We start from the raw sequence: 288,358 nt of genomic DNA on the forward strand, positions 1-288,358 counted from the left end.
AGCCACATGAACTAGGATTTCACTTCCAGGTCCCATCCAAGCAGAACGCAGTGATCACTTCTTATATCCCCAGTGCTTGTTTTTCTATTATGCTAGATCTTTCCAGTTTTTGAGTTTAGAAATTACAGTAAGATTCCAAGTATCCAAGATAGCGTTTGTCACATTATTAAACCTGAATAACCACAAAGCTGCTTCTACGATTACTTTCCTGGGATGACTATTAATTTACTTTTTCATAAATTGCTTCTGCTTTGGTGTTAATGGTTTCCAAATTTCATATTTTAAAAAGGAGTCCTTTGAAGCCATGGTAAGATACCTGGGATTTAAATGGAAATCATTGTAAAATATTTTTTCTGTCTAAAAGAATTTTTCAGACTCCTTAGCATTGCTACAGAGATGCTGAGAAGCAAAGATGGCATTTCATTTACAAGCTTTCACTAATCTTGTGGGTGAGGATCATGGAATTTTCAGTCAGAGTGATACATATTCTGAATACTCTTCATAACAACATTTGCAATTAACTCAAATATCCTGCTAATGAAGTAATATATACTTACATTAATTGCTACTTAGTAGATTATGAGCATCATATATGCCCTTGTTTTATAACACACTAGACATAAATGTATTGGAAAATCCTCAGGAATTATGGAGTTTTTACTAAATGGTACTGTCTTTAATAAATATCTAAAATAGTCCATAAAATGGGATATATTTCTGCAGAAAAATTAATGAGGCTTTACCTAACCACTAATTTGACTCGAGTCCTATTTTTAAAAGAGCAGTTGAATGGAAGATTATTTAAAGACTTATTTTGTGCCCTGATTCCTGTAAAAATGAATATGAAAATGGGGTGATATATGTGAACAGATTTAACTTCACTAATTTATTCTGATTAATCAGGGTTGATTATCAACAATGTTCAAAGAATCTTAATAACATGAGAAAATATATGGGTAATTGTCATACATTGTCTTGTTAGAATAAATAATAGTTTATAACACAAAGTGACTCATCAAAAGAAAATTAGGAAACAGGCAACATACTCAGGAGATACAAGTTACAGCAACATCTCTTGCACATTTTTTATCCTAGATTTCTTTAAGTCACGGTGTCTGTGACACAGCAAATGCTATTACTAATACCTTTTTTGTCATGGCCATAATCTATTTTCTAATTGTGTGCATCATGTTTTGGGGGATTTATTATCAATCCCTTATTTTAATACCTTAATATATTTCTCCTCATAAGGCCAAAGTGGTAGACCAGTTGGAGATGGATCTTTTTACATTTTTTTCTAAGGTTTCAACTTTTGTTTCATTGCCCTGAAAATAAAATATGTAGAAAAAAGTTGCCTTTTGTGTTCTGCTACATCATCAACTAGTCCAGTCTTGCAGGTTTATTTACTGGTCTTCAGAAACACAGGAGCCCAAGGCTTCAGTTAGCAGAAGGGGCAGCAGCTTGCTGTTGTAGGTATTCCTATTTATCTATCATGATACCCTCTTGATACCTTCTTTGTTGTAAAACTTCAGTGATCTTTTTTCAGTTTTTTTTTCCTCCACTCATTTAAAATTCCCAGTGATATCTAGCTCATCTTGCTGAGTTTCTTCTTACCATATGTTTTTAGTCACTCACTCAAGTCTGCATCTGCTTATCTACTATAGCATGTCCTCAATATCAACTCCAAAACAACTGGAGATTAAGTCATTATGTTGTGCTGTAATGAATCAATTTCTGCTTCACATTATATTTTTTTCCTTCGAGAGAATGACAGCAGTATACTTGATATACCAGTGGGTTACATTAGCATTTAAGTGCATCTTACATAGTGTATTAGTAAGTTTGGGCACAGTATTTCAACCTGGGAAGTTCAGCTATGGGGAAACCCACCACTGTTCTTCTCTGAACTCTATACTGTTGGATCATTATCTCCCCTTGAAATATAATAAACAGTATATAAATATATTTTCCTGTTGTCTGTCGTGTAACATGCGCAGTAAAAAAAAGTGAAGAATAAAACAAATATCCAAACTAACAAAATGTAAATTTTAATTGGAAGATATATATCAAACATAAAGAAAAATTTAGAACATCAGCACATAAGACCCTGCAATAGTGTATATATATTTGGATATGAGATTCTTGTCAACCAAAAAAAAATTTTAATTGAAAAGTATTTGAATATGTGTTTTTGAAGCAGGGTATGGTTATAGACTTTGCTTTCAATATTTTTCCATCCAATGGTAATTTTGATGTGAAAGCAAACAGCTGAGTATGTGTGTTGGTTCCCCTTTAGAAGTGCTGGTTATGTCATATATTTTAATTACATAAGGCAAGCAGACTAGTTATGTACCAATGCAAATTTCCAGAAAAATAATTAAAGGACATCACCATTGAAATTAAATTTTTAGATACAATTGCTTCAAGCTGTCATTTTCACAGCTGTCTGCTAACATCTCTAATGACACATAGAACCTTAATACATATTTGTTGAATGAATGAATTTATCGATTAATTGATGAGAGTGACTTAGGGTGATTCTGGCTTTGTCTAGAGCCTGGTGATCTTTGAATTCCTGCATCTGGTGATAAGCAAGTTGTCCACTTTAAACTAGCGAGTGCAGCTCTGAACAACCTAGACCTGTGAGCATGCATACTTGTATAGAAGGTTTGGGACCAGGGTGAGGCAAGTGAGGTACTCCCTTAAGGTACAAAATTCAGGTGGTTGCAAAAATATCACTGATGAAGAAAAAGTGCCTTTTAATGCAATACTTTAATAAATCAAATTGATGCAAAATCCATAGTGAACAAAGAAATCAAAATGTTAACTAGTGATTGCTCCCACCACTTGGAGGACCAGATGAAGTGCTGTCCTGTGGAGGCCAGTGAACAATGCAGAAGTGCAGGGAGTGGTCACACCCAAGAGGTCTAACTTGAACCAATGAAAGACAAGAGACAAGAAGGAGGAAGCAAACTCGCAATCCTCTTCCTCCTACTTGACTCTTCCAAGGTGTAGTGTTTCCACACAGCCTCCCTGGAAGACATCCCACATGGCTGAGCAACCAGCTCATCGTCCTGTGAAGCTGTGACCAGCTCAGAACAATGGCCCGGGATTTTCTTTCCCCACTTCCCTGTCCCGCTTCCCCTTTCATACACTCTTTCTGCCCTGAAATTGCATCTTTCTATGAAGTATAGCACTAGATTCCATTTTGCAGGCAACCACAGCTAAGACTCAAGGTGAGTTAAGCCCAGGTCCCTGCCCTCAGTAGTTTAACAGCCAAGCAAAAGCAGTCACAGGTAAATTCAGCAGATAATTCAATGTGGTGCAGGAAGCACTTGGTCTGCGAGCCCTCATGAAGAAGAACTAGGCATGGGGTGAGATCAGTGAGTTTTGTAGAATGAAAAAGATTTTGCAAAAAAACAGCCGGTTAAGTAGATTGCAAGCTAAGAAAATAGTGACAGGAAACAAAAGTGTGGAAATGTTGGCAGGAAACAGCACCTAGAAGAGCTTATTATAATCTCATACACTACAAGGTGCTTGATTAAAATATGTTTCTAGAGACCTCATTCCCATTAGCTCTAAAATGAGGATCATAAGAATGTCTACCCCATAGTATTATCTATTAGAATAAATGAGGGGCTACCTGAAACAGCACTTAGAAAGAGGTCTGGCGAATAGTAAGACCTCCCTCCCAACCTGCTGGAGTGCCTCATCCACTTTTTAAATCCTATTTTCAAAGAAATACCCTGAGATTGCCACTCCATCGAATCGTTTCCATCTTTGGACAAATTGTGTTGCATGTTAATAATCTGAACTATTTTAATATGCATTTCCATTTAAAACTGACTAGTAAACATCTGTTGAACCGCCTAGAAAATGGATTTTCAAAAATGAACTAGTGACTTAATTTAATAATATGCAGGAAGTCATCTAGCTATCAAATCTCAACCTTGACATAAGTAATTTTTTTTGACATTTGTGTTTTTCCACTTTTACTTTTTTATTAAAAGAATCTATATTGGTGCTTTATGGAACACTGAACAAAAATTACCAATGCTGCAACTCTAGGCTGTCTTCTCTTCCTTTAATAATCATTTTTCTGAAATTATTTTTACCACATACACTTTTTGTTTGCTTTGTAATAGGCAGAAGTGCCAAAGAAGTGTTTTTGGTTTTTAATCTATAATTTTTCTGGCTAAAAGGTGTCTTTAATAAACTGAAGTATGTACCTAGTCTTTTCTACTCAAGCGCATAACATCAATACAAGTTCTAAAGAGGTTTTATGTGGCTGAATAACTTTCGTGTTTTTACTATCTCATTAACCAAATATTAATTTCTAGGCTCAGTGATTTTTTTTAAATATATATTTCTCTACATCAATTAACTTCTTATGAAGTACTTTAAGAGTTTAGAGTAAAATACGGCTATGAGTCGACTGAAGTGAAGGAAGATGATACGTGAAATGTGAGTAGTGTAAACACAGTTGAAAAGACATTCTCACTGCAAACTGGGAATCCAAATAATGTCACCTGATTATTGTCTAAAGTGGGGAAAGGTCCTGAAACAATAAGAGGCTGATACTATTTTTATATATGTTCATGGTTTAATCTCAAACACACTGGGAATATGCATAAGTGAATTGGTCATGGCATTAAGCACCTTCCTGTAAAATAAATATTTGAATAACCTACAGTCTGTATATATCCTACTATCAGGAATCTGAGGTTATGGGAAACCAAGTAGCAGGCACTTAAGTAACTAAGATAGTAGAGCTGGTAGGAGAGAAATTAATTTTATAAGACAGAACTTGCGGTTTTAAATGTATTTTTCTCCTCTCTCTGCTTCTTTTGAATATTTTTTCATCGCATTAATATAAAGAACACAGGAAAAATAAACAATGTACAATAACATTAATTCATAGATCTTTTAGGCAAATTCTAAGTAATCTGTACTTAGTTTCTCCATGCATGATGAAATAACAATAAATCTTGCAGTTTTTTTTTCTAATATCCTGATCTCTACCAGTAATTACAAGCCATGTCTTAAAAACACAGTTGCCATGTTTACTGCCATGTTTACTCCTATATTCCAATAGCAGGCTTCTGTAATCATAGCTCGGTAAATTAGGAAAGAATTCAAATAGGATTTTAATCCAAACGAAAGTTAAATTCTGAATACTTCACTGCCGGTTCCCAAATTGGCCCCTGTGCACGGAGGGCAAGGAGAGACTGAAGAAAGAGGCAGCCGCTCCACACTGGTAGGTGCAGGTTTAATAAGAAAAGGAAGGAAGGAACTTACTTAAGAGGCTGGAGGGCAGCCCCGCCACGAACGAGTAGGGCGCCTTACCGCCCGCCAGAGTCTTAAAAGTTTATCCAGAGGCCTTACCTGGGTTCAGTCACGTACTCAGTCCAGAAGGTCTCACTACACCTTGTTCTCTCAAGGCTGCATCCTTGAAAACGTCTCCCACGGTGGAACGGTGGGTGCAACACACACTCCAGGGCGCAGGAGGGAGTGAGGCGCCGCCGACAGCCCGTGCGCGTCCCGCTCTCACGGCGTCAACCTGCGGTCGCGTCCTCTCCGTGACCTCGCCGCCCTGCCCTCCACCCTCGTGCCGGCTCTCACAGCCTCCCACGCTGGCTCTTCACAGCGCGCGCTGGGCGCTCAGCCAGGGGTCCGCCGTCGTGGGGGTGGGCAATCTGGCGGCACCCCGGCTGTGCCGGAGACAGAGCCCATCCATGGCTACAGCGCAGGCACGTGCAATCTGGCTCATGAGGCGCCCAGCGCTGCTGATGGCTCACGTACACGTACTAAAGCCTGGGACAGTACTTCAGTCCCCCAGGCCAATGTGGTTTTACCTATTACTAATTTAATCTGCTGTTTTAATATTCCATTCTTCCTTTCCATGAACCCTAGAGCCTGCAGGTTACAGGCGAGATAAAACCTCCTTTGATGCCATGTTCTTAGGCCCAGTCTTGCACATCATGACCTTTGAAATAAGACCCCCTAGTCACTGTCTATCCAACAAGGGTTCTCTGTGCGTGGTACTCGGCTTCTCTAATCCTCTAATGAAGACAGCCGGGTTTGCCTGGAGACAGGCTTGGATTAAGCCAGATGCAGTATCCATACAAAGGCAAATTTAGAACCCTCACTCAGGTGGAAGGGGCCAATATAATTAATTTCCCAATCCCTCACTGCTTGGGAACTCTCGTGGATGGCCCCAGACTCCTTTGGCAGTTGCCTTGGGTGTTGTTTTGAACAAACAGGAAATGCTGTTATTGTGTTAACCAAGTCACTCTGTTTCAAGGTCAATCCGTCATCCTTGGCAATACCGTTTCTAGGACTTGTACCTGAGATGGGGCATCAGCTTCCTGATTGCCAGGGGGTTCGTGTGTCTTATGAGCCAGGACCTGGAAGACAGGGAAGACTGCCTCAGGTTTTGTAGATGAACCCAAGTGTCTTCCCACACATCCTGACCCCACAACAGCATATTTACCATCGTCCACCCCTTGGCTTTCCGTTGTCCAAGTCTTACAGTTAATCTCTTTAGAACAGCCCAACTGTCGGTACAAAGGCCAGGGCTCATGAATGATCACCAGCCACACCATGGAGCTGAGCCCACTGGCTGCTGTGGTTTGTTCCAGTTTCCACCCAGGTGGTGTCAGTGTCAGGCTGAACGGTGAGTACAGTCCCTGTGGATGGGTTGTGCCTTACCCACCTGTATAGCAGGCATCAGCAGGAATTTCCCACACTACTTCTCTACAGGCTGCAGGGGCCTCCGCAGGAACGGGGAAGGCGGGGCATTTGGAAGATCTACATACCCTATAGGGCCTAGTTCCACCCACATTTCGAGGGACAGTGGGCTGGTGGACAGGGGGCTCCTCTGTTGCAAGCCACTCAGTCGACATGAGAGTTAGAGCCAGGGCAGAGGAGGGTCAATAGAAACCCAGCCCTTCATAGAAAGGGACGTTCTCACCACAATACATGATTCCTTCAAGAGAGGTTCTGCCTGGAGGAATGCTGTGTACACTGCTAGGAGCTGTTGCTCCATGGGGTATATCAGGCTTCTGCCCCCTTCCAGAGCTGGGACAAAATCCTGAGGGTATTCTCCTCTGCTGTTTCTGCCACAGTGTCTAACCCTTATCTGTGAGAGACAGACACATCATCCTCAAATGGTAGCCCTGCTTGGGGGATGCCCAGAGCTTTAGTCTGCTTCATTAGTATTTTTAGTTTCTCAAAAGCAGCTTGCTGCTCTGATCCTCAGTCCTACACATGCCGTTTCTTTACCAAATGGTGTAAGGGATGGAAGCACTGTGCTCCATGAGGAATAAAACTCCTCCAAAGCTCTGAAATCCCCCAAAGCCTTGCATCTCTTTTGTGTTCGTAGGGGTTGGATAGGTTTTCGTCTTATCAGTCACAGCTCCTGGAACAACAGGCATGTTACCCAGACAAATGACCCCCCAAAATTTTACATCAGTGTCTGGGCCTTGATAATTCTGTGAGTTTACTTCCTCCTATTCTCTCCCTCAAAGATGTCCCAGCAAAGTCTGCAGTGTCCTGCAGTGGTGGCAAGTCTTCACATGTTACAGTTTATCATCAGTGTAATGAGCCCATGGAGAAGGAAAACAGAGATACATCTCAGGCCACCATCCCATGATATATGATGGGGCTCGGCAGGTAGTCTTGGGGAAATGTCTGAAAGGTCCATTTTTGTCCCTCCCATTTAAAGGTAAATTGATTTTGTGACTCAGTGACAAGGGATATAGCGAAAGAAGCATCTGCTAAGTCCAGAAACGCACAATACACTCCTAGGACCATGGCCAAGTCATCTAAGATGGTGGCAGTGTCGAGCACAGCCACATACATTGGGGCCACTATGTTGTTCAATTTTCTGTTGTCCACGGTCATCCACCATGAGCAATCTGGCTCTCTTACCAACCATACCAGGCATTCCTATAAAATAGGACACCAATTCTTCCATGTTTCAAAAACAGTAATTAACTGTGAATTCTATCTCTGTACTCTGCTTTTCCAGAATATCCAGTCAAAAACAAACAAACAAAAAATCCCAACTTTGGATTGGATGAACATGTTCTTCTTCTCTTTGTATTCTGCTGATTATTTCAGATCCTCACAGTTGCAACTATTACTCAGAGAAATAGTTCCTAATTTGGAGTATGGGCACCTGTATAAAGGCTAGAAGGTATTTTAGGCCATCCATTTCCAAGAATTTGAAAGTAAGGTGATGCTGCAACAAACTAGAAAATCAATATATAATAGCAGAGATTATATTCCTATTAAAACCACCTGAAAGAGATGAAAAAAACTTGGTTAAAATCTATATATTTATACATAGTATATAGTACATATCTATTGAATACTATATATATCTATAGTATCTTTCTATATATCTATAGTATTTATAATACATAGTATATTTACTATTGTGTAGTATACTATATATAGCTATATTGTATTATATATACATCTATGTATACTATACATAGTATACCTATATCTACATACAAACTATACATGTATAATATATGTTTGACCCTTGAACAACACGAGTTTGAACTGCATGGGTCCATTTATATACAGATTTTTGTTTGGTTGGTTTTTTGTTTTTGTTTTTGAATAGACTTTATTCTTTTAGAGTAGTTTCAGGTTCACAACAGAATTGAGCAGAAAATACAGAGAGTTCACACATAGCCCCCCCCCACCCACATATATATACCCCCCTACCCTCAACATCCCTCATCAGCGTGGCATATTTGGTACAATCCATGAACCAACATGGGCACATGATTATCAACCAAAGTCCATAGTTTACATTAGGGTTCACTCTTGATGTTGTACGTTCTATGGGTTTTGACAAATGCAAATTTATATATAGATTTTTTTAATAACAAACACTACCATACTACACATATACAGTTGGTTTAATCTATGGATATGGAACAGCAGATACAGAGGGCTTACTATAAGTTATACCCAGATTTTTTACTGTGCAGATTTTCAACTAACCCCCACATTGTTTAAGGGTCAACTGTAAGGTGTATAGAGTATATTACAGTACACATAGTATTATATCTAAGGTACTATATCTCTATATATACCTATAGAGATCATATGGTTTAATTTGACAAAAGATAGTATAGCATCTAAAAAAGAATGTATCAATATGAAAAGGAGATGATCAGTTTTAAAAGAAAAGGAAAAAAAATAGAAACACATGAAACAAACATTGCCTGTACTCATCTCTGTGCTGTCTTGGGGAGTGAGACCCAGGAAAGCTAACTTGTGGTTCCACTCTGTTTAAGAGGTAGATAACGACATTTTGCACAAGTGGATGCATCAAGTTTAAAAGTAATATGACTATGTATTGCAATCATTTATCTCTTCTGCCACTGCTCCTTGATTATTGTAGTAATTATTGCTGCTGTTTACCAGATATTCCCAGCTCTTCTCCTTGTGACACATTGTAGAATTCTGCTTCCCAACCCACCTTGAACTTGGGCTGTATCCTTCCAGATTGAAGCTTGAACACTCAGTATGTAATTCACCACATTCTTTTCTCCTTACCTAGAAATCGTTGAAGCATGAAACTAACTCACTGTGAAGCTAATTGACAAAAATCTTTAAGTTTTAGGGCCCCTCATTTGCATGGGCCCACTTCAAGGCTATGTGTCTAATTCTGTATTTGTATTTTTGTATTATATTTCTTAAAAAGAGCACCCAAAACACTAAGAGCCTCAGACCCCTCATATCCCGGATCTGCCCTAGAAGAATATGACACAGAACCTGCATCAGCCTAGTTCCCTGATGCACTACAGTGAGATCACCCTGCTGGCAAGGGCTGGACAAGTGCGAGCAAAAATAAATCTGTTGTTTCAGGACACTGAAACTGTGAAGTTGTTAAGCAGCATAACCTAGATTATCCCAACTGATACAATTAACTAAATAACTCCCTACAGAGGGAGAATGTGTTAATCAGATCAAAGTAAACACCTAATTGCTCTGGCAATTAGGTTTTATAAATCAATTACCTAGAATTTTAATTTATTAACTTATTGTTGCACGCAACTTGAGTGCATATCTTGGTATCTAAGACCCTAAGAGTCAGGCAAAATCATGTTTGTAGCATGCAAAGCCATTCCAGCTTAATGATTAAGAGAGTTTATCTAGCTTTGATAGAAATTTAAGCAAGACCTGTCCTGAGTAGTATCTTGTACATGATCTTAAACCCCTGACTCTACCCCATCTTTTATTTACCTTTATTAATTAAGTGGCTGCAGAACTCCTACTTGTTTATCTGAGTGGCAATTCATTAAAATGCTAACTCAGTTGCTTACTAGTTGTATAACCTAGTCTAAGTTAGTAACTTTAGGCCTTCATTTTCTCACCTGTAAATGAAACCAATAATATATCTCCCTTACAGTTTTATGGTGGGAATTAAGTGAGATAATCTTAGTAGACACAAAATGAATTAAAACTTTTAGGAAGATGGAGAACTGAGGAGAGCCTACAACCAATTCCTCACCCTCCAATGCAGCGTTTGTATTTGAGTTTTTAGCATTTGTGGTAGTCTCCATCACGATCTCACAATTATGATCTCTTTCTGGTATTCACACCCTCATGTGGTTCCCTTCCACAATGATTAAGGCTGATCCACTTGACAATAGAATATTGAAGAAGTGACTATATGTGACTTCTGAGACTAAGTTATGAATACATTGCTGCTACCAACTTATACTTTCTCAGATCTCTCCTTGTGAGGAAAGCCAGCAGCACGTCACATGAACACTCAAGCAGCACCAAGGATAGGCTAACGTAGGGAGGAGCTGAGGCCTCCTGCCAAAGGCCAGCACCGACTTGCTGGCCATATGAATGAGCCATCCTGGAAGTGGACCCTCCAGGCCCAGTCAAGCCTTCATGTGATGATTGTAGCCACAGCCAATAGTTTTACTAGGTCCTCTGAGAGGCCCTGAGCCAGAAGTGCTGAACTGATTCACTCTCCAATTATTGACCTACAAAACGATGATGATAGCAAAGTTTACTTTTACAAAGTATTAGGGTAATTGCTTATACATCAAGAAGCAAGCAGTACATCATTCTAGTTTGATTTTTTCCCCCAAGTAATAGAATCATAACCAATCATTAAAATAAACACTAAGTTTGTGTCCTCAGAGAAGAAATGAATGAAATTATATAATGCTTCATAGTATTTCAACATGCTGCTGTGTTGAGAGCCCTTTATTGACTAGGCTTTGTCACTTTGTTACAAAGAACTCAAGACATTAGCCCCTTTGGCAACAAACCTAAAATCATCTTCCAGTTTCCATTTCCTTCTCTTTTCATTAGCCTACGCCAGCTATTTTAAACACAGCACTGCAGGAAAGTCTATCAGTCTGGACTTGGACATCTTTTTCACACCATTTCACTCCAAGCTTGTAAAGTGGTTCATTCTTTTCAAAATGAGAAAGCTTTTGACAACAGAGCCCTATTAACTTCTATATATCCTCCACCATGCATTTCTCTCAAGTTAAAAATTAAGTGCGGGAGAGTAAAGGGCCTTGACTGCTCCAAACTCCATTCTTGGCCAAAGGTTCCAAAATTGTAAGTGATGAGAGTATTTAAAGCACACAATTTCTGTGCCTAGAGTTCTTCATTCACTCGCCGTTGACTGAATGCCTTTATGTGCTAGGCACTGTGTTAGGTGTTGGAGACCCTGGCAATCTTAAGATTCTTTGGTTTTAATTTCCTTTGCTTTTTTGTTTTTCCCTTTCTTGTAAAAAGACAAGGAACAGAAAAGGAAAGCAGAATTACTTTCAAATGTGTATACGAGAACATATAAAAAAAAGGCATAAAAATGTTTTATAATATATTTTATTTATAACATTTATAACACAGTGCTCACTTCATAATACAGCTTCTTTGGGATTAGTGTAGGTGCACTGCAGCCACAGCCTGAATATATGATCACCTGGTGTCAACAACTAGCAATTGCAATTAATGCCAAATGAAACCCTAATAGAAAACTGCCAATAAGGTGAGATTATTTACGACAAAAATGAAAGAATCACTCTTCTGTGATGAATAAAAATATCAGGGAGGTAAGTTCAATGGGGAACAATCGAAAATTGTGAAAATAAATGATCCATAAATACCTAAATAGATTTTCAAAGATATTTTCCCACCATGTCTCCAGATTTGATTGATCTGTTCCATCTGCCTTATAAAGCACCTAGGAGTTTATTCTACTTATTTCTATCACATATTGGAATCCCATAGAATTATCACTGGCAGAATTAATTATGCTTTAATATCTAAAAGGATGTTGGAATTAACCAGAAATACGTAGGATCTTTGTCTAAGTGTCTAAAGCATTTCTTTGTTGGTGATAAATACATTGAAGACTTAATATGATGCATGTAGCACTTTATCAAGGAAAGAATTTTGAGAGTGATCAGTTATGCCAAAGAAGAACTACAGATTCTGTTCTAGTCATCTCAGAATGATATTGTTGTTGATGTTACACAAACTACTCAAGCTGAACATCCAAATGAGCATCGTCAGGACCATGAAATTGCTGGTCAGACAGAATGACACAGTAGTGACATCAAAATAATTAGCAGACTGAATGGCTCTAGCATCAACCAATCACAATTTATAGTAGTTGGGGTTCTAGCAAGGTTCAAGACCCCTTGCTAGACCGTGAATTAACCTAGTGTAGGGGCAGTGGTTGCAGGGACATTTGGGGAACCACATTCAGGGGAATTTAAGGAGGGGCTGTTAGTAATAGGTACAGAAATATTTCAATATTTTTAAAACTGATATAACTGTAGCATATGTGGGTGAAATCAACATGCCTTGATGAGATGAATAGAAGCCTTTAAAATTATTCCAAGATATTGTCATTGCCTAAGTCATGTGTGGAACTCTGCTTTGGAGTTGCCCTCAGAGCCTGTTTACAAGCTTGTACAAATAAAAGTCTCATTAATTCCATCACAACTCGTTTTTGACCAAAAATGGTATTATACAGCTTGTTCACTTATATTATTCATGACACTTGGCTCTGAGTGGCTTTTAGCTATTTCCAAAAATCAGACTCAAATTCCAAAGACAAAGATATATTAAGGATTTATTTTAGTGTTTTATACAGCATCCAAAGCAACTCCAAGTGAGGAAAAGGAAATTCAAGTGCAAGTTCCTATTTTATACCATTTTAGTACTAGAAGTTTACATATAGTTATCCCATTTAATTTTACATTATTTTGTTTTACATCATTGACCCCTTGGGATTCTGACCTCCAGACATAAGCAAAAATTTCAAAACAAAAATTTTTGACACTCCAGATATGTTGACTTTCTCTTGTAGGATATTCTACCTCTTAATTACAACTTGTGACTCTAATTAGTAGATTCATGGATAATAACATATTGAAAGAAACAGGACAAAGCTTCCAAATATCCAAAAATAAAGGGAAGCTAAGATTTATTGAGTACCCATTACATTCCTGGACTATTACATGTTAGAACTAGTTTTCGCACATGTGTAACAAATTGTAAAATACTCTGTATTTGGCCAGCAGTGTGTTACATTTCTACATCTCTTGGTATTAACCAATTGCTAACTGAAAAAATGTTTCTATCATTGTATTTTTTAATCAAAATTTTAAGCACCTATAATATAACAGGAGCTTGTAAGATTGTTGTACATTATATTATTTAATCCCCACAATTACCGTATAAAGTAGGTACTATTAAAATTTGCTGGAAGAGGTTATAGCTCAGTGGTAGAACACATGCTTAGCATGTGCAAGGTCCTGGGTTCAATCCCCACTACTTCCATTTTTTAAAAAAATCCATTTTGTAGATGGAAAAACAGAGACTTAGGGATGTAAAAAGATTGTCTATGGTTACAGGACAGAACCAGGATTTTAACCAAGGCACCTTGATTCTAGAACCATTTCTCATCACTAAGCTGCACTGAAAGGAGTTGGTGAGAACACTGACATAGGCTTGCTACTTGTTAAAATCAGAATTGCAGTTAGTATGGAGTTTATGCTGTTGTATGATTTACATACAGGTGGGCACTGAACAAGTTGACCTCCCAAAGGACAGAAGAGAGAAAGATGGCGCCAGTATTATATGCTAGAAGGAGCACTCATTCTCCAACATCCCCGAAGAATCTTATCTAAAGTCTGGCCACCAGAATAGCTGAAATTCCCTTTACAAATCTTTTTTCTGGGTAAAACAATGATAACATCATCTTGACACATGTGTTGCAAACTACATGTCACAAATAATTTGTTACTTATATACTTAAAATACAGAATTGTAAAAATTCTTTACTTTTTAAAATTTGCTTTCTTGGGAGAGGTTTTGTTGTTCAACATAGACACAAGAAAGGGGAAAATTTTGTAATCACTACTCAGTTGAGAAATAGAGCAATGCTGGTAGTATCATACCCCCCCCACCCCAATCTCATCAACTTCCTTTTTCACAGAAGACGGTTACTTATTATCCTAACTTTTGAGATTTCACTCTTAGTTTTCTTCAATTTACCATCCATGTTAGGTATCCCTAAACATTACATTTTTCAGTTTTTCCCTGTTTTTAGACTTTATGCAAATAGAATCATCCTGTGTATACTCTGTGACTTGCATACATTTTTAGCATTGCTGTGACATTCATCTATGTTGATGTGTGGGCTCAGTTTATTTTCATAACTGTATAGTATTCCACTGTACACATTAATTCATTTATTCTGTCATTTTTATGTCAATAGATTGTTATGGAATGGACAATCAATGGAATGCCATCCATGACATTTATTGTCAATGGATAATTCAAATGGATAATCCAAACATTCCAGACTTTTTTTGGTTACTGAAGCAGTGTCACTGTGAATATTCTTGTACAGTGTCTCCTGATGGATATTTAGAAACAAGTCTCTAGATATATACCTAGGAGTGGAATTTCTGTGTCACAAAGTGTAGTAGAGATTGTTCATTACCATCTACCCTAATCTTACTCCATAAAAGTAGTGGACTAGAGGAGACACTTTCCAGCTTTCTAATGATTTTCAGCCATGTGACTAAGTTCTCGCTAACAGAGTCCAAGTGAAAAGGAAATATGATGCTTCCTAGTCTAGACATAAAAAATTGGCTGTGTGCTCCTGTATGCTCTCCTTCCCCTTCCCACACACACTCTGGGACATTGATGTGCCTGCAATCCAGCTTACAGACCACGCAAAGATAGACAATGACCTAAGAAAGGATCAACTGATAAAAGACAGAAGAATCCTCAGAAGTCACTTGAGACATTATATGAGAGGTGAATAGTGCTGAGATTTTATTTTACAGTATCTTGAACTCTAACCTGTGTAGTATGTAACATAAGCACATGTTTAATTTGACTAGGTTATGCCAAAATGTTTCCCAGACTGGTTGTATCAATTGGAATGTCTACCAGTAGATCATGAGAGTTCTCATTACTGTAACTCCTCCCTCACATTTGGTATGGTCAGTCATTTTAACTTTTACAGCTCTGGTGGGTATCAAATGCTAGCTCACTGAGTTCTAAGTTATATTTCCCTGATTACAATTGCTAACTTTTTTCAAGTGATTTTTGTTCAGTCAAGTATCTCTTTCTGAACATATTTAAGTTTTTTGCCCATTTCTCTATTGATTGTCCTTTTCTTAATACTTTTTGAGAATTCTTTATAATTTAAGGGAGAATAATAGTCCTCTGTCAAATATATGTGTTGTAAATATCTTTCATTCTGTTTATGGGGATTGTTGATTTATTTAAGGAAGTTAAATGTCTCAAATTCTTCCTTTATTATTTATGCTTTCTCTCTTTCTTTTTGATATTGTATAAATAATTATTTTCTTTCCTAGTATCATGAAGATTAGCCTATGTAATCTTCTAAAAGCTTTAGGCTATTGCTTTTTACATTTAGTCATGTGGTTCACTCACTCAAGTTCTGATATGCTCTTTTGTACAGAATAGTAAAGGGTGGAGTTAAAACCAACAGATAGAAATTTTAAATAAGCATGGGTGTGCCCATGGGCATTTGTCTTTCATGTGAATATCATCATTAATGTGTACTGAAAAGGAAAAGAAAAGGTTGGGAACAATAGGTCGAAGGCACTGTGTCCAGAAGTTCCTTTAGCGTGACTTAATAGAAATAAATATTAAACCCTGCAGTTAGACACACTCTTAGTTACTCATGTACAGAACAGGCTAGACCTGGATTATCAGTACTTCATGTGAAAAGGACCCAGAGATCTTACTCTGTTCCTACCTTGTGTTTGGCAAGATAGACATGCCTCCAACTGTGTGGCATGGTTGCCAAGGAATCTAATGAGATAGCCTCCATCAAGAATATAATGCCTAGAGGGGAGAATATAGCTCAAGTGGTAGAGCACATGCTTAGCATGCACAAGGTCCTGGGTTCAATCCCCAGTACTTCCTCTATAAATAAATAAATAAATATACCTAATTACCTACCCTCCCCCACACAAAAAACTCAAAGGAAAAGAATAGAATGCCCATACAAATGGCCAATAGATACATGAAAAATGTTCAATATAGCCAATTATAAGAGAAATTCAAATCAAAACTATAATGAGGTATCACCTCACATCAGTCAGAATGGCCATCATTCAAAAGTCCACAAACAATAAATGCTGGAGAGGGTGTGGAGAAAAGGGAAGCCTCCTACACTGTTGGTGGAAATGTAGTTTGGTGCAGCCATTATGGAAAACCGTATGGAGATTCCTCAAAAAACTGAAAATAGACTTACCATATGATTCAGCAAACGCACTCCTGAGCATATATTCCAGAGTGAACTCTAATTCAAAAAGATACATGCACCCCAATGTTCATAGCAGCACTATATACAATAGCCACATAATGGAAACAACCTAAATGTCCATCAACAGATGACTGGATAAAGAAGTTGGAATATACTTATACAACGGAATACTACTGAGTCATAAAAAGAATAAAATAATGCCATGCAGCAACATGGATGGACCTAGAGATTGTCATTCTAAGTAAAGTTAGCCAGAAAGAGAAAGAAAAATACCATATGATATCACTCATATGTGGAATCTTAAAAAAAGAAAAAAGAGGACACTAATGAACTCATCTACAAAACAGAAACAGGCTCCCAGACATAGTAAACAATCTTATGGTTACCAGGAGAAAGGGGGTGAGAAGGGATGAATTTGGGAGTTTGAGATTTGCAAATGTTAGCCACTATATATAAAAACAGATTTTAAAAAATCTTATGTATAGCACAGGGAACTATATTCAATATCTTATAATAACCTTTAATGAAAAAGAATATGAAAATGAATATATGTATGTATATGCATGACAGGGACATTGTGCTGTACACCAGAAATTGACACATTGTAACTGACTATACTTCAATTAAAAAAGTAAATAATAAAAAGAAAAATAAAGAATAGACTGTCAGACCTGTGAGATAATATCTCCCCTAATTGATACTAGTTAGATAATAATTAGGCTATTGCATGTCTTTCTGGTGCATCTCTTGAAGAGGCATATAGGTAAACTAGACGTTTTCATGAACAGGCAGTTGGTGGTAGAGTGAAAAATCATTACAGATGAACAGCAGTTGAAGGAACTGGAAAATCTTAGTTTGAAATGGAGAAGATAAAGATAGGCTATAATAACTGTGTTTAGAAATTTTTTTAAAATTTATGAATAAGAGGGCACATATCTTAGCTCAGGATGCTATAGCAAAACACCATAGACTGGGTGACTTAAACAACAGATGTTTATTTCTCACAATTCCAGACGCTGGAAAGCCCAAGCCCAAGGTGCCCAAGTAGATATGGTTTTTGGTGAGGGCTCTCTTCCTGGTTTGTAATGACTGGCATTTTGCCGTGTGTTCACATGCCCTTTCATCAGTGCATGCTCCTGGAAAGTCCGCTTGTCTCTTCTTCTTTTTTTCAGGGCACTAATCCATCATGAGGGAACCACTCTCATGACCTCATCTATGTTTAATTACCTCCCAAAAGCCCTGCCCCCAAATACCATCACACTGAGGGTTAGGGCTTCAACATATAAACTGGGGGTGAGGAGGATACAGACATTCAGACCATAACAGTCCACACCTCCTTTATGCTTCTCCAAGTAAATACGAGAGACTACAGATGGAAGCTATGAGGGATGAGGTTTAGGCTAATTAAAAAGGATCTTTACAGGAGGTGCACAGTGTAGCTCCAAAAAGAACAGATTAATTCAGGAAAGTAGCGATCTCTCTCCCAACACTGATGGCATTGAAATGGAGTCTGGAAGACCATTTATCAGGGATGTTGTTACTAGGAATAGCTACTATTTATTAGTGGTTACTACTGACAAGGAATTATTTGATGTGCTGCCCCTGCATATTCTACTTAATACTCACAGTGGCCCTGGGAGATGAGATCTATTTTGTCATCATTCTTAAATGAAGGGTCCAAAGCTTAGAGAGGTTAAGTAATTTGCCCCAAATCACATAATTCATGAAAGGCAGAAAGCACATCTGTCTTACATCCAGAAACTGAGTTCTCACTCACATTTGTCAAGCTATAGAAAGGATTTGGTTCACTAGGAGAGAAGCTGTATTATGTGGTCTTGTAATTCTAAGTCTACTTAATTGTTACAAAATACAAATGTATTACCTAGGAAGTATAAAACAGTAGGGAAAGTAGACACCAGGGGGAATGGAAAAAAGTGGTAGATAAAATTTAATGAGGGAGGGAAAAATTTGGAAAGATCCTAAGTAAAAGGCACTGGTCCAGGAAAAACACATTCCTGGCTGGAGGAAGGCAGGGGGCATTTCCTGAGGATTGTGCACACACGAGAGAAAGGTGAAGGCAGAGTACAAGGCAGCAAAGACAGAAAACATACCAGAAATTTCCCTGTCATAACAGAGGCAGGATTTGGCCATCTGAAGTGAGGTTCCAAACACCACATTTCATGGAAAGTCAGAAAGAACTAAGGCAAACAAATACAAAATATCATCTCCACGTCATGTCCAGTGAGCTTGATTTCATTATTTTTCCTATAGGTTATTAATTAGCATCCGTCCCTAACAAAAAAGCAGCAGCAGATAGATGCTAATTGGATGTAAATAGACTATTTTCAAGCCTTCCTCCATTCATGTATGTGCACATTCATTTATTCAACAAACATTTATCTAGCACCTTCTGTTTGCTGGGCACTTTTCTTGGCACTAAGGATACAGCAGAAAAAATATATATATAAAATCTCCACCTCACCCATCAAAATAATTCTGTGTCTTCACAGAGTGTAATCCCTGGAGCAGAAAAGCACATGAAAAAAGCAAGACGAATCTGTAAAATTTAAGATGTGTTAAAGAGTCAGAGTGCTAAGGAGAAAACAAAGCAAGGGAAAAAAATAGGAAGTGAACATGGAGACTTGTTGAAAATTTTGATCAGATATTACCTAAATATTCAAACTAAGAAGGAGAGTGGGAAAATGCTCAAGAAAAGAGGACGTGCTGGGGCCCCATGTAGGTTTAAAATTTGTGCTTATGAATCACAAACACTGTGAAAGGTTTCATAGCAAAGTGAAAAAGACATCCAGAAAAATCACTTCCCTTCTTTTATCTTCAATTCCTCATCTTTAAAATGGGAATCCTAACATTAGCCCTCTAGGCCACGTGAGGCATGTGCACATCTCGAATGTGGCCTTCAAAATGAAAAACAATATATACGTGTGACTTCACTTTACTACAAAAAATGATTTATATTTTTGAAAATCCCCTCCTCATCTCCTCATCTCTGAATATATATAGAGAGAGATAGATACAAATATACTTGCACACATACAAATATACACAGGTACACACACACCCCCCATGTTGTATCCAGCCCATCTCATATCTCATGTAAGCCATCTAGCACAAATATTCAGACAAGGACTAGGCAAGTCTGTGGTGGAACGGGGGCCTCTAAGTCTCTCAGGAGCCTCTCAGCAGACAGAGAGCAGTATATTCCTCCCCAACTCAGGTCTCCTTGCATTACTGAACACTCTCTTCAGAGCTTTTTTTTAATCACCTCCTGAAATGCTGGTTTCCTTCCTCCATCCAAGATACTCAACAAAATGGAACTTGTCAACTGTGCTTATGGTAATAAATCTCCTTTCCAACATTTCTCCTGACACTCTAATGCCTTCCTGAACATAATAGAAAGGTCATTTTCCACCTGAATTCATCTTCTCCAAGCTACCTTATATTTCTGCAAATCCAAGTTTCAACAAGTTTGATTCCGTTCCTTCTACAGTATTTTATTTGCTTTAACCAAGCTCAGAATCCCAACAGCAACCCCAAGCTCTCCTCTAATTGCCTGAGTGGGGATTATGTTTTATTGGCTGACTGTAGAATGTAGATACATTTTGAAAGCTGAACTGTTCCTTTTTCTTGAGTGACAGAGAATTAAATGCTCTCTTTCAGATATTGCTGTAGGATTTCTTATGATTTTCTTTCACACATCAATTCAATAACTTTCTATGTATCAATTATGCCAAGATCAGCATTGTCAACTAAATATAAATCAGTCCCCCAACACCCCTAAGACATGAAGGGCCTTTCATTTCAGCAACGAGGTCAGCTGTATTGGCTAGTTCACAATCCTGTCTCCGGTTTCCGGAGGAGAATTCACGTTGTAACCTTCCAGAAATTACACATTTTTCGTTGCTGAGGAATTCCTTCTAGTAAAAACAGCAGTATTTATTCTGGGTAGGTCCAGGTGTTTATTTAGGTACAATCATCATTTCAAGACATTCTGTGGAATATACAGTCATTTATAATGAGTGTCTATGGGGGCAGTAGGACTACTAGGGAGGGGCTCACTGGCAAAAATTTGGGAAAACCTTGGACTTCTTTTTGCCAATGATAATGACAAGACATAAGCATGTTCTTGCTTATTTTGTTTAACATGTTTGTGGCGTTCTTTTCTCTCTGTGTATCAGTCAACCCATTTGCCGGAAACGATGAATCAGCGGCTTCTGACCAAGGAGTCAGGCTGCGGCCCTTCATCTAGACGAACGGAACCCCGGGAGGATTGCAAGGGACCACACCTTGACCACGATGTCTTCTGTGACAGGCAGGAACCACGCGACCCAAACCGGGGGACTGGCAGTGCTCCAGCCTCTCGGGGCAGCGGGGGACAAGGCGCGGCCAGCCGGGCGTGTCGGATCCCGAGTCAGGAGCCAGGGACCACGCGCGGTGTCTGTCCCGAGGGTGGTAGACAAGACGGTCCTGGGCCATGGAAATCAGTTTCCACTCCGAAAGACAGTGGTTTGCTGAAGAGGAAGAGCGACGGTTCCCTTTGGGATCCTGCCAACTCTCCGGGCACATCCGCCGGCCCTCCTGCGGCCGCGGGCTCGGCCAGGGCTTGGGCAGGGAGGGGCAGGTGACAGCTGGAGAGAAGGGCGGAGGGACCCGGGGGGCGGAGGGACCCGGGGGAGCGGAGGGGAGGAGAGAAAAAACGAGAGGGAGAAAAAACCGGGTCAGCTTCCTGGCCTGTGCCTTCTCAGGACCAAACCCAACTTGTGTCTGGAGAATGGGCCTGCTGCTGGGGGCCCGGAAGGATGCGGGGCCGTGGACCGCGGGGGAGAACCTTGGTGCGCAGGCTGTAAGAAGAGCACGGTCGGAGGAAGGCAGGAGGGAGAGAAAACGAAAGCACCCCTATTTGTTTCTGTTTCTATTTCTGTTTTTGTTTGTTGTTTTCTCTCCCGAACGCAGAAGGGAATCAGTCGTTTCCCTGGTCTGGGGAGCATCCAACATTTAGTGGGAACGAGAGCATTGTTTTCTTCTTTGAAACTGCTTCTCTCTCCACCTCCTTGGTTTTTCTCCTTCCCTACTTTATTTTCTGGTATCCCAATCCCACAGCATCCCTAGTCTAATTCCTGGCCTGCCTTTTGGGCTAATTGAATGAATATTTCTCGGTTTTCATGTCTTGCGTATCAGGGTTTGGTTTTGGTTTTGTTTTAACCCGTTCAGTACCTCCAGACTATACTCCTCCTCAAACCTGAACTTCCACTCTCGACGTTCCATTCCTTTGAGTCCAGGGGTTTCGAAGTCAAGTGGGCCTTCCCTGCCGGCCTCCTTGTTTTCATTCCAAGACCCTTGCATTCCAACCCCTCGCTGGGTTGCTGTTTTGCCCTCGAGGCTCTCAGAGCACATCAAAGTAATTTGCTTTAACTGCCCTTACACCCAAGTGGTGCCTACTGGGGGTCTGTTCTCTAGACTGGGAATCCTCACTGCTTTACTCCTTTGTTTTCTTTTTAAACCTGTCTCAGTTCCTAATACTAACAATAATAGAAATGCTTTAGACAAAGCTGCAAAGAGCTGCTCTCTGCACACTGAACACAGTACTTCCCTTCTCTTTCCCCTACCATCCTTTTTCTCCCCTTCTCCCGTCTCCTTCCTCCTCAATCTATGGCATCTTAAAAACTAATTCAACATTGTGGACTCAAAGTTGAGAAAAGAGCTGGTATCTGTCATTTTAGCTGTGCTGTACAACTATTCATTCAACAAACATGCACTGAGTACTTACTAGATGCCAGGTTCTGGGAAATGGTCCAGGGATTGAAAAAATAAGTGAGGTTTCTTTTTCATCACTCCTCTCCTATCTCCTCTGTCATCATCATCAACATCACCTTTTATAATATTCAGAGAGTTATTGAGCCCTGAATATAAGCCAGGCATACAGGTAGGAGCTTTACATGCATTTTCTCTTTTAATTATTATGAGGAACCTGATAATGGAACATTCTATTTTATAGGTGAGAGAACTGGCAATTACAGAAGTTGAGTAGCTTTCTCAAGCTTATATATTTACTATGTGTTGGTGCAGGGGTTTATAAACCAGACAGCCTGACTCCAGACTTGTGGCACATCACTGCTGAGGAGTCACTGCTCCAGTGTAGGAGCCAGACTTGTAAACAGATAAATACAATTCAAAGAGGTAAGTGCTAGTGCTGTAGAAATACAGAGACAGCATGACTAATACTGCCCAGGGAATTAAGAAATTCTTCTTAAAAGACTACTTGACATGGGAGGTGGGTCTTGAAATATGAGTGAGAGTATCCCAGGAAAACAAAGGGTTGGAGTGATTGGTGCATTTTAGGCTGAGGCAACCACAGATGTAATGAACAAGTGGGAAAGGCTGCCAGGGTATGTTTAGGAAACAGTGTGTTCAACCTGACTGAAGCCTTGTGTTCATGACAGAGTGTTGTGCTATGAAACTAAGATGGGCAAATATGAAACTAGGGGCAGAAATGTCTAGCTCTTGCTAGGAAGTTTAGCTTTCATCTTGTAGGTAAAATGACTCCAGCAGAGATTTTAAAGATAGAGGGTGACATAATCAAATGTGTGCATCTGTCAGTCTTAAGATGACCACAGGGAGAATGAAGAGTGGAGCTAGGTGCTAGGGTGACTGGTTGGAAAGCTGCTGTACAGATGGTGGGGGCCTGGGCTAGAGGTAGTGAAATTGGAAAGGAGAGATTTTGTTCACCAAAGAATAATGGCATTAAATCTTCTATCAGTTTCGAGAATGAAGGGCTTAAGGCACAAAGAATTTTATTTAAAATAAAAAGGCCTCGTGAGAGAGCACCAAATTAGCCCTCTTACTTTCATAGATATAGTTAAAGTCTATGAAGTTTAGGAAGATTAAACTCCACAATCACTAGTGGAAGAATGGTAATAGCCACCTTTTGTTTAGAGACTATTGTCCACACATTTAGCATCCTTTAATACATTTGACTCTCCTAAATTTTGAAGGTAGTACAAAGCTACTCTTTCGTCCACGTAGCAGATAAGGAAGCTGAGGTCAGTAACTTGATGAAGTCTGCAGAGATAATCAGAGGCAGAACTGGGATTAAAAACTAGAAGTGTTTGATCCAGGGGTTCTTGCAGTTTTGTATGCTATGGTCTGAGGTTGAAATTTAGACATCCTTATTCTTGACCTAGTTCTCTCAAGCATCACTGGGCACACATTCCTGACCATCTGAGTGCCTACTCTACGAATATGTCCTGAAGTAGCATTTATTGTGAATTCACTGTCTACCAAACACACTAAGTTATATACTCTGATGATCCTTCCTAAGATGGGGTTTTTACAGTGAATAAAAAAGCAAATACAACAACATACAGCCAGAAACCTAGCTAATCAAAACTTTGAAAGGTATACACATGAAGGATCAAGGGCTGTTGAAGAAACAGCTACTGCTATTCAGCACTTTCCTACACCATGGCCTTCACATGTATTATTTTACTTAAGAAAGCTGACTTAGACAGGCGAAATAACTTGCTCAGTGTCACATAACTACTAGATCAACGAGCCATAACCCAAGCTCCAGTTTATCTGACACTGAACTCAAGCTCTTAAGCATTATTAGAGTGCTTGGTGAACACTCAAGTCAGTTCCATGGACAGCAGTAGTGTGCTAGTAGTTTAACAACCAGCTCTCAAAATCAGAAACAAAAACAGCTCTGATTTGTAGTGTTTGCCAATTTCTGATTTCCACAGCATGTAAATAATTGCACAGTTGCGATTTCTAGCTGCCAGTGTGACATCACTGAAGGCAGCATAGAGAAGTGATGTGCACGAGCAGCCCTGGAGAGCCTTCAGCCTCCTGCTGTACCACCGAGGAGGAGAAGCTCAGGCAGCGTGTTAGAAGAGAAATGGAAGAAATTTGGAGTAATTCTTGGAAAAAGAAGGAGTAATACATGAAGGCTGGAATGGGGATTAGTCTAGTTTTATTCAAAGAAGGTAGATAGGTTGAGCTAATTGTGGTTAGATTAAATAGAAAATGTGATTTAGGATTGGCTGGGGGCAATTACTTGCTTAAAATCAGCATTCCTGGGCGATGGCAATTTGCTTGAAAAAAAGACCACGTGTTGATTTATTTCATCTAAAACTTTCTCCAGGCACTTGTCCCAATAATTGCCAAACCTGAAAATATACTTAAAAGACTGAAATTGAAGCTAGAGGAATCAAAAAGATTGGCCAATATGAATTTCTGCTATTTATCTACTTTTTTCTTTCTTTATGGCAGGGACAACAGCAGACTGAAGATGGTGATAAATTGATGGAAAATGAGCCTTAGCAAATATATGGACAATAAAGTTGAAAAGAGTTACTCTGTGCTCACCTTCAAAAGAAGCCCTGAGGAAATACCTGCTTGTTCGGCAGACTGTCTGAATGTATGTTATATTGACCTTGTATTCAGGGGAACTAAATATACTTGCAAATCTCTCAGAATATTTATTTTGTCACTTGATTTCACATCCTGCTAAGCACAGACCAACACCAGCGCTTCCCTTTTCCCCACATCATTAGAGAGTGCATCGGATTATGAGAAGAAAATAACATTAGCTAGTACCTGCAAATAATGCCTGTTTTCCCTTTGTGCCAGTAATCTAGCCCTTTCAAAGAAGCAAGGATGAAAATAAGATTAGGTTTCCTATGTTGCAGAATGTTTCTGTTTTTTCCCCTTGATAATCAAAAAGACTTGTTGTACAAAGTCTGGATAGAAAGCAAATTGGTCCTAAGAACCAATTAAAAAATAACATAAAGGAAATGAAGTAGATTTCTACCATAGATTTTGTTTGTTTGTTTGTTTGCTCCTTGGGGAATGGCCCACATCCCTGCGATTCTGAGGTACTGAAAAGTATGATGCCCACCTGCCCTCTGGATGCAGGTGGGGCAAACGACTCTGGCCTGGCCAGTTGTGGTCCTGGATCTTCTTATTCACAGAAATTATTCAGGAGATGGGCAAAGCCAATCAAACTTTCCCAAGAGTGGGAGTATATCTCTCCCTTTAGGATTTCCGTCTCTGTGAATATAGGCTTAGGTCTGAGGTAAAGATCTTTTCAGCAGGGAGGGAGCTGTTCTGCAGCAGAGAAAATCGAGAAAACAGTCAGAGACAGGCAAAGGCATGCAGAGCTGAAGTATGAGGAAAGGACAAAGCACCTTGATGACTTTGCTCAATTGTTTCAATGATGCCATACTGAAAAATAGACACTCTTTGGGGATTCCCAGTCACTTAAACCCGTGAGTCCCCCCTCTTTTTTTTTTTTTTTTTTTGATTAAGCTATTTGGACTGGGTTTTTGTCACTTTCAGTTGAAAGTATCCTGACCATTACTAAACCTTAGTAAAAATTTCCCCTATGTGATGACAAACTCTTGCTGGTTGACTAGGATTATGAAAATAATGTCTCCCAGCCTAAAAACAAAAAAAAAAAAAGCAGATGGGGGAAATACCAAGAAATAAATTCCCTTTTAGCCTATATTCTAAGATATGCTGACATATTGTTATTTTGTTTTTCTGACCGGTAACTCATCGCTCTTGAAACATCTCTTTCATTGGCACACAGACCACAGTACATTCATTCCTTCTTTCATAAATTGTCATGGCTTTATTATTTGACTGGAAACACTGAGCCTTCACAGAAGAAGCCAAAGACAAGGTGCTAAGTTGGGAAGCAAAGAAAGGAGAAGACAAATCAGCACTAGAAAAATAGTCTTCACATTTTAGATTTCATGGCAGGAATTCAAGCGGATGGTGGAAAATCATCTCAAGATAGAGTAATTTGGGAATTTTTCTTAGACTCTCTGGGAAGATCCCAGAAGTTGAAGATGGTATGAGGGCAGAAGTGAGATGATTCAGTTACTGGTGTGGAGTAACCCAGGCTCTTCTTCTCAGTCAGGCTAAATGAGTATGATTCCCCCGCTATTCACACTTCAAGGTGCCCTTGACATGCCTTTGCCTTTAAAGGTTGAATTTAGAGTTTGTTTAATCCTGAACTCAAGATTTGACTCAGCCCTGAAAAAAATCTGAGAAATAACCATGGCCCTTGCTGTCTTTTGAAATATCCTTGAGTCTAGGAAAAATAATGGAGAGTTCTGCTCTTTGGGGACTCTCTTCTCACTTGATGTGTTAAGCAGTCTTGGACAGTGTGCATCACTCTATAACCTGGTTGTCATTCTCCATAAAAAGGCAAATCATTTTCCTGTAGAAATGTATCAATTAACTAGTTTTAACCGAATTTCAAAACTAGAAGCAATAGCCAAACATCATTTAACCTACCTCCCTGCCAGCTAGAACCCATCACAGATTCTGGTGATTTCACTGAAAGTATGTACATGCTAATAAATCTTTTTATGCACTGGCTTATATAGCTCTTTTAAAACGTACTGTATTTTCTCATAAGCTTTTCACCTTGAGGTTACAATTACTAAGTGAATTTTTTGCCCTTACAAAGAAAAGTAAACACATTAAACACCTCCGTGTAATGTTAAAATGCTGGACATTAAATTAAATCAAATATTTGTCCTATAGCGCTGTTAGCTGAACAGGTTATGAATCATCTATGTTTGTGGAATTGCTTTGAATTATAATTTTGCCAAATCCACCCTGTAAAGAACAAAGCATAAAGAACACTGAGGCTTAAAATCTTGAGTACTGAACCACCTCTGCAGACTTTGCAATATTGATACTGCATCCATAATCATGCCTTAGTGAAATGTGATGCAGAACATTATTAAGAATGTTTGTTCTGAAAAGAGTCTGGATAAATACACTGTATTTAAATATTGATTAATAATGTCTAATATGCATCCAATTTTTTCTTCTTATTATTATTATGAGAATTTGACTAAAACATTACAGAGTATCTTGTTTATTTACTCTACCAGAAAGTGGTCCATTTGCATTTAAGCAAGAGTGGTACCCATACCTGTGTAAATGTTGGTTAAGTCTTCTGGGTCCTGGGACCTCAATTACCTCATCTGTCATATGATATAGCTAGACTGGTGCTGAATGCTGAAAAGCTTTAAAGTGTCTAAAGGAGGAAGTGAAACCTTCAGGCTGCATATCAAACTTCAGCCAAAAGAGCCCTACTTGCATCAGTTTATTAATTACCTTACAAAATAATATATTATTCATTCAAGTATTCATGAATTGATGAACTCATTCATCAACTAGCATGGTGTGACTACTAATGTGTCTGTCTATTCTAGGCAGATAGTAAAGAATAAAACAGACACACGTTTCTGCCCTCATTGAGCTTTCAATCTAGTCGAGGGGGGCAGACCATATCCAAGATACTTAAGTTAAATATCTATTATGTTATATAGTGATAGAGTTGATGGAGAAAAGACTGTAGAAGGAAAGGGAGATAAGGAGGGCTGGGGTTAGGGGTTGAAATTTTAAACAGTTGTTCATGGAAAGCTTTGATGAGAAGGTAATATTTGAACAAATACCTTGAAAGAGGTGATGTAGTAAGCTACACTAGTAACTGGGGAAACGAGTTCTAAGGATTAGAGACAACAAGCGGAAAGGCCCTGATGTGGGAATATGGAAGGTATATTTAGGAATAGTGAGGAGACTGCTGTGGTTTGAATGGGTCAGACAAAGGGGAAGTAGCAAATTGGACTTTAGAGTAAGGCTACATTAGAAGAAAAAGTTTTGTATTTCAATAAAGATTGAAAACTTTTCATTTACATTACTTACAAGCTCTGGGAAATTGGACTTTAGAGTAAGGCTACATTAGAAGAAAAAGTTTTGTATTTCAATAAAGATTGAAAACTTTTCATTTACATTACTTACAAGCTCTGGGAAACATTAAAATTCTAAGATTCTTTTGTATATTACATAATCAATGAGACTTCATTCAGTGTTATTAATCTTTTTTTCTTTTTGCTAATTAATATCACTCTTTAGGGGTTATACATTTATGCAAGAATTTCTTCTTAATACTTTCCTGTAAATTCAACTATCTTACTTATTTTAAGGAGAAAGAGTATAGATAGCCTGGGCCTAGTTAGTATTTTATTAATTTGGCTTTCAGAAGTCCATTAAATCCATGATGATTTGTTTGTTTTAGAAAATCAAATATGCATTGTTTTCATATTTCTACAGTCACTATATATCCACCTCAAACTCCTGAATGAAAGTATCATAGATCATAATGGCTAGCAGATACATGACAAAACAAGTAGAGAGAACTCTGGAGAACTTCTTGAGATGTAATCAAGTTGCAATTTCCTTTAAGGTATCAAACATTTGAATAACCACAGTGAGTCATTTTCTGCTTACTGAAAACTGAAATAACTGTTAAAAGTTGAAAACACATAGAGATCTCTGAAAAGGAACTCTCAAGTTGCAGGGTGAACCCAGACTGTTATAATTTTTGAGTACATTTAATGTACCTACTGAAATCACTGATGAATTTTGAGTGTTTAATACACTGAGAGTTTTTGGCATCTATTTTATAGTTAGGGTGTAGATTTCATAGTAAAAGAGCTTAGCCAGATTCATTCTCCATTTCTCATGTCTAAGACAGGAAGGAAAATGACTAAGTGGATTTCTACTTTGACTGAAATAGCTATGAATTTCTCTTTGTACCCAGACATTGAGCGCGCTACAGTCTGAAATAAGAACATAATGTTTACCATAAGCTTTGAAAGTTTCTGCCCTCCTGAGCTCCAGTCATATGGCTTTATTAGCCAATGCTGTTGAAGATGTGAGCTGCAAAATCTTGTTGAAGTGATAACTGATATTATTACTAACAATTTAAGTTCAACAATAAAATTCAAGGGAATATTTCTTGGGAGCATCTGCCCTCCAGTCCATATCTAGAGTCATTCTAGGAATCATTGACTTAAAAACCTTAGGGTCCAGAAATAAAACACATCTGTTATCTATACCTGTGTAATCCTTGTGCCTTTTGAAAATAGTTATATATTCCTAGACTTAATATAAATGCCACTTAGCCCTTAATTTCGATTTTTTTCATCAGTGCACTAGGCAAGGCCCTTACTGTCCCCTGCCCGGTCACTCAAAACCTTTACTAGTCAGGCTTCTATTCTCAGCATGGCTCTTTTTCTTTTATTCTCATTGATCTGGCAAATGGATTTTTTCACTCTCTTGTTCTGTAGATTGTTTCCTCAGTTTATATTTGAAAGTTTTCACTGTAGTGACTAGGACTTGACTCATTCTATTTGCCTTTCCTAAACTTTAGTCAGACTAGTTGTGATATTGTAAGTTATACTAAGAAATATAATATCTGATTTTGACTTCATTCCTGACACAGAGCTCCTAAAACCTTTGGAATTTCCTAAGTAAGGAGAGTGATAAAAATATCTTTTGTTATGTTAGTGCGGTGACTTTTGGAAAGCCCCTAGGTCACCTAAGGATGAGGCCTGGTTGCCAGGAAATCCAACTGTGTGATTAGTGGGTGAAACTTTTAGTCCCATTTCTGGACCTCCTGGGAGGGGAGAGGGGCTAGAAACTGAGTTCAATCACCAGTGGCCAAGAATGTAATCAGCAATGTCTACATAATGAAGTCTCCATTAAAACCTGAAAGGACTGGATCCCAAGAGCTTCCAGGTTGGTGAACACGTGGCAATTTGGGGAGAGTGTGTGTATTCTCCTTCCCCTGTGTTTCTCTTCCATCTGGTTGATGCTATCACCAGGTAGATACTGTCAAAACTGAGTTTAATTGTGAACATCCAGCTGGTGTCCAAGAAGTGCTTGGTGGTGTGAGAAAAAACCCACACGCTGGAATTGATACCAGAATCACACCAGTCCAATCACTGAAGACCCAGTGGAAACACATTTCATCTCCTTATTTCACTCTCCCTGTTATGTTTCGAGATCTATGTTTTATAAAGAAGAACTCTTTCTCACACCTTATCATTCATACATAAATACTTATAGAGTAACCAGTGTATTTACAAAAGTATTGGCTAGAAATGTGTAATCATCCATGGGGGGGGGTGGGGAAGAGGGGAAGAAAGTGAATCAGATTCGTTGCCTGCTCTTGAATTGCATACACATTTTGTTCAAAAACTAGGGAGGCACAGAAAATACTATGATAAAGGTGGTAAAGAACAAATGTCACCAGCCTCCAAAACCATCTTTGGGAAATTTCATCTCCAGTGGGAAATTGTTTCCACTAATCAGAAGAAAAAATCACCTCAACTCTTCAAATGCCTCATCTGCCTCACCTGTTTTCACATACTGATGGGTTAGTACAGATAGGGCAAAGGTTCCCAGCCTGAGCCTCTGGGGTCCTGAGTTCTGATTTCAACAGTTTCTAAGTAGGGAAGTTGCCTGCTGTGCTATGTCACTACTTTGAGAATACTGTCCTGATTGATGGTGAATTCTTTTATATTGGAAATGCAAAACACTTCTCATGTTTCAGGTAACAAGAAATATGTTTTTCTCTGGTTGAACATTATTCATTTTATTTCTTGCAATAAGAAGCACTCATTATGATGCTCTGATGCATGACTAAACTGGTAAATATCATTGGAATACTATGTATTCTCAGTTGTAAGAAAAGCGATTGTGATCCGGATGCAGCTAGAAAATATCCTCCAGTTAAGAACCAGGTAAGGTGAATCCAATCTCCCATTCCCTAGATTTTGAAAGACAAATACTCTCTCAACTACATTGTTTTGTGGAGTTTACACCTCAAGATGATTTCTGACTCTGAGCTCTTACTCTAAATTATTTCAGTCTAGAAATGTTCTTGTCATCATTTCACATGCACTGAACCTGGCTCATGCAGATAGGGTGCACTGCCTTATTAATCTCCTCAAGGAAAATGTATTTGAGAAGTGGGGCTTTATTAAAGTTTGGGAAAGATAAAGGAATTTATGTTTAAATCAAACCCCTCCCAACCAAAAGGAAAGTCATAAATTTACTGTTAGATATTTCTGATTAGCAAAATGGATAGTGATAGAAATGAAGCTCTAACATCAAAGTGCTTTAAGTAGAAGGCATTACTTTTTACTATCACTATGAATCACTGTGTGACCTTGGGAAATTTACTTCATGTCTCTGGGCTTCAGTTTCTTCATGAGTAGAATGAAGATGATAATAGCATCTACCTCAGAGGGTTCTTTTGAGGGGAAATTATTCCATTAATTCATATAAATTGCTTAGAATAACCTAATTTCTAGTAACTGTCCAATAACTGTAACTGATTATTTATAAGCTATTTGAAGGGTTTCCACCATTTCTAAACTCATAATTGTATTGCTTAGTCCTTGTCCCTTCTTTTCTCAGCATCCCTCTCTTCATTCTTATTTCTGTTATTTTGTAATTCTTCATTTTATTTTTATTATATTGTTTATTACAGAGTAGTTGCACCATCACTTTTGTGGTCTACCTATATGTCACTAGTGGCTTTTGGAGTTACTGCTCCTAGTGTCTTTTTAAGGCATTTTCTCGTACAAGGACCAATTCCTCTCTAAAAGGAATTCTGGAAGCAACTTACATACAATCATATTTGTCCTAAATATGTGGATGTATAATATACTTAATTCATAGAATGTATATCATTTCAATTTAGCTGCACATCTTTGAAGGTGGTACTGTGATGGATTACCACACTTTGATTATAAGAGACTGAGTTTTGCTCAAGGTCACCTGCTGAATGCAGAGCAGAGATTTTTAACTAGACTCTGATTACTCCCCAAAGCCCAAGCTCCTTCTACTGTATCTAGCCAGTTATTTGTGTGATCTTGTTTAATCCTCACAGAAATCTCAGGAGGCTGGCACTATTGTTACCACTTTTACAAGTAAGGAAACTGAGCCTTATGTTGAGTTCACCAAAATTACACAGCTGGTAAATATCAAAGCCCAAAATCAGAGTGTACCTTTTGCAGCTCTACTTTTTAACAATCATGCTGTGTTAACTCCTACCCCAAAATAAAAGGGATCAGATAGACAGAGTTAGTGGGGGGGGGGGGTCCAGGTTAAATACATAGTTAGGATGATTGGTTCAAATACAAGCTACTTAGAGCCACTGTTAAAAGAAAAACAATTCCCTAAAGGAATTCTACAGAATCCCATAGGAATGCTAGCAATTCAGCCAAATTTAGCTCATGGAATACTGAATTAAAAGGCATTTGCCTGTAGCATTAGCCTTCCTGTTGGTTCAGAAGATGCAAATGAAACGTTAACGTTAAAATCAAGCGGGAGAAACTACTTATTTTGAGAGGAAAAATATAAGAGCTCTACCCTAGAATACTGTTAACGTAATGTAAGGAGAACCGGGAGGACAAGACTAGCAGGCTTTCGGAAAAAACCACAGCGGAAGACGGAGCTTAATAGTCTCCAGCATGAAAAGATAAAAAAATTCAAAGACCAGTGTGTGTGTGTCTGTGTGTGTGTGTGTGTCTGTGTGTGTGTGTGTGTGTGTGCGCGCGCGCGCGCGCCCTTGTTTTATTACTTCTCCTGCTGCCAGGTCCCTCACTCCAATCTAGCTGGTGACTCGAAGCCTTCTGATGAAAGCACAGTATATGACGATTACTAGTTGGCATTCTCTGCTGGAAACTGGCCTCACACAGGGGTGACCCTGTGATGCACGGAAGGCTATTTAATGCCCTGGCGAAGTGGTTCTGGGACCAAGATTTTATTATGCTTGGTGGATGAGAGTTGTGATCCCATGTCCCTAATTTAGAGCCACTTAGGGCTCCGATAGCTCCACCCGGGTGTTCTAGAGGAAAATACTCCTTCGCGCTCTCCGCCTGATCTGAAAGAGACACAGCGTCCCGATGTTCCGCCTGGGAGGTGGTTCAGTCTTTAGAAATTGCCAGAGAAGCCTGTCCATCTGCTGGGATGCCTGGCTTTCTGGAACGGACAAGGAGGAGCTTGGCTTTTAATCTGCGTAACCTGAGGATTTACTGTTTGTAACTGAAAATTGCCGCTTAATTCAAAATAAAAGAGACACACGTTTCTGGCTTTTGTAGACACTGGGAAAATCCGTGTGACGAAGTATGATCTAGAAATTTCCGATTTAATTTCCCCAGGGAAAGGGTAAACATTTTCTATTTGGTACTGGGCAGTAGAATCAAGTGGTCTGCCTATAAAAGAAGGTATGTGAGAGAAGGGGCTGTGGGGGGAGTAGGGGGGGAATCAGCCTAGTACGTGGATACCCCACCTGCCCCTCGCCAACCAATAGCTAGCTGTTCCTGTTAACTCCCAGGAGGCAAGTTCCCACCTTTGTCACCTCCTCCAGTCCCTTCCTTCCTCCTTCGCTCTTGCCCTGATCAGTGCGCGCCCCCGGCAAGCTCCCTACCCCCACCTCCCAGCCCCACTACTCTTTATAGAAGGAGGCTGCAGTATCACAGCCAAAAAACCCCCGAGAAGTTAGCCAGCGGATGGGCGTCTGGGGGCAAAAGGGCAATTTGGCTTTTCCAACCGCGGCTAAGCTGCGTGGGCAGAGTGAACTGAGAGGCCGTATCACGAGGGCAACGGCAACGCCACAGGGAAGTGTCAGTACCGGGGGCCCCGCCGGCGCGCGCTGCTCCAGTGTCTGCTCCCTATTGGCGGGCGTGGCCCTGGGGCGGTGCCACGAGAAGGCCCCGCCCACTGGGGCGGTGAGACGCCGGCACGCATCTCCCCCGCGAAGTTCCAGAGCTGGACTCAGTGTCCGACTCGGTCTTGCAGCGCCTCTAGGCTGCGGATCCGGCTCCAACCACCTGCGCTTGGCTCTGCGTCCTGGGAAGCGGGGAGGAGAGAGGAGAGAGGGAGGAGGCGAGGGGAGGAGGAGAGCGGCAGCTTACACACGCCTTCCAGTCTCTCCAGTCAGAGCAGCTCAGAGACCGCTGCTGGCGCCGCTGCTATCGCTGCCGCTGCTGTCGCTGCCGCCGCCGCTGCCACCTGAGGAGACCGCCTGGACCTGTCGCCACCCCCTGTCGCCACCCCCGGCGGTTCCTTTCTAGCACTGGGCTTTTTATGCACACTGACACTACCATTATTATTATTATTATTATTATTATTATTCCAAGAGAAGGAAAATAACAGACCAGCTAAAAAGAACAGCGTCCACCTTTACTCAAGTGTCTCCCGGGAAGAGAGGGTCGCCGGTCCCGGGAGGAGCAGCCACAGGGGCCAAGGGCGGGTGTTGAAGGGAAGGCAGGAGGAGTTGGGGCACTGCGCGGTGGAAAGTTGCGGCCCGCGGAGATCCGAAGGTGCAGCGCCACAGCCCAGGGGGCGGTGTGTCTGGGAGAAGCCGCTGCCCCCTGTGTCCCGACCCGCGAGCGCGCGGGCAGCGCGAGGCCGAGGACGACGCCCCCTCCTGTTGCGTGGACTCTGAAGGTGGCCCCAAAGGAGGAGGAACATGGCATCGAAGGCGGCCCCCTCCTGCCGTCTGGTCATCTGTCTCTTGATCTCCGCTGCAGTCCTCAGGCCAGGTGAGCAGGGGCCTCGAAGCAGCCCCAGGCCGACCTGGGACGGGGGCAGTTTCCTAGGTCCCCAGCCGGGGCCTTGCACCCCCGTGGCGGTGCGCCCAGAAACGTGGGGGAGATCAGGGGACGGCGGTGCGGGCACAGAGCTGGCCCTGGGTTCCCTCACCTGTGTCCCACGTTTGGGCTCGGCCGGTTAGCTCAAGTTCGGGCAGCGACTGGGGTCACTGGTTGAAATCTCCCGGAAGTTTGGGTGCGGCCGGGGTCGGGGCTCCAGGGGCCCGCGGGCAGGATTCGTCTGGCTCCCCCTACGGTTCCCTCCTGGGCGCGAGCTCTCGCCCTGTGACAGTCCCTCCAGTCTCTGAATATCAAAGTCCACGTCACTGCGCTCTGGGCAGTTTTTCTTTCGCTTAGCTCTGAGAGGCAATAACTCGCACTTTTTCCTGATAAATCCCCTGGTAACTTCCCCTGGGTATGAGGTGAAGGAGGGGTGCGAGGGATAGAAGAGAAAGGGAGGACCTTAATCACTCCCTTTAAAAACCTCCTAAAGCTTAGATCTGGTTTGGACGCCCCCTCCCCCATTGTCTGTGTGGGTGGTGAGGGTAGGGGTGGCGGCGGCAAAGAACGCAGCCTGGACTGGAATTCGCAGCCAGGTTTTTGAGCCCTTAGTGAGGGGGTTGTGGATTGTTCAGGACTTGTGATTCAACCTCAATTCTAGTTCTGTATCGAGTCTCAGAAGAAAAAAAGGGCAAAAACCCCTACAACTAATATATCTCGCCTGGGAATCCCTTTCCTCACCCTTGGGGACGTCCCCTGGCGTTGTCATCCTTAGACCTGCTGGGCGGCTGACGCGAGTGGGTCCTAACAGGGCATAATGTGTGCTCGCCGTCACTGGACAGAGCAGCAGGTTAATTTTTCGCTAGACTTGAGGATTTGGGGGGAAATTTTTCTTCTTCTGAAGTTTTGATGTTTAGCCCCTCGTAGACGGTTGCAAGTAAAACTCTTACTTCCTGTTATTTCGGCTTCTGTTTGTTCTCTTGACCTTTTCTTTAGTTTTCGTGAAAGAAAAACTCACTTCCTTTTCGTATTTTAATTTCTGCACATCCCTTCAGTTGTTGACTAGCTGAGGTCAAGGAAGAGATTTGAAAGCCTCTGAATCTCTCGAGGAAAAGGGGCAGAGTGGGGCTGTGGGCTCGAGCCCTAGTGTTTGTGAACTGCCGCTGCTGTGTGTTCGTGGTGCTGGCACGCGGGGGCGGGGGCCGCCCCCTCCCGATCTCTTTTTTAAAGTTACATTTCTGGTTGAGGTAATGAGCTCACCTGCTGTTGTTCTGAGGCTAGAGAAAGAGGCGTCTGTGACAAATCTCCGATTCCGGGGCGGGGACTGTGAAACGGGAGTTGAACCGGATTTAAAGCAGGTGGGGTGGGGTGAGAACACCTGGGAGGTGGGAAGGGGAGACCCCCTTGGGTTTGGCACGGTATGGATTTTCACTTTTTTCTTGATTCCAGTGTCCGATGTGGGAAGGAAGGGCACTCTGGAGCGGAGGGGAGAGGAAGGAGACTGAGGGTGATGCAGTTTGTAAAATGCAAAGATCCACACGCCCACAGTTGGTTTTCAGTTCAACCCCATCGCCACTTTTAGAGTGTAGACTTACCTACACCCCCACCCCGGGACCACACGCACACGCCCGATTTCCTTTTCGGTGCTGGAATTTCTTTTCAGTCGGGCCACCTCGGAGGACAGGTTTTTCCGCACATGTAACTGCTAAAAAGGGAGAGGTTCCGCTTTCAGATCTGCGCCGCGATTCTTTTGGCGCAGCCAGCTTACGTTTCTAGCCGGCACCCAGCTGCGCGCTTTCAGCCAGCCGGAGAGCGCGCTCTCACCGCCGCCAACTCGCGGCCGATCTGGAGGTCAGAAGCCTCAGACCCTCAAATCAGCGGTTTCCTTGAATTCACCAGGCTGGCATGTGCGCCAAGTTCTCGGTGCGTGGTCAGTGTGTTTTAAAAGACAGGATTATGGCACTAAAAGCTCTCTGTCGAGACTCAGGACTCAAGTCCTGGAGGGCAAGTGCGCCTCCTTCGGAGCCCTCTGCGAAGCTGAGCCCGGTGGGGGTGCAGTGCCAGTAGCTGGCTTAGTCCAAGGGACTGACTGCCCTGCCTGCAAGCCCTTCATTTCCGGAGCAGTTTTGATAGTGAAAATAGAGTTTTTGAAACTGCCCCTTCAGGTCCTTTGGTCTGCAGTCGCTACATAGTTATTGACATATTTTAGCCATGGCATGTTACCTGTTTTGAAGGGAGGGGGAGAATATCTGTGAACCACGGAACCTGAATTCGGAGATAAAGGCAATGAAGTATATGCTTAGCATCCGAGGGAGTAGGAATCTCATTATTCTTGTAGAAAGAGCGTCAGCCTGTGGTGACATTTTGTATTGCTTTAAAAAAGGCTTTCCTTGATTATTTACAACAAGGAGGTGCGGCCCTGCGGTTAACTGTTTCTTCTCTTGAGTCAGCAGTGTGCACCCCTCTCTGAAATATTTTTTAATTGGTTACTAATATTATAGGGTTCGTTCCGAGACATAAACGCACTGAAAGCTTTTTTTTTTTTTTCTTTTCACAGTAAGACGTTATGTTGGGAATGTATCCGTTTATCTCAATAGGCCTTGGGAAAAGCATCAATTCGTATAATGCCCTTTCAGGCTACCGGGTGTGGGGTCTTAAAATTCATAATTTCAAAACTGAAAACTGCTTAGTAGTCAGCAAAATTGCTTTTTCCTTGATGATTTATTTAGTCTAATAGCAATTTATAATTTAATGAGGCACTATTTTCAGTAAACTGCTTTTCTAGTTTTGGTTCAGGACCATATACCTCCAGGCACTTGAGCAAGTCATTTCACCATTTTGGGCTTCAGCATTCTCATGTATAAGAGAAAGGATGAACTGGACCAGAGCTCTGCTCTGAGAGCTCTGCCAGCTCAAAATTCTGTTTCTAATGACCTAAGGTAAAAAGCCCATTTAGGCAAGGCACAGTCATTTTTTAATTGTACTTTACTAATGCTTTCAGACAGTCTGGACAGACACAATTCATATAAATTCTATTCCTAGAGAAATGTCAATGGCTCCCAATTGCTAGTTTCCATCTTTTCCCCCTACTTTTATAAACTTATTGTATCTTGTGTTTACTCCTCCAGGCCTGAATAAGGCTATTTAAAAAACATATATGTATATACATAATACAGAGAGAATTAATCTCCTGTTCTTCTGGGAAAAGAGACCTCAACAGTCGGAAAGAGTTTTAGGTCTTAAAAAAAAGCTTAATAAAAGCCATCCCTTCTGGAAGCCTGGCTCTATTTAAACTGTGTGTATAGTTCCTAGAATGAAATGTAAGTGATGGCTGACGCTAATATGTTCATGTGAAAAAGCCTTATATGTATGCCCTAAAAATGTTCCTAAACAAAGAAGTTGATTTGTTCCATGGTTGTAAGCGCAATACAGAAGGCAATAGAAAATACTAATGCTTTCAGTTGTTTTCAAATCTGTAGAAATCCAAAATACTTTCATGACCAGATTCCAAACTTTGTCATTTTAAAAAATTCAAACTAGCTTCTCTCTTAAAATAGAAATTTAAAAGGGAATGCTTGTTTACTGTTGACTTATTAAAAAAGAAGAAAATCAATAAAAACCTACTTTAAGAGTCCTAAGTGTTAACAGAAGATTCTTTGTATTGGAATCAGTACTCCTGTGTTCAGTTTTTAGCTGTGCCATAAAAGAATGTTGTGACCTTGGGAAAGTTATTTTTCTATTCTGTAGAATTATCTGTAAAATTATCTCCCTATGTAATGCATAGTTCTGATTTTGGCGAGATTGGTAACTCCTTGCCCAGCATTTGAATTTTTCAAGTAAAACATGCTATATTAATTAAGACTTCTATTGCAGTCTCAATAGAATAACACTCTTTAATTTATTACCCTTAATTATCACTTTGACCATTTTATTAAAAACAGGCAAAAAATGTTTCCTTTTTCTCCTTTTTTTCCTCCCTCAAGTTTTCATGATACTAAACTAAACTTTGTAAAACAGCACTAAGTTGTCAGCATTACTTAGTGTAAGATGGCAGCATTTTGTCACATAGTATTTTAAATGCTTTATAATCACCTTGTTTTATATTCCCAAACACGCCTCTTTCTGCTCTGGCCATTTATTCCACATAAAACGTCATCAAAGAGTTCTAGCTCTCTGAAGCTATTAACTCAAGTAGACACATGCAATATATATCCCAAATATGCAGAAGAGCCACATTAGTGCGGCTATGATAAAAGAGGATCTCTGGGCCTGTGTGTCTACATAGAAACTTGAATTCCTCTCAAATTGTTAATTTTATTCCTCACTGTTAGGTTTTCACAAAGGCCCATTTTATTTCTTATACATGAATCTATGTGGCATACTAAGACGTGAGCTAACTCACTGGAATGCTAAAGAAAGTTTTCTTGGGTGTGGTGGGTGATGAATGAATATTTGATTATTACTTTTGGATATCAACTCCTTTTTATTTTAAATTAAAAAATGAAAAAGGCCAGAAAAATGTCTATTTATATTCTCAGTACTTTTTTTGTTAAGGCAGAAGTTCCCCTTCCCTATGGAGAACAAAGCCATGACTAAAATAATCTTCTCTATTTAAGAAGAGGATATTATAGGCTATTTGATAAGGTTAAATCCTCCAGTAACTACAAGTATCCCTATAGTGTACAAAGTATTATCATATATTTGGAGTTACTGATATTTTCATCCAGCTAATTCCTCTGTTTAAACCACAAAATTTATATTCTTTCCTCCCAACCTTATTGGACAGAATACCATATATATTTCAGCTCGGACTAATTCCAAATGTGCTGTGGTATTCCGTAATTGTTTTATGGTAACCTATTATCATAGCCCATTATTGTAGTGTATGTTCCAAGAATAAAATTAGCTTTTAGCGCTTCCTCTCTTACTTATCCAGTCAGTTCTCAATTATCCATTCCATTCAAGGGGAAATCAGGGTTGTGCACGATCCAAAACAGTTTCTAATCAAAGGATTACATAATTCAACTTTGAGTTGAGGTGCTTCAGTGAACGTGACTTTGTCTGATCTTCTAGGAATTCATAATATTGCAACATAATGAAACTAAACTGTGGGAGAATAGACTAATCAAAAATTAGACGGGTATCCAGCATCCCTGGCTTGCTTCCCCCACTTTTTTCCCCTCTAAAGCTCTGTTTTCTACCACTCCATGAACCATTCATCTTGGTATATCCAAGATAGTCCCAGTTTATGCCTGGTTTATTCATTTATCAGTGGTACCCTTTTCACTCTCAAAAGGGCAGTTTGGATGACAAATTATATGGTCACCATAATTATTTAATGACTTGACTGTCTATGTGTCTGTCTTGGAATACTTAACTACAAGACATGCATTCCTTATCCTGACAAACTGCGTATTTCTAATCTTTTTTTTATTTAAGTATCAGCTACTGTGAAGTATCAAAAAGGGGCTTTGTGTGTCCCCTTAATGTCAAGTATAAAAGAGATTATACTCTGAAACCCAGAATACCATAGTAGCTGTGGAACATTAAAGATCCCATGGTTTGGAATGGAAACCAAATCCACCTGAGATGCCAAGAGACTAATGGTGTTTGAAATTCACCTGGGAGCTGTATTTAGCTATGGCATTATCTAGGGAAGGCCTATTTCAATTTGATCCTGAAATCATTTCTTAACCAATTGCACGAATCCCATTGTGTTCCTCAGTGAGGTTTCTCAGTTGCTCCACTATCAATTTAGATCTAAAATAAATTACCAGGGATGTCTATAAAACTGAAGAAAGGTCTCAAGTCTTTTTGTCCATATGAGCTACAGTTCTATCAGTTAGATATGGTGACCTGACTTGGGGCAGCCAACATATGGTAGGACAGTTGGTGCGGAGACTGACTATCCTAATTGGGCACCCACATGTTATTTGGATCAGCTGTCTCTGAGTGTCTCAGGTATTCAGAAAATTCCAAAAGTGGATGGGGGTAGGAAAGGTGAGAGGGTATTTTCTAAGCATACAGGTAAAGGATGCCATAGATTTGTCTTTATTAATAGGACGGAATGAAGGGAGAGGACATTGGACACTGTGGCTAAAATTCTTGTCAGCATATTCTCTAATAGTTGGGAGATTTCTGGGTATAAAATTTACCTAAGTCCAAATCAAGCAAACAACCTAAAAAGAAGTTTAAGCTACTCTTACTGAAATTTTGAACCATGGTGTATTAGCTGACTGTGCCATAAAATAAAGTACTCCAAAGCACAGTGCTTTAAAACAACAGCCATTTTATGTTGCTCATTATTTTGCAAGTTAGCAATTTAGTCTGGACAGTTCGGTGCTTCTCTGATTTTAGCTTGATACCTTCGTTCTGCTGTAGTCTGGGGCGGGTCAGCCTAGGCAGCTTTGCTTCTGGGATTTGACTGGTTGTTGTTCATGGAAAACAAACTCTTCTCCATGGCCCTCCATTTTCTAATAGGCTTCCCTAGGCTTGTTCTCTTGAAGGAAGCTGGGTTCCAAGAGAAAGCAGAAGTGGGCAAGTCTTTTTCCAGCGAACTGTCATTTCTGCCACATGCTGTTGGCTAAGACAAGTTCCAAGCCCAGCTCAAATTCGAGGGTGGGGAAATCATCTCCATCTACTGAATGGAAGGAGCTAAAAAGACTTTGCAAAAGGTGTAGAGAAAGACCAGGAGAGAGAGTTAGGGTTATTTTTGCCATCAGTCTACCTCTCACAATACTAGTAAGGGATGTGGCAGCAGCAAGGACCCTTACACGTCCTTAGCCCCATGTTCATAATTTACACCCTCCTCTTTGAGAGCCTTGGGCAAGAAATATTATAGAGGCTCAAGCAGTTGCAGGAAGAATACTGTTTCCTACTGCTCAAACCTTATCTTCCCCTGGAATGAAATCATGGAAAGTTGAGTGTGTGTGTGTGTGTGTGTGTGTGTGTGTGTGTGTGTGTGTGTGTGGAGAGAGAGAGGGAGAGACAGGTTGAAGGGTTAAAGGCATGTGACTCATGATCAGAAACTAAAATGTAGTAGAAGAGGGGTTGTTGGAAAAATGAGAAAGTGACTTAGGTGTTTATCTTGTTCAGTTCTTTTACTTGACAGCTGAGATAGATGAAGACAGGTTAAGATATTACATAAAATTCGGTAGAAAATTAACCACCATTTTTAGGGACAACAATGTTCTTAGTTTGATGTATGTTTAGACCTATAGGTTCAAGATTTCAGAGCTATGAAGAACCTTAAAATTACTTGGCTACCTGTCTAAAGTCATACTGTTAACCAATCCAAGATTAAAACTCTTGTCAATTAATCATTCAACATACATAACAGTATTCAATAAATATTTATTGAGTGTTCAATATGTGCAAAGCATTGTGCTTGGTGCTGGGGATACTGCAATAAACTAGTTACTGGGTAGTTGAGGTCCTGTCACTCCAAGAAATTGTGTTCTTAGTGTTCCCAGAGAAAACAGGCACCAAGCAACTAATTATATAGTTATTTGCTAGAATTTTTGCTAAGTACTACAAAGATATGTAAAGAGCATTTTACATCACTGTGGCCAGATTTGGTCTGGAGTTTAGGAAAAATCGGAAAGGCTCTTTTAGGAAGTGTTATCTGAAGTATGTGCTGAGGAGTAATCAAACAAAAGATACGAGCTGAGAGAATGGGATGAGTGAACACACTAAGGTGGGAGGAACATGACTTCTCACCCTGGAGGTGACCAGGGATTCCTTGAAGTTATTCAAATACTTTTTTTGTAATTTCCCTAATTTACTTATAACTTGTGGGTCAGAAGAGGATCTTTTCGGTCTTACTCAAATGCTTATACACTAGCAAATCTTTACATATGTACATCCCCACCTTAAAAATATCTGTGGAGCATGCTGTACACACCATTTTGTACCTTTCCTTTTTCACTTAGCAGCATATTTTGGAGGTTAAGAGAATATTTAATATCAGCATAGATAGCTCTACCTCATTTTTTAACATGGTGTATTGGAGTTTATTTGTACACACCATGATTAATTTAACCACTTCCCAGTTCTTGGAAATGTAGATTGTTTCAACTCTTCACTATAAACAATACAGCAGTGAACATCCTAATAGTTGTTCTTATCCATATGTGTAATTATGTTGGCAGGAAAATTTCTTGGAAGTGAAATTGGTAAGTCAAAGAATATGGATATTTTTCATTTAGAAAGAAATTCTAAATTTATAGTTCGAAGTGTGTACTGTATCGTATATTTCAAAGTTGCTAAGTAGATCTTAAAAGTTCTCATCACAAGAAAAAATTGTAACTATTTGCGGTGATGGATGTTAACTAGACTTATTGTGGTGATCATTTCTGCAATACACACATCTATCAAATCATTATATTGTACACCTGAAATGAATATATGTCAATTATATCTCAATTAAAATAAAAGAGTATGTATTGTTAATCCCAACAAAAGTATATGGGGATGCACCTTCCCCTTACTTCCGCCATCACTCTGTGCTATTAATATAACTTTCTAAAAACCAGAATGATAATATGTTGGTTCTTATTTATTTAAAGCTTCTGGGAAAAAAATGAGGACTATAGGCATAATAGGCACACACACTCACATGCTGGGCAAAAGCTATAGATAGATTGGTGCCTAAATTTATTATACGTGAGATGGAGCCACAAATGGGGAAAGAAGTACATTTATTATGAATTATTATCTTGCTCTTTCCACATAAGATGCATGACTTAGAACATAAACCATGTAATCATAAGCCATATTTTTTTCCATTTTGGAAGATTCATACTCTGTGGGATCAGATTAAGTGTAGCAGTGGATTAAGAAGCAACAAGATGTGAGCCTTAGGAGTAGTTGATAATGTTTTTTGTTACACAAATGGTTTCCAGATATTCATGTGAGTTCATTGCAGATACAATACACATTGTGTGAGTGGTCTAACTAATGCCATTTTGTAAACTCTGTATAATAGGTTTTACTAAACAGACCTCAGTTATTTTTAAGTAAATTGTATTTTGAACAGTTCTTCCAACAAGTTCATTTTAACAGGCTCGTTAGAATTGTTTACGAGCTGATAAAAAGTGCCATCTTCTGTAAATTTTTTTTATAAAAATCAGTGCTATTAAGTATGTTTCACCCTGTAATTTTTGGACCTATTATGGAAAGGAGTAAAATGTATTTTTATAGTCACTTTTATATAGAAAAACCATAAAAATATGTACATGAAGAGTTTTCAACAAGTATCTGTTGAAGATATATTTTTTAAAGCCAACAAATATTCATAATGGACTTAATATTAGTATGCATATGCTGTAATTTTATGAATAAGGCAGTTTCTGCCTAGCATTTAATTTTAAATGTTCAAACTTGTGGCATTTATACTTCATTCTGCAAGCATTTTCTCTACCTGGTGATAGGTATGGCACTTTCCAAGAAAAATGCTTATGTTGGTCATAAGACATAGGTTTTGTATTCTTGCAGGGATAGGCATGGCTCTAAATATGAATAATGCTTTTGATATCAGATCTAAGAGTAAAATGCAAAACATATTTGAATTTACCCTGTTGGATTAATCTCCTACTCAGCCCAGCCCCAGCGGATGGTAATCTGGTTCTCAAATACAATTTTTCCTTTAGAAATCACTGATTAGTATATGATAAAATTGCTTTTCTTATCATATTGGAATGGCAAATAAGTATCTGTTTACTAAAACAAAACCTGCATCTGCTTAGCTGTTTTTCTCTTTGCTGATAAGAAATATGTCTTCCTTCTAAAATAAATGATAAAACAGTAAAAAGAGTAGAGTTTCCAGTTATGGTCTGGAAGTTATCATTTTTTAGAATTGATCCAAAACATTTAACTAGAAAGGATTTGAGCTACCTGAGTAATGATTTTTTTTTGTATACAGTATGGCTATCCCTTAGTGATATTAAAAAATAATTGTTTATTTTTTATAGACTGTCAATGCTCACAGATTTCACAGTCAATACATAGCATATATTCCATTGCACACGAAAGAGCTCAAGAGCTTGGGCTATGGATCAGAGCATTAGTTTGATCACTAGCTCTTGTCTTTATTTTCTCATTTGTAAAATGAGGGTTACAATACTATCAAGTTCATCTGAGATGAATATTCAAAAAGATAGTGAATGTGTAGTGCATATCTCAGTGCCTGGCACACAGTGGACTCTCAACCAATAATAATCATTATGAATCACATTTTTCATAATAATATAATAAATGTAAGTTTATTCATATCAGAAAAATACGTGAAATACCTCATTTTACCAGTTGGAAGATATGTTTAGTTCCACTGAAGTATATTTTTTTAGTTCCTATAACAAAATTGGAATTCATAGTCTTATTAGGATGTTTCATAGTCCCAGTATCTGTCAAGTAACTTTTCTGTTTTGTCATCTCAGGGAAAACAAAAGAAAAACACAAATGGAAAATTACAGCCTTAAAATGTGATTTCCCACAAACAAAAACCATTAAGGAAAAATAACACATGCTAAAATTGTTAAGACATATGTTATTTATAATATTATTCTTAGAAATTGATACTGAATATGTATTTCTATAATTTGAAAGGTATTACAGCTTAGAAAGAGAAAAAAATTATTATAATGGAATTATTTTGAAGATAAAGTTATGATTTTAAACACAAGGCACATTTTCTCAACTATAACTCAATAGAGGGAGCTCCACTACTTTCCTTTTATGAGCACTGTAGGATGCTTCTATTTATTATGATTTTCTGGTGACCTTTAATAGTGAAATTATGGAAAGTCTGTAATTTTAATATTAATGATATTTTAGAAATTGAATTATATTTTCCTCTTATTAGTGGAATTCAAAAAAGGCTTCTACAAATAATATGTTTTCAACCCCTAGTTCTTAGTTCTCTGTACCCTTTGAATAATAAATCACTAGAAGAAATTAAAGTAGATATACTCTTGAGAAGCCTAATCCACTTTAATATTGCAAGGCATCAAAGGAGAACAAAGTTTATTTCCAGTGATAAAATAATGAATATTTTTGAGAATACTTTTGTGGTATCTATTAAATGAAAACAGTTATATGTTTCAATAAGCGAGCAAAATTAGCTGATATTTTTCTCACTCTGCCTAGATTTTTAACAAGTGGTTATAGACTTCTGTGTGGAAATGGCCTATATTGATATCTTTCCCTCTTTTTTATTTTCCCAGATATCCCCTTGATTTAGATATCTCCAGCTAATTTTCAGTCTTAGGTTGATATCCATCACCTGTGTGTGATCCTAACTATTCATTTACCTTTTATGAGATTCACTTTTGTCATGAAAGTATTTCATATGATTTCTAAGATCTTTACAGCTTAAAAATTCTAAGATTTAAAATTATTCAGCGAATTAGAAAAATGTATATTGGTTTGAATTGATGATAAGCAATAACTTTTACTGGCAGTCCAATTAAGAAGAAAACTTTTAAAATGATAATCCCCGTTTACTTTATATTTAAGATGGAAATTTTTTTTTTTGAGTTCTGCAGAAAATTGTGTAATTCCCATATGCAGACCTCCTAATTTATTACTAAAATGCTTTCGGTTAAAGAAATGGCCCAGTTCTCTGGTATATTTAAGAATGGCCAACACAGAAACAGCTTTTAAACAGTTCATGTTAAAATTAGATACGTGCTCTTGTGGCGGTGCTAGGAGGGCAGCCTGGGACTGAGGCCTGTTGCTTATTCATTACCGTTTTAAGCATTCCTTAAATAGTGATTGTTTTATTTCGTTTTCTTTCTGTTATAGATGAGAGTTTGAGAATGTGGCTTCTGGAGCTAAATTGTGTGATTTTGAGTTCTGCGTCTCCACTCTCCACCTCCGAGCCGGGTGACATTGGGCAAATTGCTTAACCCCTCTTCTGTCCTCATTGGTGCAGTCGGGACAAGTTCATTCAATAGTGTGACTCAAATAATACACTCTCAGTAAATTGTTAGTATTATTAAAATATTTAATTTCAGGAAATCTTTTCACCTTCCCCAAAATACGATTATAAAACCAATGTACTCCCATGAATACATACAGAATAGAAGTCTCAGTTTGTTCAGAATTAGAAAATTGACAATTGTATCTCCTCCCCACTTCACCTTTTTTTTTCTCCTGCTCAGGAAGTGGAATATGAATGAAGGTGATGTCATATTATTTATTGGGCATAACCTTGAATCTATTCACTTTATAAAATAAATAGAACACTCACAAACACCTAGACTTTATCCATTAATTATTAGTATCATCATTATGACATAGTCCTCATCTGATAATGAAACATCATCGCATTGCGGTAAATTTAAAACTAAAAGTAGGACACCTTGCAGGCTGTAGTTCATAATGTCTGAGGGCATATTGTTGCCTTATGTCATTAACATAAGTTGGCCCAAAGTAACTTAGAAGTAAGAAAATGTGTGTGTGCCTAAAAGACAGATTTGTGTAGACTCCATAGATTCAGAGTAAAATCAGAGTAGTGATCATACACAATTTTAAGGAAGTGGAAAAAAAAGAGTCCTAACAGTTTTTCTAAACTTCATTTTAGCCCCTGTCCAATCTCATTTCCCCTCTACCATTAAACTGATGTAAGGTATGAATAGAATCTTGTAACTGATCTGCTTAAAATACTTCAGTTGCTCCCTGTTAGAGTAAGGGTAAAATACAAGCTTCTTAGCATAGTATTTAATTAAGGTCCTTCATATTTCTCAACACAGTCTTTCTTGGAAGTCCAGGCTCCAGTCAAACTTCTAAGTGTACATGGCCTTCTTGTTCCCTGTGTTGTTATTCGTGCCACTGCCGTATTCTAGAATGCTCTCCCATAGCCCTCCCTTTGCCTGAAAAATAACTGGCATCTCTGTCCTTCAGAACACAGTTTAGATGCCATCTTTTCCAGAAATTCTTTCCTATCTCCCTAAAGTGTCCTCCTCTGTGGTTCCAGAGCTAATTTCATTGTTGTCTATTATTGTCTCTCTCCCTTAGAAGACTTTTGTGTTCTGGGCACAGGGGCTCTGTCTTCTTAATCTTTTTTTCTATTCAGTGTCTACTAATATACACTATATCCCCAGTACATGTATGATGATTGAATAAATGCATTAGTCAAAATTAGAAGTCTCAATTATTAATAAAGTCTATTTAAAACTGCAACACATATTTACATATGAATTATAAATACCTGTATTGAGACAATTTTTCAATTTCTGTTAGAAATTTAATTAGAGAATGATTAATATCCTGAATTATGATTCTTAAAAAAAGCAGAATTTGCCATATTCTATCCAAGCTACGCAATGAAGTATAAAAAGAAATGGAATAAAGTTAGAGTAATTCTTATTCCAGGTGCCAATCCAGGTTAACAAAGTTAAAAACTTTAATAACTATATTCTTCTAGAGCTTCCATAGACATTGAACATTAAATGTAAGATTTTCTAGAGAAATACAGAAATTTATTTAAAGTAATTTATTTTTAAAACTACAAGTTTTTCTAGGATGATTGCAGGAATACATTCTCAATAGGCAGTCATTTACTGGTAATATTTTTGTTTCTCCTCTTTTAAATTAAACCTGTGGATCAGAGCATTTTCCTGAATTTGACAAAACTCGTATAGAAATGATTTCATGAGAAACTGATCAGTCATGCAGGCAATATTGAATATATCTATACCACAGAAAATATGTGTGTATGGTGGGCCATGCCTTGAATGTTTTTAACATTAAAATGCTAGAGATAATTTGGAGGAGAATCTAGTGTTACTTTCACAAAAGTGTTTTCTATTGAAGAATTTTTAAAAATCAGATACACACCTAAAAAATTCATGAAAAAATTAAAAGATTTTATTTTTACTGAAAAATATACTTTGTGCTCTCGAAACTAACATACCATTTTAAGAAACAGGCCATTACTGGTTAAAAAAACATAGTGCAGAATCGAATTTATCACAGTATCTCATTATTTGATCATATTTGAGAGCCGAAAACCTAATAGTTTTACGTCTGTCTGATGTCTCTTCTCTGAGCAAAATAATCCTAATCCTTAAACCCTTTTTACTTAAAATTTTTTTTTTTAAATAAGCCTAAGTTTTTTTTTAACCTTACTTTAGAACCTTCTTCCCAGTTGCTCTGAATTTTAACTTTCATATCATGGTTTTATTCTGTCACACCCCATAGAAAACCTTGTTAGTAAATTTTTACTTCTCCGGTCTAATAGTCAGGTTGCCTCCTGAATTCCCAGAATTAGAAAAATTCTGATGTTTTCCAAATATGTTACAAAAAAGTACTTGTCCTGATACACCAGTATGACTGCAACGCGTGATCACTGATCGGTCCCACACATTGTATACCTGCTGTGCTCCATGCACAGCAATGCTTTACAAAAGAATGGCCAATATATTTGTATAACCAATTTTAGGTTTAACAACTATATTTTTTATTTTATTTTTTTAATTACAAAATCTAATCTCACTTTCAACATTTGCAACATAGGACTTTGAATGTAGTATGGCATAAGTATCAAAAAGTAATCAAAGCAAAGATATTATCAAATAAAGCCAAGTAAGTGAGACGTTCTTTAAATATATAAAACTGGTTGGGCCACAACAATGACCTGTCAAGAGTCTAGATTAATCAGATAGTCTACATGACAATTATTTTTTATCTCTTCCACTACTTGAAAAAATATCACAATTCCTATGACAAGTATTGCATGAATTCTTGGATTCTTGGCATCTCATGTAGGTTTCACATTAACAGTTTTGTGACTCAACAAAATAATCTTCCCACAAACATACCAGACAATATATAAATAATAGAGATTTCAATTTTTTATGAAAGCAGAAGCTAGGATTAATATGATGAAATAATTTTCTTCATCAACAAGCCTTATTTTATCCTATGTGAATGAATAGGTTTAAAAACTTAAATTTTATGATGAAGAATGTGATTACAGGAAAAGTGAGTATTCCACATAAGCTGTAGAGGACAAGTGATGCTTAAGGGGGCAAGTTGTGCTGCTGAGGAAGGTACAGGAGGAAGTGAGAAGACCTCTCTACAGAGAGAAAGGAAAGAGAAGACCTGAATGCTAGCATGAAAGAGAAATTGCTTGTTTAAAAAAGAGATTACCACAATAATAATTTTTCTTTTCTGCTCTGTACCTAGTTGATAATACACTCTAGCAATTCCAAATTTGAATCTCTCTTCTCAATAACTAAAAATCACTTAATTTTTATCTTGAAGCGGGAGAACAATGGCTGGAAAGAAACTTCTTACAGAGAAGTTTTGTTGCAAATCTCTATTGAAATCCAGATAATTATTGACCAAATTTAGCAGTGCTTATCAAATTCTACAATAACAGAATTGAATTCATGGTTCTTTATCAAAGTTGAGGAATTCTGAATGGTATTTGCTTGCTTAATTCTAGAGATAAGCTAAAGTTAAATTAAATAATGCTAGGGGATATTATTTAATAATAAAATTACATAAATATACAGCACTTCTGTCAGTTTCCAACTGAGCATATTTATGTATACTCAGATCGGTGGTGCATGCTGAAGGCTTGTCTATACAGATTCAGTCCCTTACCGGAACCAGTGAGAATCTGGTAAGACAGTTTCTGCTTTTGAAACTACTGTTTCTGATTTTGAAACTACTGCCCCAGAGATGGATGGAACATATACCATTAATTTAGTGTTGTACGGTCTGCTGTAAACGCAGTGATTAGTACACCTGAGATAAGACTTGAGCATTGAGCTTCTGTTTCAAAGAGTAGGGCTGAGCTGGAATAAAGAGTTTACCTTCCCAAGTTTGCAGAGGAAGTTAAAACTAGAGAAGTGAGTAAAACAGAGAGATGAGTGAGTGACTACTCACATTTTGGAAAGGGAAATCTGATGGGTGAACAAATCTGAAGGAAGAAGAAATGGATATTAGAAAACCAGAGTTAGGAAGACAAAAATGAACCAGTGAAATGTCTGATTAGAACAGGTGCCTCTACATCTGTTTGGAAACAATAGCACAATGGTCCATGCATGGGCCAACTGAACAGAAATATTCAAGGCCAGAATAAACTGCAGTTTTGGTTCTAGTTCCAGCTTCCCTCCCTTGGTTTATCCATAGAGAGCCCAGTCAGATCCATTCTCATTGGCTGGGGACATTTCTCCCCATCCTTAGATTTTGCAAGACGTTCCCCCACATCCTACCTTCCTACCCCCTTTCCCCATAGCTTTTACCCCTAGATATTAGACCCTGCTTCCTGACAGCCTAGACTTGGCCTATCATCATATTAAACTGAATATATGTATTTAGTTGCTTTCCTAAGTGAGTTGTGAATTTTTTTTTAATTAAAGTTACATGGAAAGGGGTGTTTATTTCCTATCGAGTTAGGCATATTTATGAGAAGCATGCCTGTTTGGACACAAAGCCCAATTCAGGAAGTACCAAATAACTAGTCTCATTATGTTCCTTTTTCAAGCACGGCCTCCAGTGTTTAGAATGCTATCTGTCTGAACTTAATTCTGGAACATGAAAACGAACATCAAAGTAGTATGAGCAAGTTACCTAATAAACATTATTCTCCCAATAGTTTCAATCTCACTCTGGTTAATATCATATTAAGTGTTAATGATATTTAAAATTGATAAGCTTTGAATTTTATTTTCTCTTTTCACCTCAAATCATTTTCTAAATAGAAATTTAGAGATTTCTCTATAAGAGAAATAGAATAACTGAGGAGAAATTACATTTTCCACAGCAGTATTTAGTAGTCATACAGTCTGAGCTTCCAAATGAGTTTGCTATAGGAATGGCAGGCGGAAATAGAAATAAAAGAAACACCCTTCCCACCCACAACCCCCACCCCTCCAAAGAATCCATCAAACAAAGCCCAGGAACACTTCAAACATAACATCATCCTTTACTTTTTTGTTGGTTATTTACTTTGCCTTCTGGAAATATTGCACAATCCATTAGCTTTTTCTCTTCAGATATTTGCAGGGTACAGAATGTCCTACTAACTTAAAAAAAATTGATTCTCACAACAGAACCAGTGTGTACTTGTTAACCACATAACTATATTGTTAGATATAGTTGCTTCACAAATAATAAAATAAAATGAAAAAGAAGTTAAGAAAACGGGCCCCATGAAAACAGTTCATATGCTCCACCAACGTTATTATTTAGTGCTTAAACTAGAAAACATTTAATAGTGAGTGTTGGTTTATCACTGTTGAGTCAATTACAGTGACCAGGATCATTGTCACATTAATAACAGTGACCAGGAACTTTCCCCCCCGGTGAGGCCAGTGGTCAATGGCAGAGTGGTGTAGAAGACGGCAGAATATGAGCCCCAGGTTTCCTTTGTCAACAGCTGTGGGCTTTTGGTTAGTCATTTTCTATTTTTGTTCTCTGTTTCTTTGTTCAGTGATGATGCAGGAGCTAGATGGGCTTCCTTCCGTGTAGTTATGAGTGTGTGTGATTTCATTCCATTGCCAAGTAGAAAGGATTTTGGCATTGTCTCTTTTGGTAGTATTTGCTCTTCTTCTGTTCTCACCAATAAGCTCAGTTAAGAGCTAGCCATGGAACATTTTGCAGATTGAGATTCCCAGTCACAGTGGACCATAAATAAAATAATTAAGCCATAGAAAGAAAGAACACAGTATAGACTAGCATTAGCAGTGTGTGAAATTATGAGAGATGAGGAAGGGTACAACTCCTCCCCTACTCAACACTGAATACACTTCATGAGAGTATATTATTGTATTTCATTTTGGTCTCAATATTTAAATAAAAATTTCAAAAAGAGAAGTGGATTTGGTTCAGAGAAAAACAATAATTTTAATTAAACCTTACAGAATATAGGTCCTGTGAGAAAGGGTTATCATACGGAGAAGGTAGGGGTCAGGTGTGAATTAAGAGCTGTGATGAAAACACTGATCCACGTTCCCTGTCTTCCCGCAGACATCTGTCCCACACCGGTAATCACAAAACAAGATTCAGCTGCTGAAAGAAAAAGCTTTGCCTTTGAATTTGCTGCTTTGGGGGACGACTCAGTGACTGCTATCTCTGATAGTGTTAGAAAATGTTAGAGCCAGTTGTTTGGGAAGTTTTCTATGTATTCCATACTCAAGGCAGAGATTTTTCTGATATCTCTTTCAATTTAGACATCAGTATGAAAGGATAATAAATTTGGTGATAAATACTTCATTTTTCTTATCTGCAAAGTGACAGGGAGAAACCGTAACTTAAGATTTCCTTCTGATTCAAATTGTCTGTGATTTTTAAGTGTTGGGTTATTGGGCCTGTAACTTAGCTTGCTATTTGATTATAGAAATATCCTTCTAGGAAACTTATTTTAGTTTAAGAGACAGCATTTTCTTTCTTTTTCTTTTAAAATATAAAATGAGTAGATTTTGAATTTAATAATTAGATTTTAAACGGTTCTAATTAACCCTGCGGAACTTCAGCTCTTGAGGGCTGAAAGTCTTGAGACTTTACAGCCAAGATATAGAGTCTATAAACTGAATAGTTGTAGAAAGAATTTTGTGAGAGGAAGGAGGAAAAATGAGTAACTAAAACTAACTGCTTAAGTGGGCAAGTTGTTTCATGTCTCCAGGTCAGTTTCCTTCTCTGTAAAGTGAAAGAAATAATAGTAATTATATCAGAGGTTTGTTGAAAGAACTAGCTGACATAATCTTTGTAAACTGATTAGCAAATTGCATAGCAAGGAGTACAGACCTCAGAGATGTTTGCTATGACTGTTAATACTGTTACTGTCAACATCTTAAACTGAATGTTTTAATATTCTGTACCTTCCATGAAGAAGTTAAAATCTGACACTATTCAAATATAATAGAAAAGAGGAAAACTTTTTCATGTAAAGTGGAAAAGTATCCCATTACAGCTTGCTTTGTGCTTTTTTATTAGATATATAAGGATAAATAATAAGGAAAAAGTGGTGGCCAAACAATGTGTATGATATGCTCATTTGCATGAAAATGGAATATGTCTTTATTTATAGGGTTTTTTTTGTTTTTTGTTTTTTGTGTGTGTTTGTTTTGGAGGAGGTAATTAGACTTATTTATTTACTTCTTTATTTTAATGGAGGTACTGGAAATTAAACCTAGGACCTTGTGCATGCTAAGCATGTGCTCTACCACTGAGCTATACCCTCCCCCCAGAATATGTCTTAAACGGACACAATCATTTAACATGCTTGTGTATACATAGATATATTTTTCCTGAAAAACATAGGAGAACATTTTGTAATGGCTAACTTTGAAAGGGAGGGCTTCAAAGTTGAAATAATTAGAGCCGGGGATATGAGATAGAAGGGAAACCTTTCTTTTAAACAGCATATTCTTTCATGTGATTTGAATATTTATAATTTGTGTATTATTTTAAAATAAACTACTAGTGCAAAGATTATTACAACAGTGGTGCTACAACCAAAACTGTAGAAGAGACTCATCTTCTCAAGTAGTAATGTATCTACTTGGAATTGAGAAATTAGAGCATTTCATTGCATGTATTGCTATCCATGATTATAAAATTTTAGAATAACACACTCATTTTTGCATGTTTCTTGCTTCTCTTTCTCTTCTTTAGGCACCTGGAAAGTTTTCTGATTCATTATAGTAAGCCTACAAATATATTGGAATTTAAATAATCCTTCATTTTTATTGGCATTTAAAAAAATACTAACCCGCATTTAAATTTAAATCAATTTAAGATGAAATTGCTGAGTTTGCTTGTTGATTGGTGTTTTGAGGTGATTTGTAAATGTAAAAATGTAAGCCTGTGTGATGCCTGTTAGAAGATTGTTCAAACACATAGTTAAAAAACTCACCTCTGTGATGACAAGCAAGTAAGGAGAAGGAAACATACAAGAAGAGGAATTTAAATCTTGTATCAGTAATAATTTTCTGACATCAAAGGTTGTTGAACCACATTTAATGAAATGGATTACTTTAGAAGCTTGTGGCATTGTAGTCCTGAAGAAATGTTTCTCAAACTCTTGTGATCCCAATAATTAGGTCATGATTAAATTTATTTGTGAAATGGTGCACAGTTATACTCACTCTTAAAATTCGGAATACAGATAAGCTTTGCTAAGGCCTGATGTAAAGAAATCTGTTTAACATTATTTAATCTGGTGTCTTAAGATACTTGGAGAACTAATGTTGAGGAAACATTACTCTAGTCACGTTTACAAATAAAATATACTACATTAAATATATTATGCAAATGAAATGTAATTTCCAAATTTAGGATTATTTGATTTCTGGTATCATCTTGAACTGTATTTCTGCATTAAAAATAAAAATACAGCAACAGAAGAACAAATCAAAAGAAGGCTACTGTTCATTTCTGTGAAACTGCATATAAGCTTTCTTCATAATTTAGAATTTATGTTATCCAATTATTAAGGTTAAGCTTACTTAAATTAAGACTAATTGTAAATTTGGAGAAGTAGTCAATAATAATTGCCTTATTGTTATTATTTTTTGCCTGGTGTATTGAATACATAGCGCCTCATAAATGGAAGCTAGAGACATCAGGGATTATCAAGGGTATAACCTCACTACACAGAATATAGGAAAATTGTATTGCCAAGCTGTTTTCATCAATCAGAAAAAATTTCGAAGTATAAATATCTGCAAGTAAAACATTTTTGTTATTCTAATTTAAGCACTGCTTAGAGAAATGGAAGAATATTAAATCTTACCTCTTCATTGGAGCACTTTAGCAGGGCTAAATTCTGTGAAGCAGCATTAATCCTCCTAGAAATCTTTGCAACAACAAAGGATGATTCTTTTCAAGTATAGATTCATACAAAACATACTCATAACTCACCTGATTCAAAGAGACATCCCTTGGCCACAATCTCCCTATAGCTGTCATTGCTGGTATTTTTCAGAAACATCGCTCATAAAATGATTCTTTTCAATGCTAGCAGTCCGGGTAATGGTGTCATACTTGTAGATTGTATTCTGGCATTTAGAAATCCAAATTGTTCTGATTTCTAGGCCCTCCTTTGTGCCTGACATTTAGTTCACAGCTAGTCAAGAGCTAATTTGAAAGGGATTAGACCTTAAAACACATGTAAATGTGTTTTAAAAGAAACAACTGAAAGAAGGAGATAGTAAAATTAAGACAGGGAGTAAAAGGTTTTGGAGGTTTTTTTATATTTAAAAATACAATGAACACCTGCCTGTAGGTAATCAACAATTTCAGAGTATTATAACTAACCTCACTTGTCAAAAATTGAAGCCAGGCTGATTCAAGTTAAAGTGCCTTCAATTTATGAGCTGGGATGAATAGTATATGAAAGGCATTATGAATCCCCTCAAATTGCCATAGTAATCCTGCAGCTACAGGAGCAAACAAAAAGGCTTTGTGTGTTTTTAAAATATAGTTCTATTCCATTTCCTCAAGAATGCCACACCAGTAGCCACAGTATTATGGCACTTGCACTAAGTGTGATGCCAGCATGTAGAACACCTAAAGCTGAAAGAATTAAAATTCATCCTTAGATCATTCAACCCACTAGGAAAGTACAGAATAGTTTGAGGCAATAGGTTGAGTGCATTTAGTTCCCCCTTTACTTTTCCATATAGCCTGTAACAGCTGACTCACTACCTGTGTCCGTCCGTCTGTCTGAAATGACAGTGTCTAAACTCAACATGTGAATGAGGAGGGAAGCAGTGACATCTTGAGACATATCCAGTTTGCTATTGCAGCACACACAGAGCCCTGGTCAGCCAGCTACTGCCCTCACCCCCAGATGCCTGGGCTTTTCCATCTTTAAGAGACATATCACCTCTTTTTTTTATATATATATATAATGTATATATATATTTTTTTTATTGAAGCATAATCAGTTTACAATGTTGTGTCAATTTCTGGTGGGCAGCATAATGCTTCAGTCATACATGAACATACATATATTCGTTTTCATATTCTTTTCGCCATAAGTTACTACAAGATATTGAATATAGTTCCCTGTACCATATGTGTGGAATCTAAAAAACAGACAAACTTATTTACAAGATACATCACCTCTTAATTGACATTTCTTTGCTTCTTTGCTACCATTTACATTTCCTAAGGCCTCAAAGATTTCCTTTAACTCCTTCAACCTAGACTGACTTTGTAAAATAGACCTCTGTCCTAGAGGACTTTTAATAAGTTATCACTGTTTTAAAGAAAGTACAAGATATGAAACACATTCCACAAAGTACCCCAGAAAATTACTATTTTCCTTATTTCAGGGTTACATTGTTTACACTTAGAACTGTGCAGCTCTATGGCCTATGGATCTCATGCATTTATTGTCATAAGCAAACTTATTTAGTCTGGGAAGTGATTTTTTATTTCATTTGAAGATTAACTGAAACCATACAGAAAGTGTAACAAGTCAGTGATTGTACTTTGAAAATTATTTAATAATTCAGTGGCTTACAGAGATTGCCTTTGCTTTTTCTGAATCCATCATACTGGTCTAATAAGGTTTTGCTCTATGCTGTTATCCTTTCCATTAATGTGGAAAGTAGAAGTAATTTTATAATTGGTGAAACAAATGCCAGGTAGGTAATAATGACCATGGTTCCTATAGAGTTTTTCATAAGGTTATAAATTGGAAGCATGGTAAATAAAGCAATGCATCTCATGCCATAGAATTGTGCCTAAAGCATATCATAAGTTAACAATCAGTATGTGTGATTTAAATTATAATCAAGTGACATCTTGCCAAGTTATTGACCAAGGATTTGTGCTATTAAATTTTCTGAATGGTTACTTTGCACCCTTTTATAGCTCTCCATTAAAAAATATATTTAGTGACCACAGTGAAGTATGCTTTTACATGTTAGGTTGAACCATATTCAATGGAACTTTTTTAGAGTGATGTTCCATATATTGTCACACTCATCCTATTTGGTATAATAGATATCTAGAGCTTTTTGTCCTTGGAGAATATACAGACATGTAGAAATCCAAAGCAACAAATAGACACCAACTTCCCAACTGTAGATTTTTTTTCTTACTTTCTTACTCTATGTATACTCATGTATTTGATTTCAAGTGACTTTTCCACATCAGCTTTCTATTTTAGATTATTTCTCCTGAAAATATGATTTTCTCTTATTAATTTAAAAATAATTAACTAAATATGACCCATGCTTTTGGTACCTGTGTTGTTTAGAATCTTTTATTGCAGTGATAGGAGTCTACTTGATCCAACTTAAGCAAAAGTGGGGATTTATAATGAGGATGCGAAAACATCTCTATGAACAAGGGAGATGATACAACTAGGACTTAGGTCTTGGGAATTAAATAGAATCAAGGGCATGAACGCTGTCAGTTCTCTCTGTTTCCATTTCACAGTTCTTTATTTCTCTCTTTCTACAGACTATCATATTTTGATTCTAATGTTGTATGTTTATTTTTCCTAGATTTAGTTCTACTCCACTCAATAAACTAACAGCATGGCTTGCCTAGTTCTGGTTCCCAATTGGTCCAGAAAGGATTCTTTTTGGGTTAGCTTGGATCAGGTGCCAACTTAGGACCAGTCAACTAAGAGGTGAAGGGGAAGTTGACAGATTTCTATACAGTTTCAGGAAAACTGGAGATGTGGTAACAGGGACTGGGCAGGCAAAATAATGCTTGCTTACTACAGCACTTTTCATTTAATTTAACTAACCTCATATTTATTGGACATCCATCATGAGAATGCCATTGCAGACAGCTATGTGCTGGATAAAGATGAGTAAGATACAATTCTGCATTGAAGGTGTAAGAGTACTCAGCAGCTTCACAAATCACTGGACTACAACGCAGAGAATGGAGATTGGTGATGATCATAAGGAGAGAAGCAGGAGTTTAAGGAAATAAAGAGGTATGAACCTCTTGAGAATGTTTGGAAAAGAAGAGATCTAAATACATATGTGGTCAACAGAAAAGAAGGAGCAAGCCCAAGGGGCAGAACTAAACTTAGAAGCAAATGGAGATTGATTGAGCAAACTGTTAAAGTTGGAGGAAAAGGAGCCAAGAAATGGGAGAAGAGTGCTTAGGAACTTGAGCTTCATTCTCAAAGATGGAAACAAAAGATGGTTAAAGGCATTAGTACCAGTTGAGTTTTAAAAGTAGGTCTGTAGTGAACTGAAATTAATAAAATTTTGGACATTATTCAGTGATATCTACTCCCTAGGAGTTAAAATTGGATAGAACTATAGCTTTCTTCACTGCCTGGTCCTCTATTTCTTTTGTTCTTTTCCCCTGTCCTTGGTGTTCCTGCTGTCAGAAATAATTGGTATAGCTGACCCCCCAGATGACCTTCAGGAAAAGAGATTGTTCCCTTGTGGTTTGTCATTCCTTTCCAAAGATCATGGTCTCTCGATACATTTCTTAGCAGTTTTAGAGTTCTTTTGTTGTATGTTAGCATGTGAAATAGGAATTTTTATAAAAAAGAATACTAAGCACTATCTATAAAATAAACAACAAGTTTATACTGTATAGCACAGGGAACTATATCCAATATCTTGTAGCAACCTATAATGAAAAAGAATATATGTATGTATATGTATGACTGAAACATTATGCTGTACACCAGAAGTTGACACATTGTAAACAGACTGCAATAAAGAAAAAAGATATGTGTATCTTTAGGCATACCTTTAGGCATTAAATTTCTAATCGGTGTTCTATTTGTTGGCTTTCAGCCAATTTTCAGAACATGGTGACAGATTTCCTATTACAGATAAATTGAATTAATTTTTTAAAGTAATATATTTTTGTGAGGGTATATCAAATGGCATACTAGAGTTAAAGTGTATTACTTTGCCCAATCCCATTTTCTACTAAAGTTTATAATCCAAACAAAATTACAATGAAAGCATGTCTCCTAAACTTGTACTTTGTGGAATGATGATAGCCATTATTTTGCCCCTTCAGGTTCATAATTTATCCTCTTGGCACTTGTTCCCTTATTTAACTGGCAATATAAGTTTAGAGTTTACAGATACAAATCTTACTGTTCTTTTAAGTTTTTTTGTTCATTCTCTGTAAACATTGATTTTGAAAAATAAAGCGTATCTTTTGTAGATTGTACACATGTGTATGTAAATTGAACCTATCCAAGGTGCTAGAGTTGTTCTATGATACAAAATTTTATGAATGTATTCTGTTACGTTGAGTAACAAGTAATGATAGCTAAAAGTTTAAGTGGATGACTAAATTCAAAAAATAATCCATGTCAGTTATGGAGAATAATAGATAATAGCTTTTATTTTTCAAGGCCAGTCCCTCCTCAAATAATCCTCCCCCCAGTAACAACCAAAAAACCCTCAACAGACTGACTACCCATTCACAGATTCAAAACTACTTATGTAATGATTGTCATAGTATCTTCTTAAAGGTCAGTTTGTTTTTCAAATACAATTGACTAAATTTGAATATAAATACCCCCATTTTAATGAAGCTTTTAAAAAACGTTTAACTTCTGTTCTCAAAATGAAATTATTTATTTGCCAGCACTAAAAATACCTAAAATGATAGTTTGGAATATCTTTTAAAATCTACTTTCTTGTAGAAAGTGTCTCTTTTTAGTGAATTCATTAAACAAACATTTGAGTGCCTACCGTGGGTTAGCCACCATGCATGTTTGGGTGGTGAGGGCGCAGCAGCAAACACCTTTTAGTCCCAGGAAGCTTTCATTTCAGTGGAATGGTGGTAAGCAAACTGGGACATGCATCAGAATGACCCAGTTAGCCTGCTGAAAGATTGTTGGGCCCTGCCCTGGAGTTTCCAATTCAGCACTTCTGATATAGGGTCCAGAATTTGCATTTCTAACAAGTTCCCATATGTTGCTGATGCTCCCTGTCCTGGGACCACACTCTGAGAACAGTTGTGCCAGGGGGAAGGCAGTACTGTCTATCCATGCAGTCTCCAATTAACCTACTTTCTGCTGACCCACGCCCACTGCTGGATCCCCTTTTAGTTATTTCCAGTGGTAAACATGCTTTCTATAAATGCAGTCTGGTGTGTGGGTAGCCCACAAATTGTATAGCTGCTTATCAAATCTTCAGGAAATTTACAAGGTCAGATAGATACGATTTTCAAAGACAAAGCTACCTTGTTTATCCTCGTAAAAATGTATCATCAGCATTATGACTTGATTTCCAATTTAATCATCATTTTATTTTAACATAAAGCTTTTCTTTCTGATCTTTTGGCAATACTCCAGATTTCCTTAGTCTTTTAAAAGTGATAGCCAGCGGTTCATTTATTGCAATAATTAAGATGGATAGCAGCATGCCAGCTGGAATGACTACACTTCTGTTTGTTGTATAAATTATTTTCCTAGTGTGAAAGCTTCTTTTATGGCTTCTGCTTTGGTCATGTCTTTTGTATTCTAAACCATTAAGCATGGTATGTTTAGGAGAGATATTTATAAAGAAGGTAGTAGTATTTAACAATTTTTAATCACTATGAATTCATGTCTGCATTTTTCTTAGCACTGAAGATTGCCTTTCACTTTGTTCCTTCTGCCAAGAGCAGCAAAAGAAAAAGGCCTCTAGCCTTTATAAACCTTTTTTTTTAAACTACCTTTGCACTTCCTTTATTTTGTTCTGATTCTTAAGCCATTCCCTGTGAATCTTAAGTGATTTTGTGCACTTAGCTCAAAATACATAGAATCACAGCCCCAAATGTGAATTTCTTATAAGGTATATTTGAAATTCCCCTAAAACACAGATAACAATAGACTTTTATCATTTGTTTAAATGCTACTTGAGTTTGGTGGTGTTTCCGTCTCAAAAATAAATGTACCTCAGATTCAACAGAAAGTATTCAGATAGAGTTTAAGCACTAGTCTCCTGATTTCTGTATCCAGTGTAGTGCCAAACACATTTTACTAAATATGTGCTGACTTGACTTTTTCTGTGCTATGCATTTTAGCTTCAAGGAAAGTTGCATGTCTCTTATTTTTCTGAGGCTTAGGATAGTCGTTGCTACATTTACAAGACTCATCTTCCCTTTTAAACTTTATAAATATGAAAAGATAAATAAAAATGTAACACTATGTCAGAATATTACTTTAGTCATTATCCACATGCCAGCTAACTAGTTAGAACAATTCAAAATAGCTAACAAGAAATATTTAGTCTCAATAACATATAATTGCACGTATGTACACCTGTTAGACCTAAGTAGATTTATCGTCTGCAACTCTTTAAATTTCCTTGTCAGATTTCAATATAAAGAAAAACAGTGAATGAAATAAGCAAACGTCTATACCTAGTTATCATTATTAATGTTAATTTGTCTATCTCGTAATGATTTAAAGCTCTATCATGATAGTTTTGTGCTTTCGATCCAACCTTGCAGATTAGAATTTTTTGACCACCCAAACTGTGAAAACCTGTGCTCCCTGGAAAATCCAGAAGAGCGGGTCAGTTCACAGAAAGACAACAAGGGTCAGTCTGTTTGGAAAACTTTGGCTCTCTTTCAGTAGAGTTGCCAATGGCCTGAAAATACAGAGTATTCTTACCCACGGGCTAAAATTAACCTGTTCAGTAGACAGCCTGCATCTCTTTGTATAAAAACTTTCTTAAAAAGTAGCAAACATTGTTCTAAATTCCCTTACCCCATCCCTCACTACTGTCACCTACTTTCTGTCACTGACTTGTTAATATCTTTATTCTTATATACAAATTTCATATGTTGTCACTACTCCTGTTTTCAAATAATTGAAGTTAAAAGCATAATAGCTGTCTCTCTGGAATTTATGTCTTGTGTTTGATGGAGCACTGCTGAGACATATAAACCTTACTGACTTCCATGTACAACTACTTGGGAAGCTCCTTTAGGGACAATGATGCAGGAGCAACACAGCGGAAGAGCTAGACAGAATCTCAGGAGAAGATCATATTCCGATAACTTCATTATAAGAATTATGTTTTCCTTCCCAATAAATTCATAGTTTCCATCAGTATAGTTGTTTGTTTATTCATTCATCCAGTAAATTTTTATCAAGTGTTAATTATGTTATTAGTAAGGAACTACACCTGGAAATATGGTAGTAGCCAAGACATGTATAGTCCCTGCTTTTGTAGCATTTATAGTGTGTCTAAAAAAAAAAACATTCCAACTCTTTCAGAGGGTACTCTACATACTACGTAGACGAAATTACATAAAGTTGTCACTCCCATGCCCTTTCAGTGACCACTGCCTTTAATTATTATTAGGTAATGAGATTTGATGCTCTGAAGCAAAGTAAATGCCTGTGGATCAGTGGTTTTCAATTCTGACTGCACCATCTTGGGAATTTTTGCTAGCAACTGAGTCTCACTGCAGGCAATTGAGTAAGAATCCTGGGGCCTGGGGCCCAGGCATCAACATTTAAAAAAACACTTTGGAGTCAACTGCTGCTTGAGAGAGAAAAACAAAGAAGAGAAACAGCACTGACTGTGTAATTCTGGAATGATGAATAAGGACAAACACCAAGCAAAGAGAAGGATAAAATAATACACCTGAAACTTTACCAAGCCTCCCCCCCATACGTTTCAAGTATATAGCTTATACAGAAAACAAGTGAAGCAACTTACTTTTAGATAATCTAGGAATTTCTTTTATACTCAATGGAAGTTTCTGTCAAGAAATGTGCCAATTCTAGACACCTTGTCACAGTGTTAGGGATTTCCTGTCCTAAAAATAAATGGATTGTTGTGCCATACCTCACGCACAGGAGCTATATGATGACAATGCATTCAGGCCAGGTTGATCTACATTTAAGATAATAATACCTACATCAGTATGAACTTGCCACTTGTAGCTTTAAACTACTGTCTTTATTTTATCCTCACAGTCCCCTTTGATGTTATAACAGGGCCATCGTAACAGCTGTCCATTGGCAGTTTCAGTCTCCAAGATCACCAATCTGGGTCACCCAGAATTAGCACAATGGGAAAGGCAGGTTGGACAGGCTGCGTTAGAAATCACAAAAGCAAGTTGTCTTAAGTTGGAGGGAAGGAGGTGGTGTGTGCTGTGATGGCAACCATAAAATCCATCAGGGAATTAGAGTGGGTTCAAAGCAAACAAGAGAGGAGGAGTTAACGTCCGTCCTCCTCTGTGTGTGCATGTGTCTGTCTATGTGATGTGTACGTGTTTGTGTACTCCAGTACTGTTTGTCGCTCCCTGGGAATAGGCCTTACTTACTTGGTTGATGAGCCACTGTTGGTTTATTTGCAGATCTGAGTGCTAACTCATTTATTCTGTTTACCTTTCTAAGTGAGGCAGTGCTTCAATTGACTTAACAGCATGCTAGCAACTCAGAGATTGTGCAGTCTAATCACATTTTGACCCATCCTTAAATGGCTGCATCTTCATCTGTGAAAAAAATGTTTGATGAAGCCAAACTCCCCCATGGGGATTTGTTTGAGGAATAAATACTAAAAATGCTTGTGGGGCATTTTGAAAATATAAATTGTTTTGAAAAAAGTTAATTATTTTCAAAATGTTCCTGGACATCAGCTTATGAGATGTAATCTTTCCCATTATAGATCTTTGTAAGAAATTAAATTTTTGATTTATCTTGGTAATTGTCTACATACTTGTGTACAAAGCTTGTTAGAGCCCATTAATGGAGTTGATAAACATTATATAATATTGAAAGATAGTTCTGTTTGGCAAACTTTCAATTATTCATATTAATGGAAAACGTTAATGCAGATCTTACAAAATGACAGACTGTTGGAAAGCCTTTCAGGAAGGATGAAGCGCGAGAAAACCTAAAGGCTCTGTGATCTATATAAATTTGCTGCCGTGTATTTGTCAACTGTGGATAATAATTGTGTTAGAGGCCACATGATCAGGGAGAGCCCAGCTCAGCTGTACAGTTAAGCTGGGAGTTGGGAGGAGGTGATTTCTAGCCCCCTAAAGTTCGCTCTGGACACCCCACTTGGTAGAAGAAAGTGCACCGGTCAGGGTATAATAGCAGTAGATGCAGTATCAAAGGATAATAGTAGTAGCAACAGTGGCAGCAGTAGAAGACTAGTAGTAATAACAGTAGCAGTAGAAGTGGTAGTAGTAGTAACATCGCAGCAACAGTAACAGGAGTGGTAAAAATGGTATCGATGGCATCAGGAGACATAGCTAACTTTTATTGTCTATTTACTGCGTGCCAGGCACTGTCCTAAGATCTTTGCATGTTTTAATTCATTTAATTCTCACAGTAGCCATTATAACATGGGCTATTCATATTTTACAGGCTATTATCTATGAGAACATTATTCTTCCAAATCAGCAGAGGGACTAAGAGCAAATTGGTATGCAGTGTTCAGAGTTTAGAGATGCTGGTTGGGCATCTGAAGAGCTGAACAGGGTCTTCTTGGCAATGCTGTCTTTAAGGCAACAGAAGTCCGCAGGTGACTCTGAGTAACTAGTGACATAGACAGCTTCTGACGCGAAAGAGCAGAATATATAGAAAGCGCTACAGTGCTCTGTGTTTGGGGTCTCATGAGGTAGGAGAGAAATGTAACCTTAAACGAAGGAGTAGATATGTTTATCTGAAGGATGAAAAGTATGAGAAATGATTTAATCACATATAAAATACGGTCAGCAGGATCAAAGGGGAAAAAACCTTATAGTGGTAAGGGCATTTTATAAACTGAAACAAATCACTGAAGGAGGACATGAAATCTTTTTCCCATGGAGATATTTAATGTGAGTAAAACCTGGAGAAGGAAGAGATAAACCCCTGGAGTCCTTTTCAGACCTCTGATTTTATAAAGTAATTCTTAAATGTTCAATATCTTAGACTAGTACTCATAAGGGGAGTAAGGGGAGAAAGAGATCTGTGTGCCCAAATAATTAGGACATCAGTTTTCTTCAGCATTTCCACCTTAACAACCTTGAAGAATGTGCTAAAAAAAAAAAAAAAAAAAAAAAAAAACCAAAAGAAGAAAGAACTTGAAGGTCAAAAAGCAGCCTAGGATACTCTATCCAGCAAGGCTATCCTTTAGAATAGAAGGAGCGATAAAGAACTTCACAGGCAAGCAAAAACTGAAAGTTTAGCAACACAAAACCCATGCTTAAAGAAATATTCATAGGTTTATTCTAAATAGAAAAGCAGGATGCTACAAAAATGAGAAACTCATAACTGGAAAGGAGATAATTGCCATGAATTACAAAAAGAATAAACATAAAATTGTAAAAGAAGACATCTAAATCATTAAAGAGTGGGAGAGGGAAGCAAGGAAAGCCACTGTGGGAAACAGCATGGAGATTCCTCAAAAGACTAGGAATAGACTTACCATAGGACCCAGGAATCCCGCTCCTGGGCATATATCCAGAAGGAACCCTACTTCAAAATGACACCTGCTCCCCAATGTTCATAGCAGCACTATTTACAATAGTCAAGACATAGAAGCAACCTAGATGTCCATCAACAGATGACTGAATAAAGAAGATGTGGTGTATTTATATGATGGAATACTATTCAGCCACAAAAACCAACAACATAACGCCATTTGCAGCAACATATGTTCCTGGAGAATGTCATTCTATGTGAAGTAAGCCAGAAAGAGAAAGAAAAATACCATATGAGATTGCTTATAAGAGGAATCTAAAAAACAAACAAACAAACAAACAAACAAAACATAAATACAAGACAGAAACAGACTCATAGACATAGAATACAAACTTGTGGTTGCCAAGGGGGGTGAGGGGTGGGAAGGGACAGACTGGGATTTTAAAATACAAAATAGATAAACAAGATTATACTGTATAGCACAGGGGAAAATATACAAGATCTTGTGGCAGTTCATAGCAAAAAAAAATGTGACAATGAATAATATATACATGTTCATGTATGACTGAAAAATTGTGCTCTACACTAGAATTTGACACAACATTGTAAAATAACTATTACTCAATAAAAAATGTAAAAAGAAAAAGAAAAAGAAACTCAAAATGGATCAAAGACTTAAACAAACAAAAAGCATTAGAAACAAACATGCTTTTCTGATTGTTAACTGATATGGTAGGTGATGTTCAAATTATATACTTATAATTAATTTGAAATGTGGTACTCAAAAATTAGATATATCCTTCTCACAGTAACACTGTTAGAAGTAAAACAAAGTAGAGTGATTTTGTACTTAAAACTAGTAAAATTAGTGATCCATATGCATGTCTTTTCATGCAAATTATTAATTTTGTATGGTACATTTGTGTTTGGGAAATACCTGAATTTTAATTCAGAATCATATTTTTTAAAGTGCCATACTATTTCTTTTACACATGAGATGATTTACAATATTAAGTGCTATGTTCTTCAGAAGGAAAATGACTTAGATATAGTGCCACAAGTCAACAAGAGCAGAAAACAAATGATGGTTTTGTCTAGTTTAAGAAAAATTTTTCCTAAACTCCTAATTTTGGAAAATACTAGAAGAACATGTGAATAAAATACAAAATATACTTTAATGTTCATCCACTATGTTTACTATTTTATATTAGATACTTATTAAAACCAAAAGGTGTTTTAATGGGAATATTAATTAGAGTTTCTCCAAGGAAACATTTGAAAGTAAATGATCATAAATCTTATGCATATATACTCCTGTCATATGATAAACAATAATGATAGACTTATCTAAATTTAACATTTCAGATACTTAAGTTTTTCCTGGATTATATGAATTTGTGCATATAGTTAGGAAGTGTATCTTGCCATTTCAGCAGGTGTGGTTCTAAATCAGTGTTCTATGACTAGCTAGCATTGTGATCTTCGATAGGTAATATCTCTGAGTTTTTGTTTCTTCATCTGTAAGATATGTATAATGATAATATTTACCTTAGTGCTTTTGTGAGGATTAAATTACTTAGTGAATTGAATGCTCGGCATAGTAACTGGTTTTTAATATGTCCATGAAGATTATATTTTACAATTATTATATGATTTAAAATATGTTTGATAATAACACTATATATTTTAGGTTAAGTATTACAGTTTGGACAGATGTAGAAAAGGTAGATTTGTTTAGTAGTTCTTTCTGGTATTGAACTTCTGTATAAATTTGCTGAATAAATCAGGATAAAAAATAGCTTCTCCATCTCTTCTGTACAAATTTGCACATCATTTCAGTCTTACAGACCTGGGAATTTGTGCTGAGCCTAGAACATGTCTAAACTCTAGAGTCCAGGATACCCGACTTCTAGTTCCTGTTCTGGTCCCTAATAGCTGGGCACGGGATGTCACCTACTCTATCTCTGACCATCTCCTCTTTGAAATGAGGGGATTGGTATCTAATAAGTTGTTTGGAATTATAGATTTAACAGTGTCAAGAATTTCAGTTTTTGATATAAAGCAGGCCTAATCCTGTATGAGTAACGAACGTGTCCACAGCTCCTTTTTATTGCAACATGTGCTTGCTCATTGTAGGCTTCTTTTTAGTTACAATCTCTTTTTATTGAAGAAATGCAAATGAAAAGTAATTACAAAATAAAATGTGTAATATTCTGTGCACTCACTGAATGGAAGAAAATGATATAAAACATAATTATCTTAGCTTGGGCCTAAAATGGACATGGCCTATGATATTATTTATCAATGTTACTTAGTTCAGTTTAGCAAATGCCATGCCTACTATACGCAAAATGGCATGCCCAATACTGATGGAGGGGAATAAATGTAAACACATTAGATAAATTTCTGCTATTTAGTAACTTAAAATCCAGTGATGGACAGAAACACAGAGTTTAAGATAAGCAGTGAAAGTGTTTGAAGAGATGCACAATCAAAGTCCTATGAGTTTGGAAGAAAAATATCGATTTGTTCAAACGGGTGAATTGGATAGCTTCTTTATCTGGCTGACCTATGAAGAATCGGAAGGCTGCTATGAGTAAGGGTACTTTAGAAACCGACTTGGACAAAGAAACGCAAATTTGAGAAAGCTCAGAGCACGTTGAGGGGACTGGAATATAGGACGTGTGTGTTTGTGTGTTTGTGGTTGTGTTTATTTGTAAGACATGAACTAAGTCAAAGTGTAGTGGGAGATGAAGTTCACAAACTTACGTTGTAATTAAATTGAAGAAGGATTTGAATTCTGGACTGAGGGGTGTGGAGCTTATTTCGTAAACATATCAAAAGTTTTTTTGACTAGGGGAATGAAAAGACCCAATTTGTATTTGGGAAAGGTCAGTCTGTCACTAGTATTTCGGATATGTTTGCAGAGAGAATTTGGGGGGAGGGAAGGAGTGCATTAAGGAAGCTATGGTGAAGGTAAGACCAGGAGACAGACTGGAGCTGATCCATAGCGGTGAGAGCAGAGATGGTAGCGCTGACTCAGGAGATGTATTAGATAAAGCACCAGCAAGATCCCTGCCAGCTGAGGGAGTTTTGGCTTCCCTGTGGAGGGCTGTTTTGCATGCACTGTCAGGCTAGTAGCCTGAAAATGTTGCAAAGTCCTCTTTAGAGAGCATGTCGTTACAGTTGATGGATGCCCATTTTTTCCATGCTTATTTATTGAGAGACTCCGGGCAAGGTGCCTAGATTTGCTCTTTCTCAGTAAACATGAATTACTTGCCTTCATCACTTTGGTCTCAGAGAGGTTTTAAGGATTAATTAGTTGAGATAAAGTTCTGTAGAAAGAAGAACTATGGAACACACAGTTTTCCTGAAACAAATCTTAAAGGTGTCTCTAGGTCTATGCTCCAGAATTAAATTTTTAAAAGGCGGAAACTGTGTAAAGTGAAAGATAAGGAGAGACCTCCAAATAAATGATCACCCAAGGACCGGCTTTTGCATCAAAAATGAAGATTTCTGTTCCCTGACAACAGTTTACAGATATACCCTTAAGAAAACAACCTTCTGGTCAGCACAACAGCCATATTAGTGCCAACAGAAACATCTATTGGTGCTCTTCTGGAAACCACATAAACGAGTATGTCGAATCAAAGTGACCATTTATAAATTTGTTTTACTTGAATGTGTAACCTTTTAGTTATCACTGAAAGATTTATATGTTGTATTTTTTTCTACCAAGCTTTTTGTCTGTGTGCTCTTTCTTTTTAAATCATCCCACAATTTTATGTCAAAATTATGTCTTCGTTATACTTTTACCAATGGCTTTTCCTTGATGCGGCCATGAATGAACAGCAGCAGACTTTACAGAGAACATTCTTTCTGTAGGTTTTACTGTTATTCTGTAGGTTGTATAGTTAAAATATAGTGAGAATAACTCAGATAATTGTGGGCCTAAAGTAAATATGTGTTTTATTTTGTTTTTAGTATATTTTCCTGTTGATATTCTCTATGCGTCTCTATAAGACAACCATGCACTGCTGTACACTATTTTTCTGCCAACAGACAAGGTAGATATGCAGGAGGAGGTATGCAGATATGCAGAGGCTCTTTGGGGAAGTCTGCCAATGGTCTTGATTGTTTCCACATCTGGCCCTTTCCATTAGTTTCTGCCTGGCTCCTGATTCTTTGCTCCATCTGTCATTCTCAACTTAACCTTGATCTCTCTCTTTCAAGGATGTACCATAGACTTTTTTCACCAATTATTTCCACTGGAGAGTAAATTCATTAGGACATCTCCTCAGGACCTTGGACCACAAAGAGGAGACTTTGAAAATGCCTTGAGCTGTCTTTTCCCAAATAGCATTTAATACCTCTTTAACGCTTCTTTTCTTACACTCTGTCAGGTTGGCATTGGGGCATACCAGCTGTATAAGTTGCTAAACTTTTCCATTCTTAATTTTTTCATGTATAAAATTGAAATAATAGGAATAACAACGTCAGAGGGGTAGTTGTGGGAAAATGAGATCATACATAGAAAGCACTTTTCTGCCATACAGTTGAAAGTTCAACAATTGTTTATCATCATTATACATCATTATTATTACTGGTAATAGTAACAATGTTATTATGAAATTGCCTCAGATTGCCCCTCCTTCTGTGGTCCCAATCTTGATAAATCATTCAACCAATTTTTAGACCAGTATTCTGAATTAGCCTTGACATCTCTCCATCCATCCTATCCCAGAGTTAATCAACAAGTTCTGTTGATTTTACTTCTAGATAATTGTTGCATCTCAGTAAATTTTCTCCATTTCTACACACAGCCATGCTCTTCATTTCTTCCTGGAGCTACTTCAGTAGCTTTCTAACTCAATTCCCCACACTTCCTTTGTAAGCCTTACAATCTATTCTCATACAATAGCTGGAGAGATTTTTAGAAAATCCAAATCTGATTGTGTTATCCCTGGCTTCAGATATTTCAGTAGCATCTTTTAACCTCTTATAAGATATGAGCTATGGGAAAACCACAACACCATCGGCTAGTTACCTCCCTAGTGACATTCATCTCTCTGTACCCAAGCTTCAGCTTTACTGAACTTCTTTATTCCCCAAAATTCCCCTGCCCCACTCCCCTCCCAGGCCTTTACACACACCATTTCCTCCGCATCTACAGCTCTTGTGTCTACTGGCTAACTCTTACCCTTCAGTTCTCGTGACTTTTCCCCAAAGCTTTCCTGATATCACCCTCCCCCCCACTCCACCCCCTGCTGACCTATATATTTACTAATATTTATATTTACTAATATAAATCCTCTAGAATTTTTACACTACATTCACTGTGTTGTCTTTACTCATTCCATGTATGGTGTTCTCTAACTGATAGTTATGTTCCTTGAGGACAGTGACAGTTCCATTTTTTTCACCATCTTGGCCCAAATACATAAAATAGATGAGTAATAGATATTTAGTAAATAATTGTCAAGTGAAATGAATAGGCTTTTGTTAACCATTCAGACCTGGGCTCAAATCCCAGCAGGACCACTTGCTGACACTATTACTTTGAACAAATTATTTAGTCTGAAGTTTTGTGAAGATTTTTGTCTGTTTTTTTTAAAGTCAGGAAACTGGGAGATAATTATACTCTCCCCATGATGATTAGGAAAGTTGAATAAGGTAACATATGTAAAGCACTTAACATAGTGTATTTTCTATAAATGTTACTTCTTCTTTTTTCCGCTTATATTTAGAGGCTTTTGTTTTGTTTTTTTGAAGTAGTAGCAGTGATTTTGATTAGTGTGAAGCATTCATGCCCTTTTATTGTATATTCTCCTAGGATATACAGAACCAAATTTGTTCCTTCTTTTTGTCAATATTCTTTAAATGATTGATGATGAGCCATTTTGTGCCACTGGAAAGGGAGGAATTATTACCCCTCCCCCACCTTTTTTTTCCAGGAATGAATATTATTTTCTTTACTATAACTTGAGGACATGATGTTGTGGTTAAAATTATCACACACGCACACACACACACAAAAGAATTGTCCTTCTGCTGATTAACTTGAGGGGTCTGATTGCATGGTGCATGGGTGCTGACTCACCCTGAATAAAGACATGTGTCTCATTTTCATTTCCTCCTGTGATGTATGGCTGTGCTCATTCTTTCTTACAGGAGTCTTTAAATTCATTGAGTATAAACTTTAATGCAAATCTTGTGTGTTTTGAAAGTGTTTCTTACTTGGTTTTTAAAGGTAAAACAGAATCAAGGTGTTGAAGAGGTGGGTCTTTTGGTTTTAAGAGTATTAAACAGCAATCTTCACTAGCCATCCATTTAAAAATTAGATTTCCATTTCTCACATGACGCATTGTGTACGTTGGCTAGCTTTAGAATAAGAATTTTAAAATGCTCAGAAAGCTTTGAAGTTAATTCTCCATTAAGAAAGAGCTGAGAAGTTGAGCATGGCGCCATTTTCCTTGATTCTGCAGTCAAGCAGATGGGCTTCTTTCAATCTGTCTGCACTACAATGAGATTAAAAAAAAATTAATGATGGTTCAAATTCACTTCATAGAGCAAACTTTTCTAAAACTATGGATCATGATGGTTGAGAACTGGATTTTTTTTCTTCAGATGTATGAGGGTTTTTGTTTAGTTGGTTGGTTTGGTCTGATTTTGCTACTGAGTTAATTTGATGTATTAAAATTCATCTGCCTCAGAATTTGGAGGGTTTTAGCATTAGAAAGCTCTGACCAAAATACAAATGAAGGGTGCAGTTTTATTTAAAAAAAAAAACAACTCATTTAGGACAATAGCTAGTGTTTGACATTTTAGGTATTCAATTGTATCTTTAGTTTCTTGAGTCTCCTAAATACTCATTCCAGAAAAAAAAAAAAATGCAACTTGTTACAAATGAAATTTTTCCAGAGTTCTATTTTTTATACCAAATCCTAAAACATTTCCTTTACTTTCTTATCATCTACCTGTTCTTTCATTTCTACCTTTTTTTTGCCTTCTTACAAGTAAAGCTTGCTTATCAATTTCCATTTCTTTGTTTCTTTGAATAGTTGATACATTTTGCTTTATTTAAAGATCATTTCCCTTTCCCCCCAGATTCTGGTACATCTACAGGACCTCTGATTTTTATAGTTCTCTGAAAGAGGGTGCTGTGAGATAAAAACTATCATATAGTTTTTATATACACAAAAATAGTACCCTCCTTTCTCTGAAAAATGTAAAAAAGTATGATATTATATTTTGAATTATCATTTATTTCCTTAAAAGATACAATGAGTCCAAAGAAACTAAATTTAGCAAAGAAATCTGAAAAGTATTTAGGTTCAATAGGCAACTTGATTTCTGAATCACATTCAGATTGGTGCCACTTCTTTTCATTGCTGCATTTGAAAACGTAGGATCAAACAGTTACGTTTGGACTATAAAAGACATAACCAGTAAAAATGAAAACAAAAACCAGAGATCAGGGAACTAGAGCACTAATGGGAAATGAGGTAATAAGTCAGGAGAGAAGTATATTACAGTTGCTTTGAGAGATGACGAGAGTGATACCCCAGGCTACGTCACAGTGAATGCAATAACTGTGATGTTTTAAAGGTCATTTTGACAGGGAGAGTCCAGAGATAAAGGAGGACATGAATATAAAGTGCCAAATTTCGTTAGGTCTTAAAATAGATAGTAATAAAATTTCCTATAGGGAATTTTAAAAATGTAGCACACTAGAAATCATGAGTGGTCCCAAAGGAGTCTTATTTTTCCAGTTGAAGTAGCTGCTACTAATCTGAGACTTAACAGTATGTCGTGGTCAAAATAAACAGGTGGTTATAAGAAATTTAATTTCCCTAGAGGATGAGTAAATAATATTGACATACGAGTAAGGACAGTTTCATGTAGTTCACATTGTGAAGAAGGTCACACAGTGAAGGTAGACTTCAGTTGTATCTCCCAAAATGAGTATCTGTTGCTTGCCTACTGTGTGCCTGGCACAGTTATAGATTCACCATTTTAATCATCTTGATACATAATTGGAAGATTGCTTGACCGGACTTTTACGTATAAGCACAAATATAAAAACTTTTTTGGGATTTTTGAAGGACATAAATAATACTTCATATTTTAAAGTAAGAAAGATTAGCAAATATTAAATACTTAAAAAAAAATTCCCAAAAAGGTAAGTGCTCCAATTTTACCATAGTCAGTTGAATTATCTAACTAACATCTTAGGGCCACTGCTCAATGTTCTCTTTTCTCTCTTCCTTTCTTCTATCGTTTTTTCTTCCATCTTACCTTCATTTCTTCCTTTTTCTCCTAATTATGTTTTTCTTTTCACAAACATGAATTTAAGTTGTTTATAAAATTAAAACATACATTGAGGACATTTTAAATATAAGATAAAAGAGAGATCAGAAATAATTTGAAAGGAAAATGGACATTATTGTACCAAGTGTATGAGTCAACTTGAGCTGCCATAACAGAACACCCAGACAGGTGGCATAAGCAACAGAAATTTATTTTCCCTCGGGTATTGGAAGTATTGGAAACTGAACTGCTCAAGATTAAGGTGACAGCCTGTTTGGTTCCTGGTGAGAGCTCTCCTCCTGGCTTGCAGATGGCTGCCTTTCTTCTGTGTCTTCACATTTCTGGGGCAGAGAGAGAGAGAGAATTATATGGTTATGATATTACTTCTTATAAGAACAGTAATCCTATCAGGGTGCCACCCTTATGAATTCATGTAACCTTATTTACCTCTTTATAGGCCGCATCTCCAAATCCAGTCACATTGGGAATTGGGCCTTCAACATTTCAATTTGGGGGCTGGGGAGCAGAATTCAGTCCATAGCACCAAGGATATGCTGAAGGAGTAATTGTCTTTGTTCACTAAGCATATCATTGGGCAACATAGTGTACTTGAAATAACCTTGATGTTGGTGTCACAGAGAGTATTGAAATGTGCCATATGCCTAATAGGCAACTTTGGGCACGCTGCTTAACCTTCCTGCAATTCAATTTTCTCATTGCTAAAGTAGGGTTCATAAAACCGACTTTTTTGCATTATTATAGTAATCAAATGAAATTAAGTACATGTTGCATTTTATGCAGTGCCCTACACATTGAAGGCATCTGTGAAGTCCATACCAGTTTCTCTTTTAATTTCTTGAATCCAGTGGAAAGAGAGGAGGAGGCAGTTATGTAGATTCCATTTTTAAAAATAGATGGAAGAAGATTCATGTAAAAAGAACATACTTATTTTCAATTTTAAGGAAAGAGTGAAAACTAGCTCCTACTTTTATTAAGAAGACTTTGAGGAACTTAATGAGCAAAAGGCGTTACTTATAGTTAAGTGATCTTTTTTATATTGGTTCTCAATACAAGTTCAGGACAGTTCATTGATGTGTAACTCAATTTAAGTCATGCTTATGTTCACCTAAACTTATGCGATGCACACATGATGTTTTGGTGATCTGACCTAATTTAAGTACAGAGGTTCTTGATGTGGATTCCATAGATAAGCTGTAGTGTCTATTAATTCTTTGAGAAATGTTGTGATATCTGCTCACTTGCATTCTTCTGAAGAGAATTTTCATTGCTTTTCTCTACAAGGCCTTTACCTCTGAAAGGACAAAAGCTATTATAAATAGAGACAGAGAGCTTAAAGAGCCCAGAGGAAGGGACAGTTCACACATCTCTCAAATGCCAGACATCTGAACTGTACTTTGGGAAAAACTGGATAGGAATTGATTCCCGGTTTGCCTGCTAAGAGTTCCTGAAGTTCCCTCATTCCACAAATTGCACACAGCCTAGGAGACAGATACAATATTCAGGACTCAAGTGTGGAAAGTGAGAAGTCTGCCTTTTCTTTTTGTTTCAGAAGGAGCAGCTTTCTCTTTCCCAGCTTGTCATGTGGAGAATACTTGCAGCAGCCTAGACAAAACTTGTGCTTTTCTTTTGAAATTAACTGCTCCCCAAGTGTTCAGTGCCTAGTAATGTCCTTTATTATATTCTCAAATTTCCATATTGCAAAATATTGAGAAGACCATTTTAAGTTAGTGAGATTCAAGGACAGATTCTACACACTGGCATCCATTATTAAAGAATCCAAATTTGGCTCTAAGAATGTTTGCTTTGAAGAAATACTATATCTAAACAGCCAAAATCAGCTAACTATAAACTGACTCTTGGAGAGCTGAATGAATTGATTTGGCAGATGACAGTTTTGGGAATTATATATTTGAATTTTGGAAATGATGTGCCCACCAAATAATAATTTTTGTTGTGATATTCTTTTCCTTAGGTTATAGAGTATTTATTTCCTAATGCCACTCCTGGGCTGTTCAGTTTGGCAATCACTTAGAGAGCTTCGCATGTTCCATCAGGTACCAGGCAGCCAAAATGTCACACATATTCACAATTAGCTATAAGGCCCTGGACATGAGAACTGTAATGGAGATATCACAGTGGGAACATAAATGAGGGAGCAATGGATTTTGGTGGAGGTGTGGAAGGTGTCTGTGCAAAAGAGATGAAGGTAAAAAGACAGAGATTTATCTTCTGTGGGACTATGGGGTAAACGATTCAGGGGTTTTATGCACAATTTGGTTGTATTTTAAAAGCTAGGAAATGAATGACAAATTAGTAGTAACTTTAATCTGGAGCACTTCTTTTAGGATTGGCGACCTGTGAGCAACTGATTTAGTAAACATTTGTTTATATTCCTCAGATTCTATTTAAAACATATTTTTAGGTGTCAGGCATTATACTATCTACCTTAATAGTAACAGTAAACTTTTGCAGTTAAGAGTTGTTAGCTTTATTTCCAAGATGAAGAAATAGCTACAGAGAGAATTAGCAAATGGTTCTGGTTACACAGTTACTAATCACCACTAACTTTCTAGCTGATTGAATTAAATGTAAGAGGAGAACCTATAAAAGGAGGAAACAAATTATGGAACTGCTAGAAAAAAAAAGAATAATATCTGAGCTACGTTTCTTTTGAGGTCCATAAAAATTAAGTAATCTTTATGTTGAGTATAACATTGAAAATATCAGATCTCAATGACCACATATTCTATTTGTAATAAACTTTTATCATAAAAGGCCAATAAAATTGGTAACTTCAAGAATTCCTTCTCACTATTTTTAAAATAGAAAAACAAAAAGATCACTTTTAATGATATCTATTATTTTCCTCAGCCTTCTCCATCCTAATGAAAGATCTAGAAGGAGACGGTTTCTGATAGAAAAGTACCACCCCGAAAAAGTGGATTAAGACTTGTCATCCTTAGAAATCCTGGGTTCACAAGTGTGCCCAATCCACGGCATCTATTAGAGCTCCAAAGTGCTCTAGTTGAAAAATTTCCTGAGAGATTTTTGTTTATTCTTGAGTCACAAACTTCATAAGGTTAAAAACATTTTACTCCACTTCTAGGACCTCAGTTTTAAACAGTTTTGGCCTCTCTAGGGTGACAATACTTTAAAACAACTAATAATTCCATGATTTTTCCAGTGGTACCAGTAATGCACTTAGGCAGAAAATTTGTTGACTCTCCTCTGTTTACCTAAATTAGTGCACTTTGTGGACACAGAATTATGAATTAATGCTGCTAAATTTTTGCTTTGCCTCTGGGATATCTTACAGCCTTGGGCAAAATATGTGCTCTTCCAGACCACAAGTGATAAGAGGAGAAAAGAGTGCCTTTCTTCCCTTTATGGGGGCTGTAGCAATCATTTAATGTGTGCAGCATGCTGGATGTGTTCATCATGGTACAGTATTGGATTTCTTTGGTGTATTACGGAACAGAAATATTGAACAATAAGAGAGAATAGCTTTTCAAACTACCGGTGTTTTAGTCACTGATAATTATTAAATTATGCCAGATGAACTTGTTTTTTTTTTCTGTAGCCACATCCTAAGGAGTCAGTGGGATACAGAGTGTTCGAGTGGGGAAGGCACTAATAGACAGAGCAAATGTAGGCATGACTCTAGGGAATGACACATAGTTCAACAACTGAACATACTTTCCAGAAATTATTAGACTCATAACTAACAGTTGTACTAGTTTTGTTTGAAAATATGGTAGCCATCCCATTTTACAACACAGGATATAGGTAAGTCATACAGTTTTACTGTAGTCTTCTAATGTAAGTTTCTCCTGTTAGCAATGAAAGCAACAACTGGCCACTAGTGCATTTTTGAAAAAGCTAGATGAAATGGAAATTTTGTACAAGATCTTCATTTCTATATTATAGGCAGTGAATCAAAATGTCTTTAGAGTAACAACTTTATAGTAATAATTTACTGCAAACATTATATTATATTGCCCTCAGTTCTTTACTATAATATCCTTGGTCCTTTACTAAATCCACCTTCTCCCCAATATTCAATAAAAATATGGGATGTGCTTTTTTTGGGGTCTATGGAAAAAACAAGTATTCCTGCAAGTAACTGTTAGCACTGTCTATGGAGTCTCATTTGTACACAGATTCCTTCAGAGGAGGACAAACAGAGGTAACAATTTAATAAAGACATTGGGCTGAATCAGTTATCCTAGGATTTCAATAGTAAATAATTTTTTTAACTGTGGGCATTTTTAACATCTTTTCTTTCAGGAAAAAAAAAAAGCAATATACAATCAGGTATTCTTAAGTTCTGTACTAATTCTAATTATCTGCCAGGACTATGTTTGTTACTCTAATGACTAAGATTTGTATTAGTTCAGTATTAGCCAAATTACTTTAGTCAATAACACAGTATTTTCACACATTTAACTAGAAAATTATATACACACATGTCATTTTATTCTATAAATTAATGCTGTTCTAACTCTGTAATATAAAGAAAAAGCCCCTTAGTATTTAAAGTCTAAAGCAATCAACACTTTAATAAACCTTGATCCTGTAGTTAAGAGTTCATGCACTTTTCATAGAGGGAAAATAAAGCTTGTAAGGGTCTAATTATATATACAGTAACTTTGATTCATGGAGCTATTTTATCTTGAGTCAGATAAGCTACCCTTATTTGAATAGTTTGGGGAAAATGCAACTAGTATTTTTTAAAGAAATCTATTTTTATTAAAATTTCAGATTATTCATTTACTAATATTTTGGGTGACTATACCAGGTCTCTATTCTAGATACATATTTTTTTAGTAGTTAAGAGTGCCAGCTCAGAAGCCACACACTATTTACTAGAAAATTGCTCTAGCTTTCCATGCCACAATTTCCTCATGTATGAGAAACAGTATCTTATCTACATCATAGAGTTATTGTATTAAATGCATAAATACATGTAAAAGGTATAGAATGGGACCTGGGCCACACTATGCTCTCAATCAATTATGTATGTGTGTATATATATATATCTCCACATACATATATATATGTACTCATTATTAGCTATTATTACCTCAGTCAATCCTCACAAAAGCCTATTGAGTAGTTATTCCCATTTTATAAGGAGCCAGCTATCCTAAATAATCTAGTCAGCTATCAGAATTTATATTAATACTTAGAATTTTTTGAATTCAAAAATTATGTTATTTTTACTGTTCTGAGAATGAAGGGAGCATTTCAGAGCAAAAGCATGTTGGTATAGGACTGGGAAGTTTTATGGTGTTATACTGAAGAATTATCTTTGCTTGATTTCAGAGTTGTGGGTAAATAATATTAAATAGCTGTAAGCTGGTTTTGAGTATATCTTAAAACAGAGACATTCTAATTTGGGATTTTTAAGGTAGGAATTTAAAGGCTTTGGTAACACTTGGATATGTCTAAAGGTGACAGAAAAAGGCAAATTTCTTTGGAAAAGGACAAGATTAGCAGGAGAAGTAAGGATGACTTTACAGGAATCATGGTGTGAAGTTCCAGCCAGACTAAAATGGCATTGAAACAATGAAATCATGTTCAGAACACCATAGACAATTCAAAGAAACAAATGCTTTGTTGATAGACTGACTATGATAAGTGAAGAAGAGGAAAAAGTAACTTGCTTTCTAATATGGGAGTCTGGCTTTATTGACTTAGAATGAGCAAATCAAAAGTGAGCACCTGCTATCTGTCTGCCATTATGTTCAGTACTATGAAGTAAGCAGTAGAACTAGAACTTGAACTCTGGGGTGTTTCACATGATCTGTACTCTTGGTTTCATTATTCTGCCTCCAAGCTGTGGGTGGCAGCATGTTCAGCTATGTTGAGTCCCATTCTAAAGACGGAGAGAATGAGGCTCAAAGATGCCTTAAATTATTTAAACCATAAATAGAGGAATCAGTGCTAAAATTCAGAACATTTGCAGTCTTGTTCTGTGCTTCATGATTGTTAAATACTTCTATAATTGTTTCAATGTAAGGGCTAATCTCTCTGAAAAATTACTTTCTTGCTTGAGTTCAGGCTGTGCTCTGTTTGGTGACACAGTGGCTCTATTTGCCTTTTTTTTTTTTTTTTTTTTTTTGGTGTACAATATCTAGCTAGGCTTGAGGAGAGCAGGGAAGCCAGAATTTTCTTCTCTCTCAAGAGAGAAGTGGACCCTCTCAAGCCGTCAGAGGAAGAGCCTCCATTAGAGGAATCTTGTGTTTTTAGTGCCTCTGCTGAACACTTTTGATTCTAGAGAGATGATTTTTGTTCTCTAGTGATGATTCAAAGAATAATTTATGGTAAAAATTAAATAGATTATACTGTAAAAATCAAATAGATTACACAGTAAAAAAAATCATGTAATTACTCTTGTAAAACCACAGATGAAAGCAAGCACAGAAAATTATAGTGTAAAGTTTTTAATTAGCTTCTGATTAGCTATAAGCTTATGTTTTAAATGTAGCATCCAATACCTTATAATAACGAGACATAAATTAAATAGCCACTGGTATGTACATGGTATAAAGATTAATACTACAACTACTAGGCATTTTTGCTGACATCGTTTTGAATGTTTTTACTGTAAAGGGGGTGGGCTCTGTAGAGTTGGAGTATCATCACATGGTTATTGGAATAGCAAAATATTCTTTCAGAATGTGGGCAGTAGTCTTTACCTAGTTGCTATGTGGTTGTGATGTGTTCATCTCTTAGAAAATGAGACATCTCCCTTTCAAAAACGAGATCCTTGGAAGATTTCACTTATTTATTTTCATAGGAGATCTATTCCTCCAGTAGAAGGAAATGCTAGCCTTAGGATCATAGCAAAACTAAGCTCTATTTTGCTATTTTTGTAGGAGCCATCTTGCTCATTTTAGGTTATACTCTTGTTCCTCATTTTAGGGTTATATACTGGAAACTTAATTTGAGTGAAAGTTAGGGTATTTTTCAATCTATATTTAGTGACTTTAGCTTGCTAAGTGTCCTTGGGCAAGTCATTTAAATTATCTGGGCCTTGGTTTTCAAATTGGTGAATTACAAGTTTAAATTACATTATCCTTATAGTTGGTGTCAAATCAAAAGAATCATATTTCTATATCCATTCTATTTTTGGAGGTTCTTAGCACCTAAGTTCCTTCAATATTATCTTAGAATTCAAAAATACTTAGAAGTGTTTTTTTTAAAGCAACCCCTCAATATGTTGACATGAAGAAAAACACTCAGTTACTTTCCAGTTATGCAGATTGTTAACTGTTTAAGCAACTAGGGTTCTTCTTAATTAGACTTTGGCTCTCATTGGGCAAAATACCATAAAATTCATAAGCCCACCCAGAATCTAGTAAGATTTAGATTCAATCCCCAGACATCTCTACTGAGACAATGAGGAGTATCTCTATCTTTTTGGTTATTCTTGGATTAATAGAGAATGGAGGAAAGAATGTAACAGCTGGCAAACAAAGTTCAGTAGTGTATACCATCGTGTGTTTTTGGAAAAGACTTTCCTCAGAGATATAAATGACCTTGGATATGTTAAAGAAGGTCTAGCCAATATAGAATTACTACTCGCTTCAAATGCAAGATGTAAATTAGTGTATAAATGTATTTTTCCTGGATATTATAAATATGGCTAGGATTAACAACAACAGAAAGGAATCATTGGAAAGATTTTTTGAAAACTTATTTTTTTTTAATGTTTCCATTATTGGTTAAATAAAAGTACAGTTTAACAATATAGGTAGTTTTGTATTTATATACAGTGACTGAGATATTTCTCTTACGTTTGAATAGTCATTCCTTCCAGAGAGACATGGAGAGTGTGCTGCTTTCCTCAATGCCAGGCATGATTGTCCTGTTCTAGAAGTGATCCTTAAGGAGTGGAGAAGAAAGGGAAAAAAAGGAAATCATTTTCTTTTCTTCACCACTGCTCATATTTTCCTAAGAATTGTCCCTAATTCTTCATAATCCCTTGCACAGTACGGAAATGGAGGGGAAGCAAACACAGGAGGGCTAGAACACGTGGAGGGAGGGGCGCTGGGGTAACTAGGAGAGTAGTGCAGCTGGTCCGGGTAATCTTCCTCACTCCTCCACCAGAGGACTTCCGTTGGCCGTACTCCTGCTTCTGATGAGCTTCAGCTGTCCTTCCTGCTAGTGTGTCTGTCTTTCATCTGTAATAAAGAGTAGAGGAGAAGAGAGATGAAGAGCTGGGAGATAGAGAAAAAGAAGAGATGGGATGCAGGGAGAAGGGCAAACTCTGATTTAGATTGCCTTAAAACTTCCATTGCTGCCATTTCTTGCCCTCTGTCCCCACTGTTTTATCATCGTAGACTGACGATTGACTTTAAGTGGTGATGGAAAGAGGAACCTGGAGACAGGAAAACTGTAGTCCCCTTCAGTATCCACCATTCTTCATCTACTTCCCTGTCTAGTCTGACATCTTACTTAGAGCAAAGACTCTTAACCCCTGAGCTTCTAGGGGTGAGGGGTGAGGGTGTCCTTAAATGAGCTTCACAATGTTGTTTACTCCATGAAATTATGGCAAAGTTTAGGGTGTCTTTGAGGGTTTGGCTGGAGAGAGTACATAGGATTGACTAGGTATTTAGAAATAGCCAGGACTTCATTTTGGCTCCGCATAACCTAACCCACGTGTGCTTTTAAACTCTATTCCTTGGCTTCTCCTCTCCAATTCTTCATGATTTCTTACTTTGCTTCTACGGACTCTCCCATAAACCTGACCACAATGCGAAAAGTTCTTTGCATTGGAAAATGCCTACAAATGATAAAGAAGTTTCCAGACAAAGCATTTTAAGACTAGAGAGAACCTATCATAGTTTATTGAAATAAAATAAAAGGTAAATCAAAGGCTGGATTGGTATAAAATATATTTTATCTCTCTGCCCCCTACACAAAAGAATTTTGAAAAAGAGAAAAATATTTTTAAATCCTTCATTTGTATTCCTGAAACATCTGAACGAAATATTTAAATGCCTAGAAAGGCCTGGAGTTGCTGTGTGCTATTAGAATCACATGACTCACGTCCTTTGTAAACTCCCCATGACTGAGTAACTATGTCAGACTAGCTTAGAATTAGAAGCTTATGTTTTTTGACCAACAAATTTGCCAGGGTTAAAAGGCCCTTTTGACAGAATGTTCCACTTAAGGTTCAATGAACCTAGAAACAATAAAATCTAGAAAAAAAAAATGAGGACATTAAGAATATTTTTCTTTCTCTTAAATTAAACCCTTATATTCTTGAACTGCTTCCTTTTCTTGATTGGAAAGAAAAAAAACCTTTCTAAAGGTTCTTCTTTCCAAAATATTGTGATATCCATGTTTTCTGGCACTGGAACAGATCAGTTGAGTACTCTCTACATATTTTTAAAATACTACATATAATGCCTATATTATAAATACTAGGAATATATATATATATAAACACTATGTTAAATTTCGTGCTAATCTTGTTAATGTAGGAATTAGACATTGGGCAAAGTGCAAGGAGTAGACATTACAGTCCTGACTCCAATAAATATTTCAGAATCGCTACTTTTAAAAGGTAATTCATGAAACACGTCATCTACATATCTCTTAATAATTCCACTGCTATTAGTCTCTCTCGTGTAGACGTGGTAGTTGGAGTGTAGACCATTATACAAAGCAAAGGTGGATTAATACTACTAGTGTCTGAAACAGTTAACCAAAAATGTTTATTAAAACTAGAAAGTGTGGCTGAGAGGGCATGGAAAACAACAAGCCGGTGCCACAGTGTGCTGGAGTTGGTCTCAAGATGGAAATTGTCATAAACAGGCCCTGAAGAGAGGAAGAAACTAATCTTGAATCTTTATAATTTAGTGACCTAACATTTCTTCATTTATCCTCAATATAACCTTCATACTGGACTGAAAAGAAACATTCTCCATGAATTTATGTTGATGTTCTTATTTACAGAAAAAATTATCCAACGTAATATGCTTCCAGTGTAACCTACGGTTGGAATCTGTAATCTGTGCTTCCATATCATGCCCACTTCAGATGATAAACATTAAACCAATATCTTAAATTGCTTCACACTTTAATTTTATCTGTAAAAAATCTATTTGGCTGTTTAACACTTAACATAGGTCTCAGCCATCCCTTCCACCACCCTTCTCTTGGTTGCCACGTCAGTAGACAGAGAGAATAAAAGCATCTGCCTGAAGCAAATACGCTGCGGTTCACTGTCAGAGATTCCCAAGAAACCAAACACAAAAGGAATAAAAATGAGAGGCATGTTTTATTAAATGTCTTCTACACCTGCTTCCTTTATCTTTTAGACCTGTTTACCAAAGCCCATTGGATAGCCTTCATTTTTTTTTTAAAGCCACCAGATATATGAGCTAGTGGTTATTTTTGTCACTGCACTGAACATTTGTCTCGTAACATTAAAATATTAAGGGTAATGGCCTAGTATTAAAAAATAATAATGTTCCATACATGTAGGGGATCTCCATGAAAGCTTTTCAGCTGAAAAAAAAGGTTATAGTTGCTAAGCAGACTGGTTATTTATTAAGCTAGCATTGTAAATAAAAAGAATATTTAAACAGCTGGTATCTCTGTGATCCTACCATTAATCTTCTCCAGAAAGGGTGTAACAAGAAGTGATATTTGACAGTAATTTTAGAAAATGATAATGGAAACCAATTGATTATGCAACTTGCGTTTTACTCTCCAAATTATGTTAAAAGAGCATGCAGTCTGCTCATTTAAATTCATTTTAAAATTACAATTATTTTGACCTACAAAATTTATCTTTCAGGATGAGGTATCGGTTTTTTAAATTAGTGATTTGTAGTAAATTAGTAATCTGTTAAAATTCATTTCTTTATAGCACTGTTTGGGAAATTACATTTTTTTCAGATTAAAAAAAATTACGTCTGAAATTTCAATAGAACCTAACTAGGTAATGAAAAATAAAGCAAACAAACCAATAATACATAAACAAAAATGTTGTGTATAACCAGTCAAAACCTTCCATCTGTGCAGTAGAGTAATGCATGATAATTTTTAAAAATACATACTTTATTGCTACATATTTTCATGGACACTATATTTTTAAATAAAAGTTTAATTTTAGAATGTTTTTGGGTTTATAGAAAAGTTTTGAACATAGTACAGAGTTCCATACCCAGTTTCCTCCATTATTAACATCTTACTAATATATTTGTTACAGTTAGTGAACCAATAATAATTACATAATTATGAATTGAAGTTCATACTTTATTTAGAATTTCTTAGTTTTTAGCCTAATCTTATTAGAATGCCACCCTAAATTCAGTCATCATGCCACTGTAAGGTCTTCTTGACTATGACAGTCACTCAAATCATCCCCCTCCTTTTTTATTGACAGTTTTGAGAAGTACTGGTCAGTATTTAGTAGAATATTGCTTTATTGGGATTTGTTTAGTGTTTTTCTTATGATGATATTGGGATTGGGGGTGTATTAGGTTTGTGGGAGGAAAACCGCAGAGGTAAAATGCAGTTCTTACCACATCATATCAAAGTTCCATACTATCAATATGATTAACAACTACTGTTGTTAACTTTGAACACTGGCTGAGTTGGTGTTTGTCAGGTTTCTGCGTGGTCAAGTTACTCTTTTCCCCTCTTTTCATGATATCCTTCTTGGAAGGAAGTTACTATGTACAGCCCACACTAAGAAGTGGGTACTTACACTCTACTTCCTTAAGGGTGAAATCTCTACCTAAATTATCTGGAATTATTCTACATGGGACATTTATCTATTCTCCCTTAAATTTATTTAATCATTTATATCAGTATGGACTCGTAGATATTTATTTTATGCTTTCAATTATATTCCATTACTACTTTGCTTATTTTATTGCTGTAACAGTTCCAGACATACCTTTTGAACTATTTCTTTATATTTGGAATTCTTAGCACAGTGCCAGAAACATAGTAGATGCTCAATAAATGGTAACTTAATGCGAAACTAAATGTAGAAATATGCACATGGTCTGTTTCCTAATTAAGAAATGGAAAATGTACTTTATTAAGAGGAACTTAATCCTTAAATTAAGTTCCTCACTTACACCCTTAGGAAGAAAAATAAAATTGAGAGGAGACACAGTATATAACTTAGATTTTGCCACAGTAATATAGCATTATAAACAATCACCAAAACTTAGCAGCAAACACAATAAACATTTATTTAGCTTGTGAGTCGGGGGATCAGCTGATCTGGGATGCGTTTGGCTGATTTGGGCTGAGTTCATGCCTCTGTGTATGTGCAAATGTAAGAGGGTGGGAGAGGGGTGAGGGGGAATCAGCTGGTGCGAGTTATGCCTCAAATGGTATAACTGGGGCAAATTAACTCCAGTCCAACATTGTCTGTCTTCATGAAGCAGGCCAGCTTAAGAATGTTCTTGGCAAGAGTGAGCAGAAATGTGTAAGTCCTTTTCGCAAAATTCTGTTTGCATGATATTTGCAATCATTCCGTCAGCCAAAGCAAGGCACAAGGTGGGCCCAAATTTAAGGAGAGGGGAAAGAGTCTGTGTCTCCTTGGTGAGAGGAACTACAAAGTCACACGGCAAACATAGTGTATACAGGACACGGTAAAGAATAGGGCCGTTAAAGCAATCAATCTCCCAGGCATAACTATGCAAGAGAAAGTGTCTAAGCTCTCATGGGTGTGTGTTTATTGTTTTTGAAATAAGTTTCCATCCTGTTTTTGTTGTGAATTATGACAGTAAATGGAAGTGCGGTGTTATCATTAACTGTCATATTTCAAAAGCTGTTCTCTCCAAACTGAGGACCAAATCATTTAAAAGTATAAGATAGTAATTTGCTTTTCAATTCTGCACACATCTCGGATTATAATAAAATCTTATTGAACAAAAGCTTTTTAATAGGGGTGTATTTTCAATATGAGTGAGAAACTCATGCAGCGAAATTTGAAGTGTAATAATGAACAGATCTGTAAAATGAAAGAGTCAGCTAAGCCTATAAATCTCCTCCATATACATTTATGCCAAAATTAGATGTATGAATAATCTATTCTTAGTGAATATTCAGGAAAGGATAAACTCATATTTCTAAAGAGGTCTCCATGGAAATGTGCTTTCAAATAGAGTTATTGACAATTGCAAAATATACAACTTGCATATTTGTTGTTTAGGGTTTGTTTAAAAAATAAGCCTTTAAGAATGCATGCATATCAAATCCTAATATTTTTTCTATAGAAAACTGAAATGAAACAAACTGAAATAAATATCTTTTCTTCTCAAAACATTTGAAAATAATGCATGAGATGTAATTAAACATAAACTTTTATGTTTACATCTCATGTTCTAAATACAATCCTGAAAGAGGTGGTTTCTATTACATTTCCCTTAGAAAGCTGCTTATGTTTGAGGCAGCACTTTGTAATAAAAAAGATAAGAATTTCAGATCCAGGAAGATCTGGATTGAAATCCTGATTCTCTCTCTTTTCTTTTTAATCCCTGGGAGCCTCAGTTTCCTTATCCATAAAAAGGAAGTATAGTGTCTATCTCATATGATTTTTAATGAGAATTTAATGCTTTATAAAATGTCAAGCTTAGTACAGTGCTTTACACATAACAAGCTTATTATTAATGTTTTGATATCACTGATACAAACTGTTACATTTATTTAGTATCTTACTTTCCAATACTAAGTTTTAAAAAAGTCTTTCAGTCTCTTGCCAAGGTACATGTATCTGCTATCCTCAGGTTTACATTATCTGCCATATACCAAAACTTTGATTCCAATGTAGGCATGGGAAAATGCATACTAGCAAGAAAATCCTCCTGCAGAATCTGAGCAAAACAAATGACTAGTAGAAACCAGTATGTTATTACAAGTATTTATATATATACTCTCATCCTAATCATTTCCTCTGAAACTTAACAGGAGTATATACATTAACCAGTTTAATATAATCAATTTGCCTCACTAATATGAACATTGAAAAGATTTTCATATATATATATATGTATGTATGTATGTGTGCGCGCACACACACACACACACACACACACACACAAATTAAGCTGGAGAACTTGGTTCAGAACACGTAGAGCTCTGAGAAATGGCCACAGGAAAGTAAACAGGATTGCAAATATTAAACTTTGGTTTGAATATCACTTGTTCCATCTTCCTGAGACAATGAAAACTCTTGCTTATAGCTGTAATAATCAGGCTACAATGTGAGATACACATCTAAGAACTGTTCTTAGTTTAATTTTTGTGCTATTGCTGGATTTTTTTCATAGGAGATTGTAGTTGATGCCGGGTCTCACTGCCAATGTCAGTTAAGGACAAACAGGCTCAATCAAATAAATTGATGTTCAACGTGCAGTTTTTCAATGAGCAGGCTTCCCCTGGCCCATTGAAACATTCTGGTCTTCCGGCCAAGGAGTTTTTCACTACAAGATTCTGAATATCATATTGCATACACTCCATGAATAAGTTATATCTAAGCCACTGACCCTCCTTTACCTTCTTTGGATGGTGCTAAGGAGAAGTCTTATGTTTCTAAACAGAGCTTGACATTATTTCCATCATGGTAAAAAATGTATGCACACTCCCAGACAAGCTGACACCCTGAAACTGGATTATAAACAGTGTCTTTAAATTTTATGATAGACATATGATGAGCTGATCAGGGTGAATCTATCAGTGAGTCTTTGTCCCACTGCAAAAAAAGTGCTCCTGAGTCTGCTGCCAGGAAGAAGACTGAGTGATTAGTTAAGAGCAATAGAGGTGTTTCTTTGTATTCATATTTCCCTCCCCCAAAGTCACTTACTTCATTGTCCCACCAACAGGGATATGTGGAAGGGTCTTAGTTATAAGACTAACTGGTGTTAAAATACAGGAGTGAGGTGCCCTTGATATTAAAAATTCCTTATGATTCTTCTCAACTTCAAAATCTATTCTCCCCATGAAATGACTTTTTCTTTTAAATTCTTTGGTATTTATGGAATTAGTAATGTGTTGCGTTAACACAAAGCCTTTCATCCGGGAACCTCAAAGCACTTTTTATTTGTCACATACTTTGATTAGTTTCATATGACTATAAATTGCTTTTGTGATTGATACTGAAGTGAGAAAACAGTAAGAAAAACAAAGTATAATTTTGGGAAAACTTTCAAATATGTAAGATTTCATCTTAACCAATTGTCTTAGTTTTCTATAGTTTATGGTAAGTTAGACTAAAATGTGAAAAGTTAGCTTTGGTAAGATCTGATTCATTTAAATTAGATTTTAATTTAAAATGGTTTGTCCTTATTTTGAAAATATAATATGCAGAATAATTTGTCTCAGATTTTGAGTTTCCTTCAGTAAAAATTTCATATCTTAATATATGTAAATGTATTCTACATTGGCCTTTTTATCCTCTTGGGCAATTACTAAAGTAATTCATAGACCTGTTCTTACTGGTAAGTAGGGATAAATTAAATTTGTCAGGACACTAATGTAGCTTTAGATAAATTATATTCCATTGACCTAAAAGATAGCTATTCTCTAGAAATGAAGCTGTTTATTTCTTAATTCTTGTATGAGTTTATATTGGAATTTTGAGAGTGCTAATGAAATCACTCTTAATGAGCTCTTATTTAGTAGAGCACAGTACGAAGTTCTGTCATTCCGCCTAGTGATAATACATGTGTATAGAAACTGTGAACCAGTTTTCTGCATGTGAATAGAATTCTAAGCCTAACTAAATATTTTAAACTCTTGTGTATGTGATTTAAAGCAAGTCTCTGGAAAGAAATTACAATATAAAAATAAGCAAAATCATAGAATGGTTTGCCATGTTAGAGTCTGCCTCTGCTGCCAGGCAGTGATATGACACTGGGCAAATTCCTTAAGTTTCTTCAATTGTAAAATGAGGGCATATATGTTGATTCCTCAAGCTGTCTGAGGCGTCTGTGTGATTTAAGAAATTGTAACTCTTTCTAAAATGTGGATTGTTTTTTCTGTTTTGGAGGCATGATTATGGTTGTTTGCTATTGACCAAAAAAAAAAAAAAGTAGTGATTAATTATCTTACTTCAGTTCTGGAGTCAGAAGTGCTGAAGCAACCAGTGGCAAGTCACAGAAGAAGAAACACGCCATCTAGAGAGCTTAACAGAGAAACAGGTGCTTCTCTTTCTCCTTCTGAAATTTAATATGAGTAAATTAAAAGGAGGACACAAACCTTGCTAGATATTTCTAAGAGTACACTATGTGACTGTCACGATTTTCCTCCCATGGTTATTATATGACTCAACATCAGCATGGTACTATTCATTTCTTCCACATACAAAGTCTTAAGTAATTAATACAGTGGTATTGGAGGATATATTTATTATGACTCTTTCAGTAGCAAGTAGGAATCTATCTCAAACTGAACTTATAAAAATTGAATTTATTAGGTCACATAATTTCAAAATAATGGGATGGAACTGGCTTCAGGCCTAGAATCCAGAGCTTAGATGATGCCAAAATACACATCTCACCATCTCTTGGCTTGGTTTTCTTTAGTCTTGACTTCATTTGAACAACTTCTTGTCATGATGTGTGTGGGTAGGATAGCCAGTATTATAATTCTTCCACTCAGCAACTTCAGTGTGAAAAGCTTCTCTTTCTTAATAGTTCCAGGAAAAGTTCTTCAGCTGAGTCACTTCGTCTGGTGTGGGCCACATGCCAGCTGAACCAAACATTTGTTTCAATGGGTCGACTGTTCCTATTGGCCAAATTAAGTGGGTGCTAATATCTGGAGCCTGTCAGAGTTGGGGGTGGGAACAATGTCAATTTGCCTGAATTGCATAGGCTAAGATTTGGGACAGAGTGATGATGCAATGACAGTCAGGGTGCTGTTCCCAGAAGCATGATTGATTGCTGGGCTGGCCCATACAATAGATATCCACTCCAGTAAAGAATCAAGAAGGAAGAAAAGTCAGAAAGTAAAGTACCGTTCTTTCAACAACTTTATTTTGAGTGTTTCTATGTGCCCCATACATTTAGGACACAGAAGTGAACATAACAAACAAAAACCTTTATTCTTATCTTATTTCCTCTGGTCAAAGAGACAGAATATGTGTTGACCTCTGGAGAAATACTGTGTCTTGGTCTGTTCAAGCAACTATAACAGAGTATCATAGCCTGGGTGGCTTAAAAACAATAGAAATTTATTACTCACAGTCCTGGAGGCTGGAAAGTCCAAGATAAAGGCACCAGCAGATTCAGTGTCTGATGAGAGCCCATTCCCTCGTTTATACAAATGATCATCTTCTCTTCGTGGTCATCGCATTTTAGAAGGGACAAGGGAACTCTCTGGGGTCTCTTAGGAGGACACTAATTTCATTCATGACTGCTCTACCCTCATGACCTAATCACCTCCCAAAGGCCTCCACTTCTTAATACCATCATATTGGGTTAGGTCTTCAACATATGAATTTGATGGGGACATTAATATAATATACTTTATGATATAGGAACTATTTGGATTCAAGTTTGGTTCAAGACTGAATTTGCATATTAATTCATTTCTAACTTCCATCCACTATAATTTTGAGGACAAGTGGTTTCATTCTCTTAACAACTGATTGTTGCCTATAATAGTTACAGACTTCTGAAAACTTAGTAACAGAATTTTCAAACCTGCAATATGTCATACATTATTGTAATCTTTACTTATTTTTATTGGTAAAAAGATTAATTATTTTTCATATACCCTTTGGGGAGCTAATTAGCTGTTTTTTGGAGAGGTTTTCCCTATTTCTGTACTACTGTTTCCATGATAATAATATGACTTCATGGCAAAGATAAAATTGTTTTTATATTCCTATCCCTTCTACCCCTCAGCCTCCTCAGAGCACATCTTAAGGCAAGGGAAATTTGTAAAGATTATTCCTTAGCATTCTTGATATTACTTGGGAAACTCCTTTTTATAAACTTTCTAAAGGAATAAAACTGTGGTTTGTTTTTTTTTTTAAAGTCCTAGGTGCTTTGTGAAGGAAGTGCTGGCTGGTTCTTACATGTTAAAACATTAGAACACTTCATCCACAACAGTTAATAAAGAAGGAAAGTTAAATGCATAATGGCTCTGATTAGTTTAACTGTATTACATGATTCTTTGGTGTTCAGCTGGTAGGGGAATGTGAGTTAGCTATAGTATTTAAGAGACTGCTGTCCTAATAGCATGTCATATTCCTGGGATGATAGGTTCTTTCTGAATCTGATTTAACACAGTTTTTCCCTCCAAAAGAAGAAAGAAGATGTAAATTAACATGAAAAGCTTTTCTTTTAAAATCTGCCCCAAGATTCATTACCAACGGTATGAACCCCTTTTCAAATTACATATGAATATAAAATACTATACATAAACCTTTGTATACAAATCAGAAGCTGCCTATTTTTACAGTTATAAATATGAAGAGATTCCTAAACTCTCACATTTCCTAAGAGGAAAATATATCTTTTTTAATCAATTTTAAATTTAGGCCCATTTAAAATTTAAAAAAGTTGTAGCCTAAACTCAAATCCTGTTTGTAAATACATTATTCTGCACAACAACTCCTTATATAACAAAGTCATCTTTAAGGCATGAATTTGGCCTCTGTTGCCCATTCTTAGCATTTGTTTTCTAAATATTTATTCGTATCTGTCGTATTCTTTAAAAAGAATGTGATCCCTCTTATAATATGAAGCTTAAGAGCCCTATTAATGATCTTTTGCTGTTGGGCCTGATGGAGAATCCCTGAATTTCCATAGACTGTATACTGGTTTAAGATTAATTTAACATGCTTACTTTTAATATACTTTTCCTTACTGTTGACATAGTCTGTTTATGCACTATTATGACATTATGAATCAACATTATGAATCTCTAAGGCATTTTATATATGTTTATATTTGATGGATACAAGTAATTTTTAAAATGTTAATCACAAATTTAAGGTTCTTAGAAAATCATGAAAAAATATCTACAATTCAGTTTATTCAGTATCTACTAGGGAAAATTTAAGCTATAAATATTAAGAAATATTTTACTATTAAATAGATACCAAGTTATATGACAATAAATTTTAAGTATTATATAAACATTTCATTAAATATAAAAGACATTTTTATTTTCTTAAAATTCTCATTACTTGGATGTTCTGTCAATCCTTAACAACTTGGCAAGTGTAGACTAATGAGAAAAATGTCAAACTGCTTTTCCTACAATGAACCATTCATGTTATTAATGATACTATATAGAAAACATATATAGAAATAATGTTATATTCCTGACCAGTGTATGTGGAATTGGAATGTTATATGCCAGTTGCAAAATAGGTGAAAGTGTTCTTCAGGAAAGGATGAGATGACTGGAGAGTTTTAGACAGTGAGTAAGTAGCCAAAGGTTGAAACAGAGACTACAGCTCTGTGGTTGCTAGTACCTCAGATAACAAGTAAAGGAATTAGGATAAATGGTAGAGGATTTGCACTCAAAGTCAGGAGCCAAAGGATTTTAGAATCATTAACTCAGTGTAAATAGGTCTCAGAGGTTTTATTTAATTATTTAAATTATAAGCGTATGTTGAGTACAAAGTCCTGTAGTGGTGATGATGCAGACTGGATTGGATCCCAGATCTATCACTTACATCATCTTCATGGCTTATGCAATTGACACGTGCCTCAATTTCATATCAATAAAAATAGCAAAACAAAATACAGTTGACCCTTGAACAACCCAGAGGTTAATCCGCCTATAATTTATAGTCTGCCCTCCATACCCGAGGTTCCTCAGCATCCTCAGATTCAATTAACTATGGACCGTGTAGTACTGTAGTATTTATTATTAAAAAATTTCTGTGTACCAGTGGATCCATACAGTTCAAACTCATGTTGTTCAAGGATCAACTGTAAAAGGAAACTAAACAAAAACATCTTATATGTTTGGGATTTTTTTGGTATATATAGAAAATTATATGGAATTCACCTTCTACGTGGTAAGCACTCAACAAATTGTATTTACTATGATCTGGATAAAGAAATGAAAACAAAAACACAATGATCCAAAACCTATAGGATGCGTCAAAAGCAGTTATAAGAGGGACGTTTATAGTGATACAAGCTTACCTCAGGAAACAAGAAAAATCTCAAATAAATAACCTAATCTTACACCTAAAGCAACTAAAGAAAGAAGAACAAACAAAACCCAAAGTTAATAAAAGGAAAGAAATTATAAAGATCAGAGCAGAAATAAATGAAATAGAGATTAAAAAAAAATACAAAAAATCAAAGAGACTAAAACTTGTTCTTTGAAAAGATAAGCAAAATTGATTTAGCCAGACTCATCAAGAAAAAAATGGACAGGACTCAAATCAATAAAATCAGAAGTGAAAAAGGAGAAGTTACAACTGACACCACAGAAATACAATGGATCATAAGAGACTACTACCAAGACTGTATGCCAAAAAATTTCCTGAGACTGAATCAGCAAGAAATAGAAAATATGAACTGATCAATTACCAGCACTGAAGTTGAATCAGTAACTTAAAAACTCCCAACAAACAAAGTCCAGGACCAGGTGGCTTCACAGGGTAATTATACCAAACATTTAAAGAAGAGTTAACACTTATCCTTTGAAACTAGTCTAAAAAATTGTGAAGGAAGGAGCTCTTCTGAACTCATTGTGAGGCCACCATGACCCTGATACAAAAACCAGACAAAGATATCACAAAAAAAGAAAATTACAGGTCAATATCACTGAAGAACATAAGTGTAAAAATCCTCAACAAAATACTAGCAAACTGACACCAACAGTGTATTAAAAAGATCAATCAAACATCATGATCAAGTGGGATTTATCCCAGGGATACAAGGATTTTTCAATAGCTGCGAATCAATCAGTGTGATATACCACATTAACAAATTGAAGAATAAAAGCCATATGATCATCTCAATAAATGCAGAAAAAACTTTTGATAAAATTCAACATCCATTTATAATAAAAACTCTCCAGAAAGTGGGCATACTAGGAACATACCTCGACATAATAAAGACCATATATGACACACCCACAGCTAACATCATGCTCAATGGTGAAAAGTGAAAGTATTTCCTCTAAGATCAGGAAAAAGACAAGGATGCCCACTCTTGCCAGTTTTAATCAACATAGTTTTGGAAGTCCTAGGCACAATAATCAGAGAAGAAAAAGAAATAAAGGGAATCCAGATTGGAAAAGAAGAAGTAAAACTATCACTGCTTGCAGATGACATGATACTACACATAGAAAATCCTAAAGAGGCTACCAGGAAAGTACTAGAGCTCATCAATGAATTCATTAAAGTAGCAGGGTACAAAATCTATATACAGAAATCAGTTGCATTTCTATACATTGACAACAAAATAGCAGAAAAAGAAATTAAGGAAATGATCCCATTTACCATTACAACAAAAAGAATTCAATGCCTAGGAATAAACCTATCTAAGGAGGCAAAGGATCTTTAGTCCAAAAACTATAAGACACTGTTGAAAAAAATTAAAAGATGACACAAACAGATGGAAAGATATACCATGTTATTGGATTAGAAGAATCAATATTATTAAAATGGCCAACTACCCAAGGCAATATACAGATTCAGTGCAATTCCTATCAAATTATCAATGGCATTTTTCATCGAACTAGAACAAAATATTTTGAAATTTGTATGGAAACACAAAAGATCCTGAATAACCAAAACAATCTTGAGAAAGAAGAGAGCTGGAGAAATCATGCTTCCTGCCTTCTGACTATACTGAAAAGCTACAATAATCAAAACAGTGTGGTACGGGCACAAAAACAGACACATAGATCAATGGAATAGGATAGAAAGCCCAGAAATAAACCCATGTGTTTATGGTCAATTAATCTCCAACAAAGGCAGCAAGAATGTACAATGGAGAAAAGTCAGTCTCTTCAATAAGCAGTGCTGGGAAAATTAGACAGCTACATGTGAAAGAATAAAATTAGAGCATTCTCTAACACCATATGCAAAAAATAAACTCAAAATTGATTAAAGACCTAAATGTAAGACCAGATACTATAAAACTCCTAGAAGAAAACATAGGTAGGGCTCTGTGACATAAATTGCAGCATATAAATAATTGGATCCAGCTCCTAGAGTAATGGAAACAGAAGCAAAAATAAACAAATGGGACCTAATTAAACTTAAAAGCTTTTGCACAATCAAAACCATCAAAAAAGAAAAAAGACAACCAACAGAATGGGAGAAAATATTTTCAAACAATACAACAGGGAAGGGATTAACTTCCAAAATATATAAACAGCTCATATACCTCAGTATCAAAAAACAAACAGCTCAATCAGAAAATAGGCAGAAGACCCGAATAGACATTTCTCCAATGAAAACATAACAGAGGCCAATAGGCACATGAAAAGATACTCAACATCACTAATTATTAGAGAAATACAAATCAAAACTATATGAGGTATCACCTCACACCTGTCAGGAAGGCCATCGTCAAAAAGTCTACAAATAATAAATGCTGGAGAGGGTGTGGAGAAAAGGGAACCACCCTGCACTGTTGAGGAATGTAAATTGGTGCAGCCATTATGGAGAACAGTATGGAAGCTCCCTAAAAAACTAAAAATAGACTTATCAAATAATCCAGCAATGCCATTCCTGGGCACATATACGGAAACAACAAAAATTCTTAAGTCAAAAAGATGCATACGCTGCATATTTATAGCAGCACAATTTATAATAGCCACGACATGGAAGCAACCTAAATGTCCATGGATAGATGAATGGATAAAGCTGTAGTATCTGTAAACAATGAAATATTACTCAGCCATAAAAACAAATTAAATAATGCCATTTGCAGCAACATGGATGGACCTAGAGATTGTCATACTAAATGAAGTAAGTCAGATGGAGAAAGACAAATATCATATGATATCACTTATATGTGGAATCTAAAAAATGATACAAATCAACTTATTCACAAAAGAGGAATAGACTCACAGACATTGAAAACAAATCTATGGTCACCAAAGGGGAAAGGCGGGGGAGGGATAAATGAGAAATTTGAGATTAACAGTTACACACTACTATATATAAAATAGATAAACAAGGCCCTATTGTATAGCACAGGGAACGATATTCAATATCTTGTAATAACCTATGATAGAAAAGAATTGAAAAAGAAAAAAATCTTTATGTATGTATAATTGAATCACTTTGCTGTACACCTGAAACATTGTAAATCAACTATATTTCAATTAAAAAAAGAAATTATCTCTTTTTAAATTAGCTTGTCATTCTGTTGGAAGAAAGTTGCAATATAAGTAATACACATGAACAGGAATTGGAGACCTGAAGAACATGGGCTCAGTGTGGAATTCTTATCTTGTATGTTAGAATGGAATCTTGGAGGAAGTGTTGATCTAGAATCTAAAAGGTCACGTGCACTAAGATCAGGATTCAAGTGTTCAGAGCACAGAATGAATTCAATCCCAAAACTGAATGAGTAATTTCTGTGGCCTGTTTTATATTTCCTGAAGGAGTCTTCCAGGCTGAAGGTCAAATAAATGTAGTTGCTTCATAGAGAGCAGGATCCCTGTGGCTGTAAAACTTGCTATTTTGTTGTTGTTATTTTTATTGGAGGAAAAGTGTGATTATAGGAATAGTTTTACAGTTCCGTTCTGGTCTGTGAATATCATCAAAAATAAAGTTTAAAGTGTTACTAAATGATTATTCTAATATTACAACTTATTTTATCTTACGTCTCTTTTTCCTGCATGACAGTGATTCTCCTTTTTGATTTTGAGTTTGTCTTTAAATAAAATAAAGTATGTGAAAATTCCTAGCAGGATTTGTGGTACGTAGTCCGCCCCTTTTTATTTGTATTCTTTACTTTTCCTTGCTCTGCTACATCATCATAAGAAATATGCATATCAACAATTAGTGTCTAAAAAGTAAAATGAGAAATGTAAGGTTTCCAGGATCAGATGCTGATGAATGTGAATATAAATCCAAGGGAAACTAGATTAAGTTAATTAGGTAAAATCAGTTCTTTTTAATTTTTTTGAAAGACAGAAAGAAAAGAATAAGAATAAAGTACATTTTACTTTTGAACATTAACATTCAGGTTTTTTGGGGAAAATTTCTGAAGGTAAATTTTTATGTGACACTATTCCATATCCTAAAAAAAAAATTATTTTTTTCAGCTTTTCTGCAGTTTTGTTTTCAAAACCGTACATTATATTCAGTAATTTCTGAATGTGCATGCTTTTTTTCTTCTTTCACTTTATTACTTATTTAGTTCAAGGCGTAAATCAATATTTTGAATAAAAGCCCTCAAACTATAGCACTGTTAGTCATGAATATGGTAGTTACTTCCTCTGTTGAGCTTCAGAAGTTCAAAATACCATGTTCTTTTACTTTATGATTTCTGCCTATAAATAAAATATTTATAAATCATTTCTTAATAATTGGTCTTGGCACTGTAAACAATTTAAAATCATTCTAGTAATATTTAATCTTAATTGGAGAAATTTTTTAAATGAATTCTGTCAAAAAATAGTCTCATGGTTGATTGAAGTTCTGTCCTTCAGTTTCATTTGTAAATTAAAAAAAAAGCAGATAAGAATGACAAAATTTAGAAGATGTACTTTTCCACTGGTGATGCCTTTGTGAAGATAATATCAAATGTTAATGCCTCTGAGCCAGTTTTCATCAATTTGCTGAGTCAGAGGTTCAGTAAAACTTAAATAATTTTCTTTCACTAATGGTTATTTTAAATTCTTTTCTTCTTACTTCCATCTTAATACAAATTAAGACAGTTTCTTTATTAGATTGCAGCATTTATTTGTATTTTGTATCTTGCATCTAAAAGAATTAAAGTTATGGTCACACATTGGGTAAACTTTTCTTTCTATAGATTATTTAGTTACACAGTATTATTTCTTTCCTGTGGGAAAAATATCAGTTATATATCATTCATTCAACAGTATATAAAGGCCATTTAATACTTGCAAGGAATTCTACTTATCAGTGAAGATTAAGGTGATTAGGATAAAGAGGATAAGGAGAAAACAAATTCAGAATGAGAGTAATTTAGCTGTGGACACCCAAGGTATAACACTAAATCAACTCCTAAGCCAGCCTTGCGACAGGAAAGCTAAGAGAACACAAAACAGGAAAGGGAAACGCCTTCTTGGAGGTAGTACTTTTATTTTTTTTCTGGAACTTTTGAAATTTATATTTTATTGGAAAATAACACCACTAAAGATTTTATCACACAATTTCTTATATCACTATAGAAACTTAATTTGAGTTTCTTTGTTTCATCAAACTCTTCAGGTTAAATGTGACGTATTAATCTAAATCACTATCATCATTAGTATTATCATTGTTTGCGTTTAATTTCTGTTACATATATGTATGTATATGCATGACTGGGATATTGTGCTGTCCACCAGAAATTGACACATTGTAACTGACTGTACTTCAATTTAAAAAAAGAAAAGAAAAGAAATATAGGAGATAGTACTTTTGACAGGAAAAAGAAATAAACCATTTGTTGAATAGTTCTAAAGCAAAAAAGCAAAATACTTATTTATTATCTGCTGCCCATTCTGGAGTAGCACAGAGTCTTTTCAGATGTTTTATTTTGTTTTGTTTTGTCTAATATTGTGTGGTTGTGATGGAGCGGGAGGAGAGGAGATGGTGTTGGGGAACAAGATCCTTTAGTTACAGCTCCTCAGGGTCAGGGACTGGAGTGTCTCATTTATGTCCTTGCCTTCAGTACTTATCTCAGAGGTCAGCAAATAAGAGACTTTCCACTAAAATAAAAGTTGGTGCAGTCTTTAAAGGATTGCCAAATTACTGACCTCTATCTCCAACATGCCCTAGGGAAGACGTTAGCACAGAGCACCAGGCCTGCCACCTCTTGACACTAATCAAGATTCATTTATGTTAATAATCCCTTTTAAAAAGCAAGTCAGGCAGGAAATTTAAGTCGATTCACACTTCTATATAAATTACCTCCATCAGATAACCAAACAAATTGTTTTTCTTTTTATGCTATCTCAGATCTTCTGCCCCAGGGTATTTTTTTTTCCAGGCAGTAGAGGAGAGGTGTCAGTTTCTTTGGCAACCCTGGCCATTTGGGTCTTGGCAAATCTGCTTGGGGGAATAATGAGGGCATTGAAGGGAGAGAAAAGAAACTTTCTCTCTTTAAAATTTTTACCTAGGGTCTTTGTGTGAGTTAGAAAATTCTTTCAAGAACATTTGTTCTAAGTTGCTGAGGCCTGAGCTAATGTAAAATATAAGATCTGAATTTTTGATGTAATTCTGCACATTAACCATAATCACTGGATTATAAATAGAAGCCCAAATTATCATTTGAGCATTTGCCAAAAGCCCAATATACTTTGTCACCAAATAAAAATAAAAGGAAATGTAAGTTGTAAATGTCTGATTTTTCTTGTAGGCTTGCCATTTTTTTAGCCCAGAACCAGATCTTTGATTCTGTTTTTCATGTTTTCACATACTATTTAACCATGGTAACCAAATGGTCTCAAGAGTGTAGTTGCTACAGTGGAAGTTCATGGATCAGATTTGTTGGTAATGCATCGAATCAGATTTCTGCTCCCATTTTTATAAATGGGAAGATTGACTAGAAGAGCACATCGCCACCTAATTCATTATGTAGAGCTCATTAGTTCCCTTGTCAACTTTCCTTTGCTCTAATCAATTGAAAGGAAAAGGCTTCACAGATTTTCAGTAGGAAACATATGGAGCTGTAGCTCATCAGTTAATGTGTGAACTTATGTATAAAGGTGCAGTCGACCTTGACTACGCATCCTTCCGGAGTTGCCTCTTGTAAATCCTGTGATCAATAAGTGAAATAGTATTCCAGCCCCTTCACAACTCACCTTCAAACGTCTGTTTTTCCTACACATTGTCTAGGTGTCTATGAATTTTTTTTATTTTCCTCTAACAGGCTCCAATCTTCGTTACATTATAAGTTTCATAAAAGAGGGGCTTAGCACTTCTTCTCAGTGCTGAAGTATAATTGTAAAATAATGAATTAACAAGACTGATATTTAAGGCAATCCAATTCTACTTAAATATCTAAGTGAATACTGCGTACTTCCAAGGAGTCACCCTGAGTAACAATACATTTATTCCAAGGGTGTGTCCATTACATGTAGCTTCTTGCTGTCATTCTTTTGGAATGGAGTTTAGAACCGGTTTCAAGCTTCAATACTTTTTAGTCAAGCCTCAATTTCCGTTGTTAACTACAGGTAAAGATTTTTCATTATCAACTTTTAAAAGTAACCAAGGGTAATAAACACACAGCAATGTATCTTCTTTTTCTTTGACTATATTTGTGAACATATTGGGAAGAGTAGAAGATTAGAGATGGTTTGATGCTGTATTTGAGCCTGGATGAGGTTTTATATTATTAATGAGGACTAGAGTATGACCAGAACAAATCTATCTAGGGCCTTTATACCTCTTTTTGTCTCTCAGGTTTGAGGTACCATAGTACACATAGGGCCATCCTAACTTTTAGAGACACCATGAGCTTAAGTAGAATGAAGTTTATTGTTTTCAAAGGGTATTAAAGCATTGCAGGATGTTGGCCAAGTACCTTTTAAGATGTTTTTTAAATTAAAACTTATTTCCACTGCAAGAGAATAATGAAAATATCTTTTTACTTTGTTCCTTAGGATAAATGAGAAAAATATCAAATGTTTGAGAGGGAAAAATGATTTTTTAAAAAGAATTACTGTTGTGAAAATGACTAAATTCCAAGTTCTCAAGTTAGAACATTTAATATGTCAAAACTTATTATTAAAAGAGATAGAAATCATACTGTTTAATAAAGTTATTTCAATTTAAAGATTGTTTCTTATTCCTATTTTGAGTGCACCCTCTTTAAGATATCAAGTATATCCATTTAATTGCTAATTTTCATATAAGGACAGGCATATTTTAGGAAGTTTAAGTCATGATCCTTAGAGGTATTGTTTTCAAACTGCATCCCTAGTTCCCCAGCTTCCTCCAGATTTGACGTGCCTTCTCCTGTTACTTCCATTTCTACTGTGTTCAAAATCATACTGTGCATGTACAGCGTTTCTGAGCGGAGGGTGTTATGCAAATGAGCTTACCAAAAGCTGAAAAAGATATTGAGAACCAGTGAATTAAACCACAGCTATCTAAAAAACATTGAATAGTAAGAGGTATGCAATAGAATTTAATATCATTAATTAAAACCGTAGCTGTTTTTTTAATATAGGCTTTTTAAATAATAAAATATATGATATATCTAATTTAAAACGGTTTCTCTTGAAATTATACTAAAACATATATATGTAGGTTTGAATCTTAAACACTGGACATAGGTATCATCTTTGTTATTAAAATAGGCTTAGACAAGTTTCAAATGGTTCTGCATATAAATTATGCTGACATGCATAATTTCAAATTAGGCCAGTTACAGCTTTCATTCTTTGAACTGAATTAAAACTCTTACTTCCACAGTATTAGAAAGATAAATCAAATGTTTCTTTAATGCCTAGTTTCATTCAATCTATTCCCAGTTTTGGAGGACTGCTGTCATGATGCCAAAAGCATAGACTGAACTTTTAATAAAGTTCCTGATATAATAAAAAGAATCTGGGGTAATTGGATAGTACAGTCTAAGTGCTGAACTCATCTTATACCTTTCAAATAAAATGAAACCACTACTAGTTTCTTTAAGAGCCTTTTTAAAAAATTGACTTTAAGAAAAGCATGATTTATTCACCCATAGAGCAAGAAATGCTGCTTTCTATAATGCATTCAAAATAGAGGTGGTTGTGTTTATTTTTATAATGGTATTGCAATTTCTTTTCTTCAAGCAGACAAAATATGCTTTTAATTGAAGTATAGTTGACATACAGTACATTGATTTCAGGTGTAGAACATGGTAATTCAACATTTATATACATTATTAATTTATCACCACAATGTCTAATAGCCATCTGTCACCATACAGAGTAGTCGCAATACTATTGACTGTATTCCCTATACTTTGTGTTACATCCTTGTGACTTATTTATTTTAATTGGCAGTTTGTACCTCTTAATCCACATCATCTATTTCACCCAACTCCCCACCTTCCTCCCCCCGGCAAACACCAGTTTGTTCTCTATCTATGACTCCGCTTTTGTTTTGTTTGTTCATTTTTTTGTTTTGTTTTCTTTTGTTTTGTTTTGTTTTTAAGATCCCACATATGAATGAAGTCATACAATATTTGTCTTTTTTCTGTCTGACTTATTGTGATAATTATAATATCCTTTAGGTCCATCAATGTTGTTGCAAGTGGCAAGGTTTCATTCTTTTTTATGGTTGAGTAATGTTCCATTTTGTTTCCATATCTTAGCCATTGTAAATAGTGCTGTAGTAACACTAGGGTTGCAGATATATTTTTGAATTAGTGTTTTCATTTTCTTCAGAAAAATACCTAGAAGTAGAATTGCTGGATCATATATGGTAGTTTTATTTTTAATTTTTTGAGGAACCCCCCCATGCTGTTTTCCATAGTGGCTGCACCAGTTACAATCCTACCAACAGTGTTCAGGCTTTCCCTTTCTCCATATCCTAGCCAATACTTGATTTTTTATTTTATTTTATTTTTTTTGGTAACAGCCATGTTGACAGGTGTGAGGTGATATCTCATTGCAATTTTGATTTGCATATCTCTGATGATTAGTGATGTTGAGTGTCTTTTCATATGTCTATTGACCATTTGTATGTCTGTCTTGAAAAAATGTCTATTCAGGTCCTCTGTCCATTTTGTATTTAGATTGTTTGTTTTTTTGATACTGAGTTGTGTGAGTTCTCATATATATTTGGATATTAGCCCCTTATCAGATAAATAATTTGCAAATATCTTCTCCCATTCAGTAGGTTGCCTTTTCATTTTGTTTGTGGCTTTCTTTGTTGTGCAAAATCTTTTTAATTTGATGTGATACCATTTGTTTATTTATGCTTTTGTTGCCCTTGCCTGAGGAGGCAGATCCAAAACAATATTACTAATGCCAATGTCAAAGAGTACACTGCCTATGTTTTCTTCTAGGAATTTTATGGTTTCAGACCTTACTTTTAAGTCTTTAATCCATTTTGAGTTCATTTTTGCATATGGTGTGAGAAAGTAGTCCACTTTCATTCTTTTGCATGTAGCTGTCCAGTTTTCCCAATGCCATTTATTAAAGAGATTGTCTTTTCCCCACTGTATATTCTCAGCTCCTTACTCATAAATTAATTGACCACATAAGTGTGGATTTATTTCTGGGCTGTCTTTTCTATTTCATTGATTCATGTGCCTGTTTCTGTACTATTACCATACAGTTTTGAATGTTGTAGCTTTGTAGTATACCTTGAAATCCAGGCATGTGATACCTACAGCTTTGTTCTTCTTTCTTAAGATTGTCTTGGCTATTAGGGGTCTTGAGTTTCCATACAATTTTGGGATTATTTGTTCTAGTTCTATGAAAAATGCCATGGGTATTTTGATAAGGAGTACATTGAATCTGTATATTTCTTCGGGTAGGATGGACATTTTAATGATACCAATTCTTCTGATCCATGGGCATATACATCTTTCCATTTATTTCTGTCATCTTTAATTTTGTTCTTCAATGTCTTATGGTTTTCAGAGTAGGTCTTTCACCCCCTTGGTTAAATTGATTCCTGCATATCTTACTCTTTTTGATGCAATTGTAAGTGGAATTGTTTTCTTAATTTCTCAGTCTGATAGTTCATTATTAGTGTAGAGGAATGCAACAGATTCCTGTGTATTGATTTTTTTATCCTGCACCTTTACTGAATTCATTTACTAGTGCTAATAGCTTTTTTTTTTTTTTTGGTGGTGGTGTCTTTAGAGTTTCCTACATATAGTATAATGTCATCTGCAAATAGTGACAGTTTTACTTCTTTTTTCCAATTTGGATGTCTTCCCTTTCTCTTTCTCTCTCTCTTTCTTTTGGTCTGTGGCTAGGATTTCCATTACTATCTTGAATAAAAGTGGCAATAGTGGGGCATTCTTGTCTTGTTCCTGGTCTTAGAGGAAAAGCTTTCAGCTTTCACCAATGACTATTATGTTGGCTCAGAGTTTATCATGCATGGTCTTTATTATGTTGGTTTATATCCTTTCTGTACCCACTTTGTTGAGAGTTTTTATCATAAATGGATGCTGACTTTTCTCAAATGCTTTGTCTCTAATTATTGAGACGATCATATGATTTTTATTCTTCGTTTTGTTAATGTTGTGTATTATGTGATTGATTTGCAAATATGGAGCCATCCTTACATCCCTAGAATAAACCCAATTTATAATGGTATATGGTCCTTTTAATGCATTGTTGAATTTGGTTTGATAATGTTTTGTTGGGGATTTTTACACATATGTTCATCAGGGATATTAGCCTGTAATTTTCTTTTTTGATAGTGTCTTTATTTGGTTATGGCATCAGGATAATGCTGCCCATGTAGAATAACTTTGGGAATGTTCCTTCCTTTTCAATTTTTTGGAATAATTTGAGAAGGATAGGGATTATCTTTTCTTTAAATGTTTGATAGAATTCACCTGTGAAGCCATCTGATTCTGGACTTTTGTTTGGTGAGAGTTTTTTGATTACTGATTCAGTTTCATTACTAGTGATTAGCCCGCTTAGATTTTTATTTCTTCCTGGTTCAGTTATGGAAGATTGTATATTTCTAGGGATGTATCCATTTCTCCTAAGTTGTCCAGTTTCTTGGTATATAATTGTTCATAGTAATCTCTTATGATTTTTTGTACTTCTGTAGTGTCAGCTATAACTTTTCCTCTTTCATTTCTGATTTTTTTTACTTGGACCCCCTCTTTTTTTATTTTCTTGATGAGTCTGGCTAAAGGTTTATCAATTTTGTTTATCTTTTAAAAGAAACAATTTTTAGTTTTATTGCTCTTTTCTACTTTTTTTAGACTCTATTTCATTCTTCCCACTCTGATCTGTATTGTTTTCTTCCTTCTGCTAACTTTGGGCTTTGTTTGTTCTTTTTTTTTTTTTTTTTTGCCCTCTTGTACCTTTAATTATAAGGTTAGATTGTTTATTTGAGATTTTACTTTAAATAAACAAAAATATTGACCAAACTTAAAAAAATCAATTCAAAAAGGCCCAAAATACATCTTAATATTTGTTCTGAAGATGAAAAACTAATTTAAAATGCCATGACTATCTAAATCAGGATCCTGCAGTGTCCAAAGTATTTATCTTCAAAATTAGAACCAAAATGGTTAGTAATATTATTTTAGCTTATATATACTTTTAAAAAGTACTCATGCTTTTTATCTTTCTCTTCTTTTAGCTTAATTTTTTTAAAAGATAAGTAGGCAGGTAATCAATCACTGATACAGTTTTATATCATAATAAATCATGACATCAGTCTGTTTTATCTTAGCAAATATGAATAATGACCTATCTTTGAGAATATTGAAAGCTACACTAGAAAGAAGTTTATATATATGTGTGTGTATGCATATATGTAAATAACTCATACATTCCAAGTACATCCAGGAAACAACTAACCGTTTATTTGATGTATGATGTATGAAATAAATTATTTGTGTGACCTTCATTCATCTTAGTCTTTAAGAGATAATAGTATTTATAATGAGCTTAAAGAGCAACAACAACAAAAATAATTGGAGAAATTAACATTGGAGACATATATAAATTAAGTCACTCCATCACATAATTGCTACATATTCAGATGCAATACATGTTGGTTAAGTAATACAGAAACAGGTAATTTTTATCTTTAAAATTTGGAAGGATTAACTAAGAAGGAAAGATGTAAAAGGGTTGTAATTTCAGTGCAGGAGTGGATTTCAGAATTTCAAGTGATGATTTGAATATATTTTTAAAGGTAAATCATCACCTGTCTTATTAAAAAGAAGACAAGTTTATGTTTATAATTTTTAAAAATAGAATTCTCCAAGTTCTGGCATGTTTTTGACAAGTTCTCTGCTTTTGTTACCAAATAATGCTGGTGTTTGGCAGTGGAATGGGGAGCAGTCTTCCTTTATAGCACTGTTACCAATAAACACATGTGCAGAATGAAAGGATGCATTTATTTTTCTCTTTATAATGTTCTAAGGAGTATACCAAAAATATGAGGAGGAAGATGTTTGATAATCTTGATTATATCTTTTCATATAGATTTCTAGATTTCCACAATTGGATGTGTTTAACATGAACACTTGATATATAGACATCACTGCGAACAACAAAAAGCAGTTGTAATTGTGAAGTTCTAATGGTATAGGAGACACTGTTCTTCTTATAGAGGAGAGGTTAGTTATTTAATTTCATCTGAATCTGAACTGTGTTTCAGTAACATCCTGAAGGCATTTCAATTCTAATTTAGAGAATTTTTTTCCTGATTAATGTAAAATAATTTTCTATATATATGAAATACATAGTATTTTACACATTCGTTCTTCCTGTTTATAAAACTTTCAACTTGAGGGCTTTATAAATGGTAGAAATATGGTAAATAAATAATAATAATATGTGAGTGAGACAGAGAGACCTGCACTTTCTCATCAATTTTAAGCAATTTTCACCTATACATAATATAATATATATGCATAAATATTGGGTATTGTCTGATTATTTGTCATTGATCTGATGAAATTCCTTTCAGCTAAGAAAAAAATGTCATTTTTAGTTCTTTAGACTTCATTAAAATAAACAATTCAAGTAATCTTCTGAATCCCTTTACAGCCAACAGCTCTGTGACATCTTGCCTCCACACGTGGTACTGCCTTTTTAGCCAATTCCAGCTCAGAGAGATGAGTAACCATGGCTCCATCCAGTTTTCCACATGACATCTGTGGCAACAGAGGCATTCACAGGACCTCTCTCCTGGAGAGCACTCCCTTGGGTGGAGCTTGAATTTCTGTAAGAAAATCATTGACACAGGAATCCAATCAGGACTCTGCATTAGGACTAGATGCTGCCAAGGCTCAGATGCTGACAAGGCCATGTTTCTTATCTCTGGGGTTTCCTGCCCTTCCCCCATGAAGCTCGGTTCCTCCAGGCTGGCAGGAAACTCGCCTCTGGACCAGAGGGTGACAGACTCCCTTTGATGACGAGCATCCCCCAGCACAGGGAGCAGGCTCTTGCTATTCATTGAGCTACACAGCTGTGGCAACGGGAGCCCACCCGGGGGGGGGGTCAAAATGGGGGGCAGGGCTTAGTACAAGCAAAAGGGAAGGCAGTTTAAGCACAGATGAACTGCTTTCAGCTTTGTGAATTGATCTTCCCCCAGTTGCCCTGATCTAAGATCCACCCTTTATTTTACTGAAACTTCATAGCTGTAAAATGACCATCTTTTCCATAGGCTCATATGAAAAAATAATACCATGCTTTCACACCTCAGAAGACATTTTCATACATAAATAGCTTGGTGGATCTTTGGCATTACTGTTTTCACAACTGTATGTTCTCTCTTTCTTACTAAACCCTGGGTTCAGTGTGAAATTGATTCTTACTGATTAATCTTCAATACTATTTATGCTTTGTCTGACTGCAGGTTGTGTGGAGTAATAATAATAATAATTTGGTGGACTTTTCATCTTTTTGGGGAGCAGAAAGCTTGCATATTTAATGAATAAACTGCTCAAATCTTGAAGGAATACAGGCATGTTCACCAGGCATTTTTAGAAGGACATGAAAGAGAATCTGCAGCAGGTGGCTCTTTCCAGCCAAGCAAAGCTTCAAACGTACGTAAGAGTTAATTCAACTCCATAAATGAATATGCTAATCAGGGCACAATTTATCTCTGAAGAAACGTATTTATTGTGTCTGCTATTTGATTAGATGGCTTCAATGTTCAATTAATCAGTTACCTCTCAATATCATTCCTGAGAGCTGCTTAATTAATCTGTTGCACTGCAACCCTATTCATTCTACTAGCTATCCCTCGTCCCATTTCAAATGACAAAACCCAGGAACTGTGCCATGTAAAGACTTTATGTCAATGTCAGATGAAGGTTGATAAGTAGCTGACTTTTTCTGTTATTAGGTTAATCAAACCAATCATCCTTATAGAATTTACATTTGTCAAAACATTTTAATGGGCTAAAGCAATGAGAAATAGAGGAAGAAAATCACCAAGAGAATGGTGACATTGTTTGTATACCTCAAAGGCAGTACACTACTTTCATCTAATGGATTGTTTTCTCATCTTTTTCCAAATGATGAATTTTTAAAATGCTGTTGATTGAACCCAAAGTCATCTATTTAGCTCCTCTACCACATCTCTCATTAACAAATAAAGCATGATAGTTCCTTGAGTCTTTGAAGCAAAATGTGTTCTAAATGTTTGCTGCCTTCTGGACACTACTTACGGCTTCACAAATGCTATTAATAATAGTTCCATGAATATGTACCACAAATTTACCAGTTTAAAGGTGCTTCATGTATAACACAGGGTAGCCACTCCAAGTTGAGGTATTCCACCAATAAAATCACAGAGTCATGGTATTATCCTCTCCTTATCTGCTTCCTATTCTTGAAATGTCTCTTTTCTTTCATTCTTTTCCTCCTGATACTGACAGAGACTCCGTAGTGTCCACCGGTGTCATTCCTTTTTGCTCTGCAGAAGCGGAGGCGTTTTGGTAGAAGTTCTGCCAAAGTTGGTATGGGAATTTCATATCATTCTTCTTCATCTTCTCAGTACCCTAGACCAGTTTTCATCTTCCAACACCACCTCACATGGGCCCACTTAACATTCCAAAAAGGACTTAAAATACTTTGGATCAATCACTGTTACCCCACATAACTTCTAAAATAAAATGTCATGAAAGTATACAGCAGTTTTTCTTTAGTTGCGTGGTGCCACAAGCCCCTTTGAGAAAACAAACAGTAATAAGAATAATATCTGTACTATAATTGAGTACTTTTAATTTGCCAGGTATAATTTTAACTTTTACATAAAATATATATTATTTCATTTAATATTACTTTAAATCATTCCTATGTGCTATTATTTTTCCCATTATACACATGAGAAAACCAAGACACAGGGAGATTAAATGACTTGCTCAAGAGTACATACCTGCTGTATTAAACGGGAGATGACATTATATTTATAACTTTTAAAATGTGATACGGAAAATTCTAGCAGGTTTATGACTTTGCTTTTATCAACTAATCCTATAACCAAATAATACTTTTCTTAACTTATTCATACTCTTAGAGACGAACCACAAAATTATCCAAGAGATTATCTATTACTTTTCATTTAGTGGCAACCAAGGGCAAACTATTTTAAGCTAAAAAGATAATTCATTGGCTTGGACTGCTAGGAAGTACAAGGGTACACAGATGGCCTTAGGCATGGCTGGATCCAGGTACTGAAATATGTCATCAGGATATTCTCTCTTCCAACCTCTCAATATGCTTTCCTCTGTTTAACTTCATTTTTTGACATGGGCAGCTGAATATGTCAAATGTTTAGAAGATGGATCCTGAGTCAGTTGGCTTATATTTTGGTCCTGGTTCCTTCATTTATTAACTCATAGTATCCAGTGATATTCCATGAGAAAGGGAAGTTCTGAAGAAGCTCTTCATCGTTGTTTACTTCTAGATAGCAACTGGAAAGGCGTTGATACACAGTACATGCTCATTAAAACTTGCTGAATGAATGACATCATGTAACAACAATCACTGGTTCAGTTATTGAAAGGGGTTAAGACAAACCCAAACCCCTTTTAAGATATTTAAACTAAAATGTTATTCATAAGCTTGGTTGGGTGTACAGTGATATTTTACCCAAGTTCTGATTTCAGTAAAAAATATTTATTAGAGATGATAAGTTCAAAATATAGAAAAGGCAATGTACACAGGAATGACAAAGTATAAACTGAATGATTTAAAAAGTCATGGATTGCCAATGACAAGATGCACACACATATGGGTAATTACTCACTAAACTGAGCCTTTACAAATAATTTCAGTGTTACATTAGGTACAAAGCATCCTTTCCTGCTGTTTTTCTATGCATTTTCAGCAAAAGTATATTCATAGTTTGTGTAATAATTCTTTATCCAAGCTTGAATAAGACTCATAAAGCAGCTACATGGGGTTTCCCTGGACTCCTATTTGTGTTTTACATGTGGATATGCAGTCAGCCTAAACTTATGCAAGTATAGAAAGGTGATATTTTTCTTCTTAAATGAGATAGTAGTGCCCTTAAGTAGAATTTTTAGCTACATTATATTAAAATGAAAGTATTTCTAAGTCAAACACGTGAAAGCGTCTGCTTATTATGGACTTCAGGGAAAAACAATTCCAGTTAGGCAAGTTTCCTCTTTATGTAAAGGTTTGTGAGCTTATTAACACAAATATTTACACAAATAGTCACATATATGTTTAAAATTAACCATTTTTTAAAAAGGGCACAAATGGACTTATTTACAAAACAGAATCACAGACAGAAAACAATCCAGTGGGGGATAATTGGGAGTTTCAGATTTGTAGATACTAACGACTATATATAAAATAGATAAACAACAAGGTCCTACTATATAGCACAAGGAACTATATTCACTACCTTGTAATGGCCTATAATGAAAATGGATATAAAAAAGGAATATATATATATATATATATATATATATATATATATATATATATATATATATGAATCCCTATGCTGTAGACCAAAAATTAACAGAACATTGTAAATTGACTATACGTCAGTTAAAAAAATGATCTGAGTATTCAAAAATAATGTGTTTTATTATTTAAAGCATGCAGAGTTTAAACCTTTCTTAGTGATTGGGGTGGGCATCATGAATATCAGTTTCACACTGATGCACTTAGGTGTTTGAGGTTGTTTGCTTTAGTTCTAAATGTTACTACTATCGTGACCCCCATTACAGTTATTTACTTATCTATACCCTGCCTTATATTAAAGAACTTAATGTTTCTCACAAAATACATCTTAAAAGACTTTAAAATAATGGTGAGAAAACAAGGTAATCAGGACACAGATAAATTAAGTAAAACCAGTAAGATGAGACCGGAGATGATACTAGTACAAACAAAATGTGTGTTCGGAGGTGCTATTCATTTGCAGGAGGAAGGCCCAGGTGACCAGCAGCCTACAAAAACAGGTGCCCTGTGTGCAGATGTGCAGAAGGATCAGAATGATTTCTGGTACTGAGAAAAGCTTTCTGGTGTTCCCATGTCTTCCCATATGCTCTCTAATTCTTCCTGCATGTCCTGCCTCTCCTCCCCAGCTTACTCAAAGCACTGCCCAGAAATCCCTAGAATGGCATTGTTAGGTGCCCCTCCTCCATAGGACTTTCATTTAAGTGCTATCATTGCACTTACAACGTTGTATTGCAATTATGTGTTTACTCATCTTCCTGCTCCATGGCTTTGAAAGCTCCTTAATAGTGACGGCTCTATGTTATTCATCATATTTTATCTCTAAAACCTAGCACAATCTGGAAAATTACAAAGTATCTGTATATCCTGAATGAATGAAAGGGTATTGTGCCTAAAGAACCTCTTAAACAACATACATTATAAAAAATAAACAGATAAAAAGCTAGTTTCCTAGAGCTGTTTCTTAAATACATGCAGTTTAGAAAAATGCCAACTGTATAGCTAAACCAACACACTGCAGCCCAGCATCGCATCTAGGGGACTCATTTAACTCAGAGATAAGTTTTAAATGAATGGTTGGATTTCGAGTCATTGTACAATCTTCAGAAGTTCTTTCACCCAGATGCTTCGTACACAGTAGTCCCTCAGTGGGTGCCTGAACTGCTATAGTACAGAACCTTGTGTGTACTATGTTTTTCCCTATACATACATATGATAAAGTTTAATTTATAAATCAGGCACAGTAAGAGATGAACAACAACAATAATAAAGTAGAACAATTATAACAGTATATGGTAATAAAAGTTATGTGAATGTGGTCTCTCTCCCTCAAAATATCTTACTGTACAGATTTAATGTTTTTTCTACCTTAACTTAGCACTTATCCCCACACTGTGGCCATAACTTTTACAGCTTGAGGTGTGACAGCAAAGCTAAAATGAATTTCTTTTTCTTTCTTCACAATTTCAGGGATAAAAGATTCCTTCTTATCAGAGAGATATCTTAGCAACCACCACACAATTTTTTTCTTTGCTTATTAAGTCAAGAACTTTCACCTTTTCACTTAAAGGAAATACTTCATAAGCTTCTCTTTAGCATGTCTGATTGCCAGCATCACTACTTTGGTGCTTTGGGACCATTATTAAGTAAAATGAGGGTTACTTGAAACACAAGCATTGGGATACCTCAGCAGTCAATCTGATCACTCTGAGTTAGGCTACTAAGTGATTAACTACTGAGTGACTAATATGCTGGATATGCTGGACAAAAGGATGATTCATGTGGCGGTTGGGATGGAGCAGGATGGTTCAAGAGTTCATCACACTGTACAGAACAGCCAGCAATTTAAAATTTATGAATGGTTTATTTCTGACATTTTCCACTTAATATTTTCAGACTAAGGTTGATCAAGAGTAACTAAAACCACGGAAATCTAAACTGCAGGTAAGCGGGGACTACTGTATATTAAGCAGTATTAAGTTCGTGGTTATTTTCCCTGCAAACTACCTAGAAAGCAGTGGTTCTATGCTGCTCCTTTAAATGAGGGGCCATGTACTTTACCCATTAGTGAAATTGAGTGTACCATTGACTTTTGTTCAAAAACCAGACATCTGTGGGACAAGGCAGAATTCTACTTCAGAACCTAGAGATATGTTAAATGTCATTAAGCATGTCAGAAATAAAGACTGCTATAGTTGTGGGGTTTTTAACGTTTGGGGGGGGGCTCTCCTTCTTTAATTAAGCTATTGGCTATCATTTCTTAAGTGCTTACTGTGAACACCTACCTACTCCAAAATTTCAGTTTCTAGTTTAAGTTGAATTGGTAAGCTAGATATTTAGGCTTATTTTTAAATTATCTAAATGAAAATAAGATGAACCTCAAATAGGTACCTGAGGAATTTCTGCTGAATGTGTGGCGGCTAAGGTGGATATTATACCTGCTTTTCTTTCTGGATTCCCTACCTGGACGAAGGGCACCAAAAGCTACTCAGTTATCCAAACCGCAAACCTGAAAAATATTTGCATATTTGAGCTCTCTCTTATCTCTTCATATCCAGTTATTCACCAAGCTGTGCCATTTAACTTCTGAAATAGCTCCACTTCAGTTTTTCAACTGTCGCTTTATTTGGGTTCATATCATCTCACATGGACTACAGCAGGGATGTCCTGTCTGGTCTTTCTGCCTTTCATCTCACCCCCTCTAATCTAAACACCACACTCACCTCTTGGAGACTTCTCCCAAATGCAAATCCTTCTATACATCTGCAACACCCTTGGGATAAAAGCCAAACTCCTCATTCACTCATCATTCACAAAACTTTTTTTTTAATTAATGAAGTATCATCAGTTTACAATGTGTCAATTTCTGGTGTACAGCATAATAGTTCAGTCATACATATACATACATATATTCATTTTTATATTTTTTTCATTGTAGGCTACTACAAGATATTGAATATAGTTCCATGTGCTATGCAGTAGAAACTTGTTGTTTAGCTATTGTATACATAATAGTTAGTGTCTGGAAATCTCAAATTCTCAATTTATCCCTTCTTACCCCCATCCTTCCCCCAGTAACCATAAGTTTGTTTTCTGTGGCTGTGAGTCTGTTTCTGTATTGTAAATAAGTTCGTCTTTTTTTCTTTTTTTTTTTTGATTCTACATATAAGTGATATCACAAGGTATTTTTCTTTCTCTTTCTGGCTTTTACTTCACTTAGAATGACTATCTCCAGGTCCATCCATGTTGCTGCAAATGGCATTATTTTATTTTTTATGCTGAGTAGTATTCCATTGTATAAATATACCACCAACTTCTTCATCCAGTCATCTGTTGATGGACATTTAGGTTGTTTCCATGTCTTAGCTCTTGTATATAGTGCTGCTGTGAACATTGTGGTGCTTGTATCTTTTTGAATTAGAGTTCCCTCCAGACATATGCCCAGGAGTGGTATTGCTGGATCATATGGTAAGTCTGTTTTTAACTTTTTAAGGAATCTTACACAAATTTTTAACACCTATTCTGTACCAGGCACTGTGCTGGGTGCTTAACACATATAAAAGCTTTCCAGGATCGTATTTCTTCCCTGCTTCGTCACCTAGCACCCCACACCCCACCCCCAGGTCAGACCCTGTGAGTACACTTATCATTCAGAGCTACGAACTCTTCCAGAAGGCAGAATGTTCTCTCACAGTTCCAAGCCTCTGCACATCCTGGTACTTCACTCTTTAAGACACATCTCCTTCTCCTGTGAAAACCTTCTTGGCACACCTGCCCATGCCTGGGCAGAGATAGAAACTTTTCTCTTTGGTGCTCACATAGCCGTATGTTCTACACAGTACTTAAGTGAACATTTTAATCTTGATGTTTGTAACTGTTTGTTTCCCTGTATTACTTTATTATTAGACTGTGAAGACAAGGTATTATCTTGTTCATCTTGGTATCCCCGGGCTTTACAGGGCATCTGACAAATAGTGAATTTGGTTAATGTCTACTGAAAAAATTACTGTATGGCCACCTGCCTGCTTTAGATGGGCAATACACTGATGGTGCTACTGTGATACATGCCCTGTTGCACATCTTGGTTATTTGTAAAATTATTTTCTACTTTTCCTTCCAGTTAGAATGTAAGCCCCTGTAGGGCAGGGAGCTCTTCTGCTGTGATGCCTAGTAAAAGCCTTTGCACAGACTAAGTACTCAATCCGTAATTGTTGAATTGAATTTTGAAAGCACTCCAACAAATTTCTCTGCAGTCTGTTTGAACTTCCAAAATGATGACTTCATTGCCATGTGCTCATTAAAGAGGTATAAAGAAGGAACTGGAGAACTTCCTAGGGAAATCATCTCTCCTCTGAGTTCCTGTTCTCTTCTGGCTTCTTCCCCACTTTGATTGACTAAGCATTAGGCTTGGGCAGAGAAGGGTCAGGAAACTGTGGGAGGAAAAGCTGGAGCATGCAGTAGAGGCTCCATCGAAATAAAAAAGAAAACTGGATTTTATGATGGCAGAAACAGACTGAAGAAAATTGTTGGAAATATAAATTCAAGGAGCATCTTGGGTGAAAGGAGGCAGAATCAGAAAACAGTGTGGAGGGAAGGAAACAGTTAAAGTGAGGCGGTTTGATAGTCTGTGGTGGATACTCTCTCTGGTATGACTAATTGAGAATTGATTGTGCATGTGGAAAGGTTATGTTTTATTAAGGGAAACCTTTTTCCCTTTTGTCTTTATGAAATCCGCCCTTCTGCAGATGTTATTCCCTTCTCATACTAAACCCTCATTAATTTATAATTCACCGCATTGCTTTAAAAGTGCTGTGCAGATTTCCTGTTTCTCTCACATACAGTGCTTCTAATAAAGTCAAGTAGGATATAGGCTGAAATGCCACTTGTCTTGAGAGCTGCACGCCAGACTTGCTGGTGCCAAAACATTTCACCAATCGCCTCTTAGATCATTGTAAATGTTTCGAAGTGCCAATTTGCGAGCTCCGTGAAAGTGAATTTGGGCTCTAAAACAACTCTTTTACTGTTGACTATAAATTGACGCTGGTTTCTGGAATCTGAAATCAAAGCTAAATGGAGCCTCAGTGCGGCTCTGTTAATTTTGAGGACAGGTACCCTCACACAGCGAGGGGCACCATTTCACCAAAGGCAGACTCTGAGGGCAGACGTGACAGGCATGGAGAGGAAATGAATCTCTCTCCACCACCCTAACTGTTCTCTCTGCCAGTAAATGTGACAGAACTTGGGAAATCACTGGAAACCAAGATGGAGAAGTCAAAATGGCTTTTTCAGTTTCTAATTGCCCAACGTGCCATTAGTGAAGATAGGAAATAAGAAGTAGGTTTAATGCCATTTTTAAAGTACATGTATCACTTCATTGATATATAGAAAACAGGAAGATGACTTGACAATTTAATGTTGAAAAATTTAAACATCTTAAATATAAACTACCCAAGACATATACAGATAGACACCTTCAGTCGTTTTAGAGACTTCCAGTAAGTTCGGAGTTTGCATTGGGGGTTGAAGTGCTGTGCTGGGGTAAGTGTATTGGCACGGAGTATCATCAAGGGGTAAACTCTCACATATCCCACAGGTTCAAGCCAGGTGGGGATTGACAGTGATATGTGTCTGAACTAAATGGGCAATAGCTACTCAGCTTTGATTGATCACTGAAGCTCAGTGGGACCAGATCTTGTATTTTTCCAAGAGAAATGAGAAAACTAATTTTTTTTGTTATGCATTCTCACATAAATATCTGCAACTAGCTAAACACTGAAATTTTGTAATGGTCAAATAAAACATGTATATGAGAGTAATTCAGCTACAAGTTTAAGACCTCTAGGTTAGAGTCTTACTGGGGACGTAAGATTTATAACATGCTAAGAAATTCAAAACAAGTATAAGCCATTACATAATTAGATGTTAAATTAAATAAAATGAGGTGTCATTTGACACAGTTGTAAATGTGGAAGCAGAGAGATCTGTGTTGGCTGAGGTTAAAGCAGAATTGTATGTGAAGGAGTGTGATATCTGAAACTTAAAGAATGGGTGGCATCAGTCGCAGGAAGCAGGGTAGGAGAGCATTCTAAGCAAGAAAAGTAGTTTGGAGCCTAGAGATGATAATTTGAGAAGACAGTGAATCACTTACACTAAGTAAGAACAGAGAAGGGGCTAAAACCATCTCCTCCAACTCCCAATCCATTGTTTTCTCTTCCCTGCTCTACCACCTCCTATCCTGATCTAGGACAAAATAGAGGTATTTACTAAGTAAGAAGTTAAATACTTACTGAATGCATACTATGTGCCAAGCACTACTTCAGGCTCTAGATGACAGTGCTGTGAATACATGCTCTCCATGCATATGGACACAGGTCAAACCAACCTGACTATAAGTGAACAGTCACTCTAGACACACTTTAATTATTCTAGAAGAAAGTGGAGTTACTTGAGAATTTCTATAATCCTGTGAAAATAATGGTCAAAATAATATTTTGAATATGAGATTCTATGTCATGTCAAATTTTCTGGTATCAAATACTTCTAGAAGCAACTGAGTATGAAGCAATCTCACGTTCACCAAAAGTTTATAAAAAATTAGAAGTCAGTAGCCAAACTAAAAGAACAGTTTGATCAGTTAATGAATACATTCCATTCAACAGTCATCAGATGAGTACTTAGAAACAGGACAAACATTAAAGTCAGTATAAATAATATCTTTATACTTTGCTTCCTTGTCTCTCATGCCCTTTGGAAGGTGCCACATAGATTTGCAGAGAGATACGTAGAAAGCACAGAAGAGAGAGAAAGAACAACTATTTTGGGGGGTGGGGGCAATACTGATATATCCTCCAAAAGATCTTTGATTTTATATATAACATTTCATTTTATGAAAAAATGATATACGTGTATAAATATAAACATTATTTGGCTTTCTAGCTTCAGCAAATGCCTTTATACTTTCTAAAATATGATAATCTGCTTTTACAGTTGAGGTACATTGTATATCAAAAGATGCATTTTAACAAAGTAAAACATAATGTGTTTAAAGAATAATTACATTGTTAAACAATGAATCTGAGTATGTACTGAGGACAGGAAGCTTTATTCAATTGTTTATAGCAAAGTAAATTGCAGAACATAAAGCTAACAAAAGTCTATGTTGATGTTTCATACTCAGGATTACTCTTAAAACACGATCAAACAGTTGAAAACCATTCCAAAAACATGAAAGTGTAGGTAGTTTAATATAAAATATGTACTTACAAAGCTTGTATTGCATAGTGACATTCAGTTCAGAAATACTATATTGCTGGCCTAACCTTCCCATCCGTTTCTCACAGTCGTCTTATCCAGGCACTCTTCCAAGACACACAGAATATTAGCTGTGCACTCTCTAAATTTAACATGAAAATTGAGAGAGATCAGATCCATATGTACAAGGAAAATAAAGTGTCAGCATGACTATCTTAAATCTGTATCTTGGATATTATTTTAAAAAGCTACTCCTTCATAGCTCACATACTCCATAACAAATTTAATGCAAATTTAACCTTATTTTGTTGCATACCTTTCAGAAAACCATACTTCAATCATGAAAAGGGATACAAATCAATATTGCTTAGTAATTTTGATTAAAAACTGTATACCCTAAAGGAACATCCCAGCATTGAATTTCAGTCGTATTTCACCTCCCTCAGTTCTGTTTCTGCTGTGTCAGCACAACATTATCTTGGGCAGCAGCTATTAGGGTGGTTGTCTCTTTAATGTTGGCTCTCTTGCATACATTTTACTGCCTGCTCTGATGGAATTTTTATCTTCACAAATATATTTCCTAATTTGTCTATTTCTGTGTTCAGTTAAGTCTATATGCTAAGAAGGTAAAGGTGCAGCAACCTTTAAGTGACGTAACTTTAAAAACAGAATTTTCCAACAGTGAACAACTTGACACACTTTCTTAAGGCATTTTGATAAAAAATAACTTTCTTATGAAGTTTCTGATTTGCAGTTTACAAGAATTTGGAGTTTAGAGGGTTTTGAGGAAAAAAGAGGATTACTCAATGAGTACCACCTGCATCACAAGGCTAAACTAATTCCCTTGAAAAGTTTAAAATTTACAATTATTCTTTAAAAAAATTCCTTTGTTGACTGTTGGAAATAACACAGATGTTTACCACATTTTTCACAGCAAATGTGTTATAATATATAGCTGGAATATTGAGGTCATGGATTCAGAGATGAAGCTATTTAGGAATTTGGGAGATTTTGTTCTGTTACTAAAGTATTTTCCCTGAAGTAACTTAGTCAATGAAGGAATAGTAATTTCCAGGGACTACAGATTTCTTTATCTGGATGATTGGCAATTTATAAGATTTGCATCCTTCATAAGGGAAGTTTTTATAATGCACAGGTATTTTGTCCACTACAAGCAAGATTAAAATAAGCTAATAAAATCTGCAGGGGTTTGGGGTTTGGTTTGTTTTTGTTTTTGTTTTCCATGTTTAGTGCCTGTAAAATATCTGCTGCTCTTAAAGAGCCAATCTGTCAACCTCAGTATCAGTGCGAGGTAATGCAGAGAGCAGAGATAGTCATGTTTTAGGTAGTTAAATACATTCATTTTCTTGTCCAAATATATGATTATAGAGTATTCTTAAATTCAGATTTTATTCCACCAAAGTTTTCACTGAAAGCTTCTACTTAAAGGAATATTTCCTTCTATGAAATGCAATATAATGGAACAATAATTGAAAATAGTAAATTAGCATTGTCCACATTGTGCATAATCCTGGTTCCTAAACATAAAATTTCTGTATACAGAGCTTTTAGTTAGTAAAAAAAAAATAGTAAGCATTTTAGAAAGGAAATGTTTCTAAGTTTTGGTTTCTTCTGGTTACTCAGAACAGGCAAATCTCAATCCACAAAGAGATTTCAAGTGTCTTCAAGTGAGGTGCCTAGTTTTTCCTTCATATTTTCTCCTTCATAACTGTAAGCACACTGGGAAAAGTAAGAAATTTTATGGCATTGGATGCCCATGGAATAATGTAATGTATTTTCTACTTTATAGGAAACTGTATTTTTTCATCAAAAGAAAGAGAAAAGGCTTCTCAAGAAAAAAATCTTTCCAAGAATAGGTGACTATATTTGCTGATTAATGGGGTTTTAATAGTGTGGTGGAAATAGCTAACAACAGATGAGAGCAGTTTGGTGGAGGAAATATCAGAATACATGCTACACTTTCCGAATATATTTTTGAGATATAATTTGAATTTAAATCTTACCTGTACAGTTCAATGAGTTTTGATAAAGCATCCAGTCAGCCTATCCAATATACAGAACATCTCCTTCACCCCAGCCGACTCCCTCATGTTCCTGTCTAGTCAGTCTCCCTTACCCTGTGCAGAGACAGTTTTACAATTTCTACCATCATAGATTAGTTTTGTCTGTTCCTGTGTTTCTTATAGATGAACTAATATGCTTAGAAATTTTGATATAATGAAAAAAATGAGAAGAAAAATAGTAACACCTAGTAGTTAAGAGGAAAGGAAGGTTCTGTCAAGATAGAAGAGACTTGTTTATATTGTTTATGGGCTCAAGGAAAGAACCTGTGTAGAGAATGTGCCAAACAAGCCAGAAGATTCAGAGAGAGGGCATAAGTAATGATGTGATTTTGAAAGAGTAGAAACATATCTTTTCTGAACTGGAGATAAAGATATGTAAACATAAATTCATAATTATGTCAGTCAACACTGTTACATGACTTTCTCCAGAAAATTCCGAGCTGCTAAGGAGCATTTTCAGAGAAATCAGAAGACATGATTTAGCCAAGATTGATTATGGGCAAGATGGGTTCAGCAGATTACCCAAAGTATAATGAAAATTAGAGCACAGTAAAAATATATACAGAAAAATAATTGGTAAGGATCAAGGGAATGGCAGTTACTATGAGTAAGACATTTACCCCCACTGGTTATTTGTGGTTTGAAGAGCTTATGACCACTTTTAGCATAATGTCTGAAAGGAGCTATCTCCAATTTATACCTAATTTCCCCTTCCAGCTTTAAAGAGGCAACTTGTTTACTGTAACACAAAACGATTGATGATCCTTCAGCAAGTTTAGGAGACTTTTCATTTTGTTTCTGCTACTGTTGTTATGAATAAGCATTAAAACACATTTGCTAATGAAATCCTTCACCCAAACATGGAATTTTTGTAGCTTTTAATCTTTCATAAAAACATCTGTGTCTCAGATTAAAACTGCCTAGAGAGCTAGACCACTGTACATTACCAAAGAGGTAAATAGATTTTGACTCTAAACATCAGGAAAAATACTGCAAGAAGGGCAGTTACTGTCCTTCAAAACCCAGCTCTGCAATGGTTTTGCTAACAATCAAAGCCATGCCAGTTTCTAAATTGCTGTCGACTCCATACGACATTAATTTTACATTCATCTTTTATTAAAAATATTCAAATAGTCCCTAACATCTAATTTAAAATTTAATTTGATTTAAAAATATTTTCTACCATTTATTTCTTAGTCTTTGATTTCTGACTCAAAGAATGTGACAATAGCTGTTTTATCATTCTTGCTGTACGATTATACTTTCTGAACTCGTCAATATTTGTGGAGAGCTCCTGCCCTTGTAGGTCTAGAGTCCCCTAATTTTCAGTACTCTCTACACCTAATAAGTGCCTTTCTGGTCATCTTGAATGTTCTCCAAGAAAGTATGGATGAATAGGCCAGGGGGACTATGCTCTTAAGTGCAAATCACAGCCATCTCAGCAATCAGGGGCCAGGGATCAGGCAAAAACATTCTTTAACATTGTGCCATCTTCACATTTTTATTTAATGGTTTCTCATTTATTAAGGCTGCATATGTTCTGAAGATCCTGCTCCTTGTATAAGAAGTGTTTAAGTGCTCTTCTTATATCCATTTTTCCTTTTTATATTAAAAAAAAAATCCTTCTCTTCCCAGCTCCATTAGTTATCAAAGCCATTCTTCTTCATGTGCCAGGGTGTAGCTCAAAGGTTAACATGTCCATCTAGCTTAATCAAGAGGTGACTGTACTCTGGTATCTCTGAGACATGCAGAATGAAAAGGTTATAAACTCTGAATGTTTAGAACATTGTTTCAGCACATATTAATTAGTGACAAATGACCTGAATTGATTCTGTCTAGATCCAGGTCAAATGAGCAAGCAGATATTTGACTTCTAGCCTCACATGCTAGAAGCCCGGCTGTTGGATTTTTCCACCAGAAGACCCAGGATCTAGTCTCAATTCCTTGAATGAGTTAGACTTTTGATTTTATCGGTCCTACACAGGGTAAGTGAGTAGGCTCTGCAGAAGTGATTTGCACTAAGCAAGCTCATCAGAAACTAACTATGGAGCAAAATGGCATTTCATCAAGTTACAGTGGAAGAGAAAGAGCATGGACTTTGGAACCAGGTAGAATGAGGTTTAACTCTCAGCCACACCATTTAACAGCTGTGTAACTTTGGATGTATACTTTAATCCCTCGGAATTTAATTTTCCTGTTTGTAAAATGAGCATAATTCTTATTCAGAGCTCAGCTGAGAATTACCTAGGCTATACATGAAAAGTGCATAGGAACCTCCCTGGAATATATTATTGCTAAGTAAATATTGCTTTCTTTTTCCTCATTTCTGTTGAGAACAGAATGTTTACCTAATGAAATTTTGGTGTACTAGTAGGTGGATTCCTTCAGAAAGTCCGTCTACAGATTAAATAGTTATTTCATGAACATGGAATTATAGAGAGTGACATTTCCATCTAGTACTAGCTTAATGAATTGATCTTCTTCAACCTGGGACTATTTCTGGGTAGATAACTAATGTTGGACTTTAGCCTTAAAAAGTCTTTCCCATGGAGAATGTAAAATACATGCAGAAAACGTTTTACTTATATACCTCTCATTCTTGAATATTCCTTATTAATTGTATACTTCCATAGTTCAGTCTTTCCTAGAGGATGACTTTCTTAGTAATTTGACTCCTAACCTTTTGTAACACATTTTTGATCAGGAACACATTTTGGGATCTTCAGTAAGGTGTGGAAATAGCTTAAATTCATTAGGAGTAATTAGGGTGTGGTTTCTACAGATTTATGTTGGTTCTTACTAATTTAAATTTCAGTCGATTTTCAAACCCTCATTCTGAAATGGGGAAACTTCTTTGGTGCCTGCAGTGCACCCAGTAAAAATTACACCTATGAACAATCTAAACAAGGGATCTTATTTTGCAAAATAGCACCGTAGCTCTTGTAATCTTATACACCTAACCACCATTGCCTCAGTCAAAACTTCTTTCCTCATTTTTTCATCTCTCACTTTAAATCTTCCAGTTTTGTTGACGTCTGGAAGTAGGAACCATGTTTTTATAACCCTTTCCATGTGGTTGGCTGTTGCCCCATGAGAAAGTAGTAGTAATTTATACCCTCTTTCAAGAAGTTTGGGTATAATGAAGGATGTAGGCAAGAAAAGAATAATTACAATAGAATGTGCTAATTTTATCACTGAGCTGTGCATATGGTGTAACAGGAGAACAACTTGTGGTTTCAAGAGAAGGAAAGTGTCTGGTTCAAACTAAACATGTACCCCAAATTTAGCCAACAAGTAATGAGATAGCCTTTTACCAAACTCTTGGCTTTACTGCTCTCTTTCTCTGACGCTGCTTCAGACTAGGATAACTGTAAAAAATGCAATAAAACCACCTTGTTAATCACCACTTAATAAAGACAAGTTATTAAGAAGTTTGGTTGATCAATTGTTGGTTGTTTTGATGTTACTAGATAAGAAATATAATGACGTCGCTTTGGCACTCTATACCATTCCTAAGCAATATCATATAGTGAACTTTTTTTTGCAGATTTGATCTGTAAACTTGACCAGCAACCATTTCTTTACATTCTATTTTTATAAAGGAATAGAAAATATGAATGATTTTTGTATCCTGTCAGTATTGCAGGAAGATCAACCCATGAACAGGCTTGTTTCATGCCTGTGGTGGGCAGTCCATATGAAAGGTTTCTGATATAATTTATTCTGCCATCTCTATTTCTTTTCTGAAAAAGAATGTCTTACTAACAGGGCTGAACAGACCATAAGCAATTATTAAAAGCACATAAAATGAAATACTCAGTTCAGTTTTGTTGTGTGTTCATACTTAAAATGGGAAGCTGGCATATCTGAAAACGTTAGTATTTAAGCAAAGACTGTATGTCCACTCCAACTTCTTGTTTTAGATATTGTATTTTTGAGTATTAAAATTTTATTGTTATGTCTTCGTTTTATTTCTTATTTGTTTATTGATTTTTTTTTTAGTGAATGTATAGTTACAGTAGCTGCTTCAAAATCTATGCCTGCTAATTTGAGCAGCTGAGTCTCACAATGGCCAGTTTTCTTTGATTTTGTTTCATTAAACGTGGATCACATTATCCCGTTTCTTTGCACGTGTAGTAATTCTGGATTGTATCTGCACGTGTGAAGAATACATCAGAGAGGCTCTGGATTTTGTTATATTCTCCCAGAGAGTGATTTTTGTTTTTTTGTTTGATTTACTATTTGTTTGTTTGCTTTATGAGGCAATTAATTCCAAGTTCTGTCACCACAGCTTGGGGAAGCAGCTGATATTTTTTTCAGATATTTCAGCTTTCATTGGGTTTCCCAGAATCTTCACGGTCCATGTGCAGTTCAGGGCTCTGCTAGATATTATGCAGGGTTTATATACGGTATTTGTCCCTACTTCTCTCCAGCTCTTTCTTTTCCAGCATTTCCCCCCTCACTCTCCAGACGCTGTTGTAGCCTCAAAGTCTGGTTTATTAAGCCAGTGAGACTATGGAGCTTACTGTTATTTATATGACTTAAAGGCACTCTTGAAGAGAGACCAAAAGCAAGCAGAAAGTAGAGAGGAGTTGACCGCTGAACCTAGAAAGAGATGTCACTGGGCAAATTCAGATAAGTTTCCTGCTTTTACAGGATTTTGCCTGTAGGCCAAATAAATAAATGAGCTATGTGCACAAAATACATACTGTATATATTCAATCCAAAGTTTGTAGATTTTAGTTTTTACATATAGGAAAGTTGGTCTGTTAGAAACTCTAAAAGCAGAACTCTACTCCAAGCTTTTAAACTGCTATTGTATCTTTCTAGAATGCCCCCTTGAATGTCCCTCTTTTTTTTTTTTATATACTCCCAGTTTATTATCCATTTAAGACCCAATTCTAGTCCTGAAGGAATCTTTTTCTTACTGTTCCAGCAATGTGATCTCTATCTCATATTGGAACATAAACTCATAAACTCTCTGGCTTACTTCACTGAGCCTCAATTTTCACATCTATAAGCATAGAAATGATAATTCTTACCCCCTAGGGACACTATGATATGTTGTATGCATGAGTCTGTGTTTGTGTGTGTGTATATGTGTGTGTATATAAAATATATATATACATATATATATGTATGTACATAATAGACACATATTACACTTGGTAAGTAGTCAGCAAATGATAGGTTTAATTTCTCCCTACAGTTTTTACCTAAATTGAAAGTCATGCATTCCTCAGTTGTTCTCTAAAGTCTTAGAAGTTGAGAATCAGGTAGCAAAATTCAAAGGTACTTTGTACATAGTAGGTTCACATTATTTAATAAACAGATAAACTGAAAATCATTCTAAAAAAAAAAACCCTGGTTAACTATGCAGCTTTCCTGTCCTTTGGATTAACGTTCCATCTTCCATGCACTCCAGGGTAAGCAGGTATATAATCTCTCTCATCCTAACAGTTCTTCATATCTTCATCAGGATGAAAAAGAACTTAGTTAACTTATAACTCAAAAGAACCCTTATTCTAGCTGCTTCTTTGCCACAGTGAAAAGAAAAAAAAAAAGAATGTATTTGTGTCAAGAAACGAGTTAATTAGTAGGATAAGCAACCATGTTGGTGGAAGTTAGGAAGCATTACTTAGGGGTTAAAATATAATTAAAATAATTCATATTTTGACAACTGAAAATTATTTGTGCATATGAAGTTAGTTTAAAGTTATTATAAATAGGATTAACTATAGTTATCAGTTTATCAAAATTTTATAGCACTCAGATTTGAAAGAGAAAAGTGAGGGAAAAAGTGAGTGATAAGCAGGATTTATTCAGAAGAGAACCTTCTATGGCATTTCTTGAAGATTACGTATAATCAGTCCAAACTGCTACACCATCCCAGAAATGTACAATGCGAATTGTTATTCATAATGACGATCCTGAGTCACACAATCTAACTCATCAAATGTGTTCATTCTCCTCCATAGATTATACTTAATAAGCCAAGAAGAGGATTAAGTCATTTTCAAAAGGTTTTAAAGGAGGATTGAAATTTTTAAAAATGTTTTTCCTCCCTAGTTCATGAGGAAATTTAATTAGTCAGAACTTCCCATTTTCCAAGCATTGTACTATTAATGTATAAAGAGTTTTTCAAATATCCAAGCTGTTCTGTGAAATGTTGTGTTTACTTTCATGCTGATTTTCTGTCCTTCCTCCTCAACATCAACTCTCAAAAAAGAATGAGACTGGGGAAAGGAGAAGGAAGAAAATAAGAGAAATAAGTGGCCCATTTATTCTTATACATGGAGATTAATTTATTGGTTTATCTTTAATTTGAATATTGCTTGGAAGATTTTATTAGTGTAGAACAGATCAAATTTGGTAGCATGAGGAATAAGATTCTTTATTGTTCAATGATTAAATTATTCTTTTTTTTTTTTGAAGCCAGAATTTAAATATAATCTGGTCAAACTGTTGAGAAAAGGGAAAAAAATGATATGAAAGAGAAATTTATGGGAAGGAAGAACGTCACTTTCTAAGAACATCTTGGCTGTAAAAAGCTTGATTACTATCCTATAAAAAGGTCAGCAGATGGAAAATGGGTCTAAATAAAAGGAGAGCACTTTAGCAAGATAAATCTGGTGGTGTGGAGAGCTTCTACACAAATAATACTTAATTTTAGACTAGTTATCTTCTGGAGGGAAGGCTGTTATGGTTAGATAACTTACAAAATTGGCACTGGAGCTGGTCAGCTGAAATTCAAAGCACAGTACTTTCATAATAATAATATTTAAAAACTTGATACATTAGGAGGCCCTTGTATTGTGTCATTATTACTAATTACTGCACATATGAAATCTTGGGTTCAAACATCCAGTTTTCTGGTTTCAATGACATACCCATCTAAGCTTACTTTCTCTACCTTACTCCAAAAGTTTAAACATGACAAGATAGTACTTTCATTTCAGGATCCATTAGCCTACCCTATCTTGTTCTTACTTCCTCCCTTCCCAACCTAGCTCCCAGGAGCTTTCATTGTAATTAGATCCTTATAAACTTTAACTCTCTTGTCCCTTTCATCTTCCATCTTTCTTGCTTAGCAAACCCCAAATCTCTACAAATTCAGCTATCTCCTTACTTTAGGCTTCACACAAACTGGAGAGCATAGCTGAAGAAAAATGATACTACCATTATGATTAGTTTCATGGAAAGTGCGGGACCATAAATCTCAGATGAACACTCATCACTGTGCAGGAATCCTGTGATATGGCCCCAGTAAGTTCCTTTCTCATATGCTTACATTTTCTCACCAAAAAGCAGTATGACCAAGGAATGTGTGTGTTAAGACTCCCATCCACAGAGTTTCATGCTACATTCCATCTTCTACCCCATCCTCTCCCTCTAAGTCCTGGAAATGTATTTAGGTCAGTTAAATCACTAGCCGATGTGGGCTGCTGATAATAATGTGGAATAAGACAGTTTTTCTTTGAAAAGTGAAGGTGGCTGTCTTCAAAGGCCTGTTCTATCCAGTGATTCAAAAAGTTACATTTGAGATTGAAACTATGCTTTTAAGGGTCAGTAGCTACTTAATTATCAACTCCATCCCTGTGGTCAGTACCATAGGTAGCTGTTAGGGTTTATAGCATTTGGTTTTATTCTCAGAAGTTGGTATCCTTTGAGGTTTTTTGGCAATTACCCAAAACATATGCTGTTTTTCCAACAACATCAAATAGGTTATGTAGACCTTGTTACAAGAATTTTGATGCTCTTCTGTGACTTGCCCTCCTCTAATTTTGAATTAAAGATGTAATTAGATACTACATGGAACTGTTGGAATGCATTCTGCTTGTCAGCATCTCTCTGTGGTGTTCATGAAGCAGCTTCATGTGTTTATGTGTTTGTTTCAGCTTGTTCCATATTGCAGTTCTTAGCAATACTGAGGTATTACATAGAAAATTTTGTGAGAATATATTTTCTCTTGTTCTGTGAGAGGGTGTTCAGCCTGTTAAATTATGCCCAGTACATGAAATTAATACTGAAGAGATTTACGGCAACTTTATGTAAATTTATTCATATTTAGTCTAATTTTCTAGGTAGATCTGCTTTCAATGACAAATGAAAATATTCAGACTTAATCGTTTTCTTTTTTAAAATAAAGGGAGCTTTATCATTTTACATTCAAAAGTTATTTGGGAGTAAGTGATAGCAATCTGCTACCTTGACAATGAGGAACGTTGATATCATTGGCAGTGGACATACTATAATTCTAAATTGCAGTATCTTATTTACCGGTAAAACATATTTATAAGAGTTTTTGTTTTTAAGTTTCCTTTGGCTTCCCAGCTCTTTTTATTTGTGTTGCATGTAAAATGCTTCACAGGTTCCAGCCAGTCCATTGATTCAGCTGGCCCACTGAAAATCATCCCCATGGCAGCTCAATTAAAGCAAATAATATTTGATTATCTAACAACTGGGAGGATAAACTGTGGCTTGTGGGGTCACTGAATCATTTTACAATTAGAATATCTCTGCCATGCTCTTGTAGCTGTAGCCAGAGTCACATGCTGTGGCTACAAACCCGGCAAGGCACTTTCTAACTGACTTTCCTCTTGATGATGTTTTCTTACATTGTCAGTAGGCAAAGGGTCATTTGTTTTGAAGCCTAGATTCTGAACTTAAACCATCAAGCAAAGTCTATTAATGCTGAAGTTTTTAAGTTAATAGTTTCCTCAATGATTACATTTTTAAATGATACAGATAACTTTATATAATATCCTTCATGTGAAGTTGGCTTGTATGCTAGAAAAAAATTTAAATGAGATTTTAAAAACACTCTGGTTGCTCCGAAGAGAAATCACTCAGGTAGATATACAGAAATAAAACACTAAACTGCAATGTGTGTTCTGTTCATCTGTTTCAGTTGTGTACTTGCTTGAAACTAATTTACTGGTTAAGTTAGCATTTCCCTTTAAAATAGTCTTTGCTGAGTAGATAAAAACCTATCTATAACTTTTCATTAACTGGGGCATAAGTTTTAAATACAGAAGACTTAATCTCACACACACAGTTTGGCAGTAAAATTGTTCAGCATCGAATATAACAATGTGATAAATTTAAATTTCATGCTCAGCAAAATATCAGATTATTTGAATAAGTCTAAGAGAAAACTCTTCTGAAAGGTTGTCTCTGATTATTGGACTAGCTCTGAAAACTTAAATTACTCACATCTGTCATAGCTTCCCTCAGTTTCTCAGAAACTTTACACTCTCTTTTGTCTGCTTTCTCTCCCTCTGAACTAAATCCTTGCCATCATCACCACGCCCAGAATTCTGCCATCTTAACAAAATGTATTTCCATAACCCAACTTTTCTTCACTCTTCTAACTGCCACCCTCTTCCTTCTTCCTTTTTCACAACCGAACTTCTTGTAAATAGCTATCAACACATGCCTTTCTCCTCAGGGTCTAATTTTCCTGCAAGCTCCAGCCATCCACAAAAAATGATTCCTCCCAAGATCAGCAGTGGCCTATGTTACTAAGGCAGTGGGATTTTTGATTCTTCATTTTACATGACTTCTCTGGTACATTGCAAGCTAAGGATGATTCCTTCCTCCAGGCGCTATTTTCTTGCCCTCTATCACATTGCACAACACTTATTCTTTCCTTTGCTGGCTCAATCTCATCTACCTAACCTTCAAATGTTGGAGTTCCTTGAGCCTCAGGTGGCATATTTCTATAGCAATTCTCTTCTTGCTCTAAATGTTCTCCTTCACAATCATAGCATTCATTATCTGTGTGCTGATGATCCTCAAATTTACACCTCTAAACCAAAACATTTCTCTGATGTCCAATTCTGCATTGAGCTGTATACCTAAATTCTTCCTCTGAATCTTACAGTACTTCCACTGAAGTTCAGTATGCCCCCCCCATCAAATACTCTATAATTCTTCCACAGATTTCCACCTTTTCCATCCTTCTCATCTCAGTAAGTGACATCACCACCTGCTTATTTGCTTAGGCTAGAAACCTAGGAACCATTGTTTCCTGTTCTCTCTCTGACTCTCCAAATCCAGAATATCTGCTATTCCTTTCTATTTTAAATCCACTGTCTAAAGTGCTTTAAATGACCATCTGTTGCAACTAGGAAAAAAAAGTTCTTTTCTTGGTCAACCAGGCTGAGCTAACCTTGCCTGCCTCACCTGGAGACCATTCTTGCTTCACGAATAGATGTTTTCTCTGGTCCTTCAAACACATTTTCCCCTTTCTGATTCAAGCCTCACTTATTCCTCCGTCTATCTAAAACTCTCTCTATTGATTAACTTTTTTTCACTCTTCAAAGTTCAGTTCTATTTTCTGTCACTTGAGGATATCTACTACATGCTTTGATATCACTATTTACTTCACATTCATAGCACTGTTATAATTAAATAGTTAGCTCTTTTTTGTATTGTTATTTGCTTTTTTACTTTCCCACTAGAATATAAGCTTTATTAGAGCAGAGAATATTATTACATCTCTAACTCTTGGCATAATGCCTCACATGTACATAGAGGGTATTTTTAGAATAATTATCAAGTTAATAAATACATGATGGGTGTAAATTTTCCTCTCTAATTAGATTTTAAAAGATTAATACTTCAAAAACTAAACCAGAATACTAAATAAATGTTTGATTATATAAGTCAAATAAAAATAAATGTTTACAGCTTTATTTAAAAGTTTTTTTTAAAGCTTTCTGCCATTCACTCTTAAAGAATTGAATTAAAACTTTTGTTGTTGTTTGACCAGGTTGCAAATTGTTCAGTTACTGTACTTTAAATTGTGGAATCAATATTTTACAAAAACTTTCTTCTTTTATTGTACAACATAGTGTACATATCTAATAGAGGTTTCTTTTGAAGGTTGATAATATATTAACAGATAGATTTACAAATAGGTACAATCAATGAAAACTACTAAATACCAAAGCCTGACTAATGAGTTTTATAAAATTAAAGTGTTTTTGTAAGTGTAACAAAAATAGATACCCAATTTTATACTTATTTTTTGTATTCATATTCCTTTCTTTTGAGATCATAAACAAAAACACATAAATTCTGAAAAACTTTTCACTAAGTAGCTCATTGACAACATATATCTAAATATTTTATTTGTGGCGGGGGTAATTAGGTCTATTTATTTATTTATTTTTTGAGGAGGTAGTGGGGATTGAACCGAGGATCTTGTGCATGCTAAGCATGTGCTCTACCTTGAGCTATACCTTCTACCCCCTAAATATTTTAAGGACATTTAGAAGTAAGACTCCAGCCTTTTGCTTACCTCTGAACTCTTTTTCAGCTCTTAAGTTATATGAACAATTGAGTATACTAGAGTAGTACATCATATCTCTTGTTTGGGAAGGTTATTTTCTTCATAAATATATTTCATAAGTAACAAAAGCTTAGAACTTTAAGTAACAAATATTTTTCTAGGTATTTTGTTATTGATTCTAACTTAATTCCATAGTGGTCAGAGAACACATGTTTTATGATTTTAATCCTTTTACATTTGAGGCTTGTTTTGTGGCCCAACATATGTCTATCTTGCTGTCTGTAATATGTGTACTTAAAAAAGATTGTGTATTTTGCATTTGCTGGGTTATATTATATAAATATCAATTAGGAAAAAGTGATTTATAGTATTGTTTAGATTATGCACATCTGTACTGTGCTTTTGTGGCTATTTGTTATATCGATTGCTGAGAGAATGTTAAGAATCTCCAATTCTGATTGCAGAATTGTTTATTTTTCCCTCTAATTCTATACAATTTTGCTTTCATGGACCTTGAAGCTCTGTTACTAGGTTCATATCATATACATTTATGATTGCTGTATGTTCTTAAATCTTTTTTATTATGAAATGCCTCTTTTATATTAGTAATTCTCTTTGTTTGGGTCTATTTATCTGATACAAAATATCCATTGTACATTTCTTATGTTTGCTATTAGCATGGTCGATCTTTTTCCATACATCTATTTTGAAACTGTTTCTTTTTGTTTGGATTAAATAGCCGTACCTTGTGAACTTAGTGTGAATCAGTCCCCTAAAATCTAATCACACTGGTCTATGTATGCAAAGCTTTGAACAGATCCTGTACTATGGAGACTCCACTCAGTTGTCGCTAATCTATTCCTACCCCATACCAGGAACAATCTGGAATGTAACATTCATTACTACCCCTCCTAACAATATGAGAATAGACATTTTGGTATAATCTGTTAACAGACAAAGATATCTGGAAAAGGTAGTGGAAGTAAGAATAATTTAAAAGTTTACTCATTCATTGGCCTCAAATTTCTGGTCTAATTGGTGTTTTTAAAGTTCTTGTTGCTGGAATCTGTGTGTGTGTGTGTGTGTGTGTGTGTGTGTGTGTACTGTGACATTTTTGAAACAGTTCCTTAGAAGTGGTCTGAAAAGGGAGCAGAATTCTTAACATAAAATTATAGAGTTCAGATCCAAATCCCTCCAAAGCATGCTTCAGCATGGCAGACATCTGAGATTGTTCAAGGGGCATGCTAGGCTAACATGTAGCAAAAGATGTTCTCATTAGGATAAGAACTTTTCTCTTCTCCATACATAGAATAAAACTTGACTTTAGATTTTTTTAAACTTTTATGTGCTGTGACTTTGAACCTCTTTTGCTTATGAAATAAAGTTTCAGATAAAATATATTTTTCTGAGAACAATTTATTCATGCTGGAAAGTGGTTACTAGAGATACAAGTGCTGTCATTTGTTCCCCTGGTCTTACACAGTAATTCAACAGAATTGCTTGTTTGGGGATTCTTTCCTTTATTTCCACTGTAGTGAAAAGAAGGCACCAGAGAGTAAAACCCTGTTCTCTGATTGATGAGATTTTGTTCAGGCTGTGACAGTGCATAACTTCTCTCATTGCCCTGTCTGTTGACCCCCAGAGAAGCTAAAAGTAGCACAACCTTGGGACATAAGAAGTTCTGAACTCTGTTTTCTAATACTGCTTATGAGAATAGTAATTATCAGCAGTCATGATAGCCAGAAAGCTAAGAAAAAATTGGTGAGCTCGGGTTCTTAACGGGGCTAATAAAGCAAATGCCATAATAATGCTTAGCACTTATGTAAGACATATTTCGTTTTCTCAAACCAAAAACTAAGCACATAACTGTAGCTCATTATCTCCTTTTCCATGTTACTCAATGATTGCAAGAGGATCTGGAGCAGACTTAGGTTATACATAGCTTAATGCTATTCATCTTCTCATACTGGGCAACAACTGGAGTTTCATTTTTTACTGATGGAGTGATGCCTTTCCTTTCCTCTCTGAAGAGCATTCATAGCACAGATTATAGGTCACCAAGTAAAAAATGTAATGTTAGGCATTAAAAGGGCATTTTATGAATGAATTGATGATAAAAGATGCATGTAATTCTAAATTAATAATTTTTCTTATCTTTTTCAATTCTACAAGTAGTCCAGGCTAAATACAGGTTTTATTTTATTATATTGTCTTTTTTTGATTGACTTACTGTAAAACGATTTGATTTTTTTTCTTTTGAGATATAGTTGACATACAGTATTAGTTTCAGTTGTACAAGATAGTAATTCAACATTTGTATACATCATATACATTGTGAAATGGTCACCACAAAATGTCTAGTGACCATATGTCACCTTACAAAGTTAATACAATATTATGACTGTATTTCCCATGTTGTACATTACATCCCCATAACTTAGTTATTTTATAACTGAAAGTTTGTACTTCTTAATTCTTTTTACCCATTTTGCCTCCTCCACCCTCCTCCCCTCTGGTAACCACCAATCTGTTCTCTGTGTCTGTGAGTCTGTTTCTGTTTTGATTTGTTTGTTTTGCTTTTTAGATTCCATATATTGGTGAAATCATATGGTGTTTGTCTTCCTCTGTCTGACTTATTTCACTAAGTATAAAACCCTCAAGGTCCATCCAAGTTGTCACAAATGGCAAAGATTTCATTCTTCTTTTTGGTTGAATAGTATTCCTATACACACACACACACACACACACACACACACACGCATCTTCTTTATCCATTCACCTATCTAAGGACATTTAGATAGGACATTTAGATTGCTTCCATATCTTGGCTATTGTAAATAATGCTGCAACAAACATAGCAGGATGCATGTACCTTTTCAAATTAGCGTTTTTATTTTCTTTGGAAAAATACCCAGAAGTGGAATTACTGGATCGTATTGTAATTCTATTTTTAATTTTTTGAGGACCTGCCATCCTGCTTTCCATAGTTACTACACTAATTAAAAATTCCATCAACAGTGCACAAGGTTTCCTTTTCTCTGCATTGTTGCCAACACTTGTTTCTTGTCCTCTTGATAATAGTCGTTCTGACAGGTGTGAGGTGGTATCTCATTGTGGTTTTGATTTGCATTTTCTTGATGATGAGTGATGCCTGTTTTCATGTGCCTGTTGGCCATCTGCATGTCTTCTTTGGAAAAAATGTCTATTTAGATCCTCTGCTCATTTTTTAATTGAATTGTTTGTTTTTCTGTTATTAAGTTGTATGAGTTCTTTACATAGTTTAGATGAGTTCTTTACATAGTTTACCCCTTATCAGATACATGATTTGCAAATACCTTCTTTCATTCAGTAGGTTACCATTTTACTTTGTTGATGGTTTCTTTTACTGTGCAGAAGCTTTTTAGTTTGATGTAGTCCCATTTGTTTATTTTTGCTTTTGTTTCCCTTGCCTTTTGTAGTCAGATTAAAAAAAAATTGCTAAGACTGATGTCAAACAGCTTACTGCCTATGTTTTCTTCTAGAATTTTATGGTTTCAAGTCATCCCCTCAAGTCTTTAATCCATTTTGAGTTAATTTTTGTATATGGTATAAGATAATGGTCCAGTTTTATTTTTTTGCATGTAGCTGTCTAATTTTCCCAACACCATTTGTTGAAGAGACTGTCTTGTCCCCATTGTGTGTCCTTGCCACCTTCATCATAAATTAGTTGAACATGTTTGTGTGGGTTTATTTATGGTCTCTTTATTTTGTTCCATTGATCTTTGTGTCTGTTTTTATGTCAATACTATAGTGTTTTGATTACTGTAATATTTTATTTTATAGTTTGAAATCAGGGAGTGTGATACCTCCAGCTTTGTTCTTTCCCAAGATTGTTTTGGGTATTTGGTATTAAATACCAATTTTAAATGGCACCTTTACCAAAAAGAACCAAACAGAAGAATATTTTTGTTTATTGAACCTCCCCATTTATTTCATAAAGTGAATTAAGACATAGAGTTGCACAAATTTAGGGATGAGAGGTTTTCTTGATGGAAAAAAATAAAAGAAAGCTATTTTCCCTTTGTCTGTTGTTTGGGTATTAGTCTTTTTTTTTTTTTAATAAAATCATAAAGCTGTTGTTTGAGCCATTTGACTGATTTATTAAAGACCGTTTATGTTTAAGTTCAAAATGAGAGTTAAATCTATTGGCTTCTTCACTATTAACTGAATAATTACATATCTGTTAATTAGAGAGTAAACAAGATTATTATTTGATAGGTTTTATAACTTTAGACTAATTAACCCTGAAAAGCAAGTTTAATGGAAAACAAATTTTAAAATAGAGCCAGGAAATACTGCTTGAAACTTGATCATTCTTACTAATATTAATTTATATTATATAGGAAGAAATTTTCTAAAATTTAAGAAGAATTTTTTAAAGAATAAATTAGGAAATTTTGAATTAGTATTATTATTAATACATAATTTGTCCATTTCAAAACAAATAAATCCAGTGAAGACCTCTAGAAGTGCCAGTTCATTTTGAGTATCACCACATAGCTGAGATCAGCCCATGGAGCTTACCTCACAAGAAGGTTGAGACTGAATCTATTCCTATGGGTTTATCAATATGTTTGTGCAGCCTATATTATGTATTAAAACATAAGATTCATTTGAATTCATATGAGTTACAGAAATGTAACCTGCTAGTTAATTGAAGCTGCATGTTTCATGATGTGTAACCAAAATTTAGGGCCAAGTCTTTCTCTGTGAGTAATTAATTTTGAAAAACAGACATTATTCTTTTAGGAAAAATTGTACCCAAGAACATCTAAGCAGTTATAGCTACCTGGAGAGTAGAAAAGCCAAACTGGTCTTTGTGGAAACCACTGAATTCCCTTTGTTACCATCTAAATTTCTTCTTCTTCTCAATCTGAAGAGATTAGTAGAAAATTAGATTAGAAATGAGTAAATAATCATTCATTACCTAGGTTTTCATTCTTCGGAAAGACTTCCTCGAGCCCCAGATCAGGTGAAGTACCTCTCATGTATGACTTTTCTTGGGACATAGTATGCTGATATGTATATATTTATATCTATACATTTGTCTCTCTCCATTTGTTACAAAATGTGCTAAATGAGGGTAGAAACCATGTCTTATCATTCATTTGCTCACTCTTGTTCTATTCATTCATCAGTAAGTATTTATAGAGCACCTACTCTGTGTAAGGCATTACAGTGAACTGTGGTAGAGTGGGGAGATTGAGGATGGGACAAATGACAGGTTTCCATATAAGATGTTAAGGAAAATTTGTGATTGTGGCAGATTGAGGGTGGTAGGGTAATCTAGAGTGATACCCAAGTGCCCAGTTTGGTTGTCTGTATAGATTGTTGAATTAGCAACCTAGTAGAAAATACCAGAGAAAAATTTCTTGCCTATGGGTGATAGAGTAAGGAGAACAAGAAAATAATGGGTTCAGTTTGGGCCATATTAAATTTAGGGTGTGTGTGAAACATTCAGCTGAAGAGGACTTGTGAGCAATTGCAAATATGGGTCTGGATCACAGGAGCATGGTCAAGTCTAAATATACAGACAGATCCCTGCAGCTGGATGTAGTTGGTTTACTTAAACAGCCAGGCAGGCAGGAAAGGAGAAGGGTCACTCAGAGAGGAAAGAAGAGTAGCAGGTACCATGAAACAAGGAATGCATATTATAGAACATATGTGACAAGTTACATTGAGATGAAGGTGGGTGAAATGAAGTACATGTGGTGATGAACAATTTTTTACCAGATTTATAGTTTGCTGTATTCTGAATGTCAGAGCTTTGCCTGTCTGGGGTTTTACCAAACCCAATTAAGTTACAAGTGCTTTTTAGCGAGCTGTGGGTTCTTAAACAAGCCTCAATGTGTCTTTATATTTTACTTTATTTGTAAAAGTTAGAGAGTCAATAAAATGGCCCTTGTAGTGTCAATATTTTACATACAGTATTGGAAATAAGCAGGAAAGCATTCTTGATCAGAAGTAATTTCCTAGGGGATAAAAGTAGACAAATATAGCCATCATATGTCAAGTTCATATCATTTATCAGAAAATCAGCCACACAAGAAAATGTTGAAATAGTGCAAATAGTAAAGTTCAAGAGCAACTTTTGCCGTGTTTGCTCTACTGGATGAATTACTTTCATTCTATAACAACTGGGAAACCAAATCAAGAATATCTATAAGCAGGGTATTGATGATGTTTTCCTTCACAAGCTTCATTCAAATGGCACTTTATATGATTGTCACACCCAGGTCTCAAGGAAAAAGTTGTTAAATCTAAATGACTCCAGACAAACAAAGGTCAGTGAGTCACATTATTATTACTGGTCAATATTAATACATAACCCCACAGTGGGGAAAAAGATGTTTGTTGAATTATACACAGTTAACTGTATTTAGCAAAACTCAAGATTTCTTAGCCAAAATCAGTGTGAATGAGTTTCAAGGTGTTGTCAGTACCACATAGACCCAAAGACATTAGTACATAGTAATATCAGGGTCCAGACAATCAGGAGAAGGGGAGAAGAGGTATTAACATCCAAAGACATTTGTACATGATGATAATTACCCCCAGGTCCTCAGGTTAATATGCTTTCAACATAAATATATGGAATGAACAGCCGTCATGTATATGTGCCACCAAAATGAAAACTTTGCTCAAGCAGAGAAACAACTGGGAAGCTACTGACCCAGTACATGCTCAGACTATGGGAAAGCAAATACTTTACACTAAGCCCATACACAAACTTAAAATCAGGAAGAATTTCTTTAGAAGATAGTAGAGAATCTCAAAAACATTCTCAATATTTACCAAATGTCCCAAAAATATTTGCTTAAAAATTAAAATATACTAATCTCATATATCCCATGTTTAATGGTCAAATATTGAGTTATGAAAATCAACTCCAATTTACCTATGGAGATAAAAATAAAAGCAGTTTTTCTTCCAAAACCAAATGTTGTATCTCTAATGCAGCGTGAAAAGAAGCCTGGGGATGGTGCATCCAAATTACTGACATCAATGCTTATACACAGTTTGCTTCTGATCAAAAAATGCCATTGTGTTTTGCTTTGGGTACTCCCTTGATATATGTTTGAGAGAAATCTTGTGATTACAGTCCTGAAAGGAACCCTAGTAGATAATTTAGTTTATTTTTGATATGCTAGACAGAACTACATTGTGTGTGTGTGTGTGTGTGTGTCTGTGTGCCTGTGTACAGGAGAGAGAGACAGAGAAAAGGAAGGGGGGGAGAAGGAAGAGAAGAAGAAAAGAGAGAGCTAGAGGTAAGAGCATCACATATAACCAAAAAATACAGAAGAAATCCACCTGCTTCTATGCTTCCTGGAATGTAGAAGACACACTAAGTCAATATGGATTTAAGCATTAGGTCTATAAGACGACTGATAGATGAGAGAGTTATGTCAACTATCCACCATTTATTATTCATTCCATAAATATATAGTACAGACCAACCATTTGGGTTATTAAGTGATAATCACGGCACTAAAGAAATTATGTGTCTACCAGCCTTGGTTTTAAGTTAACCAATATGAAATTACCTATCTGTGATCAATTTTGTATTTTTGAAGCTAGTATTTGATCTACCACTGAGTGCTCTAGTGACAAACGTTCATTAACAACTTGTAAAGACAATTTAAGAAAAGCACAAATTTATATGAATCAAAATAATGCCATGGAAATTTAAGCTTTGTCTCTGTTCCACCAATTAGCACACATTATATTGATTTACCAAAAAGACAAATTCTTACAATCCATGTCAAGCAAGGGCTTACTCCTCTTCATGTTTCACCAGCTGCCAAAATAACAAGATCAAATCTCTTATTAGAAAGTTATTGTTTACAAACTTTTGTTTTGGATTAAATCATAGTTTCAATAACCTTTAACTAAACCATTAAAAAAGTTAATCTATTTGCAGCAACTTTGAACTTTTCTAAAATTAATGTTTTTAGATGGAAGCATTGATCCTCCCATGCTTCATAGAACAGCACCCTGCTGGGCAGTGTCATTACAGTGACAGTCCTACTGGGAGAGACACCAGTCCAGTTTATTGAATGAAGATCTTAATATTGTGATGGATACTTCTAAAGCTCAGCTTGATTTTATAAAAATGCTCCCATGCATAGTGGGCACTTGCTCCACTTAGTTATTTGAGGTGTTGTGGTGCTTACTGAATTTTCACATAAATGGCTATTTTCTGAATTAGACTATTATATCAGTTTATAAAGCCTGATATACTTTGTACCTTCCAAGTGGGCATTTAACAAACTTCAGTTGTGTCTTTATATTAGACTTAACTGTGACTCAGTAATTCTTTAATGGGGAGAGGAGTAGAAAGAGAGCAAATTGCATGACAAAGTCCACAAGGGGGAATGAGGACTTGTTTTTAATAAGGAGAGAACGTGTTCTCCATCATTTTGAATTCTCATCTTATGCATCTTAGTGAGCATGCATCTGTTATAATTGCACCCGTTGTTTACCATGTAATTTACCACAGAACAGGATGCATTTATAGACAGTTACATTAATTCACTAGATATGGGGCATTTAGGAAGGTCAGCTTCTGATAGTTAACCAATCCAAAGGCATTCCTAAAAATATAAATGAAAAACTTGCTTCAGGAAATAGCTTTCATTTATCTTTCAACATTAATTTTCGAATTGGTTAGTATGAGGTCTAACTTGAAAATAGATGAATTATATTTTTTAAATAAACACTTGCATTAAAAATCAGGTTATTTTTAACAGTGAATTATTCTTGTGCTATCTCTCTGAACAGAGCACAAGACTATTTATTTATTTAGTTGCTGTGCTAGGCTCAGATTCAAAATAGGTTACCAGTGAAGGGAGAGGATTTTTGCCTAGTTTTGCAAGAGTGTTATCTATAAGCCCTGTAAAAAGGAGCGCTTTCATTTGGAGAAACCAGCTAAGACTCAAGAGTCATAAATTTTGGAGGTGGATTTTTTTTAAAAAAAGAAATCTAACCATGCAAAATTATCTGGGGCCCACTGACATTTTTAATAAGAAGGCCTCCTCCCATTCTTTTTTTCCCTTGGCATCCATCTCCCAGATCCTTATGGAGAGTTATGCTTGAGGGAGATTCTAGGTCCATTATACTTTTTTATTACTAATTAGTGTTTAAACTTTAAGTCCTGTGTAATCTGTGCTCTTGGCTAGCTGGGCTGAATTCCGTCTAATGGAATGTATATCTAAATAAGGACTAGACTAAAATCTAATTTTGGGGTCAACTCTTGTTCCCTTTCTTCTGGTTTATGTCATAGGCTTGTGAGAAGGAAGTGTAGGGTTCCTGCCCCATGCTCTCCTATTAGCTCTAAGGAAGAATGAGACAAAAGCAATACAAAGAGGACAAGTAATCTGAGAGCTATGAAAGATACCAAGAAAGAGGGGCGGGAAACAGAAGAGCTCTTAATTTTTCTTCCTTTCACCAGAAATCATAATCTCCTGCAATCATGCCTTTGTCGTGACTAACGTTAGTAGTTATTGTTAAGAGTTATGAGGTCAGAGATGTAGGTGAGGTTGAATTTTTTGTCTAACCCCAGAGATACAACTAAAGACCTACAAGGCAGAGAGCTAGACCAGCACATGAGAGCTAATGATGTAACGGGGAAAGTTTAAGTTGCTACATTAAGAAGAGTTCCTAGATTGAACCAGCAAAATTCAAGGAGCCTGCACAGAGTACCGCCAACCTAAATGACAAGGTCAACCCAGGCAGGAATGGAGACCAGGAGAACTCCAGGAGTAAATGAATAAAGCTTTAATTTAGACACAGGCCTAGTAGCAAAAATGGGCACCAAGTTCCTCGGAGATTTAAAAATCTATGATTCATGGCTCTAAATTAAGTTGAGTAATATATCTATTTATCTGCAACAAATTTATTTGAACTCAGATATTTTTTCTTGAAGATAACAACATCTTGCGAAGGGTACGTCAGAAAATAAAAATACTCCATGAAGGCAGAAGGAAAAGTATTAAAGGGAAAAACTGAGATCTAAAACTCAGAAAATCCTGATTTCTCCGATGATATTAATGAAAGTTCTTCATTGGAGAGCCTATTGTTGGAGAGTATTATGTTCTAAATCAGTGCTTCTCAAATTTAATGTGCAAAAGGATTTTGTGTGGATATTGTCAAAATTCGGATTCAGTAGGTCCTGCAGTGGGGGTGGTGCTGAGTTTCTTATCTCTGAGAAGCTTCCATGTGAAGTCAATAAGTACTATCTTTTTTGCATATCCCAGTACATATTATATTCTGATGCTTTAAGGTGATAGAAAGCAAATCCATGTGTACCATATGTATTCATAAGTCAGATTTTTAGCAATGATTACAATAATATTCATCCAGAACTAGCTCTGTATCTATCCTTAAGCAAGGAGGAGAAAGTGTTGCCAGGACTTTGGTAATTAAAAAAAAAAAAATTGAGTCTACTGATTAAGGTTCTTGTGTGAATAATTAAGACTGCTGGATTTTAAATCTCAGTTGTCTGATTCCCCGTTATGATTTAGTTCGTTTTAGTGGAAGACAGTTTAGAAGAAACAAGGAGAGGAAGGGAAAATCATTAAACCAGACACACTAAAGAAATGATGGTTGACAGTATGGAGGAGATTGAAGATCAGGATCTGGGAAAATATAGCAATCCAGGAGGCGTTTAGTGGGTGGTCCAACACACTCAGACAACAGGGTACCTCCCAGGGAATCCATTCTCTTAAATACAGGACAATAATTATGACTGTGGTATCATCAAAAATAGGACAGATTATGCTTAGCCTATTACTAAGTTTGATGGATAAATCATTGGAGTGTTCAATGCATTTTTTGATAAAATGCCACCCAGGATGTCAAAGCATGTTTTGCTAATACAGTTTTATAATTAAATGGGTATATTTTAGTTATCTTAAAATTTTTCTCATCCAGAACATTTCATTCTTCAGGGAAAGATATATAAAAGAGGTGTCAGTGTAAATATACACATTTATGCTGCCTTTAGGCATAATTCAACCTATTTCACTGGACTGAATATAAACTACATTCTCTGAAGACTGTCATGTTATAGAGAAAAGACTTATTACATAAAAAAAAAAATTTATCTGGGTATTTTTCCCCATACATCACTTGAACACATTTAGCTGGGTCACCACTTAATGATTTTCACCTGTGTTATTTTTCACATTCTGGTCATTGTGCCAGACTTTAGAAGTAGAATTAGTGCTGCTATCGGATCCTACCACTCAGATCTGATTCCAGTGCACGTTTTAAGATATTTTGTTTCCCCAGCAAAGTAACTAAGGAGTTGGGAGAAGTGAGGCTCAAAAATAAATCTTAGGCTGCAAATGGCCTCTCTCCTAAAGGTCTCCTTTATTAAGAGTTTCTAGGTTGCAAGTGTCTTCCTTATTTAGGCATTGTAGTCAAGTTTTTACCTCACATTTTCTACATACCAAATATTTGAGCCTCTTCTGTCCCTACCCTTTCACAAATAACTCAGTTGCTATCTTGTACCAGAAGAGTGATGTCAAATGACTGTACTCGATAGAATTATTTTAATACTTAATGAAAGAAATCTGGTAAATAAAGATATCTGCTTAGGTTTACTTTGTGACACTGAATCCTCTTAGCCTGTAGTGCATTTGAAAATGGAAGTTATTCTTTCTTAAGTACACACTTGTGTCCAGTGATTCTTTATTTCCTGTGTATTTTCTATTATTTGAGATGTAATTCTGTGTGTGTGTGTTGCTTTGCAGGAATGGTTGAGAAAAAAGCACGATATAGGATTTAGGATTGTGGTTTCTAAAGTTCTCTTCATGTAAAATTAAATTAAAAATATACTTCTATTGGACTGTTTCCTTCTTCATCATTTATTGAATTGGACTCAATAAATCTTGGATGTTCTTGGCACTAACCTTTCTGAATAGCCATTATCTTTGACCCTGCATGGGCTCCTATAAATGAAAAATGAATTTCCACTGTCTGCAGTTTCTACCTAATGTTAACCTGTAATTTGAACACAAATTAACAGGGAAGAATTTTCCAGTGAAAAGCCAGCTTCTCACAGAATAGTACATACTTTGAACATCATGTGTGCTATACTTGTGTTTATACTCAGGGCACTTGTATATTAAGGGATATAATACTGCCATGAGAAGATATATTGAAAATGGCTGGGATATTTTGGAAAAATACACTTGCCATTTATCACTTACATATAAAGCAGAAATTCCATCATTGGGAAATTTCAAATAGCTAAATTTATTGTGGGTAGTCTTTTGGTCAGAAAATGCCAGTTATTCTGTTAATGAAGTAAACTCTTCCCATGGTGTCCTAAGGAAAAAAAAGAATGGAGAATTTTTAAAAGGAGTAATGATGAGGTGTCTGATTTATTGAGATATTGACAGAACTCTTCTGTCAAAGTTTCTCATTATTCAAGTCAGTTCAATACTGCAATGCATCAGATGTCTAGAAATTTGAAAAGTTTGCCTGGAAGAAACAACTAAAAAGTGATGTCCATGAATTTATTGGTCCGGGGGAGTAAGAGATGATAGCCATCAAATACCTAATCATAATTTGATTTAAATGTGTTAGAGAATAGAAACAGTTTTGCCTTGATTTGTCTATATAAAGTGTTTATCTAACCAAAACAGAACTAGTGGCTAACATTAGGTTTGTAAGATATCATTAACCTATGCTTATTTCCCTCTAGCAAGGTATATGGGTAGACATTTTCAAACTGATATCCAGAATATTTTGAACAGTCCTAGGGGGTAGCCTATTTGAATCAACATGGATACTCTTAGAAGGAAAATGGAATAATAAATTGTTGATATAATGCTATCGTAAATTAAAAATGAAATAACTTGCTGACTTCTTGAGGTGTTAATTCTTCCTACTGAACACACAACATCGTCATTCAGAACTATGGAAACAAAAAAGGGAAAGGAAAGAAAAATATAAGAAAAAAATAGCAAGAAAAAAAAGGCATAGAGATAGAATATTCTCTAAAAACTCACTTTTTTCAAATCTAAATTCTAATCTGAACACAGGAAAGTTTAGAAGTTATACACATTCTTCCTAGTATAGCTTAAGATCATCCTATGAAAAGTAGGAAAATTGTTTTATGTTCTCAGTTATGCAAATTAAGTAATTAGCTTGACATTTTTGAGGTTCTATGCAAAATAAACTTCAAGTCAGGTATAAATATTAGGTATACATTTTCGATTACTGTTCTCAGCAATGTAATATGGGGGAAGCGCTGTACTGAGTCATGAACTGTGAATTGTAGAAAGTCAGCATTAGCTGGCTGGATGGCCTTGTGTAAGTCATCTCCCATCTCTTGGTCTCTCATTCTTCAGCTGAGAAATGAGTGATGTGGTTGTGTGTTGGAGGTTAGGGTCACTAGTAATATGTAAGCGATGAGAGTCTAAAGGTGTATGACCGAGCTAATGCCAATAAAATGGTAATGATGAGGATAATAATAATAAAGTGATCCCATTCATAAAGTAGCCGACTATGGTAAGCAGGATCATGACCAGACCTCAACCAGAGATGTCCACCGGCTCGTCCCTGGAACCCATGAATATGTTTCTTCACATGGCAAGAGGGACATTGCTGATGTGATTCATGTTAAGAACATTAGGATGAGGAGGAGATTATCCTGGACTGTCCCGGTGCCCCAACCTAATTACAGGAGTCGTTAAAAGCAGGAAAGCTTTGCTGCTTGCTTTCTGGCTTTGAAGATAAAGGGATGGGAGTGTAAGACAAGGAATATACTGCACACAGCTTCTAGAAGGCAGCAAGAAAATGGCTTCTCCCCCAGAACCTCCAGAAAGGAACACCACCCTGCTGACACCTTGATTCTAGCCCAGTGAGACCCAGCTCAGACTTCTGACCTCCAGGAACTGTAAGATAATAAATTCTTATTTTTTTAGCCACTAGGTCTGTGGTTATTTGTCATAGTAGTGATGGAAAATTCTGATGTATCAGGCTGTCTGCTGAGGTAATTTAAATTCACTCATTTTGGCTTCCCAACAACTCTAAGAAATAAGGACTATCACTATCGCCAGCTTATACATGAGGAAACTGAGGTTTAGGATGTTTGAAAAATTTCTCAAGGGTAAAGTGTGTCAATGATGAAGCCAGCGTTTGATCCCAGGATTGTTTTGTCCAACTAAAGATGGTGTCTTTAAAATCTCTTTATATATCAAAACCAAGTAAGAGTGTCCTGTCTCATTTTTCCCACTACAAAATGAAACCACCTTTTCTTTACCAGTTGCCTGCTAGAAAGAAGTACCAATGTGGGTATCTCTGTGAGGATTTGGGGTCCTTTAGAAAAAAAAATTACTGCATTCATTATGTAAAAGTAGCTTTATTTCTCTTTATAAAGTCATCAACTTTTCTTGTAATCAGAATGATTTTGCTAGTCTTTTATAAGGGAAGAATAAACCGTGACATCAGTAGTCTGACATATTCTAGAATATAGCAAGAGATCTTTTATTTGATGATGATGGAGTTCCTTCCTTCCTTCCTTCCTCCTTTCCTTTTCCTTTTTCAGCCTAAGCAGCTGAACTCATTTATCTGAGAGGAAGGAAAAAATGGTTGGTCCCTCTTTTGAAAAGCATATTCATTCCCACATCGTTTCCCCTGCTGGTAACCTTAAGTTTGTTTTCTATGTCTGTGAGTCTGTTTCTGTTTTGTAAATAAGTTCATTTGTATCTTTTTTTTTAGATTCCACATGTAAGTGCCACAACATTGTAAACTGACTATACTTTAATAAAAGAGAAATAAAAGAGATATCTGCACTCCTCCCCCAAAGAGGGTATGTTGAATGCCAGTTTGCCAGGCAGCAATGCTTTCTCCTTACCTTTATGATACCCCATCTATTTATCTTCTTTTTTATTCTTATTGCTACTCCCAGGTGCCTCTCTTCTCTTTGATGCATTAATGCATCTTTTTTCCTTCTTTCCGAAACTTCCCTCACTTCCTCCTTACTCATTCAGGTTGGGAGAGATTTTTTTGCCTGGGAGCTTTGGACATCTTACATCCTCTTTACCAAAATAACACCACTTCTTCGTGACTGAGTGACACCTGAGGTGATGAGCTTGAGGTCCTGAAGCTGCGAGGTCTCTCTGGCCCGGCCGCTGACCCCGCATTCCCCATCAGAAAGCTAGGGAACCAGAAAGGAACTTAGCTCTTTGGTTTTTTCCCTTAGATGCTGCAGGCCATTGAAGCCATTTAGGGGCTGGTGGTATCTCAGACTGTAAGAAGAATCCTCTTTAATATGAACTGCAGTACAAGAAGGACATTTTGGTGTGAAGAGGGAGCGAACAAAGCAAGGGTGAAACTTGTTTTGTTCTACAAAGGGAGAAAAAAACATGATGATGGGTGTAGAAAGAAAAAGAGTCTATGAAGACTGAGTCCTGATTCAAAAAAAAAAAAAAAAGACTCACATTCAGGTGGTGGAAGAGTGAGATGCCAAACTTGTGAAAAAGAAAAAAAGCAATATGAATAAGAGTTTATTTTTGTAGAAGAACCTGAGGTTGTACTCAAAGTGTGCAAGCCAGTGGGATACATCTTACGTAGCAAGAGCTTAGAATCAGTTTATGCCGAAAATTAGCAAATAAGATGAAATGCCATTGACTACCTTTCACTGCAAACAAAGGATTAGCTGAGAATGAGTTGCTGATTCTGCCCAAAGATAAAGGAAACATTCAGAGCATGGAAATTCACAGATTTACAGAGTATGTTTTATAAGCAATGCATGAACTTTTTACAAATGAGAACTAAACTATTTCTGCTTTCTCTCTCTTCCTTTTTCTTAACTTTCAACAACTGGCTATTCTCAAAGCCTTAACACTTCCAGTCATGGTAAGTTTAAAATGCTTAGCAGAAATCCCGACATCTTCACTTCAACTCTCCTTTTTAAAGTATGTGGATTTTTTAATTATCCAATTAATTTTTTCTATCAGAAAAACTTTAGGGACATGTGAAAAGATAAATATGATCAGAAGAGGTTTTCTACATGTGAAACATTGCACATCGTGACAACAAAGTGCAACAGTGCATTGCAGGTTTTACCATTAAATGTTTGTTACATAGAGGAGCATGTCTGAATTTTGCAAATCAGGGGAATTATTTCATAGCCAATGATTTTCCTTTAGAGAGAGGCATTAACACTGCCAGTATATCTTCATTACATAACGATATGTCATATTTTTGGCTTAATGTCATTCAAAATGGATTGATAACCTTTAAAAAAAAAAAAGAGTAAATTCTGTTCCAAGAAATTACAAAGAGCTTTGCTTCTTATTTTGTGTGTGCAAAGAAAGAAAATGAGGATGGAGCGGAAGGAGATGGAAGGTTAATGCTTTAAACATTGTCATCTAAACAGTCTTTAAAAAGCTTTCTGTCCTCCCCAGTCACTGAAAAGGAAATATATTTTTTATAGCCCCCTCATGGTCTTCAGGTTTGTTAAACTTTGCAGACATCATTCTGCATGACCCATCTCATTCCCCATTCTCTACAAGGTCTTTTGGACCTTGGTGGTGTTAAGCACATTAACAAAACAGAGCAATTGAGCTAGATAAGACAATCTTTAGATAAAGTCGTGGGATAATTTGTTATTAATAGAAAAGGTCATTTCTGAAGAGATTAGTCTTCACTCTGCTTAATGAGGTTAGATATTCTGATTGTCCAATTTAAAAAGTATTTGTGTGCTTGTGTGTGTGTGTGTGTGTGTGTGTTTACAGAAGTATAAGGAAGAGACAAGAAGGAGCAATGAAGAAGTGCAGTAAAGATTAGCCCTCAAATATGGATTGAATAGCCTTTTTCCATCTCCTCTTTCACCCTATTATCTATTTCTCTTAGTAGCTAAAGAAGAAAGGTCTTCTATTCTATTTTTGAATTGAATCAATGAAGACAAGAAAGTTTTATGGTATCCTTTAAAGAAAAGAATTGAAATAAAGTGTACTTCCCACATAAACCCAGAAAAGTATGAGGAATTTTTTTTTTCTTGAACAACAAATCATTCTCACTTGTAAAGGGGGAGCTTTTAAAAGGTCACAGAATGTGTTGAAGATAAGAAATGATTTCTCTCTGGACACTTAGAAAGCAGAGGTAGAGAGGGAAGAAGAGCATTCCCCAGCCATTCCAAATGACAAGGAACTTCCTTTATGTCCTCTTTGTCGTTATATTTGAATCTGTATGTAATTTATCAGAATTGGTCACCACCACAATTTATGATAACGTGAAAAGTAGACGCAGGTGTCTTTTTCAGAGAAAGTGACTTTATGGGTATGTGTTGTGCTCTAGTCAGTCTCCTTTCTTTTCAAAATGAAAACACCAATGGTTGTTAAATAAAATTCCTTTAAAAATGGATATGCTTGGATTCTCTCCTGATGGCTATATTCCTCCTAGCATGACAAACACCCATCAGGGCTTTACAGTCACATTTCCAGTTTCAAATATTCTGTCCTGCTGTCACCATAAATGCGTTCATACTTGGCAAACTACATCTCAGTTTTTCATTTGGAAGATGCGGTCACTGAATTCACATGTTGCCAAACAGAATTTCCTTGCCCCTATTGTTTGAAAGTGGAGACTGGGCTATCCTTTGGAAAGTGACTGATGTCCCGGAGGGATTGATGTCTTACATTAATTATCCGTTTAATGCTGAAAGAGAGGTACAATTATTCCCATTTTACAGTTTGTGAAGTAGAAAGGCATAGAAGTTAAAAATATATTCAAGCTTATATAGCTAGGAAGTCACGGTGCTAGGGTTCAAACTAGAACTTTTAAATAACAAACCTCTGGTTTATTCTCCACTTCCTATAATATTCTGTTTCACTATTCTGTACTTTCTGGTCAGATGAACTAATTAAATTAATATAATATCTCCTGTCTTTTTTTATTTCAAATTACTTTATGTAACAACCACCTCGTTTTCGGAGCCTCTTTGCAGAAGGTCAGAGTGCTGTAGATTATCTTCTCACACAGTCTACTCGGAGTCCTCATAGGTTTTGTTTCAGACTCGTATCAGTTGATTAAAATTCTCCAACTTATTTCTTAGATATTATACTTCATTTACCAGCACAGTTTCCATATTAATTGATAGTGGGATTTCTTCGCTAGAATTCTGCTCCCAAAGCTAAATGTATGAATCATCATGAACACGTCATGAGTATAAATCTGCAACTATTCAAGCCAATTTCTCCAAACATGAGAAAAAGTGGACTTCATTTTTTTGGATTGTTGTTAAGTATAAACATGGTGCAAAGTTGGTAGGTAATAAAGAGCTGAAAAATCTGTCTTTTCTACAATGAGATAATATAGACTACTTGTATTTCATTATCCTATTTTATTAAGATGAAATATCATAATTTTAGAAGCCCTTGCTCCATTTTTCTTCGCTTCCAGTGTGGTCATTTGATAAAGAAGAGAATGAACTGAAGATTGTAATAGGCAACTATTTTCTTGCAACTCTCAACACCTAAGAAGAATTAAATATCAAATGAAAGTTGCCATCACGTGAACACAATTAATGTTTGGTATTAATTGTGTTGAGTAGTTGAAAGTAAAGAATTTAGGGGGAATAGTAATAAGTTTTTTCACACACCATCACTTAGAAGAGAAGTGACCAATTTAGCCACCCTTGTCCTGCGGCCAGAAAGCAGCAATTGAAATACCTATGCTGACTTAACCACAAACTAATTATAGTTCACATTAGGATGGGAGAAATGATTGAAATACAAATTGCAGTGCTTCCTTAATATTAATCTGCAGAGAATGACTTGCTTTTCTCCTCTCTTCTTTCTTTCGTTCTTTCTTTCTTTCTTTCTTTCTTTCTTTCTTTCTTTCTTTCTTTCTTTCTTTCTTTTTCTTCCTTCCTTCCTTCCTTCCTTCCTTCCTTCCTTCCTTCCTTCCTTTCCTCTCTCCCTCCTTTTCTTTTTTCTTTTCCTTTAATTTTAGGATTCTGTACTTTCAAGATACAGGTTTTGTGTGTAGTGGATAGTCAACTAACATTTTTTAAAAATCAATCTCTTTAAAAATCTTTTCTCTCCAACTTTAGAAACTATGAAAAGAGTACTGATAAATATTTACAGTTGAATAGTGGGAAAGGCAGTCTTTCTATTACATGCTTCACTACATGTCATAGTATATATATATACTTGAAAATATATTGTCTTCATCATACCCTTTGTGCCAAACCTCCAAAAACTCAGTGTCTTAGAAATACCAAGATGATTTAGAACAAACGCGTGGTGCAGTGTTAATAAAGAGAACATTGGATTGAGAGTCAGAGGAGTTGTTTTCTTAAGTCAGTTCTGCCTTTAGCACTAAAAATTCTCTGGTCTTCAGCCTCCTTAGTTATATGATGAGTAACCTGCAGTGAATAATCTCTAAGCTGATTTCTCATTCCAGTACACAGCATCTCCAAATCACTAGATGTTTCCTTATAAAAGCTCAATAACAGAAATATTTCATGGAGCCAGAGGCTGCATGTCTGCCAACCTCACCCATTCAGAGCCTAGTCAAAAATCCATGGGAAACACATAGGTTCTGAGCAGCCAGAATAAATGCTGGTGTCAATGAACTAAAGGTTATCCTTAAGGAAACTCCTTGGGGCCCTCACTCAGAGACTGTTTACTCTTCAAATAGAATGTCTTTTTAAGTTTGATTATCTTGTTTCCAAAGGCCTGGTGGCAAATTGGAAAGGGACTATGAGGCAATCACAAAATGGAGCAATGCCTGGGAAAGTGCTTTGTGGGCTCTGAAGTGCTGTGCAAACATGAGCTGTTATCATTAGCAAGAGCAACTACTGACAGGAATAGTGAGAGAAAAGATACATTGTTCCAAACAAACGTAGTGATGTCAAAATCTTGTTGGGGTGTGGCTGGTTAGTATGGCAAATAGGTTTAATCACTTCAGTGGGTCCCAAGATCCTTTCTGAATTATATAGCACAGTATATGCTTGTAGAAATAACTGAATTATCACAAGAAAGTTTATCTATATTCTGAATAATATTTGGTTTAAGAGATGATGTTCTTGGAAAGTCCATTTTTAAGCACTATATGAATGTTAGGTATTATATAATTTGACTTGGAGTCAGGGCAGTATGCAACGTGATACAAATGTTTTCCATTTAAAAGAATTAAAAATTTAAAAGCTATATGGTACATAAGGGGTTAAATTTTAATTACCTAGAAAATTACATCTGAATGATCCTGAATATATGAAGTATTACTCTAATTTTGAAATGCAGTTAATTTTTCATTATCAATAATGGAAGTAATTAAGATAAAATAATACTAATTCATTTTGTTCCATATTTAAACAAAATTATTCTATGCTTGGTTCAGAATTTTCTGCAACACTGTTTCTAAACTCATGAAGTTATCAATGTTAGTACTATTGGAGAGATACAAAGCATGGTGCATGTCAATTCTTAAAGCATATTACGTGCTGAAGCAATGTAATAAAAATTTTCAATAATTCTTAAGTGATAGTGGTAACCAATCTAAAGCAAACTTAGGTTACATGTAAAAACATCTATCAATTGATACAGAGTTAGAAACCAAAACCAAAGTTTGTTCAGTGTCAAGTTACTGAAGTATTCATTGGAAACTTTAATAGCAAGTTAAGTTATAAAGCAAAAATAAGAAATCTGACATATTCTCTTTTTTTAAGGTTTTTGCCAGTCCAGACACAAAAGTAAAATGGCTTCAAATCCCAGCTGAAAATTAACTGTATGCTTTTCCCAAATTGGGGAATGTGAATCCTGGAATATTTAAGCCTTGTTTTATGTCATATTATATATGAATAAATGGAGGCTAAGGAAAGCAAGTTCTCAATGATTTCGAGGTAAATATGAGATAAGAACTCAGGTTCCTAGACTCCTACACAAGTGTTCTTTCAACTATGAGTTACAGAACTGACATTTTATACTGAATTTTTCATAAAGATATCTTGTCATCTATGACATGACATCAATGGCGGGCATTTTAAGAATGAAGAACTGGGTGAACACAACAGTCCCTGATCCTAGGGGCTTGAGTCCATAATTTTGGAAATCACTTCCTAACGTCAGGGCGTTTAAGGAGAGCGCACAAAAGCAACTGAGTGGTGAATAGGAGAAAGGCCATTAGCCAGGCAGGTGCAGGTTAGTCGGATGGATTGACTTCCTGGCAGACTAGAGCACAGATTGCTCAATTACCCTTTTGTACAGCAGGGAAAGAAGGACAGGAACACCAGAGGCTTCTAACTCCCAGCTACCAGTGACTTTTGGAAACGATACTTGAAACATATATAGGTAATATTTTTCACTCTCTCCATTTATGGGAGAAGCATTGTGCATCAAGTCAAAACTGAAATTTACTATTAACTGATATTAGCAAGAATAGTCTTTGGCAACCATCTGTGGTCACACTATCACTTGAGTTGGAATGTTTAAACAGTAACAGTGCCATGGCTTTGTACTTTATATCAGAGCTTTTCATGAGGTCCTTCATCCACGCCTCAGTGCTTGCAGAAACACTTCTGGAGTTCCAAATGAGTTCAGAAACTGCTCTAAAAAAAGAAAAATTAGTGGCACGATATCGTAGGTCTTTCTCTTTTACATTTCATTTTTGTGCTTTTTTTTAATCAAAGCTCTAATTGGTAAGCACAAAGCCTTTTTAAAAAGGCAGCAAGATTTCTTTAGGACTATTTAAGTTCTAGCACCTTGGGCTTTTCTCTTTCTGTATTTTGCAGCGTTTATCGAAAAGGGCTTGCATGTCTTAAAACCAAAATACGTGTTACATTAACAATTTTCGTTTGGAAATCCAGGCACCTAACACCACCAGAGTTAATATTTGCTTTGGACTGTTCTGCTTATTTAGTCTCAAGCTTTTTTCCAAAGAGCTAACACAAAAAGACAGCTTTCCTATTTGCCTAGTGAGCGTGTGATTTCACACAGTGTATGATGTGCTTCTACAGAGACGAACTATTAGCTGTTCTTCACGTAAGCAGTGTCCTCAGCTAGTTGGGAAATGTGAACTTTGTAGTTGCATGATGCATCCCACTTCCTGAAGTTCACATTGATTCCACTTTGGAAATGTCCCCTCTTCACCTTCCTTTCTCCTTTTCATTCCCAGTCCTGTTTCACTGTAATTACATGACCTTCTAAACATTTCACCTTTCTAACAAGGTTACCTTCCCCTAGTCCCTTCTCCAGCTGGTTATCCTCCACACCACCCCTGAAGTTTCACCAGCAGAAATCTGATCACTTCACTGCCATCCTTAAAATACACCAAAAACCCTTTTATTGCTTCCAAATTCCTCGTAAGATAAAATCCAAATTCCTTAAGCTATTGTTTAAGGGCATTCAGGTATCACCCCCCAAAGCTATACCATCTGAGCTATATTTCCTCCCATTGCTTCTCACACACCCTTAGTCTCAGCCACACTGGCTGAACACGGTCATGCCTCTTGCTCCCAGCCTTTCATCTGCATGGAGTTCCCTCCATTCTCCTCTTCATTGGAAGGCCATGTGAATGTCCTTTCTGGGAAAAGCCTCCTTCAGTCCATTCATGAGTCTCTCCTCTGCCCCTGTAACATTTGGCACACAATCTCCTTTATTCCACTAAATAAAAAACAAAGAGACATAATAGATAACATGTTTGAGCTTTATTGAGATTTTATTGACAGATAAAAATTGTATTTATTTGAAGTATACAATGTGATGTTTTGATGTTCATATACTTTGTGAAGTGATTACCACATTCAGGCTAGTCAGCATAATTATTCAGCTCACATTGTTAGCCTTTGTGTGTGTGGTGAGGGTGAGACTTTGAGATCTACTCTCTGAGCAAATTTCAAGTATACAGTACATTGTTATTAACTGTAATCACTTGTACGTTAGGTCTCCAGAACTTTTCATCTTAAAACTGGAAGTTTTTACCTTTTGATCAGTATCTCCTGATTTACCCTGTCCCCTAAACCCTGGCAACCACTGTGCTACTCTCTGTTTCTATGAACTGGGCTTTTAAAATATATATATATTCCACATACAAGTGAGCTCATGCAGTATTTGTCTTTCTGTGTCTGGCTTATTTCACTCATTGTAATGTCTAGGTTCATCCATGTTGTCACCAATGGCAGTTTCCCTCCTTCCTTCTTTTTTAAGGCAGAATAACATTCCATTATGTTTGTGAATGTGTGTGTATGTATCACTTTTTTTTTTTATTGACAAGCATTTAAGTTGTTCACATATCTTGGCTGCTGTGAATAATGCTGCAATGAGCATGAAAGTACAATATCGCTTTGATACAGCTACTTTGTTTTCTTGAATATCTACCCAGAAGTAGGATGGCTGGATCATAGTTCTGTTTTTATCTGCATTGTACCATGATGACAGCACCAATTTACATTCACTCTAACAGTATATACAAGGGTTCCCTTTTCTCCACATCCTTGCCTACGCTTAGCTTTTGACTTTTTAGTGATAGCCATCCAAACAGGTGTGCGGTGATATATTGTGGTTTTGACTTGTATTTCCCTAATGATTAATGATGTGGAGCATCTTTTCATAATAGCTAACATATATTGAGCATTTGTTGTATAAAAGGCACTCTTTTAAGCAACTTATACATATAAGTTTATTTACTATTCACAATAATCCTATGAGCTTGGTACTATTATTATCTTCCATTTAATAGTTGGGAGACATGAGCGCACGGAGGTTAAGCAGCTCTCTGGAGGTCAATTACCTTATCGGTAGCAGGGCTTGAATCATACCCACGCCGCCTCAGTCCAGAGCCCACGGCTTCACGGCTCTGCTGGGCTGCTAGTTCTGTTTCAGTTGCCTCTTCAAAATTTAGCCTCCTTGGAATAAATAACCTCTTTATGTTTGTATGCCTGGCAGGAATACAGTACCTGAAACGTTGTAGCCAATCAATTGCTTTAAGTGAAATGTATTTAAACTAATATGAAATAGAATCTTTGAAATAAGGGAAATTTGATTTTTAAAAGTTTATAGAAAAAAATTCTTAGAACAAATCAAGGAAAATTTGGCACTGGTCAATAAATTAAAAAAAAAAAAAGTTACACTGAGATGCACCCTGTGGCTCCTGATGTTTAGCATGTATCTTTTACAGTTTCTTGCTTAGACCAACAAAATTGGATAAATGTTTAACACGTATTTACTGTAGTCTATTAGACCCATGCAGTTTTCCATTTTCAGTAAATTGCACTGGCTTTCCTGTACACATCACCCTAAATTGTCTTTGGCTACAAAGATTTTAGAATGAGTAGCACATTTTCTTGAGAATATCTTTCTGAAGTACCTGTGTCTCAGTTATTTTCATTGACCATGTCTGTTTACCTTGGGTGACTCTTGAATAAGATGTTGGGTTAGAAATTTCCTTTGCTGAATAGCTTCTGGCTTTTAAAATTGAAGGGAAGAATTCAATTGATTCATGAATAATAAAATCTAAAGTCATACTGATTACCTATAAGGTTTTTAATATATGCTTACTGATTGAACATGTACCAGTAATTGTATTTGTATGTTGAGGCTGCTGGCAATTCAAAAATGGTAAAAAAAAAAAAAAAAAAAAAAAATTTAAAGTTGATTCCAGAGACGCTGTTTATCATCTGTTCTGTATACATAGAGAGGTAGAACTGCAGCTGAAGAAGTCTAACAGCATGTTTGGGTAGGACTCTTAAAGAGGAACTAACTTGAAAATTATCACTGGATTTTCAGACAGTAACACAGTCTAAGCATTTCAGTCTTTTCTTTTTGGTTTGTTTGTTTTCTAATTAATTTACTTCCTGGGAGGAAGCTTTAGGAGTATTTTCTTTTTCTTTTTTGTCTCTAATATAGATTTTTGGAGAGTATTTTTAGTTATAGAACTCAAATGAGATTCACAAAGAGAAGACATGATACAATCTGAAGCCTTGCTGAGACTCTCACAGCTCATCTCTGTAACCTGGTATTCTTTTAATGTGTAAGAACAGTGAACTTTTTTAACCTTAATGACACTATTGTCTTTAAAAGCTGTTAAAAATATCAGAGCCCAAGAGGTAACATTATAATATGCAGTTTAGGGGAATTTTGAGTGTCATTATCTTTCTCAGCAGTAACCATGAACAAATTATCAAAGACATTGTCTCTTTTAAATGGAAAAGTGAACCAAATGTATTAGGACCTCAGTGGGACTGGGAATACGTGGGAACCATAACCATAAAACAGCCATTGCTGGGCTGCAGTACGGCCACCCACAACACCATTCAGCAGAGGTCTTGGTACCGCTGCACCTGCAGAGATCTGCCTGGGGATTCAGCTGCCTAGACTATCACCTTTGCTGGTGAATGCAAAGCTTTGCCCTTGAAGATGCTTATGTCCTTCCCGTCACCTTAACCAAGGGAATTTCGATGAGATTGTCTAAATATAGAACGCATTCCGTAGACTGAAGAAACTATGTGCATTGATTTTTTTAATTAATAGAGTATTTTTAATCTGTTTTAGGTTTGCAGGAAAACTGAATGGAAAATAGAGAGTTCCCATGTACTCCTTCAACCCTCTCCATCCCCACTCCCCTGTCATTAGTGTGGTACATTTCATTAGTGTGGTACATTTGTTACAACTGAGAAGTCAGTATTGCTACATTATTATTATTAACTAAAGTCTATCATTTATAGACTTTATAAGTCTATAGTTTATATATGTTATATATTTAATGGGTTTTGACAAATGCATAATAATTTGTATATATAATTACAGTATAAGAATAATTTCACTGCCCGAAAAATTCTCTGAGCTCCACCTATCCATCCCCTCCTTCCTCCCCTCAAACCTCTGGCAACCTCTGATCTTTTTACGGTTTCCATAGTTTTGCCTTTTCTATAATGTCATATAGTTGGAGTCATAACAGATTGATACAGAGTATTAATCAGATTGGCTTCTTTTACTTAGCAATATATATTCAAGTTTCCTTTGTGTCTTTTCATGGCTTGATAGATCATTTCTTTTTACTGCTGAATAATATCTCATTGTATGGCTGTACCACAGTTGTTTTATCCTTCACCTACTGAAGGACATCTTGGTTGCTTCCAAATTTTGACCATTATGAATACAACTACTATAAACATTCATGTTCAGGTTTTTTGTGAACTTACATTTTCAACTCACTTTAAAGTTGTAATTGTGAAAAGTATTTTTGATGGAGAGGAAAGACAGATTTTGAAGTTGGAAAGATGTGATTTGAATTCTAGCCTTCATTTTATTCATCCAGTAGATTTTTCTTGGTAGTCCACTCTATTATCTCTACTGTGCTAAGGCGTTTGAAATGCATAGATAGAGTGCTACTTTGCCTTGTCTACATTAAAGAGCCTTATTATACCTCTGGTTCCTTATCTGAAAGATGCCTACCTCCTCAGTTATTTGCAGTTTTCTGTTTTGTTTGGAGAAGTCTCTTTTTCTCCAAGAACCTTGTCTACCTTAGTATCCCCGCTGTGCTCAGTCTTGAGTTGGGAACAACTCCTTGAAAGCTTGGCCCCGAAACAAACATGGTGATGGGTTAGAGTGCAGCAGTTGGGGTCCTTGGTAAATTACATTCCCTGCAATCAGAGGTCTATGAGGTTGTGTTTTAATGTCAATTCACAGACATTTTTTTTTTTTGCTTAAATAATAAAGAGGAAGCATCTATTTAGTTGATGCCTAAATAAGGATGTGAAGATGTGATACACAGGCAGGTAAGATATGATGCAAACCTTAACAAGCACAGAAAGCCAACTGAATGCAAAAGAGCCATTTTTCTGCTGTAAGAAATTGTTCTCCATATCTAGGTGATTTTTTGTTTGTTTGTTTGTTTGTTTTTTGCCACCTTATGCATGATGGCTAGTCTTCCAGAAATGCTGCAGATCATTAAACCATTTCCTAAATTACAGCATAAACATGGCACATTTTTAAGTCATGATGGGCCTCAGGGGCTATAAGACAAAGCATTCAGCAAGTTAAAATTTTTGGAGTAAGGAAGAGTTTCAAAGCTGGAGACTGGATCAGGTTCAGATTTTAAGGGATCTTTAAAAAATTCCTCTATTCTGACACCCTTAGACATGATAAAACTACCTTTCAATACAGCTTCCTACATTTCTCATCTCTACTCATTACCTTCCTAAATTCTTTTTCCCATTTTCCTCCTACTCATCAACTAAGAATAATGACTGTCAGGGAAAATGGAATATATGAAAAGTTATTGTTAATATTAATAGATGACAGTATTGTCTAAGTTCATGCATTTCAGAGTAACTCCACTGAGCTCCCACTGTGGACAAGCTACAATGGCTATTGTTTTCTATGCTTTCTTGGTGCTTGAGGTGACATAGGATCTTCTTAAGGCTGGAAGATGATGTCATTTCATTTAACAGATTATTCTGATGTCCTTAAGTGTGTACAACTATTTGTTTTTATTTTTTAATTTTTTTAAAGAAAATTTTATCTTTCCTGTGGTTTTAATCTCTTTTGAAAATCATGTCAGACAAATGTTTCTGTTTATCCTTCCTCCTCAAAGCCAGAAAACGAGATTTCATAGTAAGCTGAGTTTAGTTCTTTACAAAGGGAAAATGCCGTAGAAAGCCATCATTTTCTTCCTGTGACCTTAACTTACATTATCGACTCCTGTGGGGAGTTGTCAATTAAAAGCATGGAATTTACACAAATCTAAATCTTGGAAATCAGCCAGCAATCTGCACCGAATATGTGGGAAAACCTATTAAATAGCTTTTTAACCTTTATTACTTACCATGTTTGATTGTACAAATCTATATCCTCAGGAGACATAGGCAATGCTAATTGGGATTCATGTGAAGAAAAGAGCAAAAACCTGTTTCAACCTATGTAAAATTTTTGGTACCTCATTGAATACTTAATGTGGAATATACCAGAAGCAGGCATACTGAACAAGACCACTGAACTCAGTCCAGAAGCAGAATTTTACTACTCTGCTCGTTCAGGAGCTCTGACAATTTATTTGCTATTCTCAGTAATTCACTACCACAATTATAAGATAAAATTCTCTAATGCTGTTGAATATGACTTTAAATGCTAAAGCAATACAATTAGCACAAGCTGTTATTAACAGAAGCTCTCTGTGAAAACAATGATGATCTTATTGGCTAAAAATCTTTGTGATATATTTTTTTTCTAAGGCATTTTGAGGACTATCAAAGCTATTAAGAATTTGTAACTTGGGGGTTGGGGAGTGTTATCAAGGACAGCTTTGATTATGTCAAATCAAGAAGTCTTTTTGTTGTCATGGCATTAAATTATTTGCAGAAAACAAATTTAATAATGTCACAATAGCTATGAACTTTCTGAAGACAGGCTCTAGTCTAAATTCGAAAAGTTTCCATTACTTCAGATGATGCAATTAAGGTCTTTTGTGAAGTGTTGTGTCTGCTTCCTGTTGATAGTGTTTTCATGAATACAGTACAGCTGTTGTCTTGCTAAAATAATTAAATCATGTTCACAATGCAACTTATATGGCAAAATGCACAGGAAAATGTAACTTTTTACCATTCATACTCTTAAGTAGTTAAACCCCAGATTTTGATGCTGAGGAAATTTTCAGAGCCATGGAGCATAAGTGTATTCATCTTTCCTTTGCATTACTTTAACCTGGGGGAGTATTCAAATACTGGTTTCTTCCACCTACCTCTTTAGTTAAGCTGGTTCCCAGGTAAAGTCCTCAGGATCTGGATACAGACAATGAACGAACTAATGCTGTAAATTGAATTGGGGAAGAGAAACAGAAGGAAAATAATAATCTACTGATTATTTTCATTGTATTGATTAATTGTCTGAATGGATTCTCCTTAAAGACAGGGCATCAAGGCCTTGATAATTAGGAGAGAAGTATGACAGTAGGAAATAGTCAATTTTATGAACTTCAGCTTACATAAATTATTAGTTACATGAATTGCTTTTTATTTTTATAATGAGTAAACTGTAGACTATGAAGGAAAATAAATGTAAGTATTTTCTTTAGTCTCTTTCACTATGAAAATCTATTTTGAAATAAAATATAGTATTTTTTTTTTCATGTACAAATTTACAATTTCTGGTTCAGCATATTCCCACTGCCCGCCCCCCACACAGAGCATGATATGTTTTTAAGTGTTTTTATTTGAGTGTCCCCACGAAGGGACCAGTGTCTTGGCCTGTTGACAAAGACCCCGCGGCCCAGTCACACTCATCACTGAGGAATGATGGCTTGGTAACACAGAGCTCTGCTGCAGGACAAATGTGTGGAAATCTCAGTCTCATTCTCAGAACAAATAATGTGAGGAGAGTTGCCAAAGAAACCCTAAATCCCCATGCTTTCGGTGACATTTCAGATGTAAATCTAGGTCACTGCACTGTTTTGCATGTATGTTATATTCCCTTCAAAAGCTTTTTTTAAAGCAAAAATAGCTTTCGAGGGGGAGACAATGTTAGAATATGGATTTCCAATGACCACAGTCCCTATCCCAACCCCCACTTTGCTAACTTCCCTAGGATTTCAAGGAATAGTATATGGTCTTCTGGAATGTTCAGTGCAAACTAAAGAATATGGGCTGTGAGAATATGATCCGTAGAGTTCCTCCCAGTGCGCGGCAGTGGGGCTTTGTTTTACCCATTATTGTTAAACTCCTGCAGCCTTCAGGGTGCTGCAGCGAATTCTGAAATGAATAAAATGTAGACTTTCCCTTCAAACAGGGTGCAGCACAGTGGAGAAATCACGCTGATAACTTCCCCCTTTTTTGAAAAGATACTGAACTTTTAAATACACGAATAAATATATATGTCTAGAATTTAAACTCCACGAGAGCAGGATTTTTTTTTAATCAGTTGCGCGCCCTAGAACAACGTGGGCACTCAGTAGCCAATGAACGAATGATAAAACATTATAAATAGTGAAATATATATACAGAAACAAAGGAAAAACAGTGTAGTTGGCTCTCATTAATTTTCAGTGAGTTTATATAGAGCATCGTGTGGATATACACTGATTTATATTTCTGTTTTAATGAACATTTAGGTTCATCCAGTTTTTTAATATTCAAAATAATGCTGTGTGATCTTTGTATATAATCATGCACTCGTGCAAAAACTTTTTGTAGGATGGATTCTCACTGGTAAAATGACTAGATCAAAGGGTATTCGCATTTTAGAATTTGATAGATACCATCAAATTGTGCTCCCATATGTTCTACTCAATTTAGAATGAACGTCAAACATTCATTTTTTTATTCAGAGTTACCTTTGACAATCTGATGAAATCTTTGAATTCTCTTTCTGTAAAGCAGATGTTTTAGTATATCACAATTTGGGTTTTTTTTAAATAACTGTAGAGGATTTATAGACACCCTAATGTCCATTCATGGATCCCAAGTTAAGAAATTCTAATAATCACAGTAGAATCTGTATGTTTGCTAATTTAAAATTCACAAGACATTGCTCAAAAATAAAATTAAGGGTCACAAATTAAATCATTTCTGTTGCTTTTAAATCATTTCTAAATAAAATTTCTGCTAATAATTTAAAAGTGACCCCAAATGGAATCAATGGAAACCAAATGCTAGTGTTGATGATAAATGTAAAGAAAAAGTAAAAAGATCTAACAGTTTATTGCATTTTATTAGGAAAATTTTATGTGCATTTATGAATTTGGGAAAACTGGCAGTCTTAGGACATACTCCTTATGAAGATCAAAGATCTACTCTGCAGAAATTATTACAATAAAAAACGGAGTCTGCCAGGAGAGAGAAAACCAAGTATCACTCAGTGTGTCTACATGGTTCCTGGCTATGATAAACTGGGAAGTAGTTCTCATCCTCCAATTTATAGAAACTTTTGTTCAGTGTTCAGATCAAATGAAATTTCCTCTAAGAAGCCTTAACCAATATCCCCATGCTCATTGCTGGAATTCTTTTCTCTGCATGGCCGTACCACTTGGTTTACCTATTAAGCAGCTCATACAAATTCTGTCATGTTCCTGGAGGAGCAGGCCTTGTTATTTTACTATACGTTTCCCCTACAAAGAGTGTCTAGCTCTTTGCCTGTAGTAGGTATTCAGTAAATACTTGATGCATGATTGAATGTATAAGTAGCGGACTTTTGACATAGGCCTTGAAGGATATGTAGGAATTCAGCCAGGGCAGACAGGCCCAAGGAACAATGATAGAAATGTAGCAGAGATGGGCAAAACCTAAACTAATGGGGAAGAATTGTGACTTATCTGTCCTCATAGATCATTCTGTGCTTAGAGTGTAATGAGGCATATGGTAAACTGAGAAGCTAGTTTTCAGCACAGTAATGTAAGTATTGGTATTTTTAAAACTGTATTGTTTTTACAGATCTCCCTTCTATGACATAATATGGATTATTACATTGACCTGTACTCTACTAAAAAGATAAATATTTTGAGCATTATAATATACCAAACTTGGAAGTCGTGTAAAGAACATATATTAAAACATATTCTTGAGTACTAGCAGTATTTTATAATTTAGTAAGAGGGTCTTTTTCCATCTAAATATTATTCCACAGTGGCATAACCATTTATCTAAAAGATATAATATAGTGCATTTAAGAATTGTAGGAACTAGTGAGAGAAAGAGAAAGGAAGCATTACTTTTTTTCATATGCATTTATTTATTTATTTATTTAAGATCAAAGGGTCACACTCTATTGTTTTGTGGCTTATTTTTCATTCACAACAAGTCTTGATGAAGGAAGAGTTACTCTTTGTCTTATTCGTTGGCATTACACTGTTATACTTCTATTATAATATATGATACTTCTGAAAGGCAATGCAGAAAGTGAATTTTGAACAAATGTATTCCTACCTCACATCCAGCAAACACCCAATTTGGCCTCCAACTACCCAAGTTGGTGAAAGGAAATTGAAAAAGAAAAAGGAAGCTGAATAACTGTTTTCTCTGTTTCTCAAAATGACATTAGATTCCATCAGATGTTTTCTCCCACCTGCCATGTATTCCAAGTTACTTGGGAATTATAGGCCCTTGTGTCACTCACACACACACACACACACACACACACACACACACACAAAACAAATCTTACTTGTTATACATTACATGACCTTGACAAAAATTTTAAACTCTAGTGAACTTATGGGAGGTATTATGAGAAAAGATAACCTTGTGTCATTGAATTATAAAATTAAGTTTGGAAGACTCTTTAAAAGCATGAGCTTTACCCTCTGTTAGTAGAGCTATGATATTTTATCATATTAAATAAAACATATGTGGTATGTACCTTTAGATAGTATGTTTATCAGTACAGTTTGTGCTTGATTATAGTACATGAAGTAGACTTACTGAAACAGTATTTTTTTTGTAATTTCTTGGTTTGGATTGGATCCCAATATTTCAAAGTCAGAAACCAATCCTCCTATTTTAGTTTAACATAATATGTTTCTGCTAGGAAAACAAATTTGATAATAACCTGATGTTGTTATGTGCCGTTGCTGCCTCTATCCCTTCATTCATATTCAGTGATTCTTCAGTTCCACACTAAGATTCTGTTTTACAACAACGATCTCTTTTTTGGAAACTCTAGTTTTATTAAATGAGTGAAGCCAATCGTTGAAGGTCTAAACCATAGTTCTCAACTAGGTGGGATCTAGGGGAGCAGCTTTGCCTCCCAGAGGTCATTTGTCAGGTCTGAAGACTTTCTTGTTGTCAAGGCTGGCAGCGGGTGCTACTGTCATCTGGCGGGCAGAGACAGGGATGCTGCTGAACATGCCTAGGCCAGCCCCCGACAGTAAAGATTTATCCAGCTCCAAATGTCAGTGGTGGTGAGGCTGAGAAACACTGCCTGTTTTAATTAGAGTTGTACAAATCTTAATTCATTAATAAAGCACACAGGGACACTAGCATGTTTATCTGTCAAAAATCAGTCAAATAAATATGAAAGGAATTTCTAAGGATAACTCTCATTTTTACCTACTTTGTCCCCCACCATTCATTTGCACAAATAAAAATTTCTCTAAAATTTCTGTAGACCTGGAATTTAGTTCTCATGTCATGAGCTCTGAGCCAGTTGTAATGTGATTAACCCTTCTATGGCACCTACCAGACTTCCAAGCCTAAAGAAAAAAAATGCTTTAAAGCTGATGATGCTATTAAAGTATCAGTGCAATAAAACATAATTAACCACCCTAAATTACAGCATGTAAAATAGACTCCAATGAATTCTGGGGCTGCTTTATTATATATTATTTGCTATACTTCTGCTTGAAATGTGGGAGCAGATTCTGATTTTTAAGCAACCTCAACTCAAATGTCTATTTGTCAGTGATGCAAAGAGAATGATGACTCTGACCTTGATCGTCCTTAAGAATTACTTTATATAGAAAAAGAAATTCTCATAAATATGGCCAAAATTATTAGTTTAATTATTTTAATTAGAAATAAAAAGTGTCGCCTAACTTCAAAAGTTTACCAGAGTCTGTTTCAGTGCCTCTTTAAATTATTTGCTGTATAAAATGCATAACTATAATTATCTTGTATTTTATGATCACTTGCCTGAGAATTCTGTGTGTCAGAATTATCTGGTCAAGAGACTTACGCTCATTTTATTCCCACTGAATTCCCCTATGTAGCCTTTCTAGTTCTATTGGCTTTTTTTCATCTTTAGCTAATAACTCTTCATAAGAATGATTACATAATTGCACACTGCTTCTCAGATGTAATACATTTTCATGTTTTATTTTATATCAGGACATTTTGATAGCAACAAATAATTCATAATATTACCTTAAATTTTTAGTACACGCTTAACACAGAAAGTGACTTAGCCCAGTTTAGATCTAACATGTCCAGACAGAACTGCATACCCTTGTGCACACACACACATTCTAGTTTTTATATTTAGCCTCTTTGAGGAAGGACATTATAGACATTCTATATTTCCAGTAGTGTCCAATAATCTCTAGGCTACAAAACCATGAATAATTTAAGCAACTACTATGATAGGGAGAAAATTGCAGGGGAATTCTAGTAAACTAAATTTAATTCAGACCTGGCAATTCAAAGATGAAATCTCTTACTTCTGTGGAAAGTATAAACAATTACTTGTGTTGGCAGGTCTTTGGGTGTCACTGGCACTTCATCTCAAAGACGGAGACCTCTCTAGAGATCAGGACACTAATTTATCACCAAGTCACAGTTGTCTTTGCAGTACGTTATCCCTTGGGTGTTAGAGATATTAGCTCTCCCAGACATGCAAGCCCTAGTCTTTCTATCAGATGAACCTGGGGGTCATTATACTCTTACCCAAAGAAGAAAGTTGATGATCATAGCAAACTTGAAAATGATTTTTCAAATCATCACGACTGTGGCTCCTAATGCCATCCAACGGATGCCATTCCTTCTGCCTCAGTCTGTGGACCAGGGCTTCTGTCTGTAACTGCTGCCCTTTTACCTACTGCCCTCATTAGTGTCACATGTCTTATTTCCCTCGTGTTTGCTATGCTGTAAAGAGTCCTGTCCTGGCTAATTTTAGATATCAAACTGTCATGTCACTAAAAGACTCAATCCATAAATGTGCAAATACTTAAAAAAAGACAACTCTCTGCTTTGTGGTCATCACAAATAAGGAAAAAGGTATTTCATAGTATCATTGGCAAATCACAGTGCACCATCAATCCTTAATTTCTCTTGCAAGAGACAGGAGAAATGTTCTCTCCTGTAGTTTCATCCATAAACTCATAAAAACGTTTGCTTTGTGTTAGTTTGTCTTCACGTAAGAAAGTGCCATCCAAACACAGATCCATGAAGACGATATATGACAGCCTTTACAGTATGTGGCAGGATTAAGTATTTTCAAAGTTCCAATGTTGTCAACTCCTCCCTGATTTTCAAAGATGTTAATTTAATAACCAAAATGGAAGAGACTCCACAAGATTCAAATGAGAAATCGTCTTATTAGATGCCCATTAAGTGCCAGGCATTGTCCCTGGGATACAGAGATTAAAAATATATGATCCCTTCCCTGGTGTAACTGCACTTTCATTATGCTAATACACTGTGTACTTGAAATTCACACAGCTTCAAAATCAGTTATAAAATTTGGTGTATATATAGTGCATTAAAGTTCTATATGGAAGAGGAAAGAAAAATGATCTATAAGAAAGAGCAAACCATTATATTTTTTGAAAAAGGAATTTTTTTGTTTCCCTGCACCTAGCAAAGGACTCACCTCATTGGTACCTAAGCTCTGTAAACTGTTTTCATTCCGTGACTGGCCACGAGAGCACCGTCAGTTGTCAAAAGAATGTGTGTTTTTATAATGCTAAGAGATAACTAGAGTGCATGTCCTGCCATAATTTATAGAATAGATCCAGATCATCTTGGAGTCATTATGTAGTCAAGTGTCTTGCTATATATACTATTGGAAAACAAAGTATTAAATCACAAAATGGTTTCCATGTCTTGGCAGAACTGCCCCTGTGTAGTGCATGAACAGATCTTAAAATACATGCTAGCATTTCCACATTTGGGATCCAAAGTATTGTAGAAAACAAGTGAAATAAAGCAATTTCTATTTTTTTTAACATTTTTTATTGAGTTATAGTCATTTTACAATGTTGTGTCAAATTCCAGTGTAGAGCACAATTTTTCAGTTATACATGAACATACATATATTCATTGTTACATTTTTTTTCTCTGTGAGCTACCATAAGATCTTGTATATATTTCCCTGTGCTATACAGTATAATCTTGTTTATCTATTCTACATTTTGAAATCCCAGTCTGTCCCTTCCCACCCCCCACTCCCTTGGCAACCACAAGTTTGTATTCTATGTCTATGAGTCTGTTTCTGTTTTGTATTTATGTTTTGTTTTGTTTTGTTTTTTTAGATTCCACATATGAGTGATCTCATATGGTATTTTTCTTTCTCTATCTGGCTTACTTCACTTAGAATGACATTCTCCAGGAACATCCATGTTGCTGCAAATGGTGTTACGTTGTTGGTTTTTATGGCTGAATAGTATTCCATTGTATAAATATACCACACCTTCTTTATCCAGTCATCTGTTGATGGACATTTAGGCTGTTTCCATGTCTTGGCTATTGTAAATAGTGCTGCTGTGAACATTGGGGTGCAGGTGTCATTTTGAAGTAGGGTTCCTTCTGGATATATGTCCAGGAGCGGGATTCCTGGGTCATATGGTATGTCTATTTCTAGTCTTTTGAGGAATCTCCATACTGTTTTCCACAGTGGCTGCACCAAACTGCATCCCCACCAGCAGTGTAGGAGGGTTCCCTTTTCTCCACAGCCTCTCCAGCATTTGTCATTTGTGGACTTTTGAATGATGGCCATTCTAACTGGTATGAGGTGATACCTCATTGTAGTTTTGATTTGCATTTCTCTGATAATTAGTGATATTGAGCATTTTTACATGTGCCTATTGATCATTTGTATGTCTTCCTTGGAGAATTGCTTGTTTAGGTCTTCTGCCCATTTTTGGATTGGGTTGTTTGTTTTTTTCTTATTAAGTTGTATGAGCTGCTCATATATTCTGGAGATCAAGCCTTTGTCAGTTTCATTTGCAAAAATTTTCTCCCATTCCATACGTTGTCTTTTTGTTTTACTTATGGTTTCCTTTGCTGTGCAGAAGCTTGTAAGTTTCATCAGGTCCCATTTGTTTATTCTTGCTTTTCTTTCTATTGCTTGCGTAGACTGCCCTAGGAGAACATTTTTGAGATGTATATCAGATAATATTTTGCCTATATTTTCTTCTAGGAGGTTTATTGTATCTTGTCTTATGTTTAAATCGTTGATCCATTTTGAGTTGATTTTTGTGTATGGTGTAAGGGAGTGTTCTAGCTTCATTGATTTACATGCTGCTGTCCAGTTTTCTCAATACCATTTGCTGAAGAGACTGTCTTTATTCCATTGTATATTCTTGCCTCCTTTGTTGAAGATTGGTTGACCAAAAGTTTGTGGGTTCATTTCTGGGCTCTCTATTCTGTTCCATTGGTCCATATGTCTGTTTTTGTACCAATACTATGCTGTTTTGATGACTGTAGCTCTGTAGTATTGTCTGAAGTCTGGGAGAGTTATTCCTCCAGCCTCTTTCTTTTTCTTCAGTAATGTTTTGGCAATTTTAGGTCTTTTGTGATTCCATATGAATTTTACTATGATTTGTTCTAGTTCTGTGAAATATGTCCTGGGTAATTTGATAGGGATTGCATTGTATCTGTAGATTGCCTTGGGCAGTGTGACCATTTTAACAATATTGATTCTTTTAATCCAGGAGCATGGGATATCTTCCCATTTTTTTAAGTCTTCTTTAATTTCCTTAAATCAGTGTTTTATAGTTTTCCATGTATAAGTCTTTCACCTCCTTTGTTAGATTTACCAATAAATACCAAAATAGGTATTTTATTACTTTGGGTGCTATTTTAAAGGAGATTGTTTCTTTACTTTCTTTTTTCCATTTATTCATCATTAGTACAAAGAAATGTAACTGATTTTTGAACGTTAATCTTGCAACCTGCTACCTTGCTGAATTCTTCAATTAGTTCTAGTAGTTTTTGTGTGGATCTTTTAGGGTTTTCTATATATCGTATCATGACATCTGCATATAGTGACACTTTTACCTCTTCTTTTCCGATTTGGATCCCTTATATTTCTCTCTCTTGCCTGATTGCTGTGGCTAGGACTTCCAAGACTGTGTTGAATAGGAGTGGTGAGAGTGGGTAGCCTTGTCTTGTCCCAGATTTTAGTGGGAAGCTTTTGAGTTTTTCACCGTTGAGTACCATGAAATAAAGCAATTTCTTAACTGTCTTTGGTTTGCCGGTCTGCAGCCACATGTCTAAACCCTCACAACTTTTATTTTAACAAGGCTGAAGAGACTATTTATTTATTTACAGTCTTATGCTCTTTACTGGTTTAAAATAAAAAGAAATTAAAGTTAAAGTATGGAGGACACTGAACAATTAAAAATTATTGATAAAAATTGTAAGTTTCCATTATAAAATAAATACATAATGAACGGTTTTAGTAAAACCTTTGTCTCGAATAGCAAAATGAAAACACATTCTCATGGCTTATATTTTGTATTCTTTATTTAATATGCTGGAAACCAGTTGTTATGTGGCATTTTTACATGAAATTTGTGTTCTTTGTAATGTTTTTGTTCACTGGAGTAAAATTGCTTTAAAGAAAAGTAGCTTCCTCAATTGACAGAATTTTAAAATAGGAATTTTATTACCTTTTTCTTTATTTACTAATGTTAATGATTTTATCCTTACTTGACATTTTTGTACATATTGTGATTGATGAGTAACAGTGAAAGATAGTATCCACCCTGTCTTTTTTCAGAAAGTCCTATGATGGTCTTATTTATATGTTGCAAATTGCCTTAGCTTTGCATTTTAGCACCACCTGGTGGACAAAATATCATTTTTCCTCCACAGTTTAAAATAGCTCCATCACACTGTCTCCAATTATGACATATCTTAACAGATATTTGATTGTAAAAATATTTAACCTTAAGGATAATTGTAAACAAAATAAGGTAAAGAGATCTGAGAAATTTCCTAAGTACTATACTATTGCCAAGTTAAATGCCTGGTTTTTTTTAAATTTCATGAATATATAGCATGCTTTTGAATAGCGTGTTTTTAATATATGCAAAAATGTGAGTACTGCTGACAACTTAATTATTTATCATTTATAGTTTTTCTCAATAAAGAATTAAATAAGACCAGGAAGTTTTCTGTACCTTAGGAGCAGCTATAGCTAAAATTAGATTGTCTACCAAAAATGCAAGGCAATCACTTTGTAAACGCTTTCCAAAGAATTTTCATACTACACATTCTTATTGTGTTAATATTTTACGTATAATTCAAATTAAAACTAGTGTTTTAACCATTGCTCCTCTAAAGTAGGCCATTTTCAATGCTCATTCTTCTACTTGTCATTAAAATCCAGTTGTAGTCTTTCATGTGTAAGTTCTTAGTTATTTAATAGTTTAAAAAGTTTTCCAGAAGTTAAATTTGATAATATTTTCAAATGAAAGACACAAGTTTATTTAAAGCTAGTTTTGAGAATTTTAAGCATGTCAATCTTTGTATAGCCCTACACTTCCATGAAATACAGTGAATTTTTTTTTTAATGAAATACAGTGGAGAAAATACACCCTCAAATTCCACTCTGTTCCTTTGTCACATGCTACTTATCTATTCGCTGGCAAAACGGGAGGGGTCTCTAGATTTGAATTGTGTGACATTCAAAGGCTTAGTAGCTAAATAAGACCTGTTGATATTTAAATAGGAAATATGTTCTAACCACATACTTGTTGCATGCCATTTAAGATAAAATTATAATAATCTTCGTTAAGACATACATCTTGAACTGAAGTTGTTTACTTTGTTACTTCAAGGAAACACTTAAAAATCTCTCTCTCTCTTTTTTCCCTTTTTTCTGAAGGTCTTGGATGGTATACTGTAAACTCAGCGTATGGAGATACCATTATTATGCCTTGCCGACTCGATGTACCTCAGAATCTCATGTTTGGCAAATGGAAATATGTAAGTGTGACCTACCTTGGACTTGGTTGATTGCCTCTAGTGTTTGAGAGAAAATTCCTTCTGTGAGTAAATGTGAATTTCAAATGAACATAATGGCAATATTCAACTGTGGGTATAAACGTAGGAAGGTAGAAATAATGTGTTGAATATGTCAAAAGAATAATTCCTGAGTCTTGCATAACAAATGCTATTTTAAAGTAAAGCCAATAAACACGTAATTCTTAGATCGTATTAGTCTGCAGTATTCACGCTGAAGTGTTCAAGGCAGAAGAAAAGGTGGAGTTCCAGAGCAGAATTAGTGGAAGATAGGACAGAACTTGGGGAAAGACAGCAGCCTTTCTCTACGTACTTGTTTTGTTTGGTGTGGTTACTGCAGAGGCACAGTAGCCAGAACACCCAAATGCTCACTCAGAATCAGTCACCTGCATTAGAAGCCTGTTTCTGGTACTTGGTCTTAGAACTGAGTTGATGTGGTTGGTCCTTTTTAAATTTGACACTGCTTATTTTATTCATTTCTTGCAGATAACAAAATCATTTTCTCAGGTATCAAGGTATAGATGGGTCTGGAAATGGAGGGTAATATCGCTGTAGGTGAGGTGGAAAGGCTAGGTAGCTCTGACTGATAAAATATCCTAATTTAATTGCCAAAACCAACAAAAGGTGTCTGTGTGGCACAGTTTTCAAGAGACTCCCAATAGTTTGCAAGATTAAAGCTGACATGTTTCACGGAACACAATTGGCACATTTTCCCTACTTCCTTGAAATGTTAAAAGGTATTTGAATAGGAAAATATTTGATGGTCAAATAATTTTTCAGAAGTATTTTTATTGCAATACTTCTCAGAGCCTTTGCTATATTAAGATACATTATGAATTGTCTGAATTTGGCACATTTCTTAGGTTTATTGAACCACACCATTTTTTCCTCTCAGATACCTGCAGGAATGAATTTTCTGCAGAATAGAAATGTGCAAAAGTTAGACCCGAAGGGTGGTATGACACGGTACTTTAAAATAGGGGTCTGGCTGGAGTCAGTCTGACAAGTTCTACCGTGTACTCTCTGGGGGCTTCTGGACAAGTAGATTAATCCCCATTTGATCAAGGATAAAGTGAGAATGATGATGGTCTTCCTTACACTGTTGTGAGGGTTACATGCAGTGACTCTTATCAGAATACTTCTCTGGTTCTTGGCACTTGGTAATTGTGTGAAGAGGGTAAGCTATTAGGACGGTGGGGCTGCTAAGCTCTAGTAGGGGCAGCTGGAAGCAGGAGGAGGAGAGGCCGCAAGCACCGTCTGTGCTCTCCCCCCATCATCCAGCTCACAGCAGGTAATTCTGAGCTATTTCTGGTTCCTGATAAAGATGGGAAAATGAAGGTGAGGCCTACGTGGACAAAGTCTGTCTGTACCCCTAAAATTCCAAAGGTCTGGGAGACTACCATCTAATTCACCCTGGAGTCAAACTTGGTGCCTAGAAAAATGGAATACAGGTGGTGAAAAACTTCTGTGATCATAGACGTTCCCAATGATAGCCCAGGGAACAGTTTTCACCCAAACTGAAGTGGCACAGTGGCAGTGGAAACAAGCAATAGTGGCCATTTTCAAATCGTTACTGAAACAGGAAGCTTCAGGAATAAACTGATGAGATACATGTGAGGTACCACATGCTCTAGAAGCAGTATGGATTTGCAGACACAGTGCACAACCTCTAACTGGTTGTAACCTGAGACAGAGAGCAGATTTGAAAGGAGTGAAAGGGCGCAAACACAGAGGAAAGATGGATTCCTTTCTCCCCTACTGCACGGTAACCTCCCCACGAATGGAGATCACAGCTCCCTGTGCAGCCTGCCCACCCTACTCCCACCACCTCTTCACCAGCACCGGCTTCTCTCTTGCTGGTACAGAAGAGGCATCTCTGTCGAGAGTGATATAGTGCAGTATTAACGGAGCCAGGCTGTGAAGCTCCAGTCTTGGCGCTGCTGAGATACACTAGCTGGGGCCTTAGACCAGCTATTTAACCAGCCTCTGCCTCCATTGTCTAATCTGAAATGGAGCCAATGTTGTAAGTCTAGTTTACAGGGTTGTTGTGAGTATTACATCCATTAATGCATGGGAAGCCCAAAGAAAGTACCTGGTATATAGTTACTAATTAATAGCTATTAAAGTTTGATGACTTATTTCTTGCGTAAGTGAATAAATATGGAAATTTAAGGTACTAGTCTAACATATTTCTCTTAATGAAGGAATGATGCAGGGCAAGGATTTGCGTTGTAAACCTGTGACAAAATCCAAAGGTTTAGTGAGAATAGTATTGATGTATTCAGATAGTCAACCAACAAGAACTCTTGGACTCCAAGGTTAGCTTAGTCATTGTCTTAGCGTGGGCTGCTAGAGCAAAATGCCACGGACCGTGCAGCTTAAACAACAGACACTTACTTCTTGCGGTTCTGGAGGCTGGGAAGGCCACGATCAAGGCACTGGCAGATTCCGCTCTTGGTGGGGCCCCTTCCTGACTTGTAGAGAGCTGTCCTTTGCTATGTGTTCACGTGACCTCTTTGTGCTCTCATGGAGAGAGCACAAGCGAGAGCTAATGTCTTTTCCTCTTCTTATAAGGGCACTGATCTCATCACGAGGGCACCATCTCCGTGACCTCATCTAAACCTAACTACCTTGCAAAGGCCCTGCCTCCAAATACCATCACAGTGGGGATTAGGACCTAGACATATAAATTTGGGGCAGGACACAAATATTTACTCCATAACAGTATAAATATTAATATATTTTTAAAAATATTACCCCCATAGCACCTTGGAATTTGTCATGCACTTTAAAACATTTTATCAACAAAGGCCTTGCAAAGCATATAGAAGACAGATTGGCCCTTATTTTAGGTTATTGCTTATTAGGTAAGAGAATGTTTGTGGGAGCAGAGGAAGAAATGAAGTCTGTGTCTCAGTGCTCTGGCATAATTGTGTATGCCAGATTATGTTTTCTTTTGGAATGAGTTTTTATATAAAGCCCTTTGAGCTAACTTTTATGACTCAGGTAGCAAAACTATGGATTTTAGTGATTAATCTGATTCTGTTCCTTAATGGACGTGATCGTTTCACAAGGGCAAATACTGTTCCTCCATGAAGACTCATTAAACTGTGTTATGTGTAAAGGTCAGCTCTGTCAATTCTGAAAGGCGTGGATGTTTAAAGTATGCAGATCAAAGTAATGAACATGCAGAAGATAATTGCCCAAGATTTTTAAATGAGTGTTTGCAGCTCAAGTGTATGCTTGCTGTGATAGTTAGCTGAAAATCATTTTGTAACATAACACTAATAGGTTTGTTTTCATCCATTTTCTTCTTTCATATCAGACATAAGGCCAGCCCTTGTCAGTTTCAAAACAGTTACTAATTCTGTCCTCCAGATGCGAGAAAAGCTCAGATTCCTAAAGCTCTGTCCTCTCATTTTCTTATATTTCAGTTGATGCCAGTAAAAGAACTTACGGCTTCTCCTCTTGTGAAGAGTAGTTTTCTCTTCCAAAGATTTATGGGAGGCTCATATCCAAAATTCTTCTTCTTGGGCAGAACTACAAATATTGGTGGAATAATATGGCCAAGGAAATTTTGTTGTTCTGGTTGTCATCCTGAGACATCTGAATACGCCTGTTTTTAAAAATGTATTATTATTTTAATCTTTAGGAAAAGCCGGATGGCTCCCCAGTATTTATTGCCTTCAGGTCCTCGATGAAGAAGAGTGTTCAGTATGATGATGTGCCAGAATACAAAGACAGATTGAGCCTCTATGAAAACTACACCTTGTCGATCAGCGACGCAAGGATCAGTGATGAAAAGAGATTTGTGTGCATGCTAGTGACGGAAGACAACGTGTTTGAGGCCCCTGCAGTGGTCAAGGTGTTCAGTAAGTAGCCCGCAGTGCAGCTGCTAAGCAGGGTTGACGACTGGTGCTAGGAAATGTTCTTTAGAAAGAAGGCTGTGAACCCTGTGGTGTCTCCACAGCAGGCGTCTATGTGAGAGGACTTCTAGAGATCTTCCTTCTGCTCGTGCATGCTGTCAGTGAGGAAAACAAAAATCCTTGAAATTTGAATAGGAGTTTTGCAGTGAGGAACTATAAGAATATTCTATCATTTTGTCGGGTGAAATTTCCTGTGATATGAAGTACTACTAAATGAAACCTGGCCTATGACATTTACTTTCACTGACATGCACAAATAAATGTTCTGTGATATATGTATACACACACACACACACACACACACAGATACATGATATATACACAGAATCATACATATCATGCCTACATATATATGTACATTAGGCTGAATCATACATTGTCTTTTGATATATAAAAATAGCAAAATACAAGCAAGAGATATAAGCCTTCTACATATATATGGACACACACACACACACACACACACATATCCTGACCTTTAATGCTTAATGTTTGCTGATTTACTTCTTGAAAGTGTTCCGGTAGTTTAGAAAATTGCCCTGAAATAAAGTTCTCCACACGCTGAGTGTGTATGTGAAATACATCAAGAGGAAAAAACAGAGTAGGGGTGGAAGAGAAGGTTGTAGGAGAAACTTGGAGTAATTACTGCAAGTTACTTTGCCTAATGATAATACATAGTTAATGTTAGTGTGCAAATGGCTATGCAGATGAATGACTTGAGAAGTTTGAATGAAAACACTTCATCTTTTAATAGTCAAATAAAGAGTCCCACCCTCATTACATCATTGTATCTTAGAAATTAGAAGGAGAAAAATAGGTCTCAAAAGTTTTAGAATGCTTGTCTTTTTTAATTGGGGAAGAAGACCTCGATTTTCAGTTTTCCCCTCTGCTTTCTGATAACTTGACAGCACCTAGAAATTATTAAAATAAACAGGGAAGAAAGAAACCCAGAGGGCCTTGCTGCTCCAGCCAGTAACTGGATTTTTCCTGTTTCTCTTGTAATAGCCTATGCAGCTAACTGGGACGGTCCCTTAAGCATTTATATGGACTTCAAAGCTCCTGTGGGCTCCTGACAAGGATTCAAAGAGTGCTTATACTATCAAAGGAACCTTTGTTCTCCAGAAGAACCTTGTAAAAGCATATTACACGTTTCAGTTGATTAGCTTTCAGCTTAGAAGGCACTTTCCAGAAGCCATCCACTCTTCTCAATCATTTTATGAATCAAACTAAGTACCAGGGTTTTCCCGGTCATGTCCCATCACACTGAACACACCAGATAATTTGCATCCTGTATTTGCCAATGTCCCATGTACTTTTTCCCTTTCTTTTCTTTTGTTTCACTTTGATGCTATTAGGAAGATGGATGATGCACTGCTAGAAACATTTTCTAAAGAGAGCAACCAAAATTTTTTAATGAGGCCGTGACGTCATAAATAGAAGTATACAACAGGAACGTACTGAGGTACAGAGATTAAGTCACAGCACTCTAAAGGTTATGTGTATTGATTTGTCACCTTCAGTTTTCTCTTGTTACGATGTTAAAATTACCAAATATCAAGGCAGTGTACAGGAAAGTTGAGAAAATCCGGGTTGTTCCATTTAGAAGAAACATTTGTGACAATTTTCAAAATGTAAGTTTTTAAAATACCATACTGAACAAAAATTCAGTTGGCCGAATTCAATTAAATCTGTCAGCTGTTTCAGAATACAGAGGATTTCTATGATTGTGAAAACAAACTCACACCCTGCATACTATCAGCACCCCCAACCCTCTTCTTTCTTGAATGTCATTGAAAACAAAGTGATTCTCAGAAACGGAATTTGCATTCCAGGCTCTGAGCCAGGGATAATTTAAATAGACAAGTTACACACTAATGAAAATGGGGTTTTATCCTGGAAACTGTGGGACCCTCCAAGTCCAGTTAGATGAACAGCACAGCTCACGATAAAGGGCGTGTTTGCAAGAGTGTATAGGGGCTTTGATTTTTCAAACATCATGAATTTACTTTGGGTCACTTTTAGTGAAGCAAACAGCAGCTGTGACATGGAGGCTTCGTTCTCTGCATGTATATACTGCCGTCACTTAAGAGTTACTAGGCTCGTCAATCAATCCTCTGTCTCCTTCTGTCGAGTCACCTAGCAACAGGCACTGTGTACCGCAGAACAAGTACGGTTAAAGTGAGCTAATCGCAGATCCGCGTGTGGCAGAATACCCTCCTCATGAGCAAAGTCACACTGCTTTTATTCAAACTAGAGGCCGTGACTGATGACTTTATTACCTCCAGTGTAGGTTTGTTTATTTGGCTTTAAGCTATACCTCAGTTAAAAGGAATCAGGTCCATAAAGCAGCCCAACTCCAAAAATAAGTCACATGCTTTGTCACCAACATGGCTTTTTTTTTTTTTTTTTTTTTGGTAGTTGAATGGCATCAAAATCAAACTATTTGCTGTCTGCATTTAATACACATTTGAAGTTAATAAAACCATCCCATAGCAAGAGAACTTTAAAAGTTCCCAGAGATTCATTCCAGTGATGGTGCAAAAGTCTTAGAAGTCAAATAGATTGACTTAGAACTGAATGGCTGTCAGTGATATAAGTGGAAAAAAATCACTGAACTGGTCATTCAGGAGATCTGGCTCTGTGAGATCCGCTGCTAATTCTGACCTTGGATGAGTGGTGTCACCAGTCTGGGGCTGCAGTTCCCCCCTCACCAGTAAATGAGTGCTTTGATTAGGCGGTGGTTTCCCCGCTCTGTTCCAAGGATCCTCCTGACAAGCTAATGAAGAGGGCTGAGCGGGGTGAGGACCTGCCTCTACTCAATTAGCTAGAATTCTACCCACTGAATATTTCATGGTATTTTGTTCAGGAGAAAGACAAACAAACAAAAAGGAGATGGACTCTAGCTCTAAAAAAATAGCATTTGCTATTCTGTTCATGATATTTTGTTCAGGAGAAAGACAAACAAACAAAAAGAGATGGACTCTAGCTCTAAAAAAATAGGATTTGCCAACCACAGTGCAACATAATTATCTGCTTGGGTGTCTGTGGTATTAAAGGAAGGCTGCTGCCATGACTTGGAGCCTGCTGTACACCTGAACCAACCAGCTCTGTTCTCAGTGCTCTGGTTGGCTTCACCCAGTTATTTCAGAGCTTTCATCTGGAGACTGTTCTCATTGATTTATCAGAACTGAGGATCCCTTCTCCCACACTCCCTGTGAAAGTTATTCAACTTCCAACTGCAAGTAACTTGTTTTTGGAATAAAGTAAGCAGAAATAAATTTACTATTTAACCAATGGGATCTGCACTGTATATTTTATTTTGATTCTTTAAATATAAAAAAATCTCATTTTCCCATCTCATGAGGACAATAAACTACGATTTCACACTCACAGTGGTTTACTTAAAGTACGTCACGAGGTGATTGCTGACAAAGTACCGAGAGGACCCCTCTCGACTCAGTGCACAGTGCACCTGTGCTTTCTTGCTCTCCTCCCATGTCAAACAGCTGTCCTCTGCGTGGTTTCTGATAATAACTTTAGTACATTGTGGGTGATATAGAGCAGTTTTGCATTCATCACTCCATCTTCACCTGGCTATGAAACCCTTGACAAAATTATTTTAATAATGCAAATAAATTTGGGGCATGACTTTTGCTTTCAATTCTGCACTTGGTTATGAATCCTTGAGTCATATTAAGACATAATTCACGAAGTTTTTTTTTAAAACACTTTGAATCAATATGCAATTTTGCTAAAATAGTATGTGTCCTCTTTTATTGTCCTCTAACACTCATTGATTGTTACAAGCTAATATAAGAGAAAATTACATACAAAGTATGTATTTAATATAGAGGGTTTGAGACAAAAGTTTGAGGAGAAAATATCTCAAGAGAAATGCAATAGATATTACCGTTACTTCCACAGTACCTGCTATGACTCTTTTCTAAATAGAAAAATCAATAACACTACAAAGAGGACTAAATTTTCAGCATCTTTTCATCAGGTTTCCTTGGGTTTGCTACAGTTCTATTTTATTGAAATAAGAATAAATTTTAGGAAGCATTTATTGAAACAAGGCACATGCGGCTATGTGGGAAGGACCAACAATTGTAACACATCAGTACTTATGATTTTATGTGCATTGATAAAACATCACAGGGTTTGTAAATCAAAGAAGAGGAATATATTCTACATTAGAGGAAGTGAGTATGTGTCCAACTGAGTTGATATCTGATTTTGGTGAACTAGAAATTAGTGCAACTTAACAAAACTGCTCACCCACGCTTTGTGTTAAGAGTGTGATTTGGGGGAAGGTTTTTCAAATCTCTCTATATATTCCAGGCATAGATATTACTGAAGAAGAAACAAAAAACTATTTTTTTCTTGTTCATCTTCGTTCTTGATTAACCACATACATTAATTTAATATCTTACCTCTCCTCGGTTCTCATGGAGGTGTCACTGAATAACTGATTTTAGTTCCCAGAGAACTTCGGTCACTCAAGATTTTCATTCTGTTTAAATCTTTTGAATACAGTCCTCTCTCAAATGTATTAGACATTTGCCATAAAACATTGAATGCTGAAGAATTCTTAAAAGAATTTAATGTTTTATCAGTAACTCAGAGTTGTAATAATGAACATTAATGTGAAGTTATATTAAAATAGTGGTAAATAACATCAACACTTTCTGATATTTAGAAGGCTTTAGTCCTCCACCATAAGCTTCCCAGAAGTTGCTACTTATTTTGAGTATTTTGTCAGTTTTCTTTCTAATTTCTTGGTCACATTTCTAACAATCAGGTAGCCAGGTGTCACTTCTTGTTTGTCTTAATGTAATTGTCTATGGTATGCCTATGTTTTTATATTTCTTTTTTCCATTTTTAAAATCTTTCTTACGTTTTCTTTCTCATCTGTGTGTTTAGAATATAGATAACCCCTCTTTAGAGACTGTATTAAGAGAATCATATTTCTAGAATTAATAGTCAATAGGCCCTCCAATAATTAAAGTGCGAGTTCAACACATAGGCAGATTCACTATTATTATTCATTATTCTGATTTCTAATATAAAATAATTGCACAGGAGAAAGTAACTCTGAATGTTAACCTGAAGTTTACATTATTTTTGCATATAGGTTAATGATACCCATTTTGCTGTTCCAAAAACATTTTGTCTTCATCTTTGTTTCCCTGATGGTCTGGGTAGTTAACATGTCTGATAACTGAATTTCAAATTGAGTAAAATTATATAAAAGCCAGTTTAGTTTGATAATCAAAATTAAAAGTATGGAGACGGTAGACAATAAGACTATGAAAGAAAGAATAGCTGATTGTTTTTATTTTGCCTATTTGTTTGAGAATGGAATAGTTCTCCATGAGACTCACAAAAATCAGTGACAATGAGGCAATATCCATTTTCTATAGACTAATTGTTAAAGCTAATTAAAAAGTAAAAAAAAAAATCCATCAATGATAGATAACAAGTAGCCAAGAATAAAATAAGTTAAAATAAGTTTAAATGTTACCTTGTTGCTGCAATTTGTAATCAGTTTTTCCTGAAGCCTTTACTAGAATTTGTGCTTACAGAACTTCTTATGTTTAAAATGCTTCTGTCCATTATCTCAGGTTCCAAATTTGAAAGATTTCCTCACATTTATAGATTCATGATGTAAGTTCACTTAAAAGGTAAAGTTTGAGATACCTAGGAGGCTTGGGCTCCTACATCCCTTAACTACTCTGTGTTTCCTATGATTTTAGAGCAGTGATTCTTAAACTCCACCGTGTCCAAGAATCCCCAATGGAACTTGTTTTTAAAAAGTAGATTTACAGGATTTTCCCCAGATATTCTGATTCAGTAGGCCAGGTAGGACTCAGAAATAATTTTAAATAAGCACCCCTGTGATTCGGTTTTATGTGGATTCAGGTCTTCATCTAGGGAGTTGGAAATTGTTAAGTAGAAAGTGCACATGGTAATCATTTGCAGATAATACATCCTCTTGAGTACATTAACCTCTGTTTACTATAAAACCGATGCACACTGTTTATAAAGCATCCAGAAAACATTACCAATATTTTATTCAAAGGAGTAATAAGCATTTAAAATAATATTTAATGTAATAAAACAAATATTTGAAAGGGGTAGACTAATCAGATTTCTTAACTATAGATTATATGGGAAATCTGTTCTTTATTTTGTTGTTGATTTTTCTACTCTGAGTAAGCAAATTATTTTTCTATGAACCAAATCACAAACATCCATTTTCTTCTTCCATGGGTACTTAAAATCTTTCTCTACTTAACTTTAGAGCAACCATCTAAACCTGAAATTGTAAGCAAAGCCCCATTTCTCGAAACAGAGCAGCTGAAAAAGGTAAGAACTTGTTTTGATTAATAACCTTTACTTAGCCTGGTGTTGAATGCCTTCTCCTGGCCTCAGATGCCAGGACAAATTTGATAGACTTTGCTCTGTGGAGTTGACAATGTTCCAGGTGCCAGTCAGAAAGTCTGCACAAGGTAGAGTGATGACACAGACGAAGGTGTTGTCATTTCTGAAGGGAGAGGCGGGAGGAAAGAGTAAAAAAGGCATAGGTCTTTCTTGTTTGAATAAACTGAATAACATGAGTAGATTCTCTCTAGACTCAAGGTATAAAGGGCTTTCCAACAATATGAAATAATTTGATGTAAAAGAAAATGGCATTTGGGAAACATTCCATTATTTGCATTGCTGGATTTGGGGGTGTTCAGCCAGTGGGCAAGTGAGCGCAGTAAGAGATAAATCTGGAGAGTTAAAGAAAGGCTGGATTATGACAAACCGTCTGTCATATGTAATGTGTGGTCTTATTCTTATGGACAAATTAAACTACTGAAAAGTTGAAGTAAAGGGATAAGAGATTTGAACAATCACAGTAGCAGAGGTTTGAAGGAAGTCTGTATTGAAGGAGGGATAAAACTGGAGTCCTATACAGGAGCACATCCCTTGATTAATCATCTCGTTTTCACTAGCTAAAATACCCAAATTTTCCTCGGTTGGGAGAAAAGGCAGATTCAGAGTTCTTTGAATCAGATTAAATTTGACTGCATAATATTATTTGATAAACACTAACAATTAAAAACACCTGTGAAGGAAAGTGGTGGGTACTATAGAGCGTGGTAAGTCTGTGTTGTCTGAAATATACACAGCATGAAGCTGGGGAAGCAGCCCCATTTTAACACCATTAATGATTCTTGCATACACAGATTTGCAAACCAAGGTAATAGCCAATGTTAATGTAGTTATGTTATTTAGTTAATGTTAAAAACAAATACTGTTGAAATGAATTTGGTAATGCTTTTAAATGAATGTGACTTTATTAATGGTGGCAGCATCTATTGCATCTGTTTTAAAATGGACAAGACCATGATTTTAAGTACAAGACATTGTTTTTATACAAGAGTCTTTAGTCAGTGCTTGGAAAATGAATGGATCAGGGAACCACTGGAATAACTCTGCATCGCTTGAGGAGCCTGGGGCTTTGAAATGGGCAACCCCTGATGGAACCAAAGTTGTAATATTATCTCTTTATTTTGCAGTTGGGTGAGTGCATTTCAAAAGACAGTTATCCAGATGGCAACATCACATGGTACAGGAATGGAAAAGTGCTGCAACCCGTTGAAGGAGGTGAGCAGGAAGTGGGCAATAAACTCAGATGACCTGTTTTGACTTTCTCTTGTCTAAGCATTCCTTAGACTATCCTGAGTCTAAATGTGTGGCCCTCTTTTGATCTATGACTCTATACTTTGTTACTTTAAGTATCCATTAAATCATTAAGGGATTTAAAAAAAAAAAAAAACCAAGACACCGTTTTAGACTTTGTGCAGAAGAATCAAGAGCAGAGAAAATTATTTCTGTATATGGTATGTTCTAGAAGTTAATTAAAGTGAGTGGGAGGTAGAATTCCAGGATTCTATTTCTGTCCATGTCTGATTCATGCTTTTGAAAAGACATCTACCTCACTACATGTCAATTTTCCCTCCTGTTAAATACAGTAAGGACAAAACCACTTCTCAAAGTTGTTGTGACATTTCATTAAGGGCTGTGATTTTCCGATGAAAGGTCCTACCGTTAGTGTTCTTTATTTTCTTCAGCGGCGGTCATAATTTTTAAGAAGCAAATGGACCCAGTAACTCAGCTCTATACCATGACTTCATCTCTGGAATACAAGACAACCAAGGCTGACATACAAATGCCATTCACCTGCTCTGTGACATATTATGGACCCACTGGCCAGAAAACAGTTTACTCTGATCAAGCAGTCTTTGATATTTACTGTAAGTAACTCAATATATAATTATGCAATTTTAATGTATTAGAAAAAAAATATTCAAATGCTATTTTAAGTCCTAATCCAAAAGCTCTTTGGGATCTACTTCCAAACACCCATCCCTATTCCATGGTACCCAAATAATCTCTTCCTCTTTGCAAGACCTATAGAAAAAATACCTACCCAACTTATATATTTCACTCTCCACTTTGCTATTTATAATCATCTCTTCTGTATTCCTCTAGACACTAAGTTCCTTAAACACAAGATTTCTAACTTAGTCTGATTTCTTCTGGTGGTCCTCAGCCCTGGCACATAGCCATGGATTTTGTAGGAGTTTAAAATGCCATCTGATGGTTTTCTGAATGAATGACAGATGAATAGAGGCTTATGACTGGATGGTTTTCTAGATATAGGATTTCCATTTTAATAAAGAGATTTATTTTAATAATGAGATCAATTCCATAAATTAAATAGAATGTTGAATTCCAACATGTTTTGATTAACTTTATTTCATAGGCTTGAAACATAGAATATTAGACGACAGAGGAACTTTCTTGATCATCTGATCTAATTCCATTATTTTACTTAGCAGTAAAGTGAGACCTAGAGACTTGCCCTAAATTAGCTGCAGCAACGTGATTAGAGTCCTCTTCTCCAATGCTATGCTCTTTCCTGTAAGACAGGAGGCAAGATAACAAAATGACTAAGAGCAAAGATGCTGGCAACTCAGTCCCAGTGCTGTCTGTTCCTATGTGTTTCTAGAAAAGAATCTTAACTCCTCTTGGTTTCAGTTTTCTTATTTTGAAATAAGAAAAATGTAATACTTAACTCATGATGTTGTTATGGAGATTAAGTGAAATAAAAAATCTAAAATAGCACAACATATAGCACATTAAATGCTTGTTATTAAGTACTATTGTCGTGACTATTATATAATCATTATTACTTCATAAACAGAGAACTAGAGATATCTTTTGGGGAAAGATACAAGGAAATTTTGTTATTATTAGTTTTTAATGAATCAAAAATTCTCGCAGTCCTGCCATATGTTGTAGAATGACCCAGTACTTCTACACCTATTTGAGAGAAAGAATAGAAATGCCCATTGAGCCTTCAAAGGGTTTTATCTCAGCTACATATCTACTTTGGTTCCATAAAGTACAGAGCCTTATATAAGAGGAAAACTGAAATTCCACTTGCCCTAACAAGAATGGGTTGTTTTGTCTTACACGTTGTAAATAAGTTTCAGCTTGATTTAAAAGCAGGGATTTAGAGGATTTCATCATATACAGCTTATCTAAAATCAAACTATTATTTCTGTATGTGAAAGCAGAATCCTGTCTGTTCAAAAATATTCAATTGAAAATAAACTATTCTGGTGTAAGTACAGGAGTACAAGATAGGAAAGAACATCAAGATGAGTGAAAAGGATTGGGAAACTGGCTTAAGGAAGAATGGGAATGTATGTGAGCATCAGACATGGGGAGACAGACAGTTGGAAGAGTCCTTGGATGAATAAGAAAGAAATGATTTTCCTGTGACTGGCTGTGTAGGGCACATTTGGCACAGCTTTTGAGAAGGCACAATGTATGTAGTGCTAGGCTTCATGACAGAGACTTAAAAGTGTTTAAGACATAGTCTGACATTTAAGGGGTTTATTATTCCAATAGAGAAGTAAGACACGCGTATCAGAAGGCAATTGTCACTGCATGGTTGCAAGTGGTAAGTGCCACAGGGACTCAGTGAACAGTCCTAAAAACGCAGGTGTCCAAGGACAGTGACTCCCAGACTTCAGTGTGCGTGAGACTCACCTGGAGGACATGTTAGAGCACAGATTACTGGACCCAGCTCTAAGTGTTCTCATACAGTAGGTGTGGGGAGGGGCCCAATACTTTGCATTTACACCAGGTTCCCTGGTGATGCTAATGCTGATCATCTGAGGACCACGCTTGGAGAACCACTGTCCTAGGATGACTTCAGAGAAGAGAAGGAGGAGCTAAATGGAAAGTACATTCAAGAAGAAGAAATTTGATCAGTTCATCTTGGGAAAGCCTGAAAAAGATGCACTGGTCCACTCCTTCCGTACCATATCCAGTCAGTAATGAAGTTGTTTAGAATCTACCACTTCCATCTCTGTGTTGATCTGATTCTGCCTTCTGACCCTGCCTGAGATTATGCCACCATTCCTCATGACCAGTATTTTTGCAGTAATTTCCGAAAGAGTATTCCTGTCTGTTCACACCAAACTGCCCTGCCAGCTGTTGCTAGAAACATCTTTCTAAAGCACAGATGTGAACATGTTACTGCTGTGATCAAAACTCATCAGTGACTCCCCAGATATCGCAGGTTAATCTTTACACTTCCAATTTCAATATGCCTTGAGTCCACTGCAGCCGTGGTCCCGACCAGTCCCAGCCTTCATCCCTTCATTGCCTTCTACAGTCTGTCCTGGTTCCAGGGTCCTCCTGTAGAATACGATGTACGTGCCTGGCCATGTGCTGTCACTGTCTTACCTTTATTATCCAGCAAATGCCTCCTTATTCTTCAAAACCCAGCTCCAGGGCCAATTCCTACTGAAATCTTCCCAGTCTGGTGGGTCTGTGAGCGATTTCTATGCTTATACATCTTATGCAGTTTTTGTATTGGTACAGTCTTAATTGTTAAGTTTTGTGTCTTCATAAATAAACCGGAAGCTCACTGAGGGCAGGGAATGCACTGTTTTCAATTTTATAACTCCTGCACTTAGTGCCCACACAAAACAAATATTAACCAAACAGATAAATAAATGAGTGGCAAGAGGATTAAATGGAGAGATGGGAGAAAGAAAAATTGAGTAGACTATTTGTGTTATTATGTACTGGGTATGTATATATGGAGTAGTGAGATGGAAGACTCTCACCTGAACTCGGTTCAAGGCAATCGTGGACACCAGGTTAAATGTTTATTTCAATTTATACATGCTGGGAATGCATGAAGATTTTAAAATATCATTCTAATGCTCAAAGCCTACTTCAAAAACTGATTTGGAGAAAATATATATGAAGAAGTAGAAAAGAGAAAGCCTCAAGGTGAAGGACCAATTGAAGTCTGATGGCAATGTTTCAGGTTTGGATTAATTAGAGCCTGCGCTAGGGAAGTGTTAGTGGGAATAGAAGGGGAGAATCAGATGTACAAAGTATAAGGATTAATCATTAAGGCTGGGTGACTGAGTGGATAAGAGAGGGCAAAGGAGAACGCCAGAGGAACTGGCAGAATGATGATATACTAATAGAGTAAAATTCAAAGTCAGGGGCAAAGGGAGAGCAAGAGATCATTAGTTTTGTTGGAGGCATTATTAGTGGGCATCCAGAAAGTTACTGTTAAAACTCAAATGCGTTACCTTAACCCTCTGATTTCAGTTTGGTTCTTCAACTCTCCAATACAGAGCAGAGCCTATCGAAAGAGGGCCACAGAGAAGGGGAGTTTTGAAATAAAGCAGGACGTCAGACCGATGATGACTCCTCGCTATTCTGGTGTCAGCTCTAGTTAGAGATGTGTGGCAGTGATGTGCAGCAGACCACGCTAGCAAGGAAGGACCACGGGAAAGAGGGAGGGAGGCCTCGAAAGGGAAGGTCAGCAGGGGACCAAAAACAAACTTTATTTTTACTTTCCAACTTTACTGGAAACTGCCAGTCAGGGAACTGCCTCAGGCAAATTCAGAAAAATGAACAACAAATATATTAAACCAATCACTGTTTTGCCTCAGAACATTCTGGGCAAATATTCAGAGATGCCCAAGCATGGAGAAAAGTCAAAGAAGCAATCTATAACAACCCTTTGAGGGTTTTTTCTGCACTTTAATCTTAGAAAGGTAAGTATATGATTGAAAGAGACAGAAAAAAGCCTCAAAAATCTACCACTTATTTGTCTCGCTTTATTAGCTAATAGCAAAATAATTCTTCCTAGATGGATTATTTTTAGTGCTGCCAGTTTGGAAATATAGGCACATGCCTCAATAATTATTAAGTCTTATGGAAAAGGTTCTCTGAAATAAACCTTTGTCATTATATGGTTTCGAAATTCATTGTTCATTGTATCATCCAGCTGCATAACAAGTGGATACATTAGAAAGTGGGTCATTTATAACTGCCAACACCACCTCCTTTTATTTCCTGTTTGCTAGACCCGGTCCACTGTATCCAGCCTTTAATTTCTTTAGCATTCTACTGTTGCACAGTAGCCTCCACTAAAGAATACCCATTAGCCCTATTTTCTCCATAAAAATGACCAAAATGGAATAAAAGTGGCATCTTGGATCCAATGAAGAGAAAAGAATTACAATACATTTACAGTTCTGTTGATTGTGTTAAAGGTCTCTCTCAGTTCGTGGGATTCATCTTTTTGAAAGCAGATCTGCTCTTCTGCATGCCAAACATCTTGCTGGTATTGTTTGGTTCATGTCCCTCTTTCCTTAATACACGGCATTCTTGTGCAATATGAGTACAGGGGTGCCTAATAATTTTAACTACTTTGCGAGCTGCTCCAGTCTTTCCAAACTGTAAGATACATATAATATAGTTAAATGCCCTTGTAATGAGATTATACAGTGGAACCCTTCCTACTGTTCTTTTACACATAAAATAATTAGGGTCATTCCTACTTTAGGTAAAGACATTTTGCTAAGAAAAAATTGATTTTTATGTAACAGGATCTCTTTGTAGTTTGCTCTAACCAAGATTAGTACTTGTTATAGCAAGTAGCTATTAACTTCAATCCTTCTATAAAAAGATACATTTAAGTAATTACCATTACTACCTTCTTGAGAAAATTGTGTATAATTTAGTCATTTACATTGTATGCACAGAATAATTGGGTACCTGATGAAAATTGTTAACTTGCGTCTCTGCCTCTTGCAGATCCTACCGAGCAGGTGACAATACAAGTGCTGCCACCAAAAAATGCCATCAAAGAAGGGGACAACATCACTCTTAAGTGCTTAGGAAATGGTAACCCTCCTCCTGAGGAGTTTTTGTTTTACTTACCAGTAAGTGCTTCAGGATTATTACTTCAGCTAGACTACTCTCACTCTGTCCTGTTGTCTGGCAGCTGACTTGACATTAAGAATTGTAGGTACTTGGGCAGCTTAAGTGAGAAAGGATGTTATTCTTGGAACCAAGGGGCACGTATGGAATGTCCTTTGAAGGTTTTTTTGGCACCTGCCAGTGCTCTTTCCCTTTTTCTCCGTGTTAAGTGAAATCAGGGACAAAGAGGAAAAGAGCTGATCACAGGAAACCATAATGGTAGAAACTTGAGGTCTCATTATCCCAATGAACTATAAGACTGCTCTTCGGAAGCAGGCAAGTATAAAATGAAGAATGAGGACAGCAAATGGTCTGATGTGGATTCTAAATATACCCACAGTGCCTTCGTGAACACATCCCTGAACCTCTGATCTAGGGACATTTCTGTTGTAGATTATGTTCAGTTTGATAGAATAAAGCGAGGGGCTATATCTTACCATCATATGTGGTCTGAAAGAGCCGGTTTCTTAACTTTTATCAATGTCATAGCTGAAAGAAATGATGTCTAGAGGATAATTTGGAAAATTCCTCTAGGATCTGTTCTAGATGTCACAGTGCTGTGGAGCCAGACAAGGAGAGAGCTCTGTCTGAGGGTACTTGCTTGCTCCCCACAGCCTCCCGGGTGTGTGGTTGACATTTCCCTCCACTGAGAGAAGCCATGTACATCTCTATACTGCATTGACCACAGGGATCTGTTCACAGATGTTCCCCCCACTCCCGCACTGCTCAGTGATGTTTAAGAATATTATCCACTGCATCGCTCAGAAGAGTACTCTAAGTGATTCTTTTATACTTAAATGTTGACAGAAAACTTTGTTTCTCTTAATAAATTGACATATTGTTTTTGTCTAATATGCAAATGAAAATTTGAAAATCATTTTATTTCCACTTGGTTATCAGGGATGACAGAGCCAAATATGTGTCTTAGTTTTAGCAACAATTACCTTTTTTGTTAATATATACTCCTGTTTAATCTATATACTTTTTATTCTTAGTTATTAATTCTTTTCTTTTTTCTCTTTTTTTTTCCTCTCTTTCTTTCTCCCTCCCTCCCGTCCTTCCTCCCTTCCTTCCTTCCTCCCCTCCTTCCTTCTTTTTTTTTATTTGGATATATGGTATGTTTTCTTTTCAGGTGCCTCAATTCTTTTTGTCAAATTAAGCAAGGGATAAATATAAAAAAATGAAATATTACACATTTTTTTAAAATCTGCTTCAACACTCAAACACAAGCCATACTGTCAATAAAATAGATGTCATCAATACAATGTAAATTAGTGTCTCAATTTCCTTAGAACCAAAATGTCAATTATTTTTTCCAGGAATCAGTTAATATAATCTCTACTCTCATTTGTCCAATCGAAGAAACACATTCCCTTTTTTTTTCTTATCTGAGAAAATGCCATTTTCATCAAGAACTACATCTGTTCTTATTGTAGCTACCAAGTGTAATCATCTGACATTTTGCCTCTATCAAAAGGGACAGCCCGAAGGAATAAGAAGTTCAAACACTTACACATTGACAGATGTGCGGCGCAATGCAACAGGAGACTACAAATGCTCCCTGATAGACAAAAAAAGCATGATTGCTTCAACAGCCATCACAGTTCACTGTAAGTCACTTGATTCTTCATTGCCAACTTCACTTTAAAGGCCTCTCGTGGTCTAACTTGAGCTATCATTTCAAATAAATTGCAGCTAGTGTTTTTCTTAAATAATATGATTTCAATAGACTTACTAAAAAGCATTAGAGCAAACCCAACTTTAGTCCAGATTTGCACTGCAATATTGAAATCTTGCATGAATCTAATAACTGCAACTTCTGGCAGCAATAAACCTCCATCTTCTTTCTGAATGTCTTCAGTGTGCGGTATCAACAAAATATTCGCATGCAGCTTAAAGAAATAACTCATATTTTAAGAAAATATTTAGCTATTCTTGAAGGTTACCAGGTTTGCATTTAGCCCAGAAATTGTAGATTAAGTATCTTTTTTACTTTTAATTACAGAAGACTATTAACACAGAAACCTGATAACAAAAAGTTACTGTAGACTCAGCTTTTGGAGGAGGAGGTAGATACCATTAAAAGTCATGTGTTGGCTTCTGTATAGGATAGAAAATTTCTGGAAACAGAATCTCTTCAGAATCACCCTGAACATACCTTTCAACCCACTTTTATTCTCCAGATACTCCAAAAGTTATATTTACTCCCATGGACAGAAAAAAATATACATAGAAAACAGATACTTTACTTAAGTTCTTTATTTGGTAGTTGCTGGCAGTTTCCTGGATGTACCTGATGCATTGTGGAAATGGGGAACTAATTTGAACTGCTCCCTGGTGACACTAGAATACGCAGAGTGCTTTGAGCAAATGTCAGTCTTGCTTGGAGCTATAGGACAGATTTCTAATAAGTCCTTTGCACCCAACCACACCTCTAGACATGATCCATTACAATAAGGTTTCTCTAAACATGATCCACTACAATTCCATTGAATATGGGGGTTGGTTTGTTTCAAAATTGAAAGAGATGTTAGAAACTATTCTGAGGAAATGGTTCTAATTCTGCCCATAGTGCTTGGAAAGCATGCAGGATAGGAGCTAAAACTTTGAAGGAGATGTGAGGAGGTGCACTGGGGAGTAGAGCAACCAGATGGTGCTTTTGAGTGTCTGATGTTGGGAGGACGCCCTGGGGAGCCCTGTGGTGACAGTGGGCTGTTAAGAAATATTCACAGCCAGGCTGTTTCTTTGTTTGCTCCATATTCCTGTTGAACAGATCTGAGTGTGTCTGCCATCAGGGGCTAGTTAGAGAGAAAGCAGTGACCTCTCAGGGTAACAACTGTGCTCCTTTTCCTCTGAGGACTAGTCATCAGTCATGGGACCATTTATCTGGTCTGTTCCATGGGGAAAAAAGTGAAGTGAGGGAATAATATAACCAGCAGATAGAATTGCGTGTGGAATAACTTTCTGATATCATTGTTCATAAGATCTTTGAGCCAATAATCCAGTGCTTAGAGGTAGTATGATAAGCTTATGGTTAAGAGATGCTAGCTGTTCAGGGCCGTAAAGGAAGAGGGCTCTCATTTGTGGCACCTGTGTATCAGGCAGGGTGGGAGATAGCAGAAGAGTAAGATAAAGAACTTGGCTGATGCTTCGTAGTACCTCAATGAACTGTTGTGATAAAAAAAAAAAAATTAAACAAAAGCATGTTTAATTGAATTTCAGTGCATTTAACTGGATTTAAATACATCCTGGTAACACTGGGCTCTGAGGCCTATGTCACTCTTTAAAACCTGGAATAAGTATTGCAAGTAAAACAAGATCTTACTCTAAATTACATGAAATGAAAACATAAAAATCCACTTTTGCCGATTTATCCTTGATCGTGTGTTTGTTTTCTAAAAACAAGATTAGTTTCCTTTCCACAGATGACTAAAGGGAGTGGGTAGAGAAAAACCAACTGGTACTTGCACATGTTAGCAGAGCAGTCCTCTCACCACGTGTTCAGCCCGCAGACTCAGAGCTGCTGACCGGGGTCTGCCAGTCCTCTGCCAGTTTACCCTCATGTAGATTCTTTCTCACTGGCAAGTTAACTCTCCAGCCAATAAAAGCTTTCACTGGCCTTAAATAGAATTTTCACCTAAATATAATTCAATCAAATCTTTTGAGGAAACTCCACTTTTCTATGAGATGATGCATATTTTAATATTAATGAGAAGCCCACTTCTTCCCTTCATCCATCCAACAGTAGTTTTTGAGGGCCTACAATGTGGCAGGCACTGTGGAGACACAGTGACAACTCAAGTCATAGTCCCTACCCTCATGATGCTGACAGCCTAGCAGAGAGAAAGAACATTAAAAATAATGTTGCAGACAATCAACAAACTGCCATTGTAACGTAAAACCAAGGGGAAGCACAGGGTGCGGCGACAGCAAATCCCCACTGCCATAGGATGAAGTCCCATCTCTTAGTAAGGCAAGTGCCACCCTGTATAGTCTGGCCTTAATTACTTGTATCGGTTTATCTTCCTTGTGCTCTAACCATTCACACCAGACTGCTCACCTCTGTGAAATCTGCCACGCGCTCTCATCTCTTTGCTTTTGCTTACGTGGAGAAGTTTTCCTGACATCTCTTATCCAAGCCCTTCTTAACCCTTAGGAGCCACAGACAAATGGTGCCTCCCTTACAGAGCCTTCATTGCTGCCCTGAAACCCAGTCTGCACTCCCATAAGCCCTTGTTCATACCTCTTGTCTGTAGCCCTTCCTCTAGTTTTTCAGCAGATATTTACTGAGCTCCTGATCTATAGCACATTCGCTGCGAGGTGCTGATTTCATGCTGCTACGTAGTATCGTCACATAGTTGAGTGCGTATTACCGCTACCTCGGATTATAAATTGTAGGCTCGTTATTCATCTCCTGTCAGTGCTTGGGACATAGTAGTTGTACAATAGGTGTTTGTTCTATTAAACTGGACTCTCCTCATATAGATCATACTATGACAGTAAGATTTTTATAGAAATTACTTTCCATCTGAAAGATTATACCTCCTTAGATGTGTTTATATTCTGTTTTTTTTAAGTGATTATCTGCTGACAGTGTGCTTAACAATAAATCTGATTTAAAATTTCAACTGCATGAGAAATCAGATAGCATTTTTGAAAAATATCTAGCTGCTATAGTCAGTTCTCTCTGAAGAAACACAGAGACTACTTCATGGTTTTCCAGTTTATCACCTGCTGTCTAAATAGATTTGATTTTCCTGTAGTATGCCTTATCAACTCTTTTTATAATATTTACCTAGTCATCATCTTTCTTTATTTTCTTCCAGAAGTGATTTAAGAATTTTTTTCTTAAAGTAATAGACCCCAGGTGAATATTTACATGCAGTCAAAACATCAATCATGTTAACTGCAAATAAATGTATAATCAATTAGACTGACCATTCACTTGTCCAAAGTGGTCTCAAAGCTGGCTTGAAAAACTAGACTGATTATGCTACAGTTGAGTTATTTCAGTCACATAAATCACTTCTGAATTTCAAGTGCAGTTGGAAGGATTTTTTTTTCTTTCATCTTTATTTTTCCTCCAAAATATTTTGCCTGTCTTACTTTCTGGAGTTTGCATTTCAAGCAGATCTTCTGCTTCACAGATTTGGATTTGTCCTTAAACCCAAGTGGGGAAGTGACCAAGCAGATCGGCGATGCCCTGCCCGTGTCATGCACAATATCTGCTAGTAGGAACGCGACTGTGGTATGGATGAAGGTGAGTAACAGTCCTTGATAATACTCCACTGTTTGGACTGATTCCTTTTTAGCTTCTTTTGCATCATATACTATATCCAATTATGTATATTCATGTGTAGTATGTTTATACACCCATACTCATACTCCAATTATATTAATACAAATCATATCACACCAAAATCTTAGAGGTATTCAGTATCGGTATGGCATTCATAATTGATGCTCTGAAACTTCATTTGGGGCATTAATTTAATTATGTGTAGCTACTAAGTAATATTGTCTTGTATGGATACACACATATATAGTTATATATTTTAGGGGTTAACAATTTTCAATGTGTTTTGACCTACAGTGTTGTAAACACAATGTTAGTGTGTTTACATGGGACAATTTATTATTCAAAAGAAGCTGAGGAAGAGAAATCAGAAAGCTCGTAAGTGACAGAGTGGAAACTTGAGCTCGGGCCTCACCGAGCAGAAATATGCTGTGCTCTAGTCACATAACTTTCTGCCTTTTTACTGAAACTGATCTTAAGTGTCTGAATGTGGGTTCCACTGAAATAGTAGCTCCTTGAAGGTAGGGATCTCTTTTCACCCCTGGGCCATAGCAGAACACCCGGAACATAGTAGGCGCTTAGTCTGTATTTCCTGGGTGAGTGCGTATAGTCTTGTAATCATCTGAAATGTAGGACGTTACCTGGGAACTCATCGCTGTCTTTTTAGAGTGAGAAAGTATGGCTTGGTAATGGGTGATCTGAGACAAGATTATCACCAAAGCGCCTGGCTGTAACTATGTTTCCCTTCGCTCAGACTCTTGGCGAGCATATCTAAACACCCAGTCCATTTATTACGGGAACACAGCATGTAACAGAAACACTTAACCAGTGATGTCTTGACAAAACATATACAAACTGCCTGAAATGGGGGTTGACAAGAATTATCTTTGTAAACAATTGTGGAGAAATTCATTGCTAGAGTTTCTTCTTGATGAAAGTATAAATGATCTTGTATTGCTTTTTGATCTCTTTTAACGCTGGGTCCTCTGTTACTTGTTAATTTACTCTTAAGCCTCAGTTTCTTACTTCATGTTCTTTTAACCACAGCCTCATCACAACTTCTTATTCAGTCATAATTAAAGTGTCACTCCATGGAGTGCATATTTAACCTGATATATTTGTAGTAGTTAGTGGTCAGAAGGCTAGACAAATTCTAGGCATAAGAACACTCAGAGTGTGTTTATTATAAAACTAGAGAAACAGTTTACTTGGCTAAACCAATTTGCACATCAGCTGAAGTCACTGTTGTTAATTGAATATCTAATGTCAGTAGTGCTGATCAGTATTGCCCAGCCTTTGGTTAGTTGATGGAAATGGAGAAGAAATCATAGTGGACAAAGACCACATAATCTCAGAATTGTGTTTAGTTATCTTCTTAGGAGCATTTCAATTCCTGGTAAAACAGCATTATTTTTTGTTTATCAAATGATTTTCATAATTAAATGTTGCATTTCATTTTTTCATAGAAATTAGGATAATAACCTGTTGTTAAAGGTTTCTTTAAAAAGCATTTTTGTCCTAATTGCCATGGCTCTGTAATGGAGCCCCTGTCTTGATAACTGTCTCATATAAAGTGACTTTCAGGTATTTATACCCATCATTGATTATGTAGCACAAATCTCCAATGTCTGTCAATCCAAGTTCATCTACATTTACTACAAGGAGTAGGTGCTGTCAACAGAGAACTTTCCTTAATGTAAACACGTTATATTGTTTTACAAATAAAGAAATAAAAATCTCAGAAGTTTACAAATTTGTTCCAAATTATAAATTCATTAAATGGAAGAGTCAGAAATAAAACTCTGTTATGTCTAACTCTCAAAGTACAAAGTAAAAAAGAAATCTATTTTTGAAAGCATCTGAAGTTAAGTAAAAGAAGCTTTCATTTTCATTAGACCCAAAAGAATAATTTCAGACTTCATTATTATATAATAAATACAGTGAGAGTTATAATTGTGCCATGTGAAGTAATTAACTTTTTGTTTAATCAGGATAACATCAAGCTTCGATCCAGCCCATCATTTTCTAGTCTCCATTATCAGGATGCTGGAAACTATGTCTGTGAAACTGCTCTGCAAGAGGTTGAAGGACTAAAGAAAAGAGAGTCATTGACTCTGATTGTAGAAGGTAATAAAATACGTGAGCACCAATTCAAATTTTTCTTTGGGAATTTAATATCTGCTTTCATGATCTGGGTTCCACATCTTCTTTTAATTGTAATGACATTGTAGGAAAACCTCAAATCAAAATGACAAAGAAAACTGATCCCAGTGGACTGTCTAAAACAATAATCTGCCACGTGGAAGGTTTTCCGAAACCAGCTATACAATGGACAATTACTGGCAGCGGAAGCGTCATAAACCAAGCAAGTATTTGTCTTTTTGTTATGTGCTGTGCTTAGTCCAACGTGGGGTTTTATTTATGTACCTAAACTGTAGGGTAGCTTGTTATCAACATGAGATCTACAGTACATTCTCAGAAGAAGCTTTTATTAACTTCTTAATTTTCCCAAAGGAAGACCATGGCTCAAAGAGAGACTTAAAATACTAGGGCCATGGCAAATGGAAGAATCCTTATGTTGTGGTCAATGTCTGTTTTTTAAAGAATATAAATTAGGTGTTGTTCCATGGTCATTAATTCCTGAAACTGGAGTGATGAAAACATTATGGTATACACTTTTCTGCCTCATGAACTTCCACATCTGAGCATAAGTGGCCTCACTTATACTTTGCTCACTTACACACATTAAGGGATATTTAATCTTGAAACTGGGCTCTGGGGTGTGGGGAAGATCACAGTCACTGTGAACATATGGTCTGATTGGTGTGTGCCAGGGCCCAGGCCAGAGTAAGGCTAGCTAAATATGCAGTGTCTAGGATGGTTCCTGCTGAACAAAGTATACATGAACCAAACAGTAATATTTGTACCTTTGTCACAACATTTTAGTGGTAGTAAAGGGCGAAGAACTTATGAACACTACCAGTAATTTTCTTTTTGACAAAAGAAAAAAAAAAGAAAAAAGATGAGAATCTGGCCTATCACTAACTGTTCAGAGCTGTAATCCCATTAAATTGCTGGTCAATAAAAAAGTTGTGGTATATATATACAATGGAATACTACTCAGCAATTTAAAAAAATAAAATAATACCGTTTGCAGCAACATGGATGGAACTAGAGATCATCATTCTAAGAGAAGTAAGCCAGAAAGAGAAAGAAAAATGCCATATGATATCACTCATATGTAGAACCGAAAAAAAGACACTAATGAACTCATCTACAAAACAGAAACAGAAACGCAGACATAGTAAACAATCTTACGGTTACTGGGGGTAAAGGGGTGGGAAGGGAAAAATTTGGGAGTTTGAGATTTGCAAATATTAGCCTAGTGGCTATATAAAACTAGATTTAAAATAACAAATTTCTTCTCTATAGCACAGGAAACTATATTCAATATCTTGTAATAACCTTTAATGAAAAAGAGTATGAAAATGAATATATGTATGTATATGCATGACTGGGACATCGTGCAGTACACCAGAGATTGACATATTGTAACTGACTATACTTCAATAAGAAGAAAAAGGAAGAAAATTGCCAATCAGCTCAGGGTACTGACATACTTATTAATTCCATTTTCCCTACAACAGTCTTCATGACCTTATTCTCAGTGGAGCCACTTAAAAACTCTTCAGGAACACCTAGAGGTGCCATTTGGTTATTTGAATCTTCTGTGCTGCCTTCTTCCCAGCTTTGGACCCAGCTGATATCTGAGAAGGCATGCCTAAACCAGAGCTGCAATTTCAAGTTAAAATGCCCACTCTTTCTCTGTCCAGGGAAGCTGGGCCACTGGTCCAGCTTCCACAGTGTAGCTTTGCAGAGCAAGGTGAATTCTGGTTCTTTCACCTATGGGCGGGGAGACGTATTTGCATAACTCCAGGGATGGAAGGTCCCCAAAGGAGTGGACACACCTGAAGCAAATGCCTCCTGATTTGGTCATGCGTGATGGGGACACACAAGCCACAGAACATGCATGAGCAGGGCGAGAAGGCCCCTTCACACCAAGGAAATGCAGTTTTCTTGAGTCAGAATAAAGACCTGAACCACCTGAATTGCTAACAATGTACAGATCTATTTTTTAGCCTCAAACATGACTGTTTCTCTTCTCCTCTATTCTTTTTGCTATCTAGTTCAAATAAGTAATAATTACAGCAAAAGAGAACCTTTTGGTATTGGTATGAAAACGGAGAAAATAGAAAAATAAATAATCAATCAATGAAAAGATTCAAAGATTTAAAAGGCCATCCTAGAAATGAGCAAATATATTTTGTAGGGATAAAAGTAACAAAAACAAAAACTCGTGAGAAAGTCATATGAAAAATACTAGTGGGAAGTGGAAAAATGGCAGGTGAACTTACTCTGAGGATAAAAATAATAATGCCATTCTTCATTGTCAAGGAGAAGGATTGATTCTGGCCCACTAGGTGATATGTTATTTTTCTTGTCCTAGGTTTATGCTGATCCATCTAAAATCTTTTATTTGTTCCCTCCTCAATCACATGGTGAATCTATTATTTCACAACTACTGATACTTCTGCCCCGCCCCTGCCCTGGGTATCCCTAAGCGGGATGCTCTCTCCTGTCCTCAAGGCCTGTACAATGCAGTTGAGGAGAAAGCAGAGGACAATACAGGATGTGGTGCGTGTAATATGACTGAGAAAGGAATACAAGTGCGTGCTTGCGTTAGTGGAGGTGGGCTGAGGAGTCAAGTCCTGGCGGAGAGATTACAGTGAATTGTCTCTTGGGTTTGCAGGAATTAAATGGCAGTGATTGTCCTCATTAATACTTCACAAAAGCCGAATGAACTTACCAGTCACTCAGAAAGAACCCATCCTCTGTATTTAACTCAAGAAAATTACGGAAACAATAGTCCAATTTTTCCCATGGAAAAATCAGGCCTGCCTGAGCTCTTAGATATCACGGTTTAAGATAAAGGAATTCACCCCTGCAGTGAAGAACAATGACACAGTTGACAAGTAGAATCAAATTCATAAGTTTATTAGGAGAAAACTGGTGACAAATTAGTCACTAATTAATTATTTTGAGACAGGTACTACCATGCCAAAATATTAACTAACCTGAGCATCTATTTGAAAAAGAGTTTAATTAATTTAATTATTAGAAAATTAACAATAGAAGCATAAACAGAAATCCAATTATGGCTTCATTACTCTTTTTCCTCCCTGCTGTAGTTATAAACCTCAGCTGACCTTACCTATAACCTCACGTGTACCTTTGAATGCCAGCTCGCACGACAGAATGCCGCATCTACCCTATTTCACTCACTATTACTCTTTCCCATGTTTTCAGTCCATTTCCATTTCTAAATCTATTTTCCTTTTCTGTTTTCAGACAGAGGAATCTCCTTATATCAATGGCAGGTATTATAGTAAAATTATCATTTCCCCTGAGGAGAATGTTACATTAACTTGCACAGCAGAAAACCAGCTGGAGAGAACAGTAAACTCCTTGAATGTCTCTGCTAGTGAGTATTTCATTTCTGGCATTAAAAAAAAAGTAAGAAAATTTGAAGTTATTCTTCATTAGTTTAAAATCTTCAGTTCCATCTTCCTGTACTGCATTATGGTAAGTTTTATTTATTTATTTTGCATTTGGTATCATCATCATAAGGTTCTCTTTTTTTTTTCCTGGTGTCCATTGTGCAATCCTTGTCTTGACAGTTAAATCATTTCATGTGTTATGAGTCAGAGATTTTATCTTGTACAGGAATATCTCCCAAGATCAACAGAGGATGAGACCTGAGTTCTTATTTAATCCAAGTTTTATGTTCAGAGTATAGATAATTCAAAGATTATATTAAAACATTTAAGTAACAGTTTTAAGTTTGAAAAAATTTTTAATTCCCTTTAACCTACTATTTTGCATTTCAACTCTTTGTGGTATTTATCCATTCTTATTTTGTATAGGAATGCCACATGCATAAAGTCATTCAGCAAATTGATAGCAAAACTGATATTAGAATTTATTAATTCTGGTTTCAAAAGTTGATGCTTTTGAATATTATGTTTGAATCATAGATTAAAAAATGAAACAAATGAGATTAACTCAGAGAAAGTAATAAAAAAATTTGTCGGTGCTGAAATCAAAGTATGGATACCAATAGGAGTTTCTTCTGAAAACAGTTTCATTTAATTTGAAATTATCTCTCATCTTCAATTCTGTAATACTTCCTATTGCCATGCCAGCCATAAATCAGGGCTAGCCTAGACTGACGCTCAGTGCCGGACAGGATGCTAACTGACCCTTCAAACTTTTATTCTTCAGTTAGTGGAAATCCTGTATGTGACACAGGATAGAGATATACTGGCTAGGAATTAGTGGGAGCTAGGAGAAAATGATTGTCTAAAGATAATAGTCCTTAACACAATATGACTAGAATATAAAAACATGTTGGATTGACAGGAGGAAAAAACCAAAAAATTTAACTCTAAAATAGGAGCATTGACTTCTCTGAATTCAATTCAGCAAGTATTGATTTGTCCTACCAAGAAAGAGAACTTATCCTTTCTTCCTGAACACGTCTCTCTTTATATTCTAGCTTGTTGAATAGTGGTTCTCTAGACCATGCGATGGCATGATCAGCATTTAATACTGTCACTTTCAAATTCAACGAGCACCTCCTGAAAGTCTAACATAGTATGTATGAGGAGGGGTTAGGAATTGGCATTTAACAAACATCACTGGTAAAGTTCTCATGCAAGCCTATGTGCATAGAAGAATATTTGTTTAGTTTAACATTGTATCCTCATCCATCAGAGTGGCAATTCTTAAAATGGCCAAGAACATAGAACTATCAGAGTCATTTGGGGGGCTTATACAAGCATCATATATGTTGTCTGCGACATCCCCAGTTTTAACCTCCACCCCAACCACTTTGACAGTGTCTCTAGTGGTAAGTCCCTGACACTAGAGGATGAAGATAAATTCTCCACTGAGGCAGGAAGATTGGAGAAAAGTTGAGAAATACTGCATTGTAGATTTCATATGTTGCAACTTGCTTCTCTCAAAAAAGTCCTATTGGGAGGTGGTAGATAGTGGGAAAATTAATATGGATTTCAGATTAACACTATAGCTTGTCAGTTGTGAAATTTTCTATGGTAGGTTAATACATCTGCAGTTTTAACTACTCTCCTTTCTTTAAAACAAGATTAATTTCTTTGTAGGGAAGTTCACGCTCTATTAAATGTAAGTTTTTTTCTACCCTTAGCCGTAGAATAGATATTTTATCTTTGAGTATTATTACATCATACTATAATGGTAAAGGTGACTTTCATATATCAACAAATTTTGTTTTTAATTTCATATTAACATTTTTCATTTCAGTAAGTATTCCAGAACACGATGAGGCAGACGAGATAAGTGGTAGGTACTACACTGCCGACTTCTTCCTTGACTATCAGCTCAAGATTTATGAAGTGTCATTGTATAAGTAATTTTCTTAGCTGCCGCAATTTTGACTCAAATTAAAATAGCAACTGAGACAAGATAGTAACAGTGCTAAAACGTTAATCCTTTAAAGCACAAGTTTGCATGTTACTCTCAGTAGTGAGCCTTAGTCATTTTTAATAAGAAATAGTAATTAAGATTGACTTCTTTTCAGAAATCCTTGGCGTTGTCTGTAATTGCACGGGCTTTTCTTCTTTGTTGTAGATGAGAACAAAGAAAAGGTGAATGACCAGGCGAAGCTAATCGTGGGAATCGTCGTCGGTCTCCTCCTCGCCGCCCTCGTTGCCGGTGTTGTCTACTGGCTGTACATTAAGAAATCAAAGTAAGTGGTAGAAAAAAGACCTTCACTGTTCACTGACTTTCACTGGGAGAAGGTACAGTGTGTTCCTGGTGCTCATTTCAGCTGGGCATGTAATTCCTGTAACAGGAGAGACACGCCCCCCGAATCAGGGTCACCACATTTTGCCTTCAGTTCAGCGTGACTACGTTGCCAATACTGGGGACATGGCTTGGAGTGATTTCACACATATCCTCTTATTTTTCTCAGTCAATAATCTGAATTCAATTGTTTGATTTTTTTTTTCAATGCTTAGGTAGATTTTTTTAAAAGTCCATAGTGCCTAAAAGTCAACCGTTTGGCTTAGCATGGTGAAAATAAGTTACAGTGGCTCTTCCGTCCTGCAGAGATGGCCTGGTGTCTCTGTGGTGACAGGTCTGGCCAGCAGGGACACTGCTGCTGAGTTAGAGCCTCCTTGTTGTCACTGCTTCTCTGTTCTATTTAGGTCACTTGGTTCCATAGAAGAATCCAGTTCAGAGAAAAATTCATCATTATTTTGCCTTGAATTTCTTAAAAATGATTAGACAAAATACCAGGATTACTTTAAAAATGATTTAGATAGTGTTTAAAGATTATCAGAGTCTTAAAATAATACAGATTAGTATCAACCTTACAATCATCTAACAGTGGTTTGTAATGAAAATACAATTAATGAATATTCTTAACATACACGTATGCCTGGTACTCCTGATTGCCTCAGATCTGACCCTAGGTTCAGATACAATTGGACAGAGATGGGGTTTTAGCATTGCATTTTTTTTTTAAGTTCCACTGGTGATTCTGCAGTGTACCCCTGGCTTCAAACATGGGTTTCAAACTTCCATATCTTACAAATGAGGAAATTGATTTTGCAAGAGAATGTGTATAGCTAGTGGCAACTTTGGACTTTATATTTTCTTGATGTCTGAACCCCTTTCAGCAACTCAGGTATGTTAACTTAAAAGCAAAAGAAAAAGCAGACACAATCAGGTTCACAATCTCACCCTGTAAAGTTAGAAATTTCAATGAAGTAATATTCAAATGGAGCTGCCATCGAGGGAGGCAGTAGCTCCGAATTTTTGAAGTCACGTGATGTGACCCTGTGTTGGGTTCTGTTTTGTTCTCACAGTTCATCTCTGAAGTAGATGCTTGTACTGTACATATTTTACCTTGGAGAAAAGCTACGGCAGACGATGGTTAAATGACTTGCTTAAGGTTACACAGTGGCATGGGGCAGTACTGCATTTGATTTAAGGCAGTGCTGTTTTAGAGTCTTTGTGCCTCATCACTAGTTCTTATTTTCTCTCACTGTGCCTTACTTTTTCTCTTTTTCGGCCACATAAGGCAGAAGCATGTTCCTGCTGTGTGCTGTAGTTGAGGTACCTGTCCACTCTCACACTGAGGCACGTTCACGTCTGATCTTGGCACTTCAGTCCTTGATCTTGAGCAGTTCCCACTATCACTTGACAACAATTGTGTTCTTTTTCTCAGTGAATATTTTACCAACAAACACTTCATTTTGGCCTGTGTCCACGGTTTCTGTGGAAAGTCGAGAAGACTGCCTACACAATAGAAAAGAAAGGAAATGCAGACCATTGTCCCGAGACAGCATCTATCTTAGAGAAATTCTCCTTCTATCTGTATGTTTCCTAATTATCAAAATCTTATCCTTCCTTTATAATCCACAGTAAGGTGCTCACAAATCTAACAGCTTGGGCTCTAAGGTATTTCCATTTTCATTATTTAGGGTTTCTGATGCACTCCAAAGTAATTTCATTTCTCAAAAGAATGAAAATGACATTTCTCTGCATTCTGGAATTTAGCCGAACATTAACAGCAGTTCTCTACGTTATGATCAAATGAATGTTACAGTCTTGGAGCTCCCCAACAATGCCCTTAATCATTCTGTTCTGATTGCCAGTATCTCATCATACCCCATTTGTCCTTCTGTGAATAGAAAAGCAAGTCTGTGTGTATGTGTTTGGTTACTTCATTGGTTTTTACCACATGATGACCCAAAATTAAAATCATGGGTAAATAAATGCTGGACACTTCACTTCATAGTGTCTTTAGGTTAAGGGTTAAGATATCATGCATTACCTTTAAAGTACCTCATTAAATTAAGTGCATATTTTACCATCTGACTTGAACATTTGTCTAAATAACTGTTATTTAATTGAAAAGGGCACCAACTTTGCTAGAGTTAATGTTATTGGTAATCAAAGGAATAAATTGCAAATCTCATCCAAAGCATCAGTGTTTTTATTAAGAACTTGGGGAACTCTTCAGATTTGCTAAGAGCTTTACATTCCTGACTAGTTATTCCTTCTAGTGCCCTCTGAGATAAGCCAGCATTTTTGCTGTATGAGTTATTGTTAATCCCTGTGTCCAGAGTGAGTGCAGATTCATGATGAGAGCTTTCAGGTTAAGAATTATAAGGCCATTTTAAGGTCCACTAATACTCTTTCTTTTCTTCTAGATAGTAACTTTAACTTTACAAATCAATATGAGGGTTTCCTTTCTATCTTTAGCTAATTTATCACCCTGTTACATGAATATGAGAGATTTTTAATAAAGGTACAGTCCAGACTTTTCCCCAAGATACCTAAAGAAGTATATCCCTGTGTTTACTATCCTGAAAAATAATACCATCAACGATCTTCATGAGTCACCCATTATTGCAAACTACTTTCAGCAACAATTAAATTAGGAGTCAAACATTGTATTTAAATGCTTCAGTGATACAGCTAGCAAAGCAGTGAAGTTTAAGCAACATTTAGGGGGAAGTTCTTTTACATTGGCAATTTATAAACTCTGTAGAGAGAGATGAGAGAAACAACCTTTAGTGCCTAAGCAGAATGTAAGAGTATGTTTGTTGACATACCCAGTGGCTTCAACTACCATGCACTCCCCATTCCATTCATATGAGCTACATATTTTGTATCTATTTTAAGTATGGAGAACCACAGCAAGAAATGCTTAGCAGTTGTGCTTGACCTTGTGATCTGGGATATTCATTGCAGACTAAGGACTCATGATTCCTCTGCTGCTGTGATTCGTATAACTTCTCACTGGAAGTTTTTTTTAATTTGAGACTTTTTTGATAATGAGAATGGATGACTCTGATCATTTCCCCTGTATGTAGGGTATTAACTGACAGTTCCTGGGAAAAGGCATTAATTGACTAAACCCAGTTCATGTCTAGTTGTTTAATAGATGAGAGACATTAAAGAACTAGAGATAATTGAATGACTTTTTTAAATTATTTATTCCATTTCTTTCCATCCCATTCTCTGAACATTGTTTTTATATCTGCAGGAAGTTAAACATTACTGTTTGAGTTCTAAATCCTCTCCTGCATGTCTCATAGTACAAGAACAAATGAAAAATTAAAAGAGCCAAAGATAAAGGAAAAATGTAAGGCAGCATGATGTAGCCTCAGACGTATTCAGAAGTGTATTAAAACCATAATTTTAAGGTTGGTTGCATTTAAGAGACCCCTGACCAACACACTTCTTATCACTAAACCCGGAGTAAGCATTAACCAGACATTTGTAATCTAAAAATACATATTGTGTGTGAATTGTGGAAATTTACTAAGAAATTTCTCTTTTGCAACTGTGGAACTCATGACTATTTTTGTGAAGTTATTTTGTAATATATAGACAATATGGAAGCTGAAAAATCACACATATCCTTTGTCAGTTCTGCTTTTTATAATGCTATACTCTAACACCACTGTCTTAGCAAAAAACAGTCCTAAGTTGGCAAAGGGGACTTGCCTATGACCCCCAAACTTCAAGAAACACTGTAATATTAAGCCTTTCTCAAACCTTTCTCATTAGTATCTATTAGTATATATATATGGAAGAGGATCTTGCAAAAAAAAAAGTTGAGTTTTACCGAATTACATTTCCAATCAATATTCACTTTAAAATCAAGTGTACATTCCCATGAAAGAAGATGGACTCCTCGCTGAATAAATTGAAAAGATAGTGCTGAAGGGCATTAATAGCACATCTTTGGTGACTTTCCTTGTTTATTACTACATACGCATCTTTTCCTCGTTTTGTTCTTCTACTGAAATCCTGAAAATGTAATGAGGTAAATTTAATTAACCATATTTCATGTATCTAAGTCTCAGTGAGAATAACCTGCCCAAAGTAACAAATGGAGTATCTTATTCCATATCCCGTATATATTTTTTCTTGCCTCACCAGGACTTCTTTGGAATTAAAATTTCATCTCTGACTTTGATTGCCTGCTGGCATTTAATATAGTGCTAGGGATGGAAGGGTGTGTGTTAAAGTGCAGGGCTGATGTGGCCTCTCCCCTTCTATTAGACGTCCGGCTAATCCAAGTTCTGGCTTCCTTTTCTTTCCCTACCCATAGCCTGGCAGGCAGCCAGAAGAAGGAGGAAAAGAAAATGCCCCATTATTCTCTCCAACCATAAATAACAGAGTAGACTAGAGGGGAAACAAGATAATGTGGAAATGCTGGAGTCCCCCACTCCCGTTCAGTCAATCACAAGGTCATTGGCCACTCAAAGGGCAGAGCCACCCATGGCCCTCCCCTCTCCTGCTACATGAACTGACACATCCCCAGAAAAAAGACTGAGCATCAAAACATAATGTTTTCAATTGTTATCTCTTCTAGCTGTCTGTACATATGCATTTCACTTTTTTCTTTTATTTCAAGTGTTTGTTTGAGTTATTGTTTCAAAGGTGAAGGGAAGTTCTGTCCCTCCAGCACCTGCCGTCGCCCAGGCTGTGTTACCACTCACCTTACGGGACACTTTGAACCGCGATGCTGAGCACAGGCAGGTGGCATCCTGCTTTCGTGCATGTTCAGTACTGTTACATTTATTTTGATCCTCTAATCCTTTGCATAATGGTGGTTCCCACATTTACTATTGGCCGAGATGAAAGGCCATTTTCTATTTTTTACTGAGGACATAAGAAGGTCTCCCTATTTTAGTGGGGAGTTTCTTTGGAGAGTCTTAGAAACACTAAAGGTATCAAACTGAAACTTGTGATAAGTCCGGCTGTTTACTCTTCTTTGTTTCCTGCTTCAGACTCAGAAATTGGTGACAACTGTCCTTCTGAGATGCAGGGCGTAGAGCCCGCCTCTCCTCCTCCAGCTCTTTATTACGCTTGGCTCGGGGGGGAAACTTACTCTGCTGAGAGCTACGACCCAGGAAGAAAGAAAAATAACTATTCTCATGGGTATGACCGCAATTACCTGCACAGGTATCAACGGCCAGCTTGCTGAAAGTGGCAATTCCACACGGCCAGGGTCCCAGTCTTGAATACCCATAGTCCTGATGCCCTTCTGGGCTGCATCCCAGGCAGGCTATAAACGAGAAATCACGGAAGATTCCCTCTCCAGTAGGAAGTGTTAATAATTCCTCATGTTGCCTCTGAGTTTTCAAATTTGCCATACGTATGCCTGTGTTTGGAGAACCTCAAATCTTATGAACTCTTTCATGTGTGAATTATTTTATGTGGGTGTTATTTTTGTTTTCCAAATTGGCAATTCCATTATAATATTTTATGCATCTTTTCCAATGACACCACATTCCAAGATTGTGATATATTGTTTATGCCTGCCACTCCTACGCCCCCTTCACTTTTCCCACCTACCTCATTCCCCCATTAAATTATCTGTTAGCTGAGATATAATTGACATATAACATTGTGTAAGTTTAAGGTGTACATGTTGATTTGGTCCATTAATATACTGAAATGTGATTTCTGCTGTAGCATTAGTAACACCTCCATCACATCTCCTAGCAACTTCGAAGTGTTAAAATAAAGGAACACTTAGGAGACACCGCTGGATTAGTGCCCCACCTCCTTTCAAGGAGATCTTGAAATAAGTTTATAGCATTGGGGAAAATCTCATAACCAAAGTTTAAAAATCTTCTAAAAAGTTATTTAAAATCAGTTTGAACCCTTTATAGGCACCGAACTTATCGAAAAAACACAAACGAGGAGTTAAGAACTAGGACTGACTCCCCTCGTCCACTCAGTCGCCGTGTGGCTCGGGCAGCAGTCCGTGCGTCACTCTCAGGTTCAGGAGTCCCTGTTACCTGCCGGGGCCTTTCACGCTCACGGCACGTTTATCCTCACTCCAGCCCTGTGAGTACTCCCTGTTGTCCCCTATTTGCAGGTGAGCAAGCATCTTAAGAGGAGGGATTTGTCCAAGGTCTTGCAGCTCAGACTTGACAAATGAGGATGAGAACCCAGACTCACTGACCCCAAGGTCAAGACTCTCCTGTCTGCCTCACAGATTAGACTAGAGGGCTGCCTCTAGAGCTTCTTCCAGCGTCACTTTACTGTGATTCTATTATTTAAAGTTTACCTCATTTTAAAGGCATGAAAAAGCTGACTGATGAAGAGCATTTTTAAGACCTATAACTAATGATTTGTATTTCAACCCAAGCACTCATTCTTTATAAATGTCTTAACCTTGTCCCTCAAGTCAATCAACTGAAAAAATATTGACTGAAAATATAGCTAAAGAGAATGATTAAAATAAATTTTTGTTCTCTTCCAGTAGTAGATGGATTTTTAACCAGTGTATTCTTTCAAATCTCTGAAATTTCCCAAAATTAAAAAGAGACATCCATAAAGTTATATACATATTTACTGTATCAATTTCAAAACTGAGCCCAAAAGTAATCAGAATAATTTTTAAAGGCTTTTCCTTGCTAAGGAGAGCAGACTCTAAGTAACAAAAATGCAGAAATTATTAAAAGTTCATGTAAATCTTATACACATATACTCAGTGAATACCCCCTCCCTCAGCAACAACACTATGTTTATTTTTATTTAGTACATTTCACAGCAGTTAACATTTAGCTCAGTTGTATAACTGTTTAACTTAATGCATGGATGCTGGAGCCAGACTGCTGCAGTTTGAATCCTGGCTTTGCTGTTTACTAGCTGTGTGACCTCAAGCAAGTTTATTAGTCTCGAGGTAGAATAGAGATATCCTAAGGTTAAAACAATTTAATATCTATCCAGGGCTTAGAGCAGTGCCTGCCACATTAAGGCATTATCGATGTGTTAGCCGTTACTATTTTGGAGAGTGGCATTAAGAAAAGAAGGAAGATTTTTTTCGTTTGTAAATTTTAAAATAAGAAAAATAATCAGTTTGAAATTACTCAACTCTTCTTCTACAAGCATATTCTATAAATATGTTTCATGTTGCCCTTAACAAACACTTTTTTGTAATGGCAGACTGTGAGCAGTGATTTTTTTTTTTTTAGCCTGATTTTACCTGTATAGATGTGGTAACAGATCCTGTGATTTGCCCTCGATACCACAACTACCTTGCAGATAATTCTAGTCACTCCCTTCGTTCCAATCCCTCCTTCTTTTATTTGATTCAATTTAATGAAATCACAGAAACTACTTTTCATCCCTAGACAGGTACAAAATCCACCTAGAAAGTAAATAGAATTGGAAATGGAAATGGTATCCAGTTTCTCATTGTAACTTTTGCCTGGTTCTTTCAATCCCTGGCCACGAAGATCATGCTTTAGCTTTTCTCTATATAATGTTTTTGTTTTTGTTTTTAATTTTTTGACTGATTTATTATGTTTCAGAATAACATTGGACAACTTTGTAACACAGAAATGACAAAAGATTACTTAAACCAAATACATTTTCTATACTTAGAGATAGTATATAAGCCATAAGACAACAGTGATTTTTAAAAATTATAATCATATTACAATATATACATGTATCAAAGTGATACATTGTATACCTTAAATTTACAAAATGTATGTCAAACATTCAATAAAATGTATGTAAGACACAAACTTTTCAAGTGTATTAAGAGAAGAGCATTATTATAATGTTTTTATATTAAGTTAAAACTTGCTTTTGTGAAATTTGCAGTTAAATCTTTTTGATAGATGTATACACATTTGTAACCATTACTCCAATCACAATATAGAGCAACCCATCACCCCTGAAACTTCCCTATAATGATTTAATTGTTTAGAATTGCTAAGTAGTGTTCCATTGTTAGAATATATCACATTACTAACAGCTTTGGAAAAGCTGGCAACTTCTCATGAACAAATATCTCCCCTATGACCTAGAAATTCCATTTCTAGGTATTTTCCCAAGAGAACAAAAACAGGCCCACAGAAACGCTTGTATAAGAATGTTGATTTTAGCTATGTTATTCGCAATAGCCCAAACTGGAAACCAGCCAAGTGTCCAAAGACAAGAGAATGGATTAAAATAATGTGATGTATTCATTTAACTTATTGACATTTTTGCAAAATGAATAAGCTATCCATAGAATTCCCTTCTCCTTTTTTGCCTGTGGGTTCTGTGATAACACTTCTTCATTTTCTGATATTATTAATTTGTGCTTTGTTCCTTTATTGTGTATTGTGTTCAGTCTTTTTAGGGAGTTATCAATTTTCTTGATAATTTCAAATAACTAACTCTTAGCTTTGTTTCTATTTCTAGTGCTTATTTTCAATTTTAACTATTTCTGCTCTTATCATTACTATTTTATTACTTCTAGTTATTTAGAGTTTAGGTGGTGGTTTCTCGAATTTCATGAAGTAAATTAAAAATTTACATCACTGATGTTAGCCTTTCTTCTTTTATAACACAAGCATTTCAACTTTGAATTTCACTCTCAGCAGTGGGTTAACTGCATTCCACAAATTTCAGTATGTTGTATTTTCATATTTATTCAGTCAGAAATATTTTTATATTCCCATTGTGGTTTCTTCTTTGGAATCATGTAACTAGAACTTTATTTCTTTCCAAACATTTCTCATTTAATTCTGTTTTGTTAAGACAACCTACTCTGTAGGCTTTTGGTCTTTTAAAATGCGTTGAGAGTCATTGTTTTGTCCTAGTGTGCAGGCACATTATTTCCTGGTGCATGCTACATAGGCACTTGAAAAAAAATTATCTGGTGGTTGGTGGGTACAGTGTTCTACAGCTGTATATTAGTTAAGGTAGAAGATAGTTTGTTTACAACTTTTCTTACACAATTCTTACATATTTTTTTCAAATTATATGAAATCATTTCACATATAATGTGAGAAAGTTATAAGCATACACTTCCAGGACTCAAGATAGCCCAGTACTGGGTACTTCACCATGATCGTGCATACTGAATTTTAGTCCATTCATCAGCTACTGAGAAAGGTCTGTTAAATTCTCTATGATTGTATGCTTGGCTATTTCTCCCTCTAATTCTGTCAGTTTTTGCTTTATGCTTTCGTTGGGAACATACACTTATAATTGTTACGACTTCCTTATGTACTGAATCTATTAGAATTATGACATGTCTCTCCTTATGGTTGTAATAGTCCTTGTGTTGAATTTTACGTTGCCTGATATTAATATAGCCATACTGCTTTCACATGCTGTTTTCATACATATTTTTTTCTAGCCTTTTATTTTCAATTATCTCTTTATATTTAAAGTGCATCTCAGGTACAGTGAGGCTGATCAAACTCTGACTGCCAGGCTGATGCTTAATTTTGTAAATCAAGTTTTGTGGTAGCGCAGCCATGCCTATTTCTTTACATGTTACTTGTGCTGTTTTATGCTGCAGTGCCAGAAGAGTTGGAACAAAACAATGTGGCCTGCAAGCCTAAAATATTTACTAGCTGGACCTTTCAGGGGAAAATGTTAACCCCTGGTATAGAGCATATAGTTGAGTCTTGATTGCTAATTACAGGCTGACAATCTCTACCTTTCAATTGGAGGATTTAGCTAAGTTACATGTGACTTAATTATGATATAGTTACATCCAAGACCACCAGCTCTCCTATTTGTTTTCCTCTTGTCCTCTGTTCCTCTTTTCCTGCTTTCTTTTAGGCTACTCAAATAAGTTCTAGTACTACATTTTAATTTCTCTACTGGCCTTTTAACTGTGCATCTTTGTATTCTTTTATTGTGCTTGCTTTAGGGGTTACCATAGGAACTTTTAATTTATAACAATCTACTCATGTAATAATCTAAAGCTCCTGAAACTTTATAACTTTATGTATCCTCTTCCATATATTTGTAGTGTGAAGGCTATAATATACAGTGTTGTGATGGATTTGACAACAAGAGCAAAAAGGCTGTAGGAAGTTAAATGAAAGTGTAATTTTTCAAGGGTCTCATACATAATGCTGTATATATCGTATTAAATGGTTGTTTGTCTTTGTAAAAAAATTTAATAGTACTTTATATTTTAGTATATATATATACATATATATATATACACACACACACATACACACATACAATCTGTATTCATCCTTTCTTGTATATCTGAGTTCCCATCTAGTGTTATTTCCTTTCAACCAAAGAACTTTAATACTTCTTTTAGCACAGGTCTCCGAGTGATAATTCCTCCCAGTTTTCTTTTATTCAATTCAATATGTCTTTGTTTTTGCCTTTGGTTAAAAGGTATTTTTACTAGATATAAAATTCTGATTCGAGAGAATTTTTTTCCCAGCATTTGAAAGGTGTTTAATTGACTTTGTTATACATTTCTTCCTGATGAGACGTCAGCTGTTTTTCATGTTGTTGTTCCTCTGAACAAATTTTCTATGGCTACTTTCAAGTTTTTCTTTTTATATTTGCTTTTGATTAGCTTACGTATAATGTACGTAGATGTGTTTTTCTCTTTATCATTTCTGCTTGGGGGTTGCAGACCATTTTGGATCTGCAAGTTAATGAACATCAACAAGTCTAAGAATATTTTTCATTGTTCAAATTTAGTCTCTGCCCCAATTCTCTTTTGCTTCTCTCACTAGGACTCCAATTACACATTTGTTAGACTGCTCAAAATTGTCCCACACATCACTGAGGATCTACTTCTTTTTTTCGTATCATTTTTCTCTCTCTTTTTCAGAATGTATAATTTATATTTTTTGTCCTTAAGTTCAAGGCTTATTCTACCACCTCCATCTATTGTTAAGACAATTTAGTGAATTGTTAGTTTCCAATATTGTAGTTTCAAGTTACAGAATTACTTTTGTTTACATTTTTGGTGCTGAGAATTCTATCTGTTCTCTCATTGTTACCATATCTTTCTTTATTGAACATGTGATATAATTATTGATTTAAAGTTCTTACCTGCTATTTCCAAAGTCTTTGTTATCCAAGGACATTCTTTGGACTTTTGTATTACAGTTTTTGTTCTTTATATATATGATAACTTTTTTTTATTAATACTAGTCTTTGATGATATGTTGTAGAAATTCTAATTTCTATTATATAGACTAAAGTATATGGATTGTTTTTCCTGGTAGACACTTAGATTACTGGCTGATTTCCTTGAACTTGTGAAGGTTACTTTTATATTTCATATTTCACATCTGTTTTAGGGTGAATTCTGAGTCTTGACACATAGTCTTGGCTTTTCTGGGATTTCAGTAGAAACACTGATATGATTGCCAAGAATTTCTGGCTTGGTGAGGTTCAACTCCAAACTCTGTCTCCTTTGTGTGGGTAACAGCTAAAATCTATGTCAAGTTTTAAGCTTTCCAGCTGTTGCTTTTGTCTGGGCTATGTGAAATTTCTTCCACGTATGGGCAGCTTAGGGATCATCCAAGGGTTTTACTGTAATTTACACACAAATTCAGGGTCCTCATCATTCTTTAGGCCTCTCCTTTTTGAGATTTTTTCCCCCCTTGATTTCCAGAATTTTGTACTAGTTAGCCTATGGCTCTCCAACTGGGAAGTGCCATCAAAGGAAAATGTCTGCAAAAGTAGAGCTCACCCAGTATAAGGATCAAATTCCCTTCAGTTTCTGCTTTCTTTTTGTTATTCTCAAGTACAGTCATATAGGTTATTCTGTATTATTCTGAGAGTTTATAACTGTTACAATTGTAAGGATTAACAAAACACAAGTGGGTTTTTATTTTTTTTTTTTAGTCATTACTAGTACAAGAACTTCTTATAGTACAGGCATTATTTCAAAGTTGTGAAATCATTATGTCCTCAAACTTAATATAACTTTCTTCTTCTCATTCAGGTCAAAGTAGGTTGAAAAAGCCGCAATTGCAAAATCAATTTATTACATTGTGAAATTTATTCTAATTTATTTTTATATATGCATCTACAACATTGGCTCTTTTATCTGTCACTCTCTCTAGTGGCTCCAAACAAGTTGAAATTTTCACTTTAGAGGAAAAAATAGTATTGAATGAAGTAAGTTTGGAAGAATAAAAGAGAGAGAGAGAGAGTGAAGGGAAAAGTAAAGACAAAAGGAATGAAGGAGGGTGAGAGAAGGCAAGAGAATAAAAGAGAGGAGACAAGCGAAAAGATTTTGAGAATCATGTGTCTTTCCTTGATTGCTACAGTATCTTACTGATTTATAGAAATTGTAGTTATTGGTATGTATTAGAATATATAGTTAGGAGCTATTAGGATAATCAAGGTACATGTTTATATGTATAATTTTGTGCAGTTTTATCTGAAAAGCTTGGAGTAAGACATCACTCAATCTCTATCATTTCAATGTATTCTTTCTATTTTACCTGTCTGTAAAAAAGCAGCTGGGCCGGTATGGACTTCATATTGGTGGACACCAATATCATAAGAAACAGTAAAAGGAAATAGATATGAACTGTATTAAGGTCAGTTAGTTCAGTTCAGTTCAGTTAAAGAAGTATCTTTTGGATGCCTACCATATTCAGACAATATATTATGTGCTATGGGTAAAATATAAATAAAACATGGTCCTTATACTCAAGTCAAGGAGACTGAAGAGATTGGCCACCTCTTGAAGTGTCATGGGATAGATGGCTGGAGATCCGGGTGGAGCCTCTCTGAAGGGAAGAGCTGGATCTTTCTGTATTTAAGGTCTGAAGACAGTGAGACATGCCAGAATCTCAATCAGAAGCTTGAGAGGACTGTGTCTTAGGAGTACAGACAAACCAGTTGTAGACTGAGTCTTACTAAAACTGCAGCTGAGCCTCAACCTAGATCAAATACTAATTGGATTGAAGTCATCCTATCTGTTCACCTGCCTGCTTAACAAACGAAAGGAGGGACCTTATCTGTTGGAAAGTAACATTGTGTGAAGTCTCTATAGTTATTTTATATATGGTGTCACGTAAAATAAAAAGGACTGGATATGCAAAGAGTCCAGAAAATAAGATCAACAATCAAGAGGAAAAGTGGATGAGCAGACCCATGCATTATTTGGGTACTGTAGTTAACAGACAGGATATTAAAATGACTATAAATAATATTTTGAAAGTGGAAGAAAAGATGGCCAAAAAAGATGAGTGGAATAGAAAATTGAAATGTACTTTAAAATATTTAAAAATCAAATTTACATTTTAGACCTAAAAATATATTAAAAGATAAATCTCTGGTGGATGAATTTAAATGCAGATTGGCCACAGCAAAACACAAGAGAAGTAAACTGGGATACAGATCAATAGAAAACACCCAGTTTGGAGCACAGAGAGGAAAAAAAAATAGATAAGACACATAAGAGCGTAAGAGACATGTGGGACACACGAAAGATTTAACTTATGTTAAGTAAAGTCTCAGAAAGACTTAAAGAGCAAGATTGCCCATCACCAGTAAAATTAAAAAGCCATGATGTATTCACACAATAAGCTATACAGCAATAAGAATAAACAACCCACAACTGCATGCAACATTATACATGAATGTCACAAACAAAAAGTTCAGTTTAAATGAGAGGCAGACAGAAATGAATAGATGTGGTATGATTCCATTTGTATACAGACTGTAAGAGCAGGTAAAACCATTCTGTGAGAAATGAGGATTGTGGTAACCTTTGGGGAGTTAGTAGTGACTGGAAAGGAGTATATTGGGGGATTTTGCGTCTGCAACTATTCTGTTTCTTGAGCTGGGTACTAGTTACACTCATGCATCCAGTTTTTGAAAATTCATTGAATTGTACTCTGCTGTTAGGTACATTATCTTGTATGGAAATTATGGAGGTTACTAAGATTTTATATAGTTACTAATTAAGTAACTTATTAGCAAAAGAGACTAGACCTCAAGTGATCCATGATATACATATATACATGTATGATAATGTGATATATATAATGTAGACGGTACATATATCTTTATATATATATAGAGAGAGAGAGAGAGAGAGTAGGAGAGGGTATCTATATTAGTCTTTCCTTTGCCTGGAAAATATAGAAAAATATTTATGCAATAATATGATATAGCACAAAGCATAGACTCAAACTTACAGCATGGTCTTATTTACATTTTTAATGTCTCTCTTGTAAAATGCCATCACATTTTATAGAACTCAGTCGTACTGGCAGGGTTTAAGGTTGCTCTCCTGCTTATGAATAGATTTATAAGGCTGTAGTTTAAGTTAAATTAACAATTTTTAAGTCACAAATCAAATTAAACTTAGGCTAAATATAATGAATGTCCCAGTATGAAAGGGCCATATGTCTTTATCTTACTAGGACATATATCGTACACTGTTACACACTGTTCACACTATCACACTACTAACACTCACATTGTTGATCACACTATTAAGTTGTGATTCTTAGCAAATGAGTTAAGGGATTCTATTTAAAGCATAGAAATACTTGTAGGGAAAAAATGGAGTTTCTTACCCTAAGCTTCCTTAACCAAGAGACACATCTGGTATTACAGGATTTTTTAAAATAGAAGTATTACTTTGAATTATATAGCAATAATAATTTGACGTACCCTATCACTGTGGTTCCCCTGATGTGCTTACAACAGGGAGAGAGTTGGGAAGAAAGGAAGGAAGGAAAGAAGGGAGAGGAAGGGAGGGGAGGAGGGAAGGAGGGAAGAAGGAAGGAAGTGGTAAACTCTTGGAAATACAGTTATGATTTCTCCTGAGTGGTCACAACACCAAGGAATTTAGCGGTGTGTTTAAGAAAGCCTGATTTCAGCTCTCAAAAGAGAGAACCTGGTAGTCGTGTGTGACCCTGGAAGCCACCGGAGCAGTGGTTCTCAACTTTACGTGCAGCAAACCACCAGGAGGTCTTATCACAGGTCGCAGGCCCTGTCCCGAGTTTCTGTTTACAAAGTTCTAATGTGGGCCCTCAGAATTTGCACTTCTGACAAGTTCCCGGCGGGGGCTGACACTGCTGGTCTGGGACCACGATTTGAGAACCACCACATTAGAGCTGCCTTAGCTTCTGCTGTCAATGTTCTGTCATAACTCAGGTCTCTTTCCAAGCTTACTTTTGATGTATTTGATAAAACGGAATCCATAAACAAAGATATAGGACATTGGCTCAATATAGATGCGTAATAGGGAATACAGAGAGGGCAAGACCCTAATGAAACTTCTGCAGAAAATGTTTGCAGAACGTTTTTGCCCAGAATGAAAATTTTGACTATCAAATGATAATTACTTCCCAGAAAGCAGAGAGAAAAACAACCCAGCCAAAATCGTGATGCAGCTAAGTATGCAGAGTCTGTGTTCAAAGTAATTGACTTCCTTTTCTCCTAGCATATATTTAATGCAACCCCACGACCAAGGTAATTTCAGTGGAATGTGTTCTGTTACCGATCAAGGCTCACAGATGTGGAACTGTTTGCCCTACGGGCTTGCCTGTGTTAGGTGTAAAACATTGGCTTTTCAAAGATACATTAATGTGAACCCTAAAATTAAAAATAAGGAAAGATAAATTTGTAAATGTCAACATGATGTTTAATTCTCTTGTAGGACTGCATCAAAACATGTAAACAAGGACCTTGGGAATCTGGAAGAAAACAAAAAATTAGAAGAAAACAATCACAAAACAGAAGCCTAAGAGAGAAACTGTCCCACTTGTCCAGGTGGGTAGGCTGTTGGAGGTTTATAGAAATAATTCCCAGGAAAGTATGAAACATCCTAGCAGATGAAAGATGAAGCCTCGACATTCAGATGCTTTATAGTTGCAGGTTTCAAAACAGGAAAAGAGTGTTTCAGAAAGAAACTTTGGTTGCTCAGAAAGGTATTCTGAGAATAATGGAATCTCAACAGTCTCCCCATCCTCTGAAAAAAATCATTACCCTCAGAATAACCTAAATCAACTTTGAGATTGTAACATTCAGTGAGAACCTTGTAGTCTAATGCCAAAAATTTTGCTGAGTGCAAAGACACTTAATTTTATAAGTTGATATTTTGGTTAGATGAGAGCCGATTCTAATACTTTGTTAATTTTAAATAGCAATTATGAGAATAGTTTTAAAATATGAAAATTCTAATCCACAGATGTAATATACTTAAAAGTGTCAGTGTATTTATACAGCCACCTCCCAAATAATTTTAATGACAAGATAAACAAATTTGTGTGTGTCTAGACACACACGCACTTTTCCAGATAGTACCTATATTATATATGTATGTGTGTATAATGTAAACATCAACATTATATATACACATCCTTATATTGCACATATCTATATACAATAGCTAGATGAGTGTGGTTTTTAAGATACTCTCCAAAGGAGGTATGTTTCCATCGTATTGCCACTTGCTATTTGAGCTTTTTATTTTTATTTATGTTGTCTTGAACCAGTCAAACAGAGAAGCCATTTGGACAAATTATTTTGTGTGTCCTTGAGAATAACCATTACTGTAGTTTACTCATATATGTAAAAATCCCCAACAGCCACAGTAAAATTTTGGTTGATTATAAATAAACCACATTACAATCTGAGTGAGTCACCTAAATTAATCCCATAGAGGAGACTGGGGGCAAGGGAAAAAGTTGTTATTAGAAGGATGTGCATAGGAAAGAAAAACAGAATAATTGAAATAAGACATTTTTAAAATCTGAAAACCAGATCTCAAAGTAATTGGGTGGAAGGACTAAGAACTGAATCCCTTGCCGCACACTGCCTTCCACTGGAGGCCAGATGTGCAGCATTTCTGCTGATTTTCACTTCTGCTTCTCTAGGATTCATTCCTCAATCCTTTGTAAACATAGAGTTTACCTTCCATTTTCTTCAAAATTAGATAAATTCTCAAAGGGAAACTGAGCTTGAAGACAAAGTCCACAAAATAGAGTGTACTTGAAGTGATAAGTGAATTTTTTTCACCTGAAAAAAAGATAAAATGAAATATTTTCCTGAAAAATCTTATAATCCCCGTAAGAATTAAGAAATTTCCACAAAAATAAAGATTCTCAACAATTCAAAAAAATTATTTGTAGAAGAGTTGCACTCATACCTGGGATTACAGTTGGGTTCAGGGACGATGGGGTTTTATACAAAGTTCTTATGAAGTATCACTTTTAGTACACAGTATATGTTGATTGTGAAATGACTGCCGTAGTAACTTACCTGAAGTATGTTTTCTCATCATTTCAGAGAAAAAACTATATAGACCAATTGAAGCATGAACGTGGATTGTATTTAAGACATAAACAAAGACATTGACAGCAATTCGTGGTTCAAGTATTAAGCAGTTCATTCTACCAAGCTGTCACAGGATTTTAGAGAATTATCTCAAGTGAAATAATGAAATGAAATTACAAACAATGACAAGAAGTTTTGGCAGCCATGATAATAGTTCATATGTTGTGTTGGTTTAATTTTTTTTTTCTGTAAATGTCTGCACTGAGAATTTCTTTTTGGTTTGCCTTTTCTGTAAATTTTTTACGTAGCTATTTTTATACACTGTAAGCTTTGTTCTGGGAGTTGCTGTTAATCTGATGTATAATGTACTGTTTTTATTTCAATTGTTTATATGGGTAATCTGAGAAGGTACATTTCTGATTCTGATTGCTATCAGTAATGCCCCCAAACTTTTTCACAAGCACCTAAATCCCAAAGGTGGCAGCTTGTGAAGACTGGGGACACACATTGCCCGAAGCAAAAGCTGTGATTTTTCTCACAGGGGAAGAGGCGGCAGAGGGTCAGATTGGTGTGCACCAGGTAAGCCATTGCTGTGTGTGTGCCACCAGCTGACTCTCAGAAGCAAACCACACACACATATGGACGCACACATAATAATGGTACTCCCAAACTCACAATTTTACCTACTCTGAAAAAAACCTAACAGAATTTGGGTAGCATTTACCTTTAGAGACACCTTTAGAGTAAATTATTTTCTGTCCAAATAAAAAAAAAAGCAAATCAATGTGTGAGAGACACTTTGGAAAAATCATGGGGAACATTTCCATATTCGAAGATCACAATGTAAATCACTGTAATTGAAAATTGATATTAAATCCTTTGGGTTATCCACTGCCTTAAAATTATACCTATTTCCTTTAAAAAAAAAAGATACCAGTCAGAATTGGAGATTTTTAACAGTGATCATTATCAAAGCTGTGTTATTTTCCACAGAATATAGAATATATATTTTTTTCGTGTGTGTTTTTGTTAACTACGCTACAAATATTGAATGCACCTTGAGATAATTTAGTGTTTTTAACTGGTATATAATTTATCAAGCAGTACATGAAAGTGTAATAATAAAATGTCTATGTATCTTTAGTTACATTCAAATTTGTAACTTTATAAACATGTTTTATGCTTGAGGAACTTTTTAGGGTGGCAGTATAAATGGAGATTTCTGAGGTAGACTGGACACGGGCCAAGAGCTACGTGTGACTAGACTTTTAAACTCTGCTCTTTCAGGCAGAAGCCTGGTTTCTGGGAGAACTCTGCACAGTCATTTTTGTCCCAAGGTTTGCATAACTTTATTGAAGAAAAAAAAAGGACATCAGATTTCCAGGTATAAAACTGTGTTCTTTGGGAGGAAAGGGAAAACTGGTGTTTGTTTTTTTTTAGATTGATGGAATAAGAAATTATGAAGGCAATGAAAAATAAACTGAAGATTAAAGTCAGATGAAGATTAGGAAATAAATACCTTGCCACTTCTGCATTATTTAGAAATACACGTTATTGTACATTTGTAAACCATTTGCTGTCTGGGCAATAGTGACTCAGTTTAATAAAAGCTTCCTGTAGTGTATTGGTATCAATTAAATACATAAAATATTCTATTAGTCTTGATGCTGTAAAAAAAAATTGTGGGGAAAAAAAGAAAATATGTTATTTTGCCTCTAAACTTTGATTTATTGAAGTTTTATTTGGCAGGAAAAAAATTGAATCTTGATCAATATTTAAACCAAAGTGAAAGGGGAAAAACCAAAGTTGTTTGTTTTGCATGGCTAAGCCATTCTGTTATCTCTGTAAATACTGTGATTTCTTTTTTTTTTTCTTTTATCTTTAGAATTTTGTTAAAGAAATTCTAAAATTTTTAAACACCTGCTTTCCACAATAAACCATGAACACTAAAATGAAATTACTTCCATATAAATATATTTTTTCTTTTTTTCTTTTGGTATGAGAGATCAAAGATTCAAAGTCTAACTCTAACTCCTAAGATATATTTGCAGAAAGAAGCAATGTAACAATAGAAAGAAAGGTTTATACTATAACTATTTCCTGACTACTGTGGTTAACTAAATCCAAAAACAGCTGTCAGAACCTAGAGAGCGGAACATAGGAAACTCTGAAGTCTGGACTGAAAGCAGAAAGTTTTCCAGGGGAAAGGGGACAACATTGTCACAGGGAATCAATGCCTGGATAAGAAGGAAAGCTCATGTGTGTAACGGCGGTCATGGCCAGGCTGGGAAGGAAAAGAATGCACAGTCCTCAGCTTCTGAGGTTTCATCTCTCCAACTAAACTCTTCGGTAACAGGAGACAGATTTTGCCAGCTCAATGTTCACTCCCTATCTGTGGTTACAGGAATTGTATGTGGAAATGGATTAACATACCCGCCTATGCCTAAAAGATAATAAAACTGAAATATGTCTTCACATATCTCTCATAGCTGTCTGCCTCTTCTCTACACTAAGATGTTCATGTATGGAAAGTAGTTTTATTTATGAAAGAGTGGAAAACTCCCTGTGGCTCCCCATCTCTCTGGAGTGGGAGTGTAGCAAAATAAAGTTATCCATGCCTCCTGTTACATCAGGCGGGCCCACTTCAGCTAGTCCTTGATTTCACCAGTGATGATTTCCGTAGCGTGTGTGTCTCCGCCTGCAGCAACAGCGCCCTGCTGACTGTGGGTGTCCCGTGCGGCTGTCCTCGGGGCTTATTAGGAGGACACCCTGATGTTTCTTCGCTTCCACCATTAACACACCACTCATGGCACCACCTGGAATCACCTAGAAATCCTTCCCCTTCAAAATAAGGGAAAGCCAGCCATGTGCTTTAGTGAAAGTAATTAATATTTAGAGCCCATTCTGTGTCCTAGGGTCATCATACATTATCTTATTTGATCCTTAGTAGTTATAAAGAGTATTAAATATTCCTCATTGAACAGCTGAAAACTGAGGTTTAGGGAGATTCCTTAACGCCCAAGTGCATTAAGCTTGTAAGTAGATAAGTTGGATGTGAAACCAGATCTGATTCTAAAGGCCATGCTCACCCCAGTCTACTGTAGTTCCCACATTTCTTTAATAAAGAAATCCTCCTCTTCGTAATATGTAAAGTTGGGAAATATTAATGGACGTATGAACTGGCTACACCATCTATGAAGGATTATTCCAAGATGTTTAAATCACATAATAGGAAAATATTATATAATTTTAACTGCATTTTGATTACTAGACATTTTTGTATATAATTATGTATGTATTTAAAACACTTGTGTATTTTAAAACGTTATGTGACATACATATGTGTACATATAAATACATATATATGTCACATCACACTTTAAACACACGTATTGCTATCATTTACTAATGGCCTATTATGAGACGTGGATTATATTGATGTTTTATTCACATTACTTCATTTGAATCCACTCAATATCCTGCTTCAGGAGATGCTGTCCCCATCTTACAGATGACGACAATGTAAACAATTCTGTCTACCATCACAGAACCCAGAGGTGGTTGAGGCAGGATCCAAGCTCAAGAGGCCCAAGTCCAAGTTCCATTCACTGTATTGTTAATCATCCATGTTGTGAGCATACACACGTGCGTTTGGGGAGGTTACCAAAAAGACCGATCTGCATTGAGTGATCAACTTGTTCTCCTCAGTAACTAATGCCGTTCATATTTAAAGTAATATGATAAGTATGTGAAAGCTGCTTTGAAAACAATAAATTATTATATAAATGTTAGTTTTTTATTATGTGTCTAAGGAATCAAATGGAACTAACTACTATTTGAAAAAAGTAGCGCAGCAGATTTGGCTTTACGAGTGTCATACTTTAACAATAGAAATACTTCGGTTAACTATATAATGTATGTATTTTTTTATTTATTTGTAATTGAAGTATAGTTGATTTACAATGTCTCAGGTGTATAACAAAGCAATTCAGCTATATATGTATACACACACACATATGTAAATATGTATTATTGTTCAGATTCTTTTCCATTATAGGTTACTACAAGATATCGAATATAGTTCCCTGTGCTGTACAGTAGGTCCCTGTTGTTTATTTTATATACAGTAGTGTATATATGTTAATCCCAAATTCCTAATTTATCCCCCCTTCCCCTTTGGTAACCATAAGTTTGTTTTCTATGTACTGTTTTTTAAATAAGTTCATTTATATCATTCTTTTAGATTCCACATATAAATGACATCATATGATATTTATCTTTATCTGACTTACTTCATTTAATATGATATTCTCTAGGACCATCCATGTTGCTGAAAATGGCATTATTTCACTCTTTTTTGTGGCTGAGTAGTAGTCCATTGTATGTATGTGTATACATATATGTATACACAGACCACACCTTCTTTATCCAGCCATCTGTTGATGGACATTTATGTTGCTTCCATGTCTTGGCTGTTGTAAATAGTGCTGCTATGAACACTGGGACGCATATATCTTTTTTTGTCTTTTCCAGATATATGCCCAGAGGTGGAATTGCTGGATCATATGGCAATTTTATTTTTTGTATTTTAAGAAACCTCCATACTGTTCTCCGTAGTGGCTGGACCAATTCACATTCCCACCAACAGTGCAAGAGAGTTCCCTTTTTTCCACACCTTCTCCAGCATTTATTAGTTGTAGACTTTTTGATGATGGCCATCCTGACCAGTGTGAGGTGCTACCTCATTATAGTTTTGATTTGCATTTCTCTGATAATTAGCAACATTGAACATCTTTTCATGTGCCTGTTGGTCATCTGTATGTCTTTTTTGGAGAAATGTTTATTTATGTCTTCTGCCCATTTTTTTGATTGAGGCATTTGTATTTTTGATATTGAGGTGTATGAGATCTTTATATGTTTTGGAAATTAATTCCTTGTTGGTTGCATTATTTGCAAATATCTTCTTCCATTCTGTAGGTCGTCTTTTCATTTTGCTTATGGTTTCCTTTTCTGTGCAGAAGGTTTTAAGTTTAATTAGGTCCCATTTGTTTATTTTTGCTTTTGTTTCCATTACTCTAGGAGATGGATCCAAATAAATATTCCTGCTATTTATGTCACAGAGTATCCTGCCTGTGTTTACCTCAAGGAGCTTTACAGTATCTGATCTCACAGTTAGGTCTTTAACCCATTTTGAGTTTATTTTGTAGATTGTGTCAGAGAGTGTTTAATTTCATTCTTTCACATGTAGCTGTCCAGTTTTCCCAGCACCACTGCTGTCTTTTCTCCATTGTATATTCTTGCCTCCTTCATCGTAGATTGACTGACCATGAGTGCATGGGTTTATTTCTGGGCTTTCTATCCTGTTCCATTGATCTACATGTCTGTTTTTGTGCCAGTACCACATTGTTTTGATTACTTTAGATATGTAGTATAGTCTGAAGTCAGGGAGCATGTTCCCCCAGCTCCGTTCTTCTTTCTCAAGATTGTTTTGCCTATCCAGGATCTTTTGTGTTACCATACAAATTAAAAAAAATTTTTGTTCCAGTTCTGTAAAAAATACCATTGGTATTTTGATAGGAATTGCACTGAATCTGAATATGGCCTTGGGTAGTATGGCCATTTTAACAATATTGATTCTTCCAATCCAAGAACATGGTATATCTTTCCATCTCTTTGTGTGGTCTTCAATCTCTTTCATCAGTGTCTTCTAGTTTTCAGAGTGCAAGTCTTTTGCCTCCTTGGGTAGATTTATTCCTAGGTATTTTCTTCTTTGTGATGCGACAGTAAATGGGATTGTTTCCTTAAGTTCTCTTTCTGATATTTTGTAGTTAGTGTACAGAACCGATTTCTGTGTATTAGTTTTGTACCCTGCAACTTAACTGAATTCATTGATGAGATCTGTACTTTTCCAGTGGTGCCTTAGGATAGTCTATGTATAGCATCATGTCACCTGTAAACAATGACAGTTTTACTTCCTCCTTTCCAATTTGGAGTCCTTTTATTTCCTTTTCTTCTCTGATTGCTGTGAAGAATGTATATTTCTTATCTAAGCTTAGGAATAAAAAAATTTTTTAAACACACTGTTTGGGAAACATGAAGTTAGAAAACTGGAGTTCATTTTTTTCACTCTTCACCTATTCATCACCCTCATTTCAATCCAATTTCTTGTTCTTCCCCAAATCTCTCCCTCTCTCATTTTCCCTTATAAATGCTTCTCAAACGCACAAGTGTTCACTGGAAAATGAACACACAAGCATAAGGCTCCAAAGGCAGATTTCATTCTCAAGTTATTGGTCTTGTCCCTTTTTATTACCCATCTCAGGAAAAGGTTTTACCCTGTGATGGTCAAGCAGCTGAATGAAAGAAAAGGTATTTAGTTACATACATGGGCGTCTGTACATGTGCACACGTGTGTGCACGCACTCAGACACACATACTGTGGGCTATTTTGCCCCCATATTCCTGGAAGGGAGGACATAGGATTTGCTGATCAGAAAAGGAAGTGTTTGAAGAGCTCCAAAATATTTGTCAAATAGGAAGCAGCTCTGGCATAAAAATATTCATGATATTTTGATGGGAGGCATTCATATGTGTAACAAAGAGGCACAATAGCACATACTAGACTCAATAGTTGCAAAGAAATGTGTATGAATAAGCCTAATTGCATAAACTCTACGCTACCAAGAAATAAACGAGGGCCTCAACATCATAGAGGCTCAAAAAATTATTAGATTGAGAAAATTATTGGAGAGCAGAGACTGGTTTCCAGAAGGATTAACTTTTGATAAAACATGCCCTCAAAAGCTGACAGGAGCTCAATTTAAACTATTTATGAAATAAATAATCAAAATGTAATCTCGAATCTTTCTATACATGCTTTCTTTCTGGTTATATGTTCCCAGCTAGGCCAGGATGAATTGAGCTTCAGTTAGAAGTTTAACTTGATGACTTGGTTCACGTGCCATCTGAAACGTTCACTTCCACATGAATGGAAATTTGGGCAACCTGTATAATTCTTTGAATTCTCATCAGTAAGAAAACCAAATTGTTAGTGAAATGAGATGCTTGACAACTGATTCACAGGGCTCTCCCTGCAATGGCTGATTAAGGAAATGGGATGGTTCTGTTAAGAAAAGGTTAAAGTCTAAGCATTAGAGTCATTTCTTGGCTGCTAAACTGTTACTAAAAACCCATTTCACCCAGAATTTGGGGCTTCTCTATTGTTGGTAATAACAACTAAGTTCCTTTTTCTTATCTTGATTAGAATTGTCCACCAAAAGCTTTAAAATAGTATTTGTATTGAGAGACAAATACACATTACCTATTGTTAATTCTGATTCCAAGAGGAAAGATGATTTTTTAAAACATTTTTAGGTTCATTTACAGGAGAAATTTTCTGTGACTTTTCTTAATTTAGAGTTTTATTCTTCACAAATAATAGTCTGCATATTAAGCTATTTGAAAAATGATGGGTGGGTTTTGTCACACTGGCAACACCACAAAAACAACAGCTAGACTTCCCTCCATACTCCTATCTGATAATCTGTTTTCAGAGAAATCCAGTTTAAAAGTTGCCTATAGTGATTTTGTTACTCTGTCATCCTTTGAGTTTAATTTTTCTTAAATGTAATAGGAAAGTCATTAGAATATCAAATATGTACTTTACAGTTATCGGCACAGAACTCATCACGTTTTCTGCTGTGCTGATGACAATAGCAATTTATGGAATTAGTGTTCAATTCACAGAGTTGTGCAGATTTATAAATACTGATGCTGTGGCTTTTATGGTGTTTCGGCAACATCAGTGGAGTGAAATTTACATTGATCCCCTCAGCATCACCGTCCAGTGAGTCTTGGTGCTGTACCAAAGACAAACTGGCAGTGAGGCAGTCCTCATTGGTTCAACTCCATCATTCCCACTCTTACTAGTGGAATTAGAGTACATATATGTGTAGAGGCTGGGGGGTGGAAATCCACTTCTCAATTTCTCATTTAAAATGATTTTTCTGGCTTTTGATCCAATGAGGATCCAATGTGGTTGGGAGCAAAGTTAAATGGGCGCTACCAAAATAATATACATGCCAATATAGAAATGAAAGAGCAGAACAGAGCAGCAGAGTCGTGGAAACTTGGATGCGCGCAGGGAGCTATTCAGTTTTGATTTGGTTCTCCAAATCAGCTCAAGTTTCCAGATTTAACGCACATGTGTTTACAATTGCAGTTAACTGAGCTTTTGCTAAAAGATGACTTTGTGTGATGAAGCATGTCACAGTAGTTTGTACAGCCTTTGATTTTGTTCATAGCTTGTATTTTTCTCCTTAGAAGAAGCTACTGCAGCTATACTGTAGGGTAAGTCCTTCCCTTCCACTCCCCTCTTTATGTGTTTCAGAAGATGCTTCCTAAAATTAAACACTTTTGCAAAAAGCATCCTGTTCCCGGTTCTTTTCTGGTCCATTTGTTGCATTCGTTATCCTGATTCGTTACCCTTACCTGTCTTCATACCCTTTGTATGTGGCTTTGTAGTTCTTCCCAGAAAAGTGTCAGGGTGTATTTTCCCACCCCTGGACACAAGGCTCAGCCATATGATTTGCTTTGGCTGGTAAAATTGTGTGGAAGTGACCATCTTCTAGTTCTGAGTCCAGACCTCAAGTGGCCTACCATGTTTCTTCTTGCCCTCTGGTACTTCTGTTATCACCATGAGAAGGATAATCCAAGGCAAGCCTGGTAATGCCAACAGGAGGTTGAGGACACATGGAGCAGATCTGCACCAGGTAAGGTGCCTCAGACAAGCCCAGGCTAGAGCAGAGCTCCCAGCCAACCCTTGGCCACACAAGCAAGCCCAGCCAAGATCACCTGAGCCCGGTCTACATCAGCTGTCAATCAGATGACCCACAGACACAAGGGTTACTGTAACAAACGAGGGTTGTTTTAAGCCGCTGAGTTTTGAGATTGTTATTATGTGACAGTAACTAACTGGTACACCTCTTCAGAGGCCACTGAGTTCCTAGTTAGCTTATTGGGTCAGGATCATATCGAGAAGATTCCTTCCTAAAAAAATCTCAGACATTCTATTAAAACCCCAATTAGTAGACTTCTAGGCTTCTGAAATGCTACCCCCTTCTCTGACCTTTCTGGGACCAACATTCACCACCCAGGACTTCCAAACCCCACTCTATGGTAATTAAATACACTTCAGCATCAACACATAAGAGTTATTTGTTGGAATGCCAGGTAGGTTTTTAGAGATCTTAAGTGTATAAATCATATACAAGTCTCTTGGCAGACTGGGCGCATTACGTGTTCCGTCTGGCTCTAGCCCACATTTGTCCCCTTTCATTGTCCCAAAAGTCCAGTGTTCAGGACAGGTGCATATAATTGCTTTCTCTATATGCTCACATAATTACATGCCAATACTTCCCCCAAATTAGAAATTATATTCAGGCCAGATATTCTGCTGACACCACATTTCTTACCAAATGTCAGAGCCTCTTAAAAAATATTCTGAGCTCAAAAGGCCTAATTAGGATTTCAGTAATTCATGTCACTGGTCATTAGGACAATCATACAAATCAGCAAGCACTAAGGTACCCAGGTGCCAAATCGGAACATGAATCTAAAAGATCACAGGTAACATCCTAAAAGATATTAGAAAAGTTTTCTCACTGCTTTCATTAAGCTTTTCCTTGTGTTTTCACGTTTCAGGCCCAAGTTCTGAAGATTTATAAAGCTGCTCAGCAGGAAGTTTCAGTGGTGGAGAGGGAACTGTGGGTAGCTGTATTTAAATGACAAATGATTGGGAGAGATGATGCTCTGTTTCCTGTGCCCCCAGATGGCACAGGGCAGTCCTGAGGGACAGATGTACTTACTGGTTTAGTGGGAAAATTACAGTCCTTAAAAACAAGCAGACTTTGAATGGACATCCTAATGAATGGGGGTCTGTGATTTGCTAGCAGTGAGGCCTGGAGCATAACATGAAACTCAGTTACTTCATCTGTAAAATGGGAATAATACTAATTGCATCAGAGCCTGCTGTCCTTTAAGAATAAAATGCATATGTTAAAGAGAAAATGACTGTGTGCACCATTGAGTGCAAATTGGAGATTACTACAGGGCAGGGAAACAAGTTTGAAGGAGTGTAGGTTACAAAGAAGCAGGCAGTAAGCAAAGAAATAAGTATGTTTTCTATACATGGAAACTACAAGCAGATCTTTTCCCACACTGGTAAAGAGAAGTCTCTGCGAACTGCTGACTTCCTGGTGGTATCTGTCTAATAGATCAGCCCTTGGGCAAACGCTGGCCCAGCTGGTTGTGGTTGTTCCCCGAAATGGTTCTCCACACTTACGCAGCGGTTCTCATTCCAGCTGAAGCCAGGTCTGTGCCGCTGTCATCACGCTAGATGGCAAAGTTAAGGTCTGACCTAAGCAAAAGGATCGCAGTACCTGCTGTATTGGAGGCACTTGATGGATGTACATTCATCTTCCTTTGCCCTTATCCATACCCACGATTGATGGAGTGAAGTTTGGGGTGAGGTCCCTTCTTCTGATTCTTTGTTTCCTTTGTATCTTAGGCTATTGCAACAGCGACCTAGTTGCAGTAGACTACCTTGCAGGAAAAAAGAATTAAATAATTAAAAGAGATGGCTTTAAATATCCTCTGAAGCCAAAGACCTTGAAGCCATCACTAAATAAACTTCCTACCTCCCTAGACTTTTCCCTCCTCCTTCCCCACGCTCCTTCAAGTCCAGAGAGTCAAAGCTACAGCTGCAAAGCAGGGCTGTGGTGGGAGTTGGGAGACAGCCGTCGCGCTGCACGTCTGAGCTCGCCCTTTAGTGAGAGCAAAGTGAAAAATGAAAGCCTCACTCCACGATGAAGCCTGATTAATACCTTGGACTGGACACTCTTCCTTGCTCAATTGAGACTGTTTTGTGATTTCAAATAACTATAGAACTGTCTCTTATCTCTCAGTGAACCAAAAAGTCGTGGGTCCTGCCCAAATTTCCATCCCAGGAAAGGGAACTCAGAAAGAAGTCTCTTTTCTGCTTGGATGTCTGATTCTTTGGACTGAAAGTCATTGAATGGACAATACAGCAACCAAAACAATTGCAAATTTTGCCCTGTTATTACTTGTATACTTGGCTTAACATGAGAAAAATGATCTCCTGCACGGTGGAGTCCACACGTGGCAGCAGTTAGGCTGCTGAAAGAAATTAGGTGATTGATGAGATAAGGACTACATGAGTGGTAATTTCTTTCTCACTGTTCTTCCATGTTCTTTCCTCTTTTGAAAGTCTCACACACACCCCAGAGGATGCCACGAATGACTGAATCGCCACTGCAAGTAACGAGATGAGCTTTCTACTGCACACAATTACAAATTCAACTTTGTAAACGAATCCATCTTCTCTTGTATCCTGATAGGCAACTTTGTAAACAGCCTTACAGAAGCCTCGCAATTACTGCCAGCAATAGCAGATTTAAAGGATTGGAGGTCATTGATCTAAATTAATGCACGGTCTGATTAGAAAGCCCATTGCAATGCAATTCACCCTTTAAAGGATCTTTTCCCAAATTAAGATAACACTTGGATAGAGTATCACTTCCCTGAACTTCCTCTGCATCTCAGGCAGCTAATAATTAATATGCAAGGACAATCATTCTGAGAGCAACATTTAAAGCTACTGACATGTCCCTCCCTTAGAAGCTAGCAGTTTTAATCCCTTTATTATTAATTTGATTAACGCAAACTACTGTATGTGGCTGTGAAGGAACAGAGGCAAATCAAAGTTAACACACTGACTCACTCAAATTTAAATTGCTGAAAGTGATACGCTCTTCAGCCTGTGATCTCAAGCAAAAGAAAAACGTTTGCTACACAGAATAACAGATGTGTCCCCATATGAAGAGTCCAAGGAAATATTTCAAATTCAAAATGACTGTGTACATTTTGGGATGATGGTATATATTTTCTGTGAATTTAAGGGAGGAAAAATAAAATCCATAACACACATGAATAACAGCAAAGTAACTCCAAAGGCAACTTAGTTAACCAAGAACTCATGTGCTAAAGAGAGGGTCACCTGGGCTGCAAACAGCACCGTAGAGAAATACAACCAAGATAAGTTTACAAACCTCACTTATGTTTCATTTTCCATGCTGTTGCCTGTTTTGCATTTCACTGATTATCATTTTAGGCAGAAATTTTTCTTGTTCATCTTGAAGAATACGTGACATTCTGTAGGAGATATCCCAGGCACACACACACCAGACACACATACTTTTTTCATGTGTTATGCAAATAAAGAATTTGAATATCAGAAAAATAATTTCTGAAGGGTCTCAGTTGATAGAAAGGAAAATTTTTTTTTATTTTAACTTTGTCCACTTACTTGTGATAGTCCACTCATCTAAAGTGTCTTTCTTTCTCTCTACAATTATCAAATGCTTCTCTTCTTTAAGATTAAAATCAGGCTGCACAAGGATATGATCCTTCATTGATCTTCTAGTGACTTCCAAGCACCTCTGCTAATGTCTAGTTCGTGATAGACACGCAATAAACAGATGCAGGAAGGAAGGCAGGGAAGTCAGGGAGGAGGTAGGCAGAGAGGGAGAGAGACCTAACCCACGGGAAGTAACTGAAGAGACTTAAACCCAGGCAGTCTACTAGCTAGCTACTCTAATTCTGTCTCTGCACAATGTTTAAGCAAATCTATTTTTTTAAACTACAATATTTAGCAATCTTAAAGCCTGCATTTTTCCTTCTCACATGTCAACAGCTCTGCAATCAAGGTACAAGTTGCGCCCGTTGACGTCTTATTTTGCCTGCAGCAATCATGACATAGTTGTCATTTTATAAGAAAATATGACCATTTCCAGCATCAAAGCTTGCAAAATTAAGTATCAGTATGTTGGAGGAAAATCAGAAACACTTTTAACCCGTAGGATGCAAACAATTGCAGGAGGAGGTGGGAAGGATATGAAAAAGAACAGTTAAGTTCCAAGCGGAACTCAAAGGTAGACCATCTCAATCATTGCAAAACTGATGTAAGAGCCCAAGGCCAGTAAACTTTAATTTTGTTTTAGCTCTTGATGGCTCAAAGGAAGACATGTGGAAGAACACAGACCTTGCTGACTGAATCGGAAAGCAATATGGAAAATTCATACCCTGAATGGCAAGAACTTTTAGGAATTCTTAGCCAACACAGTTTGCTGATATTGTTGATTTTATGTATGGTAACAGTGATAGATGATTCCAAATAAATGTCTAAATAACACCATAGGAATTCTTTCAATAGGTAGCAAAGTTCTAAATGATAAAATACTGTGCTTTAATTCTAAATTCTAAATGCTTACAATACTTTAATTGACAGCATTTTTCTTTCTCGGTATAGGAAAAATAATTGTGAGTCTTGCATTTGGTGGCATTTTGAGTCAATGAAATGTAGTATACGATGCAGAAGTAAGTCAAGGACAAACCACAGAGTGATTTGCTTTAGCTAGGGAAGTACAAGCATACTTTGTTCCGTGAATTTGCTGTTCTACAGTCCAGAAAGCAATGGCACTGAACCTTTGAAACCTCCTTTGTTTGTAACTGTTAAGTGTTGGGCATCATTGGGAAGTTATTTAACATTTCCTAAGTCCCCGCTTCTTCATCTGTAAAACAATGAAAGTAATGCCTCTCATAAAAGACTGCTGGGAGAAATAAATGAGGACAAGAAATCCAGTGCCTGGTCCCTAGAAAGCATTCAAGGGTGATTACCGTTATCTTTATTTGTTTGTGTCTACAGTCTTCTCAGACACCCAAAGTCTTGCAGAATAGGGCCCAATGCCTGTTACCTCCCACAGGAACTGATACCTCCTCCTTTGTTCCCAGGGGTTTGGGTCCTGCTTTTTAATACTTTCCTCTCAGCCCTGCTTCCTCCTGTTAGACTTCAAAATCCTGCTTTCCATTCCCAACCCAACTCATCTGTCGCCCCATACGCCCAGTAGACAGGCGGTTAAATGTGGATGCTTGGGTAGATTTCAGGTGCAATTATTTAGGCAAATATCCCTTACAGGTTGTGGTATATCGTTTCCTTTGTATCACACCAGGAGGCACATGTCTGGTAGTCTCACCATTTAAAAAAAAATTGTGGTAAACATACATAACATAAAATGTACTGCCGAAACCATTTTTAAGTGAACAGCTCAGCGGTATTACATATGTTCACATTGTTATGCAACCATCACCACTACCCATCCCCACAATTCATTTCTTTTCATCTTGTAAAAAGTAAAACTTCATACCTATCAAACAATAACTCGCCACTGTCCCTTCCCCCAGACCCTGACAAGCACCATTATACTGTGTGTTTTTATGATTTTGACTCTTCTAAGTATGACATATAAGAGGAATCATATGGTATTTGTCTTTTTGGCACTGGATTATTTCTCTTAGCATAATGTCCTCAAGATTCATTCTTGTAGCATTTTGTAGAATTTTCTTCCTTTAAAGCATGAATAGTACTCCATTGTATGTATATATGACATTTTGCTTATCCATTCATCCTTTAATGGACACGCAGGTTGCTTCCACATTTTAGCAAATGTGAACAATGCTGCTATTAACACAGGTGTACAAATATCTCTTCAAGGTCCTGATTTCAGTCCTTTGGGGTGTATACCCAGAAGTGGGATTGCTGGATCATATGGTAATTCTATTTTTAATTTTTTGAGGGCCTGCCATACTGTTTTCCACAGCGGTTGTACTGTTTTGCATTCCCACCAAGAATGCACAAGAGTAGCAATTTTCCCACATCCTCACCAACACTTGTCAAGTGGTATGCCCACTTTTAATGATGATTAGATTTGGGGTTCAAGGTGTTTCTCATGAAGTTCCCTATTAAAACTTTTTTTAAATGGAGGTATTGGGGATTGAACCCAGGACCTCATGCATGTTAAACATGTGCTCTACCACTGAGCCATTACCTACCCCACACCACCCTCCCACACCCCCACCTCCTGCCTGACCCCGCCCCGCCATTAACATTTAACAAATGGCTGAACAGCCACTTATGATCTTTCCCCAATTCCACTGATAATCTAGGGGTTGCAAATGATGATTTTTCTAATGATATCATTCTTTTATATCACTTTTCTAATTATATCCTATTTTTCTAATTATATCATTATAATTATACCATTGTTAATTTAGGGGTTGCAAATGATGATTTACTAATTATTATTCTTTTAGCATGTATTGGAAGAGAGTCTTCTATGAAGAACATTCACACATTAATTACTTGATTACTCTAACTTAAAGTCTGTACTGGAAAGGAAGGATAGATGTCTAGTTCTTCCTGCATCAGTATTTAGAGATATGACATTGGTTCTTATGAGCTCCAAATGGTGACTAAGGACTGTTTTTTTTCTTAAGAATCTTACCGAACTAATGGATTCTTATATAATTTGTGTATTTCAATCCACGGTCCTTATTATTCTTTTTGATGCTCACATGGTCCTGTTTTACGCCAATGGGAGAGAGACCTTTCCATTCGGTTTCTGTTCTCTTTTGATATGAAGCCATTGGTCCAGATAAACTCATTATTTCCTGTTAAAATAAGGTGTCTCAGGTTTATTGTACCATTTTCTGCCCCAGTTCTGGCTATAATTAGTTATTTCATCAAGAGTCCTAGAATATTTTAGTGCAAAATCACATTTACGAACCACACAAGTTCTTACTGCTACTAGGCCTTTTCTGTTGGCGGAGTCAGGATGTGTGTGTGTGTGTGTGTGTGTGTGTGTGTGTGTGTGTGTGTGTGTGTGTGTGTGTGTGTGTGTGTTTTAAGAGAAAAAGTGTTTCTAATTCAAATTTAAGATTGTGGGTTTACATTTAACTTGTTTTACTTTATGTATCTTTTCTGTTTTCTCAGGCTGAAAATCTCCTTCCTTAACTACATTAATGTATTTACCTAGTTTCATCATAAACACACCTATTGTAGTTTTAAAATAACAATATATTCACTACTGAAGTAGTCACTGGAAATTTTTTTTCAACTTGAAGTAACTTTTGTCTCTGTGGTTAGGTAATCAACAGCTGAGTTCATTTGTTTTTAATGGAAAAATTTAAGCAGTTTTTGGTCATTCTGATATGTAAGATGCGTATTTTAACTTAATGTTAGTGTGAATTCTCTAGTTTTGAGCAACATTAAATAACTTGTATTTCGTTTTATGTAAACAACCACGGAACATTTTTTTTCCTCTTGAGACGCCTGAGCCTTTATGAGCGGAGCAGACCACATGAGGGGGAGAAGTGGGTGGGCCCGACGCCGAGCCCACGTGCTTCACGGGCTTGTGGGAGGCGGAGAACTCGCCCAGGCAGGGGCCCTCAGGCTTGATCTGCCCTGGCTCAAGGTCTTGCTTTTGTAGACGCCCACCACGCTCCCCACCATCTCAGGCAGGACGATCATGACCCGCAGGTGCGTCTTGACCGCGCCCGGCTTCTCGGTGGGCGGGTGGGCGGTGCTTCCGCCGAGGCCTCGCGCAGCCGCCCCAGCGGGAGCGGCTTTCCGCGCAGGTCAGTCCCGCGGTCCCAGCCCCGTGACGCGTCAGCTGCTGGCGGGACGCGGCCAGCAGCCGGTCGAGGTCCTGCACCAAGGTAGGTGACCTTGCGGAACGTCTGCTGCTTCTGCTCATTCGATTCTTGGGTGGTTGACTTTTTCTTAATTTTAGATACTCATTAAATTTTAGGGATATTGTATTAGTCAAGAGTTTCTGGAGAAACAAACAATAGGAGAGAGACGGAGAGACTGACTTAAAATTTTTAAGGAATTGTTTCACATGATTGTGGGAGTTTGCAAGTCCAGAATCTAGAGCAGCCTGGCAGGCTGGAAATTCAAGGCAGGGTTAATGTTGCAGTCTTCAGTTTAAAATCTGCAGTCTGGAAATCTGCTGGCTGGAAATTTAGGCAAGATTTTTATGCTGAAGTCTTGAGGCAGAATTGCTTATTTGAGAAACCTGTCTTTGCTTTTAAGGCTTTCAGCTGATTCGATGAGGCCACTCACAGTATGGAGAGTAATCTGCTTCCTCGGTCTACTGATCTCAGTGTTCATCACATCTACAAAATACCTTCACAGCAACATCCAGACTGGTGTTTGACAAACAGCTGGACACCATAGCCTGGACAAGTTGACACATAAAATTAATCATCATAAATATTAAAGATGTTTTCCCCAGGTGGTCAACAATTTTGACACTATCTGAGCTCATATCTTGCATGTAAGCATTCAAATATTTGTTGAGTTAAATTGACATCTCTTTACAGATACTAGACATTTTTATAGAACCCAAGATGACCACTGAGAATTAGTAAACTTAATTGGAGTCTTCTGTGCACTTCAGTTGGAATATTAATTTCTTTATGTGAAGGTTATTAATAAATGCATTAAATTTTTAGTTTAGGACTGATGTTAAGTGAAAACATTTTACAGATTCACAGAAATATGTAAATTGGGTTTCTTTAATTTAAGAAATACCTGTCACAAAATATTTCCACAAGAGGAAACATCCTTTTGATTCTCAAATCTGCAGATTTGTGGTTCTTCTATGGTAAATGAAAACATTTGAAACTCTGAGAAAGAATTCCCATAAGATACTACATTTATGTGAATTTTGTCTCCCCAGAACCACAGTCAAACCCCCTTTTCTCCTGGGAAATGTTTTTTTTCTCTCCTACTCTATGTCTTGCAAGTGGTCTCCACTTAGTGTCTTAAATACCCTGCCTCCTGACCACACTGATGTTGTAATCAGGACAGGGTGATCAGTGTCCTTTCCTGGGACTTCGTAGCTTGGGAGGGGAGAACTAGTTCCTGTCTAGTATGGGTGATGTAATCATGTAAATCCATTACCTGTGATGTGTTTCGAAGAAGCTGGTCAGCTGTATGAAGGTGGATAATGCCCATCTAAGGAAGAAACAGAGCCACCAGGTGGAACAAGCACCTTGGCTGTATTCTAAGCCCTGGTTCCACCTGTTCTCAAGCTACCCTGTACTTACTGATTGAATAAGCTAGTGTCAGTTCAGTTTTTTGTCACTGGCACCCACAGAGTCCTAACACACATAGGTGCCCAGAAGTTTTGCAGATTGTTACGGGGGGTTCATGGGCTACCTGAAGAAGCCCATCTTTGAATCCTTATCCATGGTCCTCAAGGATCAACCTCTGTTCAAAGCTATCCTTCAGTTCTGTGAGCATTAGTCTCTATATGCTATTTACCCAGGAAGATTCTCAATTATCATAAACTCTTCCACCTGGTGGCTTTCCTGCACTTAATCACATTAAATTCTTATAACCACAATTCAGTCAAATAAACATCGTCATCCTTATTTTATACCTAAAGACACTGAAGCAGAAGAGGTTAAATAATATTTTTAAAGTGATATAGCTAAACTGAACCTAGTATTTTTTGTCTCAAATCTGGAGTTCTTTCTCCTGCATTACAGCTACTTTCAAGCATTATTGACAGTGTCAGTTGTTTTTAATCATCGTTTTAAGTTACAACTTTGAAATGTGCCTTTTAAATAATTGAATTGAAACAGGGAAGTAAGCGCTACTGGCAAAATAAAAATGTTAATAACGGACAGACATATAAAATGCAATTGTAGGAGAAAATTCTAGGTTGCTCATTTACGACGTATCACCTCACCCCAGTTTTTAAATAACTAAGCTGTGATGAATAGCAGTAGCCTCTAAAGCATGCCGAAATCAGAAAGTCCTTAGGAAAAAGAGCCGCAGTAATAAAAGTGTCATTATAAAGAATTAGAAATGTTTGTTGCACATCCACCTTCTGTGGTTTATAGAAAACGACTGGCAGGTAACCCACTTGGATTAATCTTCCCACTTGGGTTTGGTTTCTTACGAGAATCTAGTTATCCCGGGGAGAGCGAAACTCGCGGAGGAAAACTGAGAACGAAGCCCACGACTGGGTGGGAGGGCTTGCGTTTTTTCCCTAAAGGCAAGCACGTGAATCCGCCCTTGCCTAGCAAGTTTGCGATTCAGAAATAATTGAGGCAGCGGGCGGGGCGGGGCGGGGTGTGGGGGAGGAACGGACCCGCCGCAGAGATAAACGAGCCCCCGCCTGCCCGGCTTTTGCCCGCCCCCCGCACTGCCTTCCCCAGCCCTGCTCTGGGCAAACAAGAGATTGCCCTTTTGATCAGGCGGTATCCGCAAATGACAGATCAGAAAACGTAAGGACTAAGGGAAAAATAAAGACAACAGGAGGACCGGCTTGGCTGTGGCTTTATTGTAACTGCCGCCCTAGATTTTGTCCTCTCTGCGAACCTTCACTTCGTTTACAAAAGGCTTCTGTGCTCCTTTGTGAGTGGAATACACACTCTCACTGTTCTCAGCGGAGTGTTCAGGTGTTTCGGCAGCTCTGTGACTTACAAGGCCCCGCGGGCGCCCTGGATCTGGTTAACTCCCCGTTCCCTTTACTCCAGGAGTGAATGTTTTCTGATGGAATACTTGCCAGCTCGCAATGAGCTCCTCTTGAGCAGGGTGCGTTACGGTGTGACATCCTTCCCGCTCCCCTTGGCTCCCCTGCTTCTCCCAGGCTTCTAAGCAGTTGGCGGACAGAGCAGCCAGGCAGGAGGGCGGTCTTCTCTTTCGTTTGTCATCCCTCACTGAGCCTAATCAGGTGCTTTGAGCGCAGTGGGCGCGCAGGAGATGTGCTTGTCTGTCATGCTGCCTGTGGTCTCACGGAAGGTGGGACCATCCTGTCACTCTGCTCCTTGCAAAGGCTCCGTCCTTCGCATCCCCACCACCAGGCACGGAAGCTCCGGAATTATACAGTTGGAGGCGTTTCTACAGCCGCTTGCTCATAACTTGCTTCTCTAAAGTTGTGACAGGGCTGTTGAAATGGGAAAGAGGTTAAGTGTAAGAGTGGGTCAAGAAGACTGTGTGAAAAAGGAAAGAGCCCATTAAAAAGTTGAGCATCAAGTATGTGCTAGGCACTTTCCTTTCATGCACTCACTTAAGCATCAACAATTCTTAGGTATTTTTTTTTTTCAGTGGAGAACCCAGGACCTTGTGCAAACATCAGCAATTCTTTCTCAGAATGCAGTATTATCTCCATTCCACAACTGAGAGAAGTGAGGCTTCACTGACATAGGTCCCATACAGAGAGACAGTACGACTATATTATAATGTAAAACCCATGCCCTTGCCTCCAAGATCACCCTGCCCCTTTGCAGAAGGGCTAGGACAGGACTCACCTTAGTATCCACCTGACATCTCACAGCCAGCTTCTGCCTGGCAGGAAAGGATTGTGGAAGGAGATAAAAAGTCATACAGTAGCTTAAATCCAGAGAATGGCCAGACATTTCCTGGGAGAAAGCCTGCAAAACAAATTTAGAAATATAATTGGCTTCAGAGATAAACATAAAAACTGGGGCATTTTAGGTGTGCGGTTCTAATGAACGGGCTTTTCAGTGCTTTGTAAGCATGCAAAGTTGCTAGAAATGGGGTAGTTAAGGATGTGATCACTCTTGTATCCATCCAGGACCAAATTCTAAATAGGTTGGCTGCCTTGGTTCACACACTATATTTGGGTCTCTCATTTCTCCAGAGGAATGGTCAGCTGACTATGGGCAATAAAGCATCACTATCTGCTAACAGCATGTTCCAGGGAACACTTGTGTGGCAGTCAACAGCAGCTGCTGCGCACAACGAGATAACAGGTTTCCATCAATCACTCAGTAGGAAGGAATGTCAGGTCTACAACCCACTTATTCCAGTGCAGCATCCTATTGTCTAGAATGAAGACTCTCACAGGAAAGAGTTAGGAGGAAATGGCAGAAGACGTTGACATTTATCAATCAGCTCCTACTTCCGCGTTACATTAAACTGATTTCTTACAACCATCCCGAGGTAAATGTTACTGCTCCATTTTACAGAGGAAGAAGTGGGGATTCAGGGAGGTTGGGTGATAAGCCCAACTCTCTCGGTTGTCAGTAAGTGGTTTCAAACTCAGGCTGATGTGATGCCAAGATCAGCTCTTTGCATTATGTCTCAGCTGATTCATTACGTGTAACTGTTCATACCTAGATTATCTGTTGCCTCAGAGCCAGTCAGCAGCAGCAGTAGTCGTAGCAGCAACAGCAGTTTTTATGAGATTGCCGTGTGCATGGCATTTTATAAAGGTTGGCTCATTTCATAATCAAAACAACCAGATGAGTTAAATTTTTTTTATTATGATTCAATAAACGAAGAATTTTGTCTTTCTTCCCCTTGAGGCTGTTGTGTGTGTGTGTGTGTGTGTGTGTGTGTGGAGCAGGGAGGGATACAGATGACTGCTTGGGCTGGTATTCACAGCAATGGAATGGATGTGATGAGCTCTAGCCTCCATCAGTGAAAACTCAACAATAGGAGGATATCTTTTGAACCATGATTTGGGGTGTCAGTGAATCTGTGGAGCTTTTCCAACTAGGTGTGACTCGTGTGATGTGCAGGATATTGATAGCCAGCTGGGTCTGTGCATATCATGGTCTTGCTCATTTTTTCCTACGTTCTGGGCTACGTCCATCAATGTAAGATGCTTATTACTGCAGATTATTTCTTGTGTTATCTTAGTCCTGTGTATAACTTTAACATACATGTATTTCTGAGGGCCATTTTCTAAATAAAGGGTACTCACCAAGCACATCCCTGCAAGCACTTGTACTGAGAAGTACATATTGCAAAACCAGGGGATTATGTGAAGCCTTTACTGAGTTTTAGAGAAGATAGAAATTCCCATCACTGGAGAGTCTGCCTCATTTGTCCTAGGGCAGCGGTAGACCTGGGTTTAGTCAGGGTCCTGGTTTTCTTTCCCTCCCAGGTGTGTAACTCCGAGTAGGGCTCACTGTCTTGGGTCACTTCTGTTTCTCTCAACTAATAGAGCATTGGGTTGGCTCTCACTTAGGTCAGTTGTTACCAGTCTGAGACGTCTCCATAGGCTGTGTGCTAAACCGACATGTCTGTCACTTCTGCCTTAATTCTCACAGCTGCCTTCTGCTCAGAGATGCAAACTTTTCCTGGAGGGAGAGAGCCCGTGCCCCTCTGAGACCCATCCACAAAATCAATTTTTACTTCTGTTCTCAACTTGCCCTCGAAACACAGATGCTGTGCTTAAAAGACTAATTGATCATTTTATTTCAATTGCACAGAAATGATGTTGAAAAAATGAGCAGACTTTAGGCCATTAGAGCTCAATAGTTGGCAAAAAGCAATCTGATTATGAATTAAAATCAGAAATTGTAACCCCCACTGTTTCTGATTGTCAAAGTAATACAGAAAAATGTACCCCCAAGTGGTACAGTATGGACTACCAAAGTCATTCTTATATAACTGTGTCTGTGTGTATAATGTTAGTGCTGTCAATTTCAGTAGGAATCTGCTAGCTCTAATAGCTAATAATAATAGCTTATAATCTATATGAATTTTCCTTCACCACAGCCCATAAATTAAATGTGATATTCTTTATATGCCGTGGATCTGATTCCCTCTCCACCACAGACTTTACATGAAACCATTTGCTATTATTATCATTTGTGTAATTTAATAACTTTGTCCCCATACCATTCTTTGTATTTGACAAATAAAATGGCATTTGGGTCATTAGCACTGAAAGACCAGGAAATCCAAACTACTTAGAAAAAAGCCAAGAAAACAGGACTTTCATGACTAAATTATCACGTCTCTTCTGTATTTAATTCCTGTTTTCAATAAACATTGACTTGGTTCAATTATGTGCCTTGCACTGTGCTTAGCATTATAGTTGAATCAAAGAAAATTCAGACAAGGAACTGGTCCTCAAGAAGAACAGACAGAAACAGATGTGAAAATTGAGCATAATATAAGGCCAGCCGGGATCAATAATCAGGTACTTGCAGGGTGCTGTTAGAACGCGGAGGAAGAAGGAATTCTTTTTGGCTAAAGGATACTGACAGGATTTGTGGAGAAAGTAAGAGTCTGGTTAAGAAGGGAATATATGGAGCGGGGGAGGTCAGGACCCCCCAGCTAAGGGAAGAACATCAGAAAGTGCACCAGGGTATAGAAATTCCATTGTATTCAGGGACTGGGTTGGGTATGGCTAGGTCATTGGACCAGGTGGCTGGAGCGATGAATTAGGAGATGAGTCTGGAGGGTAAATTTTGGCAGATGGTCTTAGATGCTGTGGTAGATCGCAAAGACAAGCACAAATTCTTCTCATCCCCTTATGCATACCTCCCTGTAAAAAAAAAAAATCGACTATCTTAGAGCATGTTGAATTTACAAAAAAATGGTGCAGAAAGAACAGATTTCCCACGTACTCTCTTTCCCTCTTCTCTCTCTCACACACACACTCACACCCTCCTGTTAATAGTGTCTTGCACTCGTGTTGTACGCATGTTACAACTGATGAACCAATATTGACACATTATTATTACTTGAAGTCCATAGTTCACATTAGTGCTAACTCTCTGTTGTACATTCTGTGGGTTTTAATAAATGCATAATGCCATGTGTCCACCATTTCTGTGTCATACAGAATGGTTTCACAGCCCTAAAAATCCCGTGTGCTCCACTGATTCATCCCTCCTTCCTCACAGACCCCTGGTATCCAATGATCTTTTTAGTCTCCATAGTTCTCAAGAATGTCACATATTAAAATATTTTCAGACTGGCTTCTTTAACTTCACTGTATGCATTTAAGTTTCTTCCATGTGTTTTCCTGGTTTGAGGGCTCATTTCTTTTTTTCACTGGGTCACTAGATCAAATATTGGGTCAGAGAGAGTAGCGTAACCCTAAATCCCACATTGCCTGGGATGTCCTCCTTCTGCGTATGCACACGGGTGTTCTGGTTCAGTTAAGTAGCCACTCAGATATCTATCGCAGAAACCTTCCTTGACTATAAGTTCTAAAATGTCCCCTGCTCCCCACAGACACACCCCTTACCCCATACCCTGCTCTATTTTTCTTTGCACTTAGCACTTACAGTATATATTTTTGTATGATTTGTTTCTTTTTTATGTTGCACTGTTCCCAGAAAAATGAAAGATTTGTGAAAGCAAAGGCATGGTTCTCTGGCATGTCCTCAGAGCCCTGTATAACACTAGGCTTTAGGAACTCAAGAAATGGTTTTGAATTTTGAGTAAATGAATGAATATGAAGTTAATGAACAAATGAGTCCAAGCACAGCAGGGCATGAGCGCTGTCCTGCCTCAGTGAGGAGTGGCTCAGGGCTTGGGGTCCTTGCAAGCCTACACGTAGGCAGCATCTGTAAATCATCCCTGATGAACCAGGGCAAACAGAATCTGAGTCTTAGAGTGGTTGACAAATGATGATAAAATTCTACTCACTGATGATAAAATTCTACTCACTGATCCGATTGATTCTATCGGGAGTAACACATCATGTGAAAAGGTGCTTGTGGAAGAGTACACCTCACAATCGATAAAAATACACCACTATCAATTTCATAACAATTCTTAGCTATTATTTGCTGGAGGTTGAAGATGGAGAGAGAATTCAGATTGCAATCAGGTACACGACTGTGGCAGGACTGCCACTGTCCTATGCAGTGTCCATTCCCCTCCTTGGTGACAGATCCAAGTTTTACCCTGAGTTCATTGCCTCTCAGCATTAAAGGCTGCATTCTCCAGATTTCCCAGCCTCCCTTATAGCGAGATGTGGTCATATGCTAAGTTCTGACCAATGAAACATAGATATGTGGGGCGACTTCAGAGAACATTGCTTAAAAAGAGCCGGCTCAGTTGGGAAGTGCTCATTTTTAGCAGCATCCTGCAATTCTCTATGTAACCCTCAACTTGGAGGTGATGGCTGGAAACCCTGGAAATCCAGCAGTCCTCTTAGAACATACACTGATGTTGAGGGTGGCAGCCACGTGCTAGGCTGGTGAGGAAGAAGCATGGACTCCACAGAGTCCCCACCGCGGCCCAAGTCTGCCCACCTCCACGTGGAGGCAGAAGTGAAAGGGAACTTCCGTCCCGTTGCCGCGGCTGTTGTTGGAATCGGCAGCCAGACCCGATCCTAACTGATATATCTGGCTTTAAGAATTAAAACAAGTAGATTATTACTAGGAAAAAATACTGGATTTATAGTCAGAAAACATGAGTTCCTATTGCAGATTTCCCTGGGAAGTTCATTTAATCTTTCTGATAATGTGTTCCTCCGCCTTAAAATTTGGGAAAATAAGGCATACTTGTCAAGTTGTTGTGAGAATTAACTGTAAAATTATATTTGAAAGTGGATTATATACTTCAGGGTATTAACTGTAATTATAAATTAATAAGAGATCTTTGTGGGGGGAAAAAAAAGTAGTCCTTGATACTCTTGGCCTATTTAAACATTCCTAAGAGGCAATCAGCGTCTTATTATACAGTATAGCTGACAATTGGAAACCACCTACTGTGTGCAAATCAGTATTGAATGCTCTGATGAAAAAAAATTATGATGCTAGCCACTAATCACCTCCAATTTAAATAGAAAGGAGAAAAAATTTTAAATCAATATAACCCAGTCATGAATTACTGCTGCTCTCCTCACAAATAGACTAAATGATGCGAGTAACACAAATTAATTTTGGTTTCTTTCCGCCACAAATCTATGTCTGGCTAGCCTTTATCATTCCCTGGAATAATGGACGAGACTGAGAGTCTGCTGATTATTTTCTGACAGTTCTGCAGGAAGGCGTTCACACCACGTTTTAGAGTGAATTTGGCACTATTCCACATTTCACCCTCTACAGCATGGATAAAATATTTTGTTGCGAATACTTAGAAAAAGGAAACTGGAGATTAAGAAGAGAAAAAGGCAGTCATACGGATGGCAGGGTAGAAGGAGCTGTTTTTGCAGTTCATCCTTGCAAGAAATAAAATAAGGAACACACAATGCCAAAACCTTAGAACTCCACCGCTGCCTTTGTGGGAGAGAAAAATGAGAGGTGGGCTGAGAAGTTACTAATACAGTGTGGCAATTGCTAGTGATGATTGCAAGTATTTCTGGCTTCCCACCTCTGGGCACACACAATAATGTGCTTTTTGGCCCCTTTGTGGGTGGGTGATAAGGTATAAGAAGACATGTATCACTTCTCAGCCTAAGCTTTCAATTACGGCTGCCAGACTCCAGGAGCTCTCTTTCCCTCTGCCTGTGTGACCAGCATGTTTGAGTCGGTGATCGCTTCATCAGACCAAGGTCTGGAGTCTGGTGAAAAGGTACAGTAGACATATAGAAAGAACAAGACATATATTTAGATTTTTTTTTTCCTGTCACTGAGATTTGGGATTTCCTTGTTACTGCGGTTTATTCCAGCCTCCCCTGACTAAGCTATACAGTAGTTTGCCATAAAATGTCATGGAGAGGCCAGAGGTGGAGGGAGGGCTCAGAACTAGGTAATTAATGAAGGAGACGGGAGAAATCTGGTAACTGGTTGTCAGTGGAGATTTGTTCCACCAATCATGTGAAGCTAAATAAGTTAAAAATATGATAGAAAAAAAAAGGCAGAAAAATAATCAGCTATTTACTGACTTCTCAGAGGAGTTTGGGAAGATTGTATTCTTTGCTGAGCAAACAGTGAGGCTGGGGACGAATGTTAATTTGCTCTGCACCTAGGGGAAGAAGAAAAGCAAGGATCATAGCAAGATTTGAGGTTAAGAGTGGTGGGAAAACCGAAGCCAAGAGAGCTGGAAAAGTTGGGTAATGGAAGGGTGGGAGGGGAATGGTGTGCCTATAGGTGAATTAGAACTTTGGAGGAGGTGGAACTCAATGTCTAATGGGAAATTATATTGAGTATTTCTGTGTGGCATGCCACTCTCTCCTCCTTTTTCCGATGAAATCTTTATTGAGTCTCCAAAGCAAATTTAATTTCACAAAGCCTTAAAAACCATTATGGGTTTACTGAAATGTTAATTCCTGCTTCAAGGTAAGTGTAGGATAAGACTATTAAGTCCCCTGGGGCCCAGACACAGTTGGTAAACAGACATTTTATCTCTATTTCAAGCATTCACATTACTCTGTGCTTCCAGAATCACTCTGAGACTTTTTTGAAACTGCCAACAAATAAGAGACTTAGAACTGTAAAAGTTGTCAAAGATGTAGGAAAAAATTTATACCTACCACTTTTATAATTTTCAAATACATTTTGGGGGGAAAACTTAGGTTGTCTTCCATTGTAATTCAATACTGCTTTTTAAAATGCAACCGTGACTTTGTTCTGAGAAAAAACTTAGATAAACACTTTGTTCTCAGAAAAAACTTAGATAATGGTTTTTCAACCAGTGGCAGCTTAAGGGTAAGGAGGTGGTCAAGACAGGAGTGCACTCAGCTTCCCATAGCTCCCCTATTCAGTCAGAGCGTCTTTGCTTTGATATATTTTAAGTCTGAGATTCTACGTAAGAATTCTTAGTTTTCTTAAGAAGATGGGTAAAAGTTCAGTTCTTTTGTGAAAGTTGGAAAGCTTTGGTGTGTATTCTCTGTACTGGATAAAACATAGTCAATAACATCCAAGCTAACACCAGATTTCAAATACTTGTCTGCCTGGTTTCTTCTGAAAAATCTCCCTGATAGATTCTTTCCATACTTCCTGCCCCAGTCACCTCTGCTTTACTCGTCATGAGGCTCTGTTTAACGTACCATCGAGACAGCTGCACATCTGTCACACTGACCTTACGTGTTAGAACATCTGTGACATTGAACCGGACTTCTGCCTCCCTATTTTCTATTGATGATTTTGATTTTAAATTTTGATTCCAAGCTTGGCTTTCTCCCATGCGTCTGTGCATCTTTCAGCCTTGTGAGTTGTCTGTGAATTTGTCAGACTTAAGCACCCGACTTCAGCCACCCCATCTTCGATTATAGAGATGAACAAAGTCAAAATGTTAGCTTTAAAGCAGAAATTAATTACTGGTCAGTTTATATGTGTGTCTTAGGGCTCAAATTAGAGCTCTCAGAAGGGATTCTGCTGTATTTAAAATATGAACAATTCCATGCCCAGACAGCCCTGCCAGGAGAGATCACAATAAAGGGGCAGATCTTCCAGGAGAGCATCAGTTAAGCAAGTGCCATTTTATTTTTCAGTCAACCTGTCATACAGACCTTTCTCATGAAACCAAAAATGTGAGTTGAGAGAGAGGAATCAGTGCATCAGGTTTAAGCGTGCTGTATCAATCACCTGCTTATGCAGATTTCCTGTGCATTAGGAGCTGCTCAAGCCCAGCCTAATACATATCCTTTCCGCTGGATCCCAGACTGCTGCTGCCCCTGACCAGAAGCGGCTTAGGGGAGAGGTGATGCTCAGTGTAAGATGGGCAGTTCAAGTTCCTGGTTACTTGTTCTGTGGTGACTGACTTCTTCAGCCTCGACTAGGACCCACAACAACCCAGAGCTATGTCTTAAATGGAGAGTAGTTGCTGCAGAGAGCTTTTTATTGCTCAAAACTCTGAGACATGAAGATGGAGGTTTGTGGCCAGCTCCACTTAGCATTCTAGTGGCCCAGAGGAAATTTATGCAGCATTAGATAGCTGGGTGCTAAGGCTCAGGGGCTAGATCTCTTATAATACAGCCTGGGACAGCTGGGGTGCCTTCTCTAGGTTTTATTTGAAGTGGTACAGGTTACTTGGTACATCGTCATAGCCGCGCATCCAAACATGATTTATGTTGCATCCGAAAATCAAAAGGCCTGCTAACTGTTTAACTTTTTCTCTGTGGCTGGCAGGACAACGTGCAGCAATTGTCATTGCTTTGAAGGCTATAATATGCCTGAAAAACGGACATCCAGAAATTTCCCTGAACTGGCATATCCTTGCAATCTCTTGGGGTTTATTGCCCAGTATCTTGCATGCATTTTTCTCCCCACGATATTGTGTGTCTTATGCTCCTTAGGTCCAACAGACATGATGTCTTCAATGTGGCAGACAGGCAGTGTTCTATGGAAATGTGAAATGATGAAAATCCCTGTGGACCCAGATAGGATAGGGAACCAGAAAGCTAACAAAAGTTGAATTAAGATTGTAAAAAATACTGTTGGCTCTGCCAGGTGAAAGGAAATTGATTCTGATAGACTTGGTTTATTACTATCCAAAAAAAAAAAAAAATCATCTGCCTTCTCAATAGCTTCATACCAATTACTAGAGTCTTTCTTGATTTTCTGCAGTCAAAGCATAAATGATTAGTCAACTCCAATTGAGATTACTGCCTGATCTGTTAAGATACTTCAGTGTCATTCTCCAAGACCCATCTAACTTTTTCAACGATGAAGCAGAAGTTAAATGAAGATGTTTGAAAGGGATAACATCTGTGTCAGTTTCCTGGGGCTGCTGTAACAAGGTACCATAAACCGGGCAACAAAAAAACAACAAAAATGTGTCATGGTCTTGGAGGCTAGGAGTCCAAAATCAAGCTGTTTCTGAGGGTCATGCTTCCTCAGAAATCTGCAAAGGAGAATCTTGTTTTTTTTTTTTTTTTTTTGTCTCTTCCTGGCTTCTGATGGTGTTCATCAATCCTTGGCATTCCTTAGCTTGCAGCTGCAGTACCTCGGTCTCTGCCTCCATCACCACATGGAATCGTCCCTCTGTGAGTGTCTGTGTCATAATTAACGTGGCACTCTCTTCTCTGCCTGTCTCCTCTTCTCGTAAAGACACGAGTCATAATGGATTAAGGACCCACCCAGCACCAGTCTGATCTCATCTTAATTTAACTAATTGCATCTGCAACCACCCTGTTTTCAAATCAGATCACATTCTGAGATACTAGGGGCTAGGATGGCAAGGTAACTTTTAGGGGGGAACAAAATTTAACCCATAACACCACCCCTATCTCTTTCCAAGACTTTGATGTTGGTACTCATTTCTGAAATTACCCCAAAGATTCAGTATTGTGTTTTAATGGGTAAGGATTACTTTAGGGGCTTCAAACACACCCTTTCTATTTTAATAGCCTGCACTCCATTGGTCAGGGCGCCAGTGTTGGGATCTGCTAGTTGCAGTGTCTGCATATACCAGCAATGCATTCAGAAAGGAGGAAAATTACCTCAGAGTGTGTTTGTAAACTCCCCAGGCCTATTCTGCTGTGTACTTAGGCTAAAACCCGTTTATCTCCTGATGCCATGCCCTCGGCTTATCTTGTCTCCTGGGGGCTTCAGTCTCCTAGAACCGGTGGCCTTTCCTAGTTGATTGTTACTTGAGTAGAGATGCAGGACCTTAGGGGAGGCCGTAGAGAAACTTCATATTATATACGTATGGCACATTATTGCTAGATTCAAAGGTCCTAGGCCTGTCTAGATAAATCAGGTCTGAGAAGTGAGAGGTGAGAGGCAGTGACACTTCATTATAGTGATTCAAGTTAGGGGTACACAGGTCAGACCTAGAGTTTGATAGTTTTTTTGTTGTTCATACAGAAATCTGTTTGGCAACCATACTTTACCCAAATATTTTAAGCCACTGCCAGTGATTCGTAGTTCTCAAAACATATTGATCCATTATCTGGACTTGGTTTCTGTTACAGCAGCCATGCTTACTGATTCTGGTGCCCTCAGTCCTTTCCTGCCTGAACCAGTGGAAGAGAGATTTCAAGGAACTGGCTTCCATGATTGTGGGGACTGAAAAGTCTGACCTCTGCAGGGCAGGCCGGCAGGCTGACAGTTCTCAAGTGGGAGCTAACTGCAGTCCATAGATGGAATTTCTTCTAACTTGGGGACACCTCAGTTTTGTTCTTTTCCCCCCAGTTTTATTAAGAAATAATTGACCCACACCACTGTATAAGTTTAAGGTGTGCAGCATCATGGTTTGATATAAATACATTTTGAAATGATTACCACAATAGATTCAGCTAATGCCCATTATCTCATACAGATAAAACGAAAGAAGAAAAAAAAATTCTCCTGTGATGAGAACTGTTATGATAACTCTTTAACACCTTCCTATGTGTCATATAGCAGTGTTAACTATAGTCATCTGTGGTCCATTAAATTCCTAGTACTTCTTGCAGACATAGTAAACAATCTTACGGTTACTGGAGGAAAGGGGGTGGGAAGGGATAAATTTAGAAGTTTGAGATTTGCAAATGTTAATCACTATATATAAAAATAGATGAAAACAAATTTCTTCTATATAATACAGGAAACTATATTCTGTTACAGTAACTATTAATGAAAAGGAATATGAAAACAAGTATATGCATATATATGCATGACTGGGACATTATGCTGTGCACCAGAAATTGACACATTGTAACTGACTATACTTCAATTAAAAATAAATTCCTAGTACTTATTTATCTTATAACTGGAAGTTTGTACCTTTTGACCTTCTTCCTCCAGTTCCCCTCCTCCTGCCCTCTGCCTCTGGTAACCCAATTCTGACCTCTTTTTCTGTAAGTTTTTTTTTTTTAAATTCTACATATAAGTGAGATGATACACTGTTTATCTTCTTTCTCTGTCTGACTTATTTCACTTTGCATAATACCTACAAAGTCTATCCATGTTGTCACAAATACTAGAATTTCCTCATTTTTATGGCTGAATAATATTCCATTGTGTATATATGCTACTTCTTTATCTATTCTTACATCAATGTCAACTTAGGTTGTTTTCATGTCTTGGTTATTATAAATACAGTGCTGTAATGAACATGGGGGTGCAGATGTATTTTCAAGTTAGTGTTTTTGTTTCCTTTGGATATATACCCAGAAGTAGAATTGCTAAATTATATGGTAGTTATATTTAAACCTTTTTGTGAATACTTTGTACTGTTTTCCATAGTGGCTGTACCAACTTATATTCTCATCAGTGGTGCACAAGGGTTCCCTTTTCTCCACATTCACTCCAGCATTTCTTATTTCTTATTAACTTTTTGATGATAGCCATTCAAACAGGTGTGAGATGATAGCTCATTGTGGTTTTAATTTGTATTTAACTAAAAACTAGTGATGTTGAGCATCTTTTTTTGTACCTGTTGACCTTTTGTATATTTTCTTTAGAAAAATATCTATTCAGGTTCTTTGTCCATTTTTAAGTTGGGTTTTTTGCTATTGCATTGTGAGTTCTTCATATGTTTTGGATATTAACCTGTTATCAGATATATGGCTTGCAAATATTTTTTCTCATTCCGTAGGTTGTCTTTTCACTTTGCTGATGGTTTATTTTGCTGTACAGAATCTTTTTAGTTTGATGTAGTCCCCACTTGTTTGTATTTAATTTTTTATTTGTGCTTTAGGTGTCATATCCAAAAAAATCATTACCAAGACCCATATCAAGGAGCTTTACTCCTGTGTTTTCTTCTAGGAGTTTTATGGTTTTTGGGTCTTAGGTTTAAATCTTTGATCCATTTCAGGTTAATTGTTGTGAGTGATGTAAGATAGTGGTCCCGTTTCATCCTTTTACATGTGAATCTCCAATTATCCCAGGACTATTTACTGAAGAGATTGTCTTTTCTCCATTAGGTATTCTTGGCTGCCTGGTCAAATATTAGTTGACCTGTATGTTTGGTTTATTTATTTGCTCTCAAATCTGTTTCATTGATCTTTGTGTCTGTTTTTATGTCAGTACCATACTGTTTGGATGATTGTAGCTTTATAGTATAGCTTGAAATCAGAAAGTGTGATGACTCCCCCTTTGTTCTTTCAGGATTTCTTTGGTTATTCAAGGTCTTTCATGGTTCCATATAAATTTTAGGATTTTTTTTCTATTTCTTTAAAAAAATGCCATTGGAATCTTGATAGAGATTGCATTGAGTCTACAGATAACTTGTGGTAGTATTGCCATTTTAACAATGTTAATTCTTTCAATCCATGAATGGGGGTACATTTGCACTTATTTGTATCACCTTCAATTTCTCTCATCAGTCTTGTAGTTTTCAGGGTAGAGGTCTTCCACTAATGTGGTTAAATTTATTCCTAAGTATTTTATTATTTTTGATGCTATTGTAAATTGGATCAGTTTCTTTCTTTTTCAGAAAATTTGTTAGTGCATAGAAATGCTACTGATATTTGCATGTTGATTTTATCCTGCAACTTAGTGAATTCATTGATTAGATCTGACAGTTCTTTGGTTGAGTCTTTAGGATTTTCTATATATAAATCATGCCATTGGCAAATAGAGACAATTTTACCACTCTTTCCAATTCTAGTACCTTTTGTTTCTTTTTTTGCCTAATTGCTCCAAGTAGGACTTCCAGTACTATGATGAATGCTAGTGGTGAGAGTGGGTACCCCATCTTGTTCCTGATCTTAGAGGAAAAGCTTTCAATGTTTCACCATTGAGTATGATGTTAGCTGCTGGCCTGTCATATATGGCCTTTATTATTTGAGATATTTTCTTTCTGTGCCAAATTTAAGAGCTTTTATCATGAACGAATGCTGAATTTTGTAAAATGCTTTTTCTGCATCTACTAAGTTGATCATATGAATATTTTATTCTACTAATGTGATTTATCATGTTGATTTTGCATATATTGAACCATCTTTACATTCCAGGAATAAATCCCACTTGATCATGGTAAATCATCCTTTTAATGTGCTGCTGAATTTATTTTTCTAGTATTTTGTTGAGGATTTTTGCATCTATATTTATCAGGGATATTGGCCTGTAGTTTTTTAGTAGTGTTCTTTTTGGTTTTGGTATCAGGATAATGCTGGCCTTGTGAAATGAGTTTGGGAGCATTCTCTCCTCTTAGATTTTTTTGAAAGAGTTTGAGAAGGACTTGTGTTAATTCTTCTTTAAATGTTTTGTAAAATTCGCCAGTGAAGCCGTCTGGTCTTGGGTTTTTCTTTGTTAGGAGACTTTTGATTACTGATTCAATCTCCTTACTAGTAATTGGTATATTCAGATTTTCTAGTTTGCATTCATTCAGTCTTGCTCAGTTTTATGCTTCTACATACAACTGCAAGAGCCATGAACATGAAAGCATCTTCCAGGGCAGCACAGGAAGTCAGGCAGGTTGGGGCCAAAGTGCCCTCAAGGAGAACATATGGAAACCTGAGGAAAGAGGGTAGGAAGGAGGGAAGAGTTCCTACATAGGTAGAGGAGGTAGCTTGTGGCAGAGTAGGCATGTCAACCCAGCCTCATGAACCTGGGGAGAGGTGCTTTGCATTTGGAGGGGGTTTGGTGGTTTTTTGTTTTTTTTTTTTCTTCTTTTTTTTCTTTTTTCAGAGGAGCTGAGGCTGGGAGAGCTGGCCTAGGGAGCTCTTTGAGAGAGGCCCTACCTGCCCACCCCATTCTTTATCCCAGAGATGTTTCAAGGGTAACATGTGCCAGCTGCCTACTCATGGACTCAGGGCCTGGAGTTCTTTTGACTCAGGAAAAGCACTTTAAAGAAGACAGCCCCTACCTTGCTCATGATAAACACAGGAGAATAATAAATACAATAAAAGTGACTCATTGAAATTAAAAAAAAATTCTAAGAATCAGTCCATTTTGCCTGTGTATTCCAGTTTTTTGTAGTATAATTATCCACAGTGGCTTCTTATGATTCTTTGCATTTCTTTGGAATCAGTTGCAATGTCTCATTTTTCATTCATAATTTTTATTGATTTGGGTTCTTTTTCTTCCTTGGCTAATCTAGCCAAGGGTTTGTCAATTTTGTTTACCTTTTCAAATAACCAGCTCTTAATTAATCTTATCTATTTCTCTTCTGTTTTTTATTTCATTTATTTCTGTTCTAATCTGTAGTACTTTCTTTTTCTGGGCTCAGTTTGTTCTTTTTTCTTGTTCCTTAAGGTATAGATTAGGTTGTTTACTTTGGATCTTTCTTGCTTCTTACTATAAGTGTTTATTGCTGTGAAGTTCCCTTTAGAATTGCTTTTGCTGCATCCGAAAAGTTCTGATATGCTGTGTTTCCATTTTTGTTTGTCTCAACAAACTTTTGAGTTCCTCCTTTAATTTCTCATTTGGCCATTGGTTGTTCAGGAGAGTGTTGTTTAATTTCCATATGTTTGTGATTTTTTTTTTCCAGTTTTTCTCTTGTCATTGACTTTGTTTCATGATATTGTGGTCAGAGAAGATACTTGGTATGATTTCTTGAATTTGCTATATCTTGTTTTGTATCCTAAAACATAATCTAGACTAGAAAATGTTCCATGTGTGCTTGAGAAGAATGTTTTTTCTGTTGTTGGATAGAATGTTCTGTATACATCTGGTCTGTCTGGCCCATTAGGTGTATAGTGTTATTCAAACCTGCTGTTTCCAAAATGATTCTCCATCTGGATGATCTATCCATTGCTGAGAGTGGGTGTTAAAGTCCCCAACTAATACTGTTAGTATTTATTTCTCCTTTTAGCTCTGTTAGTTTTTGCTTTATATATTTAAGTGCTTCAATTAAATATTTACATTGTTCTATCTTCTTGGTGGATTGAACCTTTTACCATTATGTAATGACCTCTGTCTCTTTTTACTGTTTTTAGTTTGAAGTCTGTTTTGTCTGATATAAGTATAGCTATTCTTGCTTTTTTTGGTCACCACTTGTTTGAAATGACTTTTTCCATTCCTTCACTCTGAATCTGTCTGTGTCTTTAAGGCTAACATGAATCTCTTACCGGCAGCATGTCGTTGGATCTTGTTTTTTTATCCATTCAGCCATTCTATGTCTTTTGATTGGAGAATTTAATCCATTTGTGTTTAAAGTAATTATTTCTAGGTTAGGATTGCTGTCATTTTGTGAATCATTTTCTGGTTGTTTTATAGAGCCATTATTCCTTATTTCTTATCCTGCTGTATTTTGATGTATTTTAGAGCCAGTGTGCTTTGACTTCTTTATCATGTTGTCTTGTATAATTGCTGTAGGTTTTTCCCTTGTGGTTACTGTGAAGCTTACATAAAATATCTTAAAATCATAATACCCTACTTTATGCTGACAAAACTCCAATAGAATTTCTAAACTTTACAATTTTACTTCTCCTTCCCCTCATATTTTAGATTATTGCTGTTATATGTTCATACTTTTATATTGTGTAAGTAATAACAGATTATTGTAGTGTAGTTATTTCTACTCCATTTATTTTCATAACTTTTAAACTAGAGTTGTAAGTGAATTATGCTCCACCATTACCACATTACAGAATCTAATTTTAACTATATATTTACTTTTACCAGTGAATTTTATGCTACCTTTTCCTGTTTTTATTATGATAATGAACATCCTTTTACTTCCAAAGAACTCCCATTAGCATTTCTTCAGAATTCTTTGACAGTTTACAGAGCTCCGTTTCATTCACCGTCAGTTATTAGACCTTTATTAGTTTCCTTTGATGGTGTCATATTTACCTTGTTTTTCATGGTCCTTGATTCCTTATGTTGGTATCAGCGCATTTCAGTAATTGGGCTCCTCTTCCAGACTTCACAGGTTTGCTTTGGCAGAGACAGATTCTCACCAGTCAGCTCAGTTTGGATTTCTGGGCATGTCTGCTGGTAATGTTTTTTGGCAGGAGGGATCTGCTATTATGGTCTATTTTTGGAGTGTGGCAACTGTTCAGACTCTGAGGTTGGGGACTGGTGGGGAGAGGAGAGGTGGGGGTGGATGTGCCACTGGCTGAGAACCGTTGGATAGGACTGCTGGCTTGGTTCCCTAACCCAAGTGAGGCCGTAGAATGGGCCCGTGGTTGCCTGGATTGTCTGCTCAGGCTCACTAGATGGCCGAGGCTGAGTACTGTGTTCCCTGCCCTGGTAGGGCAGTACGATGGAACCCAGGGCCTGTACGTCTCATTGTTTGAGGACCCAAATCAGTGACAGTGTGCACTGATTTTGCTCGTCAGATGAGAGAACCAGTTTTGCTCTGTAGATTGGGAAAGCCATGGGCTCTGCTCTCTGTTCAGGTGCTACTGTAAGCAGCATTACTGGGTGGCTGCATGACTTCCGGTGTGCTCTGGTTAAGTTCCCCAGTCATGCAGGCTGGAGGCTGTATTCAGCAGTGAGTGGGGTGTGAATTAGTTTCCCTGCATAGGTGTGATGGGAGAAGCAACTCTGGAGCTGGTAAAGCTCTTTGTATTGTCTTAACTCAAGCTCATCCATGCCCCAAGCTCCCTGGCCAAACAGGACCACTGGCTTTGCTCTGCAAACTATTGGCTCTGTCTTCCTTTCTCTTGACATGGGTACCACTGAGTGCACATGTTTCAGGTGTTCTAGCCAGCCCTTCTGGTCAGACGGGGCCAGGAGCCACAGCGAGTGGGGCTGGCTCAGCTCTCTTGCCTGGGTGTGTAGGGGAGGGTCCACTCCAGGCAACTCTCAATTTCCCAAACAGGTTCTCCAGCTAGGAGGGGTACCACCGTGTTGATGCGAGGGTTGCCAGGCTACACCGCTTCCAGATGTTTCTGCTAGCCCTTCTAGTCAGATGTGTCCAGGGGATGCTCTCCATAGCAGGTGGAGCTGTGATTTAGCTCCTTGCCTTGATGGTGGGCAGACCAGCCTCTTGGGCCAGCAAAAATCCTCATTTCAGAATCCAAATCAGGCAGATCCACATCCTGCTGAGTTCCCTGGTCAGAGTGTGCTGCCAACTTGATTTTATAGATGAGCAAAACCTCTGGTTGAGATCTACTTGGACACTGCAAGTATGAACTCTGCCAAGGTCCATGTGCTGGTTGTTGCAAGTGTCCTCCCCATTCTCTATCACAGTGAGATTCCTAGAGGTTGGGCCCCATAGATTCCCCTGCAGTCCCCTTGGTGAGAGATCAGAGTAGGGGCTCCTGCAAAATAACCCACTGTGCTAGAAATGGCTAGCCTGTTTTCCCAGTGGAGGAACCAGAGGCTCAGGGAGTCCTCTCTGCATGGTGCTGAGCTTGACTTGGGGAGGGGCAATGCAGTCAACATATAGCCACTTCTCTTACTCTTCTAATGTGGGATGTTTTGGACTCTGTGGCTCAGGGAGGTGTTTCAGCCTTATCCCCGTGTTGTAAGATTCTTTCAGTGGTGTCTTGTTCTTGAATAGTTGTTAGTTGTTCTTATTGTGAGGGAGAGTGGAGTCAAGAACAACCTGTATCACCATCTTGGTGATGTCAGTCTTCTCCAGTTTTGCTCTTAAGGCTTTCAGCTGATTGGGTGAGGCCCACCCAGATTATCAGGGTTAAAATCTCTTTCATTTAAAGTCAACTGATTATAGATACTAACTTCATCTACAAAATACCTTCACAAAGAATTCAGGATTAGTGCTTAGTTAAATAACTGAGCACTACATCCTATGGAAAATGACACGTAAAATTAACCACCACAGTTCTCTTTTTGGGATCCATCAACTCAGTGAAATAAGTCAGACCATTTAAATGGCAGCATTTCCCATTTCCCAAATCAGTGCTGGCCTGTAAGGGGCAACCTCTATACTGCTTTCTAATAACTTGGTGTTTCTCTCACTTACCCGTTTCTCAGTGCTTTGGGGAAGAGTGTGCTCGCTGGGTTCTCCTACAGACATAATTTCAGTTTGGATCAGTAAGCTATAGATGACAAATCTGCTCCATCATTCTAATCTTCCTAAATCTTTATATTCTTCACTCTATAACATACTAAGAATTTTCTTAATGTTTATGTCATTCCACGCACACCAGTCTTGAGTCAGAAGCACTCCCAGATACTTGAGCTAGCACGCTGCATTACAAATCTCTGGGAAATGTACACATGTTGATAAATTTGACCTAATCTAAAAATTTGAAGCGCTTTTCCTATTTAGGACCTCGGGAATCCATTCTTGCACAAATTCTTTAGATTGATGCCAAATAAATTAGCAAAATCGTGAAATTTTTTGCTGTAAAGCTACCTTACCCCATGTCAGATTTTGCTTTCGGCCCCTGGACATGTGGGGTATGACTGCTCTAAGTCAAGAGACAACAGTTGTTGTTGTGGGCTTGTCATGAGGAGAGCAGGTTTTTGCTTACAAAGTAACTCCCTCATTTGAGGACTGACAGGACCTCCAAACAAAGTAAAATCCCTTATAAGGCAGGGACGAGAGGAGGATTAGTAGGTCTGGGCGGCCAGAGAGCTCAGATTCCTTTGAATCCACCTAAGTACATTCCTTCTAATTGGGAGAATTTTTTTTTGAAGACTTGCACTAAATTATATGAGACCTGATGACACTATACTTCAGTCCATATATGTACACTTTTCCCCCACTGTGTGCAGGCCCTCCCAGTAGCGGCCAGCCAGGCCCGGGGGGAGTGTGCTGGGGGCCAAGCTAGCATTTTGTGTCCATTTGATGGGGTGGCACTGGGGGCCCAGATGTAGGGGCTCCGTGGTGCCCAGGCCCCTAGTGGGGCAGGGCCTGGGGCTGCACAGAAGTCCTCGTGCTGGATGCAGTTGTGGATTCACTCCAGCATCCCCTCACAGGTGTACTTGTAGGGCAGGTAGGCGTCCACTTGCTGGAGGAAACCAGAATGCTCTACCCCCTTGCTATTCAAAGGTGGCACCACCCCAGACATTGTTTGAAATGCAGGGTTTCAGCCCCACCCTCAGTTTATATTTTAATTTGGTAGCCTACATGATCAGACCATGCCTTTGATCTTTAGCAGTGTCATCCTGATAAGAGATCATTTTAGAGCAAGCACAGGCTTCTGGTTCTTGATAATACCTTAAGGGAGGAATTTAAAATCTTGATTTCATCGTGTTCTTCAAAGCACCCTCCCCTTTCCCCTCTATCCCTTGTTCTCTCTCTCCCTTCTCTCCTTCCCCCTCCCCCCCTTTCCTTCTTCCCATTTTCCTCCTTGTCCTTTTCTTCTTAATCTATATCTGGTGTAGTTACAAGCTGCAAGTCCAGTTTATAGTCTCTGTATTCCTTTTTGTCTCTATCAAGGCCATTTTAAAAACCTATTATTTTAACAAAGTCTAGCCTTTATCCCAGGTGACACTGGATGATAATTTAAGTAACTTTGTTGGTTATTTCATGCAATCTGTTTTGTATAATCCACTTCCAGTGATATTACACCACTGCTGCCTTTCATCCAAACCAGAAGAGATTAATTCTGGATGGTCATCCTAAAGTGTTAACTTCTTGCTCCAAATATTTGATCAGTGTTGAAAAACAGAAACCACTTACATTCAGAAAAATAAGTAATACAGAAATTAGGTGGTTAGAACATCATTTGAAGGGCTTAAGGAGAATGTTGTAGGTTCGGTCTATAGGATGATTTCCAGGTATAAACAGGACTGACTGACAAGAGCGTTGTTTCACCAGAGGCCAATACTAGAGCCAAGAGTTCAAGAACACCCCTGGGGCTCTGATCTAGGCTTTATAAAGTTGGAAATTAGAAGCTGTCATGGCAACCCTCTCTTAACATGGATGAAGAAAGAGAATAGACATTTAAACATTGCTTCTTAACACAGCCATTCTTAGGTCTTCCAAATATCAAATCAGTCCACATAACAGAATCTAAATCAGATAAAGAATCTAAGTTGCAAGGGAGCCTGGAAAATAGACTTCATACTTTTCCAGCCTGACTAATAGGATGGTCGTTTGAAGGTTGAGTGAGGCCCTCACTCAATTTTTATCAGAAGTGGAAATCTGGATGTCACCAAGATGGTGACATAAAACGTTGCTGAACTCTCTCCTCTCACAGACATGTCGAATATATAGCCACATACAGCAGTTCCCTCTGAGAGAAATCCAGGAACTAGCTAAGTGATTCCTACACATTAGGCAACTGAGATAAACCCACAACAAAAAGAGAAAAGTCTGAGACATAGTCTCAACAAAAACCCTATTCCTGCCACAGTGCCATCACATTGGGAGGGACCCCCCCCCAACTCCCAGCTTGCATTCGTGAGCCCCACAGGACCAGAGCAAATGAAGAAGCAGTTGTTAACAGGCAGGGGAGCACTGGCTGTGTCTGTCCCCTCAGGGCTCAGTGCAGAGGGAGCAGGCAAAACATCCATCTCCCAGTCTTTCTCTGGAAATAATTTGACTACGTACTTTACAAGCTGGTGCCTGAGGGTCCCAGCTTCTAATCAGACTCAGTCTAGCTGCTGACTGTGATCCTCCCAGGAGCCTGGAGGAGCCAGTGTGCACTTCACCTGCCTTCCCCTGTCTTCTCCTGGCTTGCCCCAACCATAAAATCAAGACCCCACCTTCTCTTTGGAAAGAGCTTTTCCACACATTTGGTATTCCAACTTTTGAGGCAGCCACTTGAGTGAGACCTTCAAATCACCAGCTCTAATAGCCCCCAAGGTTCAGCCTTCATGAATACTACAGGACCATATTAAACAAACAAAACAGTCAGTTTTCAAATGGGCACACACTTCCTGCAGCTAACCCCCCAGAGCTAAGCACAGATGGAGCAGGCAGAAACATTCATCTCCCAGTTTCTCTTTGGAAGGGATTTGATTGCATACCTCCCTAGCTGCTGCTTGAGGTTCTGGCTTCTGATCACTGCATATGCTGACTGGGATCCTCCCAGGAGCCCGAGAGAGCTGGTGGGCACATCCTTTGCTGTTTTCCCCAAGCTTGCTCCAACAATAAAGCCACGTGTCTAGTTTCTCCCTGGAAGGAACTTATCCACGTATCTAGCACCCCAACTGATATGGCTGTCACTCAGCTGTTCTTGACTCCCAGATCACCAGGAGCACCTGTCATCAGGAGCTGACAGGGATTGGCATTCATGAGTTCCTGAGGATTACACAAAACAAAGAAGCTGTTCTGTTTGGGTACATAAGCAATTCGAGAGACTACTCCCTCTGGCTCAACACAGAGAAAAGCACCCGGCTCCCAGTCTCTCCTTGATAGGGGCTAGACTGCCTATCTAACATCCTGGCTTTCTCAGCTGCTACCTGAAAGTTGAGCTTCCAATTAGCCTGCACTGGGGAGCTGAAGGGGCATGCGATTAGTAGTCACACTGGAGCCTAGATAGGCATAAAGACATTTCCCACACCTTTGGAAAACTGACAGGTCTTGGTATATCCTCCACTTCTGGAAGTCACTAATTACAAAGATGGTGGCTTAGACAATTACAAAGTTTGAGAGACAACAGGAGCTCAAGTCTGGCTGATTGACAAGGTTTATTTACACAAGGCCAGTCTGTCAAGATAGAAGTGCCTGGTTTATCTAATGTGCAGAAACCAACACAGAGTTAAGGAAAATGAAGAGACGGGGTTCCAAACAAGAGAATAAAATAAATCTCCCAAAACCAACCTTAATGAAACAGATAAGTGATTTACCCAATAAACAAGAGCTTACACAAGAGTTCAAATTAATGATCATAAAGATGCTTACTGAGGTAAGGAGACCAATGTATGAGAAAAATGAGAATTTCAACAAGGAAAAAATACAAAAAAGTACCAAAGAGAAACCATACAACTGAAAAATATAATAACTGAAATGAAAAATTCAATAAGGGGTTCAGTAGCAGACTAGGTAAAGCAGAAGAAAGGATTAGAGAACTGAGGATCATGTATTAGGCCACAAAACAAGTCTTAACAAATTTAACAAGACTGAAATCCTGTGATGCATACTCTGCTATCACAGTGGTATGAAACTAGAAATCAATTACAAGAGGAGAGCTGGAAAATACACAAATGTGGGTATGAAACAACATGCTTCTGAAAAACCAATTAAAGAAGAAATCAAAAAATATCTTGAGATATATGAAAATGGAAACAAAACATAACCAAACTTAAAGGATGCATCAAAAGCAGTTCTAAAGGGAAGTTTGTAGGAATCAGTGCCTACATTAAGAAAAAAAAGAAAGCTCTCAAACAACTAACATTAAACTTCAAGGAACTACGAAAAGAACAAACTCAGCCCAAAGTTAGTCAAAGGAAGAAAATAACAAAGATTAGAGTAGAAATAAATGAAATAGAGGCTAGAAAGTCAATAGAAAAGATAAATGAAACTTTGAAATGTTTTTTGAGAAAATAAGCAAAATTGACAAATGTTTACCTAGGTAACCTAAGAAAAAATAAAGGACAAATACAATCAGAAATAAAAGAGGAGACATTACAACTGATAACAAAAAATACTCAAAGATTGTAAGAAACTGCAATGACTAATTATATGCCAACAAATTAGATGACCTACAGGAGATGGATAAATTCCTAGAAATGAACAAGCTACCAAGACTGAATTAAGAAGAAACAGAAAATCTGAACAGATCAATTACTAGTAAAGAGATTGAATCAGTAAGCAAAAACCTCCCAACAAACAAAAGTCCAGAAACACATGGCTTCACTATTGAACTCTACCAAACATTTCAGGAAGAATTAATGTTAGTCCTTCTCAAATTCTCCCAAAAAAACAGAAAGTGAGGGAAGACTTCCTCATTTGTTTTATGAGGCCAGCATTACCATGTTATCAAAGCCAAAGACACTAAAAAAGAAGAAAATTATAGGTTAATACCCCTGATGAACATAGGTGAAAAATATCAACAAAATATGACCAAACTAAATTCAACAGTGCATTAAAAGGATCATATACCATGATCAAGTGAGATTTATTCCTAGGATTCAGGGATGGTTCAACATATTCAAATCAGTAAATGTGATACATGACATCAACAAAATAAATAATAAAAATTATATGATTATCCCAATAGATGCAGAGGAAGCATTTGACATAATGCAACATCCTTTCATGATAAAAATTCCCAACAAATTAGATATAGGTAGAATGTGTCCCAACATTATAAGGGCCATATATGACAAGCCTACACGTGACATCATATTCGAAGGTGAAAAGCTGAAAGCTTTTCCTCTAAGATTGGGAACAAGACAAGAATGCTTACCCTCACCATGTTTATTCAAAATAGTATTGGAAATCCTAGACAGATCATTTGGGCTAGAAAAAGAAATAAGACATCCATATTGGAATGGAAGAAGTAAAATTGTTTGTTTCCAGATGACATGATTTATGTATTTTTATATATATATAAAATTCTAAAGACTCCACCAAAAAACTAATAAACAAATTCAGTAATTCAGTTAAGTTACAGGACAAAATCAGTCATATTTCTATACACCAACAAAGAACTATGAGAAAGAGAAATTAAGAAGACAATCCTCTTTACAATAGCATCAAAAAGAATAAAATATTTAGGAAAAAATTTAACCAAGGAGGTGAAAGATCTGTACACAGAAAACTATAAAATATTGATGAAACAAAAATAAAGCAAGCAGAAATATATGGAAAGATAGTCTGTATTCATGGATTGAAATAATTAATATTGTTTAAATGTCCATATTATCCAAAGTGACCTACCGATTCAATGCAATGCCTATCAAAATTCCAATGGCATTTTTCACAGAAGTAGAAAAAAAAAATTCTGAAATTTGAGTAGAACCACAAAAGACCCCAGACAGCCAAAACAAGATTGAGAAAGAACAGAGCAGGAGATGTCACACTTCCTGATTTCAAATTATATTACAAAGCTGTGGTAATGAAAACAGTATTATATTGGCATAAAAACATTCACATAGATCAGTGGAACAGAGCTGAGAGGCCAGAAATAAACCTATGCATATATAGTCAATTAAGTATAACAAAGGCACCATGAATATAAAATGGGGAAAGGATAATCTCTTCAATGAATAGTGCTAAGAAGACTGACACATGCAAAAAAAAAAAAAAGAAACTGATCCTGTGTCTTACACCACACACACCCACAATCAACTCAAAATGGATTAAAGACTTGAATAAGACTCCAAACCATAAAACCCCTAAAAGAAAACACAGAGGGATAAGATCTTTGTCTTGGTCTTGGCAATGACTTTTTGGATTTGACACCAAAGCAAAGGCAACAAAAGCAAAAATCAACATAAAAAGCTTCTGCACAGCAATGGAAACCATCAACAAAATGAAAAGGCAACCTACCAAGTGGGAGAAAATATTTGCAAACCACATATCCAGTAAGGAGTTAAAATCTAAGATGTATAAGCTTAGTACAATTCAATAGAAAAAAAACCCCAATTTAAAATGACACTTTAATAAGACATACAATGACCTACAGGTACATAAAAATGTACTAAACAACAGTAATCATCAGGGAAATGCATATCAAAACCACAGTGAGATAGCAATTGTTAAGATGGCTATTATCAAAAAGGGGAGATAACAAATGTTGATGAGATTGTGGAGAAAAGGGAAATCTTTTGCATTGTTACTGGGAATGTAAACTGGTACTGCCCCTATGGACAATAATATGTAGGTTCCTTAAAAAATTATAAAGCTAGAACTACCTAGGTGTTCATTGATGGATGAATGGATGAAGAAAATACTGTATATATGTATATATGTACACATGCATGCACAATGTTATAAATATATACAATGCTATATGTATATAGATGTAAATGTATATAGTATTTTACATATACACACAATAGTGTATATATGGACACAATATTATGTGTATACACACAATGTTACATACACACACACACATACTCAATGGATTATTATTCAGCCTTAAAAAATAAGGAAATCTTGCCATTTGAGATAATGTGGATGAATCTGGAATACATTATGTGAAGTGAAATAAGCCAGACAGAGACAAGTACTGAATATTATCACTTATGTGTAGAATTTTTTTAAAAGTCATACTCATAGAAACAGTGAATGGTGATTTCTGAGAGTGGGAGAAATGGGGAGGTGTTGGTAGAAGGGTACAAACTTTCAGTTATAAGATGGATTCAGTGTGAGGATCTAATGCATAACATGGAGACTATAGTTGATAACGCTATGTTGCATAACTAGAAACTTGTGGAGAGATTACAACTTAACTGTCCACACACACACACACACACACACACACACACAATAAAGTTGAAGTTCATGCAGTGGAGACCCACTTTGTGAAGTTGTTTGCTGAGGACCTGCCCTGCAGCCTTGAGTCATATGTGGAGTTTTGTGTTGTTATAATCCTACAGTTTGTAGCGTAGGTCACAGCATGTCTGGCCCTCGTTCTGAGTGATCCCAGCTCCATCACTGCCCGGGCAGTAGGCGGCCAGTAGACGAGACAGGGTTGCTCTGAAGGCGCCGAGCTCATTCTCGGAGCTGCCTGGATACCACCCAGAATGATCAGCTGAGGCAGACCTCCTATTTCATAGTAGGACTAGTGACCATAGACCTGGCACATTAATCGGCCTCCACCTCGTACATGACATTCCTTCTAGCAGGACCCTAAGACACATACAATTTGGGATACCTCTACAGTGGTGAGATGGTAAAACAACAACTCACTGAGGAGCCCTGATTTGTAGCGTGCAGTGTTTTCAGAGTGTACCAGCATGGTGCCACTGAAAATGGAAGAGTTGTGCATCCTCAGCTCTTGAGAACCTTCAGCGGTGGGCCCCAGCACCTCGGCTTCCCCGCCAGGTGGGGGAAGCGCTCGCCGAGGCACAGCTCTGGCTCACCCTGGAGGCCGACCCAGCGTGTTAGTACGCATGCGCGGTGCCGTCTGACACTCACTTCGGGTAGTTCTGCAGTGACCGGGGAAGTAGAAGGCCAGCGGTGGTGTCTGATTCGAGGCGTTTGATTCACTCCCTGTGGGGAGGGATAAAGGCTGTGTCACTCAGGGATTCCCAGACTGGCTAATTGGGCCACCATGGAGAGGTCCTGAGTACACAGCTGATTATCTTTACATCTCAACTGTGTTTCTTTCCATCTCAGGACCTGCGTCAGTTCGTTATAGGTGCTCATTAGCATTTCTGCCTGTGTAGTGCCTTTCCTTGAAAGAACCATGAAACTTGAGCCCTTGTATGTTTTGGATCATTGTTGTGTTCCCGGTGTCTAGTACTGGCACCCAGACAGGCACAGAGTGGGGATTTCAAAATAAATATTTGTTGAATTAATGAATGAAAAAGTAAAACTGCATATTTTGAATATAAATAAGATGATGTTTGGACTCTTTGAAAAGTATAGATTGCCCAGAGAAGTTCAGTTCTTCATAAAGGTCATCTACCAATTCCTTGATTCATCTGTACGCCTATGACTGCCCCCAGATGGTCCCGGGTTATATTATAATGAAATAACTAAATTACCCTTTTTGACTCCTTGTGAGCAAATGTTCAAATACAGATATATTTTCCATGTGCTTTGCTAAATAGACAAATGTGTGCCTTTGAAATCTTCCTCATAAGTCAGGTGCTTTACATCCCTCTCCTTCAGATATTGTGCAACCAAATATTGAATGCAAAGAATTCCACCGGGGGTCTCAATAAAGTAATATTTCTTTCTTTTATTTACGATGAGGACCTTCATATTATTCACATCTAAGAACAGTAAAATCCAAAAAGAATGGGACAGATGAATCATACAGAGTTTATTATCCTTAAGATAAATGAGAAGTATTTTGGGTAATTCTTCAATTGTGGAAGGATTCAGAGATGCTTGGTAGTGAGACACTGAACTTGAGAAGGTGAAACCTGCTTCAGTGACTTTCTGCCCCTATTTCTAAATCAACCTGCAAATTTCATATCTGCAACTGAGGTGATTCTTTAAAAAGTGTGTTCTATGACTACAGCCTCTGAAGTCCTCTTTGCCCACCTTTAAATTGCTGTCATGCATAGAGGGATATGGATTTCTTTAAGGCAGAGGGAAGAGAAATCTAACCAAAGGAAGTGAAAATTAATTTCAAAAACATTTAGTGCAAAGAGCTGAAAGTAATAACTGAATTCTGGAACAGTGGATGGCAATAACTTTTTGATTGTCAGTGTCATCACAGTTTAAAGTCTAAGAGAAATTCAAAGCACTTTTGGAAAAAAATTTAGCCTTACAGACTAAATCCAAGCAACTCAGTTTGTGGACTCAGCAGTTTCTTGTGCTGTGTCCCCCAACAAAGACAACAGTGATTGATGAAGAATCTTCCCAGTTGTAGAAAACTGTCAACACAGGTAAAATCCTGCAAGAGGGATTGACCTAAAATGGAAGCCACGTTATCTCAGACTAGATCGCCATCGGATGGGAATACTGGGGGGGTATCAGATGAGGGACTGATCTAAATGACTTATAAAGTGCTATTCTGCCCTAAAATTCTATCTCCACACACACAAAAAGAAACGATGGATGTTTCCGTCAGTGGACTGTATCGTAGTATTCGCCCAAGTGCACCATAACGTTACCTGACTGTCCACGTATCTTGATGTCAGTTTATAAGCTTCACAGAGTCACGGAATGTCCAACCCTCTACTTAACAGGAGGAGACTACTTACTCCTGCTCCGCATCACTAGACTGATGTTTTTTCAGAATGCTGTTGTGCTTTGCTCACAGCTGTAGAATCATGTGCAATTACAGTGGTAGATTCAGACCAGAGCTCCTGATTCTGACTTAAGAAGTGCAGTTTTTCTGTTGCTCGACCTTGCATGTAAAGTTTTTGCCCCTTAAGGAAAAGAAACCATGTATATTTAACTTTCCATGCTTTCAGAAAATAAATACACTTAAAATATATTCGCCACTCCTGCTGCAGCAGAAAACAGTGTTTTAAAATTATAGAGTTAGGAATTTTGAATAAGGCAAACACACTCCTCTAATACCTAACCTTGAAGTATCCTGTGTTACGTGGAAAGGTGGTTTTACTGCACAACAATTTGGAGGGCAGGGCTAGCAAGAGAGTACAAAGCATCAAGCACAAATAAATCCGGTGGTAAGAAATGATTATTTGTGAAAATTGCTGTAGAATTGCTCCTTTATTTTGAAAACTTCTGAGAGCAGTTTAGAAAGTCCACCACTAGATAAAAGAAACCTTTTAAATACGCTTTTAAAAAGAAAATACAGTACGCTGAGAATTAAATCACCAAGCAGCTTGCAACTATAGGGCAAATGAAACTACAAATTGCATTTACAGGATCCATTTCATCCGGAGGAATATCAGAGCACTTTACAACCTGATTGGAAAGCACACATCTAGAATCAGTGCACCCACAATGGAAGTACTGTTGCCTGCGAGGTCAGTCCAGCAGCTCTTCAGCAAAAGACAACCACCACTCGGACGGGGCAAGTAGCCCCCAGCCTAACCAGCCACATGACAGCTCCTGGTTCAGTGCCGTGGAGCTGGGCGTTGCAGAACGCGGCCTTGAAATGGGAACGTCAGGGAACTTACATTAGGACCAGTTGTATAGGAAACGGTGGTGTTTTTCTCACATAGCATAGTGAGTAAAAAAAGCGTGGGCTTTGGAGTCCGACCCTCCTTGGGGGCAAAACCCAGTTTGACCGTTTTTACTAGCTTTGTGATCTTGGGCAAGGAATCTAACTGCTCAAAGCCTCGATTTCCTTATACGTATTACTTTTTATAGTAGATGATATAAGACCTTAGCTCAGTGCCTGGAACACAGCAGATGTTCAGCAAATCTTTGCTTTCTTCTTCTGCTTACTGATTAGAAAAATTATCTTTCCTTTTTAAACAGTATTATATACCTAAATTTGCTTTCTTATTCATGTGTCTTCCTCACCACCATTTTAGATAAACACATATGCACACGTGCTGTATAACATATGCTATATGTATATCAAGATACTATTTTATTGTATGTGAATTCACACACACACACACACACGTATATATACATATATAAACATAATATGATGTGCATACATGTACATGGAATGGGCTTTCTATTTGCGCTGTAACCCTGCACCCCACCATTGTTAGAGGAAGTTCTGGAAAGAGAAAGAAATCCAGTGCACATGTAGACGGGGTGACATTACTTAGGAGTGAGGGGAGCACTGCTACCTCATCAGGTGAGGACATCAGCCCCTAGGTGCTCAGAGGTGGATGGACATGATCTTGGGGATCTTGGACAGTTTTTAACGGATTGCTTCAGGTTTCTCGAGTTTGTCAGTGAAGTGGAAGCAAAATCAGCTGAGAGTGAAGGTCGGGCAGGAGGCGCTGGATGTTTAAAGAGAAAGAGGGGCGTGTAAAACAATCGCCTGGACAACAGTGAGAAGGAATGGCCAGGGCAGATGGGCAGGAGCCCTGGCCAGCATCAGACGCCCTCTGGAGGTTTGTGGTCATGATTTTAGAGTCAGCATGTTTGTATTTCTCTTTTGCCATATTCAGCTGTGCAGCTGCAGGCAAGGAGTAGTCAGAGAACTTGATTTAACTAGGGTTTGAATTTAATCTACTCAGGGTTTAGTGTTGCGAAGAAAATACAACAAGAGCAGGGGAAGAGTGTGTGCAGTGAAGAGATGATAATAATTGGCCTCGAGTTTAAGCTGTGACAGGAGGGGAGAGAGGACACCCAGAGCCTGAGGGAGAATGACAAGGTGGTGGGTCAACAGAGTGGAGGCACTGGCAGGGTTGAGGGGTCAGGAGTCAGGGTCCTAGAGGGAGATAACGGTCAGAGAACTTCCTACACGAAATTGAGATGATGGAGGGTAGCAGTTCTACCAGTGATCAGGTTTCGGGTGTGCCCCTAGTGGGTAGTGGCTGAGATGGAATAGAAGGCAAGATAACTGGAGTCAAGAGGGTCAAAGTGCTGGGACGCCACTGTGTTGGAAGGATCATCAACTCGTATATGAAAATCACTAAGATTTACATCAGTAAGTGTGAGAGAATTTTATTCATCCAGAACTTATGTTAAGAAATGAAAGGGAATGACTCAGGAGTTGGTAAAGGACTGCAGCAGTAAGGGGGATGTCATCAATTTAATAGTTCCATGAGACGCAGAGCTGGTGGGATCTGAGGTCCTGCTTGACCTCTGTTAATAAAAAAAAAAAAAAAAAAAAAAGGAAATCTGGGGGAAAATTAAGAATAGTGCATTATCGTACCACCCAGAGATGATGGTATTTTAGAACGTGTTTTTGCAGGTTTTTAAAGATACTTACCAATACCAAAAGGAAAGAGTGGTGCAGTAGCCAAAAAGGATCTGTGGGTCTGCTGCCTGTTTACCTCCCAGGAGAAATCAAGGCACCTGCTAGTGATCTGAGGAAAACAGCTGTGGAGTGATGAGGTGGAAGGGGATCTGGGAAGAAAGTCTAGGCTACCCTCTCCCTCAGGGAGTTAAATAAGAAAGCTCCAGAAAAGTTCATCCACTTTCTTGCCCCAGGCACCAGAATTACATTCTGAAGCCAATTAGAGCCACATACATTGTGGGGATTTGGGAGTCGTGTCCCTAGTTATATGGATTGAAGATATATTTTGCTGGCTGTAATATTTATATTATTCTATGTAATCAGATTTATGAATGTTATCTGCTGGAGAGGGCTTCCCTGCCCCTCGCCCTAGGTTTCCCCACAGGGACAGAGACTGTTCAGGCCACGGTCTCACATGGTGGAGAGCAACCTGGCTGAGAAATAAAGTCATGTACCCCAGCCAGCTCTGTCGGTAAGAAAACTGATCTTTTGATCTCTGTCTCATGAGCCTTATTCCTCACATGGTTCTGAAAGGAGGAAGGGAAGAGAGGGAAGTTCTGTATTTATCCGCCCCTTACACACATATTTTCTCCCTTATGTTTTCTGGCGTTAATGTCTTGTTTCAAAAAGTCTTTCCCCAAACATGATAGTGTTTTCCCACGGTGAATTCTAGCACATTGACACTTTCATCTTTCATATGTAAGTCTCTACCCCAGCTCAAATTTACTGTATGAGATAATTTAAATTTACGCTTTTAAAATTCTAGGCTCGTTGTCCAAAGCCATTTGTGAAAGCCTGGATTTTCCCCCACTGACTTGAAATTATAACATATAGAGCTCAAATATCAAGCAGTCACCTTGTCTTCTGCGCATCAGATGAAGTGGGCTTGAACTGCAAACCTAGGATGCCTAGGTTGTTTGGACAGGGAAGGAGCGACTGCTAACTTTTTTCTCTCAGTATTTTTCATAATTGAGCATTGTGTGATTTGATACAGTATTCCTAGTGTTTACCTTACGTAGGATTTGTTCAGCCTCTTGAATCAGTGTCTATAGTTTTTACCAAATTTCAAACTTTTCAAATAGTATTTCTCCACATAGTTTTTTCTATGCCCCTCTCTCCTCCCCTTTTGATTCTTCAATTATATGTATGTTAGAACATTTGGAATTAGGTAATAGGTCAACTGATGCTCTTTCTTTTCCAGTGTATTTCTTTATGCTTCATTCACATATATGTTGGTGATATGTCTTCAAATACTATGCTTAATTTGCTGTTAAGCCAGTTTAGTGAAATTTTCACTTCAGACATAGTAGTTCTTACCTTTGGAAGTTCCTTTTATTTTATTTTTTTAATATCTAACATTTCTTTGTCTAATTTTATCCATATTTAAATACACAAATGTCATATGTAATGTGATAGCTATTGTAGTATACTTTCAAGTTTGTTCTGTCATTTCTGGCATTTCTGTGTCTGATTCCACTGATTGGGTTTTCTCCTGGTTTTGAATTACATGTCCCTGCTTCTTGGCACATCTAGTATTTTTGACAGGTTGCTGGACATTATGATGATTACTTTGTTAAAGGTCTGGATTTTCTTGTCTAACTTGAAAGACCACTGAGCTCTTTTTTTCTTTTTCTTTCTTTCTTTCTTTCTTTTTTTTTTTTTTTTTTTTAGTAACTAAGTTATTTACAGATCGGTTTGATCTTTTTGAGGTCTTTCTTTTGAGCTTTGTGAAGGCGGGTCTACAGTAGCCCATACTCTATAGGGATCATTCAGCCCTGCTACTAAGGGATGATGCAGTGGGGTCTCCACTGAATGTGATGATCACTGAGGACTTTCCACTCTGGTTGGAACTCAGATAACCCCCTACCCTCTGTGAACTCTGGGAATTGCTCTCCTTATAACTCCCTGATCATTCTTTAACTCTATCTTGTGGAGTTCTGTTCCATGCATGTGCAGCAGAGTCCTTAGCAAATGCTCAAGGAGAAGCCAGTGCAGATATCGGGGCAACTTTTTCTGCATAACTCCTTTTCTGGAACTCTTCCCACAAATTTCTTCTGCTTTGGCCTCCCTTAACACTCATCTCCAATGTCTTAACTCTGTAAGTCACCACATACTGTTTAGTTTCTACTGCCTCTTTCTGTCCCTGATCTGGGAATTGCCTGTTGCCCAAAGTCTGAAAATTGTTGTTTTTCAAACATTTTTCAGTTATCTGGAGGTAAAGCCTTGTTATGTCTTCATCGCTGGAAAGAAGTAAAAAATTTTCTATTAGTCTGCTTACTCATTTATGTGTGATCTTTCTGCTGTATTTGCTTTTAAGCTCTCTTCCAAGGCCTTTAGGAATTTCCCTGTGCTGTGTCACATCCATCGTCTGGTTATTCCATCTCTCTTTCTAGAAGTTCTAATTGATCCTTATTCAAGTTTTTACTGTTCTTTTGTACCTGTATGTTTTTAATTTTTTTCTTTACTGCAATAAATATTATCCAGATTTATTTTGTGCTGTTTTTCACATTATAGCCTATCAGTTTCAGGGTATTATCATTTCAAGATCTAAATATGCAGGATTGTTTCAAAACTTAGTCCTTCAAATTTTCAAAAGATACTTGTTTTCCATCTGGAGGCTAGGTCGAGACAGGTAAGCTTCCTTTTCAGTTCCCGATGTTTATGTGCAGACATTTTTTTATAATTTGCCTTTTGCTGAGTTTAGAGCCTTTTGAGAATCTACTATTAGGTAGAAGTCTCAGTTTTAGCTCCTGCTTTGCAAGGACCCACAGTCCTATCAACTCTCTTCGCATGAGCTTTATGAAATTAGTCCCTCCATGATTGAACAGGAGCAGCCCCTTGGGCAGCAGTGACATAAGTTCACATGCTTATTACCTTAAAGATACTAAAGTTTTCAGGTCACTATTTGTTTCTTGCACCTTGAGATTTTCTTTTCATCCTTGCAAGTCCTGTTATGAATTCCAGATTATTTTTATTTTATTATGTTCAGCATCTCTACTTCATTTTAGGAGGAAACATTTCAGTTCTACAATCGTATTGCCTGACCAGAAATTCTGTATTATTCTCTGAAGCATCAGAAATTAAAATTGCTTCTCTAGGAATCACATATAAAAATGAGAGTCATAATGGTCAGGAAAGATTTCCTAACTCTTCGTTATCTTTGGGATTATGTATTAATGTTATTTTGGGAGGAATATATATCACTACCTTTTTTGGCTAATATCTTATTAAAGTTGAACACACAAGGGGTGTTCTCTGTTCAGTTTTTGAATGCTGCTGTGCAAATGAAGGAGTGATAAAATGTAATTCCTAGTTTGAAAGAGTGGTTTGTAAACCTGGCTCCATGTCAGAAACAGTTTTAGAGCTTGGTGAAAATAATTTGAGATTGTGACTCAGTAAATCTGGGTGCAGCCGTGTATAAATGGAATTAAGTCTTAATCCTACTTCAAACAGCATGTCCTGGAACTCTCATGGCCTCAAAAATCTTGTGCCCCACTGAGTCTAAAATGTTGCTAACCAGCATCCAGCTGGCCCTAGAATTTGTTGATAGCAACAAAAAGAAAAAACAGAGAACTCTCATTGGAACCATGACATTTTTATTTCGGGCACTCAGACTAGTGTTTTCTGTCCTGCCGCCCTAGGTGCTAAAGTGCAGGCTGGCATCATTTCACTTCTGGAAGGTACAGAAATTTAAAAGTTTTATTCTGCTGAGAACTGGAACTAAATGCCCTGCTTGTTTGTTTTATTCACTTCAGCTTATTTTAAACGGAGACAGGTTTATGCTCGGTATACACTGAGTTCTACTTTGTACTTCAGAAATCACATTATTGTTTTCTAAACTGCTACTTGAATTTTTATTTACAATTTTCCAGTTAATCTTTTTCTCCCTTCTCGAGGTCAAATAGCCCGAAATAAATGGCCTGCCGGTTTACCACCGTGTCTAGTAGCACACTTAGTACATGAGGACTCCACAGATGTTCGATGTCGTGGTCTTTATATGACGTGCATTTTCCACATAATTACCGACTCCTTACTCTCATCTCACTTTATTTATTCACTTTTCCTCACTGTACACTTTCTCAAAATCCTAAATAAATGTCACATCTGCGGGAACCATGCTACATACTTATTTAAAAATAAGTATACTTTTAATGTCTTAAAAATAGTTGCCCAGAATTAAGTGCCTATTCTGTTCATGACTGAGTGGCTGATACTGGATCAAGCCATTGGCAAATAACAAATAAGAAGGAGAGAGAGAGAGAGAGAGAGTGTGTGTGTGTGTGTGTGTGTGTACATTTGATGATACGGGAGAGGTACTAAGCAGGAGAATAGAGCACAAACCAAAACATTGGTCTAAATGGGCCGAGGATACCGATATGAGTGCTGCCCGAAGAGCACAGTCCAAGAAAGAATGGAGCCAAAGGGAGAGAGGATAAAAACTCATGTATAATTTTACCTTAAGTCATTGACTCCTAAACTGCATCAACATAGGGAAAGATTTTTACAAAACCAAGAAAAGTAGCAGCAGCTTGAGCTTGAAGAGTTCAGTGGAGATTTCAGTGCTGTGCAAGGAACATGCAGAAAGATGTTCAAATCCTGTCAAATTAGAGGGTCCCAGTAAACGCTTAGGCATTCCCTTGCAGCCCTGAAAGATCATATCCTAGGATTAAGAGCAAAACCAAATAGCCAAACCTACCAAAGACTAAAACTAATCTGCAAAGAACAAGTGAGCCACCTGAACACTAAATACCTTTAAAAACACTTTAATGCTTTTTTGGAGAAAGAAAATATCAAGGGTCTCTAGGATTCCTCACCCACGATGTCTGGCTTCCAATCAGAATTGTAAGATAAGCAAAAAAAAAAAAAAAAAAAAAAAAAAAAAAAAACCCTAATGGGAAGAGACACAAAGATGATTCAGATAGTTATATTTTTCAGGAAAAAATTTTTAAACAAATGCAATTAAATATGTTCAAGAAAATAGAGAAATGTATTTGTAGCTTCAGAAGATACTTGAAATTTTTAAAAGCAAGTCAAAGAGGCATTCAGTTTTAAAACAAATACTTTTGTAACTACCAAGAGAATAATGACTATCATTAAAAAAGCTGATAATGGGAGAAAAACTTGGAGTAATTTTTAAAAGCTTGATTTAGGCAAAGGAAGGCAAGAAAACAAGGAATATATAGGCAAAAATATATGCAAACAAATAGCAAGAGAGTGGACATAAACCCAAGTATATGAGTAATTAATTGAAATTCATCTGGACTGAATTCTGTAATTAAAAAACAAAGATGATCTTGCTGGCTAAAAAGATAATTATATATTTATAAGAAACACACTTTAAATATGTAGAAAAAGAAATGTTGAAAGCAAAAGTATTGAAAAAATGATCATGGACACATTAACCCAAAGAAAATAGGTATGGCTTTGTTTTCTTAAAAAAATTGGCTTTCAGGGAAAATATTACCAGAGATAGTGAAGGACATTTCATAATGATAAAAGTCAACTCAATAGGAGTGTGTAACAGCCCAAATTTACATGCACCTAATATTACGGTTTTGTAGCATATAAATAAGATTAGAAAAACAAAAAAGGAAATGGAAAAACATAAGTATCTGGAGACTTTAACACAAAATGCATAAATATATATAAGGTAGGAAAAAAGCATAAGTAACCAACTTGACATAATTGGCACCAATTACATTTATACAACATTGTACTATGCAATTGCAGAATAGACATTGTTTTCAATTGTGCGTGGAATATGTATAAAAATTGGCCATACACTGGCACCAAAGCAAATACCAACAAATTTCAAAGGATTTAAATAATTCACAATATATTTTCTAACTACTGTAGAATTAAACTGGAAATAAATAAAAAGATAATTAGAAAGTTTCATTTTTTTGTAATTAAGTAATACACCTCTAAATTACCAGTTCCACTCAAGAGAAGTGATTGCATATATTCACCAAGAGAATGTATAAGAGGGTGCGTATTAGCTTTATTTGTAATTCTCCCAAACAGAAAATAACCCAAATGCCCTTCACTGGGTGAATGAACAAAATATGGTATATTCATACCTAGCAATTAAAAAGAACAAAACTGCTGCAACATGGAACCACATGGATGGATTTTACAAATATATTGTTGACTAAAACAGGCTGGACACAGAAGAGTACACATGGTATGATTTCCTTTATACGAGGTTTAAGGACAGGCAGAATTTATCTGTCATGATCAAAGTCAAAAATAGTGGTCATTTCTGGACAAGAAGGTAGTAATGGTAGAGACGGCACATGACAGAGCATTTGGAGTGAAGGAAAAATTTCTACGTCTTCTAAGAGGTAGACACATAGATGCGAGTGTTTGTATGTGTGTGTGTGTAAATTTACTGTAAGCATGCTATGCCCTCTGTTGTAGACTGAATTGTGTCCCTTCATAAATTCATTGGTTGAAGTCTTTACCCCCAGCCCCTCATAATGTGACTCTATTTGGGGATAGAGCCTTTAAGGAGTTACATGAGGTCATGTGGATGGGCCCAAGTCCATTCTAACCAATATTCTTATTAGATGAGGGAATTTGGACTAAGAGACACCAGGAACACGTGTGCACAGAGGGAAGACCCTGTGAAGACGTGGCAAGGTGGGTGGTCATTTGCAAACCAAGGAGACAGGTCTTAGGAGAAACCAGCCCTGATGGCACCTTGACCTTGGAGTTCTACCCTCCAGATAATAAAGGGAAAGAGAAGATAAATTTTGTTGTTTAAACCATGCAGTCCCTAGTATTTTCTTGTGACAGCCTGGCAGACTAATACAATCCCCCAAATATGAAATAATAGCCAACGTTTAAAGTATTTACTAGATGCTCATTTAATCCTCCCAGCATTACTATGAGGTAAATACAATTACAAATTATCTTTATTTTAGAGATAGTACTGAGGAAGGATGAGTAAGTTGTCCAGAGTCATGAAGGTAGTAAGATGCAGTCCAGGGACTTGGTTATGTGCTGCCTGAATCCAAAGACCCTATGTTTAATTCCCGGATTATATGCTGAATTTCTAGATTATAATATGAAGTTTCTCTTATGTAGGTAGCTAGCAGACAGAAATTTCTGCAGAAATTTCCAGGAATGTCCTTAGAAATGGGTACTGAGAAAGAAAATTCCAGAGCAGGGGGGATTTCAAAAAAAGAAAAAATAGGGCTAAAAGGACCTGTAGCACTGAGAGTGTGGGTGAGGATAGGCCCCTGGGAGTACCCATCCTGAGTTCAGGGTCAGCAATAGCGAAGAGACTGTTCACACTTGCAAGCAGATCCTTGATTCATTCCATTCTAACTGGTTATGAATGTTTCCCACCATGTCCCCAGACCTTGAACTCCTTGAAGAAAGGACTGGGTCCCACTTCCGTTATCTTACATAATGTGGGACACTGGATAGACACTCAGCGAATGTGCATTGAATTAAATGGGAAGGACTGACAGATCTTCCCAAATGACCTTGCCCTACTTTACACGTTTTCCTTGAAACCAGTCCTGCTCTCATCTCAAATCTCCAATGGGGGAAAATAAATTGCAGGCTCACATTTTACTTCCCAAGTTCTGACAAGTGTTATTTATGAACACTAATCAAATATGCTAAATCTGCCAAATATGCCGGTTGAAAATAAAATGTGATTCAGCAGTGAATTTTTGGTGCCATATTTCCTGTCCTTTTATTCTCCTCTAGTGCTTTGTTTTATCTCCGTGTCTTGCATTCCCTTGCTCTTTTGCTCTCTGTGCAATTGCCTTCTTGTCTTTTTCTTCCATTTCTTCTGATTTACTCCCTTTTGGGGGGGCTGTCACTGGTTCAGCAACTAAAGATTGATAATAACGTCTTGTTGTTGCACTGTAATTGCTGTGTCAAGAAGGCAGGCGCAGCAGGCTGTCACAGTTCTAACACTGACTAAAGAGGAGATTTGCTGTGTGCTGATTAATATCGGGGGGGAGAAAGGGTGCCTTAAGGATGTGACTGTCTCTCAAAAAATGCCTCCTTTCCTCACTTTAAAGATGGAATCACTAGCCATGCACTATCACACTCATTGACAGTGGTCAAAGCGATGTATCTTTCATGATATTATTAATTGTTTTTGAATAATCTTTTCAGAACTTTTCAAGATAATGCTTATGTAATTTTTCCCAAATTATTTTAAAGAAATGAGAGGCTGTAGTACCATTCTTCCTTATAGATAAGGAAACTAGGTCACAAATGGTTATTTTCGTATTGTCATGTAAAGAAGCATTAATGATGGCAGAGCTAGAATTTCAGCCTATTTTTCCATTAAACCAATTTCATTCTAAACATCCTCTCAACACACAGATACACACAAAGAATTAACTGATATAAAAATTGCTATAGAGAGCTTGCAGTGATTTATGTCTAATATTAGAGATTGTCAATAAAGATTTTTAGTGTGGAATTTTAGGGGCTAATGCATACCTTCCATTCCATTAGACAGTGAGTTCCTAAGGTGGGTATTTTTGAATAAAACAATTGCTTTTGGGCTCTCAAAAGTAGAAGTTGGATTTGCAAAAACAGCATAGGATTGCGACTGGCACCATGTTATACTCATAATTTGAGCTGAAGTTTGGACAACATTCACTGGTAATATTTGACTTATAGACAGCCAGAATATATATTTATTTTAACCTAAGGGAAACTGAATTGTGTCTAAATAGACTTAAAAAATTTGCATATGACCAGAAGGTTGGATAGTCTTGCCATATGTCAAGACTATGTCTTTACTTTCTATTTCCGGAACTAAAAAATATGGTGAAGGCTATGAATTCCCTCTTAGAGTTGGAAGGAGTGTTATGAAATGACCAAGAATAGCAAACAGATCTTAGAAATCCAGGCAAGCTTGGGTCTGGCTGGCACGTGGTGTGCATATCTCTTTAGATAACAAGGACACAGCTACAAGGTTGGGAAGTTGAACAGGAAGAGCTCTTGAGGGCCCTTTCAGGTCTATCCTTCTATGAAAATAGCTCGTCAGTAATGCCTCAAATAAGTTCACATTTAGCACGTGGGCTTTAAAGGTTTCTTCAAGTGGGTAGGTTTTGCAGTATGTGCTGTGGGTGTCTTAAGATAACAGGCAAGAACGCAAAGCCCTCAGCAGCTGCTTATCTCTAGGCTCCCAGAATTTAACACTTAGGGATTTATAGCAAACCCACCACCCTGATGGAAACAAAAGGTCACTCATCTTGCTCAGAACTAAACCAGTAAGTGCTTAAAGTTAATCTCCCTAATAACATACCAGAGGCAGCAGTGTAGTGAGCCGGAAGCTGGTGCAGAAGTCTCCCTGCAGTTCTGCCTTGAATTGTATTGGCTTCCAAATTCCTGCATTGCTGAAGTGCAGCTGAAGGTAAACCCTGGTCTGTAAAGCATCACAAGTATTGCTTCTGGATCATTATTCACGGTGGGGAGGGGTCCCCAAAATTAGACAAGGGGTATGTGACTTGTGTCATTAAGCTAGCTCTTCTGTAATGTCAAGGAAATACAAGTTTTCAGTCTCAAAGAACTGTACGCCTTGATTATCTTCATAGTCTTAATCAAGAAGTTAAGCCGTAAATATAGAATATTTTTGCCACATAGATTTTTTTTTTATGTCTCTATTTTTTCAGCTTTATTGAAGTATAATTGACAAATAGAATTGTAATATATTTAAAGTGTACAACATGATTATTTGATAGATGTTGTGGAAGAGTTCCCAGAGTCGAGTTAATTAACACACCCATACCTCATATATTTACCTTTTTTGGCAGCTAGGGGGAGAGGTGAAAACACAAGTACTACTGTTAGCAAACTTCAGTTGCACCACACAATATTATCAATTATAGTTACATTGTTATACACTAGGTCTCAGCCTTATTTAGCTTCTCACCAGAAGTTTGTACCCTTTTACTGACCCCTTCACTCCTCAGGGAGAAACCTGGCGTTGAGGGTTCCCTCTGGATTGATTGGTGTTGTGCTGGTGTGGGGTTTATGGCAAGAGTGTGTATTAGCTTTTCTTACCTGTTTAGATGTGTTTAGATTTTCTCCATTCCTAATGTGGAGGAAGAAGTCACTTAACTAGTTTTTGGATTTCTCTCAGATTTGATCTGCATGTGGCTGTGTACTCAGTACATCTGTGGGAGGTGGGAAATGCAGGAGCCTCTTATGTTGCCATTTTGGTGATGCCTTCCTCCTCAGATAGATTTATATTTGAAAGAATCTATAGAGAAATTTAGTTGAAAATCTATGTGTTGTAGGTGAGGAAATGGACCTGGAGGGGTGACAGGACTTGCTTATGTGGTTTAAAACCCAAAATGGTGATCCTTCATCTGATTTCAGTGAGGATATAACGTTTCTCCTGCGTCTTTCTTTATGTGACAAGAAAGTTATGGTAGAGTGAGGTCATGGACTGATGACTTCTGAAGTTATGGATGCACAATGTTAGAAGCCAGAACTCTTCCTCGGGGCTTTTCCCACTGAGACAACCAGTTTCTAGAATTTCCTTATAAGAACTTGGGTGACATGGAACGATCACATGGAAGCAGTGTGTTAGGGCAGTTGGGAAAAATCAGTCTGTAAACACTAAGTGAAAGAGTATTTTAGTTCCTGATCTTTGTGAAAAATGTAAATAATTTAAGAATATATCCTTTAAAAACTGTGGAGAGCATCACCAAAACCATTTAAAGACTTTTAAACTCACCCTTGGATTTTTACACTATTTTGTGACGTATTAACTCTTTTTTTCTCAATGAAGAAATTTGGGCATCAAGTAGAATCTGAGGATGGCAGAGTTTCACAAAATTAAAGCGTGAGCACTGATAAACTATGCTGTGATTTAGCATTTTATCTGTAATGTTTTATCAAATCCCTGCCATTCCCCTGAGGAAAGGAGAACTTGAATCTCCTTATTGATACCAAAACAGATTTTAATCAACAGTGGAGGATTTGAATGCTTCTGAATTTTCCAGGTGGAATGATAGTGTGCGATCTCTAAACGGAAGCAAGTGCTCTTGTTCCCATCTTCAACTCCAAGTGAGTTTAATTTAAGGGGTTAATATCACAAAGGACTGAGAAGTCACGCACTGAAGTAGTAGCGGTCCTTTGAGAGGAGTACGAGAACATTGGGCTTCTCAAGACACTGAAGTGATGATGAGACGCTAAGTGTCCTTAAAGGCTATTAATGTGAAAAGCAAATTATATTCAAGCTGAATTTGCAGAGTCCTTAACATGACAAGTTTATAGCCTCTCAGAGATTAACAGCATGGCGGCCAAAAGTGCTTCTGTGTTACACACTGGAGCTTCCCAAATGAAACAGATGCTTTTTGATTTAACCTGTGAGAATATTAATTTCTTCCCCTTTATTGGCTTTTCACTGAATCAAGCAGTTAACCACTTTTGCTGGGAAATGGCATGCTGTAACATACTCTTTTCTTTTTCTCTTTTTAATACACACAGTAAATTATGACAAAATAGGTATTTATACACATTTCTGCACATTTTCAAGTTGCCAGTCACTTCACAGAATTTCCTGTGCGTAGTTCAGCTGCAGCTATGTTGATTCTGTTGACTTGGCTGGTAAGTGTTTACCGATTACCAAACTATTCTCAATAAAAAAACAACAACCGGTCAAGAGGCAAACATATTTATCCTTCTTGCCCACATCTGCTACAGGTTAAGAGGTGAAGTGACTTGCTCATTTTCAGTTCCCTCTCTTGTCCACGAAAGGATTGCTTAGATCTTGCCTGATTGTTTTGAAGTCTGTTTTTAATATCTAATGTGCAGAGTGAGATAATTGATGGATTATAATTCTGCCCTTCTTGTGAATGGTTGAGTGACCCAAGGAAAGCTATTTTCTTTCTCTGACTTATAAATTCTCTTTATGTGTGAAGAGCAGATACCAAGTGTAATGCACTCATTTCCAAAGAGTTTTGAGAAATGTAACTTCGAAAAAGAAATATAAAACTTTCCCAAACCTAAAGTGTTATATAAGTGTTTAATTATGTTAGCGCTGATTAAAAAACCCAATAGAGACACATTAGTCTTGCTTTTGGCCATCTAGTCTCCCTTATTTTTCAAGAAATTCCAGATGCGTAACATTGCCAATTGCTCTTGATTAAACATTTATACAAATAACTGCCTTGGTACTGCTGCTTTTGATTCATGTCTGAAAAGCCTTAGGGCTTAGGTGCTTGTGATTAACTTTAATTTTCAGCAAAGATACTGTGCATCTTACACTGGAACATTTCTTCAGGGACGTACAGTTCCTTTTGAGAGTAATTTCAGCACACTCACTGATATTCTGCGGAAGTTGCTGCCAGATGTTTTATTTCATGCCCCACATCTTTTCTTCATAAACAAGCTAGCAAATGAGGTTTGAGTAGTTTACTGGGGGAGAGGAAATGTCTTCAGTGGGAAGAGGATGGGAGGAGTTGAGACTGGACCCCACACTGTTGAGAGGAAGAGGAGAGGATTTCTGCTGTGTGTGTGTGGAGGGGAGCCGTTAGCCAGAGTTTGCGGCTTCAGGCCTGGACAGACTGAACTTGCCAGGTAGGAAGTTTTCCTGGAGAAACAAAATGGATCCACCCAACTCACAGCATCTGCCCAGAATAGGTCCCTCAAATGATGGCCACCTGACTTTGAATACTTTTTTCTTTAAGCTAAGTAAACAACCAAAGTTTATTTGAAATGAAATGATTTTTTAAAAATTTTTTAGTAACCAATTAACTGAACACTTTAAAACTGATGGGCTGCCAGGATGATAATGTATGATGTTTTTTCTCTAATCACTACTTTTGATGATTGATTCTTTTCTTGTCTGGTCACCAGTCCACTATTTGAGAAGAGAAGAGAAAATTCTCTTTCTCCTATTCCTCTTCACTTTTTAAAAAAATTTTATTATTATTATTTTTTTTGGTGGGGAGGTAATTAGGCTTGTTTGTTTGTTTCTTTATTTAAATGGAGGTACCTGGGATTGAACTCTGTACCTTGTGCATGCTAAGCACATGCTCTACCACTGAGCTATACATTGCCCCCATGTTTACTCTGTTATTTCTGATTCTTCAGGATTGGGACAGGGGAGGAAGAGTTCTAGAAAGGAAGCAAAATTCCTTTCACTTCACAGGTGCTGTTGTAGTGTGTCCTTGATTTTTATTTCTTCTGTTTTCTAAGATCCTAAATATAAACTCTGTCGTTGAGTTAAATGTGTGAGTTCTTCAGGAGGTCACTCACTGGGTTAGTGTCTCTTTTTGAATAGAAGTACAGATGACAATATTGTATTAGTTTCAGGTGTTTGACATAGTGATTCAATATTTTATACATTACAAAATGATTATCATGCTAAGTCTAGTTACAGTCAGCATACTAAATTATTACAGTATCATTCCTTATGCTGTACACTACATCCCTGTGAATTATTTATTTTATAACTGGAAGTTTGTACCTCTTCATCCTTTTTACCTATTTCGCACAGTCCTTTATCCGCATCCCATCTGGTGATTATCTGGATCTGTGAGTCTGTTTATGTTTTGTTATGTTTGTTTGTATATCAGATTCTACATATAAGTAAAATCATGTAGTATTTGTCTTTCTCTGTCTGACTTATTTCACTTTGCATTATTCCCTTTAGGTCCATCCATGTTGTTGAAAATAGCAAGCTTTCATTCCTGTTTATGACTGAGTAGTAGTCCACTGTATATATATAATATGTCTTCTTTATCCATTCATCTGTCAGTGAGCACTTAGGTTACTTGAATATCTTGGCTTTGTAGTATAGTTTGAAATCTGGAATGCGATACCTCCAGCTTTGTTCTTTATTCTTAAGATTGCTTTGGCTATTCAGGGTGTTTTGTGGTTCCATTAAAATTTTAGGATTCTTTGTTCTAGGTCTGTAAAATAAAAAAATGCCCTGGCCATTTTGATAAGGGATTTCATAGAATCTGTAGATTGCTTTGAGTTAGTAGTGTGGATATTTTAACAATATTAATTCGTCTGATCCATTAGCATGGTGTATATTTCTATTTATTTGTGTTGCCTTCAGTTTATTTCATCAGTATCTTATAGTTTTCACAGTATAGGTTTGTCACCTCCTTGGTTAAATTTATTCCTAGGTATTTTATTCTTTGTGATGCAATTGTAAATGGAATTTGTTTTCTTAATTTCTCTTCCTGATAGTTTATTAGTGTATAAAAATGCAACAGACATCGGTATATTAATTTTGTATCCTGCAGTGTTACTGAATTCATTATTTCTAATAGTTTTTTGGTGGAGTCTTTAGGGTTTTCTATATATAGTATCATGTCATCTGTCAATAGTGCCAGTTTTATTTCTTCTCTTCCAATTTGGATGCCTTTTATTTCTTTTTCTTGCTGTGGCTAGAACTGCCAGTACTATTTTGAATAAAAGTGGTAAGAATGGAAATCTTTGTCTTGTTCTTGATCATACACAAAAAACTTCCAGGTTTTCACTTGGAGTATGATGTTAGCTGTGAGTTTGTCATTTCTTTTTGTTAAAGTGGTGTATTACATTTACGATTTGTGAATATTGAATCGTCCTTGAATCCCTAGAATAAATACCACTTGATCATGCTATGATCCTTCTAACGTATTGTTGAATTTGGTTCGCTAACATTTTGTTGAGAATTTCTGCATCTGTATTCATCAGGGATATTGGGCTGTTATTTATTTATTTTTTTGATAGTGTCTTTGGTTTTGGTATCAGGGTAATGCTGACCTCATAAAATGAGTTTGGAAGTGTTCCCTCCTCTTCAATTTTTTGGAGTAGTTTGAGAAGGGTAGGTATTAATTCCTCTTTAAATGTTTGGTAGACTTCTCCTGTGAAGCCACTTGGTCCTGCCTGGACTTTTTTGGGCATTTTTTGATTACTGATTCAATTTCATTACTAGTACTCAGTCTGCTTAGATTTTCTATTTTTTCTTGATAGTCAGTCTTGGAAGATTGTATGTTTCTAGAAATTTATCCATGTCTTCTACTTTGTTCAGTTTCTTGGCATATCATTGTAGTAGTCTCTTATAATTGTTTGTAGAGTTGACTCCTGGAAAACCCTAGTTTGAACTGTATGAGTCCACTTACATGTGGAAGTTTTTCAGTAGTAAATACTACAGTATTACATGATCCATGGTTGGTTGAATTCCTAGATGAGGAACTATGTATAAGGAGGAACTGTGTATAAGGAGGGCTGACTAAGTTGTACACAGATTTTTGACTGTGTAGTGGGTCAGCACCCCTAACCCCTGCATTGTTCCAGGGTCATTTCTGTGATATCAGTTGTAACTCCTCTTTCATTTCTAATTTTAAAATTTCTGCTTGTTTTTGTAGTTCTTCTCTGTTCTTTTCATCTTGTTTTAGTCTCTTGCTTTGTGGTTTGATAATTTTCTTGAGTGTTACATTTAGGTTTCTTTCTATTTTTTGTGTATCTATGGTAGGTTTTTGGTTACCGTGAGGGTAATAAACATCAGCCTATAGCTAGCTAGCTATTTGTTTCAAGCTGATAGTCACTTAAGTTCAAACACATTCTAAAACTTTTTAAAGCCCTGTCACATTTTATGTTTTTGACATCACATATTACATCTTTTTTATTTTGTGTATGTCCCTTACTAATTGCACTGATTGCTGATTTTATGACTGTCTTTTAATCTTCATACTGTTTAAGTGGTTGATCTACTGCCTTTACTATATATTTGCCTAGACCAGTGAGGTTTTTTTTCTTTTATATATATTTTTTATTTCTAGTTATATCCTTTTCTTTTCCACTTAAAGAAGGCCTTTAGCATTTCTCGTGAGGCTAGTTTAATGGTGATGAACTTTTAATCTTTGGGAAATTCTATCTTTCCTTCAATTCTGAATGATAACCTTGCCAGGTAGAGAATTTTTTATTGTAATTATTTTCTTTTTAGCATTTGAAATATATCATGGCACTCCTGATGTGCAAAGTTTCTGTTGAAAAATCAGCCTTCTGGGGATTCCCTTGTAGTGACTCTTTGTTTTTCTCTTGCTGCCTTAAAATTTTTCTCTTTTCACTGGATTATTGTCTGACACAAAACTTATTCACCGGCAGGGCTTCTGCATGCCTGGTCTAGTGGCATACAACCCAAAGTCTTTGGCTGCTGGGTTATTGTGCCTGGTAGGCAGCCTTTTTGTGTCAAGATCGCGCAAGGTCAGCTGCCTTGACAGGGGTCTGCTTGTCTTGTAAGAGTGTGTATCCTTGCCTTTCCGGTGGTGGGGCTGCTTGTCAGATGATTCACTGCAGATCCTCCTTTTTTATTATTTAAATTTTTCCTTCCAGTTTTATTGAGATATGATTGACATGCAGTACTATATTTTTTTTTGTAAGAGGGGAGGTTTTAAGGTCTTATTACTTTATTTTAATGGCAGTACAGGGGATTGAATGCAGGACCTCGTGCATGCTAGGTATGTGCACTCTATCACTGAGCTATACCCCCCTGCCACCGCAGATCCTTCTTGACTGTTTTGTTTTTACTCTGCTCAAATACTCACAGATGGCAGATCAGTAAGTCCACTGTGTAAGTAGACATTCAGTAGAATAAAATGACAGTTTATTAATCTCTGTAACTGACTCTTTTCTGGAAATAACATTACTTTGAGAGTGGTGGATTCTCCCACCCATTCCTCACTTCTTCCAGGTCAGCCCCTGAATCCATCATCTTCTGTTTATGCATTTTGGGGCTGTGGATGAGAGTTCTGCTACCAGCCTTTTCATGAGTCCTGCAGAGGTGTGCTAGGTAGGTTTTTAGAATATAGAAGCACTTAGTTAGATTCTGTTGTTTTCAGTTTGGGGGCTTTA

General features: G+C 36.9%; 2 protein-coding genes and 1 pseudogene across 4 annotated transcripts; 2 read left to right on the forward strand and 1 right to left on the reverse strand.

The window, feature by feature from the left end:
- The first annotated feature begins 20,793 nt into the window (after positions 1 to 20,793).
- On the forward strand, positions 20,794 to 25,625 carry LOC105062774 (uncharacterized). 2 transcript variants are annotated; one of them, XM_045512004.2, is made up of 3 exons: positions 20,794 to 21,464; positions 22,910 to 23,020; positions 25,112 to 25,625. In XM_045512004.2, exons 1-2 carry the CDS (start codon positions 21,043 to 21,045, stop codon positions 22,917 to 22,919), a joined length of 432 nt encoding a protein of 143 aa, XP_045367960.2. In that variant the 5' UTR covers positions 20,794 to 21,042; the 3' UTR covers positions 22,920 to 23,020; positions 25,112 to 25,625. The 2 variants fall into 2 exon arrangements, 1 of the variants encoding a protein (XP_045367960.2); XR_012506665.1 differs by lacking the exon at positions 20,794 to 21,464 and adding an exon at positions 21,492 to 21,675 and having other exon boundaries at positions 25,112 to 25,624.
- A 9,072-nt stretch (positions 25,626 to 34,697) lies between these two features.
- ALCAM (activated leukocyte cell adhesion molecule) lies at positions 34,698 to 219,263 on the forward strand. Of its 2 annotated transcripts, XM_074362723.1 has the most exons (15): positions 34,698 to 35,268; positions 172,885 to 172,985; positions 176,674 to 176,893; positions 183,252 to 183,316; positions 184,516 to 184,603; positions 185,071 to 185,253; positions 190,145 to 190,272; positions 191,787 to 191,919; positions 195,457 to 195,569; positions 197,597 to 197,732; positions 197,837 to 197,974; positions 201,019 to 201,147; positions 203,007 to 203,045; positions 203,334 to 203,451; positions 219,151 to 219,263. In XM_074362723.1, the coding sequence occupies exons 1-15, from the start codon at positions 35,196 to 35,198 to the stop codon at positions 219,236 to 219,238; spliced, it is 1,752 nt and encodes a 583-aa protein (XP_074218824.1). In that variant the 5' UTR covers positions 34,698 to 35,195; the 3' UTR covers positions 219,239 to 219,263. The 2 variants fall into 2 exon arrangements, with proteins under 2 accessions (XP_074218824.1, XP_074218833.1); XM_074362732.1 differs by lacking the exon at positions 203,007 to 203,045.
- Positions 219,264 to 236,935: 17,672 nt separating this feature from the next.
- Positions 236,936 to 238,704, reverse strand: LOC141578622 (small ribosomal subunit protein uS19 pseudogene; annotated as a pseudogene).
- Positions 238,705 to 288,358: the final 49,654 nt, after the last annotated feature.

Source organism: Camelus bactrianus, chromosome 1 (assembly GCF_048773025.1).
Source record: "Camelus bactrianus isolate YW-2024 breed Bactrian camel chromosome 1, ASM4877302v1, whole genome shotgun sequence".
Classification (NCBI taxonomy): domain Eukaryota; kingdom Metazoa; phylum Chordata; class Mammalia; order Artiodactyla; family Camelidae; genus Camelus; species Camelus bactrianus.

Excerpts from the sequence above, each read along its gene's own strand:
- LOC105062774 (XM_045512004.2), top strand. The coding sequence starts at position 21,043 with ATGAATCAGCGGCTTCTGACCAAGGAGTCAGGCTGCGGCCCTTCATCT.
- ALCAM (XM_074362723.1), top strand. The coding sequence starts at position 35,196 with ATGGCATCGAAGGCGGCCCCCTCCTGCCGTCTGGTCATCTGTCTCTTG. Across the intron at positions 184,604-185,070 it reads GCTGCAACCCGTTGAAGGAG|CGGCGGTCATAATTTTTAAG; the intron begins GTGAGCAGGAAG and ends TATTTTCTTCAG. Across the intron at positions 195,570-197,596 it reads CGACTGTGGTATGGATGAAG|GATAACATCAAGCTTCGATC; the intron begins GTGAGTAACAGT and ends TTGTTTAATCAG.